This window comes from Vulpes vulpes, chromosome 4 (genome assembly GCF_048418805.1).
Source record: "Vulpes vulpes isolate BD-2025 chromosome 4, VulVul3, whole genome shotgun sequence".
In the NCBI taxonomy this organism is placed as follows: domain Eukaryota; kingdom Metazoa; phylum Chordata; class Mammalia; order Carnivora; family Canidae; genus Vulpes; species Vulpes vulpes.
This window is the reverse complement of record NC_132783.1, coordinates 43,150,817-43,439,174: the sequence shown is the minus strand read 5'-3', so window position 1 is coordinate 43,439,174 and position 288,358 is coordinate 43,150,817. Positions and strand designations below refer to the sequence as shown.

General features: G+C 36.6%; 1 protein-coding gene and 1 pseudogene across 5 annotated transcripts; both read right to left on the bottom strand.

The window, feature by feature from the left end:
* Nucleotides 1–27,006: 27,006 nt before the first annotated feature.
* Nucleotides 27,007–28,595, bottom strand: LOC112908374 (TAR DNA-binding protein 43 pseudogene; annotated as a pseudogene).
* Nucleotides 28,596–49,327: 20,732 nt separating this feature from the next.
* On the bottom strand, nt 49,328–181,915 carry EMCN (endomucin). 5 transcript variants are annotated; one of them, XM_072755575.1, is made up of 12 exons: nt 181,637–181,899; nt 145,590–145,721; nt 139,547–139,624; nt 131,403–131,513; nt 119,813–119,851; nt 108,862–108,954; nt 108,382–108,435; nt 106,620–106,715; nt 102,166–102,190; nt 100,499–100,560; nt 94,696–94,769; nt 49,328–49,438 (listed from the first exon to the last, which is right to left on the bottom strand). In XM_072755575.1, the coding sequence occupies exons 1-11, from the start codon at nt 181,704–181,706 to the stop codon at nt 94,735–94,737; spliced, it is 795 nt and encodes a 264-aa protein (XP_072611676.1). In that variant the 5' UTR covers nt 181,707–181,899; the 3' UTR covers nt 49,328–49,438; nt 94,696–94,734. The 5 variants fall into 5 exon arrangements, with proteins under 5 accessions (XP_072611676.1, XP_072611675.1, XP_072611674.1 ...); XM_072755574.1 differs by lacking the exon at nt 49,328–49,438 and adding an exon at nt 61,813–62,916; XM_072755573.1 differs by lacking the exon at nt 49,328–49,438 and adding an exon at nt 62,989–64,593.
* Nucleotides 181,916–288,358: the final 106,443 nt, after the last annotated feature.

Below are 288,358 nucleotides of genomic sequence, written 5' to 3'. Positions count from 1 at the left end.
GTGGTTAGTGTTTGTGATTCAAAGTCCCATTTGGACACACTTCAAAGAGGGACTGCCGGCAGAACTGCTAAAAGCTCCGCCAGCACCAGGACGTACAGATTTCCAGTCACTGGGGCCTGAACTCAGTTCCTGCATCTGAGAAGGATCATAATTGCTGTCCTTTTAATCTTCTGTGCAGCCCGTCAAATGGAGGCCACTTCACAGCAGGACACATAGGTTCACAATAAGAGCAAAGTTTATAATGATTTGATTTCCCTTAAAAAAAAAAAAAAACACTGCAATGAAACTGGGGCTTCAAATGCAGGTATTTAAATTGGAATAAAGAACATCAAGAGTAGCTCGGATGATGGAAAAGCAATTCTGGTATCTAAGAACTGGTAATGGATCAGGTATAGGAGTTGTGAAAGTCAGTTTACAAACTAAGATGTACATACACATAATTTTCCATATTTCTATCACAACCAATTTTGATCTTTAGATCCCATTCCATCGAGGTGGAGTAACTTGATCTCAGTCTCTTCAGTGTCCTCAAGTCCTGATGATGGCTCAAGGTCATCTGTACAAATCTCTCAAATAGGAAGTTTTGGGGTAACCATTAACCTGTTGGGACTTGGCCATCTGCCTAAATGACTCGTCATCTTGATGCTTCGGTACCTACCTCACCCCACTGGGTCCAGCAGCTCTGTTTATGACTTCCACTGTAGAGTCTGGGACCTAAGAATCATTAGGCCATTTGACATAGGACATTTGAGGCTCACCATGAGTCTAGACCAGCTAGCTGTTCAGCCAGAGTCTTGCCACTTCCTTGAGGCTCTATAAGGTGAGCGGAGCATCGATTCTTCTGCTTCTGGAGTTTTCATACATCTTTTAGTTTGGCCACATTTCAGGGACAGAGTAAGTATCCTCTCCAGATTCACCAATATTTATAACTTCATTGTTTTGCCACCAACTGTCTTTCTCTACCCCAGCCAGGGGGACATTTTCTACATTTGAAGTAGAGGTAAGGCGTTGTGAGGGACTCTACTGTCCTCAATATCACTGGATTGGGCAATCCAACATTCCTCATTTCTCTTGTTCCTAAACATTTCTCTCTGTCAACAGTCTTTTCTGTATCTAAAGACTTGGTTTTTGGAAACAATATCTAGGAAGATGTTTCTTGTTCTTTGCTCTTTTGTTATGATATATCCTTCTTCTAGGGCAAAAAGTGCAGGGTTTGTAGGAAATGGGGTGAGGGTGAGGGAAGGAAAATGTAGAGAAGGGACAATGAGGAGATTTTTAGGGAAAATAATATTGCCTTACATTTAAAAAATGTTATTGTACCTTACTAACTTCCTGTTGATATATCAGAGCTCATAGGTGACTACCCTTGGATAACGCATGGCAACCATATCTCGTCTGCCACTTGTAATTTGGAGACTTTCCTGGTCTATTCCGTTGTTCATGCCTCTGAACATACTCACATACTTAAACTCTATTGATTTTAAGAAATTCTTGGGCTGGACAACCAAAACCCCTCATGCTCTACAATGTCTTTCCTCACACATGCATTCCCATTCTCGAAGTCCTTCCTAACAAGTCCCCGAGGGCTAGAGTGGGCTCCCCCTGATATTCGCTATTCTTGTGCCCTATCATTCCCCTTTCATGCACACACATGTCATAACAATGATTATTTAATCATGCTTTTATTTGCTAAATATTCATCTTGCCCACACAAAGATAGGAACCATTCTTTCTTGTTCACTGCAGTTCCCATAGCACTTACAAGTATGTAAGAAATATTTATTAGCTAATGAACTAATGAATAGTAAATCAGCTAGATGTTGAGGAGAGGGGACTCAAAGTTGAGTTCCTCCTATTCCAGGCACGTTCACATAAACCTTATCAGTATCTCTACCTCAGTCCTCTGGAAAAAAAAAAATCCCTCCAAACAACAACAACAACAACAACAACAACAACAACAACAAAAAACCCCAAACTTCATTATTCCTATTTTGTAGTAAGATTTCTAAGGGTCTAAGAATTGAGGAAGGTATTTTCTAAGATTATTCAGTTAATAACTAAAAAAGGGCAAATGTTTTGTTGATTCCCTACTTAGCATGTGTTATACTTAGCATCTGACTTGTCTTTGAAAATACCTTCACAACTTCTATGAATAAATGATAACTTACCAAGTGATAGTTGCTTTTTTGTTCTTTGGATAGAATGAGTCTTTAGTCAGGTAAGTGCTCTGTAGAAAGGATTTTAGGCAGATCATGATGACAGAGTTGGTTGGAAATCCTTCCTGAAGTTATTTACATAGAGATGTACCTGTGTCTTATCCACTGCCTTCCTTTCTTTTAAATATTAGACCTGTTTCACTTCCAATACCACATTTATTCCATTTTTTAGGATCATGTTTTCATAATTTGGAATTAGAGATAGAGCCTTTACACTGTGCAAAACATTAAAATGAGGGAGAATAAAAACAAAACAGAAGGAACACATTTCTATTATAGCGGCTTATACTGTCAAATATAAGAAACATGTGGCAATATAAATAACTAGTACAAAAAAGATATGACGGATTTGGGGCTTAAAAATGCATCAGGGCAAGGAATGATTGGCTGAGGGAAATGAACAGAGGTTGGGCACTAGAAGGATTCTTGGGGATGAGGGGATTTGGGCAGGGCCTTGAATGAAGCATAGAATTTCTGCAGACAGATAGAAGGTGATTGCAGGGATAGTGGACCTTCCAAGAAAACTGAGTGGTTTATTCTGGCTCTAGACCTCCAATTTAGAGAACTTCCGAGAAGTACAGGCAGCCCTAGTGTCAGCTTACAAGTTGGAATATAACACATGGGGTTTGAGTTTCTCTGAGGTTTGAGTGTGTCAAGGCCAGCTTAGGTGTTCCTTGAACAGAGCCAAACTCTAGATTAGTCTCAGAGCTCTCCTGATCTCCTGGAAATGCTCCTGACCACAAGACTGGTCTCTGTGTCCTAACAGATGAGATCAGGAAGCCCTCCCCAGTGTGCCTCCCACCCACTCCAGATGGAGTTAATTTCCCTGCCCCAGCAACCTCTGCAACCCTTGCTCTCCTCCCTCCCTGTGCCACATTGCTTGCTTTGTTTTCAGAGTTGTCTTGCCTCCATGCTTGAATTCCTTGAGAGCAAGGCTCTGTCTTATGCTCAGTGGCCCCAGATGTCTTCAGCATCTAATTCTTTTCTAGCACATAGCTGAGGAGGAACTCAATTAATTGAGTGGAAATGAAGAGACATGGCTGCCAACCTTAACTCTGTGCCAGTCTTTACAGAAGCAGTGTGTTTTTATATAGGTTGTTATGAATCTCATCTATCTTTGTGAATTAGATATTCTTTTTTAAAAAAATATTTTATTTATTTATTCAAAAGGGAGAGAGAGCACAGAAGGAGAGGAAGAAGCAGACTCCCCACTGAGCAGAGAGCCCGATACAGGGCTCCATCCCAGGACCCAGGACCTGAGTCAAAGGCAAACACTTAACCAATGGAACCACCCAGGCACTCTTGAATTAGATATTCTTTAAAGAAATTATTTGAGTCTAGCTGACACACAATGTAACATTAGTTTCAGTGATTCATAGTGGTTCAACTCCTCTATACATTATGTTATGCTCACCACAGGTGTAGCTACCATCTGTCAACATATAGCACTATTATAATATCATTGACTGTATTACTTTGCTGTGCCTTTTTAGACTCTTATATTACTATTTGACAGTTGAAAGAATGGAGACTGATTAAATGACCAAATTACATTGTTAAAAAGTGCATCTTCTGGACTTGAATTATGTTTTTTTCTTTTCTTCTTTTTTTTGATAGCAAATACCATGCTTTGCCTTGGAGAGTTAGTTTCAGATCTATGTTTAAGAAGAGGAGAAAATTCTGAAGAAAAGTTTGATGAGATTCATGAATCTAATTATATCTATGTCACCCACCATTTGCTGTGAATTCAGAAATGCCCCCTTTAAGAATTTTATTAGCATAATCCTCATAAGATTCTTTTTAAATTTCACACATTTTCTGATAGCGATTACTGATAATAAAGCTTACATGGTGTGGGTCAGTTATTTTTCCAATAAAAATGATAAACACTTGATTAATGCTTTCCTAAGTGCTTTATATATTTTATTTTATTTATTTTATTTTTAAATTTTTTAAAAAAAGATTTTATTTATTTATTCATGAGAACACACACACAGAGAGAGGCAGAAACACAGGCAGATGGAGAAGCAGGCTCCATGCAGAGAGCCCGGTGCCGGACTCGATCCCGGGACTCCAGGATCACGTCTTGGGTCGAAGGCTGGCGCTAAACTGCTGAATCACCCAGGGATCTCCTATATTTTATTTTAAATAGTTCTCATAGCAACCTAATAAGATAGGTACTACTCTTCGTCCTCATTTTGTAGACAAGAAGCTGAGGCAAATATAGATTAAGCAACTTTACAAAGACAACACAGTAAGTGGCAGAGCTAGTATCCCAGTCCAGTAGCCACCAACATCATCAAATATTTGTTGAGGATCTGCTCTATACCTTGTACCACCATGTGCTGGGAGATAGAGTGATGCACGAAGTAGATGAGTTTCTATCTTCATGGAGCTTTTATTCTAGAAGTGTATGACAGGTAGTAGACCAATAAATAAATATGATCAATCAGACAATGAAGCAAATAGCTAGGGTAATGTGATAAAGTCTGATAAAGGAGGAGTGTGTCTACTGTAGATAACATGGCAGGGAAGGAGGTGATGATTGAAGCAGGACTTGAAGAATGAGAAGGTGTTGTCTCTCCAAAGTTCTATGGGAAGGGAATGCTCTTGCATGTTCCTTCTGACTGGAGTTGGGGAAAGAGTTGTGCAAAGGAAAGAGAGAGGGACAAGGCCAAGCTGTATACGTCATGGTTAGAGTGAATTTATTCAAAGCACAGTGGGAAGAGTTTTCTGCAGGAGAGTGGAATGATATAATCTATGTTTTATATACATCACTCCGGGTTTTTTAAATTGTCTTATTTGTTTTATTTCTAAATACCTCTCCACGGAAGAAAAACTTCGGGATCAGAAAATGTGTGGTATCTTTTATTTGTATCCCACACAATACAGAACACAAGCCAATCATATAATAGATGCTCAGTATATAATTAGAGCATAATAAAATACCTACTTCGTAGGCTTATTGTAAAGATGAAATGAGTTAATGCATGCATAATGCTTGGAATAGTGCCTGACATGTGGTAAGAGAGGAGTATGTGTTTACTACTACTACTACTACTACTACTACTACTACTACTATTGTAACTTTCTTTGATTAAACCTCTTGCACATATTCCTATGAGTTGAAAAGACATTGAAATTTGACTGGCTAACCTAATTCGAAGTTACTTTACAGTAGATATAGATTCCAGCCTTGGCCATATCACTCTGTTTTGATCAGGGTAATTTGCAGTTGGTGTAGATATGGGAATAAGAAGAGCAGTGGGGAGGCCATAGCATGGTATTGGCCAGAGGTGATGGCTCCTGGGACAAGCATGGTGGCTGTACAGATGGAGATGAGGGAGTAGGGTGGGAAATATTTTGGAGGTTGAGCCTATAACTCTTATTGGTGGTTTGGGATGTGAAAAACAGGAAAAGAAGAAAAGTAGGATGACTCTTATATTGTTTACTTCTGTTACTGTTTGAATCTTTGTGTCATTTTACAGAGTTGGAGAAGGACTAAGGGAGGAACTATTCTTGAGAAGTGAAATGGAATTCAAGAATTTTTGTTCAAAATGTGAATTTTGAGTTTCATTTAGATATCCATCTGGATTATTCAGGAAGCAATTATATATGGACTCTGGAGCTCGGGGGTTGTCCAGGTTAAACAGAAGCTTCTTGTCTGCCAGATTTGATAACACCACAATTGAACTTTTGTGGTTTCAACATTTCTGCTCTAGAGGACAATTCACTTTTTTAAACTTATGCCTTGACACTGAAAGTTTCAATTCTTATCAAAACAAGTAGGCTATAATTCACACCACCTTCAGAGTAATGTTAATTAGAAAAAATACAGAGAAACAGGCCATGCTCAGTTGAGAGATAAAAATTGCAGATTGTGTGCATGTGCTTAAGCAAACTTACACCATTCCTAGGAAAGCAGGTCACAACAAGGATTGTCTAGCAGAAGTCAACAAAGCTTCTTAACAATGAGCCTGCTGAAGATATTGCTGTTAAAACCTGAACTTTGAACAAATACAGAGACGATGCCTAGTAATACAAATATAAAAATGCACCTCATTCCGTAGCAGAGTGGTACAGAACAGGATTACAGGATGTTGTACAGGTTAGCAGGATATGACAATACAAAGTGAAGCCGAATTCACACAAATTAGAACAGAAACCATTCTATCAGCCCTATCCAACAAAAGATTTGGGGGATCCCTGGAAGGCTTAGCAGTTTGGCACCTGCCTTCGGCCCAGGGTATGGTCCTGGAGTCCCGGGATCGAGTCCCACATCGGGCTCCCTGCATGGAGCCTGCTTCTCCCTCTGCCTGTGTCTCTGCCAATCTCTCTCTCTCTCTCTCTCTCTCTCTCTCTCTCTCTCTGTGTGTGTGTGTGTGTGTGTGTTTGTCATGAATAAATAAATAAATAAAATCTTAAAAAAAAGATTTTCACCAACTTGTGGTGATGAAGAACTAGAAATTTCTATCAGAATTCCTGCTGTACATCCCTTGTAAGTTTTTGAGTGCCTAAGTTAACTGTATAACAAAATAAGAATATACCTAATTCTAGCTTTGGTTCAATCTTTTAAACTAATCCACTTTTATTTTCTTCCTAGGTTCCAGATAAAAAAGACCCCCAGATTTTATTAGTGCCTTGCTAGCTATCACAGTTAAGATTATGGTATCTGCAGGGTGAGCAGAACCAGTTAGCAGAACTTCCCACATGATGTTGTCTTAGCCAGGTTAACTCCTTTATGTATCTGGTACAAGTTTCAAGTAATACCTTAAAATATGAACATAGATGAGATGGCCATATTTTCTATCTGAAAGCTAGAAGAGAACAGCCTAAGCAAATGGGACCTAGCCCAGGTGGATTTTGCACTGGTGAGAGGGGATGTGCAAAGGTATGGAGCAATGAGTACTTCTGAAGATAAATGGCCGGCTGGTCCGTCTTAGCTTCTGAGGGAGGAGATCTTCATCTCTATTACTGGACTCAAATCAATCTATTCTCTGTAATTACAGAACCCAGCTATTCTCCCTTTAGACCTTGCCCAAGCCACTAAATTGCTCAGGAAGTCAAGCAGAATTATTCATCCTTGTCAGTTAATGTTTATAGCTCATTCCCTGTATGGTTGCCATTTTACTGACTAGGCAACTTGCTGTTCACCGGGATGTTGAGGATTAATGGAGCAAGACAGAGGATTTGGCAAATTTGGCTCCCCATGGATATTCTGTATTTTCTAGGAAATTGAAAACTGCTGGGACAATGACAAGCCAGAAGCTCATCTTCTATCGAGTTCTATTTGGTTTCTATTATTTTATACCACTAATCATACCCTGTATTTGTGGAGTGTTTATTTGCCTACCTATATGTCCATGAACCAAATAGGATAAAATGTATCACAAAACCCTTTTGACTAAGAAAAAAACTGGAACTCATGTTAGGCCTTATCACACATGCATTCATGAAAGCCTATGGACATATTATAAGGGGCATGTTTGGATATTAACAAGAAATGCACCCTTAAATCATATAAAGAGATGTCAAGGAATGATATCTTCTTCTGCTATTTCTCCAGATGAGCACTTGTCTGAGACTGCATACTATTCATGTTATACACTGTGTGTATATCTTCTTCCTTTTTAGCTGTGAATTGCTAAGAGAGATATGGAAACATATTCATATTTATAGCTTCGATTAAATCCCTGTCCATAACCAAAGCCCCAAAATGGTTAGTCCAGTAGAACTGCAGAAAATATATTTAAATTGTCTTACTTACTTTCTTTTTTTTTTTTAATTGTCTTACTTTAAAGTTTTGATTACATGTGACTATGAAAGTCCAAGATGGTCAGTAGACATAACCCCTATTATGAGAATGCTATTAAAGATAAGGCTTTGGAATTTTAAAGATTTATCTATTTATTTCAGAGAGAGAGAGAGAGAGGGAGAGAGAGAGAATGAAAGCAGGTGAAGAGCACAGGGAGAAGAAATGAAGCAGGCTTCCTGCTGAGCATGGAGCCCAGTGTAGACCCTGAGATCATGATTTGAGCCAGAATCAAGAGCCGGACACTTAAATGACTGTGCCACTCGGGTGCCCCTAGAATTCTATATATTTACAGATAAATTTAGGGATAGTCAATATTTAAGGAATTCAACACTCTGGAAACTGTTACATCAATTTTGAGTCTGTAGGACTTGAGTTGTTCCTCCTGCTTCTGTGGATATCTATTATATTCTTCTCATTTTTTAAAATCTCTTTGGACTTGTGCATCTATATATAATTGCATGGCATATATAATTGCATGACAAGAAAAAAAAACATTGTTTTTTTTTTAAAATTCTCAAACTGTTTTTCTGACTTAGTTTTTCTAGGAATTAGAAGCCATTAATAGTTAATTTATTTTATATATAGAAATACATACACCATATATTCTATCTACCTGTCTGTCTGTCTCTTTAAGATAGGAGCAGGTTTGAAAAGACTGCCATTTTGGTCCCTGCTCCATTATAGACTTTAGTAGAAGAAGAGTAACCCATATTGTTGGCCCTGCTGGAATAATCTTTCAAAATGTTTTTACCTGGGGTACCTGGGTGGCTCAGTTTGTTAAGCATCTGACTCTAGATTTTGGCTCAAGTCATGAGCTCAGGGTCCTGGGATCCAGCCCCTTCTTGGGCTCCCCACTCAGCAGAGAGTCTGCTTGAGATTCTTTTTCTCCCTCTTTCTCTCCCTGTCTTCCCTCTGCTCCTACCCCAGTGTGTGTTTGCTCTTCTCTCTCTCTCTCAAAATAAATAAATAAATAAATCTTTAAAAAAAATTTTCCTTGTAAAAGAAGGCCATGTGACATTATAATTAAGTGCATGAATTTTGGAGTTAGGCTACCTGGGTTTGAGTCACAATTCTACTTCTCAGTTGTGTGAGTAAGGGTAAGTTGTTTTAACTCCCTATTTCCTTGACTGTAAAATGAAGTTAATAATAGTACTAACTTGCTAGAGGTGCTATATAAAGACTAAAATGAAGTAACATGTAAAGTGCTTAGAATGATATCTGGTACTAGTTCTAAGTACCAGTTTATAAGTACTAATTGTTATTTTATTCTAGAACTCTTTTCACTTTCCTCCTCCTACCCCTCTCTCCACCCTCCATGTACTCTTTGATATGTTCTGGAGCATGTTACATGGCTGAGGTGAGCATGAGTAAACACAGGCATATATACCTCAAAGAAAACTCTATACACACTTCTGTAGAGTAGGTGTTAATGGCATGAGAAAGTTCTTACACTAAGGGTTTTGTGAAAGTGTTAATGGCCTTGTTCATAACCGAGAGTAGAATATATGGAGGAAAGATTAGAAATGCAGTTACAAAAAAAATGCAGTTACTGCATTAAATAAATTTTCAGATAATAAAGGATGGTTTTACCATAGGCAACTTTGGTGTATTATTAAAGTATGAACAGAGCTGTATATCTCAAAAAGCCATTCGAGACTGAGAAGTATGCTGATGTTAAAGAAGTGCAAATATATGCAATTAATGGGTGAACCATGGAGGAGAAGTGTTTGCTGACTCAGCCCAATATCCCGGTTCATCTGATTGATATTATTTACAGCTCTTTGGGAAAAAAAAAAAAAGTCCTCCTGCATGCATTGAGATGGTTTTAATGATCCCATTTCTTGCCATCAGTCTGCATAATAAGACCGACTTTCATAGGCATTTTCCCTGAGTTCTGAGACTCTGCAGGTTTTTTTTCCTTAACCTCTTTACATTTCTAAAACCTATGCGTTTAGTAGAGAAAGGCTCCAAATTGTGCCCACAGTGCTTGATTGAACACATAGTTTTTCCACTTTGGGTTTTAAATAGATTTGCAGATTTAGGAATCTCCAGAGGTAAAGCTGCTCTATGCCTTCCTGCATAGACTACCTACCGCCCCCTTTCCTTCTCCTTTAGCCAGATAACTCAGCACCTACAAAACTCTCCAGGTATGTTTCCATGCTTATTCATAGGTGCAAATTCCAAATCGTATGTTTACCATTATTTTTAATATTGTTAATTACAAAAACGATATTGTGAATCCTTCATTCATAGAAATTGTAGTAGGCAAGACAAGGCTAAGAAGAAATGAGATTTATAGATCTATGTATGTATGTATGTATGTATGTATGTATATGTATATATATTATATACATACGTTATATATTATATACATATATACATTATATAATAGCTATATATATATATATATATATATATATATATATATATATATATATATAAAGAGAGAGAGAGAGAGAGAGAGAACCATGAAAATTATGGCATGACTAAGGATCCTGACATGGAGTTGTCTGGGAAAGTATAGGTTAATGCCAAATACCTAAATAAATACCAAATACTTCATATAAATAATCATACATCCTTTCTGCATAATATCAGATATCTAGATGCATGAAAATATCTGCATAATGGACTGAGGTTTCTAGATTTTATCTGACACTGATGTCATTTAGAGGTAGACCTGACTTTAAAGGGTGATATTCATTCTTGAAGGTTTCTAGTACTCTCTTCTGTGTGTGGGACCTGAGGAGCTACTGGAGAATTAGAGACTTAACTGCATTATGCACTAGGTGGTCTCTGCTTATCTACTTACCTTGGAAAGATATCACCTTGAAGAATGGATCTTAGTGATCTACTAAGTTAATTTATCACAAATTATAAACACCACTTTCAGAAAATAATTTGATAACAATTTGAATAACTTGGAAATGTATAAAAACATCTGGAGAAATCTTGCTCTGTTTCTAAAAGAAACCAAGAAAAATTCTGTGTTGTGTTACCTGGAGTCACCACTAATCATGACCACATGAATGTTTCTTAACGGATCTGATCCTTGGTACCTTCTCAAGTAATGGGGCTATAACTATATCAATTTTGGAGTTGTTATGAGGATAAGTAAGAAAATCTGTGCTAAAATGCTAAGCGTAATAAGTGTTCAATAATTGGTAGCTGTGGGTTGGTATCAAATACTTGGACTTACTGATAGAGCTGTGAGATGGTATAGTACGACTGCACTCAATCACATAGTAACTGTGGCATGAGAGTTTGATGCTTTTCTCTTTTATGACTTCTGAGTAAAGTAAGTTTTATTTTTAATAACTGGGACTTGAGGGTGCTCCATTCTGCAGAGTCTTCAGTTGAGAATGCTTGACTAAAGGGCTTCCCTCTTTGAGAGAGCTCAAGTTAATAGTTGATAGCTTTTCTGTTAGTCTCTGCTGCCCAAAGGAATTTTCCTCTGCTCCTAAAAGAGGTAAAAGAGACAGATGCAATGTTTTATCAGTTTGGGGAATGATTATTGAGGGTAATGCTTACTACTGCATGATTTGATTACCAGAGACTTTGAGGAATCTAAACTTCTAAGTAGTTTCCACCTATTAGATTTTTTTCTATTTAAGTAATTATGGGGGGAGTAAATATCATATATAGTTCGATTACTTGTGTCTGTATTAACTCAGGACCATGCACTGCTATATTTCAGGGACCACAAACAGTCAGAACATCGGGGGCTATATTGCTAGGAAACAGACATGAATGAAATGTGACAGGATGATTTGAACTATGGACTTCTGGACATTGATCCCAAGAACCCCAAGATGAGGGCTGGAACTTGAATTTTGAGTTCTCTTTCCTGTTAGGAGATGGTGCAGAAAAAGAAGCCTACTGCCACTCTGGAGACACCCTGTCATCAGGAAGCACCAGAAAAATAGGGTCTTAGTAAGGATCCAGTCTCAGGACAGAAACTACACTAATTTTTTTAACGGAGAGAATTTAATGTGAGCGATTGTTAACTTGGTATTAATGAACTGAAAGTGCCAAAAACGAGCATTGTTTTGTCCCAGAGGTAGTCCCTTATTGGCGGGGCTACCTTCATGTGTGTGTGACCCCTGTCTTTGTACAAGGTCTCAAATTTAGAAGGCCCCATGAGTGATTTAAGGCTCTGCTTGAAATCCATCTTGAAATTCTTAGAAATTTTTGAGCAAGTGATCCACATCTTCATTTTTCACGGGATCCTGCAAATTATGCAGTTGGACCACCTGGAGGAAGCAGTTACCGTTTTTAGGAGTAGGGAAATGAAGGGAAGAGTTCGACATTTTTAAACAGAAAATCCTAGAGAAGGGGGCCTCTGAGGTGCAGGTGGTACCTGGTACTGGTATCTCTGGGTTCAGAGAAGGGAGTCTCTGAGACGGGGACTCTGAGAATGGGTGTTGGTCAGCTGGTATTGGGAGTCTTGGAAGTGGCATGACAGGACTGGTTCTAGAATCCCTGAGGTGGCCCCACGAGGCTATTCCCTGAGTTTTTGAACCTCAGACTTCTACTACTGGAAGGGATTGCCATTGCTGGGCTGAAAAGGTATTGCTCAAGAATACTAATAAAGCTACAGCCCAAGAAGGGCAGGAGACAAAGGAGATTCTGGAAGCAGACCAGAGGAGCCAATGCCCTCTCCCTCTTCCAGCCTTCCCATCTTCCCTTCATCCCCTCCTGGCAGAGTGTAACAGGCACCTAGCTGGCAAAACATCCTCTTGGACTGCAGAGTCTTAGACTCAGAGTCACAAACAAAGACAGAAAGGTGAGTGTGAAGGGAGAGCTTAGTAACTTTCACCAGCAGGAAAACACTAGGAGGCATGTACAAAGTGTCTCCAATCGCTGTCCTCCCAGCTGCTTTTGCAGAGCCCTGCTCTGTTAGGGCAGAGCTTCTGATGGCTCAATGAACCTTTGGAAGACCCAGCCAACAAGACCTTTTCAATAGACCTTACTGTGTTTATAGCTCCACTTTGCCCTGAAAACTTTATGATAAATCCTCCAGTTTATAGTTCCAGTTCAGGCTAGGTAAGTCCTCAGATAGATGCACATGTGTCAGAAAAAGGTGAGTAATACTTCATCGTGCAGGATAGTGACTTTCCCTTTGAGTGCTTCCTGGAAGAAACACCTGAAGGAGGAGTCAGACGTTAGGTTCCTCCCTTCATCTTTTTGCAGGTTCACAGTTGTGTTTGCTCCCATGCCTGGATGAAATCTGATAAACATGAGGTTTGCATCTAGTACCGTCTTGCTGTGGTGGTGGTGGTGGTGGTGATGGTTCTTTTCACTGTACTCAGTTAAAGGAAGGATTATTATTTCACTTGAAGTGGAATCTTTTGCATTCAAGGATTCAAAGTTCCTCCAAGCGAGTGTGTGTGTGTGTGTTTGTCTCTTTCCTCCATCTCACTGTGCTCCTCTGTGGCTCGCACGCAGCCTGCTCTGGCAGATGGAGTCCTAAGGAGCAGTTCAGCTCTAATCTGTTGAGAGAGTTCATGAAAATCAGGTTCTCTGATGCTACTTTATAAGAGTAGCCTCCTCACCACATGTTCCTTTTCCTACACTTTCTTTCCCCCCAGTACACCAGTCATGGCTTGATAGTATATTCAGCGAGGTGTAGAACCATCATTATAATTTTAGAATGTTGTCATCACCTCAAAAAGCAGCCCCTTCCTTTTGGATATCACCCTCCAATCTTTTCACCAGCCTTCACCCAGGCCTCAGTAACCACTAATCGAACTTCTGTCTATGTATCATCTTATTCTGGATATTTCATGTAAGTCTATAATTTTATTTTTTATTTGAACAAGTCCTTTGATGAAGATTGGGTACCACTTCTCCCAATATAACTCCAGTAACTCATGCCTAACAGAAGACAATGTGTTGATGTCAATATACATCTACCGAATGTTACAAACTCACTTATGAGTTCAATCATAACAACCAGATTCTAATGCTTACTGGGGAGAGGGAAGGCCTGGGACAGAATCATTTTCTTAGGGTTCTTTGCAGAGGAAGAACAAGTGCAGTAATAGTTCATATATTTGTCATCCATCATCCATCCCAATCAAAGAGGAGCATAAGGTACCTTGTAACAGAATCTCAGACCTTGACCTTGAGTAGTTCAGCCAGGCCCAGCTGACATGCTCAGCTTGAGCTGTCACTTAGGGGACATGCAGACAGGTGGACAGGTTAACTTGATACACTTGATTTCAACATCACTGTTGGATCAAGGGCAGACATAGCAAGGATGCTGAATTCAGAAGAGTTATTGCTTACAAAATGCCAAAGTGGGTTCTACACAAAAATATCTAAGGGAAATCAGTCTGTGAAGGGCATTTTCTTCAAGAAGTGCACAATTTACCACAAGGCATGCAAGAATAAAGCTATCCTTCCTGCTGCTTTGCTTGTCTATCGTTTTCACTTACCAGCAAGGATCTCCAAATTACATAGGCATGTAGAGGCTTTGGTGCACTTCTGCAGAAGGGGAGCAAAGAGACCCAGCTGCACCAGCTTCCTAAACTACTGCATTATTTTACCCTGATGGTTTTAATTAGAGAAAAATAACTGCATTGAGACCATCTGCATATTCATAATGTGGAACATATGGCTGGTTTTCAGAATTTTGAAAAAAGAAAACGCACTAATAACCATGCTTCTTTCCATTCATTTCTCACATTCCAGGTTATTTCTTTGAGAAATAATATATTTGAAAAATCTGTTTACTCTTTACATGAGCCAAATGTTCTCATTCCTTTAGGACTTGTGTGTTGTGTCTGCTACTATTGTGCATTTCAGCAACAAATGCTAAAAAGAATATGGTTGTTTATGATTGAGAATGCCCCATAAGTGAGTTCATAACACTTGGTAGATATGTATTTACATCCCACACACTGTTTTTTTTTGTTAAGCATAAGTTGCAGGAGTTATATTTATGGGAAAGTCTTGTTACAATTTCCTGAGAGCATGATAAGGACTCAAACCAAGACTAGTATGTGATGTGTGTGCACATGGACATGTGTGTGTGTGTGTGTGTGTGTGTGTGTGTGTGCCTGTGAGCATGAGGGTGTGTATCGAGACGGGACTAACATTATGTATCTAGTTTTGACCAAGTGAAACAAAATCAACAATTGTGAAAATGAAAATTATTAAGTATATAGAAAGCATTTTGGACTTAATGTCATTCTGGTAAGACAGTAAATAAGATGGATTGACTTTTGAATTTTAAATTCTTAATGGAAGAAAAAGCTATCTTTATTTATATTGGAAGAAAATAGAAAAACCAATAGAACTCTGGTTTTTTTTTTTTTTTTTTTTTGTCTGGCTTTTGGGTAGTCCCTGGATCAATAAATCCAATTCCCCTAAGATAACACACAAGAAAACAACCAAGGAACTAGAATTGGTATAGCTACCTCAATAACAAAGCAGAAAAAGGTGTAAAGAGAGGAGAAGAAAAGATTAGGAAAGAAATGAAATTTGGCTCCTCTGAGACCAAGCTACCATGTTTGTAGAGCAAAGGTAAAATAAAAGAAGGGAAATAAAATTCAGATGACAGACATATATGTTGCAGAGAATTGGAGGAAACCCACTTGCTCCCTAGGAGATTGTCCCTGAAGCACTTGCCCTGTGGGCATGGGGGATCTAAGGTACTTTCAGAGCCCCACAGTGCTTTAAGGCCTCCAAGGGCTCCAGTATACAATTTCTTTCTTCTGTGTTGCCACATTCTTTCAGAGTTTAGCAAGGGGTCTTAGGCGCTTGGCTAAAACAACGTACAGCTTTTTGCCCAGTTTATAGATGAAAAAAATGGAGATATTTGGAGCAGGTATAATTTATTAAAAAGAAAAGCCTTCAAGGCAGGGATTGAGATAGCCAAACTGCTTACATTGAAATTATGCCAGAGTCTCTGTTTTGCAAAAGGAAACAGCCTGACGCTTCCATTTATTTAGTGAGGGCATTGGAGTGATCTAGTATTTCACAAAATCTACTGGGATGACTCTTAGATTGGGAATGAGCTTGCTTTTATGGGCATAGCGACAGACTCCTTTTCAGGGAATTGACTTAATCTGAATTAATTCTGTCCTTTTCTTCCCCTTCCAGTTAGAACATCATACCTATGATTTCACCAATATCCTGTTTTGAAACAGACTTTACTAACTCAGTTCAAATGTCATAGCTCTTTGAATGGTAGAAAGAATGTCTTCTTTGTTTCCCAGATCATCTCATTTCTAGTGATGATGATACAAAGTTAATAGTTTTCTTCATATTGTTTTGAAATTCGTTTTCTATTTACTGCCTGCTGACCCTGTGCATACCTTTATCTTGGCTATAAGCAGTGTCATATAAGTAATTCTTTATGCTCTGGGAACCATATTGTTTTATCCCTCCTACTCAGGACTTTTTTTTTCCTGAGTTTTACTGCATTATGGAACTCACTTATAGCTGATAAAATTGTCCTCATTCTCTTTCAGGGAACAGAGGATACTTAGATGTAGCAATGCCATGTTTTAGCAAACTATGGACTATTTATTTGATCACTGTGAATCTCTTTCTCTCCCTGCTTCGGCTTCATGCCAATCCAGAGCTGACAACGGAATGAAAGATCTTCATCAATAACTCTTCTCCTTTTCTTAGTGACCCATGATAAAGAATATCAATATGAAGTGACCTAAACTTTTAAAATAAATTTTACTTTTTCTTTTATTGTGGTAAAATATAGGTAACATAAAACTTACTATCTTAACCATTTTTAAGTGAACAGTTCAGCAGCATGAATACGTTCACATTGTGTGCAACCATCACCATCATCCATCTCTAGAACTTTTCATTATCCCAAGCTGAAACTTTAAACCTGTTAAATCACAACTCCCCATCTCTCCTGCCCAGTCCCTGGTCACAACTATTGTACTTTCTGTCCCTATGACTTTGACTAACGTAGGTGCTTCATATAAATGGAATTATACAATATTTGTCCTTCTGTGTAAATTTTCCCTTTTTGAATGGATATTGCAGCATTAAGGAGATGACTTAGACCCCTAAAACTGATCCTTCCTTTGCCAGTTAGCAGAATATGATGGGAGATCCACGAGGGCTTCCCCTTTCGCCCCAGTGAGGATATGTTTCAGTTAAATTCATCAAAGACAAATTCATTTCACATACTACCAGACTATTAGAGTATATCACACTCAAATGAGAAAACTTTTAAGTTCTTTGAGCCAAGGATATAAAAATGTTGAAATAATAAATTAACTGAAAGTATTCCCTCTTGAGTGTATGTGTGTGTGCATGTGTGCATGTTTGTGTGTGTGTGTGTGTGTGTGTGTGTGTGTACTCTTGTAAAGGAAAGGATTTTGTTGGGCAGCCCTGGTGGCTCAGCGGTTTAACGCTGCCTTCAGCCCAGGGTGTGATCCTGGAGCGCTGGGATCCAGTCCCACGTTGGGCTCCCTACATGAAGCCTGCTTCTCCCTCTGCCTGCGTCTCTGCCCCTCTCTCTCTCTCTTTGTGTGTGTGTGTCTCATGAATAAAAAAATAAAACTCTTAAAAAAAATAAAAGATTTTGCTTGGTAACATTAATAACTAATCTCCATAAGCCATGTTGAAGTTTACAAAGGACTTTTTCACAGACCCCTTCCTATGAAACAGCAGTCTTGAAAAGGTTAATGTTCATTCCCACATTTAGATGCTACAGTTCAGGCTCATTGAGATTTACTCTCTTTTGTTCACAAGGCAAATAAGTGATGGTGCTGAGGCCCTAAGTGCAATCCCATTGTGTTGGCCCCACATCCCCCCATCTTACTAATTACCCCCCAGTGCCACAGGAAGCCATGTCAGCGTGTGGAGTCCCAGTCTGGTGACTTATCAGCACAGGCAGCGCTCTCCTTCTTTTAGTTTGACCTTCTAAGAGAACATTCTCTATGTCCAACACTCTGCTACTCACTCTAAGGATCCGGCACTTGACCTATACATTGTGTAGTTCCAGGAGGGTCAGATACTTCCCATGTCTGGCAAAAAGCTTCCCCTGGGCTGCCACACTGAGGGATCAGGACCTCTTTTCTCTCACCAAAACTGGGTCACATTACAGATAGTGAGGAGAGATAGTGTGGAACTAGTTCAGAGCGGCAGCAGACCAAGTTCTATTGCTGGCAACAAAACTGGAAAATGGCTTATGTTAAAGTCCAACATGAAATTGCAAACAATTAAAAGAATAATAAAAAAAATGCTGCCAGTGGTATTTTTAAAAACTTTCAAAATTTAAGGAACACAGTGTAGAGCATATTCATTGCTTCGTGATCTCTTGACTCTGCGTGTCTGGTCTGTGGAGGAAACAAGGCAAAGGAGAGGAAATATGAAGCCGAAACCTCACCTCTGTGCTTTCTTAACTCTTGGAGCCTCACATCCTCAGGAGAATTGTCAGAGTGGTTTTTAAGTTTAAAAAAAAAAATGTAGCTTGGCAGAGCTGTGGAGTGTTTTATTTCTTAAACTCTTGCCGGCAGCAACCATTGACAGAATCATCTTCTGCTGGTTCTGCAAAGCTGCCAAAGCAGGGAAATGTGTTCTGTTGCATGGATTCATCTCTCACTCCTTCTCATTTGCTCCTATTTTCCATGGCACTTTGATCCTTTCTCATTTTCCACTCCAAATTGGTCCTTGTGTATCCCATGCCAATTGGCATGCTTCTATTAAAGTATTTTGCTAATAATATCCTAGCCATTCTGACCTCCCCTCCACTGTCTCTCCCATCCTATCTGGGTGTACTTAGGTGGTTGCTCTAAATCTCACTGTTGACTCTTGCTAGTATGAGACTGTTTAGCCTTACCTTCTTTATATTATCTATAGATTTACCAAACATTTTTGTTCCAAAGAGTTCAAAATTTTTCAAAAGTTTGTCTTTTTTTATTAGGTAACATTTTGTTTTAACAATTTGATAAAAAAGATAATCATTTAGAATTTAGGCTAATTTGGGGCAGCCCGGGTGGCTCAGTGGTTTAGCGCCGCCTTCAGCCCAGGGCGTGATCCTGGGGACCAGGGATTGAGTCCCACGTAGGGCTCCCTGCATGGAGCCTGCTTCTCTGTCTGCCTGTGTCTCTGCCTCTCTCTCTCTCTCTCTCTCTGCCTCTCATGAATAAATAAATAAATGAAATCTTAAAAAAAAAAAGGAATTTAGGCTAATTTGTTAATGTTACCTATTGTGTTGAGGCTAGTTGAAATACAGTTTTTAGTTTGAAAAAGTAAATCTTATCAAGAGATACTCTAATAGAATGGCTCAAAAGACTCTCCTTCTAGCCAGCTACACTCTACTGCATGAGTTACTAGGCCTTTCCAGGCTTCTACTCTGCATCAGAAATAAGGAGTGGAAGATTCCATTTGCCTTCTGGCATTAAAACACAACAATTCTATGAATTTATAAAATAAAGAGCAAGCTTGGCATGTTGCCTGAGGACTCCTAGGACTCACATTTCAGATGCTTCTGGCTGTGTGTTTCTAGAAATCAATTTCCTCATTAGTTCTCTTTCAACTTATTTTGAAGTTTGGCCTCTAGATTTTTTTCTGTCTCCTTTCACCCTGCAGCCAAGTTCGGCATGTTTATTTCTAGAAGTCAGCAGCTTCTATAGGTGCTTTAAAACAAAGTTATCTTAGCCACAGAGAGCTGTACGTGGCATATCAGTAAGACAGTTTCATAGAAGAATAACTTTTAAGGCAGTGAACTTCTGCCCTTTGTTTTCGTTTTTAGCCCACTGAACCATTGTCAGGCATAAATCTGATTTCCTTACTTTGTTTGAATTAGGTGACTTGGTTAACATGAATATTTTATCATTATACATTAACTTTATCTGGAACATGATTTTTTAAAGAGTTCTGTTTAAGTAAGAATGTTTTTATTAAGCCCTAAGCCTCATTTTTCTATGGAAATGTGCTTTCGGTGTTATAATAGGTCTATTGGAAAACAGGATTAAAATAAAAGCACTTCATTTTGAAAGCAAATTTTCAAAAATACTATGTCTAAGGCCTTGTTAAAGTAAAGTTTTTAGGCTTTTAATATTTGGTAAGGTAGGTTATAGGCTTGAGAGAACACTCATATTCCACAGAGGCAGCACACCTCAGTATTTCATAAAGGAAGATGTCTAGGCCTTAATTAGGTAGCTTTGGACTTTAATCTCATGCCGCCCCTTAGCTGAGTGATACTGGATAAGTCATTTTACCTCTTTGAGGCTTGGCTTTCGACCTGAAAGGTCAGGTCAATGCTAATCACTTCCCATAATTAGAGGTAAACACCATCTAGCTCACAGGAAGTACTGAACAAATGGTATTGCAGTGATTTTCTATTATTAGATGAGAGAGATTCCAGTTCTTCTAGCCTCAGGGTACCATGTATTATTTTTCTTTTGGACTTGTAAGAATTCATTAGGCAAAGTTGTGCAATTTAGCAATCACTTTAATCAATTTGTCTTTGAATAGTATTTACCAATGATTTCCTTCATATCTAAAACCAGCCTTTTATCATATCCTCAGCCTTAAAAATGAACTGTCAGCAAAGTGAATCAGTGATTTATTAGATTTGTTTTATTTTATTATAGCTGAGCAATGCTTCTCTGCTTCTGGTATATAGTTGAAATCTCCTTTATGTATGTATATATTATGTATGTATGTATGTATGTATGTATGTATGTATTTATTCAGGAGAGACACAGAAGGAGAGAGAGAGGCAGAGACAGAGGCAGACGGAGAAGCAGGCTCCATGCAGGGAGCCCGACGTGGGACTTGATCCCGGGTCTCCAGGATCAGGTCTTGGGCTGAAGGTGGCGCTAAACCACTGAGCCACCTGAGCTACCCGAAATCTCCATTATTTAAGTCCACTTGCTTCTCTACTGGTTTTCTGATTTGAATCATGAACCTTTCTCTATTTCTCCCTTCTTCCCTCCTTTGTGTTTTTCTTTTTTTTAAATAATAAATTTATTTTTTATTGGTGTTCAATTTGCCAACATACAGAATAACACTCAGTGCTCATCCCGTCAAGTGCCCCCCTCAGTGCCCATCACCCATTCACCCCTTTGTGTTTTTCTTTCTTCCTTTCATTCAACATGTATTTCCTGAGGGTCTGTTCTGGCCTGACATTGTTCTAGGTCCTAGGGATAGAGCAATAAGCAAACCGGGAGGTTCTTCTCCAAGTGTGATGCTCTGAGAAGACCACTCTGAGAGGGTAACATTCAGGCTGAGCAGCCTCTGTAACATGACATTTGTTTTATTATTCTGTTACCTTTACTCAGAGGCTTTGGAAATGCTCCTACTTCTTGAGCCTTGTCTCAATCAATCTTTGAGGTTATATTTTCTGGACATACACAGCTTCTTGGCTTTGTCTTAACCTCATCATGAATTCCATTTGATTGTTTACCAAAAATACTTGAGAAGTCATATATGCAAAGGGTAGCTCTACCCACTTTTTCCTATAAACCCTTCCACTTGAACTTTTCAACATGGACTCTGCTTCTCACTCTAAGGATCCGGCACTTGACCTATACATTGTGTAGTTCCAGGAGGGTCAGATACTTCCCATGTCTGGCAAAAAACTTCCCCTGGGCTGCCACACTGAGGAATCAGGACCTCTTTTCTCTCACCAAAACTGGGTCACATTACAGATAGTGAGGAGAGATAGTGTGGAACTAGTTCAGAGCGGCAGCAGACCAAGTTCTACTGCTGGCAACAAAACTGGAAAATGGCTTATGTTAAAGTCCAACATGAAATTGCAAACAATTAAAAGAATAATAAAATAATGCTGCCAGTGGTATTTTTAAAAACTTTCAAAAATTAAGAAGCCATTGGCAGATGGATGTGGTGGTTAATTTTATGTGTCAACATGACTGTACCATAAAGTGTCAATATATCTAGTTGAACATTAATTCTGTGTGTGTCTATAAGAATGTTTCTGAATGAGATTAGCATTTGAATCTAGAGACTGAGAAAGCAGATTGCTCTTCCTAATACGGGTATCATCCAAGCCATTGAGGACCTGGGTAAAGTAAAAAGGTAGAGGAAGAATGAATTTTCTCTCTGCCTAACTGCTTGAGCAGGCATATTTGCCTTCTCCTGTCCTCAGACTGGAACTTATATCATTCTCAGGCCTTTGGACTTGTCCTGAAATTATACCACTGGCTTTTCTGGACCTTCAGCTTGCAGGCAGATCAGAGGACTTCTCAGCCTCCATAAATGTGACTCAATTTTCTCTCTCTCTCTTTCTTTCTCTCTCTCTCTTTCAAATGTGTGCCTGTGCAAATTACATCTCTATGTCTATCTATCTATCTATCTATCTATCTATCTATCTATCTATCTATCTATCATCTTACCAGCTCCCTTTCTGCCACAGAGATGGTAATATGACCCAGATTTGAACAATTCTGGTACCTTACATACTATGCCTTCACCACCTGATAAAATCCTATGAAATAGATATTACTATAATGTACAGATGTGGAAAAAAGGTCAAGGACATTATGTAAGCTTCTCAAGGTCATCAGCTAATAAGAGATCAGGCCCAAGTGCAATGCCCATGTTCTCCCCACTGTTCTATGTTACCATCTGTATCATAATGCTGCTTTGGAGAACATAACTTACTTTAAATCCTATGACTAAGACAATTAGCAGTGCTTCTTTTCTAGCTCCTTGGTACCTTGTACACACTTAGCCAGAGGTCCCATTAACAGAAAGATGAAGTTAAACCAAATACTCATGAAAAAATGAACATGAACAAACTTCAAACAGTATAACTTTTTTAACATAAAAGGGGATTATAAAGCATGGCAATGGCCATATTTTAGTTTTGTTTGCTTAACATCTCTTCCTTTAGGAAATTATCCTACTCCCCTTGTGGTTCTGGAATCAACTCATTTGGCATCCAAGTGCCAGCACCCCTAGCTCCCTTCCTGCCATAGTGATGAAAATGTGACTTGGGTTTGGACAATTCTTTATCCTCGACTAAATGATGCCTCTGAAGAGTAAAGTCATGACTCAAGGAAGGCCAAAGAAAATCTTTTTCAGGCCTGATATATAGATGTCAGGAAAGGAAACTTCATTTTTGTTGAAGGACGTATATTTCTACTGACAGTGATCATATTTCTGAAACATAAAGTCTGCAATATAGTATATACATATATACACATGTACATAGAATATATATACACACACAAATATAATCTTTTCCTGTCTCTCTCTTTCTCTGGCTACAGACCCAAACAAATTCTGATTAATAAGGGCATTTCAAGAGGCCATAACAAAGAAGGGGAACTGAGAAGTTCTATCCTGAGCTAATGAGAAAAAATGAGGGCCAAAGAGTCTAAATACATGCCTAGATTCATGGATCCATGGTTAAATTTTAAATCAGCACTCATGATTCTTATTTGTTGTTATTTCTATCAAACTACATTGCCTCAATCTTTCAGAGGTCCACCAAGTTTGCCTGAATTGATAGGAGAGGTAGCAAGCATTTACCATATTCAGGGAGCCATGCTAAATGTTGTAAGCAAAAGACAATCACTGGTCTCATGGAGTTTAAGACAAACCATAAAATTTGTTCTGGTGCCTGTTATGTTCCAGGAATTACCAGGGCCCAAGATAGAATCTAACAACGTGGTTTAATGCATAAATTTTAAGTCAATGATTTTGTTTGTTTATTCATTCTTGATGAGGATGGGATGTTATTACAGGAGGCCAGGCATCACTGAGAGCCTACCATGTATCAGGTGTTATGCTGGAAAGTAAAATGTAGTGCTGATGATATTGAATTTGATTCCTGCTTTCATGTAGATTACATTTTTGCCTAAAGGCAGAGATTATGTTTCTAAACACATAGTTATTTACATAAATGAATAAATAGCAAAAGTACTTACATTGTATTTGCATATGTTGGAACAATCCTGTGAGCTAGTCCATGTTCCAACACTTAAGACGCATCCCTTTACCAAGTGGTTATAAGGCTTTGGCAACATCATCTGATTCTCAGTCAGCAAGAATCCAACAAAACCTGCATGATTGCTGTTCTTTGTTGTTATGCTGATATCCGCTTTAGCAGTGGCAGTTCTGCATTCTTATCCTTTAGTATCCAAAGTATTTTGGAAACCACTGCTCAGATGACCACTCAGTTGTCCATGGTGACCCTAACTTGTATCTAAGTCAATTCTTTTCTCTTCCGTGCCAGCTGTTAGGCTATAGAAAAGGAGGCACAAAAATTTATGGACTTCACACCTACGTAGCATATTTCTACTGAGGAATTCAAGGTACTCTGGATTTTTTATTACTTTTAATTTAAAATAATCCTGAACTTTAAGATGGAAGAGGTAGTTTTCTTGCCTACTAAATGGAGAAGCCTGAGCACAGGATACCTTATCTCATGCTATAGCTCTATTCCTGAAAAATGGCACCAAACCAAGCAGGTGACAGTGATGATATAGCTTACGAAGTAAAGAAATCCTGGAGTGGAAATACTGTTAAAACATACCATTTCTCCATTTATTTTTTAATTAGAAATTCAGCTTTATGTACATTTGGCCTAAGGAAATATGGCCTGCCTAAACTACATTCTTTGGACTAGAATTGTTAGTAGAAGCTTAGGTCTGAGGTTCCTTATTGAGATGTCAATGGCAAATGACCTTTCATTTATCTATAAAAAAACTAAAGCTTCTCAGTCTGGCCAAGAAGATTTTCCAAAACGGGGGCATCATCTATATTTACAATCTTATTTTTTGAGTATTGACTTTTTTATATAAATAAATGTATAAAATACGTATACCATTAGTTCTGCAGGTCTCCATTCAGCAGGTTGGCAAGTAGTATTGAAAAGCTGTGGGCTCAGCACTACTCTTAATCTCTCCATCAATAAGTACCAAGTTTGGCAGGTGTATAAGAAACATTATTCTTCTGGAATAGGAATTATTCTGTTCTTCTGAGCCTTAAGTGCCTGGTGTGGGTCCCTCGGTGCCCGGGTGTTCACAGACATCTGTTTCTTCATGCCCCTTGAGAATTTGCCCTGCATTTTCTTGTTGCACTGGAGCCAGTTACAACCCATCCTTTATCAGCCAATGTCTTCTCCCTGGTCTTTGGATCTTGCTCCTTCTATTTGTGATTTGCCCTGATAATCTTTCTCAATTTTGTGCCTCAAAATTCATCCTAGCAACATATAGCTTCTTGTTTATACATTTTTCTTGTCTTTAGAACTTTGCTCACATTGCACTTTTGCCTGGAATGTCTTAGCCAATCAAACTTCCGCATCTTGGAAGATCCAAGTCAGATGTCAATTCGTCCAGGATCACTTCCTCAGTCCATAGACTTGGTAAATTTTCTTTTATTTTCCACAGTAAACCAAATTGCAATTTACTGTTTTTCATTATGTAAATCAGTTTTACTTAATAATTTTCAGCATGGGAAACTCTTATAAAAAGGATCCAAGCACAGGACACAGGGCTACATCAAACAGCATTCTTTAGAACTTCCACCCTTCTTTGTGACACCCCCAAGCTCCCTGGTGAACTCTGTTTCCAAGTACTCCTGCAAAGCACAGCACAAGCTCAGTTCATGTTCTCAACCCACTGGCTTCAGTTCACATGACCACACTTGCAGCGCAGTAACAGAAAAGAACACACACCATACAGCATTCATAGTGGTTGACAAAGGGGTAAGGGGAATGCAAGCATCCTTTTACTTAACACATTCAATTAATGGGGCTTATCTAAAAACAAAACTCAGGTACAGTCTTCCAACAGATGTGGATGTCCTTCAAATACAAAAAACGGTTGTACATTATTTGCTGTCTTTTCTGTCTGCATGCTCTCTCACCAAAGCCACAGGATTGAGAGACACATCTTGCCAAGTTGAAAAATATCCATTATGCACCACCAAGTCTCTGCACGGGCTTTTTCCTGTTCTTGCTCATACTTGCCTTTCATGCCTTGTCACCACCATCAATCCCACATAAAATTTCAAAAGTTCAAACAGCCTACTGGTTCCATATCACAGGTCTGTGTTCATAGGATTGGTACAACTCCATGAAATAAAGAGTGGCAGATAAAAACGGGACACCCGCTGTCAAAAATGTAGCTTCTGTAGCATGCTGACGAATCCTTGAATGAGAAAGCATGTAGACAGAAATATTCCTATGGCAGACTATTCACAGCTCTACTTTCAATGAAGTGCTTCTTCCATAAACATTTGAAATGAGATGAACTGCAGAGATTAAATGAAGGCTTCATATTTCATTTTTGCATATGAAGGGAAGCAAGTGTTAAAAAACAAAGTCAAAATAAAAGAACTAAACACTGTGATGCCATGATCTCCAAAAAAAGGAGATTTGTCCTAAGGAAAAAATGCATCTGGTGGGGTTCAAATTAAGTCAAGGAGAAAAGATAGGGTGCCTGGGCGGCTCAGTTGGTTAAGCATCTGACTCTTGATTTTTGGCTCAGGTCATGGCTCAGGTCTTGAGCTCAGTATCACGAGATTGAGCTCCCCATCAGCTCTGTGCTCAGGTGGGAGTCCGCTTGAGATTCCCGCTTTCCGTCTCCCTCTGCCCCTCCCCCTGCTTGCACACGCATTCTCTCTCTCTCTCTCTCTCTCAAATAAATAAATAAATAAATAAATAAATAAATAAATAAACAAACACAATCTTTAAAAAAGAGACCAAGAGAAAAGAATGTAGTTTTAACCAATGTTTTCCATATTACAGGAGAAACCTTTTGATATCAGTTGTAGTGTGTTGGTTTTTACCTATCAGGCAAACAGCAGTTCACTTTTAAACACTCAATATTTCTACCCTCTATGTAACAAGACTTATAGGATTCCTTTAGTTTTTCCTTTTTCTAAGGAGAAAGGTCAAAAATACTCCTGAATGTATGCTACACCGAACAAACCGATTTTGAAAATTATTTGTACATATGCATTTTACAATATACTTACCACGTGTTTAGAACAATTTGAATTCCCAGCAGTCTATACCAACTCCACTGCCTGCATTCCCCAGCCGGAAGATTTAGGATACACACTTGAGCCAAAGCCTCTATGAAAACCACTGCCTGATCTTGCATTTGATGCGGATCCCCAACCCATTGCTGCACCTGAGTTAGAATGGCTGTAGGAACTATTTCCAGAACCAAAGGCCCGATTTGGCTCCCTCTGCATGTTGCCTTGGATTTGGTTATTACCGCATGGCCCTGGCTGGCTCTGCTGACTGGCTAACATGCCCATGAAGCCCCAGCTGTTCTGCAGTGCTGCATGGGCTGCAGCCGGATTTACGCTAAAAGCCCCGAAGTTCACCCCTCCCTGACATTACTACTTTGATTGTTTCCCAAGCCAGCTCCACCCCTTCTACTACGAAATCCACCTTGATTCCCAAAGCCTCCTGGATTACCACCAAATCTTCCACTTCTGTCTGTTATTATCGTGCTTAGGCTCAGCATTTGATATATGAATGCCGATTCCTTTAAGGATCAGGTCCTCTCCACCAAGACACTGGGCAACTCGATCATCTGCAAATGTAACAAAGGCAGAGGACCTGAATGGTTTGGGAATAAAGACATCACCACCTCCCTGTCCTGGCAATTGCCTGTTTTTTTTTTTTTTTTTTTTTTTTGTTGTTGTTTTGTTTTTTTTAGGTTAACACTTTTACATTTATTACAACTTTAATAGAAATAGATTTATGGAAATATAAATAATTCTAATCCTTATCTTAATGTAAAGCAAATAGGATACAATTTTTGAAGTGTTATTTTAAACCCATTACCATAAGATTTTTGCTCATTAATTACATTTCATACCAAAGGGGGACGGGTGCTGAGAGGAGGGAGGTAGTAATAAGAGGGAAGGATTACAAAGGAGGGAACACCAAAAATGTCTGGCAGTGACAGTTATTGGTCACTACCTTGATTGCAGTGATGGTTTCACAGAAGTCAAAATTTACCAAATTATATGCTTTAAATATGGTTTATATCAATTTAAACTTTAATAAAGTACATTGTAAAAAATAACCTGCTGCAGAGAAGCTGAGTATGAAGCAGTCCAAAGTACTATTTTTTTAAGACATCCAGGCCTATTTCTGAGTTCAACAAATCTACACTAGATGTGCAATTTAACTAGTTTCTGTACTTTATAAGCTCCCTTTCAACCCATATGGCCCAACTCTTTACCAGCTACTCATTAGAGAGCAATTTTGCTAAGCTTTAATGGTTCTATTGAAATACATTTGTATGGGTCCCCCCACTCAGTAACCAAACTTGTTGATGCTATCATTTAATAAGTAACTCATTGGCAGTCATGTCCTCGGTACTACGACACGCAACAAACATCCTCCTGCTTCTTAAGGGCTCATTTGGACTTTGCTTAGAATTAGGAAGTTTACAGTGACACCATTGTCCATCTATCATATGTTGCTGTGATGTTACTTTCACCTGAGTTTCATATTCCATAAAATGAACAGAGCCAAACTGCCTTGAACAACTAGTTTTAGTATCTTTCTTGATCTGATCCGCAAGGACATCTCCAAAGGTATTAAAATATTCTTTGCTGGTCTCTGTGGTCTGCATTCATTTATTTCTAGATAACTTTCCCATCTTCATAGACCCATTGTTGAATGCCCAGCAGGCCCTGAAGTCAGAGACACGCAAATAGTAAGATAAACCTCCAAATGCAAGAGATGTACCCACTTTTATATTGTGTCTTCCTGGAATGCTCTCCACTGACTTCACTATTTAATTAAACCTTACAAATTCAAATTTTATTTCAGGTTCTGTTTTCTTTGTGAAGTTTCTTTAACCACCTACTCTTATAGTAATCCCTTTTCCTTTGCATTCTTCTTAGTTTATAGACTCCCAAACTGGCTCTTCTCTTTCTTTTGTGTTGTCAGTTTTTTTTTTTTTTTTTTTTAGTTTTTTTCTACATACCTATGCTGTCTTCTCAGTAGGATTGTCAGCTTCCCCAGAGTGGGTGTTTTAACTTGGAAATGCCTAGGACAGCCTGGGTGGCTCAGCGGTTTAGCACTGCCTTCGGCGCAGGGCACAATCCTGGAGACCTGGGATTGTGTCCCACGTTGAGCTCCCTACACGGAGCCGGCTTCTCCCTCTGCCTGTGTACCTGCCTCTCTCTCTCTCTCAATCTCTCTCTCTCTTTCTCTCTCTCTCTCTCTCTCTCTCTGTCTCTCATGAATAAATAAATAAAATCTTTAAAAAAAAACCTTGGGAATACCTAAATTCAGAAAATGTGGGGACCTCAGTGACATGGACCACAAGAGGGCAGAGGGTGGGAATGGCAGAATGAGGTCAGAGATGGAGGGGAAGAAGTTGATCTGTCTGTAGAGGGCTCTCAGGGGCTTTGGGGGGGCTGGCCAGTGCTCTAGGTCCAAGCCACATGGGGAGATCAGAGGTGGTTCATGCCAATGCTGGGATCAAAGAGTCCAATCTGCTGTGTGGAGTGGGATGATGTGAGGGGACTCTGGGCAGTAGGATTGTATTGTGGCCCTGGTTAAAAAGCTCTCCTAAAAGGAAGCCAACCAGGCTGTAGGAACAGGGAAGACTCTGGTAAAATCTGGATAGAGTGCCAAGAAAGGGCCCCTGAACAGTAGGAAATGGATTTGGGCTAGCAGGTTGAGGCAGGTGAGGTAAGGGGAGGAGGAGGAGGAGAAAGAGAGAGAAAAGGAGGAGAGGAGATAGGAAAGGGAAATGAGGAGAAGGTAGAGAGGCTAGCAGTGAGAGAGAAGAGAAGGGAGAAATAGTCAAAGAGAAGAGAAGAAAAAGAGAAAAGGAGGCAAATGGAAGTAAAAGAGAGGAAAGAAGGAAGAAGATAAAAAAGATTAGAAGGGGAAAAGCAAAGGGGGGGGGGAAGAAGGGGAAAAGCAAAGAGGGGAGAAGGAAATGGGAGGGCTTATCCTTGCACAACAACTGCCTAAACAAAGTCCCACCCAACAGTCATGCTAGGAGAGTGGGTCAAATTGCACTATATCTCTTTAGAATCACTATCAACATTTACCTCCCACATAGAGACTTTGACATCTGCCATTTTTGGAGACTGTGAATAAAAACATTTTAAGAAAATTTGACTGCATTTAATTTACATTCTATATGCATTCTACATTATGTGTACATTACATTAAGTGTCCATTTCATATATTATTAAACATGTATTTTTCATTGGACAAAAATGTGGTGTGCTCGCTATACAAATGCAGTTTTGAAACTGATTTTCTAACTCACCCACTATATCAGCCACTTCTAGCTTAACCATGTTGTGACTAATAAGCCAAAACTCCTGTGTGCAGTCCTAGGTTTGCCTCAGTTCCAGCCATAGCCAGCTTATAGGTCGGAGGCTGTGGATGCATTCCTGGGGCTCTTTAGAACTGGCTTATCTCTGATCAGTGTCCAGATGGTTGAGAAAAAGGTGACCATGATGCAGTATAACATTCAAGTAAGGACAGCCTCAAAAGTCAATAATTCCCAGCACCCTGATATGTTAGATATGAAATAGATCAACACAAATAAAATAATACTTGTGTGTACCGTGAGGCTGCTAGGATGGTGAGACAAGCACGATACTATCTACTGTTACTTTTGTTTGTATTATTATTGGTTTAGTGCTTATATTTTAACACGTAGTATCTTGTGTGATCCTCACAGATGTTCACAAGGCTGACAGAGCAGGTGTTATAACCTTGCTGGACTACCGAGGAAGCGGAGTTTGGCTAAGGTGATATGAACATACACAGGGAGCCCCAGAAGTCCTCAGTTGCCTAGTTGAGTGCTGTTTGTACTCTCATGAATGGCTTGGCCAAAGAAAAAATGATTATTCCTATATCTTTTCTGAATGGCCACAAAATAATATGTGGTATATCCTATCAACCCCCCAGTAAATGATTGTGCAGCTGTACACTGTTTGATATGCGTTAACAATTTTAGTTTCAGTCATGGTTTATTTCTGTGCTGTTTCTCCATTATCTTGCAAAATCAGGAAAATAATACTCAAAATTTTAAGGCTAAGGGGCCACTGGGAACAGGGTTCAAAATAAAACTGGCTTCAAAAGCCCTCTAAGTTTTATGAGTGTGTGTAAAACCAACATTTGATGGTGGCTGTGTGTGGTTTTGAAGTTCTTTCTTGTTGAAGTGAAAAGACAAAGTGGTAAATCCAGGAGGAGAATCAGGACAGCCAATTTCTGGCTTGCTCTGTGCCTCTTGACAGGTTGTTAAATATCCATACCTTGTTATCTCCTAAATGCAAACTGGGGCAAACACCAAGGCAGGAGCGACATGGAGCATTATGAAAACCAGCTATCATTTATATAACATATATTGAAACAATTTGTGCAGGAACAACTTTCCCACATACATGTCAGAATGTTGGATGGATTAATGAGTTCACAGTTCAGATCCCCTCAGGGGGATACCATCAAAGGCACTGATCTGGGGTGTTGTACACAAATTTATATTCACTGGCTGCTTTCGGGTCTTGTGATTTTACTAGGGGGCATACTATGAGCATAGCTACTGTCTCTGATGGGCACTTATTAATTCTCCTGTGGCCTCCAAGGGATTGTTAAAGAAAATCTTGAGAAATTACTTTGGATTCAACTCAGACAAAAGGTTTTCTTACGAAAGGCTTACAGTCAAGCACTGGGTGTGACTTGATGAGGCCTTTACTGAGGTGTCTCTTGAATATTTTAAATGTGTGAAACCTGAGGGAATTAAGAAATTCAAGTCGAAAGGGACTGTATTTCTTTCCTATCCACATATTTCTTCATCAACTTGGCCATGATGCTTAACACCCTTAAATAAAGATTTTATACAAATCCATTGAGAAACAGAGTAGTCTCTTGACCTTCTACAATTTTAAAGATCCTCAGACTAATTATTTTAGGGTAAAATTTGCTCAGAGACTGATTCATATTTCAAATTTATGGTGCTCTTCTCTATTGATTTTCACTCCCTAGGTGATCTCATCTAGTATCATGGCTTTAAATACCATCTATGGTCCGACACTCTCATGTTTATTTCTCTGGCTTAGACCTTTCCTCTTAGGTCCAGATTATATATCCTCTTGCCTGCTGCGCACCTCCACTTTTTGTTTAAAACCTTCTCAAGCCTAACGTGTCCACAATAGAATTCTTGTTTCCCACCCCCCACCCTACCTGTTATTTCCCAAGGCTTCTCCAGCTCCAAATGGCAACTTCATTCTTAAATTACTCAGTCCAAACACTTAGGGTTATTCTTTATTCCTTCCTATCTCACAGCCCATATTCAGCTTCTCAGCAATTCCTATCAGATCAACTTTTCAAAATGTATCTGGAATCTGATCACTTCATGCTACTCTCCATTGCTGGCTGGTCTGAATCCCTGTCATCTTTCATCTGAGTTATAACAATATTCTAACTGGTCTCCATGTCTGTTAACATTGTAGAGTTTCTTGTGTGATCCTTTTAAAAAGTAAATCAGATTATGTCACTCTTTTGCTCAAACCTTCTGGAATCTTCCCAACATTTGGACAGTTAAAAAAAAAAAAAGCCTTTCAAATGACCTACAAATTCTGCAGTACCTACAGCCTCTCATCTCTCTGTTCTCACTTCTTAGCAGTCTTTCTCATATTCTGTTCCAGGTACTAGCCTACTTGCTCTTCCTTCATAATGCCAGTCATGCTTTAGTCTTGGATCCTCCATATGTTTTGTTTCTCTTCCCTGGAATGCTCATTCACTAGATCCTCTTGAGGTGGCTTTCATACTTGTCTGTCAACATTCAGCTTCTGAGCATTGGCTTCCTCCCTTCATTGCCATCTTTGGATTATGGATGATAAAACACTTGGAATAATGCACTGTTACTTGTGGTTCCCCCTATATCTCATCTTAGCAAATTGTCCTTTTGTGATGAGTCTCCTTCAATTTTCCTAATCTGAATATGGCATCCTGCTATGACCCTGAGTGACACAATAATTAGTATTATATTTAGCATTCACTGGTACTGTAAGTGGCTCTAGGGAATAGGCCTACAAAATGGGATTCTGACAATGAGTTTCTCCTGAATTCAAAGAGCACAGGGATAGTCATCTTGCCAGGAGAAGGTGGGATACTGGCACTTCATGGAATGAAGAGGCATTATTACTACCCAGATTATCACTGACAGTATCAAAGACATGCAGATGGGAGCATGGCAGTGAGAGATCACTGTGGCAGCAATAGGGATTAAAAAGATTGAGTGAACTGGCTTCTTGTCTCCCTCCATTGCTTACTTAGGGGGAAAATTAGAGATATGAACTTATATAACACATGTGGAGAACCAGATGGCCTTTATGGAAGATTTGAAGGAATTCCTCATCTCCTACTGTTGCAGGATATATTTGGCTAAGGCATAAGCCCAAAATGTAGTTGTCAGGGGTGAGGGATTGCAGACTTAAATATTCAGGTCTGTCATGTTTCTCTTCTAAGGCAACTGGTAGAAAAGGATTTGTACCCTGAAGCAGGGGGTTGGGACATTTGAGCAGACACTAGGCTGAGAACTTTGACTCTCAAAAATCTCCCGAAATTTTCTTGCCTAGGGAGGTAGTTTCTGCCTCATTCCCTTCCTCTAAGTAATCCTCTTCTGCATAAAAGTTTCGCAGTGATTGGACCTAAAGTGGTTGTCTCATAACCTGACATTAATTTTGCTCACGACCCAACCTCACACTTGTCATTCTTTCTAGACCTAAAATGAGAGTTATTCTACAACATAGCACAGTTTGAGAAGCTCAAGACCTGCATTTGTGAAGAAAGTGCGTATAGAAAGGATCAAAGAATTGACTGATCTCTATCAGTAGATGACTGCAGAAGCTGTGTGGGAATGCATTCTAAAGGTTCCAGAGCAGAAAAGATCAAGTAGAAATTCCTGAAACTGCCTCCAACCCTACCTGCTCTTCTTCCCATAACACCAAAAGCAATATTCAATTCCTAGAGATATTATAGTGTCACTATCAACATTTTGAGGAACAAAATGGTTATGGTTGCCACATATCACTTAACATTAGCCTATTTGGCTGATACAATAGCCAGATGTATTATGGAGAGTAACAGCAGACTATAGCAGACTTGATCATGCAGTGATTATATTTTCAGCTGTGCTATCATTCTATCTTAATCAGCGAGGAAAATCAGGAACAATTTGCATTCACATGGCAGAGACTGCAGCCTACTTTCACTATTTTGTTCATAGGCTATGTCAACTCTTTTATTCTATGTTGTAATCTAGATGGACCTTCATCATCGTGTTATTACACTGAACATCTATCTCATTTGTCTACTACACAATGATTACATTGATAACTGGGTCTGGTACGTGGGAAGTATTAAGCACTCAAGATATCTTAATAAGGCATGTACATTCTAAAGGTTAGGAATAAAAACTACAGTATTTTAGGGTCTTCAGTAGGACTGAGCATAATGTCATCTCTTTTCTGAAATGAGGAACAAGCTGCTACACTTTACACAATGCTCACCACTTCATAAATGGAACCCATCGGGCAGCCCGGGTGGCTCAGCGGTTTAGCGTTGCCTTCAACCCAAGACGTGATCCTGGGCACCCGGGATCACGTCCTGCGTCAGGCTTCCTGCATGGAGCCTGTTTCTCCCTCTGCCTGTGTCTCTGCCTCTCTCTCTCTCTCTCTGTGTGTGTGTGTGTGTGTCTTTTGTGAATAAATAAATAAAATATTTTAAAAAATGGGATCCATCTAAAGCTGTTCAGGATTTTGCTGGCAATGCACGTATTTGGGGGTAATCCTCTCATTCCATTTATTGGCAATTCAGAAGGTTACAATTTTTGAGTGGGACTGGTAGTAATAATGGACTCTGTAGTAGTTCTAGGTTGCAATGCAATTTGCTCTGCTATCTGAGCCTAATAATATGGGACACTATAAATAAAGGAAGCATTTGTGGCAGACAAGATGCTCTTTGAGCCTCTGGCAAATTCAGTAGGAAAATCACAACACAGGGATCTGGAAAGAGGCCATGTCCTTCTTTACTGACAACTATTTTCCATTTGAAAAACAGCTCCTGGCTTGCTAGCAGGTTTTGATAGATAGCACTTGATCATGGGAAATAAAATGACTATGCAATCTGAACTTCCCACTATATGTATAGGTATATTTGACCTACAGAATTTAAAGTTGAACATAAATGATAAAATTGAAATAGTATGTACATATCTGGTCTTGAGCATATTCATCAGCTTTAGGGGCTGGTGGCTGAATTCATGTCGTATCTGCTTCTATTGCTTTGTCATCTTTTCCTCATCCACAACTGTGACTGCATGGAGAGTTCAAAATGCCTACTTAATTGTGGAGGCAAACCATGGGCCTGATTTATAGGTAGATCTCCATGCTCTGCTGGCGCCAGATGAAGAAGGACAGAAACCACACAACAATCACACTCAGGGGTGACCTTGAAAGACAGGTGGCCGTATGATGGAGTCATTATCATCCCATGATAATACAACAGCTGATGGGATTTCATATGTGTCCCAAGATGAGAACATGAATTTTTCAACTGGATGAAGGAAAAGAATGAATGGTGAGGGACAAAGCATGTAGGTTTCATTGAATATCTTTCATTTGAAATTACAGGTCAACTTTCACCCTTCTAAATTTTTATCTCTGCCCTGGGAGGATGGTTTGTGTGTACTACATCCCAGGTTTCTCTGACTTTCAGTTGAGTATGGCAAGTAGGGTATCCTAGGCAGAAGATCAGAACTAGGGCAAGAGTTTATTTCCATGGCTCTTTTCTTGTGAATTCACCTTAAGCCACCTGTGTCCCTTGACTAAACATCACTGTTTATTTCAAGGTAACTTTTTTTCTGTATGACTCCCCCATTTTGTGTTCTGATAACTGGTCCTTTCTCTTGTCCTTTTAAGCTTGTGGGTAATTATAGCAGTGCTCTAACCAGCTCTGAGTTACCACACTACCCTTGTGGTTCTGATCCACCCTACCTACACCTTTGGAAATAGGACCTTAATTTAAAAAAAAAATCCTCTAAAATTTTCCAATTTGAGAATGCCATCTGTTTCCTATTGGGAAATACACCAAAGGCAGCCTTCTTTCCTCTTAACTACACGCTATTCATTATTTAGAGCTCATGCATTCGCAGGTGACAAAAATATTCCAACTAACCTTGCTTACATTGAAAAAGCATAGGGATTTATTAGCTTGTACCAGTAGAAAGTCCATGGGATAATTCTGTCTTCAGGCATGGTTGATTCCAAGAGCTCACATGACGTTGGCAGGGTTCTCTCCTTTTCTTGGCTCTACTTTGTACTGCTTTCCATTTTAGGCAAGTCCTTTCCACAAAGTGACAAATATGGACACTGGTGGTTCTGGCTTATGGTGGCTTTACAGATTGCAATTCTAGGAAAAAGAGCACGAGAGATATTGCAAGTGTCCTAACATACATCGTGATGTGATTCCAATGGTGAACTGTTGGGTGTACGTGAGGCTGCTTCCTTGGCTGTCATGTTGGCATTCACGTAGAATAAATTAACAAGCCCACTGCAGTTTGGCAGTGGAGTGGCTGCGAATAGAAAAGAACATTGCCTGGCTCAGAGGAGATTCCATCTCCCGATCCTCCATTAGAGCTTGTCCTCTTTGAAGAATAGATTTGAAAATAGAAGAAAGTTGATAATAGGAGGTAGAGGACAAACCAAAGGGCAACTTCTCTTTTTAACTGGAATGCTTCTTTTTCTAGAATGCAGTGCTGCTTGTCTGCCTCAGAATAAAAGCTGATTTAGCAAATCCATTTGGAATGGCCTCTCAGCCTCAATTGGATTACCAAATTCAATAATATTGTGAAGAGGGATTCTCTTGGGTGAAGAGTGAAGTAAATCTATTCAAAGAACTTCATAAAAGGCAAAAAAAAAAAAAAACCACCCCCCAAAAACAAACAACAAAAAACAAACACCCTTTGCCAACCTTGAGTTTCTTCTTTGGCAACCATGCTGCAAATATGATATGGAACAGTTTGTGTGAGTTTTTGGGATGGCAATGAATGTAAGGGAACAAGCCTAAGCTTGTCTGGGATGGAGGGTGTATTTTACCTTCCATAATATGTAATGCTTGATACAGCTGGATTATAGCAGCAGGAGGAACAGGCAGGTAGGGTGGAATGAGCTCCTGAAGGGAACAACCTCCATTTGCATAACTAGTAGAGCCACGGAAAACCTTCAGGATATCTTATGGAAGTGCAACATGAGAGTGGCAGGCATGCAAGACGACCTTGGCTATGGCGTTAGTAGACTGATGTTAGAGCTGTCTATGAAAGAAGTGCCTGGGGTCTAGACAAGGGAATTCACAGTTTACTGGAGAAAAAGTAAGACAATGGTAAAGAAACTGCTCTGTGCTGAAAACAGAATAATATACGTTCAGAAATAGTAGACAGACTTTATTTGCCTTTTAAATTCTTGTTTGCATACATCAAGCCAGGAACCAAAGTACAGTAGAAATACACATTGCATCTTTCACAGAAGAGATAACATTTTGTGACTAGAATTTTTGGCATGTTTTACTCAATAGAAATTTGTTAAATACTTCATTTACTATTATGTGGTTAGTAGGTACTCTGAAAATTAGTGTGATACAGTCAAACAATATGGGTTTTGTGTCCTACAAAATAGGGTTTTAAAAACCTATTCTGTCACTTCCTAGCTTTGTGCTTTTGATCAAGTATCTGAACATCATGTATAAGATGCAGCACACAACTCCTTCCTCACAGGATTGCTGTACATATTAAATTAGATAATGTGTACAAAGTGGCTGACACAATAGTCGTCACTCAACAAATGGTTGCTGATATTACTATCAATCCCTTAATTAGAAAAGATCCGTTAAAACCAAGGTGACATCATACTTATAGTTAGTTGACATGTATGTCAATATTTACTCCTACCCACCTCCCCCACTTTAAATTATCTAAGCAAATGGAGAGTGTTGAAGTTCACCATCTCAGACTTTTTAGCCTAGTTGTGAAAGAGGTTTATGGTTTTTCTGTGGTCTGGTTTAGTCCCCCATTGGGATCATAAGGTAGTATATGCTTTGTACGTCAGTCTGGCTCACAGCCTGCACTGGGGAGGATGTAACTTACCTCTGCTGAGATTTAGAAATCTACATGTCTTTGGAAATTTCTGCTCTACACCATGCACTTATTCCTATACATTTCAATAGCTCCAATATGTTCACTTGTGTATTTAAATTTCAGTGTAGTTTGACTTCTGGATCTGCCCCTCATTTTATCATGAGTAGAGCTTCTGGTGCAGAACTTTTAGTTTTTACATTAGCAGATGAGAGCGGTGCACTTAAATGGCATATGTGTTCTGTTTTAATGGAGTTAATCAGAGAAAGGGGCTACATCAAGTCTGTCAGCAGGGGGCATGTGTGAGTTAAGGGTAAGTGCTTTGTGTGTGTGTGTTTTTAATTTTATGCACATTATTTCAAAATTGATTACAGTAAATTATATTTTCTTCATGGCTATTGGATGCCTTTGCCTTCCCCAGTTTAAAACTTGACTTATGGAAATAATATTTCTAAAGCCAGAATTATAATTCAATATAAGAAACTGCTTTTCTTGATCATTTTTTTAACCTGAGAAAGTATAAGGTGACTGGTGTTTGCAGATGAATTCATTTTGGAAATTTGCTGTTTGCTTTTTGCTAATTCTAATTCAGAGCTAAATATCTTGTTCTCATTTTCTTCTCAGTTATCTTGCATTTATAACTTCTTTCCAATTTTCCTAGTTATGTTTCAGAGATATCTTGAGATGTACATTAAAGCAACAGCAAACAGGAACTCATTTGTGCAAAGCAGAAGCATCCAATTAATGTCTCTTTTTAAAAGTTACCTTAAAAATAAAAAGTGACTTATAAAACTAAAAAGAAATTGATCTTCATTAGTAAGCATATCTGTTTTTTTCTTAAAGATTTTATTTATTTATTCATGAGACACACACAGAGAGAGAGAGAGACAGAGACAGAGACAGAGACAGAGACCGAGACAGAAACACAGGCAGAGGGAGAAGCAGGCTCAATGCAGGGAGCCTGATGTGCCGCTCGATCCCAGGACTCCAGGATTACATCCTGGGCTGAAGGCAGGTGCTAAACCACTGAGCCACCCAGGGATCCCCGCATATCTGTTTGTTTGTTTGTTTTTAAAAAAACCCTGCTAGATCATTTTGAGGTTGTAGAGAACAGAGGCATGCTCAAGGTACCAAAGGTCAGTGTTCATGGGGAGCATTTGTAGAAGAGTGCATGAAATAGCTAGGACATCATTAGGGAAAGCAGAGTAGCTTTGATGGCCTGGTGGTTCAGCAAATTTCAGCATCTGGTGCCTGTAAATGTTCCATCACTATGGTGTCTCAGATACTCCATCTCCGTTTCAACTGCTTCTACTTCTCCTTCTATTAAGGACCAACTGACCTGTGGAATGCAAACTTCGTGAGTTTGTTTAGTCCTATAAAGGGAGACAATCACAGACAGGCTGTGAGACAGAAACTGAGGGAGAAGATATGGTTTGATGCCCTTTATGAAAACTTCTGCATCAAAACACCCGGTCAACCTCTGGCTCAGGCATCATCCTTTGGTCTGATCAGCTGTTGGCCAGAAAAACAGGGTCACATGTATAAAGCATGAGCTCACATGCCTGAGGGGCCATCTGGTATACATTATGGTATCTTAGTACCTCTTTTCTTAGTAGAAGACATGGTCATGGCAAACATTCAAAGCAAGATAGAGTCCTTAACAATGTACATTATTAACTCAAAATACAGAATCTAGAACTTTCCAGAAACTTAAAACACATATCCTATTTCACACCCATTAAGATGTCTAATGTTAAAAAAGACACCCAGAAAATAACAAGGGTTAGTGAGGATGTGGAGGAATTAAAACCCTTGTGCCCTGTTGGTAGGAATGTAAAATGGTGCAGCTGCTATGGAAAACAGAATGAGGGTTCTTTAAGAAATTAAAAATAGAATTATCGTATGATCCAGCAATTCCACCTCTGGGTATATAGCCAAAAGAATTGAAAGGGGGATATTAAAGATGTTTTTACACCCCTGTTCTTAGCAGCATTATTCCTAATAGCCTAAAAGTGTAGTATCAGCACTGGCCAGCATGGTGTAGTGGTATAGGGTGCAGGCTCTTAACCAGGCTGCCTAGGCTCAACTCTTGCCTCCAGCATCTGAGAGCTGTGTGACCCAAGGCAACTTAACCTCTCCTGGCTTCAGTCTCCTGATCTGTAAAATGGACAGTAACACTATTTACCTCATAAGGTTGTTGTGAGGATTGCATGAATTAATAGAGCACTTAGAAAAATGTCTGGAACACACCAAGTGCTCACGAAATGGTAGCTGTTCTTAAAATTTAAGTATGCATAAAATGTGAAACTTTTTTTTCTAAATGAATTGAATAGATCAAAGTGACTTTGGTATGTGCATCTTTTTTTACAGTCTGAAATGAGGAATTTCTAATAGAAAGTCTTAATGTCCTAAATGTGAAAGAACAGAAAAGCTCTTTGCCTCGGGAACATAATCTGTTTGGTCTCATGTATAAGCCCATATATTATAATCTGTTAGCAGTGTTTCTGGCATGTTATTATTTTAAATTTTGCCACTAAAAGAATACGTATTACCACATTGGATATTTTGCTTTCTCGGGCTCTGTCATTAGATTTTTTGCTAACTATCCTCTCTCAGTTATTCTGGGGTTGTATTTATTGTAGCGAGCTTCTGAAACATGACTGGGCATATCTAATTTTGTAAACCAGACTAGGCTAGACACAGAAGGATCATATTTGCATAATGGCCACAGTACAACTAAACTTTAAGCATTTCTTTGCATAACAATGACATTCAAATGATTATGCCGCTTAGAATATAGCAGTAAACTAACCTGGTCAGGTGTCCTAGTTTAATATAAGATATTGTGGTTCTTTTCCCCCTGAACATACCTAATGAAGCTCTTGTTTATCCAATTTTTCCATGTCACAATCCATATAGGGCTTCTCACATGATTATGCAAGTGAGCTTGTTTGGGTATGAGATTCTTATTTAAAACAAAAGAATCTGATTTTCTGATTTGTTCTGACTCCTATTGAAATTATTTTCTCCATTTGTATTCTTATAGATGCAATTTAAATAATTTTTAAAAGCCTAGTAAATATGCATATATGGACAGTAACAATAGCAATTTGTATAGATGTGTATCATGGTTTTCGAGTGTCATGTGACTTCAAAGTTTTCTTTTTAATTAGATATGTTGGGAATATAGGAATTGCCCTTGGCTGCCACAATGTCATGTTTTTCAATGGCATATGGAAAAATGTAAAATCATAGGTCTTTGTTATGTTCTTTTTTCCCCTTGAATAATAGTTATGAGCGTGAGATTCAGCATCGTATTGATCCAAGCCACTGCTTTGGCATTTGTTAGTTGTGTGACTTTGGGGAAACAAAGCTCTCTAGCCCTCAATTTTCTTATCTATAAAGTGGAGTGCTGATATCTATGTCTGATTACAAGGGTGATTACAAGGATTAAGTGTGAAAGCACAGAGTATGGGTTCCTTCTCCAGGTTTTATATATTTATTTTAGAGAGAGAAAGAGAGAACATGAACAAAAGGAAGCAGCAGAGGGTAAGGGAGAGAGAGAAGGAGAAGCAGGCTCCCTACTGAGCAAGGAGCCCAAAGCAGAGCTCGATCCCAGGACTCTGGGATCATGACCTGAGCCAAAGACGACACTTAACCAACTGAGCCACCCAGATGCCCTTCATGCCTACTATTTTTTAAAGATTTGTTCTTTTAAGCTGTACTGTAGTATAATCTACATGTAATAAAGTTCAGCCATTTCACGTGTATCTTTTGATGAGTTTTGATGAATGCATAGTACTGTGGAACCGCCAGCCGATCAAGGTATAAAACATCCGCATCGCCTCGCCAAATTCCTCTGTGCCCTTAAAGCCAAGCTCTTCCTTAGTCCCAGCCCCTGGCAAACGAAGATAGACTGCCTGTCACTATAGTTTTATCATTTTACAGAATTGAATCAAATGACCTTCTATGTCTTCCTTTTTAAATTTAGCATGCTAAATGCTTTTCAGATCCATCCATGCTGCCACCTATATAAGTAATTCTTTTCTCTTTCTGAGTAGTAACCTATTGTTATAGGTACAGTACAGTTTGCTTTTCCATCACCATCTGACAAATTTGGTTGTTTCCAGTGTTTGCCTATTATGAATAAAACTAGTATGAATATTCATTATAAATCTTGGTATAGATGCATGGGTATTTTGGGGGGAGAGAGGAGGGTAAATACACAGGAGTGACATTTCTGGGTCATATAGTAAGTATGTATTTCATTTAATATGAAACCGTTGGACTGTTTTCCAAAGTGGTTATATCATTTTTCCTTCTAACTAGTGATACGTAAGAGTCAGTTGGTGCTCATCCTTGCCCATAATTGGTATTGTCATTCTTTGACATTTTAGCTATGTTAGGTGTGTAATGAGTGATATGTAATTGTGGTTTTCACTTGAATTTCCCTAATAAATAATGGTACTCAGCGTCACATAATGTGCTTATTTGACAAAGTCTCTGTTTACCTATTTTGCTCTTTTAAAAATTGGGTTGTATCAAGTATTCTGCATATGTTCAAAACACAAGTTCTTTATCAGATATAGATTTTGCAATTTTTTTCTCCTATTCTGGTTTGTCTTTTTATCTTCTTAATGATGTTTCTTGAAAAGTAAATATGTTTATTTAATATTAGTTATCATTTGAAAATATCTCATGCTTTTTATAGCTCTTCAAATAAATCTGTTTCTTCTTCAAAGTCACACAGATTTTTTTCCTATGTGTTATTTTACCAGTTTTAAAGTTTTATCCACTATGTTTACATCTATAATCTGCTTTGAGGTATATGTGTATGATGTAAGATAAAGATACAGGTTCATTTTATTGTATATAGCAATTCAGGGTCCCAGCATCATTTTTTGAAATATAATTATTCTCTACTGAATTGCTTTAGCCTCTACCTTGAAAATCAATTTACTATATATGTGTCTATGTCTGCTTCTTGATTCCCTATTATGTTAAATTTGTTCATCTATATTTGTGTCATTATCATACTCTTGATTTGCTATGGGTTTATATTAAGTTTTATAATCAGGTGGTGTAATCCCCCAATTTTATTTTTCTTTATAATATTGTTTTTGCTATTTCTGGTCCCTTGCATTTCCATATAATTCCATAATCGGTTTGGTAATTTCTGCTAAGATCTGTTGCAATTTAGATAAAGACTGCAGGGAATCTACAGATGGATTTGGAGGAGAACTACCTCGTAAAAATACAAACTTCTGATTCATGAGCATAATTTATTTCTCCAATTTATTTTAGAGAAAGAGAGAAAGCATGAGATGAGCAGGAGAGGCAGAGGGAGAGAGAGAATCTTATGCAAACTCTGTGCTGAGTGTGGGGTCTGACGCCGTGCTCGATCTCACGACCTTGAGATCATAACCTGAGCTGAAACCAAGAGTCAGACACTTAACTGAGTCACTCGGCTGCCTCCATTTTTAGTCTATTCAATATTTGTCAGCAACGTTTTGGAATTTTTGAGGAAAGGTCTTAACACACATTTTGTTAGCTATATCCCGAATATTTCAAATTTTTGATATTATTATAAATGATATATTTAAAGTTTTAATTTATAGTTACTCATTGCTAAGAAATAGAACTATAATAAATTTTTGTGTGTTAACTATGTATACTGTGATCTTGCTAACTCAGATATTAAACTTTGAAATATTTTCATAAATTACTTAGAATTTTCCTCTTGAACAATCACGTTATTTTCTTTCTAATCTGTCTGCCTTTTATTTCTTTCTCTTGATCTAATGCTTTTGTTAGGACATCTAATATAATGTTTAGTAGAAGTGGTGGTGTAAACATCCTTGCCTCATTCTCAGTCTTAGAGAGAGAAGCATTCAATTTTTTACCATTAGGTGTGGTATCGGCTATAGATGCTTTTTTATCAAGTTAGGAGAATTTCTTCTATTCCTAGTTTGTTTGAAGTATTTTTATTATCAATGGATATTGAATTTTCTGCATCTATTGAGATACTCATTTGAGTCTTTCTTTTTTAAGTCTGATTATATGATAAATATTTGATTTTGAATAGGTATATTAGAACAACCTTGTATTCCTGAAATAAATTATTTTTTTGTCAGGATATATTATGCATGAACTTGATTTACTAAAATCTTAAGGATTTATGTATTTGTATTCATGAGAGACCAATTAATAGTTTTATTTCTCACCATATCCTTGTCCATTTTGGTTAAAGGACAATGATGGCCTCATGAAATGTTTTGTGAAGTGTTTTCTTCTCTGTTTTCTGGAGCATTTTGTGTAGAGTTGGGATTCTTTTTCTTCCTTTAATGTTGGTAGTATTCAACAGTGAAGCCATCTAAGCCCTGACTTTTCTGTGTGGGAAGATTTGTAAGTACAAAATTATTTTCTTTGATAGCCATGGAGCTATTCAAGTTGTCTATTTCTTCTTGAGAAAGACTTAGCGGTTGGTAATTTTCAAGGTTTTGTTTATTTCACTTAAGTTGTCCAATTTGTTGGTATACCAATAAATACCAATAAGTAAATAAAAATATATTGTTATCTTTGTAATTTCTCTAGCTTCTGTAGTTATGTCTCCTCTTCAATTCTAGATATTTAAATTTCTGTCATACCTCTCTCTCTCTCTCTCTGTCTTTTGATAAGACTGGCTAAGCTTTTATCAGTATCATTAATCTTAAAAAGACAACAACATATGGGACTACATCAAACGACAAAGCCTTGCACAGCAGAAAAAAAAAAAAAAAACTAAACTAAATGACCAAAGAAAAAGCAGCTTATAAAACAGGAGAAAATATTTGCAAATCACATATTAGATAAGGGGTTAATATCCAAAATATATAATCAACTTATTATTAATATAGCCATTCCAGCTTTCTCTTGATTATGGTTAACAATGTGCATCTTATTATATCTTTTTACTTTAAATGTATTTGTAAATGAATTTCTTGTCGGAAAACTACAGTTGGTTTTGTTCAGTACAATTTGACAATCTTTTAAATTGGCGTGTTTATATCACTTATATTTATATTTGGTCTAATTATTCCTCTCCTGTTGGCAGTATGCCATGTATTATATTTTGAGAGCAGCAACTATGAAAACTTTATAATTATTTCTTCTTACTCTGATTCTAGGCTAAAGAAGCAAATTTATTATTACAATTTTGCATTCTATTGGTTTTCTGCAGGACCATAACGTATTGGCAACCAATAAGATCCACTATAGTCTCACTAAAAGTTATATTTCTCATTATAAATCTAGCAACTGATATTCCTGATTACATTGCTGTCTTTGTAACAAGGGATAGCCTCAGGAAACTAATCCATTGGAGTGTCCTGCAGTTCTTCATACCTCAAGTTTGAGCCTTTGAACATGATTATCCCCCAAGGTACTACCACCCTTGGAGGTCCTGAATTCATGTTCCGCCTTCCCAGACAGCTCTGTTATTGCTGTAACTAAAACTGGACCTGGTTCTAACGAGTGCTTCTTAAACAGTGGTCTGTGGAGCATTTGCATAAAGAATCATCTGGGGAATGTTTGCAGTGTAGACGCCTGAGCACAAACTCAGGTCAGTTGAACCTGTCTCTAGCAGGTAATCCCAGGAATCTGTAGTTTAATAAGCTTCCCAGGTGATTTTCATGCACACTCAAGTTTAAAAACCATCATTCAATATTATGAACTCTGTTAATTAAAGAAAAGCATCCTCTGTATTTATACTTAGAAATTTTACACATGTGTTGCTATATTAATGCTATAGAGGGCACAAATGCAGACAAAAATAAATGTTAAAATATTGAAATTTAAAATAAATAAAAAGAAGTTCTGAAGGCTATATTCAATGATTTTATAAAAAGGAACCAACACAAAAGCTTCAAATGAATTATTGGGAGTATTTTTTCTCAACCATGATAATGTCCAGGCCATACCTCAGACCATTTAAATATGAATCTGGAATGGGACTCAGGCATAAGTCTTTTTAAAAGTTCCCCATACAATTTCAATGTGCAAAAAGGTTGAGAATGTTGCTATTAGAACAATGCTTCTTAAACTTTAACATGCATAGGAATCACCTGGAGAGCTTGTTAAAACACAGATTCTTGGGCTCTATTTGCAGATAGGCCTAAGTGGGGCTGATTTTGTGTTTTTAACAAGCTCCCAGGTGAAGCTGATGTTATTGGTTTATTTATTAATTAAAAAAAGATTTTATTTATTCATCAGAGAGAGTGAGAGAGAGGTAGAGAGAGAAGCAGGCTCCATGCAGGGAGCCCAACGTGGGACTTGATCCTGGGTCTCCAGGATTACACCCTGTGCCAAAGGCAGGCGCTCAACCGTTGAGCCACCCAGGCATCCCTAGCATTATGGGTTTAAAGACTACTCTCAGTAGCACTCTATTACAGCGATGGTGCAGGCTCTTTAAACTTTCAGACGGCTCTTCACCTGTAATAATATGGTCTAACTCAATTGAAGATTGAGATGCCTCCCATGCCTATATTAGTGAATTGTTCCTTTGGAAATATAATAGTTACTTAAAAATAGTTTCATCATAGGCTGTATTTGAGAAAGACCAACTAACACTCACTGTACACTGGGTCATCGAGATCATAACTTCTGTGGCCTAAATTAATTAATATGGCCATATGACATTGGCCATGTGATGACAAAAATAATATCAACAAGTTTGCTACCTTTTCTCCTTTACTGAAAATTTTATTTTATTTTATCTGTTTTTTAAAGATTTATTCATTTGAGAGAGCGAGCAAGAGAGCACAAGTGAGGGGGAAGGGCAGAGGCAGAGGGAGAAGCAGATTATCTGCTGAGCAGCAAACCCTATGGGGAGCTCCATCTCAGGACCCAAGACCATGATGGGAACCGAAGGCAGGTGCTTAACCAACTGAGCCCCTGAGGAGCCCCTGAAAATTCTGTTTAATATCATATATTCTCGATATAAGGTTGAGCCTGATTCCTATGACTGAAGGTCTTTCCTTTTTCTAGAATTAGGTCTTCCTGGACTTCGTTGGTAGCAATTTTCCAATCTCAAAAGTAGAGACAGAGGGAATAAGAGTGAGGACATTTAGCTCCAGTCTGACTTTGCCATTATTTCTCTGTGTATATTTGAGAAAGTCATGTCCAAGTTTCTGGGCCTCATGTTCTTCATCTGTAAAATAAGGCGTTGGACAGGTGAATGTTTTTGAGTTCCTTTTCAGTTCAAAATTGTCTTCTGTATAATTTTACAAAATACTGGACCCAGAACAAAAAGTTTGTGAGTTTGCATTGATTCAGTAATTAGGTACATAAAAAAAAAAAAAAAAAAAAAAAGGAAGTTGAAATGCATAGCTCTCTGGAGCTTTACTTATCAGCTTTTAGGGGAGAGCAAGTACAATTATAACGGGTATGGTTTCATGGCAGCTTTGCTTGATCTTGCTGTGGCAAGGAAACCTCTCCATAGAATCTACTTCAACCACGAAAATCATCAGTTTCAATCTTCCTTTGGCAAAACAAAAGGACTCTGTTACGCTGGCAGAAATTGTATTCTTCTGTATAAAATTCTGTGTGCCAAATAAAGAAACTTGATAACGTTACTGCCAGCTTAAAAAAGAAAGATTAGTGATTTTTAAAAAGGTTACAAATTAGAGCTTCTAATCTGTTATCACCAGGCAGGACTGGCAGGTAATTGACGGTAAGCTATTGCAAGGGAGGATTTAGTATATGACTACTTTTAAGGACTAACAACCTAGTAACACACAATGCTTGGGAAAAATAGAAGCATTTTAGATGTTTTAAAGTAAAAAACATGAATTATTTGTTTTAAAGATTTTATTTTTTTATTCATGAGAGTTGAGAGAGAGAAAGAGAGAGAGAGCAAGCAAGCTAGAGAGGGAAAAGCAGGCACCTCATGGAGCAGGGAGCCTGATGTGGAACTTGATTCCAGGACCCTGGGATCATGACCTGAGCAGAAGACAGATGCTCAACCGACTGAGCCACCCAGGTGCCCAAGAAAAAAAAGTGAATTATAAAAATAATTTTAGGTTACTCAGTAATTCCACTTCTGGATAAGTTTCTTAGGGAAATATTTAGAAACATGGTAAAAGCTGTGTTCATAAAGATGCTGAGGATAAGGTTATATATTCATACAAAAAGAAAATATTGAAGCAGCCTAATGTTTTTTTATTTTTATTTTTTTTAAATTAATTTTTATTGGTGTTCAATTTACCAACATACAGAAAAACACCCAGTGCTCATCCCGTCAAGTGTCCACCTCAGTGCCCGTCACCCATTCCCCTCCAACACCCGCCCTCCTCCCCCCTTCCACCACCCCTAGTTCGTTTCCCCGAGTTAGGAGTCTTTATGTTCTGTCTCCCTTCCTGATATTTCCCAACATTTCTTCTCCCTTCCTTTATATTCCCTTTCACTATTATTTATATTCCCCAAATGAATGAGAACATACACTGTTTGTCCTTCTCCGATTGACTTATTTCACTCAGCATAATACCCTCCAGTTCCATCCACGTTGAAACAAATGGTGGGTATTTGTCGTTTCTAATGGCTGAGGAATATTCCATTGTATACATAGACCACATCTTCTTTATCCATTCATCTTTCGATGGACACCGAGGCTCCTTCCACAGTTTGGCTATTGTGGCCATTGCTGATAGAAACATCGGGGTGCAGGTGTCCCGACGTTTCATTGCATCTGAATCTTTGGGGTAAATCCCCAACAGTGCAATTGCTGGGTCGTAGGGCAGGTCTATTTTTAACTCTTTGAGGAACCTCCACACAGTTTTCCAGAGTGGCTGCACCAGTTCACATTCCCACCAACAGTGTAAGAGGGTTCCCTTTTCTCCGCATCCTCTCCAACATTTGTGGTTTCCTGCCTTGTTAATTTTCCCCATTCTCACTGGTGTGAGGTGGTATCTCATTGTGGTTTTGATTTGTATTTCCCTGATGGCAAGTGATGCAGAGCATTTTCTCATGTGCGTGTTGGCCATGTCCATGTCTTCCTCTGTGAGATTTCTCTTCATGTCTTTTGCCCATTTCATGATTGGATTGTTTGTTTCTTTGGTGTTGAGTTTAATAAGTTCTTTATAGATTTTGGAAACTAGCCCTTTATCTGATATGTCGTTTGCAAATATCTTCTCCCATTCTGTAGGTTGTCTTTTAGTTTTGTTGACTGTATCCTTTGCTGTGCAAAAGCTTCTTATCTTGATGAAGTCCCAATAGTTCATTTTTGAAGCAGCCTAATGTTTAATAATGGAGCAGTAAAGTAAATCGCACTCCATCTGCAAGATAGAATAATATGGAGATATAAACGGAATTAGAATGATTATACAGAAACATGGAAAGAATAGTTATAGTACGTTAATTGATGAAAGCCAAGTACAGAATATGTACTATAATAATCATGATACAAAATCATGAATATCGAAATGCAGCCATATGCCTGTATTCAAACCTGGCTCCACCTCTTACCTGGGTGAATTTGGAAAAGCTATTAACCTCTCCTATCAGTTCCTCATTTCTGAAGTGAATATACTTTTAGCAACTCTTTCATATATTGTGAAGATTTAATGAATTAATGTCTAAAAATCACTTACATCAGAGGATATGGCATTTGGCAAACATTATAAAAGTGTTTGCTATATTTTATTGCTTGAGATAATTTATCTTATTTCATCTATAATGTCCTTTCTATTGATAGAAACACTGGAATTTTTTTTAATAAAGAGAATATAAAATTTTCTTCCTCAAATCACTTATTCCCTCCGATACATATACACCAATTCCACACAATTCAGGAAAAATTACCGTAAGCTTATATATTTGATATAGAATTCCTGCTCTGCTCAGACTCTCATTTAAGATCTTATTTCTTGGAAAGTTTCTTACATTCACTTAGCTACACCAATTGATTTATAGTTCTTCACACAAATATGAAGCTCAGTGATTACTACTGGGCTTAAAACGAGACATTTGACTTATTTTTGCTTGAATCTCTGAAATTGTCAGATTTATTTGGGTCTTTGACATGCTAAGATCTCGGTCAGCAAATAAAGAAAGCTTATTTTTTAGAGGACGATCGTCATAGGCAATCTCATTTCAAAAACTTCTGGGAGCTTGAATCTAACTTTACTTTTTCTAAAACTCTTTGGCACAGAATTTGTTTCCATAGTCATAAGGCAATACAGAAGAACCCAAATCAAATTCATTAAAAATCAGATAGGCAAAAAAACTTTTGGACCAACTTTTTTTTAAAATATATTATTTATTTATTCATGAGAGACAAAGAGAGGGGTAGAGACATAGGCAGAGGGAGATGCAGGCTCCCGGCAGGGAGCTGGATGCAGGACTTGATCCCAGGACCCTGGGATCATGTCCTGAGCTGAAGGCAGACGCTCAACCACTGAGCCTCCCAGGTGCCCTAGGCCAGCCAGCTTTTAAAATGAGAAAATAGTTGAAATATTTGGAAGTAGTTGAGACCCAGGTATTGATGAATATTAGTAATGATATGTAGGTAGATATTTGTAATATTTAAAGATCTTAAATTGGAAGAAAATTCCTAGCTCCACTGCTTCTTTGTCCTAATGTAGCTCCTCAGAGGCAACAACTTTTATTTTTCAGTTCTTACTATGGTTACTTCCATGTATTTAAATAATGTGCTGAGACTCCAAAATCTTGATTTTTTTCTACTCTGACAGTTTTACCTGGCAAGTTAGTGCATATGTATGTGTAATGATTGCTGGTATATTTGAAATTATTTCTATGATGTTATTTTGTGTTCTTTTTCTCCAGTGCTTTCCTCTCCATCTTTTTCTGTCCTCTTGGATTTATTAAGATCTTAAAAATTCTGAGGGCACCTGGGTGGCTTAGAGGTTGAGCTTCTGCCTTTGGCTCAGGTTGTGATCCCAGGGTCCTAGGATCAAGTCCAGCATCAGGCTCCCCACAGGGAGCTGCTTCCCCCTCTGCCTATATCTGTGATTCTTGTGAATAAATAAATAAAATCTTTTTTAAAAAGATTTAATAATTTTTCTTATTTGCTTTAATTAGCTTAGAAGTTATGTGTTATATGTCTTCTGGTAATTTAACTTAAACTTAAATTGATTGATTTTTAAATGTTAAAACAAATTAATAATTTCCATATAAGCCCAAGTTTGTCATGATACAGTATTCTTTTCATATATTGCTGTTTCTGAGTTGCTAATACTTTAGAACATTTTCCATCTGTGTTTATGAGTAAGATTGACCTCTAACTTCCTTCCCTTTTACTGACATTGTGGGGATTTGCAACCCCCAAAATTATAATTTTTATAATCAATTGAATCAGTGGAGAATTAGAAACACTTTTTCAACTCTTTGGAGGAGCTTGTGTACAATTAGAATTATCTTTCCTTAAATGTTTAGTAGAGCTCAGCAGTGGATTAATCTGGACCTGGAGTTTTTGTGGTAGAAAGTTTTACATTACTGCCCTGATTCATTTAACATTAAAATGTCTTAAAAATTATTTCATACATATTAAAAATTATTTCATACATATTAAAAATCATTTCATACATATTAAAAATTTTTGTCTGTAGAATCTATAATGATGTCATGCTTTTTCATGACTGGCTACATTTCTCTCTTTATCAGCCTATTAATTTTAATAGTCTTTTCAGTTACTTTTGACATTGTGACCCTCTCTATTGTGTGTTTGTTTTCCATTTTGTTAATATCTTCTCTTTCTTTGAAATCACTTTATTTTCATTTCTTGTGAGGGATTCCTGGTTCCTTTATTTAAAGCTATACATTTCTCTCTACCCAGTGGTTTTGTTGCATCTTGTGAATTTTGATAGAAAGTATTCTCAGGTTTTACAAAGATGTGGATCAGAGTGGGCCAAGAGGTAGGCTGTGGTAAATGCTGGATGTATTGCCTGATCATCGTTCCAGAGGGAATCACTGATCCCCTCAGTTGCTGAGAGTCCTCCTGCCAGAAGGCCTGCAGCTCCAGGCCTCGTTCATATGCTGCCTTGACTGATGAGTGTGCCTCACTCATGGTTATGCTTCCTTCTTTGGGCACTCTGTTCCCCAGTTTGGGACAATACTTATGGGTCAGCTTCAAAATTTCCCCTGCAGTCAGTTCAGGTTTCTCTTGAGATTTCATAGCTATATTTCTGTCCAAATGTTTTCTTCTTTTTATTCACACAGATATGGATCTTAAGAGTACCCTCAAAATCCCTTGGTGGGATAATCTCTGCATCATTCTTCTCAGGGAGTTTAACCTATGAGAGAAGGCTTTCTGGAAGAAATGATATTCAAGCTGAGAATTAAAATAGGTGTGTATAAGCATATATGCCAAACTATGAGAAGAGTCCAGATGCCCATCAACAGATGAATGGATAAAGAAGAGGTGGTAGATATATATAATGGAATACTATTCAGCCATTGAAAAGAATGAAACCTTGCCTTTTGCAACAATGTGCATGGAACTAGAGGGTATTAAGCTAAGGGAAAAAAGTCAATCAGGGAAAGACAATTATCATACGATCTCATTCATATGTGGAACTGAAGAAACAAAAGAAGATCAGAGGTGAAGAGAGGAAAAAATAAGACACGATGAAATCAGAGAGGGAAACAAAACAGACTCCTAATCATAGGAAACAAACTAAGGGTCACTGGAAGGGAGGGAATGGGGGGGATGGGGTAATTGGGTGACGAGTATTAAGGAGGGCATGTGATGTAGTGAGCACTGGGTATTATATAAGTCTGATAAGTCACTGGCCTCTACCTCTGAAATCAACAGTACATTATATGTTAATTTATTGAATTTAAATTTAAAAAAGAATACTTGCAGTAAGTATCAACAGCTCATATGATTGGGGAGTAGATGGTGTGTGCATGCATACATATGTTCAAGTGAGTGATGGTGGGGAAGCACGACAGTATGAGAGAAAGAGCTAGAAAAACACTCTTACCGAAATCACAAAGGAGCCTACAATCTACCTTGAGAAGTTAGGGGTCTTAGAACCCACTAGTAGTACTTCAGATGTAGGTTCTAGGCACAGTTCGTTGATTAGCAGGGCTAGGTGGAAACTTTTTGCCAGATAGAATTCCAGAATTCTGAAAGGAGCCAAATTTCATTCAAAGAGTAAAGATATTAACATTCCTTTTTTAAAAAAGATTTTATTTATTCATGAGACACACACACAGAGAGAGAGAGGCAGAGACATAGGCAGAGGGAGAAGCAGGCTTCCTGAGGGGAGCCTGATGTGAGACTCGATCCCAGAACCCAGGGGATCACGACCTGAGCTTGAAGGCAGACGCTCAACCACTGAGACACCCAGGTGTCCCAGATATTAACATTTCTTGAAGTAGGATAGCACTTAGCCAACAACAAATGTTTGCAGATAGAAATGGTCTGTAAGTGATCCCAGAGTTTTTAAGTGCCCTGTTCCTCATTAGAAGTCCATTTCAGTGTTGACTTACCCAGCAGGAGTTTGGAAAATGTTTTCACTCCGTTGGGACCATGTAGCCTTCTATTCTTATGGCTTGCAGGCAAATGGCACCCACAGGGAAAATTCTACTGCACATTGGCGGTTCTCAGATATGCAACCAGATCACTGCTGTGCTTTATTAAAGGCATAAATCTGAACTTGTGCTGAATACGTACAAGGGAAATTTGATTTGTACATCTTTATAACATCAAAGAGTTACTCTAGTTTCCAAAGGCAGCCTATTTACTGTCTCATTAAAGGATCAGCACCACAGTAATATTTTCTAATGGTTGATGTCACTGACAGGTCTGAAGTCCCTATGTTTCACATGCGGTGGCAAATGCGACATAATCATAAATAACATCCAAGCTAATACCTACTTCTTCAATTTGTCAGCAATTTATCAGGCATAGAAAAAGTGCTAATTTTAATCAGAAAGGGAGACAGAACATGAAGACTCCTAACTCTGGGAAATGAACTAGGGGTGGTGGAAGGGGAGGAGGGTGGGGGGTGGGGGTGAATGGGTGACAGACGCTGAGGGGGCACTTGACGGGATGAGCACTGGGTGTTATTCTGTATGTTGGCAAATTGAACACCAATAAAAAAATAAATTTATTATTTAAAAAAAAAGAAATCTCACAGAGGAAGACATAGACATGGCCAACAAGCATATGAGAAGATGCTCCGCATCTCTGGTCATCAGGGAAATACAAATCAAAACCACAATAAGATACCACCTCACACCAGTGAGAATGGGGAAAATTAACAAATCAGGAAACCACAAATGTTGGAGAGGATGTAGAGAAAGGGGAACCCTCCTGCACTGTTGGTGGGAATGTGAACTGGTGCAGCCACTCTGGAAAACTGTGTGGAGGTTCCTCAAAGAGTTAAAAATAGACCTGCCCTACAACCCAGCAATTGCACTGCTGGGGATTTACCCCAAAGATACAGATGCAATGAAACGCCGGGACACCTGCACCCCAATGTTTATAGCAGCAATGTCCACAATAGCCAAACTGTGGAAGGAGCCTCGGTGTCCATCGAAAGATGAATGGATAAAGAAGCTATGGTCTATGTATAGAATGGAATATTCCTCAGCCATTAGAAACAACAAATACCCAGCATTTGCTTCGATGTGGATGGAACTGGAGGGTATTATGCTGAGTGAAATAAGTCAATCGGAGAAGGACAGACATTATATGGTCTCATTCATTTGGGGAATATAAAAAATAGTAAAAGGGAATAAAGGGGAAAGGAGAAAAAATGACTGGGAAATGTCAGAAAGGGAGACAGAACATGAAAGACTCCTACCTCTGGGAAACGAGCTAGGGGTTGTGGGAGGGGAGCTGAGTGGGGGGTGGGGGTGACTAGGTGTCGGGCGCTTAGTGGACACTTGATGGTATGATCACTGGGTGTTGTTTTATATGTTGGCAAATTGAACACCAATAAAAAATAAATTTACGATAAAAAATTTTAAAAGTGCTAATTTAATTATTGTAAAAATTCAGTGAAAGATTAAGCTTTTTGGTTAGAAAAAAACTTTAATTTTTTAAAGAATCTAAGGAGAAGGAGATAACAGAAGGAGAATGAAGGGGGAGGAAGGGAGGAAAGTCAAAGGATAGCTACCTTTATTTGACTGGAGAGAAAAATAATGATGTTTTCATAAAGATTTGGGTAAACATTTCCAAGATCTGCCACCAGCAAAAAAGTCAACAGAGTCACTTTGATAATGGATTCAGCCAAAAGTGCAAATCCTGTTGCATAAATACAGTACTTCAAAAGCAGTATTGCAACTCTGAGTGACAGGTTGTTAACCCTACCAGTTCAGTGTATCCAGGAGAAAATGATGTTTGTGTGTGGAGTTTCACAAAAAGAATTGGTAGGCACAGTGATATTTTGTAGTCTAGCTTAACGTGAGGGAAGTGATTTCTCACTGATGTCATAATCCAATGAGGATTAGTCATATGTTCCCATCCACCTGCAGTGAAGGCTGGGATATGTAATCTGTGATTGTGAAGCCACTTTCAATGTCATCTCTATACTCTGGTAATGTTGGGGGGGGGCAGTTAACTCTTCCACATGAGCCATCACTGCACTCAGGAAATAGCGATGGATCCCCTTTTGATTTACTTTTCTGATAATTTATTTATTTATTTTTTTAGATTTTATTTATTTATTTGACAGAGAGAGAGAGAGCACAAGCAAGGGGAATGTCAGGCAGAGGGAGGAGAAGCAGGCTCCTCACAGAGCAGGGAGCCTGATGTGGGGCTCGACCCTATAACCCTGGGATCATGACCTGGGCCCAAGGCAGATGTTTAACTGACTAAGCCACCCAGGTGCCCCACTTTTCTGATAATTTCTGTTCTGAAATGCAAACATCTAATCTATATTCAATCCTTTGCATTTAGAAAAAAACTATATTCAGTTAAATTGAATAAAAATCGTTGTACTAAGTATTAACAGGAATCTGATGTTGTTGAGTTTCAATGTTAGATTCTGTGAATAAGATATTGTTAGGGTTCTCAGGGAACTCATAGGGGATATATTCTAATATAATTCAATTTCCATACAATGTAGTAAGTGCCAGAAGTTTATTCTTCATATATATTTTTAAAGATTTTATTTATTTATTAAAAAAAGATTTTATTTATTTATTCATGAGAGATACAGAGAGAGGCAGAGACATAGGCAGAGGGAGAAGCAGGCTCCCCACAGGGACCCCAGTGCAGGACTCCATCTCGGGACCTTGGGATCATGCCCTGAGCTGAAGGCAGACTCTCAACCACTGAGCCACCCAGGCGTCCTGAGATTTTACTTATTGATTTATTTTAGAAAGAAAGAGAACACAGGGGAAGGAGCAGAGGGGTAGAGAGAAGGAGGGGGAAAGAATTTCAAACAGACTCCTCACACAGCATAGAGCCAACGTGGGGCCTGATATGGAGCAATGTGGGGCAACGTCGCGCTCAACCCTACAATCCTACAACCCTGAGATCATGACCTGAGCAGAAACCAAGTCTGTGGTTTAAATGACTGAGCCACCCAGGTGCCCCTATTCTTCCTATATTTTAATGAGGCATCATCATTAGAGGATCATCAGAAGTTCAGATACATTGTACTGACATTGGAATTAAGTTTATTTATGTCACATGTCAATAAATGAGATAAACTTATTAGGATTTTACTGTATCTCTAAAATGTAACCATGTAGAGAACTTTACATGGCATTGAAAATGTCTAATTTTGAAGAAAACTCTTCTCAATTTTCTATTTCCAAAGTGGAGGAATAGCAAGCAAGCAGATGCAGACTAGCTAATTTTTATTTCATATGTAACACATGCAGTCAGTTTTCTATTGAGAAAAAATAATCAATATTTTATTCTCATGAGCTTTAGTTCAAGAAGTTTTCCAACTGAGGAGTTTAACATGGCACCGCAGGATCATGACCACAGCGCCTACGATAAACACTTGGTCTCTCCTGCATCATTACTTGCTATGTTCTTCGGTGGCCTCCACAGTCAGAATCACTGCTTCTCATTCCACTCCTGTCTTTTTCGATAAAGAATCAAATGCATTTTTGGATCATCAAATGGAATTAGGTATTGTGATGGCAAGAAATTAAACCCTAAAGGCCTGGGGTCTGGTGTGACCTGAAATATACATTTAACCATTCAGTGCCTTAGTTCCTTTATGTGTGAAATGAGTAATGAAGCTTCAATACTCTGTGTATTTTGTTGAGTGAGTCTATTATTCTAGCACATTTATGCATTATTATGTTGTCTATGCAGGGAATTCCGATTTTAAAAAATCAAGTCTGGTGGATATAGGCTCTAGCTGTTTTGTTAGTTAGTTATAACTTACCTACCTGTTCAGTTTGGAAATCAGTTGTTTACGCTACCTTCTCTTTATGTCTTTAGCTTCTTCTAAGCTCTATCTTTCTTATCTCCATAAATACAAATTATCGATTACCTGAAGCTAACTTCAGAAGCTACAAGCTTAAATACTGCACAACTCTTATGTTGGGCGATACTTTAAGGAGGAAGATAACGTATTGAAAATAAATAAGCTTGGTTTTGGGAATGCTTCCAATTTTGAATCCTTGGCAGGGGTGGACTTCCACTGGAAAATAAAATTAGCCAAAGCTCTGGCTCAAAAATCTTTTGAAAGATAAAGCTATGGGGATTACTCTAATGTATCCAAGGTGTCCGTGTGCTTTGAGTACAGCTAATAACAAGCTCCCTGGAAAATATGATGAAGATACTGGCAGATTATCAAAGTTCAGCAAAAATTGACTGCGTGCACATCTAAGACTACCATTTCCAAAATAGATGGTGGATTTTAGGTTTATTGTTTCATTTGGAATGTTCAGTTTGGGAGTGTGGGAGGCATTTTCATAATCACAGGGAAAGGGACAATAAGCTTTGCCTCCTACATACAGTGTGTATCCTCATGCTGTTTTATCTTAGCATCTGAAATTCAAAGTATCTTCCTCCAAAGCAAAAGGCCACCCAGGAGCTGGAATGAAAGGAGCATACGGAGGAATCTGTGGTGAAACTTGGCCACGGTCCCCGAAAGCCCCCCTTCCTGTATTTTTTAAAGAGGGTTGGGTAATATTTAAGTGCTCATAATGTCATCAATGCTCTACCCACCAGACTCAGTGTTTAGGAGTTCTAGAGCAGCACAGTATTCTCAGAGTGATTGGACTCTGGGAGTGACTGATGATATGACGTGCCTGTTCCAAGTTTGGGGAAAGTAATGAAAAGTTTTCAGATCACGAGAATTTCCCTAGTAATCCAGCCACATCTCAGGTTCATAGAAAAGGGTTTAAGTTTCATAACTGAATAAACTCCCTTTCTTTTCAGGAATTATATAACTTCCAGCAGTCATTTTCAACTAAGGAGATGAAATGAAGGTTGAATCAGAGTCACCCGTGACACTGTCAACACACTCTCTCCTCTCAACAGGCCCCATTTTCTCCTAAAGATTCTAGCACATTCTTGTCTCGGGGGCAGCATGGATAGACTTTGCCACTGTGATCAATAGTTACTTATAAGAGTGGGTTGTATCCCCCAAATACTGGGATGGGGAAAAGGTAGAGAAAGAACTCTGTTGTCTTGGAGCAACATTTCTCAACAGTGTCCAATAGTCTTCGAGTATTTGTGAAGTTAGCAACAGAGACCTGCAGGTAATGTTCATTATTTTTTAAAACAACCTTATGGAAACTTTATATCTACTGACAATAAAGCTGCTCTAGCTGCTGGCTGAAACCATGTCTCTTGTCTTCAAGCTAAAATTATATCAACTGATGGTGATGAGGTGACTAGTGTAAAGTATGTGGAAGCTCTGCTGAACACTTACATGTTCCTTGATGAATAGAAATGGAAAACATGAATTTCTATTTTAATTAAGTCTAGTCATTTGATGGACTATTTTCAAATCATGGGATACATAGAAGAAAAATAATTAAAAGGCATGTGGCACTAAAATGTTTGGAAACCACTGACCTTAAATGAAGCAGGTTTCAGCACAGAGGAAATGTCTATTGATTTTTCTTTAATCAATAACTTTATTATTGATATCAACATCTATAAATTTCTCTCTCTATATACATATATATGTGTGTGTGTACACAGATCTATAATAAAGACTGAAGAAAGAACAAATGTCTTAAGGATAGAGTTCTTTATATATTGACAGCTGTAATCATTTATTAATTTTAATTATGATCCTTTAAAATTATTCATGTTTGATTAATCTTCAGTAAATTTGAATTCCACACCCTTGCTCTTCCTGGAATGGGTGCCGTGGGTGGTGAGATCGTGGGAGGCTCAACTTCAGAATGCATTTTTACAAAATTACTATCATCAGTAAGTTCTGGGTCTTACATAAGTTATGAATGATTGACCTTAAAAATATATCTGCAAAGATGATGTTTATTAATATAGTTCTTGCTGCTTTTTTGTATAATGGTTGATAAATGAAAGTTTGGACATTCAGGTGTCTGTCTTTCTGTAATACTAGTGAGAATTTCTACCAGCAAGCTGTCATTAAGAAAGTCATTACTAAGGAGAGAAAATCATAATGGGAGACCCTGAAAGCTACCGGCTTTTAACTTTTGGGGAGCAGCAGAAAGTTATTTGTCCTTTTTCTACGTCCTTTCTAATACCAATTAGAATTGCACAAGAGTGGCAGTGCTTTGTTAAATGGCAGTGAGGAGGGACGCCTAGGTGGTTCAGCAGTTGAGCGTCTGCCTTCTTCTCAGGTCATGATCCCAGGGTTCGAGGATCAATTTCTGCATCAGGCCCCGTGCAAGGAGCCTGCTTCTCCTTCTGCCTATGTCTCTGTTTCTCTCTGTGTGTCTCTCATGAATAGATAAATAAAATCTTAAAAAAAAATAAATGGCAGTGAGGAATAAGGGCACGTGAACGGTGACATCAGTTCCATATGAACAAATTTCTGGATCTGTTGGTTTTATCTTTAAAGTATCAGTAAGAAAACAATGGGGGGCACCTGGGTGGCTCAGTTGGTTATGCATCTGCCTTCTGCTCAGGTCATAATCCCAGGGTCCTGAAATAGAGCCCCACTTCTGGCTCCCTGCTCAGCATGGAGTCTGCTTCTCCTTCTTCTATTCATACTCACTCTCTCTCTCTCAAATAAATAAATAAAATCTTAAAAACAACAACAACAACAAACAAAACAATGGAAGAAGGCTGACCTGTTGATTTTCCTTCATGGAAGAAAGATGTCGTTTAATTCTGAAACTAAAGTGCCATTCTAGAAGAATTCCGCTTTTTAAGGCAATAGCCAAACAGGTTTTCGAGATTCCAGGTCATCCTTCCAAGTTGCTTGAGCAGAGAGAAAACACAAGAGAGGAGAGGTACCAACCCCAATTCATTTACGTGTTTATTTAACAATGTTTCGGTACCCTTGGAGTGATCTTGGGCTTTATTATTTATTTATCAGTTAGTGGTCATAGTGACTCCTCAGATTTTAACACAAGGAGGTTGGACAGAGAAAGAAAGGATGCAAACCTCTGCACTGTGTGAAATAATGTGTGAATTCACCTTTCTGAGCTCTCTTCTTTCATCCTGCCTGTTTGCATTGTAAGGCGGGAATAAGAGCTGGCGACCCAGGGCAGGCAGCCGTCTGTGGTGTGGAGTATCTGTGGATATGTGGAGTATGTGTGGAGTATCTGCTCTGCATCCGTGCCAGCTCCTCCTCTGCAGGAACTTGGGAACCAACCCACCCTGGACGCTTTCTGCTGCGGGCCGTCTAGTCAGAGGGCTCGGAACAAAGTCAGGAGGGGAGTTTTTCCAGGTTTATGTGGGTTCTGAGAGCCTAAGCAACAATCGCAGGGAAAAGCCTGAGGTCACTGTTCCCGGTCAGCGATTCCAAAGTTACCCTCACCCCACTTTTCGCTTCTCAGTGAATTTTGCTCAGCGTGGCGCTGTGCACGCACCTCAGCATCTCAACAGTCCCGAGCAGGTGGGCTGTAAGTCAACTTTGCGGGCGTGGATGGAGTGGGGTGAGGGCCACGCCAAGCTCCGCTGGGATCGGCCGTGGGAAGCCTCAGTGCCCAGGGTCTCCCTGCTGCCTCCTGAAGCCCTCCCTGCCTCTGGTGCTGAGGGAAAGCCCACTGCCCCCGGGCCGGGACTCCTCCCGCCGACTCTGGCCGCAGGCTCTGCAGGCCTGGCTGGGTGCAGCCTGAGACTCTGCCTCCCCGCCCTCCTTCCTTTCCCTCTCCTTCTGCTGGAGTCGCACCTGCAGGCCACCCCGAAGCCTTCCCCTGCTTCCTCCAGCGTACCCAGCTCTGCCCGCACAGGGTTGTCTTGTTCTCCAGCAGATCTCTTGCGGTGCAACACTCTCTTGGCAAACGCTCCTCAGAGGACCTGAGCAAACACAGCAGGGAAGTCGGCTTTGTCCCATGTCCTAAGGCTCCAAGTCTGAATGTAAACAAGGTGTTTGGATACCCATTGATTTTCTGCCTTGGGATTCCAAAATATGCTTGGCCATTCTCCCTCTCCCTTAACTCTTCTACCGCTTCCCAGCCCTGGAGCAGGGATCAGCCAACTTTGTTGTAAAGGGCAATATAGTAAATGTTTTATGCTTACAAGTGATAAGGTCTTCGGCGCAGCTACTCAACTCTGCTACTGTAGTGTGAGAGTCACCGTAGGCCACACATAGAGGAATGGACGTGTCTATGTGCCTGTGTTTATTTAAAAAACAGGTGGCAGAGCATATTTGGCCTGTGGGCCATAGTTTGCGGACCCCTGGTCTTTCAAGTACACATCAGAGATTTCCTTTGGCTGACTTACTGAGTCATTTATTTAGACCTCTGGAAATTGAGAAGATCTTTTAAGCTAGGAAAAACAGGAGGATCTGTGTTCTGTACTGGCATCTGCTCCTTTGGAAATGCCTCGCTCTGCAGTCAGCTTTGAAGGCTCTCTTCCCTGGGGGTCTTGTGAGGGCCCTGTGATACCTGTTCCCCAGCTCTCTTTCATTTTGCATGCAAATTGCTAAGCACTCCACTTCCTATTCTAGCAAATGAAGCTTTATTTTGTTGTTGTTGTTGGTAGAAATCTTAAAAACTGAAATATAATAAGAGGATGACTGCATCTTATAAAAGCTTCTAGCAACTACAATAGGAGTCACCATGGCAACTCACATTTTTTTTGGATTAAAGCATTTTGGAGTGGGAGCTGATGAGAAAGAAAAAAAAAAAGTGTATGCAGCCAATTGAGGATTTGACTTTAGCTAGAAAAATACCCCAAAGTTTTCCCAGAGGCATAGGAATTGGAGAAAAGGAAGGAGAGCTGATAAAACATCCCAGGGCTGAGAACAAACTCAGGTAGAAAGTCAGTCAATCATAAAGCCAAGTATTCTACAGTTATAGGTGAGACGGGAAGATTTTTACCTCCCTGATATGCTTAATTGGTGGTGAACATGGATATTTTGTGATTAATGTTTAAATGCTTACTGTTGTTTCATTTATGGCTCTGCTTGGGTAGTCTACTTGGATTGTACCATTCTCAAAGATAAAATTTAGACAGCAGCACTGGGCCCATTTGGATTGTATTTGGCACTAGTTTCAAACCCCAAGACAGACTGGAAGATAATGGTCTCTGTTCTTGGATGTGGGTTGGTGGCAACGTAAACCTTGGCTCTACCTCCCGAAAGAGATCTTCAACTCGGAATGGATTTCCAAGCCATCTCTCTGTCTTTTGGCATTTCACCCTGATCCTTTGTCCTTCCTTTCTTCTTCGTTTTTGCTGAGGACTCAGGCAGAGCCAAGGCTGCAAAATAAGCAATAGGTGATAAAGCTTCATTTACACAGAGCCTCTTAAGAGGATGACAGTGTGCAATACTTTTTTTTTTTAGATTTTTATTTATTTATTCATAAGAGACACACGGTGAGAGGCAGAGACATAGGCAGAGAGAGAAGCAGGCTCCCTGCAAAGAGCCAGATGTGGGGTCGATCCCAGGATCCCAGGATCACACCCTCAGCCGAAGGCAGATGCTCAACCACTGAGCCACCCAGGCATCCCAGTGTGCAATACTTTTAACAGCGCGTCTAGAGAGGTGAAGGTTAATCTTCAAACTAGTGTTAACATAGCATATAACCAATATAAATCACTAGAAATAACAACAATTGTTACAAAGTGATGGACTGAGAATGACTGCAATGACTACTACAATAATGATGAAACGTGTATCATCTCATGTGATTTTCACACCATCACCTGTAGTCGCTATTTTACAGATTAGAAAATTTAGTCTCAGGGTTTAATTCTGATGAAATGATCCAACCAAGGGGATAACGCTGACAATTCACAGAATGGAAATTGCTGGCTAGTCTGGCTTCCGATGGCTGAGACAAGTGACTAGGCTCAGGATTCTGGAGCCAGATGATCAGGGTTTGAATTTCCATTCTCATGTCTTGCATGATAAATTACTCAGTCAGATTTACTCAGGAGAGGTAAAGCATACCTCTCCTCTCCTGTGTCTGCCGCACAGGGTTACTGGGAGGATTAAGTGAGCACTGTTTGCAGAACATTCAGAACCATGTTGGGTATATGTACCACATCAGTGTTTGTAAAATAGATAAATATACCATGTTGCTTTCAGGAAGCTGAATACATTAGCTGACCTGATCTTTCCAAGCTTCATTTTCTATTTAACTTCAAAATAGAGAATAGTAATAGTACCTATGTTATAGCTGCTTACGAGACTGATTGGACTTAATGTAAAGACCTTAATACAAGGCCTGGAACTTATGAAGGGATCTATTCTGGTAGCTTTTGAAGTAGCCTTGGTTCCCCCCAAAACAGAACAAACAATATATATATGTCTGTATGTGTATATATATGTATCTACATATGTGTATATTATGTACACATATTTACTATTAGGAGTTGCCTTATACAACTATAAAGACTGAGAAGTCCAGTATCTGCAGTCAGCAAGCTGGAGAACCCAGAGAGTTAATAGTGTAGATTATAATCTGTGTCTGGGTCTAAAGGCAGAAGATTTATGTCCCAGCTCAAAGGCAGTCAAGCAGAAAACACTCCTTACTCAGCCTCTTTTTCTATTCAGGCTTCAATGAGCCCCACTCATAATGGGCAGAGTGATCTGCTTTGCTCTGTTTATCAATTCAGATGTGAATTTCATCCAGAAACACTCATGCAGACACACTCAAAACTAATGTTTATATTCCTCCAAAATTCATATGTTAAATTTCTAAACCCTAAGATGATGATTTAGGGGGTGGGGACTTTTGGGAAGTGATTAGGTCATGAGGGTGAAATCCTTGTAGATGGGATTAGTGTCCTTGTAAAAGAGACTGCAGAGAAAGAGCTCCCTTGTCCTTCCACCATATGAGTTTATAGCAATAAGATGGCCATATAGGAAGCAGGTCTTCAACAGACACTGAATCTGCCGATGCTTTGATCTTGGATTTCCAGCCTCCAGAACTGTGAGAAATAAATATCTGTTGTTTATAAGTCATTCACTTTATGGTACTTTTGTTATAGCAGCCCAAATAGACTATGACAGTGTTTAACCAAATACGTAGGTACTCCATGGCCCAGTCAAGCTATTGGGCAAAATCAACCATCCACATTATTATGGTTGTTTTTACTTCTGTTGTATTGTCTTCATATGTGGAGGCAAAATCTATGCAAGTACATCAATCACACTAACATTGAATTATATACAAGTGTAAATGGTTAGCATGGAGGATAATGTGTATAATATTTAAAATTTCTTAGATCACCCATATTATTCAAAGATTAATCTGCTTGGCTGAAAAAAAATTCCAACTATATTTTAAGGACATTGGTTTTTCTAGAGAAGCATCTTGTTCAGGCATTAGACTACTAAAGAGCAGTAGGTTGACTGAAAAGACAGTGGCCTCAAAATAGACCGATGTATAAACATACTAGGACCTCCTTAAGTGTTGGAATTTTAATGCATCAATTGGGCAGCAGGCTTTTCAAACTGCTAAATTAAGACAGAGTTCGTGCAACACAAAGCACCTTTGCATGTGAGGGGAACTTGTGAAACATCACAGGTGGCTTGCTAAAAAACACCCAGAGGAAATTCCTACAACCTACTTGAGTAGGGCTGTGCACAGCTCCCTCAACCTGCCACTAGGACTATCAACACACAGCCTTGGTAACCTGGGAAGACAAGGGGCTTGTGCCACCATGCACCCTGGCCTCTCCTCTAGCTTTCTTTCTGTCTCTTCCCCTTTTCTCTCCCTCACTTATGCTGGACTTTCTGAGTTTTATCAGTTAGTCGTGCTTATCCTTAGGTTCAGGCCTGTGCGAAAGCCATTCCTTTCAGGGGGGGCCATTCTTTCCTCACTCTTGGTTAACTGCTTTTCATCTTCTCTTAGCTAAGATAACATTTCTCCAAAGACGGTGTCTATGATGGCCCAGATACGATTAGAACCTGCTGAGAGGGATCCCTGGGTGGCGCAGCGGTTTGGCGCCTGCCTTTGGCCCAGGGCGCGATCCTGGAGACCCGGGATCGAATCCCACATCAGGCTCCCGGTGCATGGAGCCTGCTTCTCCCTCTGCCTATGTCTCTGCCTCTCTCTCTCACTGTGTTCCTATCATAAATAAAAAAAAAAAAAAAAAAAAAGAACCTGCTGAGATATGGCCCAAGAGTATATATGTTCCCCCTCTTAAGCACCATCTTTCATTTAATTATTTTTCTTACTATATTTTTTAATAACTACATGTACTAAGGGCAGGATCCATTTTCACTCTATGTTCTCAGTTCTTACTGCAGTGCCTGACATATAGTAGGACCTCATTAAATAGTGTATCTAATCGAATTTAAGATGTATCGATTGTCAGACACATCAGTATTTCGTATACCTCTAGAGAATAAAAAACTTCCAATTAACTATGACATAATGCTTTTTTAATAATTGATCTTTTTATTCTATATTTATGAGAAGATGTTATTTAGTCTAATTTAGACATAGGTTTTTATCACGTTACTCTTGTACACATATGAAGAGCGTGAAATAAATTGATTAGTACATTTCATAAATGCCTTCATTATAGAATCTGAGTCTTCTCAATTATTTATTGTATTTTTTAGTGTGGGAAAGTATACATGATGTAAAATTTAGTATCTTAACTATTTTAAAGTGGACAGTTCAGTGACATAAAGCATATTCACATTATTGTGAGATTTATTTATTTTTTTTAACAGTTTATTTATATACACATGCCCTGGCAATGACAGCTCCACCATAACTGCAGCTGGCCAAAGTGATTTGAGGATGTATCCCATTTTCAGAGATGTTAAAAGTGAAACAAACAAACAAACAACAAGCATAGTATTTGCAAAATAAATACTGTTAACTGTATAAATACATGTAAGAAGGTCTAAATATATTTATGTAAATAGGCAGGTAAATAACAATAACATCTTGTGCTCAACACGTGTGTGAAAAATGAGAAGTCCTCATCTGATTGCCTATAAACAGGCTTCTTTGAGAGCTTTAGAAGTCAAGGCAGGAGTGTGGCATGATGCACTCTCCTTTTTCTCTTGCTTCCCGCCTCTCTAGGGCAGGGCAAGAAGAGAGATGGGGCTTTCACTTTTGTGGAGGAAACTTGGGTATCTCTTTCTTTTGAGATTTCATACTTTTTTTCTTCAGCATCTTACCCTTTCATTGTGATATCTGACGGAATTTATATACAATGACTTAGGGTCTTGATTCTGGTAAGGCTTTAGGACACTATAAATATTATCCAGTCAAATCTTTATTTTATAAAAGAAAAAAATTGATATCCATAGAAGTAAGAAGCAACTTTTTCATAGTCACGGGTAGACAAATATAAAGAGCACATGGAGCAGATACTCCAGTGTAAGGTCATAGGCTAAGCAGCTGGAAACCTAAACTCATGCTATGTTCATCGATAATACATCGGGCTGATTGTGTCCTCTCAAAATCCGTACCTTGAAGCCCTAATCCCTAGTACCTCAGAATGTAACTGTATTTGGATATGGGGTCTTTAAAGAGGTAATTATGATTAAATGAGGCTGCTAAGCAGACCTAGTCCAATCTAACTTATGTCTTTATAACAAAAAATTGGGATGTACAGAAAGAGATATATAGGATGTGGCAAGAAGACAATTGCAAGCCAAGGAGCAGGGACTCAATGGAAGCCAACCCTGCCAGCATCTTGATCTTGGACTCCCAGCCTTCAGAACTATGAAAGAAATTTCTATTGTGTAAGACTCCTTATTTGTGGTATCTTGTTATGGCAGCCCTAGGAAACTAATACATCTTAATGAGGATTGAGAAGAGGGGATTCAGAAAGATAATTACAAAGGAGGAGTCCACTAGAATGTCCTCAGTAACTTACAGCAAGATTGGGTTATTAGTATAGTCCGAGACACAGGAGAAACTAAATCCTCCCTCAAACCACAATCCTCTTCATCCTGAGGCACTCAAGGAAGATATGAGCCAAAAGCAAGTCTACAACACATGGTGGTGAAACATGGCTTGGTGTGGAATGCCATTAGAGAACTCTGGTCTGTTAGGCTAGGCAGTAGGATGAGACATTTTTTTCTTGAAGTGAAGTTGCACCTGTTTTAGCCTTTTATTGCAAGAGGACAGTATACACAAGAGAAGAAAATTATATCCTTGGCAGTTTCAGGTTTTTATTTCCTCTTGAGTAAGTCTGAGCTGCTTATATTTCTCTATAAAGTCATACATTTCATCAAGATTTTAAAATTTATTAGTGCCTAATTGTATGGAGTTTTCTTTTCTAATTAAAATAATACATCTTCTGTATTCCTAATAAAACTTTTCTTCATATTTTGTTTGTCCTTTCCATCTTTTTTTCTTTCCTACTCTTTACTGCCTCAAAAGAAAATTTAAATCCTTCTAGTGTATTTGGTTCCCTTGGAATCCTCAGAATACTTGCTTTTACGTGCTGCCATGGCCTTTTAACCTGTGCTGTCATGTGGGTTTCTCTGTGATATAGAGATTATGTTCTTTTCCAGCTTGTCTCTGATTCTTATGGTAGATCAGCTTTATGATCTTCTGAGTCTTCATCATTATACTCTGTCTCTTGTCCTGCATTTGATACCTTTAACTTGCTTGTTGCCTCTTCCTTGAAGGGAATAGATCTACACCTGGTGTTTATAAACAAATACAGTATATGGGTTGCCTTTGATCTCACTCTCCAGCCATTTGATTATTTGCTTTGTTGATTCCATCTTATGTGCATGATGAGAGAAGGGCAAATTGTTGCACATAGTCCATTTCTGTGCACATTTCCATTTCTGGAGTTTGATACCCTTTTTACCCAATGCAAACTGAAGTTCAACATGTGATATCCCTTCTTGAACTCCCCCATCCCAGCTTTCTTTTGTAATGAATTGAATCAGTGCAGTAGATGAAAAAGGGTAGTACTCAGAATATACTACTTCTCTGGCTCTTTTCATGCCTGTGCTTAAGACCTGTTCCGACTACCTGGCCAGTTATTTTCTTTTTTTTTTTTTTAAAACAAGCTTCAGATCACTCCCAGAGATTTTATATCTCTGCCAAGACTTGGACCTTTCCGACATTCTCAGAAATCCACCAAAGCCTTACACATTCAAGCAGTCCTTGAAGGATGATACAGGTTGGGGCCCATTTCTCCCTCAGGAAATTAATTATAACTGAGAACACTATTAGCTTTTTGGCATATTTATTTATTTATTTATTTTTAATTTTTATTTATGATAGTCACAGAGAGAGAGAGAGAGGCAGAGACACAGGCAGAGGGAGAAGCAGGCTCCATGCACCGGGAGCCTGACGTGGGATTCGATCCCGGGTCTCCAGGATCGCGCCCTGGGCCAAAGGCAGGCGCTAAACCGCTGTGCCACCCAGGGTTCCCCTGGCCAGTTATTTTCTGAGTGTTATATTCTCTACATGGATATAGAAAGAGGGGTTGATGTCCTGGGGGAAGGAGAAGCTTGACAATATCATCTTGTCTGACTCAGAAAAATAGAATTCACACAGTGGCAGGATTCACACTTGATGTTTTGGTTAGTTCATATCCTTCTTCTGAGTGGGACAGTGAGGAAATAAAAAGATATTTTTCTTTCCATTAAATAACTTTTGCAGAAAAACAGATCTGCTTTCTTTTCAGAAGAGAAGCAAAATACATGTGGGGTGATAGTTGTATTTTCCAGTCCCATTTCATCATTTTAATTCTAGTTTTAGGCAATTGTAAAAATTTTCATCCTTTTCAGTGACTTCTAAGTGGCAGTCGGGTTTGTCATTTTGCTTCTGATACATTCACAGTGTCTGGAATACCTTAAGTGCTCAAAAAACAATTTATTTCATAAATGGATGAATGTCACATTGTTACATTACTGGATTATTAGGACAATTAGCTAGAAGAAATTTTTAAGCAAAGCTTCACTATTAAGGTTGGTTTCATTAAATTCTAGTGCCATTTTTTTTCCTACTTACTAATGTGGGTATATAACAGAAGCTAAATAAATAAATAAATAAATAAATAAATAAATAAATAAATACAATCTTCAAAAAAATAACAGAGGCTAATAACTTGATTTGGAATTTTTGATATGTAAGAAATTGTATTGAGATCAATTTTTTTTTCTCAAAAATGTAGAGTGCCTATTTAGGTTGGCACTATGCCAAGGTAGAATTATTTTCAGCTAGGGATTTGAGGATGACTATATAAATATGAAGAGCACAAGTTCAATATGCAAATATATTTTTATATTAATAGTAATTACAACATATGTGAAATATAAAAGAGTAATGTAAAATGTGCAACGAGATACAGATGGAGTGACATTTGAGTTATGCTATGGGGTCTTTAGAGTAAATCATGAAGGCTAAGAGTTCTGAAGGATGAAGATCTAAGAGGAAGAGCATTTCTGGGTAGTGTAGTAATATCCAGAGTCTAGAACAGTCAGGGAATTATATATAGTTAAATGTGATTGAAAAAAGAGGGCAAAGGATAACTGGAAGGGTTTTGAAAATGCAGTTATTTATGGATCACTGAGGATAATTTTCCCTAGAATGCATGGATGGTACTAGATTCAGAAGGGTGTAGACCACAAGTTGAGTGATAATGACTAAGTAAGATATGTGAGTACAGAGCTGTGAGAACTGCATGTGGATTTGAGTTATATAATTGGGTAAAGCTTCCTTCAAGGAAATAGATTTAAAATAGTATTGGATAGGTTAGAAGAGAAAATATCTAGAGAACTATTGTGCACTTATAGAAAGAGATGTATGTATGTATGTATGTATGTATGTATGTATGTGGTCATAAGCACGCTTGACCTAGAGTTTGAGCCATGTTGCTGCTTCACTCAGCCAGGATTTGTTTGGCATCTCTTGGAGTCATGGCTTTAAACACTGGATGAAATCCAAGAGAGGAAAAGTACAGAAATTAAAGTATAAACTAAGAATGCTTGGAGAGTATAACAAAATGAACTATCAGGAAAATTGCTGGAGAAGCATTACCACAGATTTTCAAGGACTCTGAGCAGATGTCAGAAGAGTGGTGTATTCAGGGGATGTATAAACTTAAATAGTAAATATAAATTGAAAACTCTTAGTAAGGGATATAGAAGAAGAGTAAGTCCAGGCAAGCAGGATATGAGTATTATGGTATTAAAATCATAAAGAATGGGCATTCACTCTTATTCAAAATGCAGGCTTCATCTCTAGAAACTTATATAAACCACATCATTGTATTTTATTCCTTTCCCATTTTATTCAAAATCAAATTCTACCCCTACCAATGTTGGCTTCATTTATTGCATCCCCTGCATGTGCCCTTTGGCATGATCTAGGCTTTCTAAAACTTTATTTTTTCATACTCTTATTTAGCAGTGGCATCCACTGCCATGATATCTCAACGTTTTAAATGATGATCTCTCTCTCTCTCTCTCACACACACACACACACAGGTAATTTTAAAATAACTTTTATATTTAAATTGGGAAATATAGTATTTTCAAGTATGCTCTTGAAATTTTATTTGTATAGGTGTTCAAATATCCTGTGGGTGGAGATATAAAAAATTGCACTGTTTTGCATATCTTTTAGTTATGCAAATTACTTGCCAGCCCAAAAGGACTACTCATGGTGCTGAGATAGTTCTCTCAAGGCTGATAGAGATTCATCATTAACCTAGTTAGTAGTTATTTGCCACTGTACACAGTGAGAGGGACCAAGGATATGATAATCTTCAGAATTTTTTCCTAATGTAATTCATGTCTGGAATTCTTTCAAGAAACACATGCACTGCATTATGACAACCACTAGGAGCCACTGCAGAATGGTCCCTTAGTTCTGTTGGAGCAGAGATGGGGGTTGGTTATCAGAGCTGCTTTTTTATCTAAGAAGTATTTAAGTTTTCTTTAAACATTTAAACAAAGAGACAGAAATATCAAGGTAAATCTTCTTGTTACCAGGCGTTAAATTAATGGGTTAATGTACTGACTTGATTCTGAGTTTCATGATAACTGGCAAAATGGAAGATAGGTTGGCTTCATATTGTTCTATAAGGGAAATAATACCAGCTCATCAGCAGAAACAAACTTCATTGACACAAATTCAGAAAGGCATCCATTGTGTCAATCTTTATATAAAGGCTGTGGGGCAACATATCTGGCAATGCTTTCAATTAGAATTTCACAGAGAACACATCTGTATCGTTCAAAGTAGAGTTTTGTGTATCTATTATCTACAAACTTTGAGGAGATAACAACAAAGAATCACTCAAAGAAGGCATTTCTGCAGGAAAAATGAGATGGATTCAGGAATATTACTTCCTAATGGTAGTAATGCAGGAATTAACTTTCTTAATGCAGGCTTTAGAATCTAAGGGAAATGCCTAGATAAAATGCCAATTATGTTATTTCTCCAACATATCAGGTGCTTAAAATGATCCATTCACAAATGCTCAGAACTGGCTTTGGCATTTATCTGAGGAGAGCCTGGAGTAGAGTTACTGTCAAATAAATATCATTTATTGGTTGGAATGGAAGTCTCATGCTTGACTCAGGAATTGAGTATTCTAGTGATGCTCACCTCCATCTGCCTCTGTGACACCTCTCTCTCTTGGCTTGTCACCCATGGCTGTTCAATCTTGATTTTCCTTCTGCCCATCCTTTAAATGTTGGCACTTTCCACTGTTTTATTCTCACTGTGTGAACTCTCCCTGGGATAGTGTATTCACTCTCTTCAATCATCACACATGTGCTGATGATGTCTCAGTTTATATTTCCAGGGAGATATCTCTCCTGAGAGTCAAGCTTCTAATTCCTACTGCATCTCCATGTGGATAGATATACATATGTATAAATAGATATTGCCAACTCCGCCTCTTCAAAATTAAACTTACTAGATTCACTCTCACGTCTATGTTTCTTCAACTGATACCACTATTCAATTAGTCATAGAAGGGAGCCACCCATCTGGGAATCATCTAGGTAGCATCTCCTTTGCTTATTTTCATATCTTACATTATAGAATGCTGTCAATTTTCCCATCTTCTTCTTTGCAGTAATTGCCTTTGTCCAGATACTAAAAAAATTTAAATGGGCTATTTTAATAACAATCATCTTCTCCATATATATATATATATATATATATATATATATATATATATACACAACATTAGGCTGAAGCCCCTTAAGCATGGATCTTTATCTCATTTTTGCTTCTTGGCACTATTTCTAGTTGCTAATTATTTATTGAGTGGATGTGTAATGGGACAAAAAGTAACTGATTTATGAATGTCCCTATTTTGGGGCACCTGAGTGACTCAGTTGGTTGAGCATCTGACTAAATCTTTAAAAAAATGAATGCCTCTATTTTTCCCATTTAAAAAAATAGGTTAGAGGCCTTGCCATTTCATTTATTCCCCTTTGTTCTACTTCTTTGGAGGTTTTTGCCTTTGCTAGGATGGTTCTTTTGTTCTTTAGGATTTTGTAATAGGGAATTAAGATAAGAAGGAGATATGGAAGGGAAGTCTTCAGGCATGCAGAAAAATTACTCAGAAAAGCTTTAGAGGAGATTTGAGAAAGTAAGTGTATTTTATGAATACAATGGATGGGACAGAGAAGAGAGTTTTCAGAATATGTTGCTGTGGTCAAGAAATCTCCCTCAAGTGTTGAGAAATACAAGTGGAAGAATATCGGAAACATACAATTCAAAATGATTTTTGGTTGCCTAATTGTACATGTACCATGACAAAAGAGTCACAGATTCAAGGCAGATACAAACAATTAAATACATTACACATAAATGAGTGAGTGAGTGAGTGAGTGAGTGAATGAATGGGTAAGATACTGATCAGCATTGTCAACTAGATGGAGGGTATTTTATATCTACATAAGAATTATTGCAGGCTGTCCCAGGTACTGGGTCATAACCAGAGAATTTTGTGGCACTTGATTTAGAAGGGGTGGTTTTGATTTTCAAGTTTTCAAGATCAGATGATAATTATTTCATAATAGTAAAGGTGCTTTGATAGAAATGTATCCTGACGAGCCTATTAAAATAAATTTATATGCGAATGTATGCCAAAGTATTGAATAAATTGATCTCTTTGATGAGATTGCTTAATATTTTCCAATTATATTGTATTTACAAATATAATTATTTCAATTTTAATGTAGTTGGTGTGCTTTGTGAGTATGTGTATATTTTGTGATGGATAATGTTCAGCTAATATGTGTAGCTATCTTTACTGTACTTCCTATTTACAAGAGTAGAACTTATTAATTTAGCAAAGAAAGGTTGCTCTAGCAGATGCCATCCAGTCACCTGGTAACTATTTAAATATATGCTGTAGATTGGGGATTTTAAAACCTAAGCTTGATTTTCACATCATTACCAATTTTTTTCGTTTCATAAGCTTATTTCCCCTTTGTGAGCAGTTTTATCAGAAAATAGCCTCAAGACAGCATTAATAGTGTATGATCAAGAGAGCAATGACAAAGAGAGAGAGAGAGAGAGAGAGAGAGAGAGAGAGAGCAATGACCCCATCAGTCACAGATGGTTCCTCTCTACAAATCTGCAGCATGATGAGGGCTTGGTAAAATAGTCCTACCTCATCCTTAACTATATTCTTAATAATAATCTCACTGCGGATACCAAGCACAAATACCTGCTGAATTTATGTGTAGGATATTAAATTTAAAAACCTGGTGGTAGGGCAGCCCGGATGGCTCAGTGGTTTAGCGCCACCTTCAGCCCAGGGCCAGATCCTAGAGACCCAGGATGGAGTCCCAGTCAGGATCCCTGCATGGAACCTGCTTCTCCCTCTTGTTGTGTCTCTGCCTCTCTCTCTTTGTGTCTCTCATGAATAAATAAAATCTTAAAAAAAAATAAAAACCTGGTGATAATATTTTGCAAGAAGAAAACTACAGTGGGAATGTCTAGCAGGGCAACTGATGTATAATTTAAGATAGTTTTTCTTTATAAAGATGGTACAGGCAACACTTTATTTTGAAGAATTAATTGGATAGTTTGACAAACATTTGGTTTCATCACTAAGGACTGGCTCTGAACTATTGATTTTAAAGTATTGCTCTATTTCTTATTCCCCTTTTCAGTTTTGGGTATTGGAGTTACTAAATCCCAAGATTGGGATCCCTACACCATTTGGACCTAGTCTGTAGCCATTAAACACATTGGTTATCGAGCATTTGAAATGTGGTGAATCTGAACTGAGATACATTGTTTAATTGTAAAATGTACATCAAATTTCAAAGACTTCATTTGAAAAAAAAAAGAATGTATTTCTTTTGTAGTTTAAAAAAATATATATATATAACATGTATGTTAAAATAATTAATTTTGTCTGTTTCCTTCTAGTTCTTGATGTGAATACCAGGAAAAATTTAAATACTTATGTGGCTTACATATTTCTGTTGAATAGCATTCCTTAAACTTTAGAAAAATTGTCATAGGATTGTGCATCTAGTGATGTAATTTGCTTAGGTGTCAGTGAATGTGTAAGCTTTAATAATTCATTTAGCTCAAAACATTCTGATTATGTGTCACCAAATATGTACCTATTAAATTCCTTTAAAATTTTTTTCTCATGAAGCTAATATGTTGAAAAAAATAATTTGCTCTTAAGTTTTTGGTGACTGAATGACTTCTTGTTAACATAATGACAATTTTTTTGGTAATTCCAGGAAAGTTGGTAGGCCATCTAATTTTTCAGGTATAAGGAAAGCAAAAAAATGCCAGCTTCCCTGATGGAAATGGCTTTGAACTAATGTCTGAAGACCTGGGTTAAAGCCAAAGGCTTCTTGGCCACTTACAGACTGCATTCTCCAGTAATAAGTTATCTTGCTGGGAGCCAACAGTGTGTTTTTCATATCTACAAGAAGGAGAAAATTAACAATAACTGCCCAACTTATCTACAAGGTTGTTGTGGCAAATGGAATGGTAATTTCAGTAAAATTTTTTGTAAACCATTATTACATATATAAGGTATGGTTTTGTTACCTTTTACTATAGAGGCAGTAAAATTATACGTATATTTGTTTTGTTATGTTTTTTGAAGGAGAAAAATATATATGTAGTATTTATTTGGTAAAGCTCTCACAGAGCCTAACCTAAGATTTATACTTACTCTCTACCCCAGATTCTAGCTAGAGATAATGACCTTAAATATTTCTGTTTTCAGTTCTGCTGGGGCTCATTATTATAATTGTAAATAATAAACTTACATCTTTTTCTGTAGATAGTGGCTAATTGACCCCTTGCTATGAGTAAAAGGGAATTTAACTCACTAACACTACCTCCCAAGTTAAATAATCTGTATCATTCTTTAATGCTTTTATTGCTTCTCTTTTTAACCTTAAATAATATAATTAAACGCATTATTTTCTCCATTAACTTCAACAGTGTCTCTGGGTTTCTCCTTGTGTAAAATACAGGCATTAGTTTCCCTACTGCATCTCTCACCTCTCCTCTTTCTCTCATCCTGTAACTTCTTTTAACCTTGCCATGATTTTGTATCTTCTAAGCTTGAGTTCAATCTTAAATTCTAGGGCAGCCCGGGTGGCTCAGCGGTTTAGTGCTGCTTTCAGCCCAGGGTGTGATCCTGGAGACTCGGGATTGAGTCCCACGTCGGACTCCCTGCATAGAGCCTGCTACTCCCTCTCCCTCTGCTGTGTCTCTGCTTCTCTGTGTGTGTGTGTCTCTCATGAATAAATAAATAAAATATTTGAAAAAAGAAGAAAAAATAAATCTTATCTACTGAATAATTCCGAAATTGAAAACCTATGATCATATCTTAAGTTATTATGATCAGATAAAGTGTATTCGTAGCAGAATGCAGGAGTGAGGTTTGCTTTCCCTCAAAGGGTCTTTGGGCATTTTTTCTCCTTGTTGACTTAAAAGTCATGCTAGGAGAGAGAAAGAAGTATGGGCTTCTATTACTCCAAGAGGCACTTTATGTATCATGTGCTCAAAACAGTACAAGATGCACTTAAGCCATTAGAGCTTGCACTTTTATGGGAATTTTTGCCTACATGAAACTTTGCAATGTCTTCTAGAGAATAGTGGAAACCTGCCTCCTCATGTCTGTAATAGGAACGTACAGATTGTAATTGGTTATTATGGTTGTCCATCACCTTGGAATAAAAGAAGCAGGCAGATCTGTCCTTCTAAGGACAGATCCGGTTATCTATAGAGCTTGACCCTGGATTTTTTTTAAAGATTTTATTTATTATTCATGAGAGACACAGAGAAAGAGAGAGGCAGAGACATAGGCAGAGGGAGAAGGAGGCTCCATGCAGGGAGCCTGACATGGGACTTGATCCCAGGTCTCCATGATCACGCCCTGGGCCAAAGGTGGCGCTAAACAGCTGAGCTACCCGGGCTGCCCTTGACCCTGGATTAATCAATTTTTTAAAAATCCAACTTTTTTAAGATAGAGGAAGAGTAGAGGGAGTTATCAAAAAAAATCCAGGCCTTTGAAACAATTAAAGAGAGAGACACAGGTGAGTGGAGTTGAGAATCCAATGTGGATGATAGCTGGTTATTCATTAATATTAGGTTGGGTAGCAAAGGGAATTTTCTGGAAATATTTATGTATGTATGTATGTTTTAAAAGATTTTATTTATTTATTCATGGGGGTGGGTGCAGAGACACAGTCAGAGGGAGAAGCAGGCTCCATGCAGGGAGCCTGATGTGGGACTCGATCCCAGGATTCCAGGATCACACCCTGGGCTGAAGGCAGGCACTAAACTGCTGAGCCATCCAGGGATCCCCATCTGGAAATATTTAGACTAATGTTTGTATGTTATGGATGTGAGGCTTTGATTGCTTCAGTAAAATACCTTATTCATTAATCGGGCTCAGCAAGGAAGGAAATCTTTCTTGATCTTTGGCCAACACTACCCCCTAAAATAGACTAAGACATTAAGAGTAGGAAATATAATTCTGTCATTAAGTTGTTTCACTTGAAGTTTGCTATTATGAACATCAAAACCACATATATTCTTTTGGGAATATTCTTAATTGTGTGTTTTCCCTTCCTGCATTAAAAAAAAAGTGAAAAAGCAAAATTAAAAAAAAATTATGGTTTGCTTCTTCCCTTAACCATTTCTTGCCCATAAAATACTCATTAGCTGAAATACATACACAGTTTCCTCAATACCTATAGAAGAAGAGGCAAACTTTTCTAGGATACAGCTTCTATTTATGCTCCAACCTTGTATACCTATTTACTTGTCTGTATTTGTTCTTTGCTACATTTACATTTAATGTTTTGCTGTTGATGTTTTGAAGTTATGTTGTTCATGCTCAGTTTATATGCATTGTAGTAAATTATTTGCATGCATTATTTTACTAAATTCTCTCAAAACCTTAATATTGCCATTTTAGAATCAAGAGACTAACTGGCAGAAGCTCATGTCTAACTCAGAGTTCAGCATTCATTCCACTCCAGTGCACCATACCCATCATCCACCACTTGGAGAACAAGCAATATCATATAACACTAAATGCTATGCTCATGTCCTCACTTCATCCCACCTGCTGCTATTAGCACTAAGTCAAGAAAAGCCCTTCCCTTTAAGCTATCTGTATTCTCTTGTACCAGACAGTAAATTCTTAGAGGGAATTATCACTTATGATGTCTTTTTGCAACTCGTGTGCCTAAAATAATACTTTGGACTAGTAGGTGGTAATAAAACTTTATTGATTATAATAATGATAATAACTATTAGCACTTGGTATTAATAGCTGATTTCAATTTCTATTCCCTTCCCACACACATTTCTTAAAGCTTCAACCTTTGCAATCTTCCCACACTTCTCTAACCAGTTTGACTTCAGATCCATACTTCACACTCTGAACCTCCTCAGAGTGGGAAGTGCAGCTATCAGAACTGTTCTTCTTTTTAAATGAAAATTCATGCCAATTCTAGGGAGCGGGCCAGATCCCAAAGACAGGATGTAGCTGAGGCTGAACATATTTTCTAGGATGCAAGAGTTTCATCTGATACTCTACTGAACCATAATTCTTAGGTAATAGAGGCATTGATTAAAAACTGCCTCCTGTAGCACACACATGACAAACAGTGGTACTGCACTCAGCAAATAAGTGGGCTTTAGTGTAAAGCCAGAGAAAACCTCATCTGTGCCATTTCATCTATCAAATCATCAAAGCTCTTTGAGATAACTAAATGGCATTACAATGGGAGCAGCAGTGTCCTGGCTGACAGTTTTTATTTTAAATGCTTTCATTTGCTTTAGTTTTAGTTCTAAGCAAAATGCACAGTGCTTGCACTTATAATTTAGATGCAGCATTATTATGCTGTACTGCAACACTGGCGGAAGATAGCCCTTACTCTGCTAATATGCTGCCAGCACACCAAAGAAAGCTCCTACCTTTTAGCACATGTGAGGTCTCTCTCTCTCTCTCTCTCTCTCTCTCTCTCTCTCTCACACACACACACACACACACACACACACACACACACACACACAGGCTTGGTTTATATTTGTAAGCAAGGAAGTGCATGGATATCATGAACATCTGATCCTAGAGGAGGTTAATGAAGACCTGACTAATTTGAGTGAACACATAAGCTTTTGTACCCTAAGACATTGCAGACACTATCTTAAGTGTACTTAAATTGACGTGGTCCAGGACTACATTTGGCCAACAAAATATACATGTTCCAGAAATCAAACAAATCTGTATCTTCAAAAAAGTTTTCTCAAATAACTCATCCTTATCGCCTTTTTCCTCATTATCAAAAAAATCCCTAAAACCGGTGGTAGTTAAAATAACTAATCGTTACCATGGCATGGGGGATTGGCTTGTAAGAACAAGTGACCTCACTTTTGACAGAAACTAGCCTTTCAGGTGCTAGATCCTGGAGAACACTGGTCCCAGGGGAGGGACCAGGAGGGCTGCTGTGGGGGCACTGGGGAGGGAGTAGGCGTAGGATAGCAGCTATTTATCAATGATACTGAAGCATTTCAATATTTTAACAGCTTATCAGATAGATGTTAACGTGGTTAAAATCTCATTTATGCTAATAGGTAATACTAGATTCGTGACACTTTGAAATAGAGAAGGTTCTAATCTAGTGGTAGACTAGAAGGGTTTAGAAATTCTCCCAGGTGTTGGAAAGGGATCTCAGTTTTGCCAATTAATTTGGAATATAAATGCAAGTAGTTTAAACCCTGGTTGTTATTAGAAAAATCAAGAAGGAAAAAAGTTAATTTATCTTGTGTCCTCATCCTAATTTCATTTAATTGTCTCAATAATCCTGTAAGACTGTATTAGTTTACTAGGACTATCATAATAAAGTACTACAGATTGAGTAGCTTAGCTTAAATGAGAGAAATTTATTTTCTCACAATTCTAGAAGGAAGAAATCCAAAATTAAGGTGTCAATGGGGGCTGATTTCATTCTGAGACTTCCTTTCCTGGCTTGTAAATGGCTGTCTTCTCCCTGTGTCTTCACATGGTTTTCCCTATATGTGTGTGTGTGTGTGTGTGTGTCCCCTAATTTCCTCCTCTTATAAGGACACTAGTCATATTGGATTAGGGTTCATCTTTATCACATCATCATTTTATCACTTTAAAGACCCTATCTCAAACACAATCACATCCTGAGGTTATTGGAGATAATGCCTCCAATATATAAATTTTGGGGAAGCACAATTTGGTCCATATCAGAAATTTAGTAATATAAACGCTCCTTTTAGAAAATAATTATAAAGCCAGTGCATTACTTACCTCAATTCAGCTTGTCAGGGATGGTAACTGGGACCTGGTATCTGCTCCTGTCACCTGCATCTGCTAACCTGTAGCTGCCATGCACAAATGCATCTCTATGTTGGCCAGACTGGTGTCCAGATGAACAATGCCTGCTGGGAGTTCCATTCCTTGGAACATTGCATCCAGCTCCGTGGCCACATGCCAGGTGACAAGACCATTGGGGGAGGAGATGACTCCTTCAACACCTACTTCAGTGAGATGAGTCCTGGCAAGCACGTGCCCAGGGCAGAGTTTGCAGACCTGGAATCTGCAGTCATGGATGAAGTTTGCACTGGTACCTACTGCCACCTATTCCCACCCTGAGTAGCTCATCACAGGAGAGGAAAATGCTGCCAATAACTGTGTCCAAGAGCACTACACCATTGACAAGGAGATCATTGATCTCATCTTGGACTAAATTCAAAAACTGGCCAACCAGTCCACAGGTGTTCAGGGTATCTTGGTTTTCCACAGCTTTGGAGGGGGAACTGGTTCTGGATTCACCTCCCTGCTGATGGAGTTATCTAACGATTATGGCAAGAAGTCCAAACTGGAGTTCTCCATTTACCTCCCCACCCCCAGGTTCTACAGCTGTAGCTGAGCCCTGCAGCTCCTCCTCACCAGCCACATAACCCTGGAGCACTCTGATTGTGCCTTCATGGTAGACAAGACACCATCTATGACATTTGTTACAGAAACCTTGATATAGAGTGCCCAAACGACACTAATCTGCTGCATTAGCCACATTGTGTCTTCCATCACTGCTTTCCTTAGATTTGCTGTATCCCTGAATGTCAGTTTGACAGAATTCCAGACCCACCTGATATCCTATCCCCACATCCATCACCCTCTGGCCAAATACGCCCTTGTCACCTCCGCTGAGAAAGCTCACCGTGAACAATTCGCTGTAGCAGACATCACCAGTGTGTGCTTTAGCCAGATAATCAGATGATGAAACGTGGCCATAATTAATAAATGGCTTGCTGCCTGTTGTACTATGGCGATGTGGTTCCCAAAGATGTTAATGCTGCCGTTGCCACCATCAATACCAAGCATCCTGTTTGTGGACTGCTACCCCTCTGACTTCAAAGTTGACATTAATTACCAGCCTTCCACTGTGGTACCTGGGGGAGACCTGGCCAAACTACAATGAGCTGTGTGCATGTTGAGCAGTACCACAGCCATTGCTGAGTCCTGGGTTCACCTGAACCACAAGTTTGACCTGATCTATGTATGTCAAGTAAACTGTGATCACTAGTATGTAGGTGAGAGCACAGAAGAAGGAGAGTTTTCTTTTTTTCTTTCCTTTTTTTTTTTTTTTTTAGATAAGGGAGGGGCAGAGAGAGAGAGAGAGGAAGAGAGAGGAAGCTTAAGCAGGCTCCCTGCTGAGTTTGGAGCCTGACTCTGGGCTCCATTCCATGACTCTAAGATCATGACTGAGATCATAACCTGAGCTGAAATCAAGAATTTGATTCAAGAGTTTGATGCTTAACTGACTGAGCGACCCAGGTGCCCCGGAATGAGAATTTTCTGAGGCCTGTGAGAACATAGCTGCCCTTCAGAAGGATTAGGAGGAGGTTGGTGTGGATTCAATTGAGGGTGAGGTGCATGTTATGCACACAACATTGGCTGACAGGCATTAAAGCTTTCTGGTGTACTTATAGTACTCTATAAGTACTTTCCATGTGTACTTATAGAATTTTTCCATTACGCTTCAAAGTAAAGGGTTTTTTGTTTGTTTGTTTTTTCAAAGTAAAGGTTTAAGAAAGAAAAAAGTATTAAAAAGTTTATAAAATATTTTTAAAAGTCAGTTTTAGTAAGGCATATTTTGTGTCTAAAATTATACCCATTTTAAGTGTACAGCTTGAGTTTGGGCAAATACGTGTACCATCTAACCCCCATCACAATCAAATTACAGAAATTTCTATCATCTCAAAAAATTGCCTGTGCCTATTTCCCGGCATTCCTCCTTCACCCCTGGCTCAAGGCAACCACTGGTCTCATTTCTTTTCTAGTGTTTCATATAAGTAGAATCATAAAGTATGTATACCACCATCCCTGGCTTCTTTTTTTTTACCACAAGATGCATAATGTTTTTGAGATTCATCTATTTTTTTTTTTTTTTTTTTGGTGTATCAGCAGTTTGTTCTATTTGATTGCTGTGCGGTAATCCATTGTATGACTATACCACAATTTGTTTATTGTTTATAGCTTTTGGCTATTATGTAAAGAACTAAAATGAACCTTTGGTTATAGGTCTTGCCAGGACATGTGTTTTCATTTCTTTTGGGTAAATACATGAAAGTGGAATACTGTGTCATAGGAGAAGTATGCATTTAAGTATTGAAACTTTTTTTTTCAAGAAGAATCTGCTAAATTGTTTTCCAAATCGTTGTATAATTCTACATTCCCACTAGCAGAGTATGAGAGTTCTAGTTCCTCCATATTCCCTCCAACACTTAGTATTTTTGTCCTTTATCATTTTAGTCTTTTCTGTGGATATATAGTTGTATCTCATTGTAGTTTTAAATTAGCATTTTCTTGATGACTAAATGATATTGAGTTTTCATTTGCTTATTGGAAAAGCATGTATCTTCTTTTGTGAATTGTCTTTTCAAATATTTTTCCTGTTTTTAGTGGATCGACTTCTTATTTTTAAGTTTTCTGAGTTCCTGACATGTTCTAGGTATAAGCCATTTGTCAGACATATGTAATTTTAAAATTTTCTTTTATTCTTTAGCTCGCATTTTAGGTTTATTAGTGCTCATTTCAAGAGCAAAATTTTTACTTTTCATGTAGTTCAACTTATCAGTTTACTTTTAGTTTTGCCCTTTGGTGTCCTATTAAGGGGGTCTTTAATAGGAAGTCTTCCAATCCAGGAGTGTGAGTAGTCCAAATTTATTCTTAAAAAACAAACAAACAAACAAAAAGATTTAGCAATTCTAAGTTCATTTTATTTTTATATAAGCCGTAGAATTATCAATTTCTAGAAAAAATGAAAACTGGATTTAGAATAGAATTTTGATAAGTCTATCACTTTAGAAATGATGTCTTAATATTGAGTAGTTGAATCTATGATCTGATGTTCTTTAATTTCAGAAGTTTAATAGTTTTAAAAGTATAAAGAGTGCACTATTTTGTAAAATTTATTCCTAAGAATTTTATATTTATTGTAAATAGTTTATCTTTTAAATTTTCTTTTTTTTGTTACTAAATAAAAGAAATCAGTTGATTTTATTTATTGATCTTACATTCTGTAATCATAACAATTTTACTTATTAATTCTAGAGCTGTTTTGGGAGTCTCATAGGATTTATGCAGATTTTATCTTCTTTCTTTCCAGTCTACATATGTTTTTATTTCTTGCACTATTATTGCATTGGCTAAGACATAGCCCACCCTCCCCAATCTGGTCCAGAACAGTGTTGAATAAAAGTGATAAAAGAGAATATGTTTACTTTGATTTTAATTTTAGAGAAATATTTATTTTCATCATTTATATGAGCTAACTGTAGATTTTCATAAATGTGCTTTATCAGACTGAGGAGGTTCCCTTTTAATCCTAATTTGATGAAATATTTTATAATAAATAAATATTGAATTGTATCAAGTACTTTTTTTGCATCTCTTGGGGTAAACATAGGAATTTTTCCCCTTCATTCTACTAATATGTTGAATTACAATGACTGATTTTCAAATGTCAGATAACCTTGGATAAATCTTGAATAAATCTTGAAATTGAATAAATCTCACTTAATATTTTTTATGTTGGTGAATTTTAGTTGCTAAAACTTAGTTAATAGTTTTTGGTGTTTTGGTATTTATGTTCATGAGGACTATTGACCCATAGACAACCCTCCCAGAGTGTTTTTTCTCCTTATTGTAAGGGTTTTTATTTTCCTTATTGTAATGTCCTTGGCTGGTTTTGTTATCAGGATAATAATACAAGTCTGTTGTAATTATTTGTGAAGTATCCATCATTTTTATCATTTATGTGTTCCTTTTTATTAACTAACTTTTCTCATGGTTTTAGGTCACAGCTTACTTCTTGGGGGCATCTATATCACTTTAGATTGGATGATGAATATTTTGAACTTTATGTTGTTGATATGTTATTTTTGCTGTATATTGTTTTTATAAAAGATGGTCACACTTTGTCCTGGGAGGCCTTTAAATGTGTTGTTTTCTCATTTCTTCAGGGCTTGCTTTTAGGCTATGTGAAGGTTTATCCAGAGTCACCTTTATTCTAGGGGTATTTTAGCGTGACTACTGAAGAGTGACTCTTGTGGGGTCACTAGTCAAGATGATCACTAAGGATTTTCCAATATAGCTGGTCAGATCTTGAATATCGTTCTGCCCTGTATGGTGTATAGGAATTTTCAGCATACAGCTCTTTTTTGCCTGGTTTCATCCTAAGTGTATGCATAGCTTAATATCTCATTATCAACAGACAGTAAATCACCTATATGCAGGTATTTGAAGGTCTTTATGTAGCTCCTTCCTGTCTGGTAGTCTGTTCCATGAATTCCTGCTACAGTAGTCTCTTTGCTCCAATTTATGTCTCCTCAACTCAGTGTGTCTCTCAGGTTCTACTTAGGGGTCCTCCTTTATGTAATTGGTCTGAAATGTGTCAAAGTCAGGCCTTCACAGGGCTCACAATTTTATTTCTGTTTTCTCATGGATCATAGTTCAGTTCTGCCTTTTATCTATTGTCTGAAACAGTAGTTTAGTTTTTTAATTGTTTATAGGGGGATGATAAATCTGGTCCCTATTTTTAATTCTGGACAGGAGATTAATGCTTTCACCCCTTTTTATAGATAAACTTAGATTAGAAAGACTAAGTAGCATAGTGATGAGGAACAGGGATTTGGGATTTAGGTTGGAATCCAAATTTTTTGCCATTAACTAGTTGTACAACCTGGGTAAGTTATGTAAATTTCTGTCTTGGCTTCCATATCTTTAAAAGGGATATGTTTATGCTTATGCCTACAATGATAATAACAATAAGAAAAATAATATTAGAGATTATTTCTTACTATTATTGTTATGATTAACTGAGATGATGAATGTGAAGTGTTTAACCTAATGCCTAGCACCTAGTGAATCTTGGATATGGTATTAGCCAACTAATATTGTTGTCCATGATCACCTCAGTAGAATTCTGACTTTAGAGAAAAAAAAAAAAAAAGAATTCTGACTTTAAGGTCAGGAATGTAACATTGATGAACATGATAGATGTTTTTCCATTATTTATCAAAACTGCTTTCTTTTAAAAAGTATCTACAACAGGAAAACATATTCACGTCTACCCATAGGACAAATGCCCCTGAAGCAAGAGTAGAGTATACTCATTTGATTAAACATGAGAAATCTAATTTGTGTTGGTGGGAAATTTTTAAGGAAAGATCTGAGGATAATCCATCATGAATTCTTAGTTCAGGATAACTATTATTCAGTTAACTACAATGATGGTATCTTTAATATAGGTAATAATTAACAGTTTCATAGTTTTGAGACTAGTATCATCCAGAACATGTCTTTTAAAGGACATGTCCAGTTTTCTTTTTGGAACCCCATAAAACCTTGAATAATCACAAGTAGGACTTAACAGAGAAAAATCAGGGAAAGCTAGCATGTTCATTGCTGAAGTTTTGTCAATGTCCTAAGTTGATCCTTATGATGGCAGGTAGACAAGAAATAAGACACAGATTTGTCAGATGTGTAATGGAATATTTCAGTTCAGCAAGGGGAATTTAGAAGTCTTTCTCTGCTGGCAGATCACAGCCACGGTGTCGGCCAACAACATCTGCTTATTCTCAGATGACAACAGTGCCAGTTAATTAGCCCTTGTTTGTGTTTTGACTATTGATAGACTTAAATTATGTTCATATTGTCATACAGAATAAATACATAAAAAGGTTTAGCTTTGATCTAAATACAGCCTTTCTATTGCTGCAGTGACATTTGAACTCTATATCAGAATAAAAAGATTATAAGTCAGGCATAAAAGTAGATCATCTAAATAAGATAATTAAAAAACATCTGATTAATGATAATTTTGGCTTGAAAACAAAATACCTTACTTCAACAGAAGTTTAAGTTGATTTATAAAAAGGCAGACATTATCTAGGAGATATATTTGGTGCTACAAAATGCCACTAATATCTCTGCAAAGTCCTCGATCCTCTTTTCACTTTGTTTTAAAGATTTAATGCTATATTAGTTAGTATAAAGAATATTCTTTATGGAAAATTCTTGAACTAGAAAGAATTTCATTGTTTTATGGCCATTAGAAAGCTTTCCCTCTTCTAATCATTGTAAACTCTCTCCCAACAATACTTATGAAAAGTTGAGTAAATGGTTTTTCTAGAAGCCAGAATAACATATTACTTGTGGCAATTTAAATTGCAGAAAAGTTTGTCTTTTTGCAATACATTCTGTATAATAAAGTTTCTGTTGAGAAGCTTAGTGTAGCATTCTAGAGATGTTGGAATATTTTCCTTCCGTAGACAAATGCTCTGTGTTTGGCTTGCTCCAGCCATTGCTGTTCCCATTTAAAGGCCTCTAGGTTACAGCTGATCATAGGCAAAGCACCCCCCCCCCCCCAAGGGAAGTGTATGTACTGGAGATCCTTGCCTTTTTCCTCTACTTTCTTGCTTGCTTTTTTTTCTGCCCCCTAATCCCCCGTCTCGCTTCTCAAAGAAACACAAAGAGACACCAGTCAGTAACATAGATATGCTTGCTTGGTGTACTTGTTTGGAAATAATCCAGACATCAAGAAGCTAAAACCAAGATGATTATTTATATAATTCTTAAAGCTGGAGGTTTTGAAATAATACACTGTAAGAAAAAAGAAATTTTAAAAGCCAAGTTTAAATACACTATTCTATCTCCACTATACTGCCTTCACATCACTAAGAGAATTTAGTATTGAAAGCAGCCTAGGTAATCATAAAAGTTGAAGAGCTGCCTGCCACTGGCAGCTTATTAGTTCCAAGGCTTTCCATAGAACTTCAACCAACATGACATTTTGATCCCTTGTGTCTAAGAAGTGGTCAAGGTTAATCAGTCAGCTTTCAACAGAAGAATTTGCTCCTGATGGAGTGGCAGTTATAATCGTATGATATTTTTAGGAAAGTGATACACTGAAAAATAATATCATAATTATGTATTTATGAAGTGTTGGTTTCTACAAACTGGAGATTTGACAATGATTGCTAGAACACATCATTACATTTCTAGAAAAAATTAAAAGTGCACAGACACTGTCAACCAAATGGATTACAAAAAATATCAATCCTGTTATCATCTTAATGAATGCAGTACAGAGCATCATAAATGCCATTATGTCCTTGTCATATAGTATGAATTACAAATAGAAAAACCAGAGAAATGGGAAACTAACTTCCCTTTAATGGAGTCTGACTCCTGAACCCTTTGTTCGTTTCTCACTTATTGTAGATGTCTTTCATTAGTGAGTTCTTATATTCAAATGATCAGATTCTAGATATTCATAATTATATGAAGACAATACCATTGCCATTTTCAGTCACATTACAATATCTTTAGTGAGTTGAATATTGTAATTATTTATTAAAAGTAACACATGAAAATATGAATAAAATATCTTTATGTACAAAGGGGCATGGCATGATTTCTACCTAATATTTAATAAGACACTTGCAAATTATCCCTGCATTAACATAGTACAAAACAATAAATACAAACATCAGGTAATATAAGGACACTGAGAAAACAGAGAAGTCTCCATGGATGGGAACTGTCGACTTTGGAAACTTTAAACTCAAAGGAAGTTCATGTCATCATGAACCCACCTGCCTGGGCTGTCAGGTTAACTGCTCACAAATGTCCTTCCTAAAACTCGATCTCCTAAGATTTTTCCTATAAAATGTAGTAATGTGCTTTTTCACATCTCAAATGACAGGAGAGGTCCAGGCTTCCTTTGGATTCTATGAAATTATTGCATGTCATTGGACATCACTATTGGGACAGGCGACTGGCACAGCCTGGAAAGCAGATCTGGAAGTCAGGATTGAGTCCACAAAGCTTTCTCCCTTCCTATTCCTGGAGCACAGAAGCTGAAGATTAAGCCTGTGGGGGGGAAAAAAGTTTCAGATTCCAAGAAAGTGAAGAAGTATATACATAGTGCCATAGTATATACATGGTTTAGTACTATCCATGGTTCCAGGCATCCAGTGGGGGTCTTGAAACATATCCCCTATGGATAAAGGGGACTAGGGTGCTGCCTGCCATACCTGACTCCTCACACCATACAATTCCAATCTTTGCTATAACCCCCGTGGTCCATCCACCCAGGCACTCATGCTGGAAATGTGGGCATATCTATACTCCTAATCTTCCTCATTCCCCACTGCCCACATTCAATCAATCATCACCTCTGAAGAGGTTTACCTTCTAGACATTTCTGTATTCCATTCTGCCTCTTTACCACCATCCCTACTGTACCTACAGAACTGGTGAAGTCTTTGTGCTTATCCTGGAGAATATTGCCATAGTGTTTTACCTTCTCTGCTTCGAGTCTTACTCCTCTTGAAATAATCTTTATTAAACACTCAGTGATGTGTCCTAAGCACAGATCTCATCATATTCTGCTTTTGATGAAAGTCCTTAACTCTATTCTATCATTAATGGAACACAGTTCAAAGTCTGTTGCTTGGGGTGACAATGTGAGTAACAAAGACATATATTGGCAACTTTTACACTTTGCTGCTGTGTGCTTATCAGGGTTAAGCATGAACAGATATCTCTCTACTTCTCCTTCACAAGAAGGAGAGAAGAAAATCCAGGGCTTTGCTTTGTTTTATCACTTTAGGATTTTCTTCATTTGCAGCACAGAAACAACATTCTCTGTTGCCCCCAAAGGAGCAAGAGATGGAGGGTTCTGTGCCTCAGTAGGAAAGGGGAAGCAGTTTCTTATCCTGTAAGTCTCAACTCAAATGCCAGAAATTTCTATGCAATTTGCCATTAAATTTCAAAGTACCATGTCTAACTTTACATACCACTGTCCTATTATTTCCCATATCAAAGTAAAATTATCTTCCTTATGTGTATTTCTCTTTACTTCTATAAGCTTCTTGAGAACAGCAACATGTCATGTCCCTCTTTTGACTTGGCCTTGTGCTTGGCAAAAAGCAGGATCTCTGTCACTTTTTGTTCAACTGACCCATACTCTTCCATAGGTGAGTTCCCAGGTGAAGTCAAGAGTTTGTAGCACAAACCATCTAGGGAAACACCTGGATTTATGTGAATAGGATAATGCTCATGATTAATACTATATTGATTATATTTTCAAGGATCAGCAAGCAAACCGAAGTTTTCATTTCATACTCCACATTGATAATCTTTTTTAAGACATGGACTCTGCTTCATTAACAATTTTTTTCATTAGTTGGAAGTTTCAATTTGAAGGTACCAATATCAGTATTTGCTTCCTTTCTGATGTTATAATCTCTCTAAATTTAGTGTATTGTCTACAATAATGACAATGCATGACCTTATGGTCACTGAATGTCTCACCATCCTAAAATTTTATAAATTTGCAATTCTTATAAAGAATAAATGATCATTTTTATAATAAAGTATCATAATAGATTCTTTAACAACACTGACACCACTTTAGCAAAGAAGCAAAATGGTCTTAAAAGAAAAGATCTCCCAGTCCTAAGTTTAATAGTTGTGCATTATTAAGAATTTTGTTTAGGGCCATTACTAGGATAAGAAAATAGAGCTCTTTCATGATGTTTTCTTTTCAGCTCCTGCTAATCTGTCTTAAAATGTAAGAAGAATAATTGAAAAACATGCTAAGTTTTTCTGGAAGTTCACAAAGATGCATTTAGATTATCATGGTACCATTGAGAAACGACAGAAGTAGAGTGGATTGTATCTGGGAGAAAAGCGAAAATTGGTACTATTCCATGCTTCTAAGGGTCTGTGGGACGAGATTTTCATAGAAGCCACTGGTCTGTCCAGTGGCTAGTTCTTATCTGAAACTCCCTTTGCTTCTTAAACTGTCAGGCACTTGGAACGATGGAGGGAGAGCCAATTGGTGAGGGAGGAGGCAGGTTATAGTAGCTCCCTCTCTTCCTATAGCACAGCATTGGTTCTAGAACAATCAAATGCTTTCTGTTCAGTTCTAAAATTGTCCTCCTCCCTCATTTAACATATATCTTGGACATGTTTGCAGTAATTAAAAAATTGTCTTGAGAATTATTTTTGCTTAGTTATATAATGTCACTGATTGGATGAAGCCTAATTTACTTGAAATTTCCATACCATTACACATTTAAACTGTTACTAAATGTTTGCCACTATTCTGTGTACATTAACTTTTAATATAATTTAAAATTACATCCTTATGAAAATTTCCTAAAGGGAAGTTAAAAGGTGACAAATGTGAATTTTCTAATCCTTTAGTGAAAATACTATCAACCTGTTCTTCAGAAAGATTAATCTAAATTTATACTTTCAAATGCAGCATATAGATATTATTTGCTTCACCAATATGACTTTTAAAAATTAGGAAAAAAAGGTTTAAGTAAATTGAAGGTTATAATTTTCTTGGTCTTAATTTACTTTATTATTATTACTATTATTATTATTCTGGTAGCTCTTCTGTAATTTTATATTACCATTTCTATTTCCTCCTTTACGAGTTGCCTGTTCCTGGCCTTTGCTCATTTTTGTATTTCCTAATCTGTATAAATGCCTTTGGTATATTTAAGATATTAGTTAAATGATCTCATATTTATAGCAAACATTTTCTTAATTTGGTTTTTGTTTCATAATTTTATTTATGATAATATTTTTTTATGTTTGGACATTTTAAGTCATGATGTGAGAGAATTCTTATCGTTCCATTGAATTTCCTCACATTGTTTTATGTTTCAAAAAAATTAATCAGTTACTTAATAAAACATACATAATTTTTCATTTACTCTCTTCCTCTGGGTATTTAGTTATTTTTTTTTTAAGATTTTATTTATTTATTCATGAGAGACACATACAGAGAGGCAGAGACACAGGCAGAGGGAGAGGCTCTATGCAGGGAGCCCGATACAGGACTCAATCCCCAGACTCCAGGATCACGCTCTGGGCCAAAGGCAGATGCTCAACCACTGTATCACCCAGACATCCCAAGGGTGTTTAGTTCTTTATCCCTTTCCCCATATAGACACTACTAGCTGATGTCCCCACCTCCACACTCATTATTGGCCGATGATGCATCAGCCAATTGGCATCAATGAAGAAAGAATGCCTGCTCCACATTTATGCATAGAAAGTCTGGCCTTAGCAGAAGTTCTTTGTGACAGAGAATCAATTCCTTTAGCTATATTATCTGTACCACTCCTTGTCATAAAAAAATTAATCTCAGAAGAAAATAACAGCACATTTGCATTATAAATGAGCACAAATATATATAGAAATGTATATTGCTAATATATTTCTAATCTTTGATACTGGTGGCCTTCAAAACTTTACACAAATTATTTTTGTTATTAATGACTATTTTGACAGTGATACCAGCAAATAGTTGGGACCAAAGTGAATTAGACAAAGAAAGTTTAAGATAAACAATCTTTTTCTTATTCTTTTTTTTTTTTTTATGATAGTCACACAGAGAGAGAGAGAGAGAGAGGCAGAGACATAGGCAGAGGGAGAAGCAGGCTCCATGCACCAGGAGCCCGACGTGGGATTCGATCCCGGGTCTCCAGGATTGCGCCCTGGGCCAAAGGCAGGTGCCAAACCACTGCGCCACCCAGGGATCCCTCTTTTTCTTATTCTTAAAAAGTTGTGATCCCCAAATGGAGCAGTGCTACTGCAGTGAAAGGATAATATTTTTTGAAACTCTTATCAGTCTTCCTCTTATTGATATAAAAGTCTTGAAGATTTTAGAATCTGTTTGAATTGATGAATCAGTTTCAATCATGGTCACATAGTTTTTAATTTTTCTCTGATCATTATCTTATTTCTTATATGTGATTTCTTGTTACCATGAGGCAAATCTTTGCAGAGGGCAGGCAAAGATCATAGATTATAAGTATTTTGGAATTCTAGTCTGCTCTGCCAAATCACATTAAATATAATGCTCTGCACAAAATAAAGGATCAATATATGAAGCAGCAAGCATTAAACTATTCTGGAATTTGATTTTTAGATGAGAATGTTTAACATTGTTAACTTTCCACATTAGTGTTTGCTGCTGCATACAGATCCAGACTTCTCAACGTCTATTCTCAAATCTTCTAGTTCTGATAACCATATTCCTATTTATTCTGAATCTCTGAGATGATACATGATTTATCACTGGTCATCTATAAAGTCATTAGTCACTGGCTACTACATTCAAAGTACAATGATTACCAAGAGAAATATACTGAAAAAAAGTAAGATGAATAGTAGAATTGATGTGTCAAACTTGTTCCTTCCCTGTACTTTCTGATCTTTATAGAACATTGTTACATAATTCCAAAATTACAAAGAAGAGCAAGAAAAGGTACTTATTTCAGCAATTTAAAAGACATGAAATTAAAGGGTAAGAATATTTTTTAAGGTATGAAAAATGGGAAGGAATGGGGAACTGGACAATAGTTTGTTGAGCTTGTTGGGGTCACTACTATTCCTTACCTATGTATAGTTTTTCTTTGTAGCTGAAAAGAAGACTTGTCTTCCTCCAAATTGGATGATTAGTCCCTAAGAGTTGATCATTTTGATGGTTTAGAAAACATCTTTTAACTAGTCACGAGGTTGCCAAGAAACCAGAGCTGGTATGCAAGGAAGCTTTTCATATCCTAGGTAGGTTTGGACCACCTGTCTCAACAAACTTCTTAATTTTCTCAGCTTCTCAAACTTTGCATCTCAAAGTGTCCATTGTAAAATGATGGGTAGACTCTCATATTCCTCTCATTCTAATCCGTCTTTGATGAACAGAAAGGGATAGGATTGTGATACTGGTGCTCATGTCTGGATGGCACTCTCCTGTTTTGATCTCCTTCTACTGGCCAGAGAAGCATGGCAGGCACTCAACAAGCCCTCTCTGAGTGTCATAACAACATTGTCTTAGTGGCTGGGTAATAGGACTAGGGAGTGGACACAACAATAATATTCTTCCCTCTGGACACTACCCAGAGTGCCTACCATTGTGGTCAGGTCAAATCTGGGCATATACATATTTATCAGATTTTGCTTTTTTTACTCGTAGCTACCAAAGGGTAAATTCTTCTGCAGGTTCTAAAAAGCATCAAACACTAATTGTGATGGCACTTAATCAATGCTTCCCGTGAAAACGAAATTAAAATCAGAAGAAAACCTCCTTACCCAACTCTTGGAAAGCAAAAGACAGTTCCATGCTAAACTGAGAACGTTAATTTCAGCACACCAGAATCTGGCCTGAGCTGCTTTACTGAAATAAGAAAATGTACCTGGACTGCACTGACTCCTGGTCAAAGCAGAGAACATGCAGAATAACAGGGTTGCTTGTAACCATAGTTTGGGAAGGTTTCAATTATTTATTGATTCACAATTGCTGTAATGAGATTGTTGGTTTGCATCTGTTCTCACAGAGACACTCTGGCAGGCTCTGTGCCTCGGCTAGTTATACAGCAGCAATACGCCCTTGTGACCAGCTGGGTATAACAAACCCCAGCTGAGACTACCTTTCTGGATCATCTTGTTTGAGGTGCTTTGTGTACACACCCATGTTTCCTGCATCCACAGGGAAAGAAAGTATATCCTTGTACAGACTTTACAGAGTGAGGACAAATGGACCTCCTACCTGCCTTCTCTGAACCCCTTCCCCTGAGCCAGGCTTTGGCTGTGATGCACATCCTTCCTTTAGTGCAGCTGCTGCAATGAACTGAAAATGTGTAAGCACTGTCATTCTGAGCCCTCCGTTAGCAGTAGAACCCTGTCTCACCACTACCCTTAGTGTGCATATACTGACCGAGGCAAAGGCAAACTGCATTGATATGAAAACATTGCCAACAGGCAGAGTGAATTGTGTCATCTCTGAGGTAGGCAAGGCAACTGGAAGAATCTTCTACAGCCCCCAATATATGCATTTCTCTGGCAAATCTTAGAGTTTGTTTTTAGACAAATAGACAATGATGGTTTCACTGACACAAACCATTAACTTTTCAGTCTTGAAATAATCTAAGCTGCAGCATTCTCAAAAAAGCAGATATTAATGAGCATCTCAGTGAATGAAATTAAAAAAAAAAAACTTACATATTTATGGCCCAGGTGTGGGGAGGATTCATCAAGTTGTCAGTTCTTGCTTTTTCCTTGTGCAGAGTGCTCACCTACCAACAAAAGATATGTTTTGATCTATAAGCTCATACAGCGACTAAGGATGAAAATGATGTTTCCTAGCTTGTGTTTTTATTTTTGCAGGAAAGTCCAATTTCCCTGCAAGAATGTCCTTAGAGCCAGAATTTGCCACTTGGTATTGCTTGAAAATTGTTCACCAAGATTTATGAGTTTTTTTTTCCACCATCATCTGTCTTCACCCTAAAGGAGCAATGCCAACTAACTCCCTGGGACTGGGGGGGGGGTGTGAGTTACCAAGAGAGGTGCCCCAGGGAAGGAGGTAGAGATTTTCACTTTTTCCTTGAGCCTAAGCAAAACTATGTTATATGTTTAAAGCATCATTTTATCAGGAAGTCATTTCTAAGGTCCTCTGTTTAAATAACTTAGTGAGAGCTTTGTGAAAACAAATTTAGAGGCCAACATGAACTCCTTGGTGATATACAGAGCAGCCCAGGGGATGTTACTCAAAATAACCTGATATTCCAGCAGCCAATATAAAGATAAATGTTGACCTAGACTGATGGGGAAGCTGAAGATTCCAAGTGTTTTTATTTATTCATAAAAGACACAAAGAGGGAGGCAGAGACATAGGCAGAGGGAGAAGCAGACTTCTTGCAGGGAGCCCGATATGGGACTTGATCCCAAGACCCTGGGGTCACGCCCTGAGCCAAAGGCAGAGCCAAAGGCTCAACCACCGAGCTGCCCAGGCATCCCTAAGATCCCAGGTTTTAAATGCCTCTAAATTCATGATCAACACACTTCACACCACCTGCATCTTTCATGTAGATTCAAGTATCAACATCAGTCACACTCTAAAAGTAGAGTGGGTCAAAGTTTCTGGCTTTGAGAGTAAATATCATTGCTTTGCTCCAGCTTTTGCCTGTCATTTAGAAACCTGTCTTCTGGGAACTCTGTTGATGTTACCTGTCATCAGCACTATCATGGTGATAATAAATAGTGCCAGAGACCAACAAGGAGCACCCAGGCCTCCCTTAAGAGCCTCTTAGGTGCTGTGCTCTGAGAAATGCCGGCACAGAGTTATAGCCCTTTTAGCCTCTTTCCAGCACAACTCTTCACTCACTACCACTATTTTGCAAAAAGCAGAGAACTTCCTAGAATCCATGGCTATGAAGTACAGGAATGAGAAGTGAATAAAATAAACACTCATTCAACCCCTACTGTTCATCAGAGTCATCTAAAGCAAATCATATGAAAATCATTCCAATTCTTAATATCTCCTTCCAAGTTCTGTTTTATTAGGAATAGAAAATATGAGAAAGATTCAATAACAATATGAATCCAATAAATTATAATAATAATGATGCCTGTGGTAAAAGCAAATGAAACACATACCTGGGAAAAAACGACTGAAAAGAAATATACCAATGCCAATAGTGATTGTATTGTGTTGTATTTCATGAGTAATTTTGAATTCTTTCTCTAGTTATCCCTCTTCTCTATTATGAATAATGTGGTCTAGTATGAAAACAGCAGTTTGAGCCATGAAGAGATATTACAAGGCAGTGATACAGGTTGATTTGGCAAATGAAAAAATAAGTTCAGAAGGGGGAAAGACCATGTAGACCATGTACACCAAAGGACAGTCAAGGAAGCCTTGGTGGAAATGCAGGGAATAGTTAAATATTGAAAAGCAGAGAAGATAGATGCTGAATGATGCCTTTCTAAATGATGACTTAAAAAATGATTTTATTTATTCATTAGAGACACAGAGACAGGCAGAGACATAGGCAGAGAGAGAAGCAGGCTTCCTGTGGGAAGCCTGATGTGGGACTCATTCCCAGGGCTCTGGGATCACGCCCTGAGCCAAAGGCAGACGCTCAGCCATTGAACTACCCAAGCGCTGCTAAAAGATGACTTTCTAAATCTCTTGATCTTTTTGCTCACCATCAAACTTTTATTCATTCACTCATTTTTTTATTTGAAAAAATAAATAAGCAAAAAAGTGACTGTACATTTAGTAATTACCATAATTTACTAATTAGTATAGGTATACTAATAATATACTAATAATGTGGAATTACCATAATGATGAACTGGTGAAGTGTCCCTTCACAAAAGGGACCCAAGCACCATCTCCTCCTTCAAAAGAGCTTGAGTTCAGCGAGGAAGACAGGGGCAGGAGATGAATGGAGTCTGGTGAATATGAGTTAGTAAATGGTTCACCAACTGAGCAAGAGAAGTCTGATGGATTATGAAAGGTCTTGTAGACATGCTAACATGTTTGAACTTATTCTTAGGTAATATAAACTTACCAGTTTTCTAAGGAGAGGAATATTATAATGAATTCAGATCCACTTCTTTCAAATGCTTCAAAATCAAATAGTGCTTTAAAACTAAATGCAAAGATACTATGGTTGCTTTCTTCTGTGAAGTCATGTATTCCTTAATTAATTTAAGAGATTTTTCTTCAAGATTCTTATAGTCTTTTATATTAGAAATAAGACAATGAATATTAACTTTCTGGGATATGCTGTAAGTGGGAATCATGTTTAAAATGCATCATGTCACATGTATATTTTGCAGTCAATCATGGTGATGTTTAACTTAGCAAGATTTCTTACTAAAGCTGAGTGGGATCATCTATGTTCTCATAAAGCTCTCCTTGATCTGCCATATTTGGTGCTCATTTGTTTCTGAAAGCAGATTCCTATTGTATTCTAGCAAACTTTTTCTTTTACATTAAAGAAAACTCCTAATTTAAATAATCAAAATTTAAATATTTATGGGTTACATTTTCAGCAGAAGAACATGATTGAGAGAGAACATACTTGGAGAAAGCAAGGAATGTGGATGGATAAATACCATGGCCTAACATGAGGAGGCTTTCGATCAAGGAATTGTCTTATTAGGAGCAAATGACCAGAACAAGAGCCATGTCTCATGGAGGCTTCTGGAAACCCAGACACTTTAGCATCCACAGGCACATCCCCTGAAGATGAGTTACTGCAGAGCTCTGTTGCCTTGGAAACATAATTTATTGACCTCCAAAATGGCACAACTTATCCTGAGATACAATATCAGAACTTATAAATTAAAGTACTGACAAATCCAATGAGTTCTTATGACCCTTGAAGCTCAATGTTACCATATAGGCACATTAACACTATATTTTTGGGGCCACAAACAAATAACATAAAATGTAACAATCAGCAATTCTGAGTGGTGGGTAGTCAGATATTTGTTCTATCAAATTCTTTTCTGTAATTTTCAGATTTCTAAAAATTTTATATATGAGATAGTGGAAAATTGAGCTGAGCCTGTGCATTTATATCAAACCTACTCATTTCAGATTTTATTCTAGCTATATTTTAGGAAAAGTGTCACTGTTGTGCAAAAGATATTTAGGTAAAAATAATTATAACAATGTGACTTCTGTTGAGTATAGTGAGCATACTTTTATTTTAAAAGAGTATATTTGAATAAATTTAAGAGGAAGTGAACAGAGATTTGTTGATGGTTGTTTCAGAAACTAGACTTTAGTAAAAATTTTAGTAGTACAAACAGTATTTGAAGATCATTATGTTTTTAGATTATTTCTAGACTATTGAAACTGACTCTGAATGAGCAATTTCAGTTTTACCCTATCACCAAATATTTTCCATGGTAATCAGCAAGGTTGACCATTGAGAGGTTATTTCATTAAAAGAGGTATGATTCCTAAGTTAAGGTTGGCAGAAATAAAAGAACCAGAGAATAGATTTTTTTATTTCCATGGAAATATTTCCTCCTTAGACCTGTGACTTGAAAATTTACTTATGATGAAAAGGAATCTTGGAGAATTAAGGGACTTCTTGACTATCCCCCCATCGGCTACCATAGTGACTTGTTGCCACAGTGTCTATGTGAGTGGGAGAAACCAGTTTATTATGTCAAATTGTCCCTGGGCCTTAAAAAATAATCCAATATTAAATTTTCAATCAAGAAATAAGGTTCTCGAGAATTTTCCCACACCCAATCCTCAATTCTGATGTCAGTTGTCATTTCCCCGGTAGAACTGGGGGGTAGGGCAGGTGGTCCTGATCTTAGGCCTCTCTTCACAAGGGTAACCGGGGGCTCCTAGATGGTGGAGCCAAATGCTGGTTAGCTCACCATCCTACAGCTCAGAGAGCACTGAGGCTGCAGAGTGTTAGTTAAAGCCCCACGGGAGTAAGAAGAGTGTGTGAAATTATTGTGATGCTTACTTGCAAGCCCCAGGCAGATTCCTGAGAACTTTTCTTGGCGAATGGCATGGTCACACTCAGAATCCTTACTTAAGACTAGTTCACGTGTTGGCTGCTCTTCCCTAACCAGGTTAAATAGGCTTGGCAACTTAGTCAAGACTGGCAAGTAACCAGGGGAAACCTGTAAGTGGTTTTCAACTATCCTATGAATGAATTTTACTCCTTTGCCCATTCAGATGGTTATCTCCAAGAGAACTGTGTACACATAAAGGAAATATGTGCATCTAAGTGTAGAAGAGATAAAAGAATGAAGAAAGTATCTCATAAGAGATAATGATTCCCACGAAGGGTCAGGGCATGTCTCTGGATTCTAGGTACTGTTAGCTTCCAAGGCCTCTGCATGTTGTAGTTTGTCCTCATTAGAATTTCCCACCTGAAGCCTTTGATTCTGTGTTTGACAAAATTGTTTTTTGCTATGTATATATATAATGGAGTTTGTTATTCCATAGCTCTTACCTGACATACCATCTATACTCTGTGACTATTTTGTACGGGTAAGATGGGGGACTGAATATTGTAAATGTATTCATGTAACTTGATATTTAAATTGGATTCACATGGATTGTTTTGTAGAGAGAATAATTATTTTTTACATATGTTTTGGAACAAGGAGATTTTAAATATTTGGCCTACTCAAAACAAGAAAAAAAATAGGTACATTTTCATGCTTAAAAGCTACCTAGCATCTCATTTTTCATTACTCTTGATTCAAATATAATTCATACAAATAACACCTATATTTTGAAAAACTTACACATTTAAAATCCAATTTAAAAGCCTAAATAATTGGAAAAAAGAAACAGGATATTGGGTTTTCTCCTCATTGGGAAGCTCAATTGAAATTATATGAAATGATACAAAAATAGGATTTACACTTTACCTGATGAATCCTGGTTCCAGCTGACTATACATGGCCATTATCGAAAATGAAACAAAGCAACAGCAATGATAAAAACCACGTAGTACATTTAATGTTCTTTCTGCTACTATTGCAGAGTTGAAAATGTCTCAAGGCCCCATCGTTTCTTTGGAATACATAATCATATTATTAAAAGCAACCTTTAAAAGTACAATAGTCCAATGATCTTACCAAAAATGATATTTCTAGGACTCATCTTTTGTATAAAGGAGAATTTTGTATTTTAGGGGAGTTATTAGTTGTCTATTTCCAAGGAAATTATGCTTTTTTAAAAAATATTTTATTTATTTATTCATGAAAGACACAGAGAGAGAGAGAGAGAGAGAGAGAGAGAGAGAGGCAGAGACACAGGCAGAGGAAGAAGCAGGCTCCATGCAGGGAGCCCGATGTGGGACTTGATCCCGGATCTCCAGGATTACACCCTGGGCTAAAGGCTGTGCTAAACCACTGAGCCACCCAGGCTGCCCAGAAATTATGCTTTTTGATTGTGTTTCATGTGAACAAAATCCAAGTTAGATTTTGAAATAACCATTTTCAGCTAATCAACAATCTGGGAGCTTACCAGACTCATGAGAAATTGTCTTAACAGTGAGAAGCTTCACACTCTCTTTATCGGACTGAGGTCTATTTGGAACAGAAAACATAAGTTAACACCACAGTATTTAGTAATTGTATGTCTACGAAAGAAAGCATGCATGATATAAGCAGAATGAAGAAGATACACAAGCATCTATTTTTACAAGTTTCTATGGTACAACCTGTCTTTTTTGCACACATACATATACTTTTATAGCACTTTCTCCTTCTAGAATCAAGCCAATAAATCTCTGTCACACTGTTAAACAATGATAGATAATTAAATACAAAAATGGGTCGTGTGAAACACTTGTCACAAGGTCCATATCACACAGATCTCCAGTTCTGAATTATGGAAGGGAAGACACGGGGATGTTTCCAAGTCCTTTGGGCTCATGCGGAGTTCTGGGGGGTTTCCCTTTTCATGAAGGCCTGACTACTGCAGTACAGTATTTGAACTGTCTAGTCTAACCAAGAGTTCCCACCTATCCTTTCTCAGATTCTAAACAGCTTCAAACCCAGATTACTTTCCTTGGACATCTCAAGAGATGGCTATTTCTAACAAAGAACAATAGGTGATCTAGGGACATTATTTTTAAAGCCCACAACCGGGATCCCTGGGTGGCACAGCGGTTTAGCACCTGCCTTTGGCCCAGGGTGCGATCCTGGAGACCCGGGATCGAATCCCACGTCGGGCTCCCGGTGCATGGAGCCTGCTTCTCCCTCTGCCTATGTCTCTGCCTCTCTCTCTCTCTCTCTCTCTCTCTCTCTCTCTCTCTGTGTGACTATCATAAATAATAAATAAAAAAAATAAAATAAAGCCCACAACCTGATAAACATACAAAAACAGCTATGTAAAGGCAGGCTGCAGACTCAGGTCAAGGTAGAAGTCTTCACCACAAAACTTGTTTGTGACATTAAAACAATTTGTCTCTTTGTACAACCTTGATTGCAGCAGCTAGCTGGATTGGTAACAACTGCTTTCCTGTTTTCATAAAGTCAAAATAGAATAACTATCTACTGCTAAGACAAAGCCACTCAGAGCTGTCTCAAGGTGCAGGCATGATTACTACCTAACTGTGATAAACATAATGACAATTTCCCTGGGAAAACTGTTTTAAAACTCTATGTATATTTTCTATGAGTTTTTTCCTTATAGTTATTTATATTCATTCTTCTATCTTTGCATTTCATCTTTATTTTTATTTATTTATTTTCAAGAGAGAGAGAGTGTGAGCACACAGGAGCAGGGGTAAGGGCAGGTGGATGGGGGAGAGAGAATCCCAAGCAGACTCCCTGCTGAGCACAGAGCCTGCAGGGCTTCATCTCCTGACTCTGAGATCCTGACCTGAGCTGAAATCAAAAGTCGATGCTTAACTGACTGAGCCACCCAGGGGCCCCTGCATTTTATCTTTTGATTTCTCATTTTGCTACCTTAGTCAAGCTTAAAAATAATTTTCCCTTCTGGTTGTTGGAATTTCTCTGTTGATTCAGAAAGAGTTCTGACAAACAGCCAAACCCTGTTTCTTGTGCTCTTTACACAAAATATCTTTTAAAATAAACCAAAAAATGTGTAAACCGAAGATTAATGTTTTTCTTCCTATATAAATGGTAGGGTCAGAGCTTCTGGAAAAAGATGATGTGGCTACTTACTGGTCATTTCCATTTTCTGGTGTGCCTAGGGGAGGAGAGAATAGTTATTAGAGCTGTGAGAAGCTTGGCTATAAAAACAAACAAACAACAAACAAACAAAAAACAACCTCAAGACCCCTGCTACTTTCTGTGCAGAGATGTTTGTAAAGCTATTTTGTAACTTTTATTTTATCTCCCTGGAGCACCTTTTCATATTTGAGAAAAACTAGCCAGTTTTTCCACAAAAATGGTTACTATTATTCCTCAGGTATGGGTGATACATTCACGGGAGAGTCCTAAGTAGGCCAATTCCACTGAATTTAGTTCTGGACTAATTTTAATCTTATAGTTTCATATTGCTATGTGAAACTACTATCCATTATCGCACATCCCACAGACACCAGAAAATGTCTCAGTTTATTTCAGTATCTCTGAAAAAAATGTTCCTCCAAGTATTGAATTACCTTTTTATACTAGAGAATTGAATTTTGGGCTCTTCTTTATACATTGCTCTTTCTGGAGACACAAATCACTGCATTTGTGGTGAATGACAATGGAGATGTTGCTTCTAATTGCATCTGGAGCCCACTGATTCGGCCGCTCAAAAGTGTCCTGCTAAATGTCATGGCGAGGCTACTAGATGTGACCAATATTTTGTTCGCTCTACTGGGCTGCTCCACCAGAGTGTGATAGAAGACATTTTGAGTGTAGAGTGAGAATTCAGAATGATGCATTCTGCACAAAGCCTCGGCCTTTAGGGAGGAGATGTTTCTGGTCAAATCTTGCATTATTTGTGGCATATTAGGCAAACTAAGGTAATTGCTTAGGGTCCCCCTTCTTTTGTTCCTGATTTTGCTGTGGTTTTATTCCTTAGCTCCTCAAGTTTTGTCCTTTGGATTGCCTTTCACCTCTAATGTAGCCCTTGTCATTGGGATATGCCCTTTAAATACGATTCTCCTGGTGGTGATCATCATTGTTTTATAAAGAGTTTGATTTCCACTAATATTTGGGCTACTTCTATTTCTGTCACCTTGGCTAAAATACACCATCATGGCTCTTAATCCTAGGATTTAACTCATGGTTCCATATGCTCTTCACCAACTCGATCTCACTTTGTCTTTCCAACATCAGTAGGATTTTTAACAGCATTTTTTTATTCCTCTTTTAAGTGTTATGTATGATATCACTCGTGATGCTCATAATCTTGTTTCAAAATGAGTTGATATTTTTTTGCATGCCTGTTTTAATATTTTTTCCTTCAAATATTCTAATATGGGTTCATTAGCAGATAGATGCATACCAACAGATGACCTTCTGTATAAATGCTATTCTTACTTGGGCTAAAGCTTAGACTATTGTCAACATTATTTGGATAAGCTTAATTTCATACCGAAATCTCTGATTCATGTGGTCTTCCACAAAGCAGAAAGGGTTTACAAATTTCTGAACTTGATAAAGTCTCCCCCACATACTTGAAGAGAGATTAGCTGTGGGTGTCTAATGGTGCTAATTCAATAAAAATGATGTAAAATTCTGTTTGGAAAGCAAAGTTAACAATAACCAAATAGATTTGGCTAATTGTACAATTGTTGAACTTTTTTTTTTGAACTTTGTTCTAAAGTATTATATGTCTCCAAAATGACTATCTATAGCTATAGGAATTTTATACATTTTTCCCTAAATGGTCCAATTCATCCATCGTCTTCTTAGTAGAAAAGGTCAACTTTTCAAATAACTTATTTGAAAATCTTCTTTTGCAAAAGCAGTCTTTCAGTACAGGGTATTTTCACAAATGGATTTAGCACATTAATTTTTTACCTATCCTACATACTCAACATCCACAGGGTTCAACTTGGATGGTCAATTTCCCATAAAAAATAGGATTGGTGGTTTAGAAACTTAGAGTAATTAAACTGATTTATAAAATTGCTATTTCCGCTCTGGAAATTGACTAAGGAAACAAATTTCAGACATTATTAAGAAGTTTATTCACTAACTCCCAAAGGGAAAGGCATTTATTTGTTTTCTTCTTATTTTCCAATAAGAGCAAAAGTGAATACTACTTATTTTTTGTGTACCTGTGCCTTGTACTGTCACGCTTATGCCCTGAACTCTCTGTGCAGTCCATGGTCAGGGATTGGCCGCAGGAACAGCATCCATTAATGTTCTGGGGGCACATTGTTCATGGGGTAAAGAATAGTCTGGCTTGCATATCTTATAAAAATAATAAGTTTCGGAGTGCCTAGGTGGCAAAGTCTGTTAAGCATTCAGCTCAGGCAGTGCCTTAGGGTTGTGAGATCGAGCCCCGTCATAGACTCCACACTCAGCACAACATCTGTTGAGATTCTCTTTCCCTCTCCCTCTGCCTCTCCCGCTCATATTCTCTCTCTCAAATAAATAAATGTCTTAAAAAAAGATAAAAACAATCCATTTTTACTTCTTCAAAGTATATGAGACTGTGTGATATTCTTGTTAGTGAAATATTTAGAATTGAAATGAGGAGAGGAAACCTATCTTATTGAAAATTTAAAAATTTAATTTGACAAGCATCTAGTAAAGTTCTGTATATATTATGAACAAAGCAATGTGAACAATATGTGGTTTGTGACTTAGAGGGCTTGCTTGATGTTACAGACTGTTTTTGTCCTTCTAAAATTCATCTGTTATATCTTAATGCCCAATGGGACAATATTAGGAGGTGGAACATCTGGAGAGTCATTAAGTCATAAGGGTGGAGTCCTCATGAATGGGATTAGTGCCCTTATAAAAGGGACCCCAGAGAACCCTCTTATTGCCTTTGCCATACAAAGACACTGTGAGAGGGTGGCTGCATATAAAGGAGAAAGAGTGCCCTCATCACATATCAGATCTGAGGATGCCTTGATTGGACTTCTCAGCCTCCAGAATTGTGAGAATTTTTTGTTGTTGAACCCACCTACCCACCATACTTTTATTATAGCAGCCCCGAAAGAACTAAGACCCATCATGCCAGGGAAGCAGGCATATAGAGAAGTAACTGTATGACACTGTGATGAATAATATAAAATTCTGTGCAATTAGAAGTAAGAAAACAGTCTATTCTTCTTAAAGAGATGGTGTGTTATAGAAAGATACTCTCAGTTGCTGTTTGAGCTAGATCTTCCATGGCTAAATTGGAGTTTGGGTATGTTATAAAAGTTAAGAGGTGAGCGAGGTGTTCTAGGCAAGGGAATAGTATGGATGAAGGCATGGGTACATGACACTACATTTACACAACTAGGGCTTGGGTCTGGAATGGAAAGATGGGTTGGTGTTGAAGACCACAGAGGGGAGTGCTGAGCCATGCGACCTGAAGGAGGTTCGAGAGAGCTCAAGGTTCTGGGATGAAAAAAAGACTGAAGGAAGACTGTAGGAAAACTAAATAAAGTAGGGATTTAATTAATTACAATGTATCAATATTGGCTTATTACTTGTGACAAATATAGCATACCATTGTAAGATATTAATAATAAGAGAAACAGGGTATCTGGTGTATTGGGAACTCTCTAACTATCCCTGTAACTTTTCTGTAAATCTATTTTAGAATAAAAATTTTATTTAAAAAAGGATAAAAATATAATGCCATTATGAAAAGCATCAATATTTTAAGAGGAGGAAGAAGATGAAACAGCAAGAAGAAAACAGAGAAAAACAAAGAGTGAGGATGTAAAAGAGAATAGTGCTATTGCATTAAGTAATTTTAGTTTCAGGAGTAGAATTTAGAGATTCATCACTTACACACACCAGTCAGTGTTCATCACAAGGGCCCTCTTTAATCCCCATCACCCATTTCACCCACCTCCCCTCCAGCATCTCCGTTTCTTCTCTATAGTTAAAGAGTAGCAGTGCTCTTATGAAGAAAAGAAGGAAGGTTTTAAATGCTATTGGAGAGATGAAGGAGGATAATAGAGAATTGTCCAGCTAAAAGCCCACTAAAAATTGCAATCATGGTCAATCCTGAGGAGCTGAATCAATTAGCAGAACACACAATCATGGAAGATACCTTCATTGGGAGGAAGCTGGGACTCTCACGAGGGAATAAATCACAGAACACTCTTCTTGAGACTGTGGGCTCCTCTACTAAATTCTTAGCAACACTGACCTTTATTCTCTGCCACATGGAAGTGGAAAAAATCTTCACTACAGATAAGGTATGTCATTTGATGCCTTCTTTACCACCATAATCCCCTGACCACTCACAAAACTGGGGTTATTTCATTAAAAAGAATCTGTCCATATTTGATATTATCTGCCACTAGCAGGTAATCCTCACTCCTTACACTCATCAGCATTCAATGGATTTCTCTGCCCCTTCCCCTCTATTTCTGTGATCATGCAATAGTGCATTTTATTTCTTTCTTTAACCCTCCCGTCCCCTTAAGAGTTTAAATTCAAGTTTAGACTGAACATATATTCGCATTTCAGAAAACAAAATGAAAGGAAACCCTATTACCTACCTGGGTCTGCCTTCCAGCACATTCGATACAAACCCACAAGAACAAATGCTGAAAGTGTCACTACAATCAAAGCAATCACCACTGGCAAAATGACACCTACAAAGTATTGAGGACATTGTCAATTTGAGTGCCTATTGAATTTAACAGTAAATAGTTTACTGAACAAAAGTATGTATGCATCCTTCTTTCTTTACAGCTCACTCAGTTAAACTACTGTATTTTTGGCAAGCGTTTATCAGATTCAAAATTTTACCCCGGTTGTCATTTCTGATGTATCCACTTGATGTCAGTCTTGCAACCTTTTGAAATAAAGTTCCAAACCTAAGGATGCTGGTTTCCTCACCTTCTTAGAGACTACAGAAGTGAGGAGATAGAAGACTGGAGAAGCAGAAGATGTCCTCTAGACCATAGTCAGACCCACTTCACATATTATATACTGTACTACTTTATAAAAAAGTATATATATATATATATATATATATATGGCATATATATATGTTTTTGCTAAAATGGAGTGTTTCTTTGAAGGCCATTTTCAACATAGTAAAGTTCTGTGAAGGTGAACAATTCATTTTTATGGAGCTCTCTGCCTGTGCAATTTTGCCTTATCTTTCCATAGCGACAGTTAAATTGGGGTGAGTTTTTATTCAGAGGAGAGTTTTACTGTTTTGGTTTGGTTCTTAACATCTGTCTTCTTTTGTACAGTCTTTGCTCAGGTTAAAAAGACAGTGATAAAAAGACAAAGCTGTCATAGTCATACAACTAGAGATGTAGAGGCCACAGTTATTATTTAGCTGAGTATTCTCATCTGCTTGCATATGTACTCCTCGTATTTATCCAATTTTCTGTAGGATGGTTTATACTTCCAAAGTTATAGTTAAACATTTGTTTCATATTAGACCTTGAGCGAGATCATTAGTGCCTCCCAAATTAAAGATGCCATGAATCAGCAAGTTAATAAATGGCATGCTGACTTACTGAATGGAATGGCTTTACTTAAGCCTAGGTGATCTTTTATCATCAGTTTCATAAGCATTCATCTTATTCTTAATTTCTAGGGAAATGAGTGGATTTTTTTTATAGTCAGTCCTAACATACACATATATATTACATCATATATGTATATATATATGTATACGTGTACATATGTATGTGTATATATATGTATACATATATATGTTTTTGCTAAAACGGAGTATTTCTTTAAAGGCCATTTTTAACATATGGTAAAGTTCTGTGAAGGTGAACAATTCATTTCTTTTTTTTTTATTTTTTTAAAGTATTTTATTTATTTATTCATGAGAGACACAGAGAGAGAGAAAGAGAGAGGCAGAGGGAGAAGCAGGTTCCATGCAGGGAGCCCAATGTGGGACTCTATCCCGGGTCTCCAGGATCAGGCCCTGGGCCAAAGGCAGGCGCTAAACTGCTGAGCCACCAGGGCTGCCTGAACAATTCATTTCTTTGAATCCCTCTGCCTGTGCACTTTGGCTTATCTAAGACTAGTCTCATCAATTCACCTTGACCCTTGGTAGTAATTGCTTAGCACTAAGGTAAGAAAAAAATTCCAAATCTGTGCTCATTAAAATCAGTCTCAATAGTAGGAAATCCTCAAAACAGGCAGCAGTTAGGTAATATTATAATGAAACTGCAGATTCAGTAAAGTTGATAAAAGGCTGTCTATAATCGAATCCTCTCCTTTATCAGCCACATTCAAACATTTTACATATTTGGTGTCACAAATGAAGATATGTCTGTTACTCACTGGAATAAGAGGGGCTGGCTGAAGAAGAGCTTGCATTTTTTGCATCCTCAGTACCTATTGTTTTAAGAAAGAAAAAAAAAAGTCACCTTTGGTTAATGTATGACAATTCTCAAAATCTTATTCCTTCCCTCCCCCCCATTTAAGTAAGCCTCTGTAATCTCTAGGTATGATGTGTCAAGTAGAAAAAAATCTCTCTCATTCTGAAGTCTGTTTTGTAAATTAAGATTGGCAAGGAATTAATGTACAATTTGATGAGTTTGGGCAAATGTATATACCTTTGAAACTATCACCACAATCAAGGTAATAGACATATCTGTCATTTTCAAAGTTTCCTTGTGTCCCTGCTTTACCACAGATGTGCAATTTTGTTTTGTATTTCAGTTACATCTTGATAAAGCTGTTAAAAAAGATTTGTAGGATTTTCTTGGTGAGAAGGGATCAAGTAAAGAAAATTCCCACTCATGCATACAGAAATCATACCTTGAAACTGGGAGATGTTTCCTGGAATTGTTACTGAGATTGAGGGTAATGTACTGGTATGAGAAGGCGATGCATCTGGTTGTAGAGTGCTAACTGTAGGAAAATCACAAATCCAGTCAGATGAGGGTATTGATTCTTCTTACTGAATTTCTTTGCAGAAATTACATTTTAACAGCTTGCATTTCTGAGGACCTGTGAAAACTGTTTATTGTTGAATAATAGGATGCGTACAATCATACACTAAATCATAAGTTCATCTATATTTCCTGTAAAGATGATTAAATTTAGAATCACAAAACCTGGGTATCAGTATCATATCTTTAAGAACTGGCTAGAAAGCTTGAGTAAGTTTCTTATCCTTCACTGTAGCCTATATCATCTGCTGCATGAAATTCTTATGGGATGCAAATCTATTCAAAAGCAGTACTTTCATTTCAGATATTACAATTTTGGGGAATAGAGAAATTTTTCCAACACACATACTTAAAACAGGCATAAATGCACATTTTCTTCCACAGAAAATGTTAATTTTAAGTTAATCATCATTATTAATTTGTTTGCTTAAGTTAACATCTGCCATCTTCAGTCAGAAGGACTGAAACAAAAATTTAAATAAAAATATATTATTCAAAATCCACTCTCAATAAGTTGCAAGGAAATACCAATATTTAAATGTCTTAGGAGCTTATAGTATTTATTCTTGTGAACTTGGGATAAAGCACAGTTTGTATTTAGAATGATTTCGAAAAAGAATTATTTTTCAAACAATGTTGTTTAAAGTCATTTCCTTTGATCACACCTGTTTGCCTTGTCTCACTGCTAAAGTTTAAGTTCCTGCAGTGTGAAGGCCGTAACTCCCATCATACTCCACATGGAGCTCTAACTGCAGTGGGTATACAGTGAAATGGAGCTGGCTGCTTGGCTGAACCAAGAGGCATCGCTTATAATTATGGCCCCCTTAGGAGTATTGAGGACGTGTATAATTGCATCAAAGAAATTGATATTGCCTATGACTGCCTTGGATCTTTCCCTCTTAGCCACCCACAGCCCAGCACGCACTGCATGCTCATGCATTTTTGACATCTGTGGGGGAAGAATAATGTTTAGAGTCTGTACCGTTCTTGCCATGCAAGAAATCTGTGGGAGGAAGCTAGATATATGCCCATAAGAACAAAGGAAAATGTCAGGCTAGTGCACTAAACAGCAGAAAAAGAAATATTAAATGAAAGTGTGGGAACTAGCTGAAACCTTGGGTACTTTTAGCTGCTTTTTCTTGTGTCAAGTGTTTTAGTGAGAACGTTGCTCTTTTGATTGTGTTGGTAGAGAACAAGATGGCTGATTAAATTACCAGTGACATTAATCCACCTGGGATATCCTGAGGGTTAATTTTCAAGACTCCATATCCTATCTTATTACCTTCTCATAGACAAGCTAAGTGGCTACAACTCTGAATATAACTTATGTGGTTTAGATAAAACTCCAAACTTTCCTACTTAAAACATGTTGATTGTACAGTGCCAACTGTTAGTGCTAATGATCCATAGGGTTGGCAATGGAGTTAATGGTTCTTGAAAGAATTTATTCACTCCTTGGACAAACATTTTAAAATTTTTGTTTTCTTTTAACTGCAACCTTCAATTAATAAATAATTTCTGGGGGCACTGCTCACCCCAGTCGGTTGAGCATCCAACTCTTGATTTCTCCTCAGGTCATGACCTCATGGGTCATGGGATCCAGCCCCATGACTCATGAGTTGGGCTCAGTGCTCAGCAGTGCTTCAGATTCTCTTTCCCTCTCCCTCTACCCCTTCTCCCACTCATGCTCTCTCTCCCTCTCTCTCTCAGATAAGTCTTTAAACAATCATTTCTGAATCTAGTATATTTACACACACACACACACACACACACACACACACACACACACACTGTACCTCTATCACATGTAATCCCTTCTAGTATTTTGTTTTCTTTTATTTAATTTTTCCAGTAGTGGTCATGAATTTCTTTTGGAAATTAACTCACAGTTTGAGAAATCATCTCTACTATCATGCTCATATTGATTAAATTATTATTCTTGGCTTAATTCATAAGTTACAACCATAATGGAATTCTTTCTGTGACTAAGACAGAAGGATCCATGATGTGTTCAGAGCTCATGATCTCTATGGATTTTGTTGAGACTCTATTATGCTACATTACTACTGAAACAGCATCGGCAGAGGAGATACAGGAGAAGTATAGTGGAGTAGTTAAAAGCATGATTCTGAAGTCAGAGTTCATGGCTTCAAGTCTGAATATAGAACTTGTTTCCTGTAGAATGCCAGGCAAGTCACTTAACCTCTTTCTGCTTGAGCTCCCACATATACAAATGGTGATTTTAATAGTTCTATATCATAGTGTTGTAAAGTTAAATGAGTATGCTTAAATTTAAATGGTTTAGAAAAGTACTTGATACTAATATATTTGTATTATTTTATAATAATATTTTATTATTATATGATTTTATATTATTTTAAAATATATTGTGATTAGGCCTCTAAAGAGTTGTACTTTTCAACCAAAGTCAACGTGTCCCATTTTCTCAAAAATTCTTAATGTATGCAACAGACTATTCAGACACCTTCATGTTTTTGGACACTTATTTTCTCTAACCAGAAACTGGAATAATTGGTGTATATAGCACTCTTAGATGACATAGATTTACTGTGGGACCCTGACTTTTGTTGATTATAATGATTATTTAATTGCAGATATGTTGTGTCATAATTTAAACCCAGTTTACAAGCTTCAGCCCAAAACTTGGAGCAGAATGTTTGAGGTAGAGACCCTTTGAACCAAATTCTTTGTGATAATGTGTATCCAAATTTACCCCACTGCATCTGACAGTTGCTATAAACCAATTACTTGATAAATCATTGGGCTATAGAAAGACAGAAGACCTATTGATGTCCAGGGCCACTTTAGTGGCCATAAGAATGAGCCTCAGAAAACTCCAACTATGGGCAGTGTAACTGATCAAGCTTCCCCACTTGCTTTCTGAAATTCATCACTGTGTTCTTGCTGATGCCATGCCTCCCCCAGGCTGCTCTCAGCCAATGACTGAGCTTAGCAAAGATATGAAAGCAGTCCTGTTCCTGGGAGCCAGAAACTCCTCCGAAGAGAAACTCAGGCTGGAGGAGTCTCTGTTGCTCTCTTAGAGGAGAGTATATATGATACATAGATATTAATGGGAGGAAAGTGTGAATGGCAGTAGAGGATAAGACATTCTATACGAGAAAGACATTCTATTTTTATTTCTTGTATGTTGTCTACATTCTTTTCTAATATGTGGATACTTAAAGAACTACCCAAGGGGCTAAACTCAATTGAATTGAATGATCATTTCCCATTTTTTATCAATAATTGGGACTCTTGCTTAATTGCAATTTGATGGATTCATGTCTCATTTTTAAAAATAACTTTCTAGCCTTTGACACAATAAATCATTCACTGCTTCTTAACAGCTTTTCTTCATGTGGCTTCCAGTAGGAACACAGTTTATGGTTTACTCTCTGGTCTCTGGCTGGTTCCTCCTTCTTTCTCTGAGTTGCAGACCCTCCTGGAGGGTCCTGAGGCTTAATACTTGGTCCTTAACTCCAACTACAGTAATTTCTGTGATGATCTCATTCTGTTTCTAGGCTTAAATCAATCCAATGATCCCTGAACTCGTATTTCCAGCCCAGACCTCATTCTTAAATTCCAGATTCATAAAGCCACATGCTTACACAGCAAATAACAAACACCTTAAATTCAACATGTCCAAACTTGAACTTCTGCTTTATCTGCAGCCTTCCCATCTGGCAATCAGTCCTTCCAACCCTTCAAGCCAAAGACCTCATGGCTATTTTTGCCCCCATCTTTTCCATCCTATCCCACATGCAGGATCACTAGGAATATCTATTGGTATCACCTCTGAAATATTAACAGAATTTGGGGACCTCATGCTACCTACCCTGTGACTACCCTGGTCTAAGCTAACATCATCTCTATCCTGGAAAATTTCCAAAGTATCTTTGCTTCATCTGACAGTCTTCTCCTTAGCTCTCAGATTTATATTCATGAAATATGAGTCATATCATGTCACTACTTTCTCAAGATGCCCAACATTCCCCATTCCACTTATAAAAAAGCCAAAGTCCTTGTGATAACCCTCCAAACCCTAGGCAATCTGCCTGGCAAATTTCCTGCCCCACTTCCTCAGCGCAGGCAATGCAACACACAGGGCCTCTCCTCATGTTCTAGCTCTGCCTGGGTGCTCTTCCTCCACGTGTTGGTTTGCTCACTTCCTTGTATTTATTAAAATCTTTTTTAGGAAAGCTTACCCTGACCACCTTTTTCAGTCCTGCAAACTGGTCCCCACCTTTCTTCACCTCTCTGGCACTTGTGATCCGTCTTTCCTACACTGCTGTGAATTCTATCTTTCTCATCTAAGACCTTTGAGGGAAAGGATAATATTTTGCTCATTGATGTTTCCCAAATGTTAGGACAGTGTCCAGAAGTAGAGTCCATAAGTCTTTGCTTTACAGATAAACAAACTTTTTGGCAGAAGTCACTAATGTTAAAGATGACATGAATTAATGAGCATACCTTCTGTGTCATCATATTTGGATGGGAATGTTTAAGATCATTGTACTATTAATATTTTCATTCGTTCTACTATAAGAAAAAAATAGATACCTACACCAGTCCAACAGGAGACATTGAAAGAAATAGAGGAAAAGAGGTAGTTATTGCATTTAAGGAACATACATTCTAGTTGGAGGTGGGGAGCATAGCCCAAAGCGGACAGATGTGAAACAAGAAATAAAGAATAAGGCAAAACAATATGTCAGGTATTAAAATAAGAGAGACTCTGTTATTGCTTATTGAATTTTACTTATGAGCTAACTCTTAACAAAAAGGATCTGTGGGCTTAAGCAATGATTTATACCACAAGTTGAATACAATAGAAATAAGAAATCAGAACCAATGCAAATTGATGAAACAAACAGGCTCCTTCTAAGAGTTAATGCCAAACATTAATACAGTTTCTGATATTCTTGTAAGAATTGATTCTGAGCATCTTGACACTCAGGGAAAGAAAGGCAGTCTACTCTAGGCTTTATTATGAGAGAAAAATGGCTTATTCTATAAGTAATTGGCATATAAGGGTTCAGACAACAAATGCTAGAAGTATAGTTGGTGCCATTCTGTGTTTTGGTCGGGGTTGGGGGGATATGCTGATATGATCCCTGATGTCTCTTCTAGCTTTAAGACTCTGGATTCTTGTCAAGGTTCCTTTCGATCAAGATTTTGTCATAGCTAGAATGTATTTTCACCTATGACTGCATGCCCTGTCTACTTAATGGGCAAAATATCGAAAGGAAAGTTCTGTTCTCTGTTCTCATCAGAACTTACCTTTCTGACCTTGCTGTACTTTTTTAAAAAGATCTTATTTATTTATTTGAGAGAGAGTGTGCATGTGCACAAGATGGGGTAGGGACAGGGAGAGAGAGAGAAGCAGACTCCCTGCTGAGCCCCAACGTGAGGCTCCATCCCAGGACCCCAAGATCATGACATGAGCTGAAGCCAAACATTTAACCAGCTAAACCACTCAGGGGCCCTGACTTTGGTGTACTCTTAAAACAATGCAAAAAAAAAAAAAAAAAAGAGTTTTATCTCAAATTTCTTCCCATTGCTTTGAGTTATCAATGTGACTAACCTTGGGTAACAGAATCTTCTAACCCAGTGATAACTGTGAATGGAGATTTATTTACTTTATGTAACTTTGCAGAATTACATATTGAAGAAAGATGTATTTTTTGTGATTTGAATATGAATAGTTATTAATTTCCAGAAAGCTGGAAATTATACAATATATATATTATATACAATATACAAAGAATGAATGAGGCACTGTGTTAATCATCTTATTCTGAAACATTTTTAATATTGTGTTTTAAACATGAGAGATATTGTGACTTGGAGACACAAGGTAATACATCTGACAGTAAATAGAACTAAGACGTAAACCAAGTAGGATTCAGAAGTGTTTCTCTTCCCTTTTCAATATATCATGAAATCAACAAATTTTAAGTGAGTTAAGTTCATCTTACTTGTTGATGGTACCAATATCAATGAAATCAATGAAATATTTTCTCAGCATTCTAAAGGTTTAGAATGTTCTTACCCTTCTCCTAACACAGATGCATTATCTTACTTTAAATTCACAATCTGGATAATATGACCTGAACACACTGGAAAGTTTTACAGTATGTAACTGTGTCAGCTCTGAGAATATGAGGGTAAGCATTTCAAAATATGGACATGAAAACAAATAGGATTTTCATTTTCAAACCCTTTTGGAATTCTATGTGTCGGGCACTATTCTAAGTGTTTTACAAATATTAACTCATTCAATTATTGCATTGTAAATATTTGCATTTTACAAAGTGGAAACTGAGGCCCAGGGAGATTAAATAATTTGCCCAAGGTCACACAGCAAGTTAGGTAGCAGAATCAGGATTTGAATGCAGGCTCTAGAGTCTGTGCTGTCAAACATGACTTTACGCTGCCTGCTGCTGCATGTCAGCAGGAATGAGTTACAACTTCATGCCTCTTATCCTTGTCACATAAAACATAGCCTCTTTCAATTTAGACCCAATCCAGACAAACTTCTTTCCATCAAGGCAAACCATAAACACCTTCCTTCAAGAGGCCAAACCAGACCATGCAGATACATACAAGGAGACAGAGAGAATTATTCCTAATATATCAAATAAAGCACACTGTAGAGTTTATAAGGTACATACCATTAGTATTAACATTGAAGTTTATTGGTTCTTAAAGTGGATGCTGGGTAGCTAATCAGTTGAGACTGTAAGTTCTTATGACCTTCCATGTAGACTACAGAGGCACAAGCCTCTCCTGGAGACTCAGCCGATTTCTTGAACTAGAGGAGAAATCACTTAGCTATACCCAGATATATACAATTTCCTAAGTCAAAGTTTATGGCAGACCCTACCACATCAATATTGACATCTTCCATTAGTGACTCCTTTTATTCTCAACTAATCTTTTAAACATTACAAAATTTCCAAGTTAAAAAGAAACAATAAACCTCTAGATATTGCTTTGCTACAGGTGTATTTCTAGCTTGAATGGATTCCAACTGAACCATTGTGTCAAGATTCTGTCATTCAAAGTTAGAATACTCAGATAAGTAACCTTCTGTATAAAAAGACTGATGCTTCACATCATATGAATTCCTAGAGGTCAGCAACCAACTCTCAGCCATTACATAGAATGTTGAGCACAATGAAAATGCCAGGATGGAGCATTCTCCTTTCCAAAGGTCAGTGGTCAGGTTTGGTAAGACCTGTAATGTCTGTTCTGGCTTCAAATTTTCCATCAAAATTAATGTCTATAATGCAATTGAGGTTGTGAAACACAGTTAAAGTAAAGAAGATGGTTACAATGAAATCGTTCACAAGTTGTGCTGATCACTTGTGATTGGAATGTTGTTGCAATGATTAATTTTATATGTCAACTTGACTTGGCCATAGGATTCCCAGATATTTGGCCAAGCATTAGTCTGGATGTGTTTGTGAGTGTATTTTTTGGATGATATTAACATGTGAATCAGTAGACTGAATAAAGTAAAGCAGATTGCCCTCCGATGTGGATGGCTCTCATCCAATCAGTTGAAGACCTGAATGGAATAAACAGGCTGACTCTCCTACAGTAAGAAGTAAGGAGTAAAGAATAAACTCTTCCTGACTGATTGCCTTGAACTGGGACATTGATCTTTCCTTGCATTTGGACTCAAATTGAAATATTGGCTCTTTCTGGGTCCCCAGCCTTCTGGCTTTCAGTCTGGAACTTACACCATTGGCTTTTTTGGTTCTCAGGCCTTGGACTGGAACTACACAATACACTCTCCTGGGTCTCCAGGCTTCCAGCCTGCTGGCTGCAGATCTTGGGACTTCTCAGCTTTCAAAATACATGAGCCAATTCCTTATAATAAATCTTTATGCATAGATATATATATATATAGTTTCTCTGGAGAACTCTGAGTAATATAGTTGTATTTTCCAGAAGATTGAGGGCAAATGGTTTATTTCTTTCCCAATACACTGAGGCACATTGGTCCATTTTTCTTCAAATCTAAGGTCTTGTATCAAAGAAATCAAGAGTCTCATTTTCAAGGACACATTATTAGCTCTGCTTGTCTGTGGAAAAATGATAAGGCTGAAGAAAAGTGAATTCCATCATTGCTTAAAATTGTTGTGAAGGCCATATGATTCCTGTGTATATCTCTAGGGAATAAATAGCCTTGCATCACTTTTTCTTTGCATTTCCTCATTAGCTCTGAACTCAGAGCTAGAAAAGTGAGTAGGCTGGAAGCTAGAGAGTCATTTCTTTTGTGAGTCTTTTCCTCCTCTTCCTTAAACTGCTTTCCTAAATCTGATACATAACACAAGCACTGCTAAAGGGGGGGGGGATCTCTGCCCTCCTCCAATCTTAACCTAAGGTTAAGAAGTTTGAAGTTTGTCTATGACACATTGTAGACCTATATGGCTACTAGGGTTATTACAGTTTTGTGTGTGGTTTTTATTATTTATTTATTAATTTATTTACTTATTTATTTTTGGTTTTTACCATGCTAACTAGTCTTCCTTGGTAACCCTTAATGGCCGGCTCCATGTATCACTCATAACTCTTAGGTAGTGTCACATGTAATGGAACAAAAGGACTATTTATTAAATGCCTGGGCTAGTGGTGGTTGGTTGAATATATGGTTATGTGTATTTAGACTAAGTTTAGACTAAATTTGTGGTCTTACTATATATGCTACAGTGGATGGTTGAAGTTTGTCTTTCCCACATACTTCAGACATTGGGCATAAATTCTTCATGCCTTGCATTGTTAAATACAACTATCCACTCATACTACCTATCCTCAATTGAATGGAATATATGGACATATCTTCAGACCTTGATCAATCATTTCCCTATTTCTATGATTAGCTTTCTTTTTTATATACTGTTAGACATCATATCTATGTACAATTTCTTATAATTGATGCTTTATTTATAGTTGCTTTTACTTATTTTGAATTCCCCCCAAATTTTTATGTAAAACAATCATCAATTTCTATACCCTTAATAATATTTTTTGGAGTTAGTGGTAAAAACATAATTTTTCCAAGAAAATGAAAGAGGGATACATAATATGAAAGAAATTGCCAAATGTGAGAACTATATATGATGTAATCAAAGGCTAAATGCATATTAGCTCATATTTATGAAAAGGAAGCAGTGCTAATAATACTTCTGTGGGCTAGGATTTTACCTCAACTTCTACTTTAAAAAGAAATGCTAATTCTTTCTTTCTTTCTATAATATGCCTATTCTTGGTCCTATGTGTGTCTTTCACAGATTTGATATTTGACCATCTTTGATAATAAATTACTGGATAAATGATTACAGTTGTCAACAGATGTATAATGGCTACTTTGTCATTATGCTTTTTTTTTGAGTGAGTCTGGATTTAGTGTTTACCCAGAACATGTATCACAGAAGTTAAAGACTGACTTTTCTCATAGTTTATAAAATCAGTTTCACTTCTTTTTAATCCACTGTTCAAATCAATGATGTGTTTATTATCTGTCTTAGAGGAATTAATTTCTATAACTAAAAACTTAAATAATGTAAATGGACTTTTTATTATAGTTAAAATTCAACTATAGCTAGAGCTGGCATTTTGTAATTTATCTCTTAAAGGATGCTTCAATCCCTCCTTAAAGGAGCTGTTGATTTTGGCAGCTTCTCAATTTTCTTCCATCTGTGACTTCCCCTGGATAACCAGTCCATGAAGCATAAAGTAAGGACTTCTCCAGAACAGTGCAAACCATCATTCAATGCAAAGCTGCCTTGTTTGCTTGGGTGCACTGTTTTTGTTTTGTTTTTCCCAGTGTTTCTTCTAGTGTATTTCTAGACTATGTAAATGAAAAGAATAAAAAAATATAGTGATGAGGTGAAATAAAGAGAATTGATATAAAAATAACTTCTTTATTCATGAGATATATTGCATAGAAGATTACTAATTAAAAGTCAACAGCATAATCATTTCAATTTTGAGTTTCTCGAACACATGATGCAGAAGGTAGACTATGATGATTAGTCTATGAAAGTGAAAGTTGGTCATAATTTTCATGGATTTATTTTTCTGACTTTTTTAAGTTACAAGATTTTCTAAGTTTATTTCATATATTTCTCATTTTTATGTATACCAGAACTGACCAAGATTGAGAACCTAAGAGATTTGTCATTTATAAAAGTACGAGGTAGGATGTAGAAAGATAAAAGTCTCCCAAGTAGTTACGATTTCAAAACAACAGAAAAAACTCAATGGTATCATTTTCCCCAGCCCAATGATCTTTTTCAATTTCTATTGTGCCATCACCCTCAATTTATTCAGTTTAAAACCTAGGATAACAAAACATGAGCACTTTTTGGCGTGATAATATTTTAGGCTATTAACTGTAGATTATAACATCGACTTTCAGGCTGCCAGGATCAGGCTATGAGGGGAAGCACAGAGAAGAGAGTCACAGACAAACTATACTTCTGTGAGAGGACAGATCAGTCCCCAAAACAGACCAGGAACAGCAGGTTTGGGGCAGAAGACATGTCCACAGGCTTCATGCATTTACCAGGGCTGGTTCCACTCAATCTTGCCACAGAGCATTCCGGCACATCCACTGTTATGGTCTGCATTTTTTTTTAATTCAGATTCTCCTAAATATTTTAGTTGCCATGTCATATTTTCCTTTGTACTATTTCTCCCTGCCCTCACACTGACTGATCTCCTTTATCTCAGTTTGGGGATTTTATTCATGAATATTCTCAGAGAGAAAAAAATAAACTTACCTGGTGTTTCTTTTGACTTGATCAAACTCTGATTCTCAGCTTTAGAGGAAAGAAAGGAAAAGAAAATCACTAAAGGTAGATATTGGATATCAGATCTACTATGACAAGTGTTATGGGTAGTAAATGGATATAGATCCTACTTCATTTCTAATTCAGTTTTCTTCAAATCATAAAATCACACAGGCTTCATGATTAGAAAAACTTAAGAACATGATTAGAAAAACTTAAGAGCAAACTCAGCCTATTTTTTCTTAAAGGGCCAAACAATAAAGTTTTAGGCTTGGTGGGTCATAAGTCTCTTGGAGCAACTATTCAACTTTGCTATTGCAGTGTGAATATAGCACACGTAATACCTAAAGAGTAGGTATGGCTGTATTCCAAAGAAGTTCTAGTTAGAAAAATAGGTGGGGTGCTGGACTGGGCCTGTAGACCATAGTTTGCTGAATCCTGTTTTAGAGCATCTGGTCCAACTTCACATCCTTAATAAACCAGGATGATGCAGACAACTACAGTTCCTTTGGAAGGGGCTTCTTGAGTGGCACTGCCATGTGTCATAGTGCCACTAAGGTATGACACCTCTCCTCACCTAAGAAAGTTTCAGGAAAGTTCAGACAGATACCTCTCAAACCTAGGGAATTCCTTTAAAGTAAATATGATTCAGATGAGCTTTCTACAGTAAAATTACTTGAGAAAATTATAATGAAAGATCACTTCAACAACTGAGTATATGCACCATGAATAAAATCTGTCGTGTGAAAAATATAGAAAATGATTTTAAAACAAAGAGAAGCCCACTAATGATAGTTTAAAATATCCATTTGCCAGTGAAACTGGGTGGTTTAGTTCAGGTTAAGCCTCTGGCTCTTGATTTCGGCTCAGGTCGTGATCTCAGGGTAGTGAGATGGAGCCCCAGGTTGGGCTCTGTGCTGGATGTGGAGTCCACTTAAGAATCTCTCTCTCTCTCTGCCCCTCTACCCCTGTGCATGCTCATTTTCTCTCTCTGTCTCTCTCTCTCTCTCTCTCTCTCTCAAAAAAAAAATCCATTTGCCTTCTTTGTGTGTTCACTTGACTATCAGCATCTTTAATTTAAAGATGCTTAAAACAGAACTCCTGACTGATATCCTTGAATCTGCCTCTTCTTGTGTTTTCTTGGTTCAGGGCATGGTACAATTGTCCCCCAGCTGCACAAACCAAAAAGTAGTGGCCTTTCTTGATTCTCCCTTTTTTCACCCCTATGGGCTCTAGGTTCAAAATATATTCCAAGTATACTCACTACTTAATTGGCTGCTGTTCATGTAATATTCATCTCTCTCCCTCCAATACCACCTAGAAAAATCTATTTAAATTTAAACTTCACTGATCTAATATGGTTCCCTATTCCTTTCACTGTAAGTCTTTATAGGCTATGGCCCCTTGCCTTGCTCCCCATTTTGTTTCTAATCATTTCACTCTGGTAGATAACATCATGGGGTCATTCCTGCTTTGGGCTTCTCTGCTTGCTCTTCCCTATGCCTTGGTCCTCCCACCCTATACTCTGGTTTCCTTCTCTCTTTCATGACTCTGCTCAGATGTCTCTTCAACAACCTCACCTACAGTGGTTTCCTTCTTTTTCTTCAAACCAGTCTACCACTTGGCTTCATTTGCTCAACAGTACTTTTATTACTATAGCAACATTTATTTATTTATTATTATTATTTTTAGTGTGTTTGTTGTCAGTGGGATGTAGTTCTGTGAGGACAGAGATTACTTGTTTTATTCAGAGCCACAATTCCAGTACCTACCACCAGGTCTCTAGTAAAAACATGGAATGAATGAGGATAGAAAATAAGAATAATAATAAATAAGACAAATTCTACTTTCCTGAATTCAATTTTCAAGGAAAAAGAAAGATTTTATTTAAAACTGCTAGTTGGATAATTATAGCTACCATTTTTAAAGGAAACTCTTTTGATCTGTTCTATATATTATTTGCTGATGTCTGCAAGGAAGACATCATTCCATTCCCTCTCCACAGATCTACAAATATTAGCTGAGAAAAGTGAAACTACTTTCTCAAGATGGAGACAATGACTATAAATCAAGTCTGTCCATTCTAATGTCCATCCTCTTCTCCTAAAAAAGACAGCTTTTCAATCCAATAAACTGCTCTGCAAGGAAAGCCTATGTAATTAATTTCTATTTTGATAACTAGTTAAAATACTTTTGAACATGAATAATGCTGGATATGGAAGATGCACTTAAAATATTTATCAGCTGCTAGAGAATTAGGATACAAAGAAAATCAAAACCCTTTGTTCCTCTTGCTATTAATATCAGGTCATAACCTTTCTTGCTGATAGACTTCATTAAGAGTGAAAAAATTTTAAACTTGTATCAGACAAACCTTCTGACTATTCTTTGAGGTTTTTTTTTTTATCAACCTTTAGAAATGCATAATAATTTTAGAGGGACATGTTATTTAAAGAAAAATAACTATGCCTTAAGGTTTAGCTGAATCTTAAAAAAATAATAATATATACCAATTCAAAACCCTTATATTGAGTGTACTCAGAAATCCAGACTTTCATATGTTAATGCATATATTGTTATTCTGAGGACAAAATTCTGCTCAAATCTTAAATATTTAATCAAAACTGGTATATATATATATATATTTATATATATATATACTTTTTTTGGTCTGAAATCAGAAATATTATTTTGAAGACAAAGTGTTTTCATTTGGCATTTCAAATTTTAACTCAGTTCATCCATATAAAAGCTTAATAAAGATGAATGCTATGGAACATGGGTTAAGTGTGAATTAATGAAATGTGAATATATTTGAGATTATTCCTGAGTTTTACTTATAACTTTCATAAAGCACATGTTTTGAGGAAAGTCTAAGCTCTGATCTATAGTAAAGTGAATAAAATCAGACAGCAAATGAGTGTAGTGCATTCTGTTAAGCTATTCTCAAACTTAGATATTTAGTAAAGACCGAAACCTTAGGGTGGATGGCAACTTAAAATCTGTGCATTGTGTTTGATTCTGGAAGTCTTACGAAATGCAAACGAACTTCTAAATTTCTAAAGTTTCATCCACATTAATCTAAAGCTAAACTTTACTCAATTAGTATTTATTTATCCTTAAGATCTTATTTATGTATTCATGAGAGACAAAGAGAGAGAGAGACAGAAACAAAGGCAGAGGGAGAATCGGGTACCTTGTAGGGAGCCTGATGCAGAACTGATCCCAGGACCCTGGGATCACGACCTGAGCTGAAGGCAGACACTCAACCACTGAGCCACCTAGGAATTCCTACTCAATTAGCTTTTAAAACAGAAAGCTTAAACAGCAATACAACAAATAACTTTGCTAAATATCAACTTACAAGGATATTGCATTCCTATCTATATATGCATATATAACTGTATATGGTTATGTGTAGAACATATTATTAAACAGGAAAAGAGAAAGAATATATACAGCCATTCCTATATATATATATTCCATATACAATTCTTTATTGATTTGCCTAAAAATAATTTACTATGACCAATTCAAGTTTTTCTTATCATTCACTTATATATATGGCATAGCCAAGTCTATTATAAAACAGTTGACCCCTGAACAACACAGATTTGAAATGTGTGGACCTCTTATACACAAATTTTTTCGATACAGTATAGTATTTTAGATGTATTTTCTCTTTCTTATGCTTTCCTTAATAACATTTTATTTTCTCTAGATTTCTTCATTATGAGGTTATAGTACATGACACACAAAACATGTTAATCGATGGTTTATGTTGCTTGTAAGGTCAACAGAAGGCTCTTAGTAATTAACTTTTGGGGAGGTCAAAAGTTCTACATGGACTTTCTACTGCTCAGGGAGTCAGCACCTTTCTACTGCTCATGGGAGTCAACACCTCTCATGTAGGTCAAGGGTCAATTTGTATTTCTGGTTTGGCTAAACCATGACTTATGTGTGACTAAGACTGTGTTATCCTGAGAATTCCTTTTGTATCCGCCCAAGAGAAATGATACAAACAACTTAAATATCATTTAAGAAATGTTCTGGCTAAGTTCCCAAATAAGTGACATGGTGCAACTCACAAAAGAAATAATGAAGCTGAGTGACCTGATAAATTACTGTTTTCCAAAGGATGAAATGCATAGCATTGCATGAGAGGTTCCATATGGCAGTACTGGAAAGTGACATTAAATAAAATTGAAACATTCAATGAGAAAGTTATTTGCTACTTAGCCTTCTTCCAGTTTATTTGATTATTTCAATGGGGAGCCTTCAAAATTACAATTTAATGCAAATGTGTCATTAATATCTATTGTGCTTATCTTGATTTATCTTTTTTTTAAACAAGAACAAACACGTCTCAAACTAAAAGCCTTTGGCAAGCAACAAAATCAAGCTATAATTTAATTATATTTTGTTTATATTGGTGACTTTACTGCTCCTGCTGACAGCTAGTGAAACAGTTTTTTCATTTATGATAGTTTTCTTTTCAAGTAAATTTAAGAAGAAAAAGTGCATCAATTTAAAGAAAGCACAAAATAAATAATAGTGCCAATGATTCACATATCTCATGACACTCGTTAAGTTGTGGGAAACATTGAGGTAAAGTCTTGTAGAGGCCCTTGATGGATTTGTAGAATCAGAAGAAACAGTTGAAGGAAAGAAAAGGGGAAGAAGGAATAGAATCATGAAAACAAGGAGGGCAGGATGAGAAAAACCACAGTCAAGAATAAATCTGGCCTGGTGGGCGACAGTGAGAGAATCACCTTTCTTAGAATCACAGGCTTATGTTCGGGGATCCAGCCAGTCAGCCAATTTGTGTTATAATTATTGAACACTTACTTGTCAAGCAGATGATACACCCAATTAAAAGCAAGTTGTTTTCTACTACCTTTAGATACTTTATGTAAAATAGTTGTAATGAGAACAAGTGTGGTAGAAAAACAGTGCTTTAATTTCATCCTTTCAATTTAACCCTAGCCAAGTCATTTAGTCTTTCTGAACCTGTTTCCTTGTTTGTGAAACTGATATCATAAATATTAACTTTGCCTGCTTGTATAAGAATTGTTATTAAGGGACACCTGGGTGGCTCAGTGGTTGAGTATCTGCCTTCAGCTCAGGGTGTGATCCGGGATCGAGTCCTGCATCAGGTTCCCCACAGGGAGCCTGCTTCTTCCTCTGCCTATATCTCTGCCTTTCTCTCTGTGTCCGTCTCATGAATAAATAAATAAAATCTTAAAAAAGATTGTTATTAATAAAATGATAGCTAACATTTGTTGTGTTTACTTCCCAGACACTGCTTTAAGCTCTGTATATTTTATCTCTTTTACTCTTCACAAGAATCCCATAAGTTTGTAATCTTATGGCTATTTTACAGATGAGGAGACTGAGGCACAGAAAAGTTTAATAGTTTGCCAAAGGCCACAGTACAAATAAATGATTGTGCTACTATCTGAACCAAGCCATCTCATTTCAGAATCACGCTTCAGAATCAATAAGCTAACTTCCTCTTGGCATGATTGAGATGCCTATTTTTTTTTAATATTTTATTGATTTATTCATGAGAGACAGAGAGAAGACAGAGACATAGGCAGAGGGAGAAGCAGGGTCCTTGTAGGGAGCTTGTTGTGGGACTCGATCCCAGAATTCCAGGATCCCATCCTGAGCCAAAGGCAGATGCTCAACCACTGAGCCACCCAGGCATTCTGAGGTGCCTAATTTATATTCTATGAAGGGCTTATGCCTTAAAAAGCAAGGCTTAGGCATTGGCCATTGGCCATTCTCATGTTCAGTCCCTAGTATATGTAAAATGTCTGTTTGGTTATTGCACAATTATCTATGCTTTTTGTGTAAAAATAAATTCCATATTGATCTAGAATAAATTATACAAGAAGGATAACTATTTGATAAACTAGTTACTAAAGATAAATGTTATTAACTCTTAATAACTTATTGATGACTTATAGATGTTATTCATTTCTACTTGACAAAAGCCAGATTTTCCCTTCAGATTTTAAGTCAGTAATATTGTATATGCTGAGGTAGCAAAAAATCTTTTTTGGCAAAACTCTTAGAGGTATTTCTACCAACTCCTTGCTCAGTAATGTATTGGCATATTGCCCATCTCAATTTGCCTTCTACCTCTCATCTTATTCCACATTCTTTCCTCAGCCAAGTGAGAATTCACAAGAGAGAGAAAGCAATAGTTCACCCTTCCTGGCCAATCTCTTACAGTGTGCACCGTGCCTGCTTTGACATTTGGTTACAGATACCTGAATCACTAATTTGTCAGCAAGAAAAGCACTATTTTGCTTTCTCCTCTCCATTTTTCTCTTCCTTCCTCAGAAACCAACAAGATGTGCCAGTGATGGGAATGAAAAAAAGAAGTGAGAGACGATGCCACACATTTTCAAGCCCTTAGCAGAAATGGGACTCAGGAAGAGGGGAAGGTTTGTACTTGTACAACAGTTTTACATGGGATCCCTCTATAGTTTAGCTGTGTTGGAGAGCAGAGACTCCTGTGATTGACATTTCCTTAGAATCACCTCTCAGTGCTCAAAGAGGTAATCTTGCACATAGACAAGGACAAATGCATGGATGACAGAATCTGGGTGTGGCAAAGGTAGTTCAAGATCTGGTCTGGAGCAGGTTAAATGGTGAGCCCCTGTCCCTAAAAACATGTGCACCAGGAACCTGTGAATATGACCTTATTGAAACGGGTCCTTGCAATTATAACTAAGCTAAAAATTTTGATAACTCCAGACACCTGTATAAGAAGAGAACCCATGGAGAGAAGAGGAGAGACACAGGGAAAGTCCATGTGAAGATAGAGATTAAAGGGGGTGCATCAACAAGCCAAGGAATATGAGGGATTGTTGGCCATCCCCAGAAGCTAAGAGGCATGCCAGGCACACAGATGCCCTCCAAAAGATTTGCAGTGAATAAACAAATTTATTAATGAATTCAATGGGCCCTCATGTATTTAACTGTAAAGTCAGAGCACTAAATTAGTGACAATTTCTATCTTTAAAATTCTAAGATTCTAAGAACATGTCTTCTCTAAGGCAGAATGAAATAGTTAAATAGGAGAAATACACAGAAATTTAAGAGAACAGGAAATGAGGCATGCCTCAGTGGTCAGTCTGTTAAGCAGCTGGCTCTTGGTTTTGGCTCAGGTCATGATCTCAGGGTCCTGCAATTGATCCCGAGTGGGGCTCCACACTCAGCTCGTAGTCTACTTGACATTCTCTCATTCCTTCTCCTTCTAATCCTCCCACTCACTCTCTCTTTCTATCTCAAATAAATGAATAAATATTTAAAGAAAAAGAGAGAAATACGAACAGGAGGAGGGGCAGAGGGAGAAGCAGGCTCCCTGCTGAGCAAGGAGCCCAACCTGGTGCTCAATACTTGATCCAAGACCCAGAGATCATGACCTGAGCCAAGAGGCAGATGCTTAAACAACTGAGCTCCCAAGCACCCCTACATCCTTCCTTTCTAGGGAGTAAAGCAATAAACCTCACTAACTCTTCTCTACATTATTTGTTTAATTTTTAAAAATTATTTATTTATTCATGAGAAACACAGAGAAGCAGAGACATTGGCAGTGAGAGAATGAGATTCCCCATGATTCCATCCCAGAATCTCAGGATTAGGACCTGAGCTGAAGGCAGACACTCAACCACTAAGCCACCCAGGTGTCCCACTCTTCTCTACTTTAAGTCAAATCTGCACTTGAGACGGCATACTCACACTGCTTGTATTTGATAGTTACTATCAAAGGGCCCATTGCCATGTATTTAAGGGCGAGATGAAGCTTCCACTCTTCAACATTCCCCTACCAGTAGATTGCCTTGTTCTCCTTCCATCTCTCTGTCTTGGCTTTTCTAATTATGAACGTTTATGTGTGTGATGGGTAGAGATGGAAAGGGAACATTACTCTGCTAACCAGGAATCTGGGCTTGCTCCTGGTTTCATTAGACACAAATAGAAATCTGTGCAAACTCATTATATCAAGTGGATTCCATACTAAGTAGGATTTACCTTGAGGAACCAGAGAGCTGTGGGGAAGAATGGCTACCCCCCAAAATGGGTTTAAAACCAAATATCTAAAGGACTAGTATAGAACTGGTTAATCAAATGGCAAGTGCAAAGGGTTCCTATAAACGCCCTTATTTCAATATCTTGCTTTCCAGGGTGACTTAGTTTTCAAGAAATGGCTTTGTGGGTATATTTAAAAAGAATTACTTAGAAGAAAGTACATGCACTTCAATGCTGCATGTAGAAGCTAAATAAATATAATATAGTCATCTAGCAGAGATGCAGTAGGCATTTTACTCCCTAAATCAAAGTAAAACTGAGAGTCTTAACTGACTCATGGGGCTGACCACACACTTCTGTATAAGTGCTAATTTAATAAACCATGGTCCCTGAATGACATTCCTAATCGGTCACTTAATAAGTGGGTATTAGGGTAGAATACAAATTATTTGAGTTTAACCTTCAACTGCTATACATTTTGAAGATGGAAATTTACTTTTATTCTTGTTTATATTTGGGACAATCATAGTATGAAATGGATAGGATTTTGGTCTGCTAAAGGTGCCTTTCAGATATATTTGGCCTAAAAACTAACTTTAACTTACCAGAAGCCAAAACACTGCCACAAGGAAATGTCTTACATATGAAGAAGAAAAGACCCTGCTCTTTAAATTCTTCTCTGTGGTGATGCTCCCATTAAATAAAATCAATAGTTTCAGTTATGGTATGAAATTAGGTTCTTTCTATGTAAACTTCTTTATGTTCTGCTAAAGAGAATCACAATAAAATAGGAAAATGGATGTTCCATAGTGTCTCTAGACAAGAGTGGGACTGGCACGTCTGCAGTTCTCACCTGCCATCTCCTTCTACCTTAGAGATCTCCCAAAAAGAGCCTTGGAGACTGTAAGTCATCTATAGCTGTTTCTTATAAGGACTATGAACATATGTTTATAATGGATGGTATGTGATAAGCTATTATGGCAGATGACTGACTAGGTTTTCAAGCCAGGATATTTTAATTTAAAGAACAGATTACTTCATATCACGGAGGCCAGGAATTGGGAAGTGCTTGTATTGATGATAGATGTGGTTAGAGCTAGAAAGTTGTCTGAGCTCAGAGTTCTTGGTCCTACTGCTCTGTCTTTCACCAATAACTTCATCTTGCTCAGGGGGTCTCCTCATCTTTCCATTCTTCCCAGCAATTTTACTTCCTCATAACATCTGCTTGCTCATGCCATAGGTATGCCCAGGAATCACCATGGCTGTCTCAGACTCACTCTACTGGAAACTTGAGCTTTGGGTTTCACAGCTAATCACCCTTTTCTTTAGGTTTTCTCATTCAGATTGCACAGAAAGGAAATTTGTTTGGCCTAGCTTAACATGTTCTTTCCTTTTGTTTTTAAACCAAGCTTTGTAAAGAAACTCACAACAAAATGCACTCATTTTAAGTATACAAGTCAATAATTTTCAGTAAATTTATGGAGTTGTGCAACCATCACTACAAGCCAGTTTTGGAACATTTTCAACACAAAAAAATCCTGTGGGACCTTCTGCAATCTCCAGTTCCATCTCCAGCTGTAGACAACAAATTATGTGGTTTCTGTCCCTATAAGAATGTCCATCCTGGACATTTCATATAAACGGAATCATACAATATGTGATGTTTTGTCAGACTTCTTTCACTGAGCATAATTGTTTGGGGTTCATAGGTTATAATCTGTATCAGTAATTTGTTCCTTTAAATTGCTGAATGGTAGTCCATTGTATGGGTATCCTATGTTTTAGAATATTTCGAATCCATTTCAAATAGAAAATCCAATGGATTATCCATCTCACCAGTTAATGGGCATTTGGATTGTTTCCAGTGTGACTATTACGAATAGTGTTACTATGAATATTATTTCAAAACCACCTGTCTTAATTACTATAGCTTTAGAGTAAGTTTTGAATTTGGCTTGTGTAAATCCTCCAACTTTGTTCTCCCTTGACAAAACTGTTTTGGCTATTCTAGGTCTTTTTCATTTCCATAAATTATTTTGGATCAGCTTACCAATTTCTAATGATTTGCTATGATTCTGTGATTCTGATAGGGATTGAATTTAATATATTAATCAATTATTTATCAACTTGGGGAGAACTGTCATCTTAAAATATTGAGTCTTTCAATCCATGAATATGTAGCATCTCTCCATTTATTTAGATATTTAATGCTCACAAAAATATTTTGTAGTTCAGTATGCAAATCTTGTACTTCCACTGTTAATATATTCCTAAATATTTTATTCTTTCTAAAGGTTTTATAAAAGTCACTATTTCCCTAATTTTACTTCTGGATTGTCATTGTTAACACAAAAATATGATTTATTTTTATTTATTTTATAGCTTGTGATAGGAAATACTCTCTTCTAGTTTTTTATTGTGGATTTTTTCCACATAATGCTGTAGTCTGCTAAGAAAAACTTCTGTTTCTTCCTTTCCAATTTGCAGTAATGGATCTATCTATTCATCTACCTGCCTATGTACCTATCATCATCTTATTGTACTACATAGAACCTTTGGTTGTAATTTTGAATAGAAGTGGTGAGAATGGCCATCTTTGCTGTGTTCAAGATCTTAAGAGTGAAGCATTAAATATTTAACTATTAAGTATGGTGTTTGGCATACATTTTTCATAAATGTCCTTTTCAGTTTGAGCAAGTCCCATTTTATTTCTAGTTTATTGAAATCTCTAAATAAAAATGAGGGTTAAATTTTGTCAAATGTTCTTTCTGCATCTACTGATTCTACTAATAGAGTGCATTGCTGTCCTGGATTTTCTTGTATTAAAGCAGTCATACATTCCTGGAAAACTTCACTTATTTATGTTTTCTATCCATTTTTATATGTTACCAGAGTTAGTTTGGTAAGGATAGTTGCCTGATTAATCATAAAGGGTATTGGTCTGTAGTTTTCTTTACTTGCTTTTTCTTTTCTTTCTTTTCTAGCTTTGGTGCCAGGATAATGCTGGCCTCAAATAATGACTTGTGTAATATTCCTTCCTCCTCTTCCTGAAAGGGTTTGAGAAGAATTGGTATCATTTCTTTTGAAAATATGTAGAATTCAGAATTGAAGCCATTTTCCTTGAAATTTTCTTTATGGGACCATATAAGACTTTCAATGCAATATCTTTAATTGTTTTTTTATTTGTTCAGACTACCTATCTTCATGAGTCAGTTTTAACAATTTGTTTCTTTCTAAGAATTTTCCCCACTTCATAAAGTTTTCTAATTTGTTGTCAAGCTCATTTTTTTGTGTCAGGTAATATCATAGATTACTGTTGGCCTTGAATCACTTTTTCTTGGCATCCACCCATTTGTGGCTATGGAGGGATAAAATTCCATGGTACAAAACCAAGTTGCCAGATGGTTGTCCCATTTGGTAGAGATTAGAGAAGACAGGTGTGGCACCGTTCTTTGGTAGTCATGGGCTGGAAAACATTCTGAGTTTAATGCAATCCACCACACAAGTTTAACATTTCAGCATAAATTTTTATACTTACTCTTGTGTTGGGGACTTTGTAATGTTAAGATAGCACTTAAAAGCGGAATCTTTGTCACTGTTGCATTTGTGCCAGTGAAATCAGTCTTCATGACATCACTGGTTGTGGTTCCTAATTATGTAAAAACAATAAGCAGCCATCAGGGGTGTAATTAATAAAAAGAAGTCTTATTAGTATTAATATTAACATCCAGTTACAACTTGAATATTAGTTACTGAAAATCTTCTGATCAAGTTTTAGAAAGCCGACATTCTAGCATTTACCTTTTGGTGTCTGGTTAATCACATTAAGAAAACAGAGGCATAGTAGACTCTTCTACATTTCTGCTATAGTTTATCTCATTTGACCAGAACAGTAATCTTATTAATTAAATAATAATTGTGATCATAATTTTATGTATAAGACTCAGAAAAGTTAATTTCCTTATTGTCACATAACTTGTAGTAAGAGAGAAGCAGGATCTGGATCCAGCCTTTCTGATGCAAAAGTTAACTACTCAGCTACCCTAGAAAGGGGATGTGGTAAGGAAGTGGTAGTACTTGAAGATGGTACCAAGGTTCCCATGCTGTCTGGGAAAGAATCTTCAGGTAGATAGAATAGATAGCAGGAGAGGGATAATAGGAATTCCATAGGATAAACTTTTAATTACATTTAGTTCATTTTTTTGGAGGGGGAAGGAAAATTAACAACAAAGAAAAGAACTTGAAGTAACTAATTGAGAGAGAAATCTTTGAGAAAATGAAGAAATATCTTATTGGCATAGATATTGATGTTCACGATAGCATGGAAGTACAAAAGATCACCCAAAAGGCAGAAACTCAACACTTGAGGATGAAGGGACATGTGGGGATAGAGATTTGGCTTCTTATAGTAACTCCAAAAACATATTGTTGGAAAACCCTGGAACAGGATTTCCTCTTTAGAAATTTTTGGTGAAGAATTCTTCTGCTGAGTTAAAATAGAAAACCATGAAAAAGCAAACCTGGTGGCCTAAAGAAACTCCTAGCATAAGGCAGACTCAACAGTCTTGGACATGGAAAAGAGGATATATAGTTAAGAAAGATGTGGGAAGCTGGAAGATTAGAAAAATACAGAGAGCAGAATAGTGGAATAGCTGGGGATAAAATGTCAAAGAGTTTGCTTTGAGAATTATCTATTATTGATGTGGATTATACTTCATAGAAGAGGGTAGAATGAGAATGAGACCCCACACTCAACTCGGGACAAGTTGTTAATTATACAGTGTCCTGTAGGCAATGGAAGGAATCTTGCATGCTTTAAAGGTAACCAAAGTATTTTTAAATATACCTACTGGACCTAAAAAAATAAATAGAAGGAAAGATGTGGAGACAAATGCTGCAACAGCCATAAATTTTGAAATTTTACTAGTACACTGAAATGTTTCAAATCCTAGACTCAAGAGACAAGAAAGTGGGTGACCTACATTTATTAAGAGATGAAAATCATAGTCTCGTATTAACATCTTGTTTGAAAAATTTTCCCAATTGCACTTTTGGTTTGTACTTAGTAGATTCTGGACATCTGCCAGGAAGTGATTGACATCTCAGAAAAAAATGAAACCAATCTTAAATCTGTTGTTTAAATTTATATTGTTTGCTCTCCTTCAGTTTTTCTGTCTGACCATTTTCCCCCAGATAACACTATGTATCTGCTTTGGTCTACAGGTGCAAATTGTACTGTAAGCCTAAGTAATATATGTATTGGAATATGACAAACATTATTTTGCTTGAGAAATATTAATTTAAATTGTGACATCAAATAATATTGACTCCACTTTTAGGATTTGTGAAATTCATGCCCTTTTAAATCTTAGAACTTTGGTATAGGTAGAGTGAATGAAAGATAAAATATAGGAATTTTAAAACCATATTTGACTTGGAATAAGAAAAGCTTCACACAAGATGCTTGAAAAGTCACATCAATACCAGGGTATAAGAGCAAAGAAAATACCTTCCCTGAAGCCATACCCTGAAGTGAAAACCATTGGCTAGAACAGAGTAGAATGAATGTGAGGGATAGGGGCGGTTTTATAATTGCCTTGAAATTATTGATGTGAAATTCAATTTGTATATTTCAAAATGATTAAATTTTTTAAATAAAGTTTTGGGAGGAGGCAATAAATATATTATCTATATTAGGAATTTAAGATATGTTTGTAACAAATTGGCAATTGACTTGAAAAAGAGGGTTTGTGGAGTTAAAATTCTGCAAGGCATGGGATTAAGCAGCTTTATTCCTTTGGAACTATATAGTTTGAATTACAGTATTGTTTTATCTAATGCACATAGCAAAAGCTGCTTGTGTGGTCCCTTTGTCTTCAGAAATAGAATATGGGATAAGTGACTTTTTGACAAAGTTACCATTTACTAAAACATATGCTAAGAATACTAATACTGTGGTATGTTAATTTGGTTTTATGTTTAAGAAAAGACATTTTGTAGTCAAATTAACTGGAACTACACAGATTGTAAAAAGGCCAAATGGATGTCTTTGTGATAGGATTACTAAAATTAAAAGAAATGTTATTATGCATTGTGACACCCCAAGAGGATAGTCTTTTCTAAAGCAATTGCCCAAGGACCTTCATTTCCAGGGATCATTTTATGGACTACTTACTGCTCCATAGAAATTCCGTATCCATGGTAACATAGGTAGTCTAGGATATACCTAATTAAAGTAATGTCCTGATTCATTTAAGTGACTTCTGGGGGTAATATTAAAGAGTCACTCATGGAAAGATTGGGAGGAGCCTAAATACTTACACCAGTGGTCCTATGGAGATGCATCAAAGCAGCTGCAAAGGCCAGAAATATGCCTCTTAAGATTTTTTTTCAGATTTTCTGATCTTAGCATTCAAATGCTAAGCCCAAGAAAAAAAATATATAAAGGGGTGTAGGCCAAACACCTGAACAAGGAGAGCTCAGGACTGCAGCTCCTCCAGTACTTCACTCAGATAATGGAACCAGGCTACAATGGAGTTCCAAAGAATCTGAAGAAAAAATTGTGATGGTGGAGGTCAGTGTGGGTAAAGTAGGACTAGAGCTCTCAGTGAGAGACAAGAAGAGGAAGGAGTTTTATTTCTGTGTGAATTCTGTATTTCCTTTTCCTTATTATTTAGATGGGTTAAGGTATGTATGAAGAGCCCCTTGAAATTGTGAATTTACCAATATCCTCCCTCTTGCTAGAACACCTAGAACCTAGGTATAAACCCAGGGAAAGTGAGAAAGAGTATTTAGGTGTCTTCAAGATCTATCCATTTTCTAACTCAGTTTATAAAGCAAGATCATATGGGAATTTGGGACTGATACCAGGCCAGATACAAAGTGTTACCTATATTGACAGTGGCTCTTTGCTTATATACCCAAGAAATCAAGTGGTTTACAGTAGTTTGGTGACCTCAGAAGGATCTAGTAATTTATGATTCTTTTTAAGCCTTTGTTCTTCCTTAGAGACTTCATTAATAAGTAAATATTGACTTTCCACTTCTAAAAAAATCTAGTTTAATAGTGTTTCTTGGAGCCAAACCAAATATTAATAGGGTTGTCTCCTTCATTCTCAGATCTACTCACCCTATTTATCTACATGTTCTTACACATCAGTGAATAATTGACAACAGTGCTTATGGGGACATTTGAGCTGCCCCTTTGAAAACTGTGGTTCGTAACAATTATAAATAGGTTACTCTCATGTCAGATGGTGGGTAGTTGTTTTGTTTGTTTTCTGGTTGTAGAATGCACATTACTTCTTAAAGTTTATTGTGAATGGCATTTAAATAACATAAAAATACCTTATTTCAGTAATTTTAAACCGTACTACTGAAGCCCTAAGGGCTCAGTGTAGAAGCCTCACAGACCACCGTTAGCAGTAAGAGAGAGAAGCAGTAGAAGTTGACCCTGCCTACATATACATACCACCACCACATTGCTTCAAACAAGTAGTTCAAATGCAATTTGTTTGATATATTGGCATTTTGACTTCCTTATAAAATTTTATATGGAAATGTATCTGTCAATTAAAACATTTAGATAATAATTGTTTTACTTAACAATGAGGATCCTAAAATGGTAACCTTGCCTATCTACTCTAAAAGTAAGATGAAGAATGTCAGAGTAGGTGGAAATCAGAAGATCTACTGTTATTGTGAAATTCAGGTGTTAATAATGAACGGACACTATACACAGGAACATGGCCTTTCATCTAGATATATTTAATCTTTTTAGTTTTTAAATTTTTTGTTTATTTTTTTTAATTTTTATTTATTTGAGAGAGGGAGAGTGAGCGTGCACATGCTCAAGAGAGAAAGACAGAGAGAGAGGGGGGAGAGAGAGAGAGAGAGAAAGGGAGCACCAGCAGAAGGAAAGGGAGAAGCAGGCTCCCCGCTGAGCAGGGTGTCTGATGAAGGGTTCCATCCCAGAATCCTGGAATCATGACTTGAGCCCAAGGCAAACACTTAACCAAATGAGCCACCCAGGGGCCCCCATATTTATTCTTTTTAAAACACAATTCTGACAAACTTCTCAGAGAAATTAATAAAATAAAAAGTTGGTTCTTTAAGAAGATTGACAAAACTGACAAACTCTTAGACTGACAAAGAAAAAAGAGAGAGGACTCAAATTGCTATATCATGAATGAAAGTGAACATCTTTCTAACATCCTTACAGAAATAAGAAGGGTTATAAGGCAATACAATGAATGACCTAAGATTTTACTTAGATTAGATTATATAATCTAAGTGAAATGGGAAAATGCCCAGGAAATCACCAGTCACGACCAAAATTGAGTCAAGAAGAAATAGAAAAATCTGAATATACCTGTAATGAACAAAGAGATTGGCTTAGTAACAACAACAATAACAAAAATTCACAAAGGAAAACCCAAGACCAGATGGCTTCACTAGTAAAATCTACCACATATTTAAAGAATAATTACCATGAATTCTTCACAAACTCTTCCAAAAATTGGCAGAGGAAGGAACACATCCTAATTCATCCCAGGAGGCTAGTATTACCGGATACCAAAATGAGGCAACAATATCACAAACCTGTATCCCTTGTGAATATAGACACAAAAATTCTTAACAAAATAATATAGTTCAAATCCAGTAACATATAAAGAGCATCATACACCATAACAAAGTGTGATTTATCTCAGAAAATCAAGGTTGGTTCAGCATATAGAAATCCATATTAATAAATTAAGGGATAAACATCACACAACAATCTTTATGCTGAGAAAAAGCATATGGCAAAATCTAATACCTTTGAATGATAAAGCACTCAACAAGCTAGTAATAGAAGAGGAATTCCTCAACCTGATAAAAGGCATATATGAAAACATCATGCTTAACACAATAGCAGCATACTTAATGGTGAGACTGAAAGCATTGCCCTATAATTAAGAACAAAACAAGGCTGTTTCCTCTTAACCTTTCTTTTTTTAAAGATTTTACTTCTTTATGCATGAGAGACACAGAGAGAGGCAGAGACATAGGCAGAGGGAGACGCAGGCTCTATGCAGGGAGCCTGATGTGAGATTCAATCCCAGGACTCCAGAAACATGCCCTGACCTGAAGGCAGACGCTCAACCAGTGAGACACCTAGGCATCCTCCTCTTAACATTTCTATTCAATGTTGTACTGGAGGTTCTAGCCAGAGCAAATTGGTAAAAAAATTTTTAAAAAGCATCTAAAAATTTAAAAATAAAAAACATCTAGATTGAAAAGGTAAAACTATTTTTACTTTGCAGATATTTGCAGATAATTCTTGTATACAGAAAATCCAAAGGAACACACATGCACAGATTAGAACAAATAAATAGATTCAACAAGGTGGCAAGATACAACAGCAATAAATGAAAATAAATTCCATTTCTATAGTACTAATGAACAATCTGAAAACAAAATTAAGAAAATTATTCCATTTACAATAGCATAGAAATGAATGAAATGTTAGGAATAAATTGGACAGAATAAATGCAAGTCTTCTACATTGAAAACTACAAATGTTAAAAAAAAGAAGTTAAAGAAGACCTAAAATAACAGAAAGTTGTCCTGAATTCATGGATTGGAAGACTTAAGATCATTAAGATGGCAATACTTCCCAACTTGATCTGCAAGTACAACCACAATCCCAACTGCCATTTTGAGAAATTGACAAGTTGATCCTAAATTTCATATGAAAACTCAAGTGAACCAAAATGGTGAAAACAATCTTGAAAGAGAAGAAATAATACTTAATACTTAATACAAATGATAATCCAGAGTGTATGATTTTGGCATAAAAAATAGATATAGAGATAAATGGAATAGATTTGAATCTAGGAAAAAAAAAGCCTCATACGTTTGTGACCAGCTGATTTTCATGAAGGGTTCCAAGACAATTCAAATAGGGAAAGAATAGTTCTTTCAACAAAAGGTGTTAGGACAACTGGTTAATTATATACAAAAAATGAAACTGGACATCTAAGTCACACCATATACTAAAATTAAAGACTTAAATAGAAAATCTAAAACCATAAAATTCTTAGAAGAGATAATTGGCATAAATCTTTGTGACGTTGAGTTGAGCAATGGTCTCTTAGATTTGATCCCACTGACTGAAGGAAACCTGAATGCATCACCCTGAAATATGTCTCTTTGACATGAAAATGATTTTGAATTGCTGCCAAGTAAGATGTAGCCAATGCAGCAAAAGTTTTTCTGCTTAAGGGCAGGATATAAATTCTCCTTTTACTGGAGACAGACTCTTATCAGCCCAGAGAAGGCACTAGAGGAATCTGCAAACAAATCTTACTCCATTAGTTTCATTCCAGACTTTTATCTTCCATTAGTTAGCCACCTTTGGAAGCCTAAACTACTTTCTTTTGTCTAGTCATTTCTCTACAAATTTATTGTTTTTTTTGTTCAAGATGCTTTATATAAGCCAAAATTTTAAACCATTGCTTCGAGTTACTCTTTGTTTCAAGTTTCTCATGTTTTGTGCACTGCCAATGTTAATAAACTTTTTTATCTTGTTAAGTGTCCCAGCTGAAAACCTAAAATGGGTCAAGTTTTACCTTCTCTACATGACAGAAAAAATATAGATAACTTTTCCTTCTTCAAAACTAGAGATTATAGTGCTTCAAAAGATACTATCAAGAAAATGGAAAGACAACCTACAGAGTGGGAGAAAATATTTCCAAATTATCCATCCAATAAGGCTCTAGTCTCCAAAGTATATTTAAAAAATGCTTACAACTCAACAATAAGACAACCCAATTTTTTTAAAAAATGGGCTAGAATTAAATAAACAGTTTTCTAAAGAAGATATACAAATGGTCAACAAGTACATGAAAAAATATTTGACATCATTAGTCATTAGGGAAATGTAAATCAAAACCACAGTGAGATACCTCTTCATACCCACTTGAATGGCTATGATGAAAAAGATAGACAGCAACAAGTATGGATTAGAAAATGGACAATTAGTGTCCGCCTACAGTTCTGGTGGGACTTTAATATAGTGCAGTTGCTTGGGAAATCAGTTAATCAAAAAGTTAAACATAGGGTTACCATGTGACCCAACAATTCCATTTTAAAATACATACCACAAGATAAATGAAAAGATGTAGCCACAGAAAAACTTATATAACAATGTTGATAGCAGCATTATTTATAACAGCCAAAAGTAGAAACCACTGAAATGTCCATCAACTAATAAATAGAAGTGGTATATCTATACCATGAAAAACTTTTCACTCATAAAGAAGAATGAACTACAGATAAATGCTATAGCATGGATGAACCTGAGAACATTCTGATGTAAAGAAGACACAAAAGATCATGTACAATATGATTACACTTATGTGATTTTTTTTATGTGAAATTTCTAAAATAGGCAAAGGGACAGAAGGTAGGTTAGTGGTCCCTGGCAGTGGGGGAAGGAAGAAATGGGAAGTGATTGGTAATAGATACAGGACTTCTTTTTGGGGTGATGAAAATGTTCCAGAATTAGGTAGTGGTGATGGTTGTACAATCTTGTGAATATACTGAAAATCACTGAACTGTACATTTCAAAAGAGTGACTATGATGGTACGTGAATGATATATATGAAAGAAAAAATGATTACAAATGATCATTACTCACCTTCACTTTTAACTGTTGTCAGTAATGAAGGATGTGTCGGCCCCAAAGATGCATTTAAGGATTTCTTACTGATTATTCCTAGTTTGATAAGATAGATGAAATTATTATTAATCACAATTTCATCTCACCTATCAAGGAATACATAAAAGTTAGTCAAACCTGAAGCTGAACTAGCATCCTTCTACAGAGGTACTGCATCAGCTTTTGCCTATCTTTAATTTTTTTTCATTTTGTGTCTCCTTTGTCTGAAGTAAGGAATGTAAGTACTGAATGCTTGGGTGACCCAATGACAACCCTCCCACCCATTCATACACACACATATGCACACACATTTTTTCTATGATAGGCCCTAAAAGCAAATTTTCACTGCAGATTGTTACTTGGGTATCTTTAAACGTGCAAATATATATATATATATATAGTAAAAACAAATGATTTAAAATGATCTATGATATACATTTCATTTTGTTGATTTAATTATGACACTGGACTCCCAAATTAAGAAAATTATAAAGGAGCTTGCAAACTCTTTAATTAATTAATTTGGTCATGTATGAAACATTCACTGAGTTCCTGCTCTGTGCAAGACCCTTTTCTAGACTCTTGTGGGCAGTATCCAGCTCTTAGTCATCTTTTTAATCTAAGTATATCAAGGATAGTTCTTGGCATATGGTAGGTATGTAGTAAATGTTGTTTCAGATAAGGTGGCATTCATACAAGACATGGGATCCAAGAAAAGGACAAAGGTTTGCTTTACATAGTGAATATGACTTACCTGTTTTTGATCGCCACAATAGTCAACATCCTCTTTTTAAAACACTTTAGGATATCCTCTTATGATTAGGCATAGGTCCTATTTTTATTGTGATATATATATGTGTATTTATATACACATATATATATATATGTTTAATACTGGTTCATAAAGGTATGCATGCTATATTTGGAGGATAAACAATTTGGCTCTGCACAGTTTAACACTTTAAAATCCATCCGGGATAGAGTTTTCAAGGGTAAGCTGTCTGGAGCTATATATCAGAAAATACTAAGGAATCACAAAGAATATAAGACCTTTGGAGGATCTCTGAGGACAAATGCCTCCAAGCAGGTGGTGGAGATTTTATCTTCTGTTCCTCTGTCCCCACTGTTTATTAGAGAACATAGGTTATTATAGAAATGGAAAGAGACTTTAATATAACAGGTAGATTCTGGGAATTATAATGTGGAGAGTGCTGAAGCACTTAAGACTTTCTAAGTCTTCTGCATCCAAGATGTGGTTATATTTTAAAAGAAGAAACCAACAAGGGAAGTGTTATTCCTACAAGCTAAGTAGGTTTGAGATTTTGTATTGCCTGCTTATAGGGATGCCATTGGTTTTTTTTTTTCCTTCTTTTTTTTTTTTTCCTGAGAGAGAGAGAGAGAGCACACTCAAGCTGTGGAAAAGGCAGACGGAGATGCGAGAGAGAATCCCAAGCAGACTCCTTGCTCAGTGCAGAGCCCAATGTAGGTTTGATTTCATGACCCTGAGATCATTACTTGAATCCAAATCAAGAGTTAGATGCTTAACTGACTGAACCACTCAGGTGCCCCCAGAATGCCATCTTAAAGTGAAGATGTCCCTTCCAGCCAGATGTAGTGAATTTGTTTTCACTTCAGCACTTCTATTGGCATTCTTGGTACCAATAGCAGGTTGAATTGAATTTTTACAATCACCTTGTTTCATATGCTTCACTGGGATATGTCTCATATATCTCTTGAAAACTCAAGAGTAAGGATGATTATAGGAAATAATTGGGACACATATAACAATAATCATGAATATAAATAGAAGAAGTATCAAGTTACCCAGTTCTTGAGTTTCTGAAGCCCTTGACCCTTTTCTTTTATACCTATCCTGACATCATGTTTGATAGAGGGAAATTATGTAACAAATTTGATCTTTGGTCCCAGAATTCAGTCCAAATCTATTCAATTTCAATTTCAGCCTTGGTCTTTGGAAAGCTGAATTGCTAAATGGCTATCCATTTCTGGTGTTCCTGAGCTTGTGTGTGAACAGTGATCTTGTGATCATGCTCATGATCATTGTATCTAATCAATGTAAATATTTCTATAGCAGAAACAGAACACAATTGATATTAGATTTATTATTAATATATGAATAGTCACCTTCAAATATGGATAAGCATTCTATATACATGGCTCATAATAAAATTCTAATGTGCTAGATATGTTGAAATTCTGAAGTATAAATGCATCCTTATTATTGCAAAAGTAAAATGTTGCACTAACGAGGGTTTTGATTTCTGTTAATTTTTTGTGCAAAACAATGGTTAAGTACTTATTAAGCCTAGTTAATAAAAGAGATAGATTGAATTTAGCATCAATAATAAAAGAATAACATATATAGTTAAGGATATTATATAATTTTGAGTCAACATATGTTTATAAAAATCACTAAAATATAATTATACTCTGTGAAATTTTTAGTAAACTACCATTCATAAAATCTTCCAAAATAACCTTTTAGGACTGTTTAATTCCATTTAGGACATCAGAGTTTTGGGGAAATGTCTAATTTGCAAACACATTTTATATCTTGTGAGTCTAAACTAAAAGCAAAATGCCAACTTTATCATTTCAAAATTCCATGAAAAAAGAAGAACCAAAAAATCTTCTACAAAGATATTTCAGGTAAGTCATTTCCAATTCAAACTCCACAAGGAATATAAAGACAACAAAGAAAGGAAGAAATACATGGAGAAAAATGTGGTATGTAAACTTATTTTCCCACCAATATAAGAAAGCTTATAAGACTGCCTTTTAAAAGTCCTTTCTTTACAGTTTCATCTTAATTTCTAGAGAAGAAGTGATCTGTAAACATCACCATAGCTGGCACCCTATGTAGAAGAGATGGCCAAAAATACCTGGCTTCTCTACTGACCTTAGTTGAAACAACATCTATTTAGTATCAGAAATGTGAAATATTTTTGCTAACAAATTAAGTCAGCTAATTAAAAAATGTTTGACTATTAAATGCTTGAGAAAACCAATCTGACTATTAAATGCTTGAAAAATCAAGCTGAATAATTATATTTTAAGAATGAAATTTCAGGTTTATTTTTGTATCTTAGAAGTTCATTTTATGATGTCTGCCAGATGTTGATGTTAATTCTGGCCACTTGGCCTTTGAACAAAACAGGCAGTGCAATTGATACATATCTAGAAAGGAATAGAGTTCCATCTCTCTAGCTGGGTAAACCTCTGAAAGCAAACCTTACTCGAAGCAAAGCTCCATCAGTCATCTCTAATACTGTGGCTACGTCGCTGCAAGAAGAGTTTCCATCTCAGTGGCACATTTTCCACTTTTCTGATGATGGAATTTCTGTCATTGTCAAGAGAAAGAAAATTTATGTGCTTTAGATGGACATAAACACTATTAAATCAAGTATCTTTAGACCTTTAAACAAGAAAACTTGATTGGAAAGCTTTAAAATAAAAATAAGTTTCTCCATGTATTTTTTTTTTTTTTGGTAAATATTTTATTGTGTCTAAAATGACTATGGTATCCAGGGCACCTGGGTAGTTCAGTCAGTTAAGCCTCCAATCTTGATTTTGGCTCAAGTCATGATCTCAGGGTCATGAGATTGAGCCCTGCATAGAGCTCAGTAGGGAGTCTGCTTGAGTTTCTTTCTCTCCCTCTCCTTCTGCCTCTCCCACTACCCACTTCTCAAATAAATAAATGAATCTTAAAAAAAAAAAACAACAATACTTGGCAACTAAAAAAATGGAGAAAGAAGAAAAAAGGAAAAGGAAGATAGGAAGGGAAGCAGAGAGGGATTAAGGAAGGGAGAGAGGGGGAAAAAAGAAAAATGAAGCAAATATGATAAAATCTTGATAATTATTGATTCTCAGAGATGGGGATACAGGATTAATTATAGTACTCTTTATCATGGATACATCTGAACATTTTATAATAAAAAGTAATAAAAATAAAAGCTTCATTGGCCTATTACAATTTGTACAATTGAATGTGAATAATTTAAAAATTCATCTGGGAGAACTTTTGAAGAACAGACTGGAGTTTAGTTTTTGTTAACCGAATAATATAAAGCAGTGAAAGTGCCAAAAAAAAAGAAATTTAAAGGAAAATATTTATGTGTGTGGGTGTGGGTGTGAATGTGTCCATCTGATTTCAAGTGTTTTCCCAAGCAACTTGTTTCAGATAAGGGGCTTCAGTGACCCACTACAGCAGCCACCAGTGGTAAAGTTGTTAGGATAGTCTCCTCAGTTTATATGAGCAGGTATAGAGTTTCTCTTCCAAGCTGGGAAGGAGGGATTCATTCATTCCCAGCGTCACAAATGACAGTTCTGCCTGAATTCCTTCACTGAACCCTCCACCTGTCCCTTTCTTGGTCACTTAACTCAGTGGTAAGGATCTGTGTTATTTGGATATTGTTATGCCTCACAGGTCACTGTGGTCGGGCTAGCAATCATCTCACTGAGAAAGCCTAGGTTCCAAGGATTAATGTAAAAATTGCAAAACTTCAACTCTTTGAGTCAGCACTCAATGTCAGCACCCATCTTCTCTTTATTGGTACTTTTGGGGTGATGTTATTGATTACAAAAATAACATACTTTTACCAAATTAGTGCAGTTTTATGCCAGAAAAAAAAAAGCTGCCAACCTACAGAGAGAGTGGCAGAGAGAAAGAGAGAGAGAGGGAGAGAGAAGCAGCAAATACTTATACTTTGTAAAAGTCTGAGAATGCCTCTGCTAAAACCCTGAAAACGTAGGGTTGAAATAATTTTTAAAAATAAAATAAAGGGCAGTCTCCCCTTGGCTGTCCTGCCTGCTGTTCCTTTGCAATATATTTAATAAACTTCTATTTCTTTAAAAAATAAATTTTAAAAATTAAAACTACAATATGCAGGAGTTGGCTGGATTCACCAGGGGTCCTGTTTTTTTTGACTGTGTCATTTGGAGATTCCCTTGGTTGACAATATAGGTCATACAACATTCTGGGAACAAAATCCCCTGTGCTGCCCTCTTCATACAATGCTTTATCCTGGTTTGGTAGAGAAATTCTAGAACTGGTTTGGTTTCATCTTAGAATTGCACATTTCAGAAATAATTGACTATATTCATCAGACACTTTCTTTGAAGATCATCACCCCATTTAAGTCCGGTGAACTAGCTCATTGGTTCTCTACATGTTCTTGAACTTGGTCTTAGAATGAAAATTAATGAGGAGTAAGTGGAGAAGCAAAGAAGACAGCAGAAGGAATTTCAGTTATCTCCTCATTAGGGAATATGATTTTTTATGTCCTCTTATGACCTTAGTATTCTAAGCAGAGTTTCTGCCCATAAGGGATAAACAAGTAATTCTATTTTTCTCTCTCCATTGATTATAGAACCTGAATGATATGCCTCATTTTATGTGTGCTGCCAGATGGACAATGCAATATGCATTGGATTGATAACCTCTTGGGGTTTTAATTAAATGACCCCAGTGGCTCATTTTACTTTTCATGGATGCTTAGAATACCTAGAACCATAAAACATGGTATAGTTGTCACTTAGTCCAGGAACAATAATGATGATATTGCTACTAAACTGTACAAATTAAATCTATTCTTGGCCCAATATAACTAACAAGATCAGTCAGTTATTAAATACCGTTTCACCTTGTTAACTGTGCTGCTTAAGTGGACAACTGGAATATTTAGAAACATATTCTTATGACTCAGGAAATGGTAATTTTTTTTATTCTCTAAAAATAAACTTTGTGTATGTAACATTCACAATAGGATTATTCTCAAACAGGAAATGATCCAAAGGGATATCATCAAAGAAGCCCACTGTGATCTCAGGGTTCTGTATTCAACCCAAAATAACACATAAGTTTCAAAATAGTGAAATAGCACAGGCCTTCATACTACCAATAGATATAAGATCTCAAATTATTTCTCAGTGATTAAATTATATAGATGCTACTATATCATCTGTTAAAGTTAGAGTAAATTTCACTAAGAGTTAATCCTACCTTTAGAAGACGTTCCACCTGTCAATTCTGTAACAGGATTTGACTTTGTAGTTGGTGTTGTTTGTGCTGTAAATGTTTGTGCCGTAGAAAATGTTGTTGTTGATAATACAGGAGTGGCTGTATTGTTAACATCTGCAAAAAGGAAATTGTGTTAAAGTAGTTGCATTAAAGTTTACATTTATTTTGCCAAATAATGGACTAATACATTTAAGCAAAGTAAACAGTAAGTAGGGCATGGATTTGAAATTAATTCTCTAATTGTAAAGAATTCAGTTTTCAGTTCAGTATTCATTCACTAACTCCACGTGCTTCTCACCAATGGCATGAATTTCCAACATAGCTGGCAGGAGTAGTCTGTAGTTCTGAAACACAATGATATCTGACAAAACTAGTGAGGAATAAATGTATAAATTTGAAATGTAACCATATTTTTAAGCCAACTTAACTAACATTGTCAGATGAAATAGTTAAATGGATGTTCTCTGGGCAATGGATGTTTTACTAAATATTTTCATAGCACATTGAACTTATTAAGTAGTAAAATGTCAGTATTAATTCATCTTTTCCTGATATAAAACATTTCCCTCCACTTTCTCTCTATATATCTATTTCAAATGAAGATTAAATTTTATTTTTTTAAGAAAGATAATAAATTTTAAAGAAATTCAACATTTTAACATGCCTAATTTTTTGGCAGTGGAGCCACCATAAATCTGCATTTTCAAGTGATTTAGTTCTCTAAATTGTAACACTCAAAGGCACAGAAATGAAGTTGATACATTACATATATGTTTATTTTTAATAATTCTTTTTTGTCAATAGAAAGTCAATATTTAATAATTTTTAAAACTCCCATTAAAATACTATCATTGTTTTCAAAGTGAAGTGTCCCCAGTGATTTATGGAAATATTTATTTTACATAATATTACTGAATTTATTCACATTTATAGAATCCATTTAATCCTGCATTTGTTGATTTTGTCTCTATACACTTACTGTTGTGATGAAGATCAGAAAATAACAAACAAATGTGTACAAAGGACTTGGATAAAGTATTCACGTCCATGAAAGGCATTGTTTCCATGTTGTTACTTCTGTATAGAATATATACTATAGCACCTTAGTTAAGAGGATGGACATTGAGTGACAAAGACTTATGTTTTGAACCCAGTCAAACTGAATATGTTGTTAGTATGAAATTAATTCTCTAATTGTAATGAATTCAGTTTTCAGTTCAGTATTCATTCACTAACTCCTTGTGCTTCTCACCAATGGCATTAGTATGACTTTTCAAACTTAAATTTTATCCAAAATTTTCCTCTTTGGATCTGGGAAAGCTAATAATCTTGCACATCAGTGAAAAGCAGTATTTCAGATGTCATGAGTTAGAGTGTACTTCTTGTTTCATTGTATAGACTTGAGGTGCTTGGAAGTGTTGGCACTTAGCACTGGCTTTGTTTATTGACAGTACACAGAAATTGCTTGATGTATTCAGCATATATAGATCTGTTCAGCACATTCAGGAATGACAGAAGTGCCTTTTCACAGGCTTTAAAGAAATCAAGTCAAAAGCTCTTTTCACCTCTGGATATACTTCACATGCTTGCTCTCACTCACCTCCTCCAGCAGGGAGAAGGAACACAGCAAGCATGCATGAGGTTATCTTTTCTGTTTTAGTCATTTTGTTCTCGCTATCTTTCATTTCATCCTAGAGTCTATGATGTAACACTGATTTCTAAGTTTAAACTGAAGATGAAGAAAGTTATGCAAAGAAGCACATACTGCTTTGACTGGAAAATTCACCTATAAATAACATAAATGATCCCTATCCGTGGACTTGCTAAATAATAACAACCTCAATTTCTGAGTACAGTCAACATCTCTAGAGACTTTGTATTTCTTTCCTCCCTCCCATCCTCCCTTCCTTCTTTCTTTTTTCTCTTCCAGAAACACTTACTGGGTAATTAGTGTGAAAAGCATGATTAGATCTAATAATAAAAAAAAAAAAACTGTATTGTAGTACATGATATCACCTGTGAGGAATTCTCAGTCTGGTAAGGAACATAATGCCTATACACAATAAATAATAAAGGTATTCTGTACAGTATTTTTCAAACTGTAAGTTATGATACAAGCAAAGAGTAATTAAGATCTATTTAGTAACTTGAAGTCAGAGCTTTTGCCAAATGAAAAAGGAAAGAAGCATTGGAGGGATATTACAAATAATGAGGATTAAGTATTGTTTCATGAAGTTTGTGTGCATGTGTATGTGTCTTTGAATAAAACATGTGTCAGTGCAAAATATGTCTCCTGTTGTGATTCCAGTTAAAAATTTGAAAACGACTGGACGAGGAATTGGACAAGAGTTTATAAGATAAACGATGCCCACCATGCTGGCAAGAATAAGGATTCCTTTATGAGAGAGTTGACAGAGGAGCTAGAGTTTGAAGAATAAGTAGCATGTCCACATAGCTAGAGGCAGTGGCATGGACAAAGGTCTGGAGGGATAGTGAAAGGTAATTGAGAGAATAGCAAACAGTTGTCTTTTGGTGGGATTGCTCTATGCTATGAAAGGATATGGTGGGCCTTGTCTGGTACAGTACTGGAGGCTAGATCATAAAGGACTTTGAACACCAAACCAGGGACTCGGGACTTTATTAACAAGTCAGTGTGGAGCCACGGAAAGTGACTATTTAGAAATTCTACTGTAGAAAAAACAATGGGGGAAAGGGTAAGGCAGAGAATGAGAGGACACCAGCTGAACTGGATGGCAAGTTCACATTTTTCTGTTTACCAATGGCTCTGACTTCTTGAAGTCATCATATGAGATCAGTGACTTCATATACATAAGATGACTTGAGGCAAACTACAAGTAGACACGTTTATTAGCTGCTGGTGTGGTAAGATTGAGGCTAGGATGTACTGCAAGGCAGTACAAAGTTCCTCATTGGACTTCAATACATTTGGCCACTTATTTCCCTGAGCAAAATCTTAACCCAGTAGTGCTCATTGACATCTCCATTATTAGTTCTTCAGATTGTCCAACAACGGGAATGCCCTCCTTCAGCAAGGGCTGACAAACAGTATTGAGTAGTTAACTCAATTAACATGGGTGCCAGGTTCCACATAAGCACTTTGTGTGGATTACCTCCTTTAATCCTTAAGAGATGCTTAGATGTCCTTATTCATATGATCACTGTTGTACGGATGAGGACACTGAGGCTCAAAAGAGATAATCCACTTGCCCAAATTATACAGTGGGAAGTAACACAGATGGAATTTTAACCCAGGTCCCTTTGAATCCAGAGAAGATACTCTTAAACACACAGATCTTGCTATAGGAAGTTGGTTCCATACAATGCTACATACTCTTGCTCAGCCTACTCTCTGCCTTTCACAAGGTATGATATTAAAGGGGTGTAAGTGACTAGATGCACAGATGTTTTGCCCCCATGTACCTAGAATGAGGAAACAGACAAAATATCTCACTGTTTTCTTCTTAAAATTAATACCATTTTGTTATATACATTGCATACATATACATATAAAAATGCGTCCATATATAAATATCCATAAAATGTTTAGACTTAAAGCTTTGAAAGAAATTTCCAATCTACTATAGCTATTTATGTTTGAAAAATAAAAATAGAGATTTACTCAGTTGGAAAATTCTGCAAATAGAAACATTCTCTTATGATACACGGGAAAGAGTTATTCTAACTCCTACTATTGAAGGTTTTATTGATCATGATGCAAGTAACCACCAGCTATGCTTTAACAACATTTTCTATAAATTACTTTTAGGTCTGATTTGATCTCATAATAAACTATTGATGAAAATGGCTTACTCTGAAGTATTTTCTTTTTACAAGACATAATGAGGTAGCATTTCACTTTTCTTTATCTCCAAAGTAATTAACAAAGAGACCTGTGCTTCACATCTTTGCTTATGCCCAACCAGATTAGTACTGCTCTTAGGATGTTGTAAGAGAAACAGATGGCATTTTGTCCTGATTCTACCCTATACCCATACACTAGCTGAGAGAGCAAGAGAGATATTATGACAATTAGTCTCCTATACTTCAAAAGGATGAAGCAGGATTGGGATTTTTTTTAATAGCTATATTTTAATTACAGAAGACATGAGAACTTGGAAAATTCAGCTTATGGCTGAAAACCAACTATCATATTTTCTCCTCTTCTCAAGTGATTAGGTCATCTACTCCAATATTCTTTGGCATGCCTTCTAATTACGTTTTGAAGTAACTCACAAGTGGTCTCTAAAAGTAAGAATTTCATCTTTCCTCATAACAAGAAACTATCTGTCCATCTTATTTTCTCCTACCAGGTCTGCATCTAAAGTCCACTGGAAAACTATTACTAGACAGGACAGATCTTGGCTTCTCTAAACGGCACAAATACTGAATGACAATAACTTAGAATTCTAGGCCTCAAAAGAACTTTTAAATATCCTATTTTAAGAGAATCCCTATATTTTATAGCTTAGAAAGTGTATGAGTTTAAGGTAGTTTCAAAAGATCATAACACCAATTACTAAAAAAGGTGCTTTAAGTCCCAAAAGAGAACTCTATATTATATAATATAGAATAATCTTTTTTTTTCTCTGATTCTATTAGGCATGTGGAGTACACTCCTGACAGAGACAATGCTGAAGTTTCTCTTTGAACTATGGGAATAAATATTTACTTTGTGAGTTTTAACCATAAACAAAATTTCAGAAGAAAGTTTTAAGCTCTCTAAGGAAACAAAAGGGTGATTTCTTTAGAAATATATGGGGTATACACAAAATGCTAATTAGTAAATGGTCTTATAACCCTCAAAGTACCATTCTTAGTAATAATTTCATAACTGAGATCAATTAATCTGCGGGATTAAAGGTAAAGTAGATAATTTTATATTTCAATACCTTAGAATGTATTATTCCCATTAATTCATGTTGTTTTCATACAATGCCACCTCCTATAAATTCCCACTTCCTCAAGCTTTTAAAAACTTTATATAGCTTTTATATTGAAATAAAGTAACTGTTAGTTGTTCAGTTATCACTTGTGGATGCTTACCCCCTATGCATCTCAGTTTATAATGAACATAGACCCACTTCTTAAATTTGCATGTGATAGTAATGTATGAATTGGGATATTATAAGTGGCGAGAGGGACGGTTTTCACAGTAATTTGTCAGTAATTGCTAGTATTACAATCTTGTTCAAATGACACCTTATTCTAAAAAATCTTTCTTAAAAAATATTTATCTAATCATGAGAGACACACAAAGAGAGGCAGAGATATAGGCAAACGGAGAAGCAGGCTTCCTGAGGAGAGCCAGATGAGGGACTCAATCCCAGGACCCCTGGACCATGACCTGAGCCTAAGGCAGAAGCTCAACCACTGAGTCATCCAGGTGCCCCAAGTGACACCCTATTATCTTCTTTGTTAATAAATAATCATTAGTGAAGTTTAAATTGAAAATTTCAATTTTCCCCACTCATCAAAAATATATATATTGAAATATATTAAAAATATATAAATATATAATATATTACAAATTGATATAAAAGTAAAATACATTTATATTTAATATAATGAAATAAACAAACACATAAATAAATAGAGTAATACTTGCTATATTCCCATCGAAACAGTATCTTCTGAAAGACAAGATACCAACTCCTTTTGATTAGCAGTATCTTATCAACAGTCTTATGCTAATGGTGATCTTTCTCTTTTAAGATAGCTAAATTTTCTTTGGTTTATTGCCAACCCAATTAAATATGGTTAATTTTTTAATCAAATTCAAATAATTATTATGTGATGATGTTTCTTTGATGATTTCTATTATTTGCACTGACCCCCAAATTTCATAATATCCTATTTTGAATCTATAAGTAGCTCACTAACCAATGAACTATTTACTTCAATAAACAATTAGTAAGCATCTATTTCTTTCTTTCTTTTTTTTTTTTTAAGTTGAGAGAGAGGAGCACAAACAGGGGGAACGGCTGAGCCAAAGGCAAACACTTAACCAGCTGAGCCACCCAGGTACCCCAAGCATCTATTTCATCAGGATCTAAGCAAAAATAGAAAAACATATTTTTCCCAGAGGAACTAAGAGTTTATTTTGATACTCAAACTATGCCTCTGTGAAACAATTATAAGATTATGCTAAGAGGCCACATAAAAATGGTGCTTATTAATACTATGCGCAACTAGTTTTATACAATGTTAAGTGAAATCAAGGTAAGGTGATGTTTCTCTATGTGTCAGAAATAATCAGAATCACTTTCTTGGAAGAAGAGATTCCAAGAGGAATCTGGTAATTGATTACATCAAGGGGGGAAAAATGTTTCATGGGAGAAAAGGAAGAAAAGATATTCACATAGAAGAAGAAAGTCAATAGTGCCAAGTAAAACAGGGTCCATATAACATGAGGCATGAAAGGGGGCATTGATGATATTAGACACTTCTAAGCAGAATTTCGAGGAGAGGAAAATCTCATTTTAATTGAAAACATCAGAACTAGTGGCAACTCTTGAAAAAAGGATTTTAAATTTGAAGTACATTTTCAATTAAGACTAGCAGAATACTGTAGCAAGCACACAAGCTTTGAAAATGCTTACATTTCCTAGGTGGAATGAATTTGGGAGAAAAAGAAGAAGAAAAGCTCATCTCTCACAGTGAGGAAAAATTCAGATAAGTGGGAGAAAGCTGTGCCCGAAAGAGGAATCTCCTCAGGTTGCCAGCCATCTGTGAAGCGGGGAGGGAGCGCCAAGCCTGGCAGGCTCCGAGTGTGGACAGGTGTCTCAGCCACCTGGCCACTCTGGAGAGAACAGGAAGGCAGCATCACATTGGCGAGTTTCTTAAATAGAAGACAACAATATCTGCAAAATGGACCTGAGAATTCAAGGTATTTTGGCTAAGGAATGGATGGTAGTGTACAAGGCAAATTTCCTCCACTCTCCCAGATGTAGGTTTGAAACGATAGGGCAGTGCAATTATTTCCCTTCACAAAAGTAACTGTGATTTAAACAAACAAACAAAAAACGTGTTCCATAAGAATGAGATATTTGGGACTATGCACTTTAGTACAAGCAGACTTTTTCATAATGTACTGGGTTTGGGAGTTTCAACTTCTTGAGGCATAAAAAGACAAAGGTTGGATTTTAATATTTATAGGGGTGGGAGTAAGAAGGAAAAGGAATAACCTGGCCATACTCTTGGGCTTTTAGGCAGTTGTCCCATGATCCCTCCCACTGGGCTGTACTCTCAGGCCAGAGAGAATTGTGGTTTGGCAGCTCAAACAAACATCTTCCAAAGAAACAAGATGTTTAGGCTTCAAACGTTCTTGTAGACACCAGTAGACTTTACAGGCAAGTCTCTTGGACCCATCTCCTGACTTCAGGAGGGGGTTGGATTTAGAGGGTCCTCAGTTCCGGGAGGAACAGAACTGCCCTGTCCTTTCTCTGGGCTCCATGGAGGGGTAGCGATTATCGAGGAGCATGCAATCCTATTCTCTCTCTAATGGCACCTCCAGCTTTTCTCTGAACTTCGAATGTAGCCACTTAAGATCTTGGGTCTTAACTCTAGGCTCTCCTGAGAGGTTTCTTTGGAGGATAAGATCTCCTAGACACTGTCTTCTCATAGATCATGTTTGTTTGGAACTGTAACTTAGACCCTTGAAGTGATGTGACAGGAGATGGAAGCAAAACCCAGACCTGGCAATTCTGACTTCAGCTAACTGCAAAACGGTGTGAGTCACTCTACCTCTCTTGATCTCGGTTTCCCCTCTCTAAAAAGTGTCCTCTGTTGAACAACTTCACTGCAGCAATGAAGTTGAATTACCTCTAAGATTAAGTTACAATGTAAATCTATCTTATGGCAAATAATAAAGTATAAGTTGTACTCTTACATACCAAGTAGAAACTTAGGCTTTAGTCGTTATATACAGTGGCTTTATGGAGTTCTAACTTGTTACCTGGGATAAATCTGAGCCCGAAAGGGAATTCCATATTTCACAAGGTAACAATGGCTACATTCATTTGCAGTCTGATAATGTTACCTGGACTGAATATATTCCTCTTTAGGGCATCGGTCTACCCAAACTGGAGGAAAATGTGAAAGACTAACTTGGAAGTAGGCATTGAGAATACTTTATTTTGGAATTTTCTTTTCAAATAGAAGAGTAAGTGTAAGAAGAAATATTTTGTATAGGTTGGATTAATTCCTACATGAATGAATAGAGCCCATAGCAAATAAGGTAGTCAACTCCGTCTCACTGGTGTGTGTGTAGGTGTACACTCATGTCTACTTCCAATTAGTGACAAATGTGTTTCCAAAAATACTCTACAGTATTGCATTTGAAACCAGAAAATGGCATTTGGCTAAATTTGAGATATCTTATTAATCATTTCATCTACTTTTATTTTTGTCTTCTCTATATGGAAAGAGAAACTCTCTAGCTGAGACTGTGCTTTTTAGTTATAAAGGAGTAGAGTAAAATAATAAAAGAGCTATTTCTCTTTTCTGAAAAATCAAAGACAGTCTTTTCTTACCCCGAAGAGAGTTGCTAAAAGGGACAAACAAAAGAAAACAAAACAAACCTGTAAATGATAGATATCCCAAGAATACAAACTCATATAACAATAATTACTTTCAATTATATCAGTTGATTTTTTTTAAATTTTAATTTATGATAGTTACACAGAGAGAGAGACAGAGACAGAGACATAGACAGAAACAGGTTCCATGCACCGGGAGCCCGAGGTGGGATTCGATCCCGGGTCTCCAGAATCACGCTCTGGGCCAAAGGCAGGCGCTAAACCGCTGCGCCACCCAGGGATCCCATTTCAGTTGATTTTTAACAACAATTTTGTGAAACAATTGAACAGACAAAATTGTTATCTGCACTTTATAGATAAAGAAACTGAGGTCCTATCAACTGATTGTGACTTGTCAAGATGCAGAGTTAAGAGGTATTAGAGCATTGTTTACTTTTTTCTAAATGTTTACTATTTTTTTTAAGGTTTTATTTATTTGAGAGAGCGAGTGTGTGAAATCACAAGCAGGGGGATCAGTGGAGGGAGAAGGAGGAGCAGACTCTCCACTGAGCAGGCACTGTCACAGGACTTGATCCCAGGATCATGACCTGAGCCAAAGGTAGATGCTTGACTGATTAAGTTACCCAGGTACCCCTAGAACCTCACTTAAACTTAGATGTTTTAATCCCTCTTTCACATTCTTTTTCTCAACATTGGCTTGAGTTTTAGAACTATAAGATCACATTTGCAGTGGCGGTATTGCTATGCTGCTACTTTAGTACTTTAATGACTTTAGAGTAAAATATTTTTCACTTATCTTATTGCTAATTATTATAAAAATAAATGTAAAACTAATTAAGGTATGTAAAATATTACAAGAAAAAAAAAAAAACCAGTGATCATCAGTAGTACTTCTGTTTTTGGCTGACCAAACCACCTTATCCATCAGAGATTATTAAATAAATCAAATCAAAACAAAATCTCTTAGTTCAAAGTTTTGTTTTATCTTATCTAAGACTACTAGAACATTCATGTAAAACAGTTTTACTAAAAAAATTAAAAAGGAAGAAATTCAACTTTTATTGTAATATCAAATGATTCAGAAAATTTGTGAATGGCTTTTGAAGGTATGGCCTTTTTTACTGTCATTTTCACTTTATTTGTTACTTGTCCTGGATTTAGGGCAATGTTGTAGAAAAAAATGTTTCTTTTCTTGCTTAGTAATAAAGCCACAGTGTTATGGTAAATATATTATTGTTCGGTCTCACTTAGTAAAAATCACTCATTACCTTGGTCACATCAAAAAACTATTTTGCTCTCTTAATTTTATTTATGTCAAATTATTTTTTAAGATATATATCCAGTATCCCCTGTGAATGTAAGAAAAGACACCAAATAAAGGAAAATAATATCTTAGCAGGGTTATAAAGCAAGGGACAACGTAGGGTTGGTAGTAATAACAGCGGGGTTCTGGGGTGTGTTGTGCAATATGAGCCCCCGCATTGCCCAGCTTTGTGACTTTCTGCAAATTGATTAACCTCTTTAGCCTCAATTTTCAATATGTGCATGGAAGCCTACCCTATACAGTTTCCGTAGAGATCAAACAATTGTTACACATCAAAGGGTGAGAGGTGCAGTTAATACTTGGGATACGCCTGAATTTATCCCAATTGAAAACTCAATGAAAGGAAGTACCTTTTAGAGTTCTACCATTATGTCAGATAAATTATGTTTCTGACTTAATACTGCCCCTGAATAGTTGACTAACTGCTTACAGGGCCATGTTCCACACAGTCAGCAGGTTTGAGCTAGGAAAGTTTGGAAAACCTTAGGCTCCTCCCTAAACCATAACCTAATTTTCCCTATTATGTCCTAACTTTCACAACCATTTTGCCAGATTTTATAAATTATTTTTCATTATTCTCATTTTCTACTCTCATTATACAATTTCTTTCAAGAAGCTGACTATAGTAGCAGAACAGGAAGATTATAGGATAGAAAAAAAGAGAACTGGGCAGTTGGTTTCATGTAGTAGAATAAAGAGGTTTTTCATGTTGTAGTCAACAGGCACATGATTGTTGCTATGCTCTGAGCATGGCACTGTTGGAATCTGCAGAGTTTCTACCAAGGGTCACTATATCTGTGTTCACACTTGAGCGCTAGACGATGTATGCGGGTATTGAATCACTAAATTGTACACCTGAAACTTACATAACACTCCCTATAAACTACACTGGAATTAAGATAAAATAAAAATTTTTAAAAATATCTATTCACACTAAATATTTTCTATGTATTGAAAAAAATGATCACATATATATGCTACCATTTTAATATATATATTCTCTATTGTTATTAATAAAATGCAAATTTTAAATAATTGCTTAATATTTAGTGGCATTCTATTTCTTTAGTGGGTGCAAATATCATCCTAGTGGGAAGAGAGTGTGCAATTTTTCCATGTAAATGAGATATTTCTCTTCAGAAAGTTTGAGGACCACTTCCCTGTGGATCAGAGTATATCAATAACAGTACAATTTTGTTAATTTGGCTGAAGGTGTCACATAGCATCACAAAACAGCCAAAATTTGAAATCCTGTCTTATCCATTGCAATACAAAGTTAGGGATACTCTTCAAACCCTATGACTCATACTTTTTAATTAGAAACAAGCAAGCAAGCAACGACAGAGAAGGGGACTTAGAGCCCTTTTTGTTCCAGCATATGTCAATTCCGAGTGCTAGAACAAAAGCATATCTTTTCTTCCTCTGAATTTGTTTCCCCACAGTTTCTCCACATGGAAGATGGAAAAACTGCTCTGAACCACATGCCCAGTAGGAACTCATCATGTATTTATACAAGAACTGAAAAGTAGTCAAAGTGTCCACTTTCCGATTTCAGAGTCTAGGTTTTATATGGTATGTTTTCCAAATTAAAAAGATTTTGAACATTCCATTAGGACATCATCAAAGGAGTCACTTGTAGTGGGTTAATTAAATCTAACACATTTAAAAATAACTCTGCATGTTGTGGGACAGATGCAGCCTTTGGAAAAAGAAGGAGCCTACACTAAACATTGCAACAGATTTTTGTATTTAATAGTAGGCAACAGACACATTTCCAGAATATGCTCTCAAAGCCTGTTGGGAAGTGTCTGCTCTGCTGACAGCAGAAGAAAAAAATCCATACATAAAGTAAAGGGGAACAAGAAGTAAATTGTATACTTTTACTTTTCAATTAACTCAAATTTACCACATTATTTAAAAGTAGTACCCCATTGCATGATATTGTCCAATTTTAACTTAGGGAATGAACCACCCCAAGATCCTTTCCCAAATGCAAAGACAAAAAATATGATGGAAAATTTGTTCTTATCTACAATCAAATTGTAGGGTATACCTTCACAAGAGGTAATTTTGGAAATTCAAAAGGATGTTCAGGACTATAACAGATGTAAGAGAAAGGTCTGGAGAGAGCTGAATTGCTCTGCCCCCAAAAATGGACTCAATGTTTTACCCCTAAGAGTAAGACAAAGAGATGGGGAAAGAGGAGAGAGAACAGGCAAAGAAAGAAGGTGAAGTGTTTAAAGGACTTTTCGGACCGGAGATGTCTAAAACTCACTCTTAACTTTGCATCCTTCTTACATAAAACCTGGTCATTCGGTAACATCAGCAACTATGCACAAATTCTGCAATTATCCACGAAGACTTTAAGTGGATCTTTCAGGAAATGCATGAAAGAAAAGGACTTTAAAAAGTGGAGTTACAAAAAGGTCACAAGAAACCAAAAGGAGTACCAGATTTGACGGATGCAGGAAGTAGTAAAGGAAGGTGGAAGCAGGAGAACTTAATCCTCCCCCTTGTGCATAGGATTTGCAGAAACCTGGGACATTGGGCATGTACCCAGAGCAGAGAATAAGTCCAGTCTGAATGTGTTTTTTTATTAAAGGGTGGTGACATCCAGGTGACACCTGAGTTATAGAAAATGATTTCTTTATTTTATTAAATCCTGTTTACTAGACTGAGAACCAGATTTGCTAAATCACAATTATCACAATGCATTTACTGAGAAGAGGATAATCATACATTTGTTCTATAGAAAATTGTTACAGACAGAGTAGAGTGGGTTACAAATTGTTTGCTTCACAAATATGGAAGGAAAGATTATCAGAACAAATAGACCCTACAGAACAAGAGTATCAATGCAGCACATAATTACTTAAATCTGAGATATCAGCACTGGTGAGCAATAAAGTATTTTCTAAGTGTGAAGGTTACCATTAGATTGCAGTTGACAGGGCAACCTGGGTGGCTCAGTGGTTTAGTGCCTGCCTTCAGCCCAGGGCATGATCCTGGAGACCAGGGATTGAGTCTCGCATCGGGCTCCCTGCCTGGGGCCTGCTTCTCCCTCTGCCTGTGTCTCTGCCTCTCTCTGTCTCTCATGAATAAATAAATAAAATCTTTTTTTAAAAAAAGTTAATAAAAATCACAGTTGACATTTGCCAACTACTGTAAACTGTTTTTTTTTTTTTTTTTGATTTTGATGACAAATTCATGCCAGAACAATTAAATTTACTTTTCTGACAAAGTTACAGATATTAATAAGGGAAAACCAACAGATATAATCTCACATTATTATAAATATTTACTTGGTTTCTTTTACTGAATATGCCCAAGAAATATGATGCTCTGTATAAACATGGTTATTAGTTTAGAATCATTATATAAAATATGCCAGAATGATCAATTTTCAAGCAATTCTAGTAAATAGCATTAACATTTATCTGTGTATCTTCAACTGTTAGCACAGTACTTGATCAATTTTCAAGCAGTTCTAGTAAATAGCATTAACATTTATCTGTGTATCTTCAGCTATTAGGCCCATATTAAATGTTAATTAAATGATAACTATAAGTTAATTTTTCCTGAATAGCCAGAATGTTCAAAATATTGCAATCATTCTATCATTTTAAATAAAATTACCACTGGGCACGAATAGAGAGTAAAAAGCTTGGGTTGAATTTATAGTGAACATATGACTCATTATTGAAACTTCACATTGAAATAAATTTTCCCCATTTAATGGTAAATCATTATTTCTTACACTTTATTACTAGTTGTAAACTCATCTCTGCTCTTATGTGACCTCTGTAGTGTTGAATAGTGGATAAATTTGGATTTGTGATATTTTTCCTGATATAGGGTCACTTCAAAATCTGGGGATAATTTGTGGGACATTTTCTGTGTTGTTGGCATTTTTTCTTACTTCCAATGAGACTTCTGTAACATTTGAAATCATTATTCTTCATATTCTCCTGGTGACAAAGGTTGAGGTAAAATGCATTTGCTAAGTTCAGAAGAGTCACTTACCAACTACCAAAGTGTCCTCAGACTGCTTGTTCATTTTAACAACCCATTAGCAAGGAAAAAAGAATTGGCAAAGGAAATACCAAAGTTGGCTAGAGTAGCCTCCTGATGTTTAACCTCTAGGAAAGTGTGTCCAAAATTTTGTCCACTCCTGTACCACTTTTGCGAATTTTTTCATATCCTTTACCCTTTCCTTTATGTATCCTTCACTCTGTTAGTCCTTATTTTTTCTTAAAAAGTTAAATTGCTTAAAAATTCAATCCAGTTGTTAAAAAATATTATAATAGTTCCACAAAAGAAGAGTAAGATCTCTAGTTATTAAATTAACCAGAAAAATAAAAACTATAAAAAATCATATTCCACATAGATACTATGGTGGCCTCATGCTTGATCCTGCAGGGTCTATGTTGAAAGGCCTAAAATAGTGAATGTTAGGCTATAACAAAGACATAAGAAGACCAAACATACACTGAGATAACCAAAAGTGTAATAGAAATTCAAGTCCAAGTTATTTAACTCCCTGACATTCATTCCCTAAATTATCTCAAGTACCACCAATTGTACTCAATATGTGCCCTGGAAATACTGTTCCAGGCAAAAATCTTTTAAGGCCACCCAATTAGTCATAAAGTACCTTGTAATGCACCAAATTTTAGTTTTTCCATATAGCAGAAAGTCAGCCCTATTTTCTATTCTTCCTTTTTCTCCTCATACCAGCATACATTATTCCCAAATTCTTTTAAAAACAAAGTCAAGGGATCCCTAGGTGGCGCAGTGGTTTGGCGCCTGCCTTTGGCCCAGGGCGCGATCCTGGAGACCTGGGATCGAATCCCACGTCGGGCTCCCGGTGCATGGAGCCTGCTTCTCCCTCTGCCTATGTCTCTGCCTCTCTCTCTCTCACTGTGTGCCTATCATTAAAAAAAAAAAAAAAAAAGTCAAATAAGCTTAGAGCTCCCTGGCATTGTTTTAGGAATTGATAATATAGCAGAAAGTAAAGGCTGAATAGGTGATTAATAATCATTGAATGTCTTAAATATTAGACTTACCTAGAGACCTACAGCAATAAATTTAGACTTTAGGAAAGCTTTTGATTGTTGTCTCATATGACATCATCATCAACAAATTAGGTGAAATATAAGGCAGTAAAGACAAGAATCAATTTATGAAAATAACGTAGCACAGCATTTCAAATGAATCCAATCTTTACATTGAAAATAAAATCCAGGGACACTTGAGCAGCTCAATGGTTGAGCATCTGCCTTTGGCTCAGGTCATGATCGCAGGGTCCTGGGATGGAGTCCCACATCAGGCTCCCCACAGGGAGCCTGCTTCTCCCTCTGCCTACATCTCTGCCTCTATCTCTGTCTCTCATGAATAAATAAATAAAATCTTTTAAAAAAAAATCCAAATTAAGTTTTTAAAGGATAGTATGTTGAACACTTTTTAACATTTTGGGTAATAAAGAAATTAACAATATTAATATAATTAGATAAATTATTGTTTATTTATAAGATAAAGTTCAGTCGCAATAAATATCAAGTGAACAATAAAAGAGCAAAGTAAAGAGTATACCAATTTAGTAGAGTAGTATAAAACTAAGTACATCAAAAAAAAAAAAACTAAGTACATCAGGTAAAGATATAAAGCCAAAGGAAACTCTAAGTAAAAAATAATGAATTAATATAATATTTTATCTTAAAATTATACTTGCAAATGGAACTATAGTGATAGATCTTGTTATATAACTGAGAAGGCACAATAGCTATTTTGCTTAATACTGGTCAGATTCTTATTTTAACATGAATTCAATTTTGATCTCTGCATTTTAAACAAGTAGGAGCAAAACTGCCAAAGAAGAACTAATGTGAATAAAGATGGAAATTGGATTCCAGTAGAAGAAAAAGGAGTTGGAATGATTTACTATTTAATCTGAGAAAACAATATCTGACACTGTATTTAATCCTTCTCACATTTGCTTCTGTAATATCATTTGTGTCTCTAACTTAATTTTCCAATATGTGAATAAAAGTGAAAATAATTCCACCTTAAAATCTCTGATGTTTCACTATATGAAAAAATTACTAATTATTTTACCAATATTCAGAGATATAAATGTGCAAATATAGTTACCAGTAATTGTCATGTAAGCACATCAAGAAATGCAAATGAAGACTAAGCCAAATTCATTAGAAAAATGTATTTTCAAGGAAAATAACATTATAACTTCTATTAATTACAATGTATAACTTTTAAAGTATCTATGTTGGTAATAGAACTATAGAAAAAACTATGTTGCTTATAAAATGTATTGCTATTATAATTATTCTAGTACTACAAACAAGGTGATAAAGCAATATTCTAGTTCTATCTGCACCAGTATTCATCAGCAAATTAAACCTCTGTACTTTAAGCATGTAATAGGAAGAGGCAAGAGATATAATCTTAAACACATTCTATCTTTATGGAACAAGTAAATAATGGATCAATTAAATAAATTCAGTCAGTATGAATTAAACATGTACTGTGGATAGAGTTTGAGAGAAAATAATTTATCCTGACCTCTAGAAAAATTCCCTTGATACAAGGTGTTCTTTCTGAGCTGAATATTAAATTTCCATAAAAAACTTGAATGTATTACAAATTTGAATGATGGCACTTAATATTAGCCATACATTGCTGCACAACAAATCATCCCTAAACACATTTCTGTAGAGAGTTGTTTATTATCTCTCACAATTTTTGGGGGGAAGTAACTTGAGAGCAGCTTGGAGCAATTCTGGCTTTGAATCTCTAAGAAGATAGCAGTCGTAGAGATTGCAGCTGGGGCAGCAATCAGCTCAGGGTGTGATGGGTCTGGAAGATCCATTTATGAGATGGCTCATTCACATTGCTGGCAAGTTGGTGCTGGCTGTCAGTTTTACTCCACTAGGTCTCTCCACAGGGTTGCCTGATTGTTCTCACAACGCGATGGCTGGCTTCCCCCAGAGAAAGCAATCTGAGAGACTGAGGTAGAAGCCATAATGTTTTTTACTGCCTAGGCCTTGGAAATCACACAACACCCCTTTCACTGTATTCTGTGAGTCACACAAATCAGCCTTAATTAAGTGTGAGAATGTTCCACCCAAATGCTTGAATACCAAGAAGCAAGGATCATTGGAGGCCATCTTGGAGATTGGCTTCCACAATACTTACAATTTGCTGAGTGACTTTCAAGCCCAGAGATTATTAAATATTGAAAAATGAATGTCTGTATTTTAGAAAAAAAAACTAAGTTTTATTTATAACCTGAACCTCACACACAACCTTCCCATTGTTTCCAACAGATAAGCTGGTTCCTTTGCCATCTCTTAAATATGGCATTTTTTTTCTACTCTGAGGTTTTGCTCATGTTTTTCCTCATTTTTAGAAAATTTAATAAAAATCTTAAGGAACATGGATAATTTTTTTAAAGTTCAACTGAAGTTGTGCCATCTGCATGAAGCCTTACTTATTAATTCTGTCTACAATGACTATCCTATCCTTAGAATTTCTATATATGCTATTCTTAAACCACACAATTAAAACTTAATGAGTACTTTTAATTCACTTAACAGACAATAACTGAATCCCTACTATGTACTAGGGATATACCGAGTAATGGCATAAAATTAATGATTTATTTCCTTTATCAATCCAAAGAGTGTAATATTATCTTACTTATGATACTAATATTTAACGTGTTCTGTAAGCGTACTTTCAAGTTGGTGAATGTAAGCCTTTTTTAAATGTCTCTAAGTACACATTTTGTGTGCAGAACATGTTTTATAGAAGTTAATTCAGTTTTGGAAGTATATATTCAACCATTTAACCATTTTTTAACTCATAGAATGAAAAATCTATTTCTCTATTAAGCATTTGTATTCAATTTACAAAAGATATAATTCTATTTATTAATAAGAAAATTTAGCAATCACCTTAGAGACTGTTTAACATTTAATCCATTTATATATTTGGTTAAACTCACTTAAATATGTAAAACCCTATTAATAAATTGAAAATAGTTAACATATACCAGTTTGTCTGCATTTTAGGATTTTGTAGAGATCATGTATATAAAAGTACTTTGTAAACTCTTAATTAATGTGTAAATATGGTATTACTGTTATTAAATCATAAAGTCACATGTGCTTCCATAATGAAATAATTCAATAGGAAACAAACACTTGGCTTTGCTCCTAAGTATTTTATTTTATTTTTTATTTGAGAGAGAGAGAGTTAGCCAGAGAGAGCACAATCCAGGGGAGGGCCAAAGGGAGAGAAACTCAAGCAGACTCCCTGTTGAGTGGGAAGTCCAACATGAGGCTCCATCCTAGGACCCTAAGATCATGACCTGAGCTGAGGACAGACACTTAATTGACTGAGCCACCCAGGCACCCCTACTCTTAAGTACTTTTAATAAATATTTTATCCATACTTAGAATGACTACAAATGTTTTTAAATAATACTTCTCTTATCCTGAATTAGATGGAGATTGGACAAAGTTGAATTTAAATGAAATTAAAGTCTTCAGGAGAATTAAACATTGTTCCAGCTCATGACAGTCTGTCTTGAACACCAAGAAGCATAGCAAGCAAGCTTTGATGTGAACATCATAAAACAGATTCCAGCCTCAAAGAGCACCTGTCGAAGACCAGAGATCTTGAGGTGCATTGCTAGGCATGGGTCTCAGGCCAGCATTTAGTCTTGTAGAACAAGCCTTACATGTCAATTCATGCATATCAAATTAAAAAGAATGAATGCCTCTGAGTGCTAAAGTACTCAGTATTCTAAGTAGTGACATCCAACAGAAAGCTAGCTCAAAACAAGGAGCCAAACCTGAGCAGACGCAAGTCTTACATGGAAAGCTTCTGATCTCAAAAAGTACAGTAGAATGAAAACCTAAAATTTGAGAGATAAACAGAATGAGATTGAGAGGAAATTGACAACATTTAAATGAAAGCTTAAAGGTATACAGTGTTAAGAAAAAGCTACAGTATCTTCCTATTCTTATGAGATTTGTACTAAAGATGCAGCAGGGGAGTTGTGGTGAGGGCTGCGTGTGTGTGTGTGTGTGTGTGTGTATGGAAACTCCACATATTGTATGAATAACAACAATAGAGATTTGCTAAAAAGAGATCACTTTTGTTAGCAAATGCTTCAGAGGGCTACTGACATTTCTCTCCATAGTTTTTATTTTCTTGGTGTTTCTTAAGGTTTTCTGATTAAATATATTAAGCTTCTATTATATATTAATTACTCTTAAAACCTTAAGGAGTCTTATCATCTACCCAATAAGACAGCTTATTTTCTTTTTAATAGATCCCAGCTTCAATTTTAAGTTTCTTAAATTCAGGTTCTGTATTTTATTCATACCTCCCAACTCTTGTTATAATTATAAAAGGGTAATATAGATGGAAAAGTGCAAAAATATACATATCATGATAGATATTAGCCAGAACGTGGTGTAATTATGACCAGATTAAGACATAGAATATTCTTAGCAGTGCAGAAACTTCTAGAGAATATTCTATGAATTACATGCCTCTCCTACTACTCTAAAGGGTAGATACTAATCTTATTTATAGTAATAGTTTCTAGCCATTCTTTAAAAAAAAAAAAAGATTTTATTTATTCATGAGAGAGAAAGAGGCAGAGAGAGAAGCAGGCTCCATGCAGGGAGCCCGACGTGGGACTCGATCCCGAGTCCGCAGGATCATACCCTGGGCTGAAGATGGCGCTAAACCACTAAGCCACCTGGGCTGCCCTCTAGCCTTTCTTTATAGCTTTACTGTTCATGTGTACATCTGAATATGATAGAATTTGAATTTGAATGTTCTTAACTTTATGTAAATTGCAATATATTGTAGTATTTTTGTTTTGTTCGTCATATTTTGAGATTTTTTTATTTAATTGATTATAGCTACAGTATGTTCATTGTTGTTGCTGCATATGGTTAATTAAATAAACCATTATCTACTTACTAATTTTGTAATTCATAGACATTTGAACTGTCACTAATTTTTGTCTATTCTAAAAAATATGCTATGAGCATACATGTATTTCTATTTTTTTCAAACATGAAGTACCTATTTAAGACTACCAATTATTTTTGTTTTTGTTTTGGGATTGAGTTCGTTGTTTTCATTTTCCTTACAGATTTGTAGTTTTTCTGCATACTCTATATGCCCTTTTTTTTGGTCATTTATACCCATGTCAAATAACTTGTCCCATTTTGTGGCTATCTTTTCACTTTTGCTTTTCTTTTTTTTTTTTAAGATTTTATTTATTTATTCATGATAGTCACACAGAGAGAGACAGAGAGGCAGAGACACAGGCAGAGGGAGAAGCAGGCTTCATGCAGGGAGCCCGACGTGGGATTCGATCCCGGGTCTCCAGGATCGCCCCGGGCCAAAGGCAGGCGCCAAACTGCTGCGCCACCCAGGGATCCCTTGCTGTTATTTCTTTTGATAAACATAATAATTAATTTTAGTACAACAGAATATATGTCCTTCATTTATAGTATTTCTTGAGTATTTTCCTAAAATAAGGTTATATAGATATTCCCTGATGTGTACCATCTTTGTTTTATATCAAATGTCCATATATCTATAGGTCTGTTTAGGAACTCTTAAGTCTATCCACTGATCTATGTGGCATCAATGCTACCATTCTTGATATTTCTACCATACACCAATTTGACAGTTTTAATTACTATATCTTTATTATGGGACTTGAAAATTGATAGAACAAGTTCTCCTTCTTTATTTTTCTTCTTTAAGACTTATTTTCAAGATTTTCTTGACTTTATGCATTTCCACAAAAAATTATAATCAGCTTCTTATATTCTACAATAAAATTTATTAGGATCTTAATCAGAATTATATTGAATCCTAGGTCTATTTGGACAAAATTAACATCATTTAAGTGCTGTGTTGCCCAATTCAATGGACATGGTATACTTTTCTAACTTTTAAGTATTTCTTTAATCTTTAATTTCATTCAATCAATTTTATTCTTCTTCTCTTACAAATCATGCCTATATTAAGGGAAAAGGAATATTGGATATCCTATATTAGAATTATTTACATGCACTTGGTGTTCTTTTTTGATGTTTTTCTAAATTGTATTTTGACACATTTTCTTTTTCAAATAGCTATTGCATAGATAGAAATACAATTAATTTATGTAAATTCTATATCAAGAAACCTTAGGTCTTTAATTCTAATAATTTATCAGTAAATTCTTATAGATTTTCTATTTTTACAATCATAACATAATATGTCCAAATACTAAGTTTTTATTTTTTTATCCAATCATTGTAATATTTATTTTCTTATTTTACAGTACTAGCTAGCATATTTGGTACAATGTTTTATAAAAGTAACATTACTGGGTGCCTCTGGGTGGCTCAGTTGGTTAAGCACCTGACTCGATTTCAACTCAGGTCATGATATCAGGGTTGTGAGATGGAACCCCTGAGTAGGCTCCACACACAGCAGAAAGTCTGCTGGAGATTCTCTGCCTCTCCCTCTGCCCCTCCTGCTGCTCAATCTCTCTTTCTATCTCTCTCTCTCTCACACACACATACATTTATATTGTATAAACATATAGTTTTGAGAGGCTATATTTTTAGAAATTTATTGATTTTATATAAATTTCAAAAATTGACAAAGCTTCTCATCACATCCACTTAAACTTTTAGCAGCATCTATAGTCATGTCTTCCTTTTCATTTTTGTTTGTTTCTTCTTTTCTTTTTCCTGATTAATATTGGCAGAAGTTTAGCAATCTTATTATTATATACAGGAATTCTTTGCATTTTGTTTCTTTTGTAATTTGTTAATTTTCACTATTACTTTTCTTATTTTCTTCCACCTACTTCATTTGGGTTTATTTTGTCTTTTTATTTCTTCCTTTCTAGTGTGTACTTTTAAGACAATAGAGTTCCCTCTAATCACTGAGTTAGCTCCATCATACCCATTTTGGTATAAAATATTTTATTTCTCTTCATATTCAACATATTTTCTAATTTTCATCATTATTTCTTCTTGATGATCCATAGCTTATTTATAAGGAAATGTCTTAATTTCTAAACATATGGAGACTTTTATTGTTCTAATTATAATATTGGTTTATAGCACAATTACTTTAAACTTTGAGAATACACACATTGAAGTCTTTAATTGTTTCAAAGGAAAGATTGGCACAAAATATCTGCATATGTGAACATTAAAGTTTTATTCAGTTACTAATGTATGTGATATCACAAAGTTGTGAGACAAATAATCATATACAATTTTTCATATAAAATATCTAAAACCTGTTCTGTGGACACTTGAATCTCTTTTGTCACTCTGGAACATGAAAAGAATAAAAGTGTGGAGATAAGTACATACATACCATTTTACAGGAGACTGTCTTTGCAAAATACTCCTTTTGAATCCCATTCCCAATTTCTTCACCCCTAAGGGGCAAAGCTTGTGTGGTCTGTTATGCAAATCTATTTTAGAACTGTTTTGAGTCCTGTTCCACAGTGCTATGAAGAGAGTTGGGCTCTTTAGTATCTAAAAATCTGGGTTAACAGAGGATTACCAGTGCTTTGGAAGGAGCAACCAGTGGATTCCTCTAGGAGGAGGATCCATTCTTAGGAACCAAAGAGCTGCAGAGGAGAAGAGGCCCCAAAGCACACCTTTGATGAACCCATAAAAATGCACCATTCTGCAGGTTCTGGGCACAACTTATGGTGTTAGGTCAAGTAATACCTTTCATTTAATTTTCTCACACCTTCTTCACTCTATTCCTAACACAGAGTGGTCAGAAAGAGACTGGAGAGGGGACAGGGAAGAAAAAAAAAAAAACAGAGAAATTATAAAGAACCCACTGGATAGAATTCCATCCCACACTGACATGAGCTGTAGGAGAGAACTTTATCATTTTGGATTGTATATTCCAATTTTGAATTGATAATGCTGCAAACTTAGTTGTCCATTGGACTGTTCCCTTAAGAATGAGCAAAAAAGCTGTGGGCCTTCAATATTTTCTTAAAGGCAGGAAGTTTTTTTTCACCAAATAAATTGTAAAGAGATGGTAGGCAACAAAAATACAGTAGAATTTTAATCACATTGTATGATTTGTAGTTTCTAAGTTTTTTAACTCATTTTCTAAGTTTTATGCTTTCCTACAACTATGAAAAAAGTAGTAATCCATGCAAAGTTAGTTATTTATAGCTATATTTCAATAGAAACATTCTTATTTATGAAAAATGAAAAAATTTGTGACTGGAATATTGCTCTAAAATTCTGAGATTGAGCTAGCAAGCCTAATCAATTGTAGGAAATATCTCCAGAACCCTGTCCTTTCAAAATCCATCACATCAACACAAACATGGTAATATATTTGAACATTGCACATTTAATGTTTATATGAAATCCTACAAACTCTATGAAATAAGTGAAGGAATTAACCCCAGTACTCACAGAGGTTGGACAAAGAGGTGAATGAGAGATTCAGGAAGGGTATAAGCACACATATGTTCGTAGAAGAGAGAACATTCCACAATTTAGAGTGGTATGTATTACTGAGGTTTAACTGAATGCTGCCATGAGGGAATATGAGGCCTGGAGTTACCAGAAAACCTGAAAATAAGATTGTTAATTTCCTTCTTTGTTAACTGTTTTGTGAAATTTTCTTATTTTCAAATATTTTCCCATAGTTGTAAAAAGCTGAGAGGCCAAACAACACCCACATGTAGATTATGTCAGAGGATGCTTGTTTGTGAACTATGGAAGAGAGTTTGTTGATTTCTTCCTGTAACTTATTTATTAAGTAATGGCAGGTGATAAGCCAGTTGACAAATTTCAACTCGTCATTCTCTAATACTAGAAAATTTCCTGCATATCTAGCACAGATTCATAGCATCACAGTTTCTTAATTTCTTTTCATGCTTACAAGATATTTACTAACATTGATCATTTAATTCTCCACACCTTCTCAAGCTCCTCTGGCCCCAACACTTCAACCAGAAATATTTGTGTTGGGATTGTTAGACACATTGTGACACCACTTAAAACTTTGATGGGAATGTTGTAGCTATTTCTCTATTATGTGAGGTAGTTAATCTTGAGCAGCAATGGAACAGAGGCCCATGGTCTTTCAGGGTTAATGAAAACAGGAAGCAGATTAATAGTAGAATGGAAAGGAATCAGTAGGATTTTATAATGAGTATGGAATTTCCTTACAATGGGATGGTCAAAAAGGCTAGAGTTTAAACCTATGCATCTATGGAGATTTCAGTGCTCTAACTAATATTTGTCTTGGCCAAATCTAGTTTCTATTATACTAAACTAGTACAAAAAAGAAAAAAAAATCACAGTGAATTGATACCAAAATTCTCTCTGAAAGCACTAGATCCTAGCACTTTTCTTTAAAGGTAAACACCTCTGGTCATCTTGTGGATATGGGACAATAAGAAGAGTTCTGATGACAAGTCAGGAAATTGGAATCTAGTTCAGGATTTCTCAGAATGTATGTTCATATACCAGTATATAAAAATTATCTGTAGTAATTGCTAGGAGTGTAGTTGATTGGATTTTACTGGAAGAAGTCTTGGGACCACGGGGGGGGGGGGGGGGTGAGTCCTAGGAAAATCTATTTTTAACAGTCACCTTAAGTGGTTCTAATAAGTAATAAATGTTAAGACCCATTGATCTCAACTACAGTGTGTGTGTCCTTGGGCTCTTCTCTGACAATGAGCCAGTAACACCTGCGCAATCCCCTAGGCAATGGCAAAGATTAAATGGTATAATTGATCAATGAAGTACTTTGAAAAATGTACAGTATTTTGCAAATAGAACAGATGGAGGAATGAAAGACTAGCAAGAGATTTAATGATAAGAAGAAAGAACCTGAGACACCTGCATGGCTTAGTTCGTTAAAGCCTCTGACTCTTGGTTTCAGCTCAGGTCATGATCTCAGGGTCATGGAATAGAGCCCAGCATTGGGCTGCTCCTACAGCACGGAGTCCACTTGAGATTCTCTCCCTCTCCTTCTGCCCCTCCCCCCGCTTGCTCTCAAATAAATAAATAAATAAATAAATATTTTTTAAAAAAGAAGTAGAAAAATTCTACTGAATACCAGGTCTTTAAGAGTAGCTGGAAGGACTGTGGGGAGTGCTCCTCCCAAGTTGTTAGAGCTTTTGTTATATATCCTTCTTCCTGACCTTTTTCATTCCTGATATTTCCCCATTCCAACCCTCTCCAAGAGGCTTTTTTATTTTCTCCCAGCCTCTGGCACCTTCTCAGGCTCTTTTAATCTCACCTTTAATCTCAATCTTTTTCTGAATGTCAATCAGTTTCTCTCTCTCACTTTCTCTCTCTCTCTCTCTCTCTCTCTCTCTCTCTTTCTCTCTCTCTCTCTCTCTGTGTGTGTGTGTTTTAAAAGAATTCCTCCCGCCATCACATGTCTCCAAAATATATACAAAAATTCCACATAGGAAATGGAAAAAGGTCTTCTGTTGATGTGTATTCTGAGAAATGTCTCTCATGGCAGAGAAGTGACCCTTTACAGTGAATCAGATACTTTCCTAAAGTCCTATCTGAAAATTCCCAAAGGAAACAAACATTAGGGAATAGAATTGAGCATCTTGATCCAACGTGAATAAATCTACAAAGAACAAGATGAAAGTGAAGCAAGATAACTTGAAGCAAAATATACAGAAATTGCTTGTTACAGAGAGACCAGACAGCTGTAGATCTGGAAAAAAGCTTTAATATCATTTAGTCAAACTGCACTCCTATTATTGACAGGGAAATTAAAGACTTGATAAGTTAAAACATTTGCTTGGCTCAGTCACACAGCACGCTTGTGGCCCCTGGTAGCTAAGATCAAGGGCTCTTGGCTTAGACAATATATTCCACCATTGCACAGGGTTTGCTTGTGACACTAGTCAGAGGTCAGTGAAAAAAAAAAAGTTATATTGCCAAATATATGTGGATAGCTAAAGTAGACTTTAAATGGTGTCTATGTTGTAGGTGCTGTGTGTTTTTATTTGGCAAAGTAAAAACCTGTTAATTCCCTGTCAGCTGTCCAAAGGGCATTTTATTATTTACTGATCAATGAAAATTTTAAAACCTGGATACAATTTGAATTATCTAATGCCTTTGCTTCTGGACAGTATTACAATAAAGTTAATTACTCAAGATAGTAAATAAAGACCTCAGAGTTAGAGCAGTAAAATCTGTAATCAATGCATCTTTACAATTGCATTTCCATAACTTTACGTTTTAGTAGGGATGAGGAATAGTGTGATCTAAGTGTTTCAGAATTACCCAGTGAATGATACATAGAATTACAGGATACCATACTCTTCTTGTGAGGGAGAGACAGGAGTGACTCAATACTTGCATTCTGATGATCACACCATTCCTATGTGATTTGAACAGTCAATATAAACCAAATGTGGGTGTTTTTTGCTAATCATACAACAATAAGATGGCAAGTCAATTTCATAAACCAAAGCAAATCAGTTCTGCCAACCAAGAGAGTATCCCAAAATGACACTCAAAACTTCTCCACAGTACAGGCCAAGGATAAAAATAAATATTGTCCTCAAGTTACTGAAAACAAATTCAGGAATGCCTTGTACATTTTCAAGTCTGCTGATTTTTGAAGAAATACAGTTCTCCAAATTAAAGCAAGAGTTAGTTAGTAAGCATTGCCTATGTGTCCAAAGATAGGTCCTAGGGAAAAAAGATCAATTAGACATTGTCTTTGTTCCCAACAGATTTACATTCAGTTAAGTTGTAAATGGACTCTTAACAGCAGGTTTTTAAATGGTTGGTAGCAGTGTCGTTTTTCTTTCTTCTACTTTGCAAATCTATAGAGTTGTAAACTTTAATTAATATAAAACTTGTGCTCAACAAAGACTGTCAGCAATAGAAAGAAGAAAAGAAAAATAATAAGCTTATGGATTCACATAATTTCATTATCTTAATTCCAACAATGCAATTACTATTAATAAATCTTTAGTTAATTCTGTGCATTTAAAATGGTGGCTCTCATTTTTTAAAATTGGATTTGCAGGGAGAGATAATTGAAGGATGTCTCATTGTTGGAGAGAGAGGTTGTCACAATGACCATGAGCTGACGAATGCAGGAGTGGCCTCTGTGCCCCAGGGACAGAGTCCAAGAACTCAGCGTTTATGTCCTCACACTTGCTGAAAGCCCTAGGAAGGTGATTTCACAGTTCATACCACAGAAAATAATTTCTTTTCCCATTTCAGTTAAAAATAAGCTCAATGTGTGATTCAAATGGTTTTCTGTGTTTTGTGTGTGTGGCTTTTATGACTCAAGCGTTATTCTAACACATGGCTATTTGAATGTGTAGCAGCCATAGAAAAACATATAAAGGTATTACAGCTAAAAAAGCAGTGGTGGAATGGCAACCCATCGAATAAGGAAAAATTCTCAAATTTATGAAATGCCCTCCTATTAATCCCTTGATTCTGTGACTTAAATGTTAGCTTGCATTCTAATAACTAGTATTTAAATAGTAATTTATGACTTACAGAGACCTTAAAATAGGTTTTTTTGTATTCTCATGTAACTCTAATACCGTATCAACAAATATCTTTTTTTCTCATATTTAGACAAAGAGTTAGAGTCTAGGAAGCATTTAATATTTTTATCGATTTCAGCATACTAAGAAGATGGACACAAACCTGGTTCTCACATTAAAATCAAGGTTCCTTCCACTAACATATCCCACCTCTCAGATTGAGCAGTGCTCAATGCTTTAAGACAGGTAATAACATGTGAGGATGTTGACAGTTCTCAAGAGTACAAAGTTAGAATCCAAATTAAAAACGAACATAATTTTATTTATTAATTTGAGTGACTGGTGAGTTAAATAACCTACAAATCTGAAAGACACTCTAGACAATAGAGTCTGCATCTATCAAGTTGTGCCTGTATATATTCTGATCAAAAATATAACTTTGCAATCACCTTTCTAGTATCTCTTATCGATTCTTCCATGAAAAACTTTCTTTTTTTTTAAATTTTTTTTTATTTATGATAGTCAAAGAGAGAGAGAGGGGCAGAGACACAGGCAGAGGGAGAAGCAGGCTCCATGCACCGGGAGCCCAATGTGGGATTCGATCCCGGGTCTCCAGGATCGTGCCCTGGGCCAAAGGCAGGTGCCAAACCGCTGTGCCACCCAGGGATCCCCATGAAAAACTTTCTTGTGCTGGTTTTTCATTTTGTAAGATTTAACATTATAATTATTTAAATGTTTGCTGATTTTTGCATCAGAAACAATTTGGAAATAAAGCCATTTATCTAAGGAATGGGATATAATAAACTATAGGACTCTGAGTTCTAAACCTCAGCTAATCTTCTAGAGTTATCATATGTAGGCACTATGGTGGGTACTTTGTGTACATCCCTTCATGTGATCCCCCTAATCCTCCCATGATGTAGGCACTGCACCCATTCCATTTTACAGCTGGGAATGCTGAAGGTTAAGTAACTTGCCCAAGTTCCCATAAAGAGTAAGTGGCAAAGCTGGAATTTGAACAGTCTGGCTCCAAAAGAATTATAAATGTGACACTAAGTGATTAATGCATTAATAGTTATTTCCTCTGCTTCTTTTCTTCTCCTCCAAGTCCCATATTAGCTGCATTAACATTTATATTGTAGCCAAGTACATCTTTTTTTCTCAACTAACTTAACAAAGGGTAGGTAGGCAAATGCCTACAACTCTTTTCATTGCATCCTTCACTAATTAATTGAATCCAGCATCTTAAGAGAACCATTATCACTAAACAGAAACTCATTCATGGCACTTAGTTTGTGGTTTAAAGGAAGTAGAAGATGTTATGAGAAGCAGCAGTGAATTCTGAATTACTCAATTGACAAGTCTCTATCCTTCCTCCTTCCTATTAGAAAAATTCAACTACTGCAATTTCACCACACTGGGAGACAGCAAGCTATAAGGAAGATTTTTGAAGAACAACATCCTCTGGTTTGATTTTAGCCACATTGCTCCAGTATAACTTTATAGCCCCATTTCCTAATCAGTAAAAATGAGAATCATGAAGTGGGCCTTAAATGTTGTGATGGAAATAAGCTGTGTAAAGGGCCAGGCACCATGAATGGTAGACGCCAGTAAATGTCAGGATGATACTCACCTGGGTTAACTTGAACCAGTTCTGATTGAGTCTAGGTTTTGACACAACTAATTTGGATTCAAGCCACAATATGAATAGACAGATTTAAAAAGCAGCTCGTAGGGATCCCTGGGTGGCACAGCGGTTTAGCACTCTGCCTTTGGCCCAGGGTGTGATCCTGGAGACCTGGGATCGAATCCCACGTTGGGCTCCCGGTGCATGGAGCCTGCTTCTCCCTCTGCCTGTGTCTCTACCTCTCTCTCCCTCTCTGTGTGTGTGACTATCATAAATAAATAAAAATTTTAAAAAAAAGCAGTTCATATTTCAGATGAGCAGTACACCAAGAATAAAGTCAATGACTTCAATATTTTTGGCTACTCACCACACAATATAATTCATGACTGACTCTATGCAAACAGGCAAATGTTATCTTTTTTCTCATATTTAGACAAAAAATTGGAGATAAAGAATGTTATCTTAGAACTAGACCTGCTCAGAATATTGTTTACCATAGTCATCAAAAGATTGACAAAGCTTTTTGTTTGTTTTTTAAGTGAAGAGGAAGAAAGATGGTGAATAGTAATTGAAGTATTGGAGAAACTATAACAAGTCTATATCTCGATATACACTACCATGCAAACCAAAATGTTCCCGTCAACAAAAATATTAAGTCCCGGATATCCCCAGAAAGCAGAGCCTGAGACAAAGGCTTGTGTGAGGACAGTCAGTAAAGGAAAGTGAAGTCAGGGGAAGGAATAGAGGACTACAGCAGTGAAATGGAGCAGGAATAGAAGAGGAGAGCATTCATTCACTGGCTCCATTCCCCCTTTCAGCAAGAACTATCTCACAGAGGGCTACTGTTCCTGAACATCCAGGGCAGACATACAGTAGTGCCAGTGGGGGTTTTGCAGGTGACGCATGCCTTGGTATTAGCATAACAGCAGACAGGAAAGCAAAAGGTAAATATTCACATGAGGTAAGGTGCTGTCAGGCTACACTACACTGTGTAGCAGGTTGCCATAGCAATGGCTGGAGTAAACACAGCCAGAGAGCACACAGGGAAAGACAGACTGATGTCTAATACTCACACAATGGCTGCTTCTATTTAAAGACTAGTTATGATTATCTCTGCTGATATTTCTACAAGGCACAAAACTTCCATTTAAGTTTAGAAAACTATTTTTCTTTTCTTTTCATTTTTTAAAAACGATTTTTTTCTTATACTTGTCCCAAATTTGGGAACTACGTGTACTGGCCTTTCTGGATGTGATTGGCATCACTAATGTTTTTCCCATTGACGCTGATGTTGTGTCTGCAATAGTACAAAAAGGATCTTGTTTGCTAACTAAAAGAGTTTCTTTTAACACCCAACAGGCATTATTATCCTACCCTGATAGAGCTTTAATGACCCACAGGAATTCAGCAACAGGAAAGGAGGCACTTAGCAACAGGAATTGAATGTCTCTTAGAGTACATTCCTGCTTTGACATTCAGTGTTTAGAAATGTGCATCTCAAATTGTTTTCAAAGATGAAGAGGAAGTTGGAAAGTGATGACTAAAAAAATGGCATGGAAGTTGCTTGAATCAGATAATTATTCACAAGTTAAAGTATTCACCTGGAGCTTGAAATGTACCTTCATCAATGAAAAGGAAAGGACTGGCAATGATCCAGTAAAATAAAAGCGTTCTGAAATCCTCACATGTGCATCATTTTTTCCCCTCAATTATCTGAATAATTACAATTAGCAAGATAAAATCAGCAGAGAACTTAACTGGTGACAACTGTTATGAATCTCTTGAAAACAGGAATTCTAGAATGATCTTTTCTACTTTTAAGTAGAGACTCTTAAAAAATGAGTCCTGGAAAAAAAAAAAAAAACATTAAACAAATGGTTTGGGGACTAAATACTTTCCCATTGGATTTGTTTGCATATAGGTTCATTCTTCCTATAATCACTCATTTTAGGTAAAATTTTTCTGATAGTGGCGAAACTAAACAGAAGTAATAAGTGAAATGACCTGCTCTAAAGCAATGCTATCTAAAATAACACATGAATTAATGATATGTGGTATTTACTTAACTTTCTTAAACTTTCCTTTTTAGGAAAGCCATTTTATAATTTTAAGCAATTGAGAATAAGGTTGAGAATAAGGTTTCTCTTTGAATATTTCTAACTATAGGAAGGTATTACATAAGGGATCCCTGGGTGGCTCAGAGGTTTAGCGCCTGGCTTCCGCCCAGGGCATGATCCTGGAGTGCAAGGATCAAGTCCCACATCAGGCTTCCTGCATGGAGCCTGCTTCTCTCTCTCTCTCTGTCTCTCATGAATAAATAAATAAAATATTAAAAAAAAGAAGGTATTACATAAAGTATTTTATACCCCAAATGAAAAAGTAGAGCCAACTCTCTTTAGGTATCCTTCCCCCCAAGGATTATAGACAGAGCATTTTCTCCAGATTTGTTGTAAATTACTGTCACCTGGTACTAGGTTATCCATCTCTCCCTATTACCTTCTCTCCTGGCTAGACTTTGGGAATTGGCTTACCTTTGATAAGAAGCACATTTCCCCTTATATTTGGTGCCCATTTCCATAGCCAGGGATCAAAGTAATCCACTTGTGTCCGTGTTATATGCTATGAGTCAGACATCATGTCCATAATCTTTTCATAAGGACAAGGCAGTAAACTGGTGAGTGTCATTGGAAGAAATTAAAAATGAAAAAAAATAAAAGAAGGCAATTGTAGTATGCATTTATGTGTTCATTCAGCTATGTCCTTATTATATGCTTAGAACTGCTACTGGACAAACAAACTACATATGGTAATATATCTATATATGGCCTCTACTTTCAAGGTACTTAGAGTCTGGCAGAGGAAATAAGATACGCCTACCAATCATTAGGATAGAATTTTTTTAAAAAGTGCCATAAGAGAGTTAGAAATATGAGCATCTAGGTGAAAATTAAATTGTTTTTCTATGTTATTAATCTTACAATAAGCAGAACTAAGAACTTCTGGGGTTTTCAAGAGTAAAGAACACTCAACCCCTCAGGGGCATTCCAACTACCCAGGGATATTAATCAGGGGCATTCCAACTACCCAGGGATATTAATTTATCCTGAACATCTCTATTTAAATATCTTATTAGGATTTCGAACTCACCATGTCCAAAATCAAATATATCATTTTTCTCCTTAAACTGCCTCCATCTATCCTTCCCTTCTCCTGCTCCCAAACCATTTCCCTGCTCCTAATATTCAGATAATTCTCTCTGTACATCTCAGTGACTTTCTCCCTCATTGCCAGTCAAGAAAATGTCAAATCTCAAACTTTCTACTTCCTTTAAGCTCTTCCCCAGATCATTCTTTTCATTGTATTGACAGACTTTCATACTTGAAATGACATTTGTGCTATTTTCTTTAACTTTTGTCTCTCCTGATTGCAATAGTCTAACTTATATCCTGCTGACAGTTTAATCTTCCCAATTGATAGCCCAATCATATAACTCCCACAGTCAAACACATTCAGAGACTCTAAATTAATTCACTATTCATTTGTAACTATGGACTCTTAACTACTTGACATCTCTCACTCTGGTAGTCGACATATCTTGAGGCTCTATTTCCAACCTTATTTTCCACAACTTACCTGTGTCCAATCTGTGACCTCCTTACAGGTGTAAACTAGAATATACTGATGTTTTCATGTTCTCGAGAAATTTCATCGATCTGGAACCTTCTGTCTTTCAAATGTCAAAGTTTATAATAATTTCCACTTTGATACGAAGCCCTTTCTGATGCCCCACACCCCAAACTAAGCTCTGTACCATTATTTACCTTTTAAGACCTACAATATAATCATACTTATAATTACTTGACTGGGCTTCTCTCCCCCATTTTAAGGGCCATGGTGGAGTCTTACTGATCTCTACAAATCTATAGCATTTAGCATATTATCTGTTTTACAGTCTATTCAATCCATTTTTCCCTCATGAAACCGAATGTTCAATCACTGACAAATGAATTTCTCCAAGCAATTCAATTCTCCAGATACCAATAAAATGATGTTTGTTCCTGTCTGCAAATGCCTAAAACATTTTAGTCTTTCCTAAATTAAGGTAATATTCAAAAAGTAAATGGCACTTGAAGAGTACATTGTTTCCTGGGCCTCCTTTCTCTTGGAATCCCTCTTCATTTAACTTCTCTCAGTCCTGACACTCAAAAGCTCATCAATTTAAGCTTAAAAGCAAAAGGGGTTTAAAAGCCACAGGAAGGGGCTGTTCAGGTTTAAATAAAATTTTAAAAACCTTGGGAAAGAATGGCAGTTCTTTTTCAGGAACCTCCCATACGTATTTCAACAGAACAGCTTTCCAAATTGGAGGTTGTAAAATATTATACCGTCAACCAAGTAATAGAAAGTCACTGGCTGCTATGTAGAAAGATTCACTTGATTTTCACAATGAGCACAAAGGACTACATTGTATTTATTTAAATCTGAGACTGACAAAAAATGTCAGAAGGAAAAAGAAAAGTAGTCAATTTCTCTAAAAGATCATTATTTAGGAATAAATTACTATGCAAAGAAGCATGGATCTTCTTGACAACTTGTGAATTTAAGGCATATCAAATGCCTCCTTCCTCATTCCTAATAATCAACTCTACTGATGAAATATGGTAAGCATTCTAAGTTTGGGGAATGTACAAAGCTTTGAAATCAATGTGTTTCCGGTACAGAGGGTTAGGGAAAGAACTTAATAAATTAGCTTAGGAAATGCTTCATTTCCTGCACCATAGCTGGGAAGGGAAACATAAGACAGGCAGAGCCAGGTGCAACAAAATCATACACCTGGATGGAAAATCTCTTCCAGTTCCTTCTAGGCACCACTCAGATGGTCAATTTATGCTCTTGAGCTAGAGCTTCCTTTTCTAAGACAAATGAAGTAGTTTTACAGACTCTTTCCTTAAGTTAACAAATAGAGCTGTTGGCAGAGGTTGAAGGAGATAGTTATTATGTAGTCATTATCTCTGCTCAAATGAAAAATTATCTTACTTGGGCTAATAGTTCATTAGAAAGAAGATACCATTAGCAGGTTGGGCTCATTACCAGTGAGGTAAAAAAGTTGGTATTTTCCTCATTTGATCATAATAGGAAAACCTGCCAGGTCAGCTCTGCGTCGTCCTCCGCTTTGCCGTCTTTCCTTACAGCGAGGTTTTGCAGGCTGATTCTATTGATCCTATTTCATTTTGCTTTCAGAAAGACTCGTAATCCATTCAATGTTTAACAATGTCAGGAAAATAGTGTACTCGATGGTGCTTACAGACCTGGAGTGGTGAGCAGCCTAACCCAGACTTTCTTTCTTTTTTTTTTTTTTTAAAGATTGTATTTATTTATTCATGAGAGAGAGAGAGAGAGAGAGAGAGAGAGAGGCAGAGACACAGACAGAGAGATGCAGACTCCATGCAGGGAGCCCGATGTGGGACTCGATCCCTGGACTCCAGGATCAGGTCCCAGGATGAAGGCGGTGCTAAACCGCTGAGCCACCCGGGCTGTCCCCAGACTTTCAAATTTATATTGATCTGACATCTGTTTATGGAAGTGTTTTCCATGGCACCAAGATTTCCCCTGCATACCAAAGAGTTACTTATAAGCTTACACACTGATTTCTGTGGCCCCTCATAAATACTCTTTATTTTTTTTAAAATCAGATGCTTGGTAACTCTTTTAAGTTAGATTTCTGGCCTTGATACCTGATGCAACTTAACTCCAGATAAACAATCATATATGTTTTGAAGTGTTTGGGATTTTGCCCTAAATTTATTTATGTATTTTGGGAAATTAATGATAAATATCTCTGAAGAGGTGTGCATAATTTTTCCTACATTATCATTCTAAATTAGAATTTTTGTAGGGAGCAAACTTTTGAAAAGAGAACAAGCAAAATAAAATTAGAACTGATTGTTTTCCAGAGCTTTCAGAATCAATATTTCCCAACTGTGTCCTTTTATGATAGTTTATACTTTGGTTTTCGCACTTATTAAATCTGTCTTATATTAGTATTACATATTTATTTCTCCCAACAGTATGTTTACACTGTTGGTAAGGACAATGTCTTTATCATTTATATATTCTTTGCACTGATGAGTACATAGTAGGATCCTAATAAATATTTGTTAAATTTAATTGCTTATGGGGAATCCCTCAGAAAGGGCAAACAGTCAGATGTAATAATCTCCTGCAACTGGTCATTAATATCGTCAGGGCTTATAGTGGTTCTTATATATCTGAGTTTCTGAAACTGCAGTCAGTGGGTAGGATTTTTATGTCTATAAATTTCTGAAATGTGTGTATATGTGTAGACATGTGCTTATTTCTGGAGTAAATGTTATTAACTTTAATCAAATGACTCTCCTCTTTACCCATCCTACACCGTCGACAGTAATATTCACTTCCCCAGGCAGCTTGATCCAACCTCTCAATTTATCAGAGCCAAGAGATAGTTGGGAAAAATATAGGCCAGCATCTGCAATGCAGTATTTCTGATTACAGCCTTTCACCCATACTTGACATTCTTGTTATTTCTAGACTTAAAAGCCTGAGAGGAGAACATTTTTGAGAAAGAAGAGTACATTTTTAAGTATCATTTCATCCCCAGATTTTTACTCTCAAAAAAATGCTATCATGTATTCTGAGTACCTTTATGGTGCCCTCAAATATCCCGCAGGTCCACATTACCAGCAAACATTTTCCTTTCAGTAAAAACAAACATCCCTTTTGTTGAGCCTTTTCCACGCACTCCCCCAATCAACACTCACACATTTGATTCAGCCAATGAATTGCTGAATCTAAGTTTCAGGGGAAGCTCCCTGAAGGTAAACTGAGGCTAAGAGTCCCCTACTAGTGATTTCTGATCCACACCATCAGAGGAATAAGAGAAAATGATACCTGCGTCTTTTTTACCGCTACAAAGACTGGACAGAAGAAGACAAAGGATGGTCACTTGAAGGGATTTCATGGTGCCCGTGGATCGTCTCAGTGGCTTTTCTCTCCAGAGTCAGGCAGAGACAACTCCCTTCCAGCCTGGCAAGGCCTTATTAGCAAATGGAAAAGGTGTGCTGAATGTGAACAGCCACTACCCATTCCCACTTATTTCGGGGGCTCTGATAAAGAACGGGAGGAAATACACACACTCCCTTTGGGAGTTCAGCAGAGAGGAGATTTATTGTTTCAGCCTCTTACAGGAACTTTTTTTTCTCTTCCTTTGGCAGCCACTTGTGTTTTTGTTACTACATTATTTTGTTCTTCTTCAACAAAAAGGTCAGGGCGATTCTAAACAGAAACAGATCTTTCTTGAAAATGGTTCATACAACTTTCTAACTTTTGTTTTGAAAGTGTGTTTCGGACTGGTTATAAAAGGGGCCTTATTAACCAGAGACTCACTTTGGATAAAGAGGCTTTAATTGCCTGAGGGTTAAAGTTTAGAGCAAAATCCACAAGAAATCAACTTTTTTTCTTTCTTTCCAACCTAAAAGCCAGATTAGCAAAGACCATCTTCTGGACACTAGTGCAAAAACCATATTACATGGGTTCTGCTCTTCTCTTGAGTTAAAAAAAAAAAAAGAGGACTTCTTAGGGATGTCCCGGGAGGTTTTTCAGGATATTTCTAATAGACTTAAGCAAGGATATGATCACTTACTGCTCATTCCTGGCTTTTATTGGTGGAATTTGATGAAGAATAAAGAAAAATATACAAGTATCCTCTGCTTTTGGAAACTAGTGTTCAGTGTTTGTGTTACAGTGAGCTGTTACAAGGCAGCATGAACCCTGAGGGGCCAGAGTGGCCCTGCAGAGCTCTTAGCCTGGAACAACACTCAGCACTTCAGCATCAGGTCACCGCAGCTTTGAACTGTATCTTGGGAACTTCTGAGCTTTATTTCCATTTATCGTGTGCATCCATTAGCAAGATATATCCTAAGATAGGAGAAAAAACTAAGAAAGATTATTTTTTTAGGGCGGATTGGGAATGCTCAAAAATTTCTCCATATAAATTAATAACTGCTTCTTCAATTTATGCCATTTCCACTTGGGAAAGTTTTCATAGGAATTCTCTACTTTAAGATAGCAAGGGAAGCCTCTAACAAACCCCTCACCTCACCCTCAGGATACTCTTCTCTAAGAAATATGATTGAAATAGCACTGGGGTAGAATGGTCTCCCAAATCAGTGAGGTTGAGAGAGACAAATTCTTCAGACCAGAATGCCAACCAGGAAAGACCTTGGGTATATTCGAGGTCTTTTTGATGTTAGTAGCAATTGATTAAGACATGGCAAGAGCACAGCCACAATTCTCATGTGTGCCAAGTAACTTAACACTTTTCCTTAGCCACAGTCTACACATCTAATATCAGCCAATGATCCTTTTATATAACTTTAGAGCATGAAGCCTCATGGACAAACGAGTGTCAGTGGATCAATATAGATCCATCTGCTTCCCCATGAAAAACTATTCCGAAAGTATACTTTTACCTGGTGATAGTGAAGACAGAGATTTCACTGCTGCACTGTGCTGAGAACTCATTACAAAAGTGGTTAGAGCAAATCAACTGATCAAAATATCCTAAACACTAGCTTGTTTCTTCTTAAATTATACCAAGTCTCAGAAGAGACTCCAAGTTTATATTTTGTTCATAAACAAGACTGAATTTTACCCTCTCTTCTAATTAATTTTCTAAAACAGACCGCTCTTGGACTTGATACTTTATTTGGCATATCCCGAATAGTATAAAGATAGTAATGTATGTGAATAGTTGTCACATGCACTTCCCAGAAATAAATTGAGGTGTGGCCATGAATTCACAGTTGAACACTCGCATTGCCTCACTTCCTGCTCCTTGCTCTGCTCTAACTGTGGTGTTTTCAGCACACGGTGTCACCACTGATGTTGACTATGCTTGTTACTATGCTGGTTCCAAGAGCCTTTTGATTTCTCAGCCCTAACTGCTATGCATTTCCATAAAAAGGACTAGATACTTAGTTTGAGAATGCTTGATAATAGAATATTATGTCTATTTAAAAGATAGGACCTGTAGATGAAAAAACTCAAACTCAAACATAAACTAAGAAAATTCATTCTTAACAGTATGGAGGTTCCTTCCTCAAAAAGTTAAAAATAGAACTACTCAGCAATTACCCTGTTAGGGATTTACCCAAAAGATACAAAAATACTAATTTGAAGGAATACATGTGACCTAATGTTTATAGCAGCATTATCAAAAATAGCCAAAGTATGGAAAGAGCCCAAATGTCCATCAACTGAGGAATGGATAAAGAAAAGGTGGTATACATATACAATGGACTATTACTCAGCCATATAAAAGAATGAACTCTTGGCATTTGCAATGACATGGATGGACCTACAGAAAATAATGCTAACTGAAATAAAATAAGTCAGTCAAAGAAAGACAAATACCGTTTCACTCATATGTGGAATGTAAGAAACAACAAATTATCATAGAGGGACAAAAGAGAAGAAAACCCAGGAAAAGACTTAATTATAGAGAACAAACTGATGGTTACCAGAGGAGCAATGGGTGGGAAAATGAGTTAAATTAGTGATCGGGTTAAAGAAGGGCACTTGTTTTGATAAACACTGTGTGCTAAGTAAGTGTTGAATCGCTAAGTTGTACACCTGAAACTTATATTGCACTATATGTTAACTAACTGGAATTTAAATGAAAACTTGAAAAAGATAAGAAAAAAAAAAGAAAAAAGTTTTTAACAGAGTCTTAGAGAGAGAGCATGATTGAGCCAGGGGAGGGGCAGAGGGAGAGAGAGAGAGAGAATCTTTTTTTTTTTTAAGATTTTATTTATTTATTCATGAGAGACACACAGAGAGAGAGAGAGAGAGAGAGTGAGTGAGGCAGACACAGGCAGAGGGAGAAGCAGGCTCCATGCAGGGAGCCCGATGTGGGACTCAATCCCCGGACTCCAGGATCACACCCTGGGCTGAAGGCAGGCACTAAACCACTGAGCCACCCAGGGATCCCAGAGAGAGAAAATCTTAAGCAAACTCTACACAGAGCATGGAACTAACTTGGGGCTTGATCTCACAATCCTGAGATCATGACCGGAGTTGAAATCAAGAGTAGGACACTCAACTGACTGAGCCACCCAGGTACCCTAAGAAAATCATTCTTAAATGCTTAGGGAAAAAAAGGAAAATAAGAGTAATATTATTATGGGTCATAATAATGACCGTTATGATGGGTCAGTTTTGTTGAGAAGTTATTTTATTTTATTTTTTTAATAATAAATTTATTTTTTATTGGTGTTCAATTTGCCAACATACAGAAAAACAACCAGTGCTCATCCCATCAAGTGCCCCGCTCAGTGCCCGTCACCCATTCACCCCCAACCCCCGCCCTCCTCCCCTTCTAACACCCCTAGTTCGTTTCCCAGAGTTAGGAGTCTTCATGTTCTGTCTCCCTTTCTGATATTTCCTACCCATTTCTTCTCCCTTCCCTTCTATTCCCTTTCACTATTATTTATATTCCCCAAATGAATGGGACCATATAATGTTTGTCCTTCTCCGATTGACTTATTTCTCTCAGCATAATACCCTCCAGTTCCATCCATGTTGAAGCAAAAGGCGGGTATTTGTCATTTCTAATGGCTGAGTAATATTCCATTGTATACATAGACCACATCTTCTTTATCCATTCATCTTTCGATGGACACCGAGGCTCCTTCCACAGTTTGGCTATTGTGGACACTGCTGCTATAAACATTGGGGTGCAGGTGTCCCGGCGTTTCATTGCTTCTGTATCTTTGGGTTAAATCCCCAACAGTGCAATTGCTGGGTCGCAGGGCAGGTCTATTTTTAACTCTTTGAGGAACCTCCACACAGTTTTCCAGAGTGGCTGCACCAGTTCACATTCCCACCAACAGTGCAAGAGGGTTCCCTTTTCTCCGCATCCTCTCCAACATTTGTGGTTTCCTGCCTTGTTAATTTTCCCCATTCTCACTGGTGTGAGGTGCTATCTCATTATGGTTTTATTTGTATTTCCCTGATGGCAAGTGATGCAGAGCATTTTCTCATGTGTGTGTTGGCCATGTCTAGGTCTTCCTCTGTGAGATTTCTCTTCATGTCTTTTGCCCATTTCATGATTGGATTGTTTGTTTCTTTGCTGTTGAGTTTAATAAGTTCTTTATAGATCTTGGAAACTAGCCCTTTATCTGATACGTCATTTGCAAATATCTTCTCCCATTCTGTAGGTTGTCTTTGAGTTTTGTTGACTGTATCCTTTGCTGTGCAAAAGCTTCTAATCTTGATGAGGTCCTAATATTTCATTTTTGCTTTTGTTTCTTTTGCCTTCATGGATGTATCTTGCAAGAAGTTACTGTGGCCGAGTTCAAAAAGGGTGTTGCCTGTGTTCTCCTCTAGGATTTTGATGAAGTCTTGTCTCACATTTAGATCTTTCATCCATTTTGAGTTTATCTTTGTGTAAACAAAGATATTGGTCACATATTCTTTCAGTTCCTGCCTGTCTTGAAAGACAGGGGTCTAGTTTCATTCTTCTGCATGTGGATGTCTAATTTTCCCAGCACCATTTATTGAAGAGACTGTCTTTCTTCCAATGGATAGTCTTTCCTCCTTTATCAAATATTAGTTGACCATAAAGTTGAGGGTCCACTTCTGGATTCTCTGTTCCATTGATCTATGTGTCTGTTTTTGTGCCAGTACCACACTGTCTTGATGACCACAGCTTTGTAGTACAACCTGAAATCTGGCATTGTGATGTCCCCAGCTATGGTTTTCTTTTTTAAAATTCCCCTGGCTCTTCAGGGTCTTTTCTGATTCCACACAAATCTTAAAATAATTTGATCTAACTGTCTGAAGAAAGTCCATGGTATTTTGATAGGGATTGCATTAAACGTGTAAATTGCCCTGGGTAACATTGACATTTTCACAATATTAATTCTGCCAATCCATGAGCATGGAATATTTTTCCATCTCTTTGTGTCTTCCTCAATTTCTTTCAGAAGTGTTCTATAGTTTTTAGGGTATAGATCCTTTACCTCTTTGGTTAGGTTTATTCCTAGGTATCTTATGCTTTTGGGTGCAATTGTAAATGGGATTGACTCCTTAATTTCTCTTTCTTCAGTCTCATTGTTAGTGTATAGAAATGCCACTGACTTCTGGGCATTGATTTTGTATCCTGCCACACTGCCGAATTGCTGTATGAGTTCTAGCAATCTTGGGGTGGAGGCTTTTGGGTTTTCTATGTAGAGTATCATGTCATCGGAGAAGAGGGAGAGTTTGACTTCTTCTTTGCCAATTCGAATGCCTTTTATGTCTTTTTGTTGTCTGATTGCTGAGGCGAGGACTTCCAGTACTATGTTGAATAGCAGTGGTGAGAGTGGACATCCCTGTCTGGTTCCTGATCTTAGGGGAAAGGCTCCCAGTGCTTCCCCATTGATAATAATTTTTGCTGTGGGCTTTTCGTAGATGGCTTTTAAGATGTTGAGGAATGTTCCCTCTATCCCTACACTCTGAAGAGTTTTGATCAGGAATGGATGCTGTATTTTGTCAAATGCTTTCTCTGCATCTATTGAGAGGATCATATGGTTCTTGGTTTTTCTCTTGCTCATATGATGAATCACATTGATTATCTTACAAGTGTTGAACCAGCCTTGTGTCCCAACAATAAATCCTACTTGGTCATGATGAATAATTTTCTTAATGTACTGTTGGATCCTATTGGCTAGTATCTTGTTGAGAATTTTTGCATCAGTGTTCATCAGGGATATTGGTCTGTAATTCTCCTTTTTGGTGGGGTCTTTGTCTGGTTTTGGAATTAAGGTGATGCTGGCCTCATAGAACGAATTTGGAAGTTCTCCATCTCTTTCTATCTTTCCAAACAGCTTTAGTAGTATAGGTATGGTTTCTTCTTTAAGCGTTTGATAGAATTCCCCTGGGAAGCCATCTGGCCCTGGACTTTTGTGTCTTGGAAGGTTTTTGATGACTGCTTCAATTTCCTCCCTGGTTATTGGCCTGTTCAGGTTTTCTATTTCTTCCTGTTCCAGTTTTGGTAGTTTGTGGCTTTCCAGGAATGCGTCCATTTCTTCTAGATTGCCTAATTTATTGGCATATAGCTGTTCATATGTTTTTAAAATTGTTTGTATTTCCTTGTTGTTGGTAGTGATCTCTCCTTTCTCATTCATGATTTTATTAGTTTGAGTCTTGTCTCTCTTCTTTTTAATAAGGTTGGCTAATGGTTTATCTCTCTTATTAATTCTTTCAAAGAACCAACTCCTGGTTTTGTTGATCTGTTCCATAGTTCTTCTGGTCTCAATTTCGTTGAGTTCTGCTCTAATCTTTATTAACTCTCTTCTTCTGCTGGGTGTAGGATCTCTTTGCTGTTTTTTCTCTAGCTCCTTTAGGTGTAAGGTTAGCTTTTGTATTTGAGTTCTTTCCGGTTTTTGGATGGATGCTTGTATTGCGATGTATTTCCCCCTCAGGACTGCTTTTGCTGTATCCCAAAGATTTTCAACGGTTGTATCTTCATTCTCATTAGTTTCCATGAATCTTTTTAATTCTTCCTTAATTTCCTGGTTGACCCTTTCATCTTTTAGCAAGATGGTCCTTAAACTCCACGTGTTTGAAGTCCTTCCAAACTTCTTGTTGTGATTTAGTTCTAATTTCAAGGCATTATGGTCTGAGAATATGCAAGGGTTGATCCCAATCTTTTGGTATTGGTTAAGACCTGATTTGTGACCCAGTATGTGGTCTATTCTGGAGAAAGTTCCATGTGCACTTGAGAAGAATGTGTATTCAGTTGTGTTTGGATGTAAAGTTCTGTAGATATCTGTGAAATCCATCTGATCCAGCGTATCATTTAAAGCTCTCATTTCTTTGGAGATGTGTTTAGAATACCTATTGAGTGTAGAAGCGCTAGATTGAAGTCACCAAGTATAAGTGTATTATTATCTAAGTACGTCTTAATTTTGTTTATTAATTGATATATTTGGCAGCTCCCACATTCAGGGCATATATATTGATGATTGTTAAGTCCTCTTGTTGGATAGATCCTTTAAGTATGATATAGTGTCCCTCTTCATCTCTCACTACAGTCTTCGTGGTAAATTTTAGTTTATCTGATATAAGGATGGCTACCCCTGCTTTCTTTTGAGGACCATTTGAATGGTAAACGGTTCTCCAACCTTTTATTTTCAGGCTGTAGGTGTCCTTACCTCTAAAATGAGTCTCTTGTAGACAGCAAATAGATGGGTCCTGCTTTTTTATCCAGTCTGACACCCTGAGCCTTCTGATGGGGTCATTAAGCCCGTTCATGTTCAGAGTTACTATTGAAAGATATGAGTCTAGTGTTATCATGATATCTATTCAGTCGCTGTTTTTGTGTATTGTTCCATTGGTCTTCTTCTTAAAGGGGAATTTTGAGAGTCCCCCTTAAAATTTCTTGCAGAGCTGGTTTGGAGGTCACATATTCTCAGTTCCTGTCTGTCTTGGAAGCTCTTTATCTCTCCCTCCATTCTGAATGAGAGCCTTGCTGGATAAAGTATTCTTGGATGCATGTTTTTCTCATTTAGGACCCTGAATATATCCTGCCAGCCCTTTCTGGCCTGCCAGGTGTCTGTGGAGAGGTCTGCTGTTACCCTAATACTCCTCCCCATAAAAGTCAGGGACTTTTTGTCTCTTGCTGCTTTAAGGATCTTCTCCTTATCTTTGGAATTTGCAAGCTTCACTATTAAATGTCGAGGTGCTGAATGGTTTTTATTGATTTTAGGGGGGGATCTCTCTATTTCCTGGATCTGAATGCCTGTTTCCCTTCCCAGATTAGGAAAGTTTTCAGCCATGATTTGTTAATATACATATTCTGGCCTTCTGGCCCTTTCGGCGCCCTCGGGAACCCCAATTAAACATAGGTTTTTCTTCCTCAGGCTGTCATTTATTTCCCTTAATCTGTCCTCATGGTCTTTTAATTGTTTGTCTCTTTTTTCCTCAGTTTCCCTCTTTGCCATCAACTTGTCTTCTATGTCACTCACTCGTTCTTCAACCTTGTTAATCCTTGTCGTTAGGACTTCTAGTTTGGATTGCATCTCATTCAATTGATTTTTAATTTCTGCCTGATTAGATCTAAATTCTGCAGTCATGAAGTCTCTTGAGTCTTTATGCTTTTTTCTAGAGCCACCAGTAGCTGTATAATAGTGCTTCTGAATTGGCTTTCTGACATTGAATTGTAATCCAGATTTTGTAACTCTGTGGGAGAGAGGGCTGTTTCTGATTCTTTCTTTGGAGGTGAGGTTTTCCTTCTAGTCATTTTCTCAGTGTAGAATGGCCAAAAACAAGTTGTATTGGGAAAAGGAGAAAAAGAGAGAAGAGAAAGAAGGAAAGAAAAGAAAAAAAGAAAAAAGAAAAAAAGAAAAAAGAAGAAAATAGAAAAAAAAAGAAAGAAAAAAAAGGAGGTGGGGGAAGCAAACAGAAATCAAAAAGCAAAAAAAAAAAAAAAAAGAAAGAAAAAAATACAAGGGGGAGTATCCTCTGATTCTGCATACTGTATGTCCCTTGACTTTCCCTGGAACTTTCCAGTGCTGCTTGGTCAGTAATTTGTTTTTCCCCTGTCCATCTTGCTGGTCTTCTGGGGGACGGGCCTGCTGTGCTGATTCTCAGGTGTTAGCACTTGGGGGAGCTGCTCTGCCCCCTGCCTGGTGCAGGGCCCAGTGGGGGTTGTTCACCCCGTGAGGCCCCTGGAGGAACAACCACAGTGGCGGGGGCAGCTCTGGAGCCCTGGAGTCAGCTCCCGCAGTAACTCCGGAGCTCTCTGTCTGCCAGGCCTGGAGGCTCCGGGGCGGGGCCGCTGATCTGCTCAGCTCGGGGCAGGAGCTTCCTCGTCCTCGCTATCCTGGGCCCTCCCGGCCTCTGCCTGTCCCGGGGGAGGCCGATCCTGGGCTGTGTCCCGGCGCCCTGTGCTCCGGGGCCTGCGCTGTTGGATTCACGCTCCGGCCCCGCAGCCCCCTCCGCGGAGCCGCCGCCCGAGCCCCTCCGAGCTGCTCCGGGTCCCGCCGAGCGCTGCAGCCCTTAGGGAGCTCGGCGCACTCTCCCGGGGCGCAGGTGCCTGTTAGTGTCTCCGGGAACCTGAGGGCATCCCCGCCCTCCTGGGTCCTGCTCTAACTCCCTGCGAGCCCCTTTCCGCGGGGAAGGTCGGTGCAGCTCCTGCTCCTCCGGGACGGGGCTCTCCTGTCCTGGGGACACTCGCCCCGGCCTCAGCCCGGCTCCTCGCGGGGCCCCTCCCCCTTAGAGGCCTTTTGTTTCTTTATTCCTTTTTCCCCGTCTTCCTACCTGGATAGAAGCGCGAACTCTTCTCACTGTAGCGTTCCAGCTGGTCTCTCTTTAAATCTCAGGCCAAATTCGTAGATTTTCAGGATGATTTGAAGGTTATCTAGGTAATTTGGTGGGGACAGGTGACTTGGGGACCCTACTCTTACGCCATCTCGCCCCTCTCTTCCAGAAGTTATTTTAAAGTAAAATAATTCATTAAAATGATGGTAATTGCCAAAAGAGATCAATGGCATAAAATAGTAAATAAATAAATACTTAGATATATTTGCAATATGTATATGTGTGTATATATATGTACTTAGATGTATTTGCAGATATGTGTATGTGTAAGAGATTAGATACAGGGAAATTTAACACATAGTATATGTGATGAGTAGGATGTATTATTTAATAAGTGTTTTTTGACAAGCTCTTAATCATTAAAAAAGAAATAAAATTAGGTCACTATTTTGCTTCAAGTACCAAAATAAATTTTTTATTTGTCAAAACATTAAAAGTGACAAAGAAAAGCAAGATTCTGAAGAGAACATGGCCGATTTTTGCATATATCTAGGTTGGTGAAGATATTTTATACATGACACAATAAGCAGAGCACATAAAAGGAAGACTTGATCTGTTTTCTTAATAAAAATTGATATGTTTTTGGCTCAACAGACCCTAAAGTGAAAAGGCAAACAAAAAACTTGTAATTAATAATACAAAATAAAGATTTGGTATCCTTAACATGTGAAGACTTCTTGCTAATCAACGATAAGCCAATGACTCAGTAATTTAAAGATGGACAAAAGAACATCACAAAAGAAGAAGGAGAAGGCCAACAAAATGGAAAAATATATTCATGTCACTAGAAATCAAAGAAATGGATATTTAAGAATTGAATTAATAATTTTGGCTTTCAAATATATTCTCTGTCAATATTCAGTTTTGATGAATGCTCAAAGAAAGTTACTGTCTTATTCTTGGGGTATGAGCTTTCCAGGATATGACTTGGCAATATACACCAAAACTCTTAAAAAAGCACCCTCTTTGAATTTGTAATTATATGTTTAAGAACTTATTTTAAAAATGAAGATGCCTATTAAAGTTCATGTTATTACAAACATTTGCCAGTAACATTAATTGTTGGGAAATAAGATGGGATATTATTCTTCCACAAAATATTATTAGAAACTTTTTCTTTTTTTTTTAAGATTTTATTTATTTATTCATGAGAGACACAGAGAGAGAGAGAGACAGAGACACAGGCAGAGGGAAAAGCAGGCTCCAAGCAGGGAGCCCAGTGTGGGACTCACTCCCGGGACTCCAGGATTACACCCTGGGCTGAAAGCAAGCGCTAAACTGTTAAGCCATTCAGGGATTCCTAGAAACTTTTTGTTAGACATGGAGATATATTCATGGTATTTTGTTGCACTTGAGAGAGAGAGAAAATGTCAACAGTGGCTTATCTCTTGATTGTGCATTAGGGATAGTTTATATCTTATATTTGTGTTTTTATAAGATTTTCCAGGGTAAATGTATATTTACATTTTTAAACAAATAAACAAACCTTTTATTTTACTTGATACTTTTTGTTTAATTTAATCTGATTTAGTTTTGAGGGAATATTGATATGGTTTGGATTCCAACCTACTGGAATGCTTGAAATTTTAGGAAGTGTGTGATTTAAGAGCACTTTAATGAAAGAAAGTAGTGAAGACAACTAAACCACCCTAACCTGAGAGATGAAAAGATGTTTTTGCTTTTATTTGTATACAATTCATCTTCTGTATTCCTTGTCTAATCCAAAGGATAAGTTCTTGTAAGGTTATGCAAGAACCATCTTAGAATTCTTTAGAAGCACATATCAAGGCTTGTCACTGCCACCTTTGACACTAAAAAATTGTATAATGAAGACTGCAACACTGATGAGCTTATGTTAACTCCTGTGGTGCTGAGAAAATTCAACTGGCACCATTTTCAAGCCCTCAAATTAAAATTCCTTCCCATACTTGTCTTATTTCTCTCTGCCAGCTTGTCCCTGAATGAAATCATCTAAAACGGCAGGAATGTCAAAAAGTGATCTTATGAACTACCAAAGAACATAAGTTCTGGGTTCAAATTCTGACTCTCTCCCTTAATCATGTGTGACTTGACTGAGTTACTTGGCCTCTTTATGCTTTGGTTTCACCAGGGAAAAATGGGAATAATCACTATGGCAACTATAAATGTTGTTCAGAGAATTCAGTGAGAGTTCAGAAAGTCTTCTCAAAGTGTATGTTAAGCAAGCAAACAAACTAACCTTAAACTTCTGGAATATTTAGGCTAAAAGAAAGTATCTTAATTCAGTGATATAGTTTCAGGTTGTTAGGATTTTACATAAACCATCTCATTCTAGAGTGATTAACCAATTTCTTAAGAAATATTTAGGTGATGCAAGTCCCAAAATATTGTTGAGAACAGATTAAATAGATTATTAACTCCCATTTTCAGGGATTCATTCCATGCTCCACTTTATGGTACTTTAAATATCAAGTACTTTCTTCAATGGAGATAGAAACTAACAGCTTACTTTTATTACTTGCCTATCTGAAATGAGAATCAGGAATCTTCTGATGGTATTGGGATCAGAGCTGAAAACAGATATTTAGGGCCCATGATACTGGAAGTATAAAGTCTCCCTCCTACAGAGCCAAAATGGACAATGAGCACCAATAGTGGGTGCACTATTGGGCCTCACCATTTAGCCAAGCTTATGCCAGTAAAATATCTTCCTTAATTGTTATATTTATTTTATAATCAGCTTCCAATGGCCCCAAACCAGTGCTATTTCATATTGCTCAAGAAAGAAGACATGACAACTCACAACTCCGAGATCGAGATCTAAGTCAAGATCAAGAGTTGTTTGCTTGACTGACTGAGTCACCCAGGCACCCAGATTGGGATCAATCTCTTAAGGATTTTGATAGATAAATACATAAATAAAAGCACAATAGCTCAGACATGAGATATTTGTCAGGGGGATCCTTGACAAATGACAAATGAGTCTTCACGTCAACAGTTGAAATGATTGGAACTCATTACTCTGTGAGGCAGCCCATTCTTCTGTTCAACCACTCTTCTTGTTAAAAAGTTAAATCACCTTTTCTTCATCCTTATCTGCCTTAAGAAGCTCTGGAAATCACTGTCAAACATTGATTTTTTTGATGTATGAAACTGGGTTGAAGAGTATTTTTTCCATTAATTCTGTAGGTCATATTCAAAAGGAAATGAAATTTTTCTAAGAGCTTTTGGGAATAAAATAGAATATAATTCATTTGATTATATCTATTGAAGCATAGGTGTGATGACTTCCATAAAGTTCTGGAACATGTGAATAACCTCAGAAATAAACAGGCAAGTATAAAGTTCTTCAAAAGTTTAACTTTCCATTTAGTTCAGCTGTTTCATACACCTTGTGGCCAAGATTTCTACTCAGATGTCTCATTTTTGGTGAGCCAGAAATAATAGTATCTCAGAAAAATATTATTTTCCTATGTCAAATTCATCTATTAAAAATTATTTTTTAAAAAAAGATTTTATTTATTTATTCATGAGAGACACCGGGAGAGGCAAAGACATAGGCAGAGAGAGAAGCAGGCTCCCTAAGGGGAGCCCAATGCGGGACTCAATATCAGGACCCCGGGTTCATGCCCTGAGCTAAAGGCAGATGTTCAACCCCTGGGCCACCCAGGAGTCCCCCTATTAAAAATTATTGAATGTGTAGTATGTGCCAGGGATTTTTCACAGATATGTTCTTGCAAAAGTGTGACTTATAAGTGAGTCGTATCTAATGCCTTCACTTTTACTCTATAAATGATCCATCTAGATTTACTAATTTACCTGATTAGATTTTACTCCTTTTTTTCTCACTCATTTTAGTTCATATTCTTAGTTTTCCAAATCCTTTTTGCATTGTTCATCTCTGCGGTCAGTTAGTAATAAATACTCAACGGTATCTTTCACAGGACCGGATCTAAACCAATTTAAAAGCATGGTGAAGTGATTTATTTACTTCTCCTTTCTAAACTTCCAGACAAATGGAGGTTAAAGTTAATTCTCTAAAAACTGTGGGTTTTCTTTCCTCTCTTTTTCCAAAAAAAGAAAGCCAACTGCAGGCACAGCTTTTGAGTATTCATAGAAAACTATAAACTTAAAGTTAGAAATGAAGTGTCTGTACTTCCTCATTCCTCTTAATAAACAATACACATAACTTAAAGAATTACCTTATTAATGACTTCTGGACTATACCTCAGGGATTTAACAGCCTGTTGCTTGCTCTTTATAGTTCATTCCCTGGGATCCCTGGGTGGCGCAGCGGTTTGACGCCTGCCTTTGGCCCAGGGCGCGATCCTGGAGACCCGGGATCGAATCCCACGTCGGGCTCCCAGTGCATGGAGCCTGCTTCTCCCTCTGCCTGTGTCTCTGCCTCTCTCTCTATCTCTGTGTGACTATCATGGATAAATAAAAATTAAAAAAAAAAAAAAGATAGCTTATAGTTCATTCCCAAACTTCTTTGGTCATTCCCTTCCAGGATTCTGACTTTTAACCTACTATCTGCTCTCCAGAAGAGATTCTACCTAGAGGTGTTTTAGCTTGGTTTTCCCCTGGCTGCTGTATCTGATATCAACATTCTGCTAACCATTTCCCAGATGATGATGTATATCCTCCATTCTGACTCATCAAAACTGGCTGAGATCTGTGGTGAAGACTTTTACTGCTTACTGAATGCCCAATTTTTTTGTATTAGGTTGGTTCATGTGGCTGGTTCTGGCCAGAGGCTATATGCAGAATAACATGTGTCACTTCCAAGACAATGCATAAAAGAGAATGTATGAATCTTCTATCCATGACAACTTTGAGACCATGTATTCCTATGGTGCAGTATATGAGTGACTGTATGGAACAGAGCTCTCCATCTCCAAACCATAGATGTGCTCTGAGTTTGTTTCAGCAACACACAGACATTTATTGCATCTAGTGATTAAGATTATTTCAACTTTATTTGGTTACCAAAGCCTTTTGTGACCAGTGAAGGATCCTATTTATTATATTCTCTTGAAAACCTTGATTTGATAGAATTTAAGATCAAATTGGTCATATGCTGTAGACATCATCAGCCTCCCACACTAGATAGTAAACTACCCAGGGGCAAAGCATATGTCTTGGTCATCTATCCCCATAGTTTAGCAGAGTTCCTGATACAAAATAATTAAATTTTATGTCAACTATGTTGATCCTTCAGCTCTGATCTTAATGTTTTAGGAAGGTCTTGTATTGAATCCTAGTTTCTTGCATTTACCTGCTCCATTTTTCCTTCAGCAATAAAATGCAGTGGGAGTTTTATTGCTCCAGTTGCAGGCTCATTATTTGTCCAGGAGATGGGTACAGAGGAAGAAGGTCTAGACAGTTTTTTAGAGATTGTATAGGTTTCCTCATCGTACTCATATGTATGGGAGGACATATCATGAAGACATTGGCTTTGAGGCAAATAGCCTTAGCTCTGTCATTTTTCTCTATGTGACTAAGGGCAAATTAATAAAGCCCTCTAATCCTTAATGGAGAGAAATAATGAAAAAGATAGTTTTCTCATGGAGCTATCAAAATAACACATGATGTCATATATATAAATTACCTGAAGCAGTTGCCACTCCTCCGATTCCAGTTCTGTTATATGGCACTAGAATGGAAATAACTTTTTTCTTTGAGTCTTAGTTTACTCATCTACAAAATGACAAAGAGAGTTCTTATTCCTGAAACTATCAGACTGAGAGCTTTGTTTCAAAAATTAAAGATGATTTGAATAAAACTATTTTAATACTCAGTTTCTATATAAAAATAAGATACTGTCTTTTCAGTTTTCTGAAAATTAAGAATATGTTTCATAAAGTAATGCAAATAGTTTTAGGATCAGGCTGTTAATAATTAAGGACATGGCCATTATTAAATGCCTTGCCAGAATACAAACAATTTTAGCAAAATGCAAATAGTCTTTGCACCAAGCTTCTCAAAATAAACCATTTCCTTTTCATCACCAAATAGAATTGTTTAAAATGTTTTCAACTTCATTAAACTAGCATTGACTTAGTATTTTCTCATCCTGTACAACTAAACACAAAAATACCTTGGATTAACAACAAAGCTGGGACACAATTCAACCCATCCTTCCAAATCTAGACTTTGGTCAGAGGAAATGACATAGTAATGGCTTTCACAAGCAGCTGAGTGCTGCATTTGAGCACATTTCCAACCATAGAATTCAAACTTCCTGTCTTAGGAGGTTTAAGATTTTGATACTCTGGACTGACCTATAGCACTGGCAGTTTTGCCCATATTTTTCCATGAATTTTAATATCAAAATTACTCTGTGGAGCGGTTCAAAAACATATGTTTAAGGGGCAAGTGTTTAAGCATCTGGCTCTTGTTTTCAGCTTGGATCACGATTTCAGGTCCTGGGATGTAGCCCCACATTGGGCTCCATGTACTTAGCCCAGGGTCTGCTTGAGATTCTCTCTCTCTCTCTCCCTCTGCCCCTCCTGTTCATGCTCTTTTACCTTCTAAGATAAATAAATACATCTTTAATTAAAAAAAATATGTTTAAGCCCAATGCATAAAATTTCTATTTAGGAAGTCCAGGGTAGGGGCCAGACATACATATGAGAAAAAATACATATGCTAATGATTCTGATGGTTATCCTCACTCAATAATTATTAATTGAGGTCATTATTTTTTTTAAAAAATGTTTTTAAATGTGTGTTTGCTACTTTTTAAAAGGAAGCTTCTGGATTTCTGGGGTCTCACTCTCAGCATTCATTCCACAGTCTCACTTTAAGATTCTATATGTGTTTCTAATTGAGTCTTATCAAGCCTTCTCAATGTCAGCATAATGAAGTTTAAAAAATTAGCAACAATATTTCAGAAGCTCACTTCTACAGAATGTTTACTGTTTTGAATTAAAATATAAATTTTATTTATATTGTCAAATTCACAGCTAACTAAATCTGACTTGATCTTTTCAACTGGCAATGACTCCAGCCTATGGGAGGACATAATTAGTTTTTATGATTTTGACCCTTAAATCCCAAACATTCCAAACTGCCTTGAATAATAATCCTTCATGAATCCCATTCTGAATCTCATTATATTTGCGTCCTGATTTAAAGAACAAGAATAAAATACCTCTAAATTTTGAGGCTGTAATTATATTCCAAGTGGTTTTAGATTTTTTTCCTTTCTATGTGGCCAAGGTGTTTTTGTGAACACTCAAATTTGAGACATGGTGACCAAGGTATAATTCCATTAGAATGTCATTCTGTCTCATTTGTTTAATTACATACCATATTTTATTTCATGCTGTCCCAGGTAGAATTCTCCTCTTGGAAAAACACAAAGCATGTTGACCTATTATAAGGCTAGTGTCAGATACTTAGCAGTAATTATGTTCTATTTAAGTTAATGAATTAGCATTAGTATTTTCTATATGGCCAGTGTCTTCTGGATATGACTAGTTTAATTTAATTCTCCAGAACTGACAAATTTGAGTTTCTGGGTCTAGGAAACTGAAAACCAGATGCTAATCCATTGTGACCCAATCAAGTCATACCTCTGTGAAAGGCCTACCTTCATATCACTAGATAATGTCTCTATTTTTATTGTTGTTGCTGCTGTTGTCATACACACAAAAAATTCTAAATTTCATTATCCACTGCATTCTATAGAATATATTGCTTCCATTTTTTTCTTTATTCTATTTTCCCCAAATAACTATTTGAAGCTTCAAGGTTAGCTCACTAAGCCTTGAATTTAATTGAATTTTAATTTAATGAAATTAAAATTAAAAGTCCACATTTTTCTTTAAAACTGCTATCTTGGGCATCCTGGGTGGCTCAGTGGTTTACTTTATTTTTTTTTAATTTTTTATTTATTTATGATAGTCACACAGAGAGAGAGAGAGGGGCAGAGACACAGGCAGAGGGAGAAGCAGGCTCTATGCACTGGGAGCCCGACGTGGGACTCAATCCCAGGTCCCCAGGATCGCGCCCTGGGCCAAAGGCAGGCGCTAAACCGCTGCGCCACCCAGGGATCCCCTGCCTCAGTGGTTTAGTGCTGCCTTTAGCCCAGGGCATGATCCTGGAGTCCCTGAATCGAGTCCCACGTTGGGCTCCCTGCATAGAGCCTGCCTCTCCCTCTGCCTGTATCTCTGCCTCTCTCTCTCTCTCTTTCATGAATAAATAAATAAAATCTTTTAAAAAAATAAATAATAAAACTGCTATCTTGTTTTTATAAACTCTGCTGGTAGTCATTTTGTTTCAAATACCATTCCATTAAAATTCTGATTTTTAAAAATCATTTATTTCTAAAGAAAGATGGTTTTTGTTTTATTACTCTTATCATCTAAAACACTTTTGGTGGAAACTCACCACGTGTTGTAGTGAAGCATAAATAATAAGCACAATTTTCTTACAATACCCATTGCTCTATGTAATGGGCAACCATTTCTTGCATTACAATCAAGTACTTCATCCAGAAATTTTTCTTTTTTTTTTTTTTCAGAAATTTTTCTTTGCAGTCTTCTTCCACACTGCAAGAATAAGAAGACCCTAGAAATTTCATAACTGATACTGATCTTGAACTGAATAGCTCTGATTTTCCAAAGCTGATTTGATTTTTAAAAAATAATTTACACAATAAAATGAAAAATAAAATAATTTATGCCAAATTCCACAGCAGGCTAGGCACAAATGACCTCAGTGGCTACTTTGCTTCACGAGATGTCCAGAGTGTATTGTAATCTTGCTTTCTGTTAAGTGTAATTTTTGGAAGATATTTATAGTTGACTGAGAAGTCAAAAAAGGGGAAAGTTGTGATTTAGAAGTGATGTAAGAAAAGACGTTAAAATTCGAAGCCAATGGCCCAGAAAGAATTCTTGAGAATGTCTCTGGTGCAAAAAGGTGATTTTTAATTCACGGGGACAGGACCCGTGAGCAGAAAAAGCGGCCGAGGGATTATGAGGAGTGGCCCATTTTACACTTTCGAGTTGGGAAGGAGTTAGGGATTGCGAAAGTCTCAGGAATTTTTGAAGCAAGGTTCCCAGAACCTTGAGGGGGCTACCTATTGTTGGAGAAAGGTCATATATTACCGCCTAATAAAACCTTAGTTGGGAGACCCTACAGATGTATATCAGTGGGCCATTTGCTTGAGGAATGATTGCCAACATGAATCTTGGGGAGTTTAGAGATAAAGGATATATCCAAAGGAATTTTTATATGTTAACATAGACTTACAGGATCCTGGGGATTGGGGTAAGATTTCCTTTTGCCCTTAGCAATGTATTAACATCAAGACAGTTGAGTTGGTAGAGGAATGTCACTCTGCCTGTTTCAAGGCACTTGTCAATGGGCTGTAGGTAGTAAGAAAATTTAATAATTTTTCTTTTACCTTTGTTTCCCACATCAGAAGGATATCTCATAATCACTGAAAATAGCAAGATTTATTCACACCAACTGTTTATTTCAATTCCCAATGTTAACTTTTGAAAAATATCTTAATTCAGTATTTTAAAATGTTTAAATGGATTACAAGACCAAAAGTGTAACAGAGACAAATAAAAATGAGGAAGAAGTTTCAGATGTGGAAAGATAAGAAAGAGAATATACATTAGAATTGGCTATTGCCTTTAACTCAGTTTGGTATTGACCCAAGTAATATCCTTTAGGAGTCCTGATTTGTCAACCTGAGCTTGGAAATTCTATAGCACAATGCTTAAGTGTAGCAGTGGACTTTAAGCATAAAAATCACCAAGAGAGCTTGCTAAAAAAATAGAGCATTCATTTTGTCTGGACTAGACAGTCAAAATCTCTAAAGACTCTAAAAATTGTATTATTGAGAGGCTCACATAGGTAATTGTTATGCACACTAAAGTTTTGGAAGCACAGCTGTATTTATGTGTGTGTGTGTGTGTGTGTGTGTGTGCATTTTTGTTTATTTGTTTTCCCTCGGGGTTTGCTAAGTGTTCCCATATCAGACATTCTATATCAGCTCCAAAATAAAGGAGTCCATCAATGCCCAGGATGCAGCCTTGACCCACACACATCCTCTCTAGCTCATTAGTAAATGTAGGAATGTTGTTGAGAAATGAAAAGGGAATGCTTCCATTTACTTAAACACTGATTTAGTGATCTTATGTTATAGAGAAAACAAAGATCCATTAACTGCAGACTTAGATATTTCACTAAGCTCAGAGTTGGAGTATAGTAAAATATGTGTTGTGGGAAATTGGTTCATAGGTAGACTTGAGGCTAAAACTAAGTAGTTTTCTTATAGAATGAAGTTATTTGCTTGATCGTTATAATGATATGAGATTCTTGGGGGGCAAGGACTATAGAGAGAGCAGAAACACCGACATTAGGAAGATATCATTGGATATATGAGAAGAATCCATAGCCTACTGAAACTTTGTGTTTTCTTTTTTTTTTAAGCATGTGTAATTATGGTGGCTATCATTTTGTGTACAGAAGACAAACTTAACCTCCAAAAAAGAAATAGTAGAGGTAGTCCCTTTTGTTGATTTTCTTCATGATGAAAATATGAAAAATAAAAACACTTGCTACATCAAACATAAATTCACTTTCCCCTGGATGTTTCAGGAGACAAAAGATTTAGAAAACAAAATATAAGGGTCCAGGTTGATGGCTTTTTAAGACACCATGCAGAGCCTCTATCTGCAGGAGGCCAGACTTCCTCTCTCTCTACAATTCTCCCCCAGTCTTTATTCTGTAAGAAAAAAAAAACATAGATTAATGGATGAGACTTCCACCAGACACAGATCTGGGGCAAAAGCTGATTTGCCATAAAGCTAATGACATTTGTGCTTCAGAGAGATTTACTTGCATATGCTAATTTCAAGGTCATCTGGGTGGGACCTAGGAATGCTTTCATGTAATTATATATTTTTGTTGTAAAATTTGCAAAAGAAAGATGTTGTAACTGAAATCAGTTTAGACTGTTGTTTCTCTGTCCATTGTCTCCCTTCCTCTCCTTCTGGGTAGCATTGGAATGGATATTATGGGGGATATAGCTAAGGAGAATTTTGAGTTAAGATTTGGTGATATATATTTTTTTCATGGTTTACAGTCGTTTCTAGGTACCACGAAGTTATGGCTCTCTGTTCCAGTGCACTAGTGTCTTTTAAGGATGTCTTTTTGGTCACTGTGTTTATTGGCCTTGTGTTGTGCATGAATGGGCAAGGCCTGTTGTCTGACTATAATTTGAATGTGTTAATGGCTTTTGGTACTAAAACTTTGTGGATTGTGGAAGCAAAACAATGTTGGAAATGTAGAGTTGGATGCCAGTTTGCAGATAATTCTTCTAATCATCAGATTATATGTTCAGCATGTGATTCCCTTTGTTCTCTTCTGTAAGGAAAACACTTATAGATACCATATATTCAAGTATAAATGTAAGGCAGTTTTTTATAGGAATCACAAGATATAGAATTTATCAAGTTGCTTGCATTTATCAGATTAATATTATAAAAAGCAAGTATACATATATAGAGTCATGCATTCATATGAAAAATTAATCAATTATAAAACCAAATATGTAGAAAATAAGTATTATAGATTTTGTTGTGTTATAATATTGTGATATTTATTGGCTTTTAAAATATGTAATTTGCTGTTCTTTTTTCTCTATTTCCAAATGAAAATCACCTTCCAACCTTATACCTTTTCCTTAAATAACCATCAGACTTTATAAGCTTCAGGCCCCACAAGCTTATGGGAGGGCTATATGGAAGACAAACAAGTCCCTCCTGGGAGAGCTAAATGGAAGATAAGAAAATGTCTAAAAGTCAACTAAAAAATGATGTGGCTCTCAAAAAACAGTCTCTAAAACTGTATGGGGTAACATGGAACTGTACCAAGTCTCTCTCAGTTTCTCATTCTCTCATTTTCTGTATCTCTCTCCATCTCTGCTTTACCACCACCACCTATTACACACACACACACACACACACACTGCACACACACATACACACATATGCATGCACACACAGGCTGTCTAGACTATTCATACATCAGAGAACAGAGCAGACATCCTCTACATTCAACATTGTAATTTGCGTAGATCACTAAGCCTCAGTGACAGAATTCTACAGTAACTTTGTTTGCCTGTCTCCACAAAAGGCCAAATAATTCTTCCCTTCTATTGAGTCTTAATGTATTTGGAAGTTTACTCTTCTCAAGTCTCTATGCCATAAATTATGTTTATCTGCCCTGTGTTTTTGAATGTAATCTTTAAACTCCTTTTGTATTTCTGTCCTTGATTATTATGCTGTAGATGCTAACTGGGAATACACTTCAAAACCACACAGAAGGGGGCAGCCCTGGTGGCTTAGTGGTTTAGTGCTGCCTTCAGCCCAGGTTGTGATCCTGGAGACCCAGGATCAAGTCCCACATCAGGCTCCCTACATGGAGCCTGCTTCTCCTTCTTCCTGTGTCTCTGCCTCTCTTTCTCTCTCTCATGAATAAATAAATAAAATCTTTATAACACACACACACACAAAACTACACAGAAGAAAGGTTAGGTTCTCTCTGGGATAACTGCAAGGAAGATACCCCATGACTAGATGAATAGATTATAAAACTAAATCTACAAAACTAATAACTGGATTTTTTGTACATGATCTTTGAAATAAAGGAAAATCATTCAGCTGGGTGAGTTTATGCTGAAAGAAACTTAAGAAGTCTTTATTTACTCTAACATTCATACCATGTCTCAGAAGCTAAGCAGGTCAGGATCTGAACCAGACTCCTGGATGCTTTTAGTCCAGTGCTTCTCTGATCACATTCCTGTACCTTTCCCAGAACTCCAGCAAGAGATGGCAGGACAGTTATAGCAATGGATTAAGGTTCAGCATCACAAAATTAACCAGGGCTTAAAATCGAGATGAGGTTCTGACTTGTGGATAATTCCGGAATTCTCAAAAGACTGGAGTAAAAAAAAATGCAAGTTTATGAAGAATAAGTTGTCATTTGTTCAGCAAATATTTCTTAAGTACCTATTATGAGCCCTTCACTGGTATAGGACTAAGTATAAAACAATAAACAGGATATAGTGGTACTTGCCCTAATGGTGTCTATGGGTGAAGGCAAATCTTCATTATTTTAGAAGTATATAAATAAATAAATAAATAAATAAATAAATAAATAAATGTATATAATCAATAATATTTTACTACTTTTTGTATTTGTTTGCTCAAGCTGTCGTAACAAAATACACAGACTGGTGGCTTAAATAACATATTTATTTCTCATAGTTCCAGAGGCTGGAATTCTAAGATCAAAGTGTTAGTGACTTGGTTCCCAGCGAGGACTCTCTTCCTGGCTTGCAAGGGCCTCCTTCTCATTGTGTCCTCAAATGGTGGGACAGAAACAGTGAGTTCTATGGCATTTCTTCTTCTAAGAGTACTAATTTAATCATGAGGACCCAACTTCATTATCTCATCTAAACCTAATTACCTTCCTAAAAGCTCCATCTCTAAATACCATCACACTGAAGCTTGGAGCTTCCACATATGAATTTTGAAGAGACACAATTCAGTCTGTAACACTTATTTAACTAAAAATATAGAAACATAATTAAAAATATTTAATTATTAAAATGATCAATTATAGTGTGATGTGAGTCACAAGAGAAATATAAATTATGCAATGGAAATATACAACAAATTAACTCAATATATTAACTAGATTTCCAGGGAAAATGGCAGAGTAGGAGGATCCTAGCCTTACCTCATCCCGTGGATATAATGAGGTGTCACCTGTATCAGTATAAATAATCCATAAAAAGACTTGAAAAGTGACAGGACAAACTCTCTACAGATAAATGTAGAGACAAAGCTGAATCCAAGAGGGCAGGAACAGTAGAGACACGGTTGGGTGGGGAGCCAAATGGACCCTCAGGACTGCATGAGGGAGGGACAGAGGGACCTTACAAGCACAGAAAGGGGAGAAGAACAGACTCCACACCAGACACCTGGCATGAGGAACCCATACTGGGAAGATGAATCCCCATAACATTTGGCTTTGAATACCAGCATGGCCTAACTTTGCAAGTTCTTATAATTAGTGCAGCTGAAATCCTGGAACTTTAAAAATCAGGAGGAATGGATCTGGGGAGCTGGAAGTTGAGAAGAAACTGAGTCTGTGCCTTTAGTAAGACAGCACAACAAACAGCCCTACTGAGTTACAGCATGGAAACAGTAGTTTAAAAAAATGCCTGTGGTATACAGGAAGGAGATTAATTTACTAATCTCAGAGTGTGTGCTAGAGGGGCAGGAATCTTTAGGAGACTTTTCTAGGAACAAAGAAGCTAGTGGGCACTATTTCCCTCCTGCAACACCTAGCCTAGATACATGAACACCTGTGGGAATGAGTACAGCAGGTAACTAGAACAGCTTAAATCCTCTCCACCTAGCTTGCTAATAGTATCCCTACCTCCATGTCCTTCGGTGGACTAGTCCCCTCCATCCTGGCCTCAGATGGAGTTTTCCCAGGCAACTGTAGGTCCTTTCCCAGCAGGAGTTCATCTAAGTGACACCACAAGTGTGGCAGAGTGCAAGTGGCCCTCAGTGGCCCTCATAGGGGCCAGTACTACTCCAAAGTGACTGTTGCCCTGAGGAGAGGAGAAGATAACTACATACACCAGTTTGATTGTGGCAATGCCAGTGGGCTGGGAGCAGATATCTGGTCTGATTGCAGGCTTCACCTATGAAGGGAAGCTTCTCAGGGCACAACACAGGGAAACACCCTGCAGTTTGGTATTACCGCAGCTCTAGCAAATTAAATGCCTGGTCTGATTCAACTCAAGCCCAAGGCAGTTCCAGACTGGCCCACTAACAGCACTGGGACAAGCACCTGCCCACAACAGGCAAGAAGAGCCATTGCAGATGAAGGGTCTAAAGTCAAACACAGCTCAGTCATAACAATAAGGTGCATACAATATGCATATAAGAGACACCCATGAAGTGCCAGGTTCTGGTGAACAGGGGAACAGGAGACACTGAACTGCAGGATGCTACAGGACCTCTTCTTCCTAATGTCACTACTTGCAAGAGAGATGTAGCTGACCTTCCTACACATAGAAACAGACATAGGAAGTTAGGCAAAGGGAGGAGACAGAGGAATACATTCCAAATGAAAGAACAGGACAAAATCATAACAAGAGAACACAATGAAACAGAAATTAATAATACATTTGATAAAGAATTTAAATAGTCATAAAAATATGCACTGGACTGGAGAAAAGAGTGGAGGATCTCAGCAAGACCCTCAACAAAGAGACAGAAAGCATAACAAAGAGACAACTGGAGATGAAGAACTCAATAATGAAATTAAGCATAATTTAGAGGGAATAAATAGTAGACTAGAGGAAGCAGGAGAACAGATTAGTTACCTGGAAGGACAGATTACTGGAAAGCAGTAAAACTGAACAGGAGAGAGTAAAAAGAATAATAAAAAGTGAAAATACTTAGGGAACTCGGTGACACCATCAAGTGTAATAACATTCACTTTATAGGAATCCCAGAAGGAGAAGAGAGAGAATAGAGGATAGAAAATGTATTTGAAGAAATTATAGCTGAAAACTTCCTGAATCTGGAGTAGGAAACAGAAATCCAGATCCAGGAGGCACAGAGATTCCCATTAAAATCAAACTGAGGAGGTCCACAACAAGACATATAGTAATTACAATGACAAAAAGTAATGATAAAGAGAGAATTTTAAACACATCAAGAGAAAAGAAAACAGTGGCATACAAGGGAAATCCCATAAGTTTATCATCCGATTTTTCAGCAGAAATTTTGCAGACCAGAGGGAGTGAAATGACATATTTGAAGGGCTGAAGGAAAAAAAAAAAAAAGCAACAACAACAACAAAAAGACCTACAACCAAGAATATTCTACCCAGCAAGGCTATCATTCAGAAGAAGGAGAAATAGTTTCTTAGACAAACAAAAGTTCAAGGAATTTAAGATCACTAGATCATACCTATAAGAAATATTAAAGGGGACTCTGAGTCGAAAGGAAAGACCATAAACAGGAGTAAGAAAAGTCAGAAACACAGAAGCAGTAACACTAAGTATATCTATAAAAACCAGTTAAGAAATTCACAGAATAAAAAGATATAAACTATGGCACCATATACATGGGGGGAGGACTAAAAATTCAGTGCTTTCAGGATGAGCTCACACCTAAGTTATCATCAACTTAATATAGACTGCTATATGCATAAGATGTCGTATATAAATCTAATGGTAACCACAAATCAAAAACTGGTAATAAATATTCAGAAAATAAGAAGAAAGGAATCCAAGTACATCACTAAAGAGAGCCAGTAAATCATGAGAGAAGAGAGCAAGAGAAGAAAGGAACAGAAAGAACTACAGAACAATCACAAAGCAAGTAACAAAAATGGCAATAAGTCCATATCTATTAATAATAACTTTGAATATTATGGACTAAACACACCAATCAAAAGATACATGGTGATAAAATGGATTAAAAAACAAGACTCATTTATATGCTGCCTACAAGAGATTCATTTCAAATTTATTTATTTATTTATTTATTTATTTATTTATTTATTTATTATTTATTTATTTATTTATTTAATTTTAAGATTTTGTTAATTTATTTGAAAGAGAGAGATAGTGAGTTATCAAGATAGGGAGCACAAGCCAGAGGGAGTGGCAGAGGGAAAGAGAGAAGCAGGCTCCCTGCTGATGAGTGTCTGATATGGGGCTCAATTCAAGGACCTGAGATCATGACCTGAGTTGAAGGCAGACACTTAACCTACTGAGCCACCCAGGTTCCCCTTCCTCCTTTTTAAAGGTTTTATTTTCATTTCAAATTTAAAGACACATGCAGATTGACAGGAAAGAGATGGAAACGTATTTATTATGAAAATAAAAGTGAAAAGAGATCTAGGGTAGCAATACTTGTATCAAACAGAATAGACTTCAAAACAAAGGCAATAACTAGATACAAAGAAGGACCTTACATAATAATAAAGAGGACAATCCAACAAGAGTATATAACAACTGTAAATATTTATGCAGTCAACATGGGAGCACTCAAATACAAAAAGCTAATCACATATATAAAGGAAGTAATTGATAATAATACAATAATAATAGCAAACTTTAATACATGTACATTAGGCCACAGAACAGGTCTCAACAAATTCACAAAGATTGAAGTCATACCATACACCTTTTCTAACCACAATGTTATGAAACTAGAAATCAACCACAGGAAAAAATTCTGAAAAGAACACAAATACAGTAACCAAATAACTTTGAAAAGTCAAATAAGATGAGAATTATGGGATGCCTGGGTGGCTCAGTGGTTGAGCGCCCGCCTTTGGCCCAGGACATGACCCTGGAGTCCCAGGATTGAGTCCCACATTGAGCTCCCTGCATGGAACCTCTCTGCCTATGTCCCAGCCTCTCTTTCTGTGTCTCTCATGAATAAATAAGTAAAATATTTTTTTTAAAAAGATGAGAATTGATAAACATTATTTGTCAATTTTATTTTTTAAATGTTTTTTTTTAATTTTTATTTATTTATGATAGTCTCACACACACACACACACACACACACAGAGAGAGAGAGAGAGAGAGGCAGAGACACAGGCAGAGGGAGAAGCAGGCTCCATGCACTGGGAACCCGACGTGGGATTCGATCCAGGGTCTCCCGGATCGTGCCCTGGGCCAAAGGCGGGCGCCAAACCACTGCGCCACCCAGGGATCCCTATTTGTCAATTTTAGTATTTATCAATTATTTATCAATGTTATTAGGACCATGGAGGTCACTGATGGCTATACTGGGGGCCAGCTGAATATAAAGTTAGGGTTAATGTGAAAACCACATATCAGGGTTAACAAGATGTAAAGAGACTCAGTACACAGACAACCATCTCAAAAATTTATGAAGAGTTGAAGAAGCAGGAATAAATTTGAGAAGCTATAAGGCTGTCTCGGCCATAAATACACATAGTGACTCATATTCCTTTGGCACTGCCTGCCTCTCAGGTCCTTGGCCTCAGCGGAGGCCAATCAACTCTGACCAGTACGGGTTCCTCATCTGGGTTTGATCAGTCACTTGTCCTGGGAGCACTAGGCATTTTCTCATGGCTACCCTATACAGCCAGGCTGATCAGTCACACCACTGGATTTTCTGGCTTCTCTTATCACTTCTGAACTTGGATGAATTCTAACCACACTAATGGATTCCAGTACGGACTCTGGCATCCAAGAGTACCAGACTCAAGACTCAAAAGAACAGAGAAGGTAACGCCTTGAGGACCACATGTTGCCAACTGAAAATAAGAGCTACAAAGACTTAGGCAAATCAATTCCCTCACTTTTCTTTCTCTCCAGGACTACCGGGAGCACATTTTCATCTTGTCCCCTGTCTAGAGATATTGCAAATGTCATGTGGTCATATCTGCTAAACAACTTGCTATTTGTATACTTTAGAGCTTATAGAGAAGGGATAGATATTTGCATCTCATTTTATGTTACTTTATGTGTTAACTTTACTTTTTTTTCTTCTCAAATATAGCATCATGAGAACTTGAATTTTTGTATCAGGCTCTCAAGTTTATAATAAGCCCAAGCTGATAAAGGTAAAGAGTCCAGGAGAATTGTTTTGTTTTGTTTTGTTTTTGTTTTAGATGGGGAATACCTAAGCATATTTCATACTGGAGAGTGAAGGATCTTGTCAGGAAGAAAATGTTGAAGATGAAGGAAAAAGGGAGAATCATTACTGGGGTGTGTCTTTTTTTAAAGATTTTATTTATATATTCACGAGAGACACACAGAGAAGCAGAGAGACATAGGCAGCAGGAGAAGTAGGCTCCCTTCAGGGAACCTAATGCAGGACTTGATCCCAGGACCCCGGGATCACGACATGAGCAAAAGGTAGATGCTTAACCATTGAGCCACTCAGGTGCCCTGGGGTATAGTTTTTAAGCAAAGAGGCAGAATGGGTTTAATAGCATGGATGGAGGGGGAAACTAAGTTTTGTTGAGCTCTAATTATGTATCAGGCTATCTTCTCAATGATGGGATATATTATTTTTATTGTTGTTGTTGTTACTCCTCACAACATCTGCTCAAGTAATTCTCATCATTGTCTTTTAGTTCAGATGAAGAAGCTGAGACACAGAACTCAGGAACTTCCCCAGTTACACAGAACTTTCATGGAGGAGACAGAATTGTATTTCAAGCATCTATTTCCAGAGCTAATATTCTCACTCAGTGTATTTTACTACTTTTATTGGAAGAAGATCATTTCCCCTATTGTGATTAGGAGAAACAAAGAGAGGTTCAGCACAGATATGAAGATGTTTGTGGTAGAAAGGTGAGGGAGTTCCCATCTGATTGCTACAAATCTCCCAGTGACCTGAACCACAGCTGAGAGTGGAAAAGGTATGTTGGGAATTTGATAAGGGTATGGAGAATTATAAATCATTTCATCAGCCTTGGTAACTGCAAGAACCTCCAATTCACTCATACTGCATCCACCCTCATCCCCACTCTAGTCTCAACACAACCACAGACTTATCCTGTTAAACTCAAGTCAGATCATACCACTCTGCTCAAGCTCGCCCATGACTTCCCATCTGGCTCAGAGGGTGCCCTAGGGTATCACTTAATTCTTATTAAGACATGTAAGGCACTACACCATTCAATTCTATCCTTACTTGTCTCCTCTCTAAGATCTTCCTCTTCTCCCTCCCTTGTTTCCCCGGCTCCAGCCTTCCATGAGAACACCAGTCATAATCTCAATGCAGGACCTTTCCACCTACTGCTTCTTCTACCCAGAATTCTCTTTGTTCAGACATCCACGTGGCTAGTTATCTTTCAGAATTTGCTCACAACTTGCCCCTCAGAGAATCTTTCCTGATTACACTAAGATCTTAACTGCCCTGCTAACAGTTCTTAACCCCAGCCCCTCTTTGCTATTTTCATCTTAGTACTTATAATTACCTATCACATTATATACTTAAATTTTGTCTTGTTTATTGTCTTTCTCACTAAAATGTAAAAGTCCTCAAGAGCAGAGCTTTTTGTCTGTTTTTTTCACTACTGTATCCCGAACAGCTAGCATCTTGCCTGGCTCATTGATGCTTAATAGATATTTGTTGAATGACTGAATTGTTGTAGAGAGTGGGAGAATCAGGCACTTAGTAAAATGTACTAGGATATCTAGGCTATCCAGGACAGACACTAGGAGAGGATGATGAGCATGATATGTAATTTTTATTCTATACCTGTCAACTGCCAGGGTATAGGAATAGAGAGGGGGAAAGAGTGAGCTTTTCTTTCACCAGAATTTGTCTCCAGAGATGTCTTTTCTCTCTTGTTTTCTACCTTAGACAAAATCTTAGACACTTACGTTTTGTGAATCTTTAGATAGGTGAGAATTAAAGGTGAACCAATTTTAGGGGCTTGTTGAAATTCAGATGGGAGTTATTGTTGGATATATGATAATTTTTTAAATTAAAAAATCGTTTTTTTATGTCTAAAAGGTACTGAAGTTCAAACATTAAGTTATCCATCTGGGTTTTGTTTTGTTTTGTTTTAATCTAGGAAAAACTTGTATTTGTTGGCAAGTTTGTGAATTTGCAGTTCAGATGCCCTGTCCAGTAAGTGTTTCCATTTGAATGGTCACTGACCAGGCTTGGAATTCTGATGTTAGTTAGCACATTCCCATCTAATTTTCCACTCCCAAGAAATGGAAAAGATTGAGTCATTAAGTGATAAGAAGCTTCCTAATGGTGACAAGTGTTTTAGTGCATTATGCAGAGTTAGACCTAGCCAAAATGGAGAAGACAGGAGATAAGAGATCATTGTAATGAGAATTAAAAGAGCCATGATCTTCACCTGATTAATGGCACTTCCTCAGAAACATTTGGTTTTTCAAATTTGCTGGGCACAGGAAGCCCCCGAGGTGTTTACTAAATGCAAACTCCTAACTCTCACTCAGGATCTAATGGGTAAGCTTCTCTACAGCTGTGCCCTAGAATCTTAATGTTTCGTGAGCACCACAACCGATTCTATTGTAAGTCTATAAACCAAACATGAACAAACATTGTTAAAGAACATAGCCAATAATAATAATAATAATAATAATAATAATAAACAACCTGACAGAATTAACTTCTAAGGTATCATATTGGTGAAAGTGAGACACACTAAAACTCTGCATTTTCCTACAGGAGGAAGTTTATGTTCACATTCAGAGTCTTTTTGCTTTTATTTTAAACAAATGTATAATACCATTGCCTGGTTATTCATTTTACATTTCTATAATTGAATCAAAACAGCAGTTAGAAGAAAGAAAGATGCCTACTAGAGCTAGGCAAGCTGAAGTCTGATAATAAGAACTAAGAGCTGAGAGTCTGTCAGGGATTTAGGAAGATGAGAACTGTTTCCCAAAGTCCATGAGAGCTCAGAAAGAATTGCAGCTAAGGACCTCCTTAGGTAGGGGGGAAGCAGATCTCAGTGGTGCCCAAGGGTATCACTGCATTACAGACTAAAAATGTCCTTGAGCTGATAATGAAAGATTCAATAGTTTTTAGTATTCTCTAAGACTTCAAGGAAGTGTAATGAATCTTACAAAGAGTTAGATGCACAAAAATAATATTAAATTTAAGATTAGAGTAAATTTCAGTTAGTTAAAATATTAGCAGACGTAGAAAAGCTTATTTCCCAGATACATGAGATAAATACTTTCCTCGTAGATAGTGGGGAAATAATGCCTTTATGTTGGACCTGGGGCTGGCCTGGCATAGGAAGTGGTATCATCATTTGTACTCAACGTGCCAGAAACTGGGGGAGATTTGTACCTGAGAGAGCACAGGGCAGGGAGAGTCAGAGAGGAAAGCCACACTGGTGAGCACTAGAGCTTTGTAACTCCAAGGGCAGTCCCCAGATCAGCAGCTGCAACATCACCCGGGAGCTTGTTAGAAGTACAGACTCTCAGATCCCATTCCAGACCTCCTGAGTCAGAACCTACAGTTTGACAGGATTCCTGGGCACTTTGCTGTTTGAAAAGTAGTGAAAGCTGGGATTTCAATGTCAAGGGGTATAGTTGATGATGAAAATCTAAGAGTTCAGAGTTCAGTATAAATGCAGAAACTGGGAATTCAACAGCAACTTCAAATTATATAAAACTGCCAAGAATAACTCAGGGATATCCATAGAGATCGTAAAGAGAAGACATGGGCGGGGGGGGGGGGGGGGGGCACCTGGGTGGCTCAACAGTTGAGCATCTGCCTTCAGCCCAGGGCATGACCCTAGAGTCCCGAGATCGAGTCCCATATCGGGCTCCCTGCATGGAACTTGCTTCTCCCTCTGCCTGTGTCTCTGTTTCTCTCTCTGTGTCTCTCATGAATAAATAAATAAAATCTTTAAAAAAAAAAAAAAAAGAAGATGACATGGGTGCTCAGAACCAGAAGCAGGAGAGAGATCTTGCCTACATTTATGTTAAAAATCTTATAGCTTCATCTCAAATATTCTCTAAAGTGTTTTTACTATAACATAAATATTGAAAAATGCACAAAATTTTAAAACTGTTTTAAATGAGGTAAAATTTATATGCAATAAAATCCATGATAATTTTTGACATGTGTATAACCCAGAAAATTACCCCTCTGGTCAGGATATGCAACATACTCATCACCCCAAAATAATTTTCATCCACATAGGCAACTACTAATAACACATACCCAAGCCTTATATATTTTTTATGTGCCTGGATTCTTCCTCTTGATATAATGTTTTGAGAGTAACCTTACATGGCTACACATATAAGTAGTTTCTTACTTCTTACTAGTAAATAATATTCCTCATATGAATATCCCATATTTGTTTATCCATCCTCTTACTGATGACCTTCTTTATCGTTTTTTGCTGTTTGAATAAAGCACCTATAAAAATTATGCAAGGCATTTGTGGGCAATGCTTTGTTTCTCTTGAGTAAATCTCTAGCTGTGATGTTGCTGTTAACTTTCCAAGGAACTGGCAGTTGTACAAAGTGATCATACCATATTATGTCCTCCCCAGCAATACATGAAGATCCTAATCATTTCATATCCATGCCAGAATTTGGTTATACTATCAGTATTTTTAATATTAGCCATATGAAGTGACTAAGTGGCTGTGAAATGGTCTCTCACTGGGGTTTTAATATGCACTTCCCTGTTGACAAATGATATTGAGCACTATTGTGTGTGTCCTTATTTCTCATCTATCTTCTTTTGTGAAGGATCCGTTGATGTTTGTGGCAGATATTTTTTTCCCCAAAATAAGAATAACAAAAATAGCCACAACAGGCATAACATAGATAATGCCTTCATGACATCCCTATCATCATATGATAGTAAGGTGTGTGTCACTTCATTTTAAAAGTGGGTGAAGCTTAGTGACTGTCTTGGCTGACAGAGTATGGTGGAAGTGTCGACTTCAGAGGCTACATTACGAAAGGCTGTAGACTTTACATCTCCTAGGATGTTATCTCTTGAAAGTCAGCCATCATGCAGTTTGAAAACCCAAGTCACTCTGTGGAGAGGCCCATGTGGATAGGCACTGATAAACAGCAGCAACTTGCATCATGTGAGTGCACCATCTTGGAAGTGGATCCTCTAGCCCCATTTGAACTGCCTTAGCCATTACTAAGTGGAAAAGAGACAAGCTGTCTGCCCTGAGCTTTACCCAGGTTACAGATTCATGAGCAAAATACATGAATGTTGTGCTGAGCCACTTAGCTGTGCAATGGTTTGTTATGCAGCATTAAAACAGATTTTAGTTGTTACACAACAAAAACTAAAACATTTGACATTGGCTTTGTTATTGAATAGGGAAAGAAAAGCAAAGGATATTAGTATAATCCTAAGGACCTCGAGCAAAATCTTAAGAGAATCTAGAAGGCTGTCGGTGATGGTTTCAAGTAATGTGCAGAAAAAATATTGAAACCTAAAGGAAAGGGAGCCTCTGTAATATATTGGTGAGATGTGTGGCAGTACCAGCATCTAAAGTAACATGGAAAATAGGAAAATTACCAAATTTACCAAATGAACCCTTCAGTTTATCAGGGGTCAGCAAACTTTTTCTTAGATGGTCAGATAGTAAATATTTTAGGCTTTCAGGCTACATGGTCTCTGTCACAAGTACTGAATATACCATTGTTGTGTGAAAGCAGCTATAGAAAATACACAAATAAATGTGCATGACTGTGTTACAATAAAACTTTATTTAAGAGAATAGATGCCATCTGACAGAGCACAGTCTGCTGACTCCTCATACAGCTAAAGAGATACAGCATAAGACTGCAAGACTCGCCTTAGGCATTCTTGTCGTCTACGACAACATGCAAGAAGAGAGAAAGGAGCTAAAGAATGAACTGTTAAATATAAAAGATCCAGAACTTCTGGATTTCAAAACAAAACTGTTTCTCATTCTTAGCCTCTCCAGATGGCAAAGATCCTATAGTAAAAAAAAAATTTCAGAGCAAAGTTCAAACTCCGAGCAGTATTTTAAGATTCATTGCTAAGATCTCAGGAGGATTTAGAGATGCTTCACAGAACCTTTTAAGTTGGGGAAAACAACCACCACCACCCACAACAAAAACATATGAAGCCATGAGCTATGGAGAATCATTTTCAGGGAACAGTTACTTGGCCCTAATCAAGAAAGGCAACATAACATATACCTGGCTGGATTTCCAAATTACTATTGACCACTGACTGCTGTGCATCTCACATCTTTCTTCCCTTTGAATGTTGTCTTTGCCCCGTCCATCAATATATGTGGGATATGTGTGAGGCAGAAAAGTTGTATCTTTTGTTCACAGATGTCTATATTGAAAGCCTCTGCTAAGAGTTTGAAATAAATTTGTCTTATCTTCACTAGCATCTCATTTAGATGACAAAATCCTGGACTTGCAATTGAGCTTGATGAGGTGGTGGATGAGATATTTGAAGGTCGTTTTGAAGGTGGTGATTATGTTAGTTGTGAAAGGAATATAAGTAATTTGTGGGTAGAGTGTGGGCTGTGGTAGTTTTAAAAGGCAGTCCTCAAATTCTTTGACACTTCTTTGATTAAGTGACAGTTTCTATAGCTCTTCCATTGAATCTAGGCTCTGTGACTGTTAGACTAATTCTACTATGGCAGCCTCATAAGAAGGGGCCTTACCAAGAGACCAAGAGTCCTTATAGCCTATGCTTTTTTGTGCCCAAGATTGTGAATCCGAGAAACCACCAAGGAGCCGGCACTGATGCAAACACATGAGGGTTTATTTACAAGCTCGAGCTTGGGTCCAAGTGTACCCGACACAGCGAAGAAGGGACTTGGACCCCGAGGTGGGTTTCAGCTTAGTTTTAAGGACTGGTCTAGGGGACCTCCAGAAGGGGTGGAGGAATTTCTCAAGTTCTGTTTACAGTCTGATATGGGGCTTTCAAGGGCATTGAGCTCTGTTCTTATTCTAATAGGGGCTTCCTGACACTGGCTTGGGCTCTGTTCTCACTCTAATATGGGGCTTTCTAGGACTAAACTGTAAGCTGTTTTCTTCCTGTAACTGAAGTAAGGTAAAGTTCAGCTCTTATTCACAGGGGCTTGGGATGGCTGTACTTGTGCTAACGCTGAACTTCAAGTGGAATGGCCTTAATTTTCTCGGCCTCCACAGACTTGTCACCTCGTGTAGGAATATCTTTCCCTGCTTTAGCTTCAATGTATACTCCTTTGTTCTGCTTAATTGTGCAATACAGAACCTGGCTAATCCCACTGCTGTATCTGTCCCTTATGGGTAGGAGATAGGGCCCTTCTGATGCGACACAAAAGGGGTGTGGGCAGGCTAATTGCCCTACATTGGCTGCAGGAGGGACTTTCTGGCAATGGGATTACTGAAGCAAGTTGTCTTTTCTTCATTTGAGTGCTTGAATGTCTTGTGTTTTTCTTGGCCATTCTGATACCAAGATGCAGTGGACATAAGCATTCAGACTTCTACTCCTGACAATAAACAACAGATGCCATTTACTCAACAGTGCCAACTTTTGAGCCTAGACCTTAATAACCAACAGCTTCCACTTTCTCTTGGGATATATACTCTTGGAACCCAACCACTCTGCTATGAAGAAGCCAAGTAGACCCATGAACAGGACGTGTGCGATGTGTTATGGATAACAGTCCTGCTTAGGTACCTAGTCTCCATCCAGATACAAATTCCATACAATTAAATGAACAATACTACCTATGATTTCAACCTCCAGGCAAGGAGTTACCCTCAGTCTTCATGCCCGTTCAAATTGAAGATTTGTGAGCAAATAAATGATAGTCTTCATTTTAAATCATTAAGTTTGGTATGGTTCATTGTTCAGTGATAGACAACTGGAATAATTCTTTCTCATATTTAAATTGGATTACATTTAAGGTCTATGATCCATCTGAACTATGTGTGTGTATGAGGGGGTGAGTTAAGTGTTTAAATTTTCTCTGTGTTAGCCAGTTGTCCCACCATAATTTGATAAAAAAGACTTTCCTTCTCTAATTGAATTACCCTGGCACTTTGGTTTAAAATCAATTAACTCTCACTTCTGTTCCACTGATCACTTTGTTTTTATGCTAGTATGATTAATGTGGCCTCAAAGAAACTCTTGAATTCAGATAGTAAAGTTCTTCCAGCTTGGTTCTTATTAAAAATTATTTTGCTCATCCAAGATCCTTTGTATTTTAACCTCTTTATATTAGAATTTTAACTAGATCCATGTATTTAACTTTATGAAAAAATAATTCAATATTTTGGTTATGTAATAAAATATTTAGATAAACAAATTCCTCTCTTGGAATTTGAAATTGATAAAAAAAATCTTGGGTTTCTTAAAAAATTAAAATAAAAAATATATCAGTTGTTGAATTTCTACAAAAGAGCCTATTGGAATGTTAATTGACATTCAGTTGCATCTTAAAATCAATGGAGAGAATTGTCATCTTAACAATAGTTTTCTAATGCATGACCACCGGCTCATGGCTCCATTTTTTCAGATCTTTAATTATTCTCATGAATGCTTTATTGTTTTCAATGTGCAATGGCTTAACATCTTTTGTTAAATGTAATCCTAAGTATTTTATATTTTTTTAGTGTTACTTTCAATGGATTTAAAAATTTTCCTTTCCATTTTATTGCCTCAGCATTAAAAAAAAAAATGCAGTCAATTTTTCTATACCAACTTTGTATCCTACGACCTTGTTAAAATTATTTCTGAGTTCTATAAGCCTATTTTTTAGATTTCTTAAGATTTTCTATATAAATAATTATGACATCTGCTGATAAAGAGAGCTTCAATTCTTTCTTTTTAAGTTTATGTATATTATTTCTTTTCTTACCCTACTCCTTTGGTTAGAACCGCCAATGCAATATTGAATAGTGAGGAGGAGGTCTCACTCTTCTTTTTTTAGATCTTACATGGAAAACATTAATTATTTTACCACTAAATATAATGCGCTGAAGTATTTTTGTAGGTGCTCTATATTCAATTAAGGAAATTCACTTTGATTCCAGATTTGATAAATATGACTTAAATTTCATCCAATGTTTTTGCTGCATTTATTGAGATATATTTACCTTCTTTATTCTCTTAATATGGTGAATTACAATGACCGATTTTTTTACTGTTAAGTCAAGCTTGCATCCCTTGGAGAAGTCCTACTGACTCATAATTAATTATTTTTTTATATATTACTAAATTATTTTTGCTACTATTAAAATATTTTGGTCACTATGTTCATGAGGGATAATGGATTCTAGATTTTCTAATGTCTATCAAGTTTTGCTAATAGAGCTAAGCATGTCTCATAAAACAAGTTTGAATATGTTCCTTCCTCCTATATATTTTTAAAGAGTTTGTAGAAGATTGGTATTATCTCTTCATTAAATATTTGGTAGGAAACATCAGTGACATCAACTGAATCTGAAATTTTATTTATGGGAAGATTCTTGAAAACATGCTTAACCTCTTTAATGTATACATAAAGCTACTTAAATTTTCTAATTTTTAAAATATGTATTGAAAAATTGTATCTTGTATCTCTTGAAAAATTGTGCATTTTTCTAGGTTGACAAATTCATTGACCTAAGTTTTTCATGATAATTCTTTATCTGCTTAATGTCTAAAGAATCTATAGAGATTACCTCACTTTCATTATTGCTGTTAGTAGTTTCTGTTTTCTTTTTCCCCCTCTTCTCAAGCAATCTTGCTAGTGTTTTTTTTTTTCAATTCTATTGATCTTCTCAAAGAGCCAATTATTATCTTTGTTAATTTTCTCTATTGTTTGTCTTTTTTACATTTCACTAGTTTTTTCTCTTGTCATTCCTTTTTTTTTAATTTTTTTTAAATTTTTATTTATTTATGATAGTCACAGAGAGACAGAGAGAGAGGCAGAGACATAGGCAGAGGGAGAAGCAGGCTCCATGCACCGGGAGCCTGACGTGGGATTCGATCCCGGGTCTCCAGGATCGCGCCCTGGGCCAAAGGCAAGCGCCAAACCACTGCGCCACCCAGGGATCCCCTCTCTTGTCATTCCTTTTTTGTCCTTTGTTTTGGCCTGATTTACTCTTCATTTTGTCATTGCTTAACATGGATACTTATAATACTGATTTTAAACTTTTCACATTGTTCTAAAGACACACCCTAGATATTTTGATATAGAGTATTTTATCATCAGGTTAACAACATTTTCAGAACCTTTGTGATTCTTCTCTGATGCTTGGGTTATTTAAAAGTATGTTGTTTAAATTCAAAGTACTTGGGGTGAGGTTAGATATCTTATATTGCTGAATTTTAGTAATATTGTTGCTGGATTTTAATTTTGCTCTGTTCAGAGCATATTTTGAATGATTTCATTATTTTGAAGTGTATCGACATTTGTTTTTATGGTCCAGCATATGATTTAATTTAGTGAACATTCTATGTCCCTATGAAAATTATGTGTGTTCTGCAATTTTTGAGTGAAATATTCTATAAATGTTAGTAAGTTCAAAGGAGTTGATAATGTTATAAAGTCTTTTGTATCATTTCAGATTCTTTTTCTTGCCTATCAATCAATAAGGGTTGAGTACTAAAATCTCCGTCTATGATTGTGGATTAATTTACATTTTTCTCTTATGTCAGCTTTTCATTTTATCATTGTATAATATCTTTATGATCCTTTTTCTCTTGAATTACTTTTGTTCAATATTAATATAGCCATGTCAGCTCTTGAATACTTACTATTTGCACAATGTGTCTTTTTGCATCTTTTATTTTCAATATATCTGGATTTTAAATTTAAAATGAACCTTTTGCAGACATATTTCAGTTTTTAGGGTTAGATTTTCAACTTTAATACCCGTTAAACAAATACTTTTATAAATACTTTATCAATGAGGAAACTGAGATGGAGAAAATTTAGAAGTTTGACTTTCTCAAACAATGTTACTCTAGCTTCTAATACTGTGCTATTTGAATAAGATAACTAAAACAATTTGGTATATCAAAAATGATTTTGGCCTAAAACAGTAAACATAGCAAAGGTTGGAGAAAAATGCTTTATGACTTATTATCAGCTTTCTCTATTCGGTTTCAACTGTAACTGTTATCATAGCAAAATAACTATTATACCTACCTCAACCTATCTTTTGAGCTCCAATTCATATTTATAATATCTTTTTGGATATTCTTATTTAGATGTGTCATAGGCATCACAAGTAAATAATTTTATTTTAAATCTCATTTTGTCCATAAAATCTATAAAGTTTTTTCTTATTTTGATTAAATAAATCAACAACCTCCATCCTTCAAAGTCTTCTTTGTTTCTTGTTTATTCCTTCTATCTAATTAGTCACCAATGTTTTTTCCTTCTACTTAAAATAATTTTTGCACCAATGTATGCTTTTTCAAAACATTAGATCTTGCCTTTGTGGTAAAGTACTTTGCAAGGATGTTGTAATTGTTCTCCTACTTCAGCCATGTTCTCCTTCAAAAATCACAGTGATAACCAATTTAATCAAATCCAAAAATCTGGGATCCCTGGGTGGCGCAGCGGTTTGGTGCCTGCCTTTGGCCCCGGGTGCGATCCTGGAGACCCGGGATCGAATCCCACGTCGGGCTCCCAGTGCATGGAGCCTCCTTCTCCCTCTGCCTATGTCTCTACCTCTCTCTCTCTCTCTCTCTCTCTCTGACTATCATAAATAAATTTAAAAAAAAGTTCATAAATCTTTTTGCAGCTCTGACCAAAAAGAAAAGAGAGAGAGAGAGAGAGAGAAAAAAAGTTCACATTCTCAAACCTCCCTTGTTTGCATGATAATGGCAGAAACTAATTATTTTCACCATTCTCCAAATTTGCCACAGCATCTAGCACACTTTCATGCATTTACTCTTACTGACTAAGGTATTCTCTCTGACTTCTTTCTAGCCATGAATATCTATCTACCTATCTATCTATCTATCTATCTATCTATCATCTATCTATCTATCATCTCTCTATCTAATCTGTTTATTCATATATTATCTAATTACCTAGCTAGCTAGTCAGCTATGTATCTATCTAAATGTCTATTCTTTGAATCTCAATACAAATGTGATTCCCTTGTCAAGCCTTGCCTATCCCCTCAGCCCCTGGCAGAGTTAGTTGCTTCCTTCTCACTATTCTCTGTTCTCTATTTTGACATCATAGATGCTTTAATTTCTTCTTCCATCATCATTTTACCCCATTTTAATGTAACAATCTTTGGTATATGTTTGAAATATTAATTATCAGACACATTAATAACTATCACCATAATAATAATATATGCTTTAATAATAATAATAAATATTAAATAATAATAAATAAATACGTATGTATTCATATGATATCATACGTATTTATTTATTGGTAGGATGGTCAAAAGGGTTTGACCATGCACTGACTAATTTTATTGTTTGCACTGCCTTGATAAATCTACTGTTTTAATGAATTTTATCTGTACCATGCTGAAAAAAATACATGCCAGAAAAACTAATCCATAAGTTATTTCATAGTAATTTGCATTTATCTCACCTTTATATTGCAAATACCTTTTTTGAGGTTTCCAAGTATACTGCAAATTATTTGAGAGAAGAAATCACCAGTTTTGTTCATCTCTGTCTTACTTATACCTCAGCACATTGACTAGCACATAGTAGGCTTTCAACAATAGATAGACCCAGATTTTTAAAAAGCCTCTGACTATGGAAGCCAGACTGAAAAGATTGTATGATGTAAAATTATAAAAGGATAATGAGTTTCTTTTAATAGTTTATTTTAGAGATGGGCCACTGAGTTGAATAGACATGGTGGAATAAAGGAGCTTGGGAAATAAGACAGATCTATGCAAAGAATCTCATTAAATGTTTAATCAAAATTTCATGATCTGTGTAGGGAATTGAACAGACTCCCTGCGAAGTCATAAAATTAATTTGAAAGGGAATTAAAAATAGAGAATCATAGTGCTGTGTAAGTGATTTTGTGTCTTATAAAGCTCCCTAAATGTGTTTATGAGCTGAGCATCCTGTCCTGAGCTCATGAAATAGGAAACAATGCATCAATCTTGGCATCTCTTGGTATTTGAGATGCTTAGAATTATTATCTCATACTCTTGGCCGTCTCAAAGGAAACAACATAGAAGTGTATGTTTTGGTCAAACTTTAATTTTCCAGAAGACTGAAAAATTCAATCACTATCTACCCAGATGCAAATCTTGTGTTCTTTTTCTTTGATCACAAAGAGTTCATTCTTCTGGGCCTGGGTCCACTGTGATGGACAGTGTGGGAAGGTGTGATCCCAAGAGTATTTCAGCATTTGCTCCACATTCATTCTCTCTTCTGTCAACTTTAATTCCTGGGAGAGATCATTGTGTAAGTTTCCCTAGCTTGTTTTCTTTCTTTATTAATAGTGAGTAAAAATAATGAAATGCTAAGTAAGATTATAAAAATATAGTGCCTGTGTCTCTATGTGTAAATTCTTTAAATTCTACCATTTTGGACTATAGAAAGTATACTATGGAAAATCTAATGAGTATACACTGAAAACTTAATTCTGGAAAACTGGACAAATTAATGTCAATATAAAACAAACGGTACTATATATTAAAGTAATAGTGTTTAAATGCTAAAAAGTTGTCACATTTAAAATTAGTATTCACATAACTAAAATTATTTATTACACACATATTTGATAATATAACCAAGATTTCAAAAAACTGACATGTGGTATAAATGCTAAAGAATAGTTCAGTAGCAACAAAGTCAGGCCTTTAAAAAATACTTTAAAATTTGATTATGGGAGAGACACCCAGGTGGCTCAGTGGTTTAGCATCCCTTTGGCTCAGGGTGTGATCCCGGGGGCCCTCGGATTAAGTCCCACATCAGGCTCTCCACAGGGAGCTTGCTTCTCCCTTTGCCTATGTCTCTGCCTCTCTTTCTGTGTCTATCATGAATAAATAAAAATAAAACAAAACAAAAACAAAAACAAAATTTGACTATGGGATTATGACCACAGGTTTTCAGCCTTTTATTTTTAGATGTGCTTTAAGCTGAATTTGAGTTAGAGAAAGATAATACACTAACAAAACAATCCAATGAAAATGTTTGGAAGAACAATGTTGAAAAGATTTCCCACTAATTCTCAGGATAAAATAATAGAGAGAAGATCCACGAGGAGTATTTGTTTCTTGAGATGACTGTGCATTGACAATTTATCATTGTAAAGTTGAAATTATAGAAGGAGTATAAATTGTCTCAAAGTATTAGTAGGACATGGTGGAGGGAGCACTTGGCTACACTATGAACACAGAAAAGAAATATTTATGAGACCAAACTCATTAGAATGGGTGGCTCCCTTGGCTGTGTAAGATATACTTGCTCCTTCTTCTCCCATCTTTGCTTAGACTTGAAGTTTCTTTTTTTTTTTTTTTTAAATTTTTTTTTTTTTTATTATTTATTTATGAGAGCCATACAGAGAGAGAGAGAGAGAGAGAGGCAGAGACATAGGTAGAGGGAGAAGCAGGCTCCATGCACTGGGAGCCTGACGTGGGATTCGATCCCGGGTCTCCAGGATCGCGCCCTGGGCCAAAGGCAGGCGCCAAACCGCTGCGCCACCCAGGGATCCCTAGACTTGAAGTTTCTATCTGATTTCCAACTCCTTCTTACAGTCTGAACTAATGCTGCCTGCTGTATTTTTCCCCACCCGATGGACTCAAGCTTGGTTTACTACAAGGAAAATTATGTAATGAACTTCTGTTTATCTCATTAACCACCACCCCCCACCCCCATGCAGGATCAGCCCTAAAATGTGGGTAGATCACACTATGTCTGTGTCACTTCAGCCTGACCCAGTATCTTCCTGCTTACATTTTTTTGGGGTAGGAATCTCACAGAGCACATAACTAAGTCTCCTCTAAGTTATCAAGTATTCATCTCTAGGGGAAATCATGAGGTTACTGTGGTAGTATGCATTTGGAAGTTATTTGAGTGAAAACAAAGGCCAGAAGACATATTAGACCAGTTGGCTGAGTTGGATAATGTAATCAAAATACAGGGATAGAAGCATGTACCTAATATATAAAAGATACAGGGAAGTATATTGAAGCCAATATATAGGCTTTTGGAAGCCTCATTCCATTTAAAGTAAAAACCCCAATACATTATTGACTTTTCTTACTCATAGATTCATTTTCTAGAAGGTGATGGAAGCAACTCTAGAGATTGCTACTTTGAAAATCATTGCAAGAAAAAATGAGGTGATTTTTGGTGTTTAAACATTGGCAAAAAAAATCAAAGGAAGATTATATACAAGGTATAGTCTGATATGTGCATTGGCCTTTAGGAAAGCAGCTTCACAATATTCACAAAAAAACCCATTAGTCTATGTTCAGCAACTTAAAAGAAGGAGGTGATTCAAGACGGACAGAAATCTCTAAGAAAACAAATTCTTATAGTTCAATCATAAATAATCCCCTAGAAAAGAAAAAGATGACTTCTAAAGAAATCAGTATGGCTCTATGGGGAGTTATCTAGGAATGCACAAATGATGGAAGAAGAGGCATATTTCAAAGGAAGAATATAAAGAAGCATTCTAACCAGAAAATTCATTACAAGAATATTAAAACTCAGAATAAGCTAGGGTTTGTGAAATATACTGAAGACAACAAAAAAAAATGTCTATTTTTCTGCTTTGAATGAAAAAAGACCATAAGGAAGGATTAATCATGGCTCTGATGTGATGTTAAAAGGGAGAAAGGAGAACAAGCCAACGTTTATTTTACTTCTACTTTCCATATGAAAGGCAATGATCTTCAAAGTGTCCAGGGTAAAACTTTGCCAAGAAGAAATGAGGCTCAAGGTAGACAGGGAAGGAGAAGTTAAACCTATGTTTATTGATATCTACTATATGCCATGCATTTATTCAGAAATGACTTTTTTATAAATTTACTGCACATATTCATATGAATTCTGGATATATAGCAATGAATACATTAAATAAGTGCCTGAGATCAAGAAGGTTTGATCACCAGTGAAATTCTATACACACATAAGAATTTAAATTTTATATACTTATAGGAATTTAAAAGGTATCATTACATTTATAGAAAAGGAAATCAAGGCTAAAAGAAGGCCATTAAATTGCCCTAGGTCATAAAGCATATTTAGTATGGACACTAGAATGGGAATCGAATACAGAGAAATATTTTCTACTCTTTATCAGGTGACTCTTCTTCTGTAGAGAGTCAAAGTTCATAAGAATTACACCCTAGGGTGCAAAACAAACTACAGGTTATAGTCCTAGAATATTCCCTGTCATTCTGCAAAATCTACATGATAAATGAAGACTGAGGCATAGTTAGAAAAATTTTAGATGCAGACAATTATAAACAACAGCTAATACATTTTATTTCTGAATAAAAGTGCAACTTAATTTTGATAGGTCAAATGAACAACATGAAGTTTAACAGAGAAAATACACAATTTAGGCTCTAAAAATTAAATATATATTTTTAAGATTATTTATTTATTCATGAGAAATACACAGAGCAAGGCAGAGACATAGACAGAGGGAGAAGCAGGCTCCTTGCACGGAGCCCAATGTGGGACTACATCCCATCCTGGAACTCTGGGAACATGACCTGAGCTGAAGGCAGATGCTCAACCACTGAGCCACCCAGGTGTCCCTAAAAAAATTAAATATTAACAAAGAACATAGATATGTGGCTTAACATGACTTCATATAAGATGTGTTCCAGAAGATTTTAATTATTACAAATCCAAGTACAGAAAACAGTATAAAATGGCTTTTTAATAAAGATAATGCCATCTCTGCATTGTTTCTATTCATCAGAATGACCACACAAAGTATATTTTAAGTAAGACATTGCCATATTAGAGTGCACCCTAAAGGGATCCATATAGAGATTGGAAAGATCAACTAGTATTTCAACCCCTTCTGCATCTCCAGTGCCTAGCTGCGGGTCTAAGACAAAATTGGTGCTCAGTAGATATGTATTGAATAACAAATCATGGGCATAATGTAACAAGTGGCAATATTTAAAGGAACAGTAAAGTTTCATCCAAAGGAAAGAAGGTTTTACAGGGCATTAACAGCCGCCTTTCAGTAAGAGAGGGTTTATCATGTAAAAGATAAATGAGATTATTTTCTGGTAGTTCAGGGGAAGTTAAACACCTCCCCCTCCCACCTCTGTTGTGGTAAAATAAAACCTTTGAAATGATTAGGGCTATCCACAAGTGGAAGATAGCTTTTCTAAGTGGGAGCTCCCTGTTGCTGCACGCATTAAGGAAAAATCATCAAATTTAAAGGAGATGGTGGATGAGTATCTGCTGTGAAGAATTCTAATGGAAAATTTCTCTGACTTTATGTATGAATGTTGTTGGATTTTTCTTTATTGTTTCATAAAGTTTCTTATTTTCTTAGTTCACTAGTCCTAAAAGTGTTTCAGAGTTAGCTTTAAAATGCTTCATCTAAAGAACAGTAGATTTAGTGTTTAAACCCTCTAAAGTTCAAAATGGGTTACTGTTTTAGTTGATAAGTAAAACTGAAAGAAAATTAAAGGGAAGAAAACAGTGCCTTCACTGTCAGAACAATATTTAGAGCTAAATGGATGGCCTTGGATGAAAATGGAAGTTATAAGCAATGCGATGGCATTTTAAGAGGAGTGAAGCATCATAATGAACCACAGTAACTGCTAGAGCTTCCAGAAGGCAGGATGTGGCTTTCTCTTTGCTGCGTCTGCTCCCTCTGCTTCCATCTTAGTCCTCATGGTACCTTGTAATCACCAGCAATTTATCCATGTGCCTCTCTTCCCCAGGAGACCGTGAGCTCTGGGGGGTAGACATGCTTTCCATCTGACCCATCATAACATCCTTAGTGGCTAACGAAGTGTTAATGCATTAAATTCAATAAATATTTGTTGACTCGAGTGTATGGGTAGATTGTGGAATCCTTACTGTATTAAAACCCAGTATCATATATTATATGGAGCATTTTTATTTTTGGAATAGTTACCAGTTTAATGGAAGGATGCTGAACCATATATACTTTAAATGGTAGTGAAGCCATTTAAAGCTCTGATCTTTTGATTTTTAAAACATATTTGTTTACTGATAATTAGATTATTCTTTATTACTGTATTATTAAATTCCTAACTTTTAGACTATTTTTTTAAGATTTTATTTACTTATTTAAAGCAGAGAGAGAGAGAGAGCTCAAGCCCAAGTGGGAGGGACAGGCAGAGGGAGAGGTAAAAGCAGGCTCCTTGAGACATGGGGCTTGATTCCAGGACCCCAAGATCATGACCTGAGCTAAAGGTAGACACTTAACTGACTGAGCCACCCAGGCACCCCCAAACTTATTATTTTTCTTTCATTTCATTGCTAACATCAAAAGAAGTGTCTGAATGCCTCTTAGCATGTAGCAGTGATCACTTACGAAGCAAAAGAAAACCTCATTCACCCATTCACCAAACATTTGCTAAAACGTTGTGCTAAGATGATGAAGATAGAAAAATAAATGGAAACCTTAATTTTGGAAGCTCTTGTACATGGGAGGAACAAAGTTGTAAATAGATAATTATACCATGATAACAGCATATGAGCAAAAGCTGGAGCACTTGTGGAGCATATCTAAAATTAAATAAGGCAGATATATCAGGGTATATATGACATAAATAAATATATATATTTATTATAAATAATACATAATTGATTGAAGGGAAAAGGAACATAAGAAATTTTCATCATGTATCTCCAGACAATGGGTGTTGACTGTCCATTGCCGGGTTTGCTGGGAGTAGGAGAAGTAGAGAGTAGTATGTAATAAAATGGTGAAAAAGAGCTATAGTTATTACTGGCTTTTGCATAGTGCCTTGCTGACCATTAAGTTAACAAAACTCTGTATTTTCACAATTTTACAGATGAAAATCTGAGGTTAAGAGAAGTTAAAGGATTAGTCAGATTTCTTGGCCATTAAATGATACAACTAGAATGGCAGCCCAGCATTTAATAGTCCTATTAAAGTTCATTTAATAGTCCTATTAAATGCTAGGCTTTTTTTTTTCACTCTTGCCTGGAGAAAGAAAGGGTCTTCAGAAGTGCTTAACTGACTGAAATGGATATTCCATGAGTATATCTATTTTCTATAAAATTACTTTGAGTTCAAGGATTTATGCATAAAAAATACTACCTAAATGTGACAGATTATACGTTACCACATTAATTCAACACAGGAGCACCATCTTCGGCCTTCCACATCCTTCTCCTTACCTACCTGCAAAATAACTCAGGAATATTATTCAAGTTGGAAGCATACAGCCTCTGTTAACATCAACAAGAAAACCTATCTTCAATGTCTTTTTCTTTCTTTTGTTAAAAATATGTACGGAGTAGATGAATAGCTTAGCTTCTTTTTAACACAGGGATGGTATTCTAAATTGATAGTCATGACAGATCTGTTCTTTAGTCTAAAAAATAATGGCATTTTCAAGGTAAGTTGCTGTCACATACTGATTACCTGAACAGAGATGAAAATAACAGGAACCCAGATTATAAATATTCTTGCTTTTGAGTTCAGAGGAATATTTGTAGGAGGATGGAAATTTTGACTGGAATCATAGCAAACTCCAAACCTCTTTTTCATGTACAATTTCCATTTCTGAACTTTCAAATCTCTTACCAGGAAGTTTTGGGGTTTATAAACATAAGTCAAATTGAAATTAAATTATCTGTGCTTCAATATTTAATGCCATAATTATCAGCTCTGGTATTAACATAGGCTTTAGAGTAAAACAGGAGTTTTAGCTTTCTGCTTCCACTCATTACACTGTCACTGTGAACTTGTTATTTCAAATACTATGCTTTACTTTTCTCATTTGTGAAAATGGAGACATTAAAATTTTGGACTTTTTAAAAAGATTTATTCATTTATTTGAGAGAGTGTATGCAAGTGAGCCAAGGCTGGGGCAGGGGGAGGGGCGGAGACAGAGAGAGAATCTCAAGCAGAATCCCCACTGAGCTTGGAGCATGACATGGGGCAGATGCAGGGCTTGATCTCATGACCCTGAAATCATGACCTGAGCCAAAATTAAGAGTTGGATGCTTCGTGGACTGAGCCACCCAGGGGCCCCTAAAATTTTGGACTTCTATAAAACAGGTGAGATGATCTTCATAAAGTAATTAGCAGAGTGACAGACATGTTAAGTGCTTAATAAATACTATCTATTGTTATTGGATTCTAGGAAAAAGATTTTCTCAAAATTTGTTTCATTGTAAGTTTGTTAAAAATGTTTGATGGATCAGATAATTCTGTGGGTTAAATAATTGTGTCACTAGTGACTGAGTTATAAGATCTGAATTTGCCTTTCCTAGTTTTGTTTCCTAGATCATTTAACTTTTCTTTGCTACAAAGTTGCCAGTGCTAGAAGAAAATGATAGTATCTGCTTATATATCAGAATTTTAAATCCAGAAAAGATGACAAGTATTGTCAATTGTAATTTATTTATTTTACTGAAAAAGAAGCTAAAAAATAGAAACCATAGAAGTTTAATGGCAGTATGAATTAAAAACTAACAACAAATTCCATTCTAGTTTATGTTTTTGGTAGGTGAATGAATTGTAGACAAATTAGAAATAACACATTTGGTACCAAGTCTGACTTTTACTTTTATAGTAAACTCTCTGTCCACATTTGGAATCTTTATTTAAAATTATATTTTGGTTTACAGTTGACCTTTCCAGGCTTATATAATCAATCTGTTTAGTGGCCTATTTAGTATATTGGGCACTTGGAATGGACCATTTTGAAACACTTTTCCATTATAAAGAAAATTATTTTCAGTAATATTCATGAAATGAAAGGAATAGTAATAATTCCAAAAAAGAAGCATAGACATAAATATTTTGTCACTGAACTTAGTATACTTAATTCTGCAAGTGGAAACAACTTAATTACATGCTATAATTAAAAAACAGTAATTAACACTTTTAATTACATTATTGCATTAAAAAAAAAAACAGAACAATGACATATTTGTAAGTGCTCCCAAAGCGTAAACTCTGCAAGTTATAGATAATTTGAAAAAAGAATGATGAGATGAATCAATAAAGTTCTGTTTCCTTAGCTATATAGTTACTGAGATCATGCTTATTTAAGCATAGGCTTAAATGTAGGAATTGTATACCACAAAGACTGGATCATCCTACTCAGTACTGTCCTGGTGTGGATTCACATTGGCTCAGTAGCTATTGTGAGCATCTATTCCCACCTCCTTGCTCAGTGCCATCACACTGGCAGTTTGAAATTAGTCATGGAAGGCATAGTATACCAAAGAAGTCTGGAAGTACAATAATTCAAGGTTATTTCTTCAGGGATCCATTTGTTAAACATTTGCCTGTACATCACAGATCAACTGTACTCAGACAGAGCCCAAACTATTTCAAACTGTTGAGGCAGTATTCTCAAAACAATGATCTGTAGTAAGTCCACAGAGTTGGGAGCCAAGTGCATGGTTGGTGGTTCCCTGAATTAACTTTCACATAGAAAGCAACATAACAGGAGAAACTGTTTAAAATATATATCGACAAAAGATCATTTAGAATTGTTGGCACATGTTGATAATAAAAATCAGAGCAATTGTAAATTGGTTTTATTATTCCTTCAATTTTTATTTTTAAGTCTACCAAGATATAATTTACTTGTGTGTATTCAAAGCGCACAATTTGCTGAACAATAACAGCTGTATGCTCTGTGAATCACCACCACTATCTGTGAACAAACATTTCTATTTTTCTTTTTTTTAGTATATTATTTATTCATGAGAGACACAAAGAGAGAGAGAGGCAGAGACACAGGCAGAGGGAGAAGCAGGCTCCATGCAGGGAGCCGGATGTGGGACTCTATCCCGGGTCTCCAGGATCATGCCCCTGGGCCAAAGGCAGTGCTAAACCGCTGAGCCACCGGGGCTGCCCAACAAACATTTCTATAATCCCCAAGATTCTTTTTGCCCCCCTGCAGTGGCTATTTCCCATTGCACCCCCACAGCCCTAGACCGCAACTGATAGGATTTTTGTCATCAAAGATTAATTTTTATTTTCTAAAAGTTTAAATAAGTGAGGTCATATACTACATACTCTTTTGTGTCTAGCATTTTCTCCACTATACCGTAGTGATTTTGAGACTCACTCAATGTGTTACATTTATCAGTACTTTATTCTTTTCCTTGCTGAGTACTTTGCCATTGAATGCAAATGGCCCATTCATTTTGATTATCCATTCATATATTGATGGATATTTAGATTGTTTCCAGTTTTGGGGGCTCTTGTGAATCTTTATGCACATCTTGAGGATGTGAGGACATAGGCTTTCATTTCTTTGGGGTAAATTATTAGGAGTGGAATGTCTGGGTTGTATGATTATGGTTTGCTTTTGAAAAATAGAAAAATTTTAAATGTGGTTGTACCATTTTGCATTCTACTGGCAGTGTAGGGCCCTTCCAGTTTCACTTAGAAGTAGCAGTTCACTGTCTCCTAGCAGTGAAGTAAAAGTCACACACTCTACTGGAGCTTGGTGAATCACACAACTTTCCCAAAACAATTTGTATGGTTCCTTTTTGCCCAGTTTTGTAACACATGCTTATGGTAGCTGAGATTTGAATCAGCTCCACTATATAAATCATATGCTGAGAGTTGGGAGGAAGTAGTTCTCTAAAGGGAAACTGAGGCACTAGGATGATGGACTCTGGGAGGCCAAACATCAACATAATTCTACTATAGAATTCCATCATGTACAGAGAATTCTGCTAGAAATAACAGTTTTTTAAACTTAGAAATGCATAATTACAGGAAAAATCCATTTTTAGTTGGAATAATACTGCAATGAAACACAGCACCTAATAAGCATATGTTCAGAACATTTAACAAAGAAACTGATGGGTGGGTGTTGGGAAAAACATATTAAGTCCATTGCTTTCCACTCCTTTTTTGTTTGTTTGTTTGTTTGAAATTCATAGAAATCTGTAAGGCAACTGGGCGTACTTGCTGAAGGCAGATGGTTGTGTTCTCTCACTTGGTAACATAGAAGGCTGGAGAAGGAGGTGCAGATGGCCAGGTGGGGGAGGCTTTAGAAATGTGTGTGAGGCCACTGCTAACTTTAGGGATCATAGAATTTACATAAACCTAAAACTTTTGGAATATTGGTTAACTTGACAAATGATGTTCTCAAACCTTTGAACATGACTGTTGATATTCAACCCTGGCCTTATAGAAGAGGCAAAGAAGGGAAGAGAGGAATTAATTGACATTCCCATTTTTCAGCTGCTTACTATGTTGGGTCAGTTCTCTGTGGGTACAGAATCTGATGTTTTCTTGTCCCATTTCCATTCTTTATAAGCTGTTGGTGATTTCTGAAAGTGATTTAACAGTAATTTTATTGACTTTATAGTCATACCTTATCATTACTTTCTATCCCCCCTACCTTGTTCATCTGGCTATATATACATATATTTATATAAAATTTACATATTATTTATTTATATATAATATATATTATATATTAAACACATAAATTTAAAAGTGTATATATAAATATCATATATTAATATATAGTGTACATATTATATAAAATAATACATATAGTATATATAAAATATTATATATACTATATATACTTTTAAATTTATGTGTTTTTATTGTCCTTTTCTCTCCTTCCACTCACTAAAGCAAAATCTCCATGAGGGAATGCTATTATATTTATTCTTTTCACTGCTGCATTTTCCACCAAGAAAAATTCCTGGTATGACTACTTTAAAAAAAATTTTCATTATATATTTCTGATATGTTTTTGATGGGCAGGGGAGAGTTAAAGATGAGAAAAGAACTTTACTTGACTTATTTGGTGGTATACCTAAGTGCCAACAATAGCGCTCAGCAAACAGTAGTGTCTTAATAACTGTTAGTTGGAAGGATGCTTCAGTGGTTGAGCCTTTGGCTCAGGTTGCGAACCCCGGGGTCCTGGGATCAAGTCCTGCATCAGATTCCCTGGGGGGAGCCTGCTTCTCCCTCTGCCTATGTCTCTGCCTTTCTGTGTGCCTCTCATGAATAAATAAACAAAATCTTGTAAAAAAATAACTGCTAGTTGGATGAATTAAAGATACCCATTCTTTAATCCTTCTTTGTGAAGGAGACAATGTTAACTGTAGAGTAGGGAAAGAAAGCAAAGGTAATGGTGATTTGAAAGAAATGGTGAAGATTCTTGGTTTTTTTTTTTTAAGATTTTATTTATTTATTCATGAAAGACACAGAGAAACAGAGAGGGGCAGAGATATAGGCAGAGGGAGAAGAAGGCGTCCTGCCAGGAGCCCGATGTGGGACTTGATCCCAGATCCTGGGATCACGCCCCCAGGGGAAGGCAGATGCTTAACTGCTGAGCCACACAAGCTTCCTCAAATGCTGGAGATTTGTAATAATTATTGTGGGGAATTGCAAAAGTAGCCAATCAGAGGCTGCCAAAAGGATTTCCCAGTTGAGGAAACACTGTATTTGTAGTCATCAAAGTTAGCATGACTATATGAGTTCTTCCAACAGTGCTCAGCTATCAAGTACAAGGAAGTAGATGGTTTCATTGACCTAACATCCCCATCCTCTAAAATAATTGATCTCCTATTTAATAGAAGCCTCTGTGATATGTCATGGGATCCAGGCTGGATAGGAAGAAAAGTAAGTGCAAGGGGATGGGGAAGATTGGACCAAAAGATGAGGGTATAGGAATTAGAAGACTCAGGAGAGCCCCAAAGAAAGAATATTGGGGGAAGTGAGAGATTAAAAATATGGTGAATTTTGTCACAGAATGGGATCTCAAAATTTATCATTTAGGAAGTATTCTAGTTTGTAGGTGATAAGATTCATCCTGAGACCAATGTGAAATGTCAGCATGAAGTAGGATGGTTTTGTTTGATGTTTGTGAGGCATGGGGTATGCGTGAAGAACACCAAAGAACAGAGAACTAGGTTCTAGTTGGGTCTTTAGGAGTCATGTAGGAGATGTGGACTCTGGGTCATATTCACTATCTCAAACAAGGGTGAAAAATGCCTGAGAAGTTTATACTTGATGGACTTACATCAGGATAATAGGAGTGGGATGAGGAGTAGGTAGATAGACAACTAAAGATTTGTAACAGGAAGAGAGTAACCGATAAATGTCTCAGAAGTGCCTGAGGGACTAAGGGACTAAGTAATAGTCCCTTAAGGGACTATTAGATAATAATAGACTATATTAGTCTATTATTAGTCCCCAACATTAGTCCCCAATAAGGGACTAAGAGAATAGACTTGGGGTGGGTGGGTAGGAAGCAAGAGAGCCAGTAGTAAGCTATTGCAGCTATATAAAGAGACATTAATGATTTGGACTAGGGCAGTAGGAGGTTTTGACCAGGGCAGTAGTGGTGAGGAATTGTCATTTAGGGGTAATTTTTTGAAAATACAGTTAACAGAGGTGGCTGATGGAATTAGATGTAACACATGAAGCTCCTTGATATTTAGTCTGAAAAACTGGATGAATGTTAATACTAGGAGAAAAGGCAAGGCAAGGAGTCATTTTGAAGGAAAACAAAAGAGTTTCATTTGGGCTTTATAAGTTTAGGAAATTTATTTGACAGCTCTTCAGACATTAGTAGGAGTGTTAGGAACCTGTCAGCTGCTTTCATATGCACCCTGTCACGTTGTTATATTTTCTTATTGATTCTATGAGATGGGTACTAATGTTATTCCAACATAACAGATGAGATTTAGAGAATCAGTGAAACAATGCCTACATCATGTAGTTAGAAAGCCTCAAGGGCAAAATTTGAACCAAGACTGTCTAATTAGAAAGTGCTAATTTCCAATCACCATTTTATACAATTGAAAATCCTCTTGATCAAGTGGATTCAAGTTATATGATATCTGAAGGATGTGCAACTGGAGGAGGCTTCTTTAAGAAAAAAAAATTACCACTATAAAATTGCTTATAGAAGTAAATATTTAGAATGAGAAAAGAAATCATAATAAATTGTACCCTTTAAAAGCTGTCCAATACCATCAAGATCACAAAATCTAGAAAATTAGCATAATTCTTAAAACTTAACATGTGAACGCATTTCTATAATATTTTCCTACATTTTGTCTACATATTCTTCGATCATCTTTCAAGACAAGGGTTTTGTAATGCCATTTGCCATAGACAAAAACTGAAAAATTAGTTACACATCTTCTGTGATTAAAAATGATCAATTTTTAATCATTGATGGTTGAGAAAAATTTCTTTCAGATTTATAACTTACCAACAGTAATACTATATAAATGTGTAGGATTGTTTAGGAATTTATTTGGTAAATCTGAGACAATATTCAAGCTTGGCAATAACATATAACCTGGTGACACACTGTTAGTCTCTTTCTAGGTCTTTCAGGGACCCATGCAGGGCTGAGACCCCATGAATCCATTTCTGGTACTGGTTTCTCTCCAAGCAATGAGCCGAAGGAACGACAGGGCCAAGAGGTTTTTGCTATGTGTGGTGTAACATGAGATTTACCCTTCTGAGTAGCCAGAGGGGGGATTGGCTCTCTCCTAAGGACCTCACTGATGGAATTATCAGTTCTCCAACTGTGAGGTGAGAGCCAAGGGGTAAAAAAGAAAAACATTGGTGAAAATGATCCTTTTCACAAATCCTCAGCAATTCTGTTTTAAAAAATACTAAAACTGGCATTACTTTTCCTATTTCTCTTACTCTCCTCCCATGAGTCAATAAAAATAATCTATTAGATATTTGTCTTGCTAAAGTTTTCTTGTTTTAAAAGTATCATTTTTGAAAGCTAAGTGTATGTCGAAGTGGTACATATTTTCTTTATGATTAACTAATCAATAATGGAAAGCCTTGCCATGATTATAGCCCTAGTTGAGCCCACTGTCATAAAATGATGATTGAGCTTGAATGGTGCATGGTTTTCTTTCTTCACTCAATTTTCCTTTGCCTGAATTAATTACATGTTCAGGACCCTTTCTGCTAGTGTATAGCAGCTGTGAAATGAGAATAAACTGGTTCACTTTTTTGTATCCTTGGAGTGAAAGGTAGTGGAGGTCTGGAATAATCATTACAGAGGAGTGACTGTTTGTCCTGGTTGGAAAAATATAAGGAATTTAAAGAAAAAGGAATAGTGTGAGTTATGAAAAAAAAGTCAGGAAATTAGTATAAAAAAGTGGTTTCTGGGATGTTTGGAATCCCATTAAACCCCTTTTCACTTCCATATTTTAGTAAGCTATAAGGTATCAATGGAGACACCTTGATTCAATTTTAACATGCTTAATGCAATTTCAAAATTCAACATAAATAGTATGGGCAGTTCCCAGCAGCCCAAGGCTCAGTGTCACTCTTTAATTGATATTTCAGAGTTCCCAGATTCAATCACCCACCTGCTCAAATCAGCAGGAAGCCCAGTCTGATACGTCACAAATTCCCAAGGGTCCCTACTGTCCTAGCTGCTTGCTGATGAATCAAAAATTTCAACTCATTCTAGATGCCAAGGGAGTCCTCCCCACCCCCCCGGGCCATCTCCCAAAACCATTGGTGTACAGATAAGCATGCTGCTATTCCAGAGGCAGGAAATCACTGAGCTCACCGTAGTTGGACTCACAATGTCTGTCAGTGCACCTGGGGATGCTCTGTGCGCCTCGAGCTGCTTCTGACATGCTTGGCTAAAAGAGTGGGAGGAAAAGAGGATCCCTAAACTAAACTGTGGCATCAGCAAACCATAGGCCTATATTCCAGGGCGATAATAGCACCTGTGAAAATGCAATCTTAAGAATTTCAATCTTTTTTTAATAAAAAATCTAAAATCATAAGCTTTAGGTACATCGTTAGGTATAAAATTGAGTACTGGGATCCCTGGGTGGCGCAGCGGTTTGGCGCCTGCCTTTGGCCCAGGGCGCGATCCTGGAGACCCGGGATCGAATCCCACATCAGGCTCCCGGTGCATGGAGCCTGCTTCTCCCTCTGCCTGTGTCTCTGCCTCTCTCTCTCTCTCTCTATCATGAATAAATAAATAAAATCTTTAAAAAAATAAAATAAAATAAAATTGAGTACTTAAAATGAGGAAACATCATAACATGTTGCAGAATGCTTGGAGATTCAGGTCCCTGTTTTTTATGATTCATTTTAGGCAATTTGCCAGAAATACTTCATAGAAATAGTCCTTTAGGGCAGTCTGGCTTACTTTCCCCTCATTGAACATTTGAGGGGAAAATTTTGAACAACTCCTCCACAATCCCAGGGGCCTGGACAAGGATAGGTCTGGTCCCTTCATGATAAATGCACCTCTGCCTACATAAATAGCATCGCCTCTGGGTTCATTGCTGATTACCTGGGGTTCTGTCCAAACCAACTGAGCCTGACATTTGGATGCCTTGTGCATAGCCACCACTGAGGTTGTCTGCACCTGCTGGAGGCTGAGTAGTGCTCAGAGATTTGGCTCACTTAAACCATTGCCTCCTCTTCCTCACTTTCTTAGCAGAGCTGGTCCTGCCAGTGAAGCCTACAGTGCTTTCTCGAGCTTTGAATGAGAATATGACTTTTCTTTTAGTCTTTTTCTAGTAAAGGGCCCCTTTGACAAAATGAGCAGTTCCACCTCCATGGACCACTTTAATTTTATTCAATTGTATTCATATTTCCTATCCCTAGTAAAAGACATGCAACGAAGAGTTCCCCCCAGCTCCAACACCCTGCTCCTCCTGCTATGCAGTTCTTCTCCTGCATGTTATTGTTTTCTGGGTAGCATTAAAGAAATATATTTTGCAAAAATAAACAAATTTGCATATATATGTGATGATGTTAAGCTCTTCCCTTCTTTTTTAACATATTAGAATAATTTAATTTATTCTGTTATTATACAATTTGTTATAAATCTCTGCTGAGAATGATCTGAGTACAATGCTTATAGGAGAGCTGGAAAAGAAAGAAGTCCTTAGACATCTTTCTCTATTTGTTCCATATTGTGTGGGATAATCTGCTTTCCTTTTCTTAGCATTCACCCAGCATGACTTTTTTCTTTTGTTTTAGCATAGAATTTTGCTTTGTCATCCAAATTTGAGTTTAGTCTTATTGAATTTGTTGATATAACTATTTTTTTTTCTGTTATACTATTTCAGATGTCTTCTTTTTTCACAGCTTTAAATATAATTTATAGACTCCCTGTGAGTCCAATGGTGGTATATGGGTTGGAAGTTTCTCTGTGCTAGTTATATTTCTCTTTGTGTTATTAAATATACTCAGCCATCTTTACTCTTTGATTTGTTACAAAAGACATCAGAATATTTACATTTCCAACTATGGCTAATTTTTGAATTGCTGAAGATTGTATTATTTACATTTCTATCTGATCTCATAACCTTAACATTTGTTTCAGTCTTTATTCTATGGTTAAACAGATTCAGTGATCACACAAATTTCTTTGATGTGGCTTCTCCAGTCATTTCTCGATTGGGTAAATCTTGCTCAATGTAAGATTCCTGAGGAACAGATAGGAACAATTTCCTTGGAGTCTTGCATTTGATATCCCTCTTAAATATATAGGTTGAAATAGTCTTATTTCAGGAAAGTCTTAATAAATTATTTCTTTATATACTTGTGTTGTCTTCTTTTATTTCAATTTATTTTTCTGTAATTCCTAGTATGATACCTTGGATGTCCTTGGTTTATCTTCCATGCCTGTGAAAATGTAATAGAATGCCTATATACAGGGTGCCTGGATGGCTCAGTTGGTTAAGCATCTGTCTTCAGCTTGGATCATGATCTCAGGGTCCTGGGATCAAGCTTCAGTGGGGCTCCCTGCTCAGCAGGAAGCCTGCTTCTCCCACTCCCTCTGCCACTCCCCCTGCTTGTAAAAGTTCTCTCTGTCAAATAAATAAATATTTTTTTTTAAAAAGTGTATATATATTTTTATATAATAAATAATTATAATAATTATATATATAAATTTTTTCTTTTTCTCTGAAGAAAAGAAACTAAAAAGGCAGTTGGCCAGGAGAAGCAAATAAATCTTCCTTCAATATTCATGTCTAGATTGTGGTCAGACATCAGCATGTGATTTAACCTTCTCTAGGTCTCATTTGAATTTGCACTGGAATGTGCAAAGTGGGTGGCCCTAGCTTGTTGAAGGCAATATAGGTTTTGTTTCTGTTGGAGCTCAGAACAGTCTTGGTCCAGTGTATCAAGTAGCAATAAGATTAGAGGGAAACCTGGAGCCCCTCAAAATTATGCCATCTACTCAAAACAGAGTGATATTTACAGACTTTGAAACATGAGTTTTAAAAAGAACTTTATTTGCCATCCTGTCTCCTTATAAAACTTCAAAAACTTTTGAAAATGCTTTATGTTAAGAAACAATCTCTCAATGAATAGACTTCAGATTTTGTAAGAGTACACACTACAAAAGGGTAATTCCTTTTGGCATATTTCTGTCCCAGGCAATGAGAAAGAGTGGACCAGATGGTCCTTGAAGGAAAGAGTGTAGGAACTTCAAGCTTCAACATAAGTGATGTTTTGCCAAAAGGTGTAGGTTTTATCCTAGAGAAATAATCATATTATCTAATACATCCCTAATATTACCTGTTCAGATCAGGTCCAGGGCTACTGGAGGACAGCAGAATTAGCTCCACACTGGATTCCCCCATTCTTTGGTTACTTTGAGAGTTCTTCTGATTTCCTGCTGTTACTAGGAAGATTCTTGCCAGTGAAATCCTATAAGTTTCAGGCATAGGGACAGAAAAGGGGTACCAGATCCAAGACTTGCATGATAAAAAAGAAAAGGGATCTAAAGGAAGTGAGTAGAGCCTGCAAAGTATGCCAAAACATACCTCTGATTTAATTCTTCAGCTGCTCTGTGAGTTACGTATCTGCTGTTCTATAGATATCACACATATTTTCCTGTTTTCAGTGTTTCCTCTTTCCACTTTCTGTCAGAGATAGAGAATGAAATATTTTCTCTGCACATAACTGCAATCAATTCTGCCGGTAAGTACAGATCTTAAAACAAAACTATCTTGACCCTCTCATAAAAGAAGGTATTTTCAATTGCTTGCTGATAGCTTGAAAGTACACATCATTTTTCATACACATACCCCTAGTAATTTGTCATGTGTCTGGGCATTTCATTATCAGCGATATTTTACTATCTATCCATCTCTGCTCTTTCAAGTGCCTGTTTTTAACACTGAGACAATACACTTCATCCAGTCAAAAAAAGAACATTCCAATAAGTGGTGACTAAGAACATATGCTCAGATGTCAGACAACTTGGTTCAAATGGGCAATTTACTTAATTCTCTCTCAACCTTGAAAATAGGCATCATGTCAATATCCATCTCATAGAGTTGTGATGAAGATGAGATTCATAAACTTAACATTTATTGGACACCTGCTGTGATGACTGCTATGATGAAAATGTGAGTTAAGGTAATCAAGACGATAAGGTGCTTCTCTAGAAATGGCAACAGGGAAAACATCTCCTGGAAGGTTTAATATGATCAGAGATCTGAATCAAGTGAACTAAGAAAGCAAGTCTTGCAAATACGGAGGGAGATGAGGTTCCAGGCAGAGGAAAGAGCAACAAAAAAGTGCTGTGTTGGGGATATTATTGTCATGTTTGAGAAGCTGGGGGAATTGTGATATCATTAATGACATTGTGACATACTTTTCACAGTGTCTGGGGTCTAGAAAGTCCTCCATGAATCTTGGCAATTCTTCTTAGTATCTGAATCACAGGAACAGAAATATTTCCCCTCTTTTATTATCTTGTTTAATGTAAGAGGTTATAATTATGCCGACCATAGCATTAAGATTACATGCAGACTTCCTTGTTCTTTAAGCAAGCAGGTTTTCTGCTATGAAAAGATATAAGCTGACTGAGTTTCTCTTTGGGACAGAGCAAGGAGAAATGATTTCTGACTGGCCCCATCCAGAAGTATTATAGGACAAAATAGTGCCTTTCTGAACTTGGACTGTCCATAATTGATGGCCTCAAGAAGACAGGTTGGAGGTGGTTGGGAAGAGCTATACTGCATATGAGTTCTAGAGAGTTCCAGGCTAAGAATAATTCACAGGCTACATGCAGATTGTACTGTGGACTGCTGCTTCTAATAATTTTGAATATTGTTTATTATGTAAGCAATAGTTATTGTAGAAAATTTATAAAATTTATTGTAGGTATTTATTGTAGAAATTTAAGAAGGTATAGACATAAGAAAGAGAGAAGAAGAAAAACTGGGGGAAGGAGGAGAAAAGAGGAGGAAGAAATTGTCTACTAAGCTACTGGCCAAACATAAATGCTATTCTGATTTTATTAGTTTTTTGAATATAGAGTTAATTGAAATATTCATATCTTTAGTAACCTACTATGTTCACTCAACATCTGATATTTACCATGTTTTCATGGCCATAAATACATTTAACCACATCTTTTTTAATTACTGTATGGGTATCCTTCACAAAGTTGAGCTATAATTTACCAACTTATTGTAAACTTATGATAATATCCCTTTATAAAGTTAAGCATGTTATTTCTCGTCACATACAGCAATGTTTCCAATATCCATGGAAGGAGAGAACACATAATGGTAACAATCTCCCAGGAAATCAGTGGCATCTTCTAAACATGTGTTTGTAGACTAGTAACCAGAACAGCATCTATCTGCATTTGAAAATTTTATTAGGGACAGAGAGAGGGAAGTAAGTAGATGAGATGTTAGGACTCTTCAATTTGTCCACATGCTTGATACACAAATAAACTCTCAGACTCCTTGCAAAGTTTCAGCTATTTATTAAAACACTTGGAGTGCACCTGTTCACAGAGTACGATGCACAGATGTTGCAAGGAGGGGTCCTTAAAGTATGGTCCCAAGACCAGCAGCACTGGCATCATCTCGTAACTTGTTGAAAATGCTAATTATCTGGCCCTGTTCCAGACCTAATGAATAAGAAGCTCTAAGGATATGGCCCAGCAATCTGTTTTAGCAAGATGTACTAGAGATGCTGATCAAATCAGAAAACCATTGAATGGGAGAGAACATAATAGTTGTTTCCTGTCACTTTCAGTAATTAGACCTGTGACTTCCCACCAGTTACATCCTCTCAGCTTCAGTTTTCTTATTCATAATAAATCAAAAACAGAAGAAGCAAACAAATAAATATTACATTTAGGATAGACTTGTTATAAAGATTTAATCACAATTTGTATGAAAGCAACTGGCTGTGCCTAGCATATGTTATACACCTTGATTCAAGGATTATCTAAGATTCTAATATGTGACAGGTACTGGAAGACAAAGTGAATAAGTAAATATTTTCTTGGACCTCATTTAGTAAGGGAAAAACTGCAGTTTTAAAAAAATCAATTAAATGTTGTATTTGCCTTGATAAAGTGTAGTTGAAGCTCAAGGAAAGGAGGGATTAATTGTGTTTGGGAAGGACAGGGAGGCAGGAAAGTCTTCATAGGAGAGAAAACCATGACCCACAGAGAGTCCAGAATAAATTAATTCTGGAAAGTGTGAAGAGGCCAGGGCTTGAGGACGTGACAAAAAGAGGTCACTACATATCCATGAATGACACATGAATGAGACAGCAGAATTTCCTGCTACAGTGAGTGTCTGCCACAAGAGGAAGAGAGAGGTCGAAGAGGAAGCCACAAGTAATTAGAAGAGACAAAAATTTGGGAAAGAGGAAAAGATAAGATGAAAAATATGCCAAAGCCTAGAGGTCTTGAATGGTCTTTATTTTTTGGTTCCAAGCAATGTCAGTTTCCCTGTTTTCTCTCTTTTCTTTTCCTTTTTTTTTTTTTTTTTTTTTTTAAGATTTATTTACTTTAGAGAGAGAGAGTGCATAAGTGGGAGGGGCAGGAGAGAGAGAATATGAAGCAGATTCCTTGCTGAGCTCAGAGCCGAACACAGGTAGGGCTCAGGCTCAATCTCATGACCCCGAGATCATGATCTGAGCCAAAATTAAGAGTCAGATGCTCAACTGACTGAACCACCCAGGCATGCCAAAAACAACATTTTAAAGTAGTATTGATGGAGGAAAAGAAATCACAGAAAGGCTACATTACAATTTGGGACCTAAGTGGAAAGGAAAAAGGACCTAATGAATTTTTTAATTTTTGCTTTCTTTGTCTCCTTCTAGAGCCTGTTTCCTGAATGACCAACAAACTGCCAGCTTTGAGGAGGAGGAAAGTGGAGGAAGAAAGAAGATAAGGAGGACAGGAGGAAGAAAGGAGAGAAAGAAGAACATTTGGTGGAGCTCCTTGGGGATTCACAATACTTACAGCCAGACAGCCAGTAGCAGATTTTGAGATACGCTGAAGTAAATCATTTATTGCCTTTGAATTTCTTCGGATCCTTTGTGGCACATTATTTATGATTGAATTCTTCGTGCATAGTTATTTTTAATGACTTTTTTTTTCCCAAACTAAGCCCTTGATATCACTGTGCCAGCACAGCCCCTGTGAAAATTGACCACTTTGTTCTGTTTATGAAGGACTATAGATTTACAAATGCCAAAAATAAAACCCACAGAGTCCATAAAGTTAGATGTTCTTGGTCCTCTGCTACCTTATTCTACTTTTAAAATGTTTTCCCAACCACAGTCATAATCATGGTTTACTGCATTGCCCTAAAGATAGAGGCCTTAGAACATCCACTCCCTGTAACTCAATTAAAAGCAGTAGCTTGAGCCCTCACTTCTGCTCTCAGCTTTCCAGTCAGAACAGAAGAAATGATTATATTTTATGTAAATATTATGGGTGTGCATTCCATCTCTGTAGCTCGGGGTTTAAAATTTTCCACTTTAGAAGGTATTCACCACTTTCCCTTGCTTTTCCCAAACATGAAATAAATCCTAGAGAATAAAGGAAAGTTAGTTTAGACACCATAATGCTCAGTTGCAACATAATTAAATTGCATGCACATAGTCACACTCAGGGAGAGCTGGGACGTCAGCTGCTAATTTGCCACCAAACAAACATTGTCTCCGGTTATTTTCCAGAGTCTAGGGTGGTAACTTTAGTAATTGAAGAGGGGAATAAACAAAGTTAGCATGAAATTATAGTCTGACACAATCTTAAATTCTGCATTTTAAGATCTGGGTGAGCTCATCTGTCATGAGGCCTAAAATAAACAAGCGTTCAAGATGGAAACAATAGTGTAGTTAAAAGTCATCGACAATAGTGAGTCAAGTGCTCAAAGTACCTTCTGCTTGGGGCCATGTGAAATTCTGAGGGGTGAATCAAACTGTCTTCCTTTTAAGACATGAACATGTTTAAACAGTCCTGACAACAGATACACAAAAACACGCCTACTTTCACTCAGTTACTAAAATGTTGGAAAATCATCATGTTGATAGAACTTACAACCCATTTTCTAAGCTACAAGGTGAATACCAGAGGGTTCAGGCTTTTCAAACCTCCAGGTGATTAGGAAATGGTGGGAGGAAATGAAGTGGATTGTCTCACTGGATGAACAGCAACAGATCAAGGAACAAGGCCAAGGAAAGATACCAAGGAGTTCACGAGCTTGCCTTCTTTCCCATCTCAATAAATGAAGATTCCTGTTGATCTAAGGCTCAGACCAAAAAGTTAAAGTTACCTCTGACACCTCTCTCCTCTCATCTCCTGTATCTAATCAAGCTGCAAATTCCACGAGCACTGACATCACCCTGGTACAAAAGACACTCATTGTCTTGCCAGTTTTCTTATCACCATAGATTTTTAATTGGTTTTCTTGTTCCCACCATTGTCCCTCTAATCTATTTTCAACAGGGCAGTTAAGTGATATTGTTGAAATTTAAGCCAGACCGTATCAATGACTACCCATCTCAGAGTAAAATTCAAGTTGTTTACAGTATTCTAAAAGGCCCCTCTGGGTCAGGCCTTCTCTTCCTCCGGATGTCTTCTCCAGTCATCCTGCCCACTCCCTCTTGCTTACTTGATTCCAACGGGTGAGCTGCCTAATTGTCACTCAAGTCTGCAGGGCTCACTCCTGCCTCAGATCATTAGCACTTGCTATATTTTTCTGCCTGACGTGCTCTTCCTTAGATATCCCAAAAGTTCTCTCTTTCACCCATTATAGAACTCTGGTCAAAAATATTTAATCGGGATGCCTGGGTGGCTCAGCAGTTGAGCATCTGCCTTTGGCTTAGGCCCTGATCCCGGTATCTGGGATCAAGTCCCACAGTGGGCTGCCTGCAGGGAGCCTGCTTCTTCCTTTGCCTATGTCTCTGCCTCACTGTGTGTCTCTCATGAATAAATAAATAAATCTTTAAAAAATATTTAATCAAGGAAGCCTTTCATGAGAAACATATTTAAAAGTGTAATTTCAAAAAATAAATAATAAAAGTGTAATTTCTTCTTCACTCTCAGGCTTCCCTGATCCTTTCCCTCTTTATTTTTCACTATAGCAGTAACTATTTCCTACAAGCTACAACTTCTGTTTATTTGTTTATCATCTGTTCTCTTCCACCAAGACTGTTGATTTGTTATTTTTTATCAGCTTCCAGATAACTATAATAATGTACAACATACAAAAGTCCTCAACAAATATTTATTAAAATGATGAAAAGAGTCCTCCAAATAATGCCAATTAAACTTTTTATAAGACCAGTCCTGCTCTACTTCACTATGGTTATTTACAAAACAGATCTGAGGAGTCCTTGGGCTCATAACTAAATACAGGGGGAAGAATTTTGAAAAAAAAAAAAAAAAAGTAACCATCCAGAGGGGTTGGATGCCCCTATTGCACTGGCTTGTGGTAAAACTAACTGTCCGTCAACCCTTTGCATCTCGCTCCCAGGCCCAATAGATGTCATTCTATAATATGAGAGAACAAATAAGAAGGAAAGAGGAAACAATTTTAAACAATTTTTGCTTTACTAAATATTAACCAATGGCATTTTCCTAAATTTATTCACGACTCAACAACACTGTCCATAATTTAAAATCATAACAATATTTCATGTTATAGAAAAAGTCATCTGGCATTAAAAAATGTTAGTACTGGTGGTACAAATTTCATTATCACACTTTGGTTTAAAGTAGCAGGTCTATTGCCTCTAGACTAATTCTTTTTTTTTTTTTTTCAGATTTTATTTATTTATTTGACAGAGAGAGAGAGAGCACAAACAGGGAGTGTGGCCCCCAGAGGGAGAGGGAGAAGCAAGCTCCCTGCAGAAGCAGGAAACCCGATGTGAGATTCAATTCCAGGACCCTGAAATCATGACCGGAGCTGAAGCAGATGCCTAACCTACTGAGCCAACCAGGCACCCTAGACTAATTCTTTTCAAACCTGCTTTAACTTTATTTAGGACCTAGATGAATTAAGTCATTCTAATTTCTTAAATTCCGATTAGGATTAGAATTCTCAAAAAAAAAAAAAAATAAATAAAAATAAAAAAATAAAAAAGACCAAAGAAGTAGCTTGGTTAAAAGAGATCAAATAAAACTTCCCTTCATGTCACTTTGAACTAAAATTATGCAACACTGAAAACTTTGAATGATGGTTATGTGTTATCTTAAACTGATCCCATTGGATTGATACGAACACACAATGGTGTCCACAATTCATTTTTGACCGCCATGGATTATCCTTAGTCTAGGTTCCCTGGGGAGCTAGGGTGAGGGTAAGGAGTTAGAAGTGGACAAGAAAACTCCTAAATGATAAATAGCTTCCATGGACAATGACCCGAATGAATCTACTCAAAACCATCTCTTGGAGTCTGAAATGAGTCACTTCACATTCACAGGTATTTCAATAAATGTTGATGCACAGAAACTTTCCTCTTTGACAGCATCTCATGGTTCACTGGAGAAGCTGAATCACAGTAATTACAAAGCACCTAAAGCTAGTGCTCTAAAGAGGCATACAAAATTCACCACTGTATTATTTTCAGAGAGAAAATATTACCTCACAAAAATATGTAGAGGGAAGAAAAGCATACCTTCAGAGATCCCAACCATTTTGGTAGGAACATCTTAAAAATCCAGACTGAGGGCAGCCTGGATGGCTCAGTGGTTTAGTGCCGCCTTCAACCCAGGACCTGATCCTGGAGACCTGGGATCGAGTCCCATGTTGGGATCCCTGCATGGAGCCTGCTTCTCCCTCTGCCTGTGTCTCTGCCTCTCTCTCTCTCTCTCTCTCTCTCTCTCTGTCTCTCATGAATAAATAAATAAAATCTTAAAAAAAAAAAAATCCAGACTGAATGCCTGCAGTAACAAAATTTCCCAAGATTTGGAAGAATCCACATGACATTCCATTGTTCTACTCTTCTTGAGGAATTTGATGTCATGAAGGGATAATCTCTGTCTTTTCTGTTAAAAATGAATCTGTGCCTCAAAGTCAAATAATTTTTTAGGTAGTAGCATTTCTTATATCCCTTGACCACCTTTATGCCCAACAACAAAAATATAAGAGCTTAAGACTGCTAGTTCCTTTATTTTGTTGTTTTTCTTAACAAGAATTATTTTTTGGTTTTGGCCGCAAAACATGAGCATTGGTCAAGTCACATTTTCCTCAGTTGTTCACATTGCCAAGTGCATATGATATCCCATTTTTTCAAATAAACTTACTGCTGCTTTTTATTTTATCCCCTCTGAGCTTCATTGACTTCTTTGGGTACCATGCAGTGGAGTTCAGAGGCCGGCTTAGAAAAAAAATGTCAGTTAAGAACATCCGAAGAGCTTTTTGCAAGGCTGTGTAAATATGCATAAACAAACTCTCTACCTATATTAAAAGGGTTAAGCACTCCTGAGCAGCACTTCAAGGTCAGTGGTTTGCTTTCATCCCTTTCCAGCACTTTGCATAACTGGCAGCCCTCCATCCTTTGGGGAGTACGGGGACAGCAGAGTGCACAAGACTTCACAGTCTCCGACAGAATTTCCATAATCACATCAACAGATGGAATAATAATCACCACTGAAGTTACTGCTCGATCCTTCTGATTCAAAGAAACTTCCTCCTGCTTCATTTCAAAGTCATTTCTGCTGGCAATTGAGACATAAGGTATTCTTATTTTCTGGAAATGTTGCAGTGATTCCAAAATAACTGAATAGTGTAAGCCCTGCATTTGAATACAATGCTGTGGAGGGGAGCATTGAATCCCTGCAGGGAGGTTGAGCACAGTTGTGGGGGAGAGCTTTGAGAGTGCTACATGAAACACTGTCATTTTCTTGGCACCTGGAAGCGGTGATTGTGAGTCCTGTCACCAGTAACACCATCTCCCAGGCTACCTGGGCTCTAGCTCCACAGCTGTGGTTCCAGTCACAACGCACTTGAAAGTGACCTCTCCAAGTCTCTATGTAGTAGGTTCGGTGGGCTTTTGATTATTCCATTGTATATATACACACACACACACATCCTATCTTCTTTATCCATTCATCTGTCAATGGACATCTGGGCTCTTTCCATATTTTGGATATTGTAGACATTGCTGCTATAAATTGGGGGCTGCCACTGTATTCTAATTGTAAGTCTCTAAAATGTATATTTTTGAAAGTAACCTTTCCTCTAAGCCTCAAGCCAAAATTAGCAATTATGCCTGTTACAACCTTTTTTTTATGGAGAAGGGGAGGTTGCCGGATCAAACCCACGATACCTGGGGTACCTGAATGGCATGGTCATTTGAGCCTCCCACTCCTGGTTTCTGCTCAGGTCATGACCTTGAGGTTGTGGGATTGAGCCTGTGTTGGGCTCTGGGCTCAGTACAGTCTGTTTCAGCTTCTTTCTCCCTCTCTCTCTAAAATGAATAAATAAACTCTTTAAAAAAAATTCATGATGCCCATTTAATTTTTTTCTAAATGTATGGGACAAGCTCATACTAAAAAAAGTGTTCATTATTTATCTGATATTCAAACTGAGCTGGACCCCCTGTATTTTAATGTGCTATTTCTGACAACCCTAAGGTGGGAATTGGAATGAGTTTTTGTTCTTTCATGATTTTATCTCTACATATCCCCCTCTCTTTTTAGTTTGGAGCCACATATCTCCTTGTCTCAAGGATTTTTGCAGGTATACGTCCAAGGTGGAACTCAATAAAAGGATTATCTATGCTATAAAAAGAGAAGAGGAGAGAGAAGATAGAGATGATGGGGAGGTTCACTCATGTGGCAGGATAAGTCTTTATAAAGATAAAAGACTTTATCAGAGATCAGCACATCTCTTGCAAGCGCTACAGCAGGACAATGGCAAAGCTTTGAAAAGGATGATTTGGAAGGATGGTGTATCGAGGGAGGTATTACCTATGACATCACGGTTCCCAGTCTCACTATCAGTTTACGAGTCTAAGCAATAAGAGACACAGAAACAGCTCAAACATTAGATCCAAAGGTTCTGTGCACATTGCAACAATGGGCCCTTCAGTGGAAATTAGTGTCGGGTGCCAGTCGATGGTTTTCCCTGATGCTTTGACATAGAATATTGTCACAGAACCTTTGCATTGGGGGAACCCAGATCATAGACTATGACTGAATTTCCTCATATGTGTGGAAGTATGGGGACTTTAGTCTGCCATGCATGAGAGTCTAATGCAATTTGATTTAAAGGGAATGATGAAATGAGATAGTTTTTCCATGCCATATTTACAGAATCAGATTCAGCCACTTTTGTGGTAGACACAGATTCAGCCACCCCAAACCACTCTTTTTCTCCAAATTTATCCTTGTTGGCAAGCTGCCTTCCTGTATAAGAGCTGAATATGCCAGAAATTGCTATTCCAGCCTGCTTATAAGCTGTGGGAATGACATGCAATCTAGGCCACGAGGGTCTGGAGAAAGAGTTTCATTTATGACTGAAACAAAACAAATAGCTGTGCAAAAAGAAACTACCAGGTACCTGGGTGACTCAGTTAGTTAAGCATCTGTCTTCAGCTCAGGTCATGATTCTGGGGTCCTGGGATGGAGCCCTGCAACGGGCTTTGGGCTCAGCAGGGGCCCTGCTTCTCCCTCTTCCCCCTGCTCATGCTCTCTCTCTCTCTCTCTCTCTCTCTGTCTCCCCCTCTCCCTCTCTCAAATAAATAAATAAACAAAATCTTTAAAGAAAAAAAGAAAAAACTATCACTCTGTCTTTGGACTTGGTTGTGAGAATGTATCATCTGGATTCCTGAAAGCCATCTTTTGGAAACGAGGAGACAAACCTTCAGGAGGAAGGAAGAGCAATATGGAAGAAGCTTGAGAGTATCACTGAATCATTTATTAGTCAACACTGTAACTGCCCTGCTTCAGAAGTGTTTGTTCTATGAGACAATAAATGTTAAAGATATGTTTCGTAGGCTATTTATTATTTGCATCTGAAAGAACCTCAAATGGTATATCACCACTGCCACAGGTTGGGTTTTCCAGAAGCAGATACTGACATGTGGTTTGGGTGTGTGATGTTTATTGGGGATCGATGACCACCAACCTCTTTATCGCTCTGGAGTTTACTTATACTATCTGCTGCTTTTCCCTTGGCTTTTGGCTACCTGGTGTTTTTGTTTGTATTTTACCTGTCTCATGATGTTATTTCACACCATTGAAAATGGTGATTGAGGATGAAAAATTATGGATGCTTGAGGTGTTATTATCTTAATCTAAAAAGGGTTAGCATTTTCTTTTTCTTTTGTACGTATTTAGATTTATTTTTGCTTTGCTGTGGCAGGCAGATAGAGTACCAATAGATCTTCTAGATCTTCTTTGCTACTTTGCTTTCTGGATTATATCTCCTCAAATAATTGTCTTCAAATTGTTGCCTTTTACAATCTATCCACCTCTTCTCATTGATAATGAGATGGTTAATCAAGAACCAGTTATTCTTTCAAATCTAGAGCTGGCAACCCTGTTAAATGAGATTTGACATTACGTGGATAAGTAAGGGAAAGAGCTTACTAGAGAAGAGTAATATAACCTGAGCATAATAATCCTACTGTTAGAATGAATGAATTTTGGATGGAAACAATTAGCCACTCAAGTAGAGGGTTTGTGTTGGGTGGCTATAAGGGAAAAAAGCTCGAATAGAGTAGGTTATTAAGAATTTATTGCAGAATTGGTAGGGACCTATAAAATCTTTTTAAGCAAAGGTGTAAGAGGATGAATTTGTAAAGCCTAGTCTATCAATTGCCTTTTACAAAAGTAAAATCATCTTGATTTCATGTAAAAGTATTATCAGTGTAGTATAACCCTATGTGATCAAACTGATACTACCTCTTTTTTTTTTTTTTTTTTTTTTTGATACTACCTCTTCACGAAGAATAAACTCCTCCAGCTTTCTTTAGACCTTTATGTGGCAGGCCCCTTTGAAAATCTAATGGTAGTGGACTTGTGGGGTGTAGGTGCAGAGTGGGGGAAGAGCCCTAATCCAAAGGAATGATTGAGACTAAAGAGAATAAGATAAATGATGAGAATGTCACCAAAGTAATATATAATCTTACATTTCTACAATTCAAGTTTCATAATGTGCATTGGCCAATTTTACATGAAAGTTAGGAAGAAATGTTAATTTTTTTATTATTGGAATGTTCAATTGATTTCAGTTTTCACTGTTGTAAATGGCTCCTCTGTGGAGGAGGCCACTGGACTATAGTATAGTCCAGTTATAATCCTAAGGCATCATTTATAGCAAGGACATGTTCCCATGGTTCTCTGATTTAAGAGACTATTTTAGCACCAACAAATTTAGAGAAATATTTAGACCACTAAAATGTCCAGTTCAATATACCTTTTGATTGCCATAAATATACATAACACAAAAATGTACCCTTTTAACCATTTTTTAAATTAATAAACTTTATTTTTTAGAAAGGTTTTAGGTTTACAGTAAAACCAAGTGGAAAATACAGAAAGTTCCCATATGCCTCCTGCCCTCACATACAACCTCACCCACTATCAACATCTCTCAATAGAGTGGTACATTTCTTACAAGCAATGAACCACATTGCCACATCATTATCACCCAAAGTCCATCATTTACTTAAAATTCACTCTTGGTGTTGTACATTCCATGGGTTTTGACAAATACATAATGACATGTTTCCACTATTATATTATACAGAACAGTTTCACTGCCCTAATTATCCCTGTACCCTGCTTATCCATCCATCCTTTTTCTCTAAACCCTGGCAACCACTAAGCTTTTTATTGTTTTCATAGTTTTGCCTTTTCTAGAATGTCATATAGTTGTCATGTATAGTATGCTGCCTTTTCAGATTGGCTTTTATCACTTAGGATTATACATTTAAGGTCCCTCCATATCTGTTCATGACTTGATAGCTCATGTCTTTTTATCATTGGATAATATTCCGTTATTTGAATGTACCACAATTTCAACATTCACCTATTGAAGATAATCATGGTTGCCTCCAAGTTTTGGCAATTATGAAAAAATGATACTATAAACATCTATGTGCAAGTATTTGTGTAGACAATTTTCAATTCATTTGGGTATATACCAAGGACAGTGATTGCTAAGTCATATGGAAAGACTACTTTTGTAAGAAATTCCCAAACTGTCTTCCAAAATGGCTGTACCATTTTGCATTCCCACTAGAAATTAATAAGAATTCTCATTGCTCAATATCCTTGCAGTATTTGGTTTTACTAGTGTTTTAGATTTTGGTCACTTTAATAGGTAGATGGTAGTATCTCATAGTTACTGTTTTAATTTGCAATTTCCTAATAACATATGATGTCGAACATCTTTTCATATACTTATTTGCCATCTGTAGATCTTCTTTGGTAAGATATTTGTTCAGATTTTTTTTTCTATTTTATAATCCAATTGTTCATTTTCTTATTGTTGAGTATTAAGAGTTCTTTCTACAAAGTTAATAGTCTTTCTTCGGATGTATCTTTTGTAAATATTTTCTAAGTCTGTGGTTTATCTTCTCCTGACATGTTAACCATTTTGAAGTATAAAGTTCAGTTACATATATACATATATCTTATCATGTAGCCATCACCACCTTTCATCTCTTTTTCTTCTACTTCTTTTTTTTTAATCTCTTTTTCTTCTGCCCAAACTACAACTCTGTACTCATTCAACACTAGCCACCACCATTCCACTTTCTGTTTATATAGCTTTGGCTACTTTTGGTACCTTACGTAAGTGGATCAGACAATATTTGTCTTTTGGTGACTGACTTATTTATCTAGTATAATGTCTTCAAGGATCATCCATGTTGCAGCATGTATCAGAAGTTCTCTCCTTTTTAGGCTGAATAATATTCTTTCATATATATATATATATGAAATATATATATATATTACATTTTATTTATCTATTTACCTGTCTTCATGCTTGGGTTGCTTCTAGCTTTTGCCTATTGTGAATAATGCTACTATAAACATGGATGTGCAACTATCTGTTTAAGTCTCAGTTCAATGTATTTTATAAAATAATTTTTGATCAGTCACAAATAGGTTATATATTGACTTTTCTCCCCTCTCAGGTATAATACACATTATCATCACTTTAATATTTAGATTTTATTTTAATTTCACTATAATTGCCAATGTTCATCTTTACTATGATATTACTATGAAAAATTTTAAAGTTGGCTATTATCCTGTAACATAATTACATGCTGTTAAATTTTTCTTTCCCTTTGTTTTTTTTTTCTTTCCCTTTAAACAACTTTATTTTTTCTCTTATAGCAATTCTGTTTTGAGTTTTCAATTTTTGTTTTCTGTACCATCCTTCTCTGATTATCTTGTTTAGGAGAAATAACTATCATTGGTTAAATGATTAGCAATATATACTATGACTAGATTCTTAAAACTATTCTTGTGCTATCAGAAAGAGTATCCTATGAAATACATTACAGATCAAAGAGAGATTGACCAGGCTGAGACCAATCTTCTCTGAAGAAGGAACATAAGTAATCAGTTGGGTTCTAAACAGTTAGAAAGTCAATTTCAGGAAACACTGGATTCAGGCAGGAATCTAAAGAGTAAAATAGAGCAAGACATCAGGGGGTGTTCAGCAAAGTATCATACAAACAAAAGAATACCTGGGAGATCTGATACACATGGTCCAGGGACAATAGTTTCTGGTAAGATGGGAGAATAAGTCAGGAAACTAGAGCCTGGAACTAAGATACTAGACAGAAAACAACCAAGGAATTTGGAATGAGTGACAAGAAAGTGACAATTTATTATCTACCTCCCCTATTAGCCCTAAGTAAGTGACATGAGGGCAAGGAACAAAGTATGAGCAAGACAATAGCAAAATTAATGAAATGTGAGCTCCTTTTATTTCCCTTTTCTTAAAACATTATTGTTTGAGAGTTGTATGCATAGGCTAAATTTCTGGGAGGCATTAAGGTGACTTTGCAGTGAATGCTAAAGAACTGTGCATATTCAGGCATATGTATTCTATTTTATGTTTGTTCATTTTTTTTTCAGAAGCTATATAGATATCTAGGCTGGGATAGAATTTTTCATGTTCCCTGATTTTGAGCTTAGTTCCCTATATAGAGGGGAAAAAAAAATCTCAACTTCTTAATATGTGACAGGAACATATTCCCACTATTTTAAACACGTATTTAAAAAGTGTTAAAATTTAAATAATGGCTGTGCTCACATTATACTTAAACATCTATAGAAGGGAAAAGATTTATGTAACTCACATTTATCTCATGTATTTAAAAAGATATGGATATGTAGGATATTTAAAATGAGAATTAAAAAATTAGTAGCAAAAAGTGGGGGACCAGAGAACAAACACACATAAAAATGAGAAAGGATTATTAATATAGGAATTATTTAGATTTTAAAAATTACTTTAAGTCAGGAAAACAAGTAAGATTCTCTCAGGCATAAAATACAGTGTTGCATTTAAATGAGAGAAGAACACAGGATTCAACACTAGTTACCAGAAAATTCTCAGTTGTCCGTGAGAGATTTGTGGGAAACCCTTGGATTGCCAAGGCTACACTTAAAACCAAGAAATCAGAACTGGAAATCCATGTTGGCAAGAGAAAAAAACATTTAGGTAGTTTAAAAACAAAAGTTGAGAATTTGAATTTGAAATTGTGGCTTTATAAGGAATTCATTAGACACTGTGGCAAAATTGTTATTGAAACAGTATTTGGAAAATTTGTTATGTTTTGTTTCAGTATTTTAGAAGGGCCTTGTAATAGTCTAAGAAAAATGGAACTTATCTCTATAAGAATGAACACTGTCAGAGATCATGAAATAAAATTACTTCAGACCAGTAGAAGGCAATAAAGAAACCAGTTGAAGATAGGTGAAAAGAAACACCATAGATATTTGAACAATCTCAAAAACTGTCCAGAAAAGACACTGTTAACAGGGAATATACTATATTTTAAGCATTTCTGCATAATTATATTGTAACTTTTCCCCCCTCTTCTATAAAACTAAGGAATATGTAAGAAAATAGAAAAGGTAAAAGTAATTTTAAGAGAGCCAATTATCCCCTTTATGGTTCTGCTTATGTTAGAAATTATTAAGTATTTAACATTAAAGAGAAAATTAAATGTTAAATTGTTCCAGGGCTTTTGATACCAAGTTGAGAGAAAAGCCAAGTTGAAGCTTGAGGCATTTTAATGTCCTAGAAAAATTTTGACCTTAAAAGGGAAATTTTAGGTTGGCCTGATCTGTTGCATTTTGAGAGCATAATTAAATTAAAAGAGATTGAACACAGGTAAAAATTGATATGAAAGATAATCTATTTGACTTACACATTATTTCTTAAAACTACCATCTAAATTTTATTTTAACATCAACTACAATGTTGCAGTTAACATAAGTATTTTAGCATTTTTATCATTTCAACTGGGGGGAAATAAGAGCTATATTTAACAAGGTTAACCTTATTTGTAAGAAACTCTTGCTATTTAGACCATAGGATCACACCTTTCACCCAGGTCAAGTGTGTTAGAAGGATTAAATGAAATCATGTTGTAAACACCTCATATAGTCCTAGTGTAGAAAGTGTTTGGTAAAGGGCAATTCTTGTTCTCACAAGGTATCTACACAATAGCTTTTGCATAATAATGACTTGAATATTTAGATGGACAGAACCCATTATTTCAGAAGGCATCTGATATCTTCTATATGTATGGATCCCCAGACTCAACTTATTCTTCCAAAGGAAAAAAATTTACAAGTCAAAATGAATCTTGGCATATCATCCACATAAGCAGGATTCCATTGTGGACTTTTACCCCATGACTGGAGGCTGCTCTGGAAAGTTCCATATCCTTTAAGATTGTTGGAAATTTAATTCTCACTTACTAATTTGCTCTGTATACCCATCCATAAGAAAACTGAATTTTTATTGTCTCAATTGCTTTTTACACATTGTGAGACAAGTTTTGGAGTATTAAAGATAAAACACGCAAGATCAATACTTGCCCACAGATAGTTTTGCAGTTATTCATGTTTCCTTGTCAATTTAGATGTTTTTATGAAACTTTTTTCTTCAATATACCAGGTGAGATGGTCCCCCAAACAATTTTAATGCATTATTCCCTCTCCCTAACCCAATTTCGTGTTTTTGCCTTCTCCCCAAACTTTTTTCCTGTGCCCTCTGAAATCCTTTTTCCAGGGAAAAAATGTTTACAGGACATCCTTTTCATAATTTGTTTTCTGCACGCCTTAAAAAGAACATGGCTGTTCACACGAGCGTACCACACTCCTTATTCATCACCTCATTTTCTCATATTTCTTATATCTCATAATTCTCTGGATTTCTAATTGCTGCCTTTATACAATAATGCTAAATTCTGGGCAGCCCAGGTGGCTCAGTGGTTTAGCGCCACCTTCAGCCCAGGGTGTGATCCTAGAAACCCGGGATCGAGTCCCACCTCAGGCTCCCTGCATGGAGCCTGTTTCTTCCTCTCCCTGTGTCTTTGCCTCTCTCTGTGTCTCTCATGAATAAATAAATAAAATATTTTTTAAAAATAATGATAAATTCTATTAATAATTCTTTTTAAGAGCTATCAGTTGGCTGTAGTCATCTCTACACCAGCTCCATTATTTCTACACAACTGTCTGGGAGCTATAGTCTCCACTTTCATTGAACATGTTAGAATTTGTCTAACAGTTTTGCTTTTCAACCCAAATCCTACCACCATCCTTGGTACTTCCTGTGTCCTTTTTCATCCTTGTAGGGTGACATTCACAACTTGGCCATAACCACAGGCTTCATTTTCTTAACATTGATTCATCATTTGATTCATTGTCTCTCTGTATCCTGACTTTCTTGGTTTTTCCAAGCATATGACTACCTCATGACTTCCAGTTTTTCATCTTTCATAGAACAGTGCTTCTCAGTGAGAGTTTCAGATCTCTAGTAGAGATAATAGGACTGCCTCAACTTTGAACAGGGAACATTGTTGATCAAATTACTATGGGGTTGGACAGTTATGGAGTGCAGAAGAGATGAAGTTTTCCGGAAACAGATTGTACTGAGGAGAAAAGATGACTCAAACACTATCTGCTACCATGCCACTTCCCTGCTTAAAGTCTTTCATTTTTCCCTGTCTGTGGCTTTTAGGAAAAGTTTAAATTTCTTTGCACAAAATTAGAAGGCTTTTGTAATCTGACCGCTGTTTCTCTCTCTAGCCTTATCACTTTCTCCTCCACCCTCTCTTTCCTTCTTCTTCTTGACAATACTCACTTCTTTTGGATTTCTGAACACAATGTATTTCTCTTGCTTTGTGGTCTTTGTCCTTATTGATCTCTCTTTGGAGAGTAATTGTCCTCCTTTGCATTGCAAACCCCTTTCTTTCCTTCTGATAATTCAGGTGGGGTCTTTTGAAAGCCTTAAAAAAATACCTCTTCTACTCTCCTCTGATAGAAGCAACCTGCCCCTAGTGCCCCCAACACTCTGTGCAACTTTCTATCATGTCCACTAACACCCAAAATAGCAACTTCTGATGTTTTTAGCTCTCTTCCATGCCATATCCTGTTCTTCACTTAACAGTAAGCTCTTTAAGAGTAGTAACTTTGTTTTTCATAATTCTTTCTGCATCACTTAGTATCCAGCAAAGTGCCTGGTATTTAATATATACTCAGTAAACGTTGTTGGAAGGAAGGGAGGAAAGAGAGAAGGAAGAAAATAGAATGACACATTATAGGCATTTCATCATCAGTTGATGGAAATTGTTAATATTTGGTACAATTTTACATGAATTGAAACGTTTCTGTGATAGGAGACTATAATAGAAACCTAACAGTTATGTAAATATGGTTCTCCTTAAACTGTTCAAATGGTGTAAAAACAAAATTAACCACTTTCTTTTGTAGCCAGTCTATTCTGAACTATCCACAACTTAAATAACCCAACAGCATTGCTCAGGGAGGGAATTAATTTTTTTTTTTGAGACTATAGTCTGTGATTACTAAAAACTGGACCAAGAGTACAAAGTCATCTCAAATACTGTAAGGAACTAAATACACATGAGTTTTGCTGAATAATTTGTCAGAGTGGGGTAAAAAGCTAATTCAAATATCATGTGTTAAGTAAACTTTAATGAAATTGACAGATATAAATATATATCAGTGGTTATTAAATCTATCTATGCAGCAAATTACCTCTTTGATATTTTGGGGGGAAGAAAAAGTGTTTGCAGAAACACTTCCCCCAACACACTGAATCATCATCCTGTTTAGTACCGACCTAAATCCCTAACCTCCTATTGAGAACCTGGCATGTCTTTCCCCTCCATTCTATCCCAGTTGTATGATATTTCAAACACTGGCTCATTCCTATTTGGAATGCAATCCTTGCTGTATCTCTACAGCTGTGTGATACTCAGAACTGTCTAGACTATGACTAGTCTAGCCATGGTCCTTTGAGAATCATCATAACCTTCAGTTCATTGCTCTAGTCTTAGTTCATTAACATTAAGACTGTATCAACATCACTCAGAGGGCTGTTGATTGCAATTTTAATCATTTTATTTCAAGTGGACTTCTCAACTGCTGTTTTGGTCATCTCATTCATCTCGTATACTAATTGGCATACCCCATATGCTATTATCACTCTTGTCTTGTTTACATTTTTCCTGTTTTCCTTTTATGTCATGCAAAATAGCATAACCTGTGGGACGTCTGCCAAAGAAGAGACTTAAGGAGCATTATGAGAATCCCTTAATTGCCCAGTGAGATTTTAACTTGGCAGCCAAAGATGAAGCCATGGGTGCCAAGACACAATAACCCATTTATTCTCCAATGCTGACTCACCTGCAGAAAGACAGCATCATGAATAGATGCCACTATGGGAGTCCTGAACATTTGTGTAACCACATCCTCCACCTATGATTTATACCAAAAGTGACAGTACCTTGGCAAAGGTAAAGCAAATGTTCTAACCAAAGGCAAATGAGGCAGTAGAAAGCATGAAGTAGAGAGAAAGAAAGCATCCTCAGTTCAGAGCTAGTTGGCTGTCATGCTAACCAGCAACCTCAAGTTCTGCTTGGCTAGACTGTCATCTCTACAGCCACCAAAATTGGGTGATGTCTCTACACTTTCTCTAATGCTAAAGAACCTAGCAAAACTACTTAAAGGTTCAGTTGTGCCTTGGTCTTGGTGAGTAAATATGTAAATAAACAACAAAAATGCAGAACAATTGATAAATTATATGGCTATAATCTGTCCCTATTCTATGAATAGAAAATATCCAGTGAAGATAATACATTAAAATTTTTTCTATTTTTTTTTTTGGTATTTACAAGTAATGATACTAATATTTTCAAATGAAAATGATAAGGAAAATTAGAACTTTTAAGATTAATAGTCTATTTTAAAATATATCATCTGGTAGGTAAAGACAGAATTCTACATGTTTTAATGGCTATATCATTTTTCAAATATTACTGGCAACCTACTTTCTTTTTAGCAATTAATAATATAATCGATAAAATCTATATCTTTACTATTTACCTAGACAGAATGTTCTATGATAAACATATGTGTTCTATGATACAGACACACAGAACACACATCTATTCAAGAACATCTGGTAAATGGAAGGTTTCTTTACTTAAATTTTTATATTTATAAGATACTTCTTTTAACGTAAGTCATCATGTCTAAGAAGCATCCATTGAGGGCCTGACCATATGTAAGGAATTCAGTATAAAGCATTTACTAATAACTACAAGGGATTTGTAGTCTACTAGTAAAAAATTATGTACATGCATTCATTTAAAGTTATTTGATAAATTCTATGGAACATCATACTATTTGTTTCTGAAATATCCTCTTAACTAAAATGTTAATAAATATATAAATAATCATGATGGTACACTGCCAATGTACGTGTGCATGTGTGTATATATTTCCCCTATGTTCTCATTTCTGTCTGATCCAATGTGACTGATGTCCTTGTAAGAAAGCAAAATTTGGAGACAGACATAAAAAAAAGGAAGGCATTCATGTGAATACAGAGGTGAAGACTGAAATTATGCTGCCGCAAAGTAGAGAACACCTGGGGTTACCAGAAGCTGGAAGAGGCAAGGAGGACCACTCCTAGAAATTTTGAAGAATATGACCTTTCCAACATCTTGGTTTCATTGATTTCAAACTTCTAGTTTCCAAGTTGGAAACTCTGTTTCCACAGAGTTCTCTCTCTGTGAGAGAATAAATTTCAGTTGTTTTAAGCCATCCAGTTTGTGGTATGTTTCCTAGGCAGCTATAAAAAAACTAATACAATCAGCTAAATGGTATATGCATTCACAAATAACCACTACGATGACAAAAAATAGGTAGTTGTGGGTGCCATAGAGATGTACAAGAAAGTTTTTTGTCATTACAAGGAGAGTTGATTCCTGATGAAAGACTTAGAAAAGTCTTTAAGGGAGATGTGGCATTTGCAGTTGACTTTGAAGGATGGATAGCATACTAAATAGAATAGAATACCCGCTCTTGCCCTCTGCTGCCTCTACACACTGATACTTCTTTCCAAGGGCCCCATACTATCTACTTCCTGAGATTTTCCTAATTAAATATGAACAAATATTAAAAGTACTATTCTCAGCACAAGGCAAAGTAGGAAATTGATATTACTGCCTCAAGCCAGGTTGTTTGGAATGAGCTGTGGGTTCCTGTGACATTATTAAGCCTTCTAGAGCAGTCTTCTCTCATCTCTTTGACTTGATCCTATAACGAGACTTTAGTCTTGCTCCTCTGTTTTATAATTCATCTTCACTGCCAAGTCTAGAATCCTTCTCTGAATTCTAATTAACTTGACTGGGAATCAGACACCTTATACAATTTTTGCTGGACTTTTCAACCAGGAACTGGACTCTTTTTCTTAAACCCACATTAGCTGGAAGAAATCTACTCCAAACCATGCTGTGAGTATCACCATTGTGAAGATGGCTTGTCTTGCCTTGACAGGCAAAATAATGGTTCCCTAAAGATGTCTACATCCTCATCACTATAATCTGTATTTTTGTTACGTGGCAAGGAGGAATTCATGTTGAAGATTGAATTAAAATTTCTAATTATTTGGTCTTTAGATGAGAAGAATATCTTGGATTATTCAGGTGGGCCCAATGTAATCACAAAGGTCCCTAAAAGCAAAAGAAGAAGGAAGGACAGTTGGTGTCAGAGTGATAAAGCATGAGAACAGTTTGACTAGTCATTGCTGGTTTTGAAGATAGAATGGAGTCATAAGCCAAGGAATGCAGGTGGCCTCAGAAGCTGGGAAAATCAAGGAAATAGGTGCTACCCTAGAGTCTTCAAAAGAAATGAAACCCTGCTGTGACTTGTTTCAGCCCAGGGAAATCCATTTTAGACTCCTGCCCTTTAGTGCTGTAAAAAACAAAACAAAACAAAACAAAACAAAAAACCAAAACAAAACAAAAAAAAACAAAACTATATTTGTTTTAGTCATTATATTTGTAATAATTTGCTACAGCAGCAGTAAGAAGTGAACACATTGCCCTTATGCGAAGCAAACCTTAGGATATCAAAGTTAGATAGCTTTAAGTCTAAATTAACATGTTTTTGGTTTTCTGAACTAGCAGGGAAACATAATATGTACTTAATATCATGGGCTTTGGAACCCAACAAAGTAAAGGTAAAATTCTGCCTCATTTATTACTGGCCACATGGACCTTAACAAATGACTCCATTTCTCTACATTTAGTTTTATTATGTTTACTGAGGATAATACTTTTCTCATCAGGCTGATTTGAGAATGAACCTAAATGTAAAATACTTTGCTTAGAGCATGACAAATATTATGAATTCTTTGGATTCCTCCATGTATTTGTTTCCAGAGGTGAATTCTCCTGTTAGGGTAATGTAGTGATATTAGATTAGGTAGGAAAGTAGTTTGAAGCCATGTCAGGAAGTATCCTTCATCACATACTACTAAAGAGTTGTGATTTAACTTGGTGAGCAAGGCAGTGGTCACTTCAATTTAAAATATTTCCTGTTCTTAAATTCAGCTTAGTTAACATATAGTGTATTATTAGTTTCACAGGTAGAGTTTAGTGATTTATCAGTTGCATATAAAACCCAGTGCTCATTATATCAAGTGCCCTCCTTAATACCCATCACCAGTTACCCCATCCCTCCACCCACCTCCCCTCCAGCCACCCTGAGTTTGTTTCCTATAGTTAAGAGTCTTTTATGGCTTTCTTCTCTCTCTGTTATTATCTTATTTTATTTTTACTTCCCTCTCCCTATGTTCATCTGTTTTGTTTCTTAAATTCCACATATGAGTAAAATCATATGATATTTGCCTTTCTGTGACTGACTTATTTCACTTAGGATAATACCCTCTAGTTACATCCACATTGTTGTACGTGGCAAGAATTCATTTTTTCTGATGGATGAGTAATACTCTATATAGATATATACCACATATTCTTTATCCATTCATCTATCAATGGACATCTGGGCTCTTTCCATATTTTGGTTATTGTGGACATTGTTGCTATAAACATTAAGGTGCATGTACCTCTTTGAATCATTATTTTTGTACCCTTTGGATAAATACCTAGAAGTATGATTACTGGGTTGTAGGGTAGTCTTATTTTTAACTTTCTGAGGAACCTTCATACTGTTTTTCAGAGCGGCTGCACCAGTTTGCATTCCCATCAATAGTAGAGGGTTCCCCTTTCTCTGAATCCTCACCAACTTGTTTCCTAAGTTATTAATTTTAGTCATTCTGACCACTGTGAAGTGGTATCTCACTCTGGTTTTGATTATATTTCCCTGATGCCAAGTAATGCTGAGCATTTTAATCAAAATTAGATTCCTCTCAAATGAGTGAATCATAGTGTCAAGGAGACAGTTTTAATACCTCATACACTTTTCCTTACAAGTTATGAACATTACCTTCAAAGCAAGTCTTTAAATCGCCTAAAACTTTCTGGACCAAATATTGACTACTTTTTCAAGTTTACAAGTATTCTCCTACAACTACTTTTAAAATCCATAGTAGTAATAATCCATTTCTTACATTTACTTATCAAATTTCTTTAATCCCCTTCTGTGGTGTTTTAGAAGAATTATTTAGACAATCTAAATAAATCATATCTATTTGTTTAAATATTAAACAAAAATTCTTCTTTATTTTCTTAAAGATATCCTCCCAAGTATCTGAACCAATAAATATGTTTCATATCTACAAAACTATGAAAGCAGTATTCTCCTTAATGCATATAAAATGCTAATGCCACTTTTAGTTATTTTCCTGAGTACTAAAGTAATTTCAGTGATTTAAAATGCCCATAACATCACAGTTTTAACAGGCTGTAAACTGGAATTTAGAAGGAAAACTTAAATTTCTCAGGTCTGTTAATCCTGTGAAGTGATTATGGATACCAGCCAAAACAGTGAGCAACTTTTAAAAGTGCACTGTTTTAAAGGTCACATATGAGAGAAATGTCATAGATAATAACATCCAGATGTCCAAAGATCAACCATTATCAGCATTCAGGAATAATGTAGATATCAGCCAGAGATGGGCAACCAGTACAAAATACCAGCAAGACAAATAGGAAAATTCAGTTCATTATGATTTTGAGAAACTAAACAATAAAGTTCTGATATTTTTTTTTCAATTCCATTTCAAAAGCTTCTGTTCTTTTCACTTCTTCTAAACAACTTTATGTTTAAAATCCAAAAAATACCTTAGGAGAAGTGAAAAGCTTCTCATTTCAAGGCACCAAGATAATCAGATGCATGGTTATATTGTAATGATTTGCTTTCCTATATCTGCTTCTAAGCACATTATAAAGAGAATCATAATGTGGGCAATAAGAAACCTTGACTAATGGTCTCCATTCTTTTGAAAATTTACCTGAATCATGCTAGAATGGTTTTCCACACAAAAAGAAGGAATAGCTTCCTAAAATAAACATTAACGGTAGCATTAAAATGAATATTTCCTGACTGTCCACTGAATTCTTTATCTGTGATGCTTAAATATAGACTTAGAATGCTGTATTCCACACTCCCTTAACCCAGAGTTGTAGGTTTGGCCAGCATTTATCAAAGGTAACTTACTCATAAAATAACTAGGATAAAAATATGGCTGTCCCAAACCAGTGTTTAAAGGTTAGCAATTTTTCATTTCAAATCAAAGCCTTTTCATTGACGCATATGAAAGGTCTATAAATTCCCAAGAAAAGGCTTTCCACAGGGATGATTTCTGTGACTGTCTAGGAGGTTAAAGATAAAATGCTCTCCATGATCTCCTGGGCTCCCATGGCTTCAATTATCACCTCTGTGAGTATGATTCCCAGATCTGTGTCTCCAAATCTGTGTCCCCCACCTTTAAGCCCATAATTTCAGCTGCACACTGGACAGCTCCACCTGGGGGTCCCGCTGAGCAGCCACATTCAATGTGTTGTATGCTAAAAGCATTTTCTCATCCAAACATGCCCCTTTATGATTCCCCAGTCTCTTTTAATGACATAATTACCTTCCCTGATACTCAGAGACCGGCTCTCATTTTTTAAAATTTATCTAACATGTGTTTTTTTTCCCCATATTAACTACCAATGTTGACGACACTTGAAGTAAATAATTTCCCATTTATATTTTCCCCACCATTATCTTAGTTTATTTCAGGTTATTTCTGAATGAGCTGAATTCTAAATAAATAATGTAGAATCTCCTTAATTTGGAGTTGGATTCTAAGTAAATACTACATGCTTTCTTTAATTTAGGCACTACTGCATTTATGAAATCTAATCTTTATTCTCCAAATCTCTATTTACTGCTTTCTCAATCACTCACTTGCTAGCTAATTTGGTCAAAATTATGCTACAATGGTTCCATAGATCTAAAAATAAATGAATAAGTGATTTTAGATATTCTAAAGTACTGTGAAGAATATTGTGATTTGATAGAGGAGGAAAAACTAGTGCTCCATAGATAGAGTGGCCAGGGAAAACCTCTCTGAAGGATCAAAATAGACTGCCATGTGATGATTGGAGGGACATGCATTTTCAGAAGAACAAAGTGAAGTGTGTCTGGATGAAACAAATCCTGGTATATTTAATAAACAGAAAAAAGACTAATGGAGTGGAAATGTATGTAGCCTAGAATTTATAGATATGAGAAATATTTAGGAAAAAAAACATAGGAACAATTCTTATAGAGTATTAAACCATGAATAAAAGGTAAGATATGTGGATACTTCCAAGAGTTTTTGACATGAATATGATATTATCTAAAAGGATGACACTAACTACTGAGTGAAGAATGATTTCAGAAACTTCTGAATCAAGGATGGCAGATTCGGTTTACTGAAACTCCCTGCTGTGCTCCAATTGTATGTAATTGATCAAAACAAAGAAAGCGATTATTTTCGAATTTCATTTCTGAACGAGTAAGGAAACAATAGTAATTAAAGTATGTAGGCATGAGAAAGTGGGACCTGATACAGATTGTTTGTCACCAGAGTATCAATGGCTGTGCTGGGACAGAACCCTTGGCACCAAGTTGGGAACCATGGGCTTGTAAGATATTGCAATATCCTACCATGACAAATAAGAGTCTAGTCAATATATTTCCTCCATCAGCCTTTTGTACCACCGCTCCTTCTGAACATCACATATTATAAGACAGAATAGACTACTCAGGTTTCCAAATACATTGTGTCTTTTTATTATTCACTTCTTTGTATCTGCCTTTCTTTTGAACCAGAATACTTATCACATCTCTTATTCCAACCTTTTCTTATTTATACATACAATTCTTTGACTGTTATGCTTATTGTAAAAGCATTACTACAAGGTGGCTGAGTGATGGGAACAATAGCACTTCTTGTCTCATACAAGTACAATAAAATCTCAACCACTGCCATCTACCATGATTGTGTGTCAACAGCATAATCCTAATTACATTCTTCAAATAAGAAACCAGAACTCTGGGATCCCTGGGTGGCGCAGCGGTTGGGCGCCTGCCTTTGGCCCAGGGCACGATCCTGGGGACCCGGAATTGAATCCCACGTCGGGCTCCCGGTGCATGGAGCCTGCTTCTCCCTCTGCCTGTGTCTCTGACTCTCTCTCTCTCTCTCTCTCTCTCTGTGACTATCATAAATAAATAAAAATTAAAAAAAAAAAAAAAGAAACTTGTATAAAAAAAAAAAAAAAAAAAGAAACCAGAACTCTTTGGCAGATATCTAGCAAGTAATGAAGGTAGAGTTTTCTAGAGGGTTTTTTTTTTTTTTGCATTAATTGTAAAGATAACAACATGACTGTCACTAGCTCCAGTTTACCAGGATTTAAGATAAACATTCCATGTGGAGAGATATTAAAAAACTGGGGGCAGAGTGCTTGAGAAGCATGTGTATAAATGTTTTGTAGTGAACTGTAATTATTTTATAAAGTGAATTGTAGGTAGAACAGTGTCTAGAATTCTTATAGGCATGTTGTGAGCTTTAACCATGTCAGAAATCTGTTATTTAAAAACCTGATTTTTAAAAAATATATATATATATATTTGTTGTTGCTGCTGTGGTGGTGGTGTGATGGTGGTGTGTGTGGTGAGGAATGATGTGTTTTCAATTATTTCTCTTTCATTTTCCATTTGTATTTAAGTCTTCATGAAGTCTCAGCTAGTGAGGCAATAGAAGCAGCCTCTGAGTAAAAAAAGTCTTAAGGAAAAATGAAAACAAAGTTTTTCTTTAAAGAGATAATATCTGTGGGCAGTGATCGACTATCACTTACTGAGTTTTTAAATATGTCTTCCTAGTTCTAATATCCAAGAGTGGTACATTTGAACACATATCTCTATTAGGAAAAAGATGAGCAGTCTTGTATAACCCCAATATGTGTGTTTTTATTTATGAATTAAGTATATACATTTGTATTAAGCTTGGGTTCTTCAGAGAAACAGAATCAATAAAAGAGAGAGAGATTGAGACAAAGAGAGAGATTGATTTTAAGTGGCTCAAGTGATTACAGGGGCTGAGAAGTCCGGCCATCTGCAGTCAGCAAGCCACTGACCCAAGAGAGCCCATCATGTAAATTCCAGTCTGAAACCTGGAAAACATCAATGGGTAGCTTAAGTCCTCAGGCAGAGGGAGTTCCCTTTTACTCCCATGGAGGTCAGCATTTTTGCCCTATTCAGGCTTTCAATTGATTGGATAAAGGCAACCCGCTTTACTCATTCTATGCTTCAAATGTTAACTTCATCCCAAAACAACTTCACAGACACACCCAGAATGTTTGACCAAATATCTGGGCACCTTGTGGTCAAGTTGACACATGAAATTAACCATAACACATTATTGGAAAAAAACAACAAAACAACAAAAAATTGGGGGCACATTAGAAAAAATAAAATAATTAGTTACAAGATTTAAAGATATTTTAATATTTTCTTTGTAACTGATGAAAAATTTGGACAAGTCTTTTGGAAGTCATTGGCTAGAAGATTTTTCTTTCATCGTTGTCAAAATTATGCCCTTCCTTCAAGTCATTCTTCATATATTTCCAAACAAATTTAATTCCCCCCATTTCCATTCTTCTATAGCATTTATGTGCCTTCTTTTAGAATTCAATTCAGTCTGTCTCTTGGTAGAGATAGAGACATCTATATATTGAGTATTTCTCCCACTAAGTTCCTTGGCTGTTAGTAACAGAGTCATTGATTTTAATTCCCTATTACACAAAGTGGACTTCCTTGCTTTTAGTAAAATGCTCAAAGAATATTTGCTGGAGTAAATAAAATTGCTTAAATAAAAAGACCTAACTTCCTATTTAAAAAATGAAGAGATTTTCCAAAATGTATAGTGGATGATATTTAAAACTTACCTCGTTAACATTTTGGACACATATTTTTCACATTAAAAGCTCAAGCCCACTCCTACATTTCAATTTCACACACACAGAGCAATTTCCTGACTGAATATTCTAAACTGCAATTCTCCGAAAACTCTAGCAAAGATGTGCCCTCCCCTCATACAGTTTAACTAACACCAAAAGACCTACATTTGAAACCTGAGTTAACCCTGTGGATCCAGAGAACTGCAGTGGAGTGGCAAAACTTTATTGCTATTCTTGATTGCATTCTGGTTAGGAGGAATAATGAACTTCACCAAATCCTTTAGAATAAACGTATTCCTCCTTGAGCACTTGCTTACAGAAGGCAGTCGACTCTATTGTGAAATGGTTGGCCAAGAGTGGCCTGAAAAATAGCACTGATAAACATTTTAAATGATGTAAAAGTCAAGCCATTTTGAAATAGACATCATGACCATGAATACACGATGATGGACACTAAAAAGTTGAGGGAATACTGGCAAGAGTATAGAATTGGTAAATTTTCAAGCTACACAATTTTTGTCATCTCAAAGCTTTTCCTCCATTTTCCCAAAGCTGTCACCAGCCTTCAAAATTTCTTGGAGAAAGACCTAAAGTTACTGAAACCTAGATAGATGTATTTTTAGGCTGCCAGTGTGCCGGATATGAAGCTGTACTTATCTACAGGACCCTAGAGAGAATGGAATGTTCCCTAGGACTTCAAAGCAACTAGATTTAGAATCAACACTGAAGATTTTAGAGATGGATTGGTTTGCCTTCTAGAGCAGAGAAAGATTGGCACTGTAGGGGGCTCTTGCAGCATATGGTTTTGTCCATCTGGAAAGGGGGTAGTGTGCTGTTGTTGCCAACTGCTCGATGCATGTTCTGGGTTTAGACAAGTCTAAATAAAATAAAATAAAAATGTATATTACACTAAGGCGGAGTGTTTAAGGCTTTAAAGTCATACATAAAGGAAATTTAAAGGGGAATAGATCTGTCCTCTAGCCAGTTCCATCCAGAAAAAATTAGTTTGGGGAAAGCCAGTGTGAAGTCAGGTAAACAAACCAGCATGCATAAGGATTCTCTAGCTTTGCCATAATAATTGAAAATAGTTGACAGAAGCAAGGCGGCCTGAAAGAGTTCCCAGATTATTATTTAGAGAGAAATCCTACCTCCACCAAGGAGCTAAGGTATTATAGAACTAAAACACCATGAATGCAGGAGTCTTATTTCTTTTGTTAACCACAGTATGCCCAGAGCGCAGCACAATATTCTTGCATATAATAGGAACTCAACATATCTGTTGCTAGTTTGGATGAGTAGTTCCACGGTGTATATCTACCAGCAAACTCAGAGCCTTGGCCCCTTGTGCTGTGTAAACAAGGCTAAATTTTCATCTTTTAATTTTATTTCTAGATCTTTAACTACTAAGGTAAATAACATAGGTAGTATAAAATAAAAGGTAGAGAAGGGAAAATTAGGCTCTCCTGTGACTGTCAATGTCATCCTGACTCTATCATCTTAGGAAACGTCTCTGGGTTTCAGTTGCCACAACTCTCAAATTAATGGCTTAGACAAAATAGTCTTTTAAAAATTCCACTATTAAAAAAAATAAAAATAAAAATAAAAATAAAAATTCCACTATTAATTTCCAATATCACTCTGCTTTCTTTTTTACACGTATTGGTTTTCCTTCTTTTTCATTTCTTTCATTCCTTCTCTTTTCCTCTGGATGCCCTTTTCTCTCCCCTTTCTCCTTTTCTCTTGGTGCTTATTCTCTCTCTCTCTTAGATAGATGATAGGTGAGAGATAGGTGATAGATCGATAAATCTTGGGGTTTTTTTGAAGGCAGTTCTCAAATATAACTTTGTATTTTAGTGGGGTCACAAGAGTATTAGAGCTTTACTTTCTTTTCTTTTTTTAAAGATTTTTATTTATTTATTCATGAGACACAGAGAGAGAGGCAGAGACACAGGCAGAGGGAGAAGCAGGCTCCATGTAGGGAGCCTGACGTGGGACTCGATCCTGGGTCTTCAGGATCAAGCCCCAGACTGAAGACAGCCCTAAACCTCTGAGCCACTGAGGCTGCCCCTAGAGCTTTACTTTCTGACATAAGTAGCTGAGTCATGTCAGGAGTTGTTAAGTGCTTCCACATCAGAGAGGTCCACAGCATTATTGGATAAAATGATTCTTAGAAATATCTTGGAAATCTCAAGTTACTACTGCAAGTAGTACTTCTTACTACTAAGAGCCATAAGAAATGTCCAATGTCATTTTCATTAATGATAATTATCTTTTCCTAATGGAGTTTTGGGGGAAGAGAGATTCTTATTTAATGAAAATGTTTACCCAAGAATTATTTTTTCCCCAGTAGCCAAATAACCAAAACACATTGAAGTATTAAATCAAATTTATATGGCATTTTGTAAGTGTATAACATGACTTTCGTTATGCAGTAAAGAAAGCAGATTTTCAGTTTATGATGTGGTATCTGGAGAAAGGTTTTTACAAGAAACCCAATTTTCTTTGGGGAGCTAGTTATGGTCAGTGCCCTGAGGCATCGACAAAGCCATGTCTCCAGGAGTCTCATTGTCTGGCCTGGAGTTTTGCTGGGAGCACTTTTTCATTATTTATTACAGTCACAAGAAAAGTCTAGTGTAAGTCTTTTGCATACATTGTAATCACGAATTTATTAGTAAAAAAAAATGTCGGTTATTAAATTCAAAATCAAATTTTGAAAGTAAAGAAAATATAGAAAACTAGGTTTGGCCATTAAAAAAATTACTATTTCCTCTAATTTATTTTTTTTTATTTAAAAAAATCAAATGCTCCTAATATTCATTCTCACTCCCCAGAGGCAACTATTGTGAACATTTTCTTGTGTTTATATAGCTCTCATTATATGTGTATATTTCTTGTTTTCACTTACTATGAGTTGACATTTTTCCATAACGAAAACTATAGATCTAATTATAGTAAAATCTACTGAATAGCTAGTCCATAATTTTTCTAGTTAGTCTCTTGATGAACAAAAAAGTTTTCTCCAATTTAAAAAATGCAATATAAAGTGTGCATGTATATATTAATGCAATATAAAAATGTTGTATTAAACACCCTTGCATGCATATCTTTGCCTGCTTGAATTAGTAGATCTCTCAGAAAAAGTCCTAAGAAATGGAACTGAGTCCAAGAGTATGTATACTTTAAAAAAAAAAAAAATAATAAATAAATAAATAAATAAAGGAGTATGTATACTTTAAGTTTTGATAAATGGTGCCAAATTGTTATCCAGAGGACCGTGCTTATATATATACTCCTCATCTACTTCAATGACTCAGTAATATTGCATATTTAATCTTTCCTGTCTGAATGGTGAAAATTTGTATCACACTTCCATGTGACTGTGAGTGAGGCAGAACCTCTTTTCATGTGGTTATTGGTGTTTCTATTTCTCTTCCTGTGGATTCTTAATGTGAATACATTTTAAATTTGCAGCCTCAGTGAGTCCTCTTAATTTCTGTCAAGTTTCCTCAGTGGCTACAAAGGGTTCTTAAAATAAAGGATATGCCCCTTCACCACTCCTGAACAAGAGTCCAGAATCAGAACAACACCCCCTTGGTCAGGTCAGAAAATGTTGGAGATGAAGAAGGAAGAGGGAAGGAGGAGGGGACAGGGGAGGAGGAGGGGTGGGGGAGAGATCAGTGAAGAGAGACTAGAGAGAGACTTGGTAAAGTTTGAATTCTTGAGTGGTGTCATTTTTGAATTCCACACCTACTCTAAAGAGGTATGCCCTGGTCCATTACTGTGAGAGGGGCACTGAAGCAATCCCAGAAATTACCTTGAGTCCCACTGGCAGTCTTCACCTCCGCATTGGTAGTGGGGAGAGTTAGAGTGGAGAACCCATAGCAGCATCACAGTCCTGCATCAGATTTGCAACCAAAAGTAAATTTATTCCTCAATGTCCACCTTTAACAGCATTCTTGTAAATAACGAAAATATGGGCGTCCATAAATCTTGTACTGATCTGTCCACCCCTGTGGAGATGACACACCTAGGAGAATGACTTCAATCACCAGACTCTTCCACTTCGCCTCTATAAACTGTGTGTGAAACACCACCGGCAGGCGGGAGATTCTCATAACATTTATTTTCATTTCCTAATGTGAGCAACTCTGATGTGACACCACACATGAAATAGCATCCCCTCTATCAATGTGTCAAGTCTACAGAGTGATAAAATCAGGAAGTCATACATAAAAGTCCAGTCTTCTAACTTTATTGCCACCCTTTAGAAAGGACATTGCTATTCACCTTTCTCCATTTCTAAAAATAAGCAAAAAGTCACCAAGAACAAGCCTGACTTTCTCATCCATTCTGATTTCCCGGTCATTCTTGTTATCACCGCTCACCTCACTCTCTGCTCACTTGCGGGCACCGAAAATAAAAACCAAGGGATGGGGGGTGGATTCCCAGAAGAGCAGTAGTGATAATGGAGGAGAAGGGCGGGATATAGAGAATCCTAAAAGTAATAAAAATCAGTACTTGATCTTTTTTTAAACAAGGATTCGGATCAAATTTTCCTCTGTTGCTGTGGAAGCATTATTTATAGACTGGCATAAGGAAACAAATTCTGAAAGAGGGACCACTGCCAGCTAGAGGCTCTGGAAGCAAAGGCAAGGTCAAGTCCCCTGATCAGTAGAACAGCTTCTGAGTAATGAATAAAGAAGCTGCTTCTCCTTCAATTTTCCTAGTGGCCTGGATGTACTCAGCCTTTCTTTAACATTAAGGGAACCTAGGCACCTGTGATAGACCGAGGGACTTATGGATTCCAGTTCATAGATGTGTACATTTAAGAAATGTTTTTCTTTATTCTTTTTTTCTACCATTATTAAACAAAAATAGAGCAGGCGTGTGTGTTTAATGGGGCACTACATAAATCCCATCTATGCATTCTCAGTTTAAACCCAAAATAACACTGATTTTTGATAACGTCTTGGAGCCAGGGTTAGGAGAGGTATGTTTTTATTGATTGCAAACAGCAAATTACTCAACAGCCAGAGCAATAAGTCAACAGCATTTTAACCATTTTATTCACTCTAAGAAAACTGAGTAACAGGTTCGCATTGAATAAATATGATTCTGTGTTTACTCAATGACAAATACAAAATGGAAAATAATATTGTTTTTCAGAAGCTCCAGAATCACATAATTCATCTTGAAAATAGAATTCTTTCTTACAATGCTGTTGGGATTTTTTTTTTTTTTTTTTTTTTTTTAGAACTGTGGAACCTAACCCTTGATATGTTTGAGCAGTAAATTTCCTTTGGTCCCTATTTTAGTCATTTCCTACATTCCATGAGCAGGATATGGGAGGAGTGGTTGTTTCCCATTTATCTAATCTTTCTCTGACCTTGGAAACTAAAGGTTAAATTCAACTCCATTCTTGCCCCTGGGTTGACAGAAGGGAATCATTCAGTCATAGCAACCACCCACTTAATTTTCTTTATAAGGCTTTATCCTCTTCAGATAGCAATAGTAAGGAGCTGGAGGGGGAAACAAAGCAAAACTGTGTTTCCCATTCAAAAATACCTAAAAGCTCTCTAACTTTAGCAAAGAAAAACTGTAATTGAATGCTCCTCATGACAAGTGCTTCAAAGTAGTATCATGCTCATATGATTTTTTCTATCATAATAATTATCTTATTTTCTAAAGTGAAATTTTAGTTCCTAAATGTTTAACTAATAATACTGTGATAAGAATAATCTCTTTTCCTTCCTGCATGAAGATGCTGTTATTGATCTCGCAAACTTGGCCTGTAATTCAGATTATTGTCTAGCAATTAGGAAAATGTAGAAGTCTCTATCCATTATAAGAAGATGGGGAAGAAATAAAAAATAATAACTGCCTTAAAAATAAAAATCTGGAAGGAAAGTGTGAAAGGAAGCTTGTAATTTTACACTGATCATCTGTGTTCTATACAGGAACAAGATGCAAATAGAAAAATAAGATAAAAGTTGAAGGCATAACTATTTTCAGGGTCAGAAGACTTGAGAAAACATTACTGCATTTGCCGTTGGTCTGTGAATAGCTAAACTTCTCACTCTTTGTAAATGAGAGAAGCAGTTTTTTTACTTTCCTCCCCAGTTAGATGACATCATCTCATCCCAGAAAAGCTGCCTCTTGAGAAAACTAGTGATTATTCTGGGATTCTGGGAGTTTGCTTTGCTTATTGGTAGGAATCATCTAACTTTAGGTATTTGTCTTAGAATATGAACAGAAAGAATTAGAAATTACAAACAGAGGACTGGGATTGTAAGGACTGTTAAAAAAAATGCTGTTATGGGCAAATTTTTACATTCATCAACTTTGCTAAAAGTTCTCTTTTGTTTTGTTGTTCCTATTTTATTATGGTTGTATTCTAGAAGTAAAATTTTAAATATTATTTAAGGACCAAAGAATGTGTAAGTAAAACTTTGCAACAAACTGGCATAATGATAAGGAGCACCTCCACAATCAAACTGAAATGGGATTAATCACAGAATTCAAGGTCTTTGGATAAGAAGTCAGTTTGGGGTATAATCAGATAATTTTCTATCTTCTGAGGTAAGTCAAAATGGTATTGTGTCTGCAAGTTTATTGGAAACAAGAGAAATGCAGATCAGGTTCTATTCATAAACTTTTTAGAGCTCTTTGAACCATGACACAAATAGAAATATCACTAAATTTGCATTTAGAATTAAAATTCAAAAGGATATGGAGGATAATTATTTTATAAGCAGATGCAAAATGAAAACTTTGTAAAACTAAAACATTCAGTAGATAGCTTTCAGTAGTGTAGACATTTTAACAATATTTGTTCTTCCAATCCATGAGTATGGAATGTCATCCCATTTCTTTGTGTCATCTTCAATTTCTTTCATCAATGTTTTATTGTTTTCAGAGTACATGTCTTTCAACTTTTTGTTAAGTTTAGAAAACCCAGAAATAAACCCACAACCATTCTTCAATTAATCTTTGACAAAGGAGGAAAAGATATACAGTGAAAAAAAGACAGTCTCTTTAATAATGGTTCTGGGATGGGATGCCTGGGTGGCTCAGTGGTTGAGCATCTGTCTTTGGCTCAGGGCATGGTCCTGGAGTCCCGGGATTGAGTCCCACGTCAGGCTCCTAGCATGGAGCCTGCTTCTCCCTCTGCCTGTGTTTCCACATCTCTCTCGCTCTCTCTCTGTGTCTCTTATGAATAAATAAATAAAATCTTTAAAAAAATGGTTCTGCCCAAACTGATCAGCTAAGTGTAAAAGAATGAAATGACCACTTTCTTTCACCATACACAGAAATAAACTCAAAATGAATTAGAACTAAATGTGAGACCTGAAATCATAAAAATCCTAGAAGAGGGCATAGGCAGTAATTTCTCTGACATTGGCTGTAGCAGCATTTTTCTAGATATGTCTCCTGAGGCAAGGGAAATAAAAGCAAAAATAAACTATTGGGACTTCATCAAAATAAAAAGCTTCTGCACAGTGAAGGAAACAATCAACAAAACTCAGAGACAACTTACTGAATGAGAAGATATTTTCAAATGAATAGCCCTATAAAGGGCTAGTATCCAAAATATATAAAGAATTCATATAACTCAACACCCCAAAAACAAATAATCCAATTAAAAATGGGCAGAAGACATGAATAGACATTTCTCCAAAGAACACAACCAGATGGCCAACAGATACATGAAAAGATGCTCAACATCACTCATCATCAGGGAAATAAAATCAAAACGACAATGAGATACCATCTCACACCTGTCAGATGGCTAAAATCAAAAACATAAGAAAAAAGTATTGGCAAAGATGTAGAGAAATAGGAACACTTGTGGAATATTGGTGGGAATACAAACAAGTGCAGTCACTCTGGAAAACAATATGGCAATTCCTCAAAAAGATAAAAATAGGACTCTCCTATTACTCAGTAATCACACTACTGGGTATGTACCCCCAAAATACAAAAACATTAATTCAAAGGAATACATGCCCCACTATATTTATATTTATAGCAGCACTATTTACAATAGCTGAATTATGGAACGAGCCCAAGAGTCCTTTGATAGATGAATGGATAAAGAAGACATGGTATGTGTATGCAATGGCATATTATTTAGTCATAAAAAATCTTGCTATTTTAAACAACATGATTAGAGCTAGAGAGCATAATGCTAAGTGAAATACTGTATGATTTCACTCATATGTGGAATTTAAGAAAGCACACAAATGAGTAAAGGGGAAAAAAGAGAGAGAGAAACTAAGAAACAGACACTTAACTACAGAGAACAAACTGGGTGGGAGGACGTGGTTGGGGGAATGAGATGAAATAGATATGGGGACTAAAAGTATACTTATCATGATGAGCAATGAGTGATGTATAGATTTATGGAATCACTGTATTGTACACCTGAAATTAATATAACCCTGTATGTTAACTATACTGGAATTAAAATTTAAAAAAAAAAAACAATAAAAAATTGAAGTGTTCAGGAGTGGAATATTGTAATATTAGATGTAATACACATTTTAATAAAAGAATGATGGTAAATGGTGTCTTCTGAAATTCAGTTGCCTAAACTAGGTCTTCACCACCTGAAAAGACTATTTTTCACTGTCTTAGCAATTAGAGGTTGTGGATAGAAAGAAGCCAAGGCCAATTCTGCCTTCCTTTCCCCTGTGATGACAAGTATTTCTCCAGGAGAGTCATCTTGTCTTCAGACAGAAAATCATCTTTCAATAAGATCTTTTAAGAGTTGGAATAGTTCTTTAATGTGCAAATTTCCATGCAAAAGACCTCACCAACATTCCATTAACAAATAGCTGTCTCTGATCTTATAGTCTCTATTTTCTTTTCCAATTAAATATATGTTCTCTATCAAACACTAGAAGTATTGAATAATAATATTATAGACTGCCATCATCTTTTAAGTAATAATATAATTACTTTTACAGTGATGTGGCACTCAACTCAACGTCTTCTGATCTTAACTTGGTTTCACAGACAGCTCTTCCAACCAGAGAGAAAGCACAATCTGATCATGCAAGTGTGGCTGTTTATTTCTCCATGCAACAGAAAAAAAAAATCACCTCATACACCTCATGAAACCTGTAGGAATCACAAAACATCTTTTAGGAAGTCTTGATTGTTTTTCTCTGCACTTACCTATCTTGAGAGTCAGCTGTGCAGGGCTTGGTTAAAGGGAGTGACTGTGTGGAAGGGTTGAACAGAGTCCCTGTGGAACCCAGATAAAGCCAGGGCCATTAAGGCCATAGCAGTCTCATTGTTTTTGTCCAGAAGAGATGCATTCAGAAGCTAGTTCTAATTCACTTCTGCTTCCAAGTGAATTCAACCTGAATGTTGTGTTTGCAGAAGGTTATTATCTGGTCTTAATTCCAGTCATTCAGAAATTCCAGTGTGAATATTCTCACAGCAACCTAAATTCTGCCCTCCTATGCAGAAGGTTTATTCTGGGACAAGGGGGCCTCTCATGGCATGGTTATGTAATAAAGCATCTCAACTACTCTGAAAATGCTCAGTTAAAATGGCCACTATTTTGAATCTATGTAGCTGATGTAAGCTGATGTTAAGAGTATACTTCTATTTGAAAGGGGGAAAAACAGAAGTATCATAAAGAAGTTGTTTTCAAATCTAGAAAAGCTTTCAACATCCATAAAGAAATTTATAGTCTCATAGTCTCATTTTTATTTCAACTTAAATTTCTTCTCCATTCTTCTCTATAAATGTAACTTTTACACATTTGGTGGAAAAACTTCAATTTAAGTCTAAATTAAATTAGGCCAAATAATTAGGGAAATTTTTTTGTTGTTGTTAAATTCACATTTTTAAATGATTTGAGTCAGAAATATACTCAAGAATGTCCATAATCAAGAAAAACGCTCTTTCTACATATCAATGAAGAAAGACTGAATTGGGCATTATGGAGAAAAAAATAGAAAAGTAATTAATAAGGATTAGAATTTCATTTGCATTTTCAACCTCATCACTTCTCCGTGAGCCAAAACAAAGGTAGCTTTTTAAAAAATATATTTTATTTATTTATTCATGAGAGACGCAGAGAGAAAGAGAAGGGCAGAGACATAGGCAGAAGGAGAAGCAGGCTTCATGTAGGGAGCCCGACGTGGGACTCTACCCTGGGTCTCCAGGATCACACCCTGGGCTTGCAGGTGGCGCTAAACTGCTGCGCCACCGGGGCTGCCCCAAAGGTAGCTTTAATTCAATGAAAAGGATATATACTCATTTTAGGCATACTTGTTAATCAACACTTCTACCAGCTTTAGTGTGGCGTAAGTGATGTGCCATTTACAGCCAGGAAGATTTAAGTGTAAATCTCAAATAAGTCCCTTCAGTGCTGTTTATACTTTTCCTTTTTCTAACTCAGTTTTCTCATCTGTAAAATGGGATAAGACACTCACCTCTCTATTTTGAAATAATTTAATGAAAGCATTAAACACAGGCTTGTGCAAAATAAATATTTCATACATTTCTTCTCCTATCCTCTTCTCCACATCTCAATGTGTTACCATGAATATGTGGAATTTTTTTTTATTCAAAAATATGTAAGATAGTTTGAGGAACAGACTGGTAAAGAGGAAAAAATACAGGCTTTGGAATCAGAGAGGTTTTTTATTTAATTCTCAGCTTTACTATCTCTTTCCTAGATTTGTTATCTCCAAACCTCAAGCTTTGCATTGATGAAATAGAGATAGAATTATCTACTTTGTAAAATTTGAGGTGATTAAATGTGCAAAATACCCAGCATAGTGCCTAAAATTAGCCAGAGCCCCAGTGAGTGGTCACTGATATTGTTTATTGTCCTACTTCCGGTTTAAAGAGCAGAATATCAGTATTATCAGAAGTCATGTTGACAAGAAGTCATTCAGGAGTGGAATCTAAGAAATAAAAGTAAGAATAGAAATTCAAAAATTTTAATAAAAGGATATAACCTTTGATAATAAATGATTGTCATTCTGAATCAAAATAAAACTTTATCCTAATATAATAAAATCCTATACTAACTGGAATATAAATAATATTACATTGCTTTCTGTCACTTAATTTTTCTGTTTTAAAAATAAAATATATATGTATATATATATATGCTTATACATATATGTGCATATATACATACACACACAGATATATTGTAGTCCCCATTTGTTATTGTTTACCCAAGGGAAATACATTTTTTCCTTCTGAGTATGAATATGGCAATATTTCATGGGAAGATGAAATGGACAGAATTACATAAGGATTATTTCTGTCATCACTTCTATGAGACTGACTCTGACAGAAAGTTTTTGATCACTCATTATGAAGTCATACTATACCTTCCTTTTCATCACACCAGGCAGCATGTACTACAAATACCTTAAATAAGAATTAAAATTCTTTAATTTTTTTCCTATTGAATTTTACAGTAAATCAATTTTTCTTATATATACAAAAATAAATCAACTAATCAAAGCATTCTTATTAATTTGGTACATTTAAAAAGGTCTACCAAATGCTTATTATGAGATGAAAACTCATTTATTTTCATCTGCCTTCCAGCAACACACATTGCCCCAATTCTTTATTCATATAATACTTTCTATCTTTCTTTTATATTTGTCTTATAATCAAGAAAAGGAAAATACTTACAAGTGTCCATGTTGGAATTAGAGCTTTTCTGCCACTGTCCCCTTGGACTCTCTAACAGGTTCCAAGAAAACCACTTAGATTCACTTTGATTTAAGATTCGCTTAACTTTAATGTTAAGAATAATGTGATAACACAGGGAACACAGAGTTAGAACTGCCATGCCAAGTTTAGGTCTATGGCTTTATTCAGATTTCATTGGCTGGAGGGGAGGAGGCAGTAGAGACATTCTGACAAGACTTCAAGGTCAAAGTTGTTAAGACTTCAAGGTCATTATTAAATCTGTGGAGGTTAGAAAGACTTTAATTTCCATTCATTCTACTTATTTAACAATTATATATTGAGTGTTGTCTGTAGGCCAGGTATTCTAGTTTCCAGAGTTAGCAACAAATATGTCAGATGAAATTCCTTAGCTTTATATAGCTTATATCCTGGTAGTGGGAGGCAAGTAATATAAGTAAGTAAGCTATGTAATAATGTCTGTTAGCAATATTGGAGAAAAGAAATTACAATAGTCCAATGGGCTGTTAAAGCTGAGAAGTGATATCATTTCTTGTAGGGTAGTCAAAGAAAAGCCCCACTGAGGAGGTCCCACTTGAGCAAAGCCCTGAAAAAAGTAAGGAGCAGAGCAGAGCATGTGGATATCTGGGGAAAAAGCATTCTCACAGACAGGACAGAAAGTGGAAAGTGAATGGCGGGAGGACCCATGTTCAGAGCACAGCAAGAAGGTAGGGTTGTGGGAGGCAAATGAATGAGGGCAGAGTCAGTAAGATGGAGAAATAATGACAGAACTTAAGGACCATTGTCAAGATTTTGGCTTTCACCTCAAAGGATGAGGAGAGCCACTAGGGGGGTTTTAGCAAGAGTGGCAAAATCTCACTTTCATCTTTAAATAATTCGTCTGTTTTCTGTGTGTAGAAACAACTGAGCAGAGGGAGTGAGTATGACACTATTGCAAGTGATTCAAGAGAGATGACAATGACAAGGGTCAGGGTAGAAGTGGTGAGGGTGGTGAGCTGGTTGGGATGCATCTGAAAATAAAGAGCCAAGCACACATTTTTGCAATATCTTAGATCAGCAGTATTAAGGAACTTCTCAATTTAAGGAAGTTCAGTTTCCTGGAAAATCTTTATTGCCTAATTAAGCAGGGAAAAATACTTTTAAGTAGTCTCACGAGTCTTTTGTCACTTCACCATCCTCTGCCCTACTGGAATGCCAGAACTCAGCAACTCTTCTGGGTGAATAGGTGGACCATAAACAATGATCTCTCCTTCCATATTCATTTAGGAATGTTCCACTTGGCACAATGGATTTCCAGCAGCTAAAGGCCCATTTCCTTAGGTCAACATACCATCTGGCAGTTAACAAAGACTTTCCTGATGAATCTTAAGATATAGAGCAAGACTCGAGTTAGGAACAACATCCAGCTCTGAAATCCAATAGAAGTATTGAAGCCATGCTCACTGTGGAAAGCCAGTGCAATCTTCTCCAACCACCTCATCATTTAAAAGAAAAGATAGAAATTAAGTAACAATCAAAAGGAGTTATGAGTCTTACAGTTCCTTAAAAGTCAGAACCACAGAGCTTTCCCAGTGCTACAAATATCAATTTTGTTTGATAGCAATAAAAGGACTTATCAACAAAGAATAAGTCTTCAATGATACACTTATATAATTGCTCTCTTAACTAATGTCCTAGATGAAGTCTCAAGTTTTAACATCATATTGCATAATATTTATATATTAGCATCTTGTACCCCATCCTAATTTTGGAACCTACTAAAAGATATGATCCATGATTATTTTATATATGTGTGTGTGTGTGTGTATACACACACACACACATATATATAATCTCCATTTTCCCAGAAGATATTTTATCGTCAAATATGATAGCGCACATTTAAAAATGTTCTGAAACTTCAAAATACCATCTTCAGGATCACATTAGGAGTACAAGAATCTTCATTTTCAAACAATGTCCATTTCTTCAGAATGCTGGAGGCAGTTCAAAGGGCATGGACATTCCATCTGCTAAAAAAGTCCAGCACAAATGATACAAAGATAACAAAAACATTGACTGTGTGTCCAACTGTTCTAATCATATCATATGTGTTAACCCACTTCACGTCACAGTTCATTTCTAATGGTGTTGACTAATATTTATGAATCTTTACCACATGCAAGTATGTTTTTAAGTGTTTACAACTATAAAGCCTTTCACCAATTTTACAAATGGAAAACAATGGCTTAGAGGTTGAGTAATCTGCCCATAAGCAAAGATTTCTATCCAGGCGCAAAGCTTAATGAGTATTCCCATTCCTCACTCATGCACTACAGTCTGCAAACTCTTAGCTTAAGCTATTTTTGTTGTGTATATATTTTCCATTATTGATATATTATAGCTTATCAATAATGTATTTATAAGACACCTGTATGTATATATTATAAAGTATAATTCTCATAATATAATTATTTGTTTTATTTTTCTTTTCCTTTCTATGAGGTACAATTTTTAGTCATGGGTCAATCCTATTTCTGTTTGGAATTTCAACCAAAGACATGAGATAAACTTACAGATGAGACATAAAGAGGATATTGTATTATTTTGGAGTGAGTATATAGAGATATAATTACATCAGTAAAGCTATACATTCAGAGGAAAGAACAATTGTTACTGAAAAAAATACTTTTTGATTATGTAGACCTATAAAATTCTATAGTACATTGAATGCTCACAGTTTGAGGGATTAAACGCTTTCTGGTTTGCCATAATAAATTAAGGAGCATCTTAAACACAGTCCTGTCAGAGTTCTTACCACTAGTTACAAAATCTGAACCAGCTATTGGTTGTATATTAAAGTTCTATCTGTCCATTTTAATTTATTTAATTTTATTGAAGTGTACTTGACATATTATATTAGTTTCAGGTGTACAACACAGTGGTTCAACATTTATATACCTTATGAAATGCTCACAACAATAAGTATAATTACCATCTGCCACTATACAAAATTATTACAACATTATGGACAATATACCCTATGCTGTACTTTTCATCCCCTAGACTTAACTATTTTACAAGTGGAATTTCATACGTCTTAATCTCCTTCACCTATTTCATCTAACCCTTCCACCCCCTTCCACTCTGGTAACTACCTGCTCTTGTCACCAGTTGCAAAAGCTGAGCCATGTATTGGCTATATGTTAAATTTCTCTCTAAAAATACCAAAACCTTATTCTTTAGCCTCATTTCTAACAATGCCTTTTTGAGAAAGTGAGTATTTTGGAACATAAAAACAACCTCAGTTTTCATAAACAAATGTGTGCAACTTCCTTGGGAAAGGTTTGTTGTTTAATTTGTTTTTGAAGGAAGTAATTGATTTTTCTTGGCAGATCTGATAAAAATAATGAAACCTTGATTGTCTAATCTGGAGGTCATGTCCTCCTTAGGAACTGTCAGTGCATAACTCAGATTTAAGTGAATTCAAGTTCTCCTGGGACTTTTTATATATGATTGCAACATGCTACCACACAACTCCTCTGCTATGAAATTACTAACATAAGCAGATTGTAAGTAAAAATATGTATATTCATATGTATACATATTAAAATACATATATTTCTTGTTTGTTTTGTGTGATATATCAATATATATGGGAATAATAAATCAGATAAGAAGACAGTGATTAAGAATGCTTTTCTACTAAATTCTCATTAGTTTTGAGCACTTCCATCATAATCAGCTCCATTGATCCTGAATTTATGAAATTTTGAAAGTCTTGATCAATAATGATTCTTTATACTATATACAATGTATAAAGATAGAACTTGAAAGCAAATTAATAATTCAAATAAGATTGTGAGATTATTTTTCAACATACAAAATAAAAACAATTAATTTATAAGTTTTATATAATGTAGTTAGAAATTACTCTTACATCTTTTTTGGATGGATTATCAAAGGACTTTTACTCAGTAGCATTTTTTTAGTAGTTTGTGGATTGGAAAATAATGGAAAATGTTTTTAATTAAAATCATTTATATAATTTACATTCTAAATTAAATGGTTCATATTATCACTATCATTAATTCAAATTAATTTAATTTGTGGATTGATGAATTAAAGACATAATTTAGGCAGTAAATATGGATTTCAGTAAAACTTTATAAAGTAAGTATTCTCAATATTTATAATTTCCATCTAGAATTTATGAAGAGCCATTGAACAAATACACTTAAATAAAGTTGGCCAATGACTAACCTAGGAGAACTTTAATGTTGGGCTTATAAACAATATGAATAGTTTGAGGACATAAAGGGCATGCAGATAAAAATTTAAGATGACATGCAGATTATACAAAAAGGAGAATTAATATAATGACTAGTAATTGTGGCATTGAAAGATATATTGATAAGATTAAAAAATTGGCCAAAATAAAGGTATGAAATTTACTGGAGCCAAATGAGAAAGTTACATTTATGTTAAAAAGGCAATTGTGCACAAAAATGAATTCAAAAGCGATCAAAGACCTAGATGTAAGAGCTAAAACTACCAAACTCTTAGGAGAAAATATAGGGGAAAAGCATCCTGACATTGGATTAGGCAGTAATTTCTTGGATATGATAACAGAAGCACAGTCAGTAAAAGTAAAAATGGATAAATTGGGCTACATCAACATTAAACATTTCAGTGCATCAAAAGAATACAGTCACAGTTAAAAGGTTAATTCTAAAATGGGAAAGAATATTTATAAATCATGTCTTTGATAACGGATTAATATTTGGAATATAAAAAGAATGCCTACAACTCAATAACAAAAAGTAAATTACACAATTTAAAAATAGGTAAAAGACTTGAATAGACATTTCTCCAAAGAACATATTTCAGCAGGCATATGAAAAGATGTATAACATTATTAATTATTAGGAAATTGCACATCAAAACCATATCACACCCATTAATACAGCTACTACCAAGAAAGAAAGAGAAAGAGAGAGAAGTGAAAGAAAAGGCAGGCAGGCAGAAAGAAAGGAAGGAAGGAAGGGAGAAAGGAAGGAAGGAAGAGAAAGAAAGAAAGAAAGAAAGAAAGAAAGAAAGAAAGAAAGAAAGAAGAAAGAAAGAAAGAAAGAAAAAGAAAGAAAGAAAGGAAGGAAGGAAGGAAGGAAGGAAGGAAGAAAGAAAGAAAGAAAGAAAGAAAGAAAGAAAGAAAGAAAGAAAAAGAAAGAAAGAAAGGAAGGAAGAAAGAAAGAAAAAGAAAGAAAGAAAGAAAGAAAGAAAGAAAGAGAGGGAGGGAGAGAGAGACATGAAATAAAAATAAATAAATACTATGTATTATAAGATATCCAAAGAAACCCCACACAATGTAATTAGCAAAGTGCTTAATATTAACTAATATTATTATATTTTTATACTATACTACTAAATAGCCTTTTCAAGGATGAAGTTATTGTGAAATACAATAAATAATTTTAAAGTATTTTTAGAACTGTCTCTATGACAGAGGTTAATTTATTGGGGAGCCGAAAGGCATAATTAGAAAAGCATCATAGAAAGCTATAGAAAAGAGGGGACCACTGGATGGCTCAGCAGTTAAGCATCTGCCTTCAGCCCAGGGCGTAGTTCTGGAGTCCTAGGATTGAGTCCCACATCGGGCTCCCTGCATGGAGCCTGCTTCTCTCTCTGTCTATGTCTCTGCCTCTCTCTCTCTCTCTCTCTCTCTCTGTCTCTCATGAATAAATAGATAAAATCTTTTTTTTTTAAAGAAAGCTATAGAAAAGACAGTAGATCTTATTCTAAAGAACATTTCTACAGAGTGAAATGTTTGAGAATTAAATAAGCTATCCTAAAATTCAGTGAGTCCCCTTGCATTGTTTTTCAAATAGCAGCTAGAAGACTGTATAACAGGGACATGTTAAGATGAATTTTTGATCTGATTAGAGTGTTATGCTAGACAATATTTTCTTCTAATATCCCATGATTCTATAACTTCAGTGTTTTTCTTAGCAATATTGACTCCAGTGCTCTCACAAAACAGTTACTGATTTCTGAAAGATTGGCCCAAGTAGAAGGTTCTAGTCATGCATAGCATAGGAAAATGATCCAACGATCCAGTAAAATAATTGGGAAATACCTTGAGAGCCCACCATTCTGTGGATGCATAGAAACATGTGGGTGCTGGTTGTGATGCCAGTGGTAATTGAGAAAGTGTCCTTGAGAGAAAATGACAGATGTTTTATTGTGTCCTTTGAATGTTTGCTAATACTTAACACAATTAGGGCTGACCTTTAAACAGAGTGAGATAAAACCTGAAGTAGAAAAAGAATATCAGGAAGCAAGAGCAGCTACCTTGACAGTTGCTGAAGAGCAGAGGAAGAGGGACAAGAGTGGGGTAGGAAGTGGTATTTTTAAGCTTTTCCACAAAATAAAAAGAACTTGTCCTTTTGGAAGCAAAACCAAAAGAGTGGTTTAAAAGGTGGAATATAACAGAAAAAGTGGACTGCCATGGTCAGAGTCACCACTGCCAACTAACAGTGAGGTAGAGTGTAGGCCTGATGGCAATGTGAGCTGCCCTAAAAAAAGTTTAGAATCCAGATCTTGGGACAGAATCAACCACTGTATTCTGTCTAGGAGAGACCACATATGGATATTATATTTAATTTTGGACATGCTATTTTAAGACAGACACTGACCTAGATTTGGTTTAGAAGAGAAGCAGCAAACCAGGAGATTGGAATCATATCATAAAAAGAATGACTAAAGAAACTAAAGAGGATGTAACTTTGGAGAAGAACTATAATCCCCTTAAGATATGTGAAGGAATCTCATGTAAAAATACTGTTACTATTACCTCATGGGATTGGAGAGTCAGCAATGAGTATTACCCAATGATGGCATAAACTATATCATGAAGAAGATCCCTCACTCTTGGAGGTATCCAGGTAGACCCTTGATGATGGGCATTGCATTAGGTACCATAGATCTAAATTCTAGATCTAGAATCCCATTTTCTATTTTCACATGATGGCTTGTGAATGCAAGAAAGGTGGAAGATTAATTCTACAGATTGACTTCCAATTGGTTCGGAGGGGCTCCAAACCTTTCTTGAAGATTTCTGATAATTTTAGGATGAGAGGAAGGGAGTAGCAATCATAAATTCTTGGTTTTCAGAACAATGGTGAGAAGGAAGATGAAGACTGAGGGTGTAGAAGAGGAGTGGTCATCACTACCAACCAACATATCATAAAGCAGGCTACCTGGAAGAAAGGAGACCAAAGACCTTTAGGAAGTTAGAAAAATTCCACTCAACATTATTTATTAAGGGACCACAGCATGCTTGGGGGCTTTGTTCTAGGGCTACAATGATGAACAAAAATATCAGTGTTTTCCAATTTATTATTTTGAGTCTCCAGATCCAGAGAAAAGATTTGGATTTTAATATTTTGGAAGAATTCATTGAAGGAAATTTCAAACAAGTTACCCAGAAACAACACTTCTGGTATTATCTTTTGTGGAAGAAACAAACTGATTTAAAAACAATGTTATATATGGAGAGTGTAATATTGAATGAGGAATACTTAGAAGGAGGAGTTTTATTAATTTAAATAGGACAGAAACCATATCATGGGTAAAAAATTACAATAAAAATATAAGATAATTGCATAAAGGTAAGAGGTATATATCCTA

Excerpts from the sequence above, each read along its gene's own strand:
- EMCN (XM_072755572.1), bottom strand. The coding sequence starts at position 181,706 with ATGAAATCCCTTCAAGTGACCATCCTTTGTCTTCTTCTGTCCAGTCTT. Across the intron at positions 145,722-181,636 it reads TAGCGGTAAAAAAGACGCAG|ATGTTAACAATACAGCCACT; the intron begins GTATCATTTTCT and ends TCCTTTTTGCAG. Across the intron at positions 100,561-102,165 it reads CCAGAAAATGGAAATGACCA|ACCTCAGTCCGATAAAGAGA; the intron begins GTAAGTAGCCAC and ends TGTTCCAAATAG.